General features: G+C 41.3%; 4 protein-coding genes and 2 long non-coding RNA genes across 21 annotated transcripts in view; 3 read left to right on the forward strand and 3 right to left on the reverse strand.

Annotated features, from left to right (window-relative positions):
• The window catches only part of FYN (FYN proto-oncogene, Src family tyrosine kinase), a 165,368-nt gene extending 142,881 nt beyond the window's left edge, over positions 1 to 22,487 (reverse strand). For 3 of the 4 annotated variants that reach the window (XM_032484715.1, XM_032484718.1, XM_032484714.1), the window contains exon 1: positions 22,004 to 22,486. The gene's annotated coding sequence lies outside the window, so the exon portion shown is untranslated. Of the gene's footprint in view, positions 1 to 22,003 lie in introns of all 4 variants that reach the window. The other variant, XM_032484717.1, reaches the window with a different exon arrangement.
• Positions 10 to 20,509, forward strand: LOC116665334. Its single transcript, XR_004321906.1, has 3 exons — positions 10 to 139; positions 16,846 to 16,850; positions 20,499 to 20,509. It is a non-coding gene; the product is annotated as an uncharacterized LOC116665334 (long non-coding RNA).
• A 59,791-nt stretch (positions 22,488 to 82,278) lies between the features above and the next one.
• Positions 82,279 to 181,367, forward strand: CCN6 (cellular communication network factor 6). Of its 7 annotated transcripts, XM_032484724.1 has the most exons (8): positions 82,279 to 82,393; positions 98,983 to 99,186; positions 117,639 to 117,781; positions 125,479 to 125,634; positions 171,856 to 172,153; positions 175,742 to 175,984; positions 179,105 to 179,298; positions 180,377 to 181,367. In XM_032484724.1, the coding sequence occupies exons 4-8, from the start codon at positions 125,629 to 125,631 to the stop codon at positions 180,656 to 180,658; spliced, it is 1,023 nt and encodes a 340-aa protein (XP_032340615.1). In that variant the 5' UTR covers positions 82,279 to 82,393; positions 98,983 to 99,186; positions 117,639 to 117,781; positions 125,479 to 125,628; the 3' UTR covers positions 180,659 to 181,367. The 7 variants fall into 7 exon arrangements, with proteins under 7 accessions (XP_032340615.1, XP_032340616.1, XP_032340614.1 ...); XM_032484725.1 differs by lacking the exon at positions 82,279 to 82,393 and having other exon boundaries at positions 98,946 to 99,186; XM_032484723.1 differs by lacking the exons at positions 82,279 to 82,393; positions 98,983 to 99,186; positions 117,639 to 117,781; positions 125,479 to 125,634 and adding an exon at positions 166,288 to 166,540.
• On the reverse strand, positions 147,683 to 158,145 carry LOC116665338. Its single transcript, XR_004321910.1, has 3 exons — positions 158,136 to 158,145; positions 155,246 to 155,253; positions 147,683 to 147,763 (listed from the first exon to the last, which is right to left on the reverse strand). It is a non-coding gene; the product is annotated as an uncharacterized LOC116665338 (long non-coding RNA).
• A 196-nt stretch (positions 181,368 to 181,563) lies between the features above and the next one.
• Positions 181,564 to 202,632, reverse strand: TUBE1 (tubulin epsilon 1). 3 transcript variants are annotated; one of them, XM_006187393.3, is made up of 12 exons: positions 202,328 to 202,632; positions 202,164 to 202,237; positions 201,496 to 201,548; positions 198,909 to 198,966; positions 195,461 to 195,576; positions 193,979 to 194,100; positions 190,872 to 191,059; positions 190,037 to 190,212; positions 189,064 to 189,204; positions 183,397 to 183,537; positions 182,615 to 182,789; positions 182,209 to 182,371 (listed from the first exon to the last, which is right to left on the reverse strand). In XM_006187393.3, the coding sequence occupies exons 1-12, from the start codon at positions 202,602 to 202,604 to the stop codon at positions 182,213 to 182,215; spliced, it is 1,680 nt and encodes a 559-aa protein (XP_006187455.2). In that variant the 5' UTR covers positions 202,605 to 202,632; the 3' UTR covers positions 182,209 to 182,212. The 3 variants fall into 3 exon arrangements, with proteins under 3 accessions (XP_032340612.1, XP_006187455.2, XP_032340613.1); XM_032484722.1 differs by lacking the exon at positions 182,209 to 182,371 and having other exon boundaries at positions 182,645 to 182,803; XM_032484721.1 differs by lacking the exons at positions 195,461 to 195,576; positions 198,909 to 198,966 and having other exon boundaries at positions 181,564 to 182,371.
• On the forward strand, positions 202,496 to 210,748 carry FAM229B (family with sequence similarity 229 member B). Of its 5 annotated transcripts, none has more exons than XM_014561511.2 (5): positions 202,496 to 202,634; positions 203,704 to 203,782; positions 207,375 to 207,524; positions 209,205 to 209,343; positions 210,523 to 210,748. In XM_014561511.2, the coding sequence occupies exons 4-5, from the start codon at positions 209,219 to 209,221 to the stop codon at positions 210,638 to 210,640; spliced, it is 243 nt and encodes an 80-aa protein (XP_014416997.1). In that variant the 5' UTR covers positions 202,496 to 202,634; positions 203,704 to 203,782; positions 207,375 to 207,524; positions 209,205 to 209,218; the 3' UTR covers positions 210,641 to 210,748. The 5 variants fall into 5 exon arrangements, with proteins under 5 accessions (XP_014416997.1, XP_032340622.1, XP_006187454.1 ...); XM_032484731.1 differs by having other exon boundaries at positions 207,375 to 207,475; XM_006187392.3 differs by having other exon boundaries at positions 207,378 to 207,524.
• The last annotated feature ends 7,320 nt before the right edge of the window (positions 210,749 to 218,068 follow it).

Below are 218,068 nucleotides of genomic sequence, written 5' to 3' on the forward strand. Positions count from 1 at the left end.
TTGACCTTCCAAAAAACATCTGCACGTTACTAGACATGTCTTCACATATTCACGTCTGAATGGCTTCTTTCTGCTCCAATGATTACAGCTCTATTCAATCAAAACTAAAGTGAGAACTCAGAGTTGTATGTGGTGTGATGTCAGTGGCAACTGAGGATAAAATAGCCATTTGATAGCAGCTCCCATATCAGGCGTGTCAACAGGGGCAGTGTTCCTTCGGTTATTCTTAACTTAGGACCCAGGGCACAAAAAAGACCAGGCAGGGCCAGACTCTGCCACAATTCCAGAGAAAGCTGAGACACATACAGAGCACACACAGAAGCTCCTCAATGCTCTCTGGAGAAGGGGGGCCCCTGGCTCCCTGCCTGAAGCCCAGGAACAGGCCCACTCTCACAGAGGACGCCCCGAGGCCCCCACAGCTGCTCCCAGACACACCATGCAGCGTGTGGGACTGTCCACGCTCGGGGTCACCATGATCTCCCGTGGGCCCCACAACTGGAACAGCCCCAAGGGGACAGGACCCCACTCAGACAAGGCCATTTGTTGTTGGGTAGTCCTCACTGCCCCATTTCCCCAAGGGAAAAAACCGCTTTTTCCTCTGGCTATTTATTCTGGCCCCAGATGAGCTCATTCCCCTGTGTCTCCCTGCAGAGGTGAACCTGCTGACAAGGTCCGGGATGGCAGCACCTCCAACCCTCTCGTCCATCTCACCCCACCCCTAGCACAGGTGCTGTGATTGTGCACGTTCAAAACGGGGAGGGGCTCCAGGCAGTGCGCCGCTGGGGAACAAGTCAATGTCACCCCAAGGGCACCTTCAGCACACTGACATCAAGGGGACCCCTGAACGAATTCAGAGGGAAGGGGCTAGTCTGGGAGAGGACAGCAAAGGTAGCTGGGGAACACCCTTGAGTCTCCCACACTGGGAGGACCTCACGGGGCTCAGCCCACGGCGATACACTTTGTTCTGTTACTTCATTCTTATTTCTTTTATATACATATTCATTCACCTCCTGGAAAATCTGGAAACTCTGGAACCCCTGTTATGATGATGGAGCTTCACCCTTCTGGCCAGTGTCTCTATGCACATAGAAATGTTAACACCGGTGGAGCACCTCCATCCTGCCCGTCACAACTGACGGCACATGCTGTCGGTTCTGAGAGAGGCAGAGAAGAGGGGAGGCACCCCAAATATGAACAATGTACCCAGTACAATGAACTACAGGGTCTATTGCAAGCAGTAAGGTGCAAAGCGTAGGCTCTACCGCCTAATGATGCCTCTCACCACTATGAATTACTCTCTAAAGCACAGAATTTTGGCCCACAGCCAGGGAGGAAGCAGTTGGCTTGGAAACCAAGTTCTGTTCCTAGTCCTGCTAGTCATTTTCTCTGTGATTGGTAAGAGGAGAGGGTGCAGCAGAGTCCCATATTAAACCACCCACAGGGGCCAGGCAGGTAAAACCAATGAATGAAGGAGGTGAGATGGGGCTAGATGAGCTGAAGAGCCCGGCCCCAGCCCAAGAGGACAGCTACAACACTGCCTGGGCAGGCTGCTGTCAGGAGGGAAGGCAGGCTTGGTTTTGCCAGACCTTCCAATTTTTTTTTCCCCAAAGGAAGCTGGAAATCTCAGTTTTTATACAAAACTACCCAAATTTTAAAATGTTGGTTTAAATTTTTAAAATGCACCATGTGGCTCAACAAGACATAAATGAAGGTTATCATCCAGCCCATAGACTGGTTTGCTATTTTCCTAAGTCATAAGATTCATCCCTTCGTTTCTCTTTCTACTAAACAGGAAATTGACTGCTATCTGCTCACCACTTGGGGTTTATTTGAGAGTGTAAAGGGAGTTTTTATTACCATACAACAACAACAAAAATCCAAGTACATTCAAATGCATAAAGCAGGGTAAACCCGACCCCGTATTTTAAACCAGGGTTTACATAAACGCTCACACATGGGGCTTGATGTTTTGTAGAATGATTTGAAATAAATACTTCTACATTTTAGCTTCTAAAAACACAAGAGGTCAATTATAATAGCCTTAGAGGAAGAGGGTGTGAGCAATGGGAGTGAATGGTGGGTGAGAGCTTGTCTGGAATGGCTTTGATTTTTTTAAGAAACGCACTATAGAGACAGGTAATGTAGACAGCCCTCTCAAGAGGCACTGCATGCAACCGAGGGCAGCAGAGAAGGGAGGGGGCTTCCCCAGGAGAACTCGAGGTGAGGACAGCGTACTTCACAAGTGGATGAAGTTACAGATCTTTGTACGTTGATGGGATGAACAACATGTTAAAGCAAATAAATGAAAAATCCAAGTACCAACTAAAGGAACTCTGTCAGCAAAATACTAAAGAGTGTTGGGTGCAGTAAAAAATTTATTAGTAAGAGTTAAGAAGCCAAGATCTAGTTATACGGGTTTTCCTAACAAGAAGTCAGAAAAAAAAAAAACAAACCACCTTTACTACCACACACATTGCCCCACATTTTACACTGTGCCATTTCTGTATTTGTCCTTTTTAGCCTACTTCTAGCAGAGTCTCTCTCTTTGCTAAAATACATTAGTTGCCATGGAAACGATGTCATAGTGTGTAAAACCATTTACTGTCCTTGGAAAGGCATTCATGATAAAATTGAACGGTAGCATGTTTTTAAAAGAGAGCCAACAGAGAGCAGTTGTGTAAGAACACAAGATCTCAAAATCGTGGCTTCAAAGGATTCCTCCACCACCATCATCACAGGTCCCAGTTTCCCCCATATCAACCAGACAAGCACCTTTCCTTGTCACGGATGCCAAGTGTACATAAAACAAAATCTCTGACCTAATGTTGGAGGAAACAATAGACACACCAGAATTCACACTTCTGTGGGTGGAGGAGGGGTGGGGAGACTGCAGCATCAGAATGTTCTGTAGGCATCACAGCACCTTTGCTAATGGGGAGGATTTAGTCCTGTGATAAATTCTGCTGTCCAACTTTGTTGTCAGAGATAGAAATAATATTTAGGACATAGAGATTTAGACTTGATTTCCTTATCCCCATGGATTAGCAAGACACTCCCTCTTTTTTCCTTTCATTGACTCAAAGTAAATCAGATTCACTCCTTTGAGGAAATATATTGAGTGGCTCTCATGAGCCACACTGGCGAAGACGACAGACAAGCAAGGTACGTGGAAGCTTAAAATCTAGCAGGGCCAGCTAGGTGGGTGGGAGCTTAAAAGGCTTCCTAAGTCATGGTGAAGAGCTCAACTTTATTCTAACTGCTAGAGGACGGTCCTGAGGGGTGTTACCCAGCAATGTAATCTCTCGGGGATTTTAAAAATCTCGCTCAGCTGTCGTGGGAAGTCGGACTGGAAGTCAACAGAGGAGGGCAGAGAGGTAATGTTATCAGAACAGTCCAGACAAGAGCGGACAGTACAAAGCAGATGGAGAAATGCGATCTCTAACTAGGGTGACCTCACGCTTTGGCTTGTCTGTGCAAGTGCTAGATTACACTTTTGGTCCCAGCAGCCCCTCAAATGAAGCTTTTGTCCAGATGTTTCATTTTTTAAACCAGGTACTGTTCTTAACAGTTGCATTAAAATGCACCAAAACTGGCTTTGGTGACCTCTACTTTGCCCTTCCAGCTTCAGCCATGGTCTTGCAGACCAGTGAGTAAGACAACTGGCGAGTGAAAAGAATTTTCATCTTAAAGTGCAAGTCTGAATGGTCACCAATGATGATCCACCTCTTTGCTGGTCCTGTTCCAACCTTGGCTGAAGTGAACACCTCTCTTTCAAGGAAAACAGGCAGGATGCTCACCAGTGAAATAAAGAGCACTTGGACATGAGTTGCTGGGGCAATTAACTCCTCCCAGCCTCGACTGGTAACACCCCTGCCAGACACCAGATGCACTGACCAGCTGCACTGACCCATGTTGCGGCTGAGATGCACAAACACTGGTCAGAAGGATCCATGGGAAACAGAAAATCACAGGTTGGGTGTAAGTGAAATATCTGCAGGAAATAGCACTTTTCTAGAATGGTATGAATCTCTCATAGTGTCATTTATTGATGGTTATTTTATTCTACTTTGCACTTTCCCTTTCAGCAGCAATGGGCTAAAAAAGAAAAAAAATGCAGATTAAATTTAAAATTACTGAATTTTTGTTATTTAAGAAAGCTGATGATGAATGTTAGCTCACACAAAATGTTCACTGGTATTTATTACCCACCATGGGAGCCTTAGTGATATCATTCACTACTTAATACCAATCTGCTACAGAAGCATCAGTACTACTTCAAATGTTAACAGTCACTGTAATAAGATTGTGCCCAAGGATGACAAATTTAACACAGGCAGCTATGGAAGGTTCACTGACGTAACACTCCAGGAAGCATGACTTTTCTTTTAGATCAAATGACTGACATTCTGTGTTGGTTTCGCTTATTTTTGAGTTCAGATTTTTTGTTGCACATACAGAAAGTGAAGTGATGGCTTTAATGTGTTGGTTTCATTAGCAGAAGGAAAAAAATTGCACAAATGATTCAGTTGCATGTTAGTATTAATAGATGTTTTAAACAGAAAACTCAATTAATTCCAATTATGGTTTGATTTTTTTCCCATCTGTTTCCTGGGATCAAATAAAGCTTGTGGAAGTTCATTCCGTCACAGGTGAAACATCTCATGCTAGTATGAATGCTACTGTAATCTGTCAAAAGTTTAATACAAGAGATGAAATTATTTGTTTCTGCAGAATGCAAGTACAAATTTTGTGATGCTACAAATAGTTTTCCTTATTAAATCCAGAAACCTGTGGAGCAGAAAGTTATTTGAGGTGGCTATGGCATATGCATAATTTATAATTGCATTCAAGCAAGTGGTTATATCCTACCAAAGACAGAAGAAACTATAGATGTAGAAGTTGACAAGTAGGTAGAAAAACTAAACTACAAAATTTATGGGATAAAGTGTTGTTTTGTGAATACACACACACAAAAAAACACTTCAGCATGGTAGTACACGTCTTCTATTCTGCTACCTGTCACCATCAACTAGGTTTTAGAACCGTTTGAGAAACGACTCTAAATCAGCCAAGGTGTGCCGTAATGGGACGTGAATGAATCCTGTCAAGTCTGGGTATGTTCTGTTCCAAAACAGTTGGAAATCTTTGATCAAAGTAGTGAATGGAGCACCACAATACTGCAGGTTTTTTGTTTTCTTTGGTTTTTTTTTTTTTAAAAAAGCTTTTAACCAACTGCAGTTACTGAAAACAAGGCTTGCAAACAGAAGATGTTAAAATTTGTCCCAACAAAAGCAAAGGCAGGCACTAAACACATTATATTAGACAACTCAGGTGTCCAAGATTTAATTCTGAAACTGTATTATGGATGTTTTGGGGTATCTCAACTTGTGGCAACATTTTAATGGTGGTTTTAATTGGACACATTTATATTCTGTACCACAGTGGAGTGAAATGATGAATAATCAATGATCCTGTGTCCGCTAAATGTGATGAAACATTCAAAAGGGCCATAGAGAAACTTATTTTCATGAGTTTTGTCTTATAAAAATATTTATTGGGGATAAGAATCTTGAATGGGGACATGTGAAAATATTTAGGCTAAAATATTTATACATTTCAGTATGAAAAAAATTAGACTAAGAAAAGCCTCCTTTTAGCAGAATTTGCTTGCGCTTACGTGCATCTGTAGAGTGAGCTATTTTCAGTTAAAAATTTTATGATGTATACATAAATGCCAACTGAAGATAGTAATGGTTTCAAATATTAACTATAAAACACAGCTTTGAAGGAGACTGCAGGCAACTCTATGAGAAAATTAAAAATAAATCATTCTTCATAAAAATAACAGTGACATGAGTATTAGAAACATATGGCTAAAAAACTGACGAAAGTAAATCAATATGTATCAAGAATAATTATTGTCTTATGTTCTTTTTATTGTTTAGATAATCAGCATGAAAAGTTTTTTTGTTGTTGTTGTTCTAATGTATAGGGACATGTTTTTAATTATTTGAAATTTTATATTTGAGGAGATTTTGAATAGAACTATTTCAAAGGTTTTAAAATATTATGAAAATAGTATCAGTTAACAAATCAACTTTTTTTTAAGTTCTATAATTTAAATTATTTTAATAAATAAATGTTGTGGTCCCCCATCTCTAGCTCTCTAGGCTCCCCCTGAGGGAAAATATGAGATGTATTTCTGTTTTGAGAAGATGTGTTCAAAGCGCCACAGTAATTTTCTAGTAGGAAAATACATAAGCAGTATCCCAACAGGCAACTTCCCACCTCGCTCCACGCCACCAAAACGCACGCTTTTAAAAGCAAGACTCAAGATTCCCCTTCCAAATTACTAGGCATTTCAAGAAACAGGTTTTAAAACATCTTCTTAAATGTAGCATCATCCTTGTATGAATGTCAAAGAGAGATAAAATGTATTTAAAAAGAGCTAACTGGTCCCCCCCCCACCTCATTTGAGTGCTCTGGTAACTACTTATGAATTATACTTGGAAATGAATCCCTTCATAAATTCACGCTTTATTTAGTACATGAGGATGGAATATAAATGAAGAGCTTCTCTCCTATAGTGTCAGTCAGAGACTGTAATTTCTAGTATTCACTCTGGTATCTTTAAAATATGGAACTGAAGAATCATACCCAGTACAAATTCTCCTCTAGTCTCCAGCATCACCGTTAAGTTCATTAGAGAAAGGCCTGAAATTCTAATATTTACCACTGACCTGAGACCTCCACGGCAACTGAAGGTCCTTCCTTCCAGGGAACTAGGAGGAACAATGGGGAAGATAAAATCCATGCTAACCTTTGGGATATCCGGTGGACAGCTCTGCTTCTTGAGAGGACAGATCTTCCCACTTCTTGCCCAAAATGAACCTAGTACAGGTATGCTAAGCCACAATTTGCCCAAAGCGAAAAGTATTCTTTACGAATACAAGTAAGCAAGTTTGCCACCATCACCACCACCATCATTATGTTAAAATACAGCTCCCATGCAATGCGGAAGGTCTGAAATTTACACTTAGTACTCAGCTGTATGCAAAAGATGCTACTTCATTTCCCCATAGTTGAGTTCAACTTGATCATGACCACTGCATTTCTGCTTATGGTACAAAAAACAATCCTGCTCCTTCAGGATAACCTAATCTCTTCAGATTGAAAATTTTCATTGCTTCAAGGCAATTAGCCAAATTGAGCCCCTCTCAGAGCTGTGTTCCTCTCCCTCTCCTTCCTTCCCCCTGTGGGGAGATTACAGACCACCACATGATGGTGAAAGGATCTGGACCAGGCACTGCCCTCCAAGCCCTCACTGGTCTCCCCCGGATGTCTCATCCCTTGGCTTTGGGATGTTGGCCTGGTTTGGCTGAGGTGACTGGTGGATATCTGCAGCCACAAGCCCAGCCAGCCCTCAGCCGTGAGACTGGCACAGTTCATTTTATGTCCTCTTCATTCTTACCCTCTCCCACCATGCTCCCTCAGCCCCTCCACCCCTAGGGCTATCCTAGGGGGCTTGCAGGACTTGGGATTTCTCCTATGTCATGTGAAAGCTTTGGAGACTTGGGGGAGGAAGCATCATCTCAGGGCTGTATCTGCCTAAACATGCCCCACTGCAGGGCCCACTCCCACGCAGCTTTCTTCCCAAGTTCCAGACCAGGGGCAGGGTACCAGGGCTTTCTCCGTGCAGGTGCTCCTCCACCCACCTGGAGTGGGGGATCTCAGTGACCCGTTCATTTCTTATCTCTAGTCTCCTCCACATCCCTGCAAGCTCCATCCGCCAACCCAGGAAGGTATTTCCTCCTTCCTGGTGCCTCTCCACCCTGCATTGCATGGCTGACTGTACAATATATGCCACGTCTTCTGAGATCTGGCTCTTTGGAATCCACAAATCATTTTTCTTCTAACAAAGCCTGCCTCTTTTAAATGAAGGCCTGGGCTAGCTCCGGTCTCTGAAACATGCTTCAAGGTCCTGTTTTGGAAGTCAGAAGCTGAACAACATCTTCTTTGTCTTAGACCATACTCTGTTCTCCCCCATGAAGTAATGGAATCCTTAGCCTCAATGGGGGAGACTCCCAGGGCAACAAGAATTGGAAGGAGGGGAAAGTAAATTGAATACCAGTTCAAAATATTATCTCCATTAAACCAGCTGGTCATAATGCAAGGTCTCAGAGGTCCCAGAACACTCATTCAGGATTTTTTAAAAGTGCAGCGTACTGACATGTCATTTTTCTAGAAGACACTATTTATACATAATTTGAACCAAGGGCAAAAAGGGGGCTGTGGCTTTCATTTTGTTGAATTCTTTGTTCCAGGAGTAATGTCCGTAATTTCTATTCTACTGCTGAATGGACCCATTCAACAGGAAATCGCCCTTGTTCAGCATCATTTGTAACTCTCCACTTCCCAGGGCCTTCTGCCCTTTGCCTCTCCTCCTCTATATCTGCTGTGTTCACCCATCACATCCCTCAAACCTGGATCCTTCCTGCTTTATCCATCATCCCAATTCCAGCTCACTCCCTAATCCAGCTTGAACCCTACTTTCAGCTGATTCAATTGTTTTCTTCAGTCTCTTAGAACATCTTCCTCATTTAATTCTTCAAATCAGCTCTCAACTCTAGGTCACCACAAGGTCAAATATTCCATTCAAAGTGACAAGTAGTACTAAGTCAAGTCACAAAACTGAGCTAAAGCAACGTATTAAAAATACTTACAAATTCCAAAGGGGCCTCACTGTTTCTCTGTAACACGCTTTAATCCATCTATTAACACATTATCCTATATCTTCATAGCTGTTTAGATTTTTTCTAGATTCTCCAAGTCCCCCTCCCATCTCCAAATCTTCCATCTTCCTGAGGGCTCAGCCTCCAATTTTACTGAAAAGTTTACTGAAAAGTTTCAGGATACTCCATGCCTTTGAACTTCTCTTTGCATAAAAATTTCACTGTTATCTTTACCTATCTTGCAGCGATAGTTAAAAATCACGCATGTAAAGCCCTGTGCCTGCCCTTTAGTAGGCATTCAGACTTGCAAATATCTATCTCTTCTTTTCCTTCTCCCTTGAGTTACTGCTAATTTTTATCCTTTTGAGGGCTACAGTGGGCTGAATGGTGGCTGCACTCCCTAACCCTGGCCATATGTCCATCTGGAACCCATGACTGTGACCTTATAAGGAAAAGGGGTCTTTGTAGATGTAATTAAGTTTAAGTGATCTCTTTCTTAAAGATGAGATCATCTTGGATTAGGGTGAGATCTAAATCCAGTAACCAGTGTCCCTATAAGAGAAGGCCACATGAAGACACACAAAGGAGAATACCATGTGAAGACAGAGGCAGAAATTGTGCCAATACGTCTACAAGCCAAAGATTGCTGGCAGCCACCAGAAGCTAGGAAAGAGGCCTGAAACAGTGTCTTCCTCACAGCCTCCAGAAGAAACCAACCCTACCTTAATTTCAAGAATCAACCTTAATTTCAAGGTTTCTGGACTCCAGAACTGTGAGAGAAAATGTCCTGTTGTTCTAAGCCATTCAGTACATGGTGATTCATCATGGCAGCCACAGGAAACTAATTCAAAGGCTCCTTCTACACATAACATGATCTTGCCCCCCACCAGCTCTCTGCTGATCCCCTTCCATCCATTACCCCACCTCAGCCTCACCAACATCACCCTCTTTAGTGGATCCTTTCTATGCTCAAGCTCATCCAGGAGGTGCTCAGAGCCCAGCTGAGTGTCCTTCTGGGGAGCACAGAGCCAAGCTCCTCCCACAGTGACAATTCTGTATCTCAAGTGCATGGGTGCACTGTTGTGGGGGTGGAAGCTGGTCCCCTGGAAACAGAACCACTGTTACAAGCCAGGGATGTGAGCTCAGGGAAGCACAGGGCTTGCCTTGGGTCCCCCAGACTGGGGGCTCTTAACACTTTCCGACACTGGACTCTTCCCCATATAGCAGAGCTGGGCTGAGGTACAATCAGAGAATGTTTGGGGATACAGTTTTCCAAGCGCCAGTTCTCCTTGTATCACACTTAGGCATAAACTAACCAGAGCTTCCCAGGAGCTCCTGGCACCTGCAGGGGCATGTGGTTCTGCTCATTACACTGCAGTCCTGAGAGGTTCTTCCCAGCCACACCTCACTGGCCTGCACTGAGCAATTCTCGCCCCTGTAGAGAGCTACTTCCAACTCTGAGCAATCTGAAATCAGGAATCTGCTGAACAATAACCGTAAGACACCAGGAATTATATAGGCAAACACACTTATACTAAAAGAAGGGTGTGGTATAGCACATTATCCGTGCTTTAGCCCAAACTCACTGACGGAATTAGAAACTGGGATCGTTGCATTTGCACCCAAGGGGGTAAAACATAAGGCGGAACCTAAAACATTATGTGCAAAGGCTGGATTCTAACCCATGACTCTGAGGGTCTATCGGTACAGAGGATCTGATGTATAATCTCCAAGATGAAAATTTACTCCAGATGCATCTCATTCCAGAAGTACTGAAAACACTTGTAAGACCTCCCAACTTGGCAGCTTAGAATCATAGTCAACAAGCATTTAATAAATGCATGGTTTAGTGTAGTGTTACATGGCACAAAGCAAATTAAGCGAGGTGCACTCTCAGCCTTCTGGAAGCTTGCTACTGAAAATGGACAATACTGACACTGACATGTACAAAACTGACTGAATGTGAACAAACTGGACAAATACATGAAGTGGTGACATTATATGCTGGCCAAGGGGAAAGTGCATTTTTGTTAGTGGCGTATGATCGCCCACATTTCAGGTGGTGGTTGTGGTAGTGGGGAGGTGGGCAGGAAAAGCATAGACAGCGTGTGGCTAAGGAAGGAAAAAAGTTCACTACTGCTTTCCAAAGACCACAAGGGCATTTCAAACAACAGTGAAAAATTAGGTCTGCCCCTTCCCCTCATGGCTTCAGCAGTTGGTCTACATCCACAGAAGGTGTTTTTAAAGCTCTCCATCCCTCAGATACATTAAACCTGGCAACCAGGTGAGGGTGAGGCAGGGGAAGCCATTAATGAAGAATCACAGAGAGCTTTTCACAGAGAGCCGAGAAGACTCTTAACAAGGGCTGACAAACATGGCCTGTTGTGTCTTTTGTTACAGAAATGACTCAAGTAGTCCCTCCCTCCAAACGTGGAAAACATTTTGCGAGGCTTATTTTCAATCATCCTTTTGAAAGATATACAAACAGAGGCTGTGGTTGGGACACAGTGTTAAAGCATTACTTTGTAGAACCTTAAGTCTAGGATGGAACCGTCCTTCCCTGCTAAGGAGATTCTTCAGATGGTGAAACACCAAGTGAACAAAATGAACGCATGGAGAAGAAGGTACTCCCACAGCCAAATCTGGGTTTCATGTGGCTGTGGGACTCAGTTAAATGCTACTCTGAGAGGTCCAGAAATGGGTAGGTGTGTGGCAGGTGAGCACCTGCCTTCTCCAGTTCTCCCAGGCCCCATGGACTTTCAGGCACAACACTGTTGGTCTAATCTGCTACTCTTCCCTCTTCTATTACTTGTATTCCAATTTCCTCCAGATTTTGAAACATTCTGCATTCCCCCGATCTGGGATGTCATTGTGCACTATTGGTAACTTACTATTGTTTTTAGTGAAAATCTTGTTGGTGAAAACCTGATGGCAGAGAGCAAAGAAATAACTATTTCCCTGGCCACCCTAAACTTTTAACAGAATGCTCAAGATTACGGACAAAAGATCTTTAAACACATACCATTCTCAGAATACAATGGTTTTCCTACAACCGTCTAGGACAGTCCCCAAACCTAAACTCTAAAGGTCTGGAGAAAGTGAATCTGGTGCCATTAGAAGTGACAGAAGCTCAGTGTCCAAGAAGATGCCAGCCTAGCCCCACCGATGGCCAGGACACTAGCTGCATGTCCCGGTGCCCTGCCCCAGGGCCCAGTTGAGTAAACACCTGCTGAGTCGCTGTACCACGAGTGACAGCACACTACATGCCATAGGGGGACAAAAAGGGGGAGGCAGCAGACAACATTTTTGCACATATGAGAACAATGATCTCTGAGAAGACAGGACCCAAATATATAGATTTCTAGGAGACCTGGATTCTAGTCTAAACTAAATGAGCAACAGGATGTATGACCTCAGGCTAGTCACAAAAATTCACTGCACCTTGGATTCCTCATATTAGAATTTAACTAACAACATAAAGCATCATTTATTAGAAGGTAATAAAAATGTTGAATGCAAGAGAATGAGGAGGCGAGGGGAAGTTTCCTGGAGCTGGGATTCCAGTGGTGCCTTGAGAAAAGGATAGAGTCCCCAGGGAAAGGATGCACTTGGGAGTCCAGGAAAGGAGAACAGAAGCCGGACTGTTCATACTAACAAGATAGCAGGGTAACATCTGGCGATTCAAGTGTCAGTGTGATGGTGAAGGAAGAGAGCCAGGTAAAACTCAGAAGGTGGAGATGGGGTTGGGGAGGGAGGCCCTGAATGCCAGGCTAAGGACGTTGGCCTTTCTCCCATTCATTAGGTTGTTAGTAAAGGGACAAGGCAAAAGAGCCAGTGTCTACATCAGCCAGCACATCCATTATGACATGGATCAACAGCTCCTCAATTCAAGCTGGAACGCATAGGAGTGAAACAAATGGAATCATTATTTGCAAACCATGGGAGAGCCTGGAGGACATAACATATCAAAAGAATATCGATCGGGCAAAGGTGCACACAAAGTACAGCCATAGAACTGGCGTCTTCAAGCAGGAGATGGTGATGAGAGAGAGAGAATGACAGAGTGTGAGAGTTCGCTGATATCTCAACTCCTGTATCTGAAAACCACGAGGGGCTGTTCGTATTTCTAGGTCAGACAATGAACTAGACAATAAAAGGGTGAACCTCTGCAAACTCTGAAAGCAGACAAGAAACCTTCCATGGAAATCAGTGCTTTTCAAATACCTTTGTGCCCGTGTGCCCAGCTACAGGCAACATATCATACAATTTCTGGAATAAAGTTAAAATTGAAATAAAAATCAAATTTCACAAGTGACAACATCTGAAATTGTTTTTGCCTCCAAACAGATACTACAACGTGTGGAAATGAAGGAACTCGTTGGTGTTTATTTGCCTTCTTGGTAGAATTCAAATTGGGCAGGATTTCACAGAAATACAGATTCAGTAACTTTTTCTGGGGATTAAAAGAAGAAAGGATCGGGAAAAGTGCCCCGGGCTTTGTCGTGGGAAAGGCGATCTGGCTCATTTTTAATTTTCCATTAAAGCCCTACTTTTCGGTATAAAGCAGATGGAATCCTTATACAACTCCATGAAAAGCCTACTATTTTTGGGTACCTCAAAGATGGGAGCTCTGAAGAAAATGAAAGTGTTTGAATTCATCAGATAAAATCCCACCAGCACATTCAAAAGGAGCAGGTACTTACAAATCTTAAAAATACAAGGTTATAGGTCTTTCTGTGATGGGTTTCTGATCCCAGCCTCCCATGGGTTCCCTCTGGGTCTGGCTGATGGATGACCTGCTGCCACTGCATCACCCACTCCCACCACTGTGGCTGACACGCACCATGGTACTTCATTCCTTGTCTTTCAGAAGCTGCCTCCCTGGTGGCTCCATCCTCACAGCCATTCTCTTAGACAGAAAAGATTTCAGTGTTCAACCCTGCCCACCCCGTACCCCCCGAGTCAGAACAGGGAATATGCATTCTGTAAGATCCTCAGAGCCTATTCCTGCAACCGTGGCCCTGAAGCTCTTTCCTTCTCATGAGACGAGTCCTGGTTCAATATATCCCGTCTGTCATTCTGCCAAGGTGGGTGGGAGGAACAAGAGGGCTGATCCCCACTGTGACTGGACTGAGGTACCGGGCTAGGAGGTGGTGGGCACCATGTCCACCCACACAGTTTATAATTTCATCTGAGAGATGGAACAAATTTAGTGTTACAAGCACTGATCCTGGATTCAGACTCCAGCTCTGCTGCATACCAGCTGCATGACCCCAACTAAAGCACTTAATGTCTAGGCCTCAGTTTCCCCATCTGTTACATGGGAATAATGATGACAGTGTCTCATTGAATAGCGCTGGGTGTTGAGCTGGCAAATCATGAGTAAGACGCAGTCCCTGACTTCCAAAGAGCTCACAAGTCAGAGAAAAAGACCAGTATCTGCCCACTGTCAGACCCAACCGACCCTGCTTTGCTTTCTAAGTTGCAATGAGGGTGATGATGAGGTGGTAACCAAGTGCTGTGGGAGCCCAGAGAAGGACCTGAGTGGGGCTTCCCAGAAGGTAAGTCTGGAGAAGAGAGGTCTCCCTGGGGGTAAAGGTGCCTTTGTATCTCTCGAACCCAACACAGAAGTAACTGCAAGGCAAAGGCAAGGAGGTTGAAAGTAGGCAGGGAATGAGGAGCCACAGCTTTGGAGCAAAAACAGACACGAATTCAGGAGCCAGACAGACCTGGCTTCTCTAGTAATTAGCTGTGTGACAATGGGCAAGTTACTTTACCTGTCTCAGCCTCAACTTTCCCATTTGACCAATAGGGATGATAATGCCCGCCTCAAGGAGTTGTTATGATTAAGTAAATTAGTGTATGTAAAGCACCTCACAAGGCCTCCTGGGGGCTGAATAACTATGGCAGGCAAGCGTATTTTTCTAGTGTATCTGGGGAGGGGTGGGTGGGGGTGAGGTGCTATGTGCTTTTTCATACCATCACAGAGGGAAATACAGGCCAGAAATAAGGAGCCCTCAGAAAAGGCCTTCTGAATTGAAATATGTCATGGGGGAGGGGGAGACTTTCCCATACCTGATTTTTTTGCTCCCCAAAACTTACAGTTAACAGATGTTCAATACACATTTGCCCAAACCAGCTGGCGCTGCCTGAGGTCCCGGGTCTACAGGGGCGGAACAGGTGATGATCTCTGCACCCAAAGACCACCCGGTAACAGGTCCCAAGCCGGCTTCATGCCCTGCGTGAGCATAACGCAAGTCACTCTGGAAGCTGGCTGAGATCAATGGGGAAACATTCTTACCCAAATATTACAACAACTCCAAATCTTGCAAACGTTGTTAAAGTTTCATGAATCAGTAAGCACTATCTTTTCTTCCCACGTTTTTATTAGACCATAAATCCAGTTCAATTTATATCCTTCTAGGATTAGTGTGTTCTAATCAAGTGCAGAGTGCCACTTATTCCCAAGTTGTCTGTACTAAGGGTCACCCAAGTCCATTTGCATAATACTGTTCAGGCTTCTCATGTGTTTTAGTAGCTAAAAATTAGATTTTCTCAACTAGAAACACTGAAAAAAAATTATATTTCTCTAAATAATCCAAATCACCCTTTTCTTCATAGGAACCAAGTGCATTAAAGTCCTAACTTGTGGGGTTTTTTTTTTTCCTACTCTGTAGTTTATTCTACCTTCAGAAAGTCATGATGACATTCTGAAGTCAAACTCCAGGGATTTACATTATAAATAGGTTAAAATTCTGGTTATCTGACTAAAACAAAGAAATTCCTTCTATAGGGCTAACTTCAAAGTGCTTTTATGTTTTCTACTCTCAAGAATAAAAAGGCTCTGCATTTCTTAAGAAGACTTGCTAAAAATGCTGTTTTCAGTCACACTACTTCAATTAATTTCCTATCTTTTCCAGTAATTCCTGATTCAGAACTGACAATCACCCAAATCTCTTTCCAAAATATTCAAAATGTCCTTCTATGTACACAATGTATCTTCATCCTCCCTTCCCTAAGGGATATATGTGTTAGATGTAATATGTATATACAGATATACACACATTATCAACAGCAGCAAACACATAGCTTTTCTGTATGGGGGTTACTATTCCAAGTGCTTTACATTTATTAACTCGCTGACTCCTCACAGCAAACCTTCAAGGTAGGAACTATTAACACCATTTTAATGGTGAAGAGGGGGAGGGTACAGCTCAGTGGTAGAGTACATGCCTAGCATGCTGCAGGTCCTGGGTTCAACCCCCAGTATCGCCATCAAAAACAAACAAACCTAAGCACACCCTCCCCCAACAACAACAGCAACAAAAGATAAAAGTTTAAAAATAAATAAATAAAGATGAAGAAAGGGAGGCACAGAGAGACTGAATAACTTGGCCCAGCTCACACAGCTGGAAGAGGTTGGGCCAAGATCATACCCTGAGTCCATGCTATTGACCACATCCCTCACCTGGGCTGAAAGGCTTGAAACATGGCTCTCAGTGGTGACTCTGCCACCTTGGACAAGTCACCTAGCCACTCTGGGCCTCATTTTTCCTCATAAGTAAAAAGGACCTGCTGGGCCACACGATCTCTAAGTCCCCTATGGTTGTATGTCCTGTGGGTTTTGCTATATATTTCTACCTTGGTCTGGAGAGCAGGTGAGTGTTAGATTCCTACCCTCATGCTCCTCTGGTGGGGTGCTAAATCCAACTGCACTTTTCATTCTTAATCTTGCTTAACCTCTGGGGCATAGCCCTCCCCTCCTGGGGATCAGGGTCCCCTCTCTCCCAGGGCCCACCCAATATTCTGGGTGTACCTCTCCCACTCAGGGCCTGGGGTTCCCTTCCTCCTCTGCTCCCTGGCTCTTCCTCAGCCTTGTCTGCTCGCTCTACTCTCCACTTTTCCTGAGTGATATTGCCGGTATCCATGGCTCTGAGTATTTTGCAATGTGCTGCTAACAGATGTATATTTGAGTCCTACTGCTCACTCCAGATCCATCTGTTCAACTGCCTACAAGATACCTGGACCATTGTGGTATGTATACAGAATGGAATACTACTTGGCCACAAAAAAGAATAAAATAATGCATTTGCAGCAACATGGATGGACCTAGAGATCGTCATACTAAGTGAAGCAAGCCAGAGCAAAATACCATATGATATCACTTATACGCAGAACCTTAAAAAAATGACACAAATGAACTTGTTTACAAAACTGACTCACAGACATAGAAAACAAACTTACAGTCACCAGGGGGGGAAAGGAGAGGAGGTGAAGGCATAAATTGGGAATTTCAGATTTGTAGATACTAATTGCTATACATAAAACAAACAACAAGGTCCTACTATATAGCACAGGGAACTATATTCAATACCTTGTAAGAGCTGGTAATGAGAAAGAATATGAAAAGGAATACACACACACACACACACACACACACAACTGAATCACTATGCCGTAAACCAGGAATTAACACAACATTGTAAATTGACTTCTTCAATTAAAAAAAAAAAAAGATACCATGACTGGAAAGTTCAAAGTGTCTGTGATAAAGTCATCACTTAAACACTGCCTCTCTGACTGTATAGTATTGTTTGTCTGCATGCCTCTCTCCACCCACTGCTCAAGGACCCCTCCTGTCCCCATCCCCCAATATACTGCCTCACCCTCTCTTGTTCTGTCTCTTTTGCTCCATCCCCACTTCCATGCAGCCCCTCATCAATGACTCTTCTGAGTTTCCATAACTACCTTCCCTGAATTGGTCTTGACCATCTCTGGTCAAGAGCCCACACTTTACAAAACACAAATCAGATCAAAGCAGTTATGACAGTGGTCAGAGATTTCCTTGTGCAGTTCCTTGGGACAGGATTACACTTCTTCGTTCCTGAAGCATCTAGCTCATAGTCTGGCAACTGGTAGATACAGCGAATGAATGCAGCTGGATGAGTGAGTGTGCAGGACAATTCACAAACTCTTACAGGGACCTATCTGTGGACCACAGCAGGACCCACTTAAAATAAAGGCTCACAGAGAGTAAAAGTATTTCTAGTATCAACATACTTTTGATTTCCTATTTTTTAATTTTTTATTTCTTAAGTGAGCAATAAATGAGAGTCTAAATGTAGGATGGAGATAGGAATGGACATTTTATTTTTTTATTTAAATATAAAGTTATATTTCCCAATAACCAAAAGTATCAACTTCCAGTGCATTTATGTCACCCTCCCTTACAGCATGTAACACATTTTACTTAATGTCATCATTATTTCCATATGAGGTATTTTGCATATTGCTTCAAGGCGAAGAGCAAGGGCTTTGAAATCAAACTAATTGGGCCTGAATCCTGACTCTACCACTTACCAGCTACGTATGATCTTCAGTTACTTACTTAACCTCCCTCGCTTCATCTTCCCATCTGTAAAATGGGGATTATAAGTGAAACCACCTCAGATCATTATTGTTTTTCAATTGAACTAAAGTTGATTTACAATATTATATTAGTTTCAGGTGCCAATATGATTAATATTAGAACTTAAAATACTGCTTGACACATACATGCTCAATCAAAAGTAGCTGTTATGTACTATTTTTATCTCTCCTAGTAGACTGAGCTCTTAAACAGTGAGGACAGCAGAAGTATTCATTTTCCTGATCCTATCTTCCCGTGCCTTGCACACAATAACATACTGGGCTAATGTTTGCAGAACAGATGAATATAATGAACTGTTTATAGCAAAAATATGTGCATTACTAAGTATGATGACTAGTACGGATAGAACTGCTCCAACAACTTGGAGGTGTGTGGAGGACAGGGACCATCCAGAGCACTAGCAGTTCACCCTGTTCCTGGGGGTCTGGGAGCTCACTCAACTCCATGGAAGATTCAGGGCTCAGTCATCAACTCAGGACAGCTGTGGGATGGAGGGCACCCAGGCGGGACTGAAGAGCTGGGAAGGCGGGGGGCTCCTTTCCCATGAGCCTGGCCTGGGGCAGTAAGTTTCTTCTCTGGAGTCTGCTTAATTTCCTCTCCCAATTAGAGAAGGTAGGACTGTGATTTCTGAAGACCCTCCTAGCCCTTGGGGAGTCTATAAAATCAGCAGATAAAAATCTAGGCCAACAAATGTGCTACTGGAGAGCCATTATCAAAGTCAGGACAGGAGCCAGGAGATCACTGTATTACAGGGGATTACTGGGTGGAAACTGGCCACTGCACCCAACAGAAAGCAACAGTTTGGGAAACGTGTTTAAAATGAAAAGACTCTGAATTTATAAAATCAAAAGAATGAAAGCAACAATGGGTATAGGCTCTAGGTTTCCATTTAATTCTCAACAGCCTATAAACTCCTTGAGGGCAATGACTATGCCTTGGGTGGTAGCATATGACAAAGCTGCAGGCCAAAAATACATTTCTTCTTGACCTTTTTTCTGGTCACATGGCTAAACTATATTTCCCAGACTTTTTTGCATGTACTTTTTTGTGGCCATGTAACTAGCCCTCAAGTAAAGGATGTAAGTGGAGAGATGGGTGTCATTTCCCAACCAAGGCATTTAAAAAGGGGGTGCTTCCCCTCCACTCCCCCTCTTTTGTCCTTCTGCCAGCTGAAAGCAGGTTACAGTGGAGCCCTCTGGGATGGTGGAGCTTGGGGTCCAGAGTCACTGCATGAAGGAAAGCCACCCACTGACCAGAAATACCCATTTTGGACTATTATATGTGGAATAATAAACATCTATTGCTTTTGAGCCATTGTTTTTGCAGGCCTATTTGTTATAGCTGCTAACATTAGCCTAATTGATCCAGGTGCCTAGCACATACCAAAGACATAATTCACATTTGTTGAAACAAGCAAAATAAGACCAGGTTCCTTCTTTCAACATGCTGATCAACTAATGATGGAAACAGACACATGCCAAACATAATGCCAGCTGCTGAAGTGTGAAAACAAAATTGGAGGCATGGTGATTTGTTTGAAGGGAGAAGGATGGAGAAAGCATCCCAGAGTAAAAGACTTGAGTTGGGCCCTCAAGGTTTAACAGGAACCAAGCAAATCAGATGGAGTTGGAGATTCCAGACCCAGGAGAAAGTATGGAGTAAAGGTATAGAAAGCAGAGTATGTGTTTGTTCACATTCAACCTTATCATTCTCTTGAACTCAGTCAACAGAGTGTGAGTTTATTGTGCACTGACTTTCCTTCCTGGGTCTGGCATCAAACAACGCTTTATTTTTTACAGTACACTCATTAATCCTATTGCTTTTTTTTAAATATAAAAAGTTCCAAGATGAATGTCCTTCGAAAGTGGAGAAGTAAATGTTTAATGAACCATAACAACCCTTCTAATAAAATTCTTGAAGAACAAACTTGAGACAGTTCTATTACTTATAATAGTCAAAGAGCCATGCTCTTAGGAATCAGTGGGTTCAACCTAAGTTTTGACATTATTGATTAAGCATGTAATAGTCACTAGCTTACAAAATGGAACATTAAGCCCCCAGATTTACATTAACATTTCCTCCTTAAGAGGATCATCAAGCAGATGGTTTAAGAGTTCAGTTTAAAGACTCTCTACATCCTTTGCTCATAGCGAAGTGCCTCCAAAACCTGAGAGAGTTAACAAAACCACTTCCTCCAAAAATCTGAGTCCCTTCATCTGAAAGTACAGTACCCATGGGACCGGGACTTGGGAAAGAGAGTACAAAGGGTGGAAAGTACTGCAGTCACTTGGTGGTGAGAGGAAGGATGTGGGCGTCTGAAGGCTACCCTGAAGCAGGGAAGAGAGTCTCCAGTGGTCTTCCAAATGCCATTTTAATGCTGTGTCAGCAATGTCCCCAGGAACTTTTTAAAATATAAGGGTAAAACAACAATCACTGGACAGACAAGACTTCATTTCAAAAGACTTCAGTACTCCTTAAACTTGAAAAAGGAAGCAAGTCAGGCTGCCTCACCCCATCAAACACCAATTTAACTCTCTTTCAGAAACAAAATTCTTCTGCCCCCTCACCAATGTATCCTACCCCCGAAAGTGAAAGGGGGTTAAAAGTGGGCGGAGGGGGTGTGCTACCTTGAAAGTAAAGCAACTCTTAACACGGCTTAAGTCATTTCCCCCCTACATCTAAGAAATACTGCAGCTGCCAGTCAACACTACCGGTCCATGAATACAGCAAAATGCCAGCACCTGCCACCCTGCATCTGGGGCCTTTTATTTTTTGGTAAATGTGGCAGGAAAGACTTTCAGAGAGAAGATCAACTGCTTTATCTGAGAGAAAGGGAAGCCCCAGGGAAGAGAAAGAAGAAGCATCGCACCCATCCTTGGGTACTTTGTGCGTCTCCTCTCTGTGCACTGAAAGGACTCTTTGTGTCACAAACACACACACACACACACACCCGGCGAGTCTGTGTGATTTACTCGGGGGAGGAGGGGCAAGAAGGGTGATTTTATTATCCCTTTTCTCACTCAGTCCCAGCAAATCTCCGCCTGGGCCCTAGCTCGGTGGCCTCTTTCTGGCTCAGTCCCCTCCGCCTGTGGCCGCAGAGATAAGAGAGGGGAGGCGACCAAACAAAAACAGTCATCGATCTAAAGAAGTAGAGGGGAAATCCAGCGAGCAAGGAAGGGAGGGGAAAGGAGCCTGCGGGAGCAGAAGGGGTGGGGGTGGGGGGTCAGAGGAAGAGGAGCGAAGGCCCCAGCACAGGGGACTGAGGAAGGGTGGGTGGTGGCACAGGAAGAGTGGAAGGGAGGATGGGGGAAGTGCAAGGGAGGTGCCAGAAATAGGCAGGAGGATGCGGCGGGGAAGGCGACGGCCGCAGGAGGAGGAGGCCGAGAGGTGGAGGAGTGGGGCAAGCGTGGGGTGGGGTGGGGAGGGAAGCAGCACGGGGCATCAATTATTAAGTGATTACATCATCCCCGACATTAAAACAACACACACAGCCCGGGTCCCCGCGGGGGGCCCCGAAAGGAGGGCGGGGGCGGAGTCTGGGCCAGCCTCTCCCCCAAGCCAATTTGTCTTCACACCCCGCGCCCGCTCGCGGGCTAGGAAATGGGCCCCCCATCCCTGCGCTACCTCTGGGCCGCACCCCGTGGAGGTGTCCTCCGGCACGACCACGGGAAGACTCCGAGCGGGGCCAATTCCCCGGTAGCCCCGCGGGCGCCAGGGAGACGGTGGTGGCCAAGAGACTGCAGCGCCGGGCCCCGCGGCGGGGGCGGCGCTTCGCGGGGGCGCCGGCGACCGGCATCTCTGCAGCATCCCCGCGGCCCCACGTCGCATCCCTGCCGCTTACCTGCGCTGCGCTCAGGCTCCGGAGCCCATTCACATGGTCCTCCTCCGGCGCGGCCGAAGTGGCTCCGGTGGCTCCTCAGCGGGCCCGGGAGCCGGTGGGCCTCCAGAGAGTGCCCAGGGGGCGGCGCCGGGTGTCGCCGACCCGGCGGCCGGATCCCTCCCAGGCGCGGGCGGCGGCCGCCGGGCGGTGCGGAGCGGGCGGCGGCTTTGTGTGCGCCCGGGGAGCCCTCGGTGCGTCGGATGAAGCGCCGCGCGCCCGAACTGCGGTGGACGCGCGGCTCCGAGGGCAGCCTCGCCTCTGGTCTCGCGGCCGGCTGGCGGGCGGGTCTCGGCGGCCTTCAGCTCGCGGCGACCCCTCCTCCTCTCCCGCGGCAGCCCCCTCCCCACAGGCTCCGCTCCTGACAGATGGCGCAACTGCAACGACGCGCCGCCGCTGCCGCGGCTGCTCACAGCTACTCGCGCTGATGCTCCAGCCCCTTCAGCCCCTGCAGGGAGTGAGGAGGGGGCGGGACGCACCGCGAGAGTGGCAGGCCCTCCTGCCCTATCAACGGGCCCCTCGGGAGCTGTGGGCGACGACCATTGGTGACTGGGGCGGGGCGGGGCGGCGATGGGTGGGGTCACCGAGTGGGTTGAGCCTTACTGAGGCATCGGGCATCCTGGCGTGCGTGCAGTGTAGGCTGTGAGAGGGGATGCGAGGTTGGAGGAGTTGTGTATGTGCATTTTAATGGTTTATGTGGACTTGTGAGATTGTGGGTCAAGTCGGAGGAAGAAGGGAGAGTGTGAGCTGCAGTTTCTGCTTTGCGGAAGGTTGCAGCTGTCACTGCAGGAGGGCATCTGCCATTCCCTCAAAACCATAGGAACCTGCCTCTGGAAAGGGCTATTTTGCCTTTCTGATGTCTTTTCATTTGAAGGTGGGAGGATAAATTGGAAAAGTGTTAGGGTGATGAAAGAGTTTTCTCTAATCAAACCGAAGAGTACGGAGCAAGTAGAATCCCCTCACAGAAACCTGGAAAAGCTAAGAGAACCCTGGAAATGCACATTTAATATTATTAATAATTATAAAGAGGAGGAGGAAAAGACAAGGAAGGGGAGGAGATAGGGAAAATTAAGATTAATTTTTCCGTCGTTGTACATATACATATTCAAGCAAAAGTCTTGCGGAATTATTACTGAAATGCGGGTGGAGAGAGCAGGCGGCGACTAAGGAATCTGCAATCACAAAGTACAGATTTGTTTGTATAGTTTTTTCCAAAATCATGTTCAATTGTAGCCGTTGGTTGTCTTTGGTTTCTTGTGACATTCAGCCTTCTTATGTTTTCTTTTGCCTTCACTGAGTCTGAGCTTTTGCTCAGACTTTCCATGGTGAAATGATAGCTGGTTTAGTATACAGTTGGGAGTGCATCAGTCTTTATTTCCTATCCAACTTTTGTATGGCAGGATGTAACTTCATTAACACACACACACACACACACACACACACACACACACACACACACACACTTTGGTTTCCTGATTTTCTTTATAGGTAATTCCTGTTTACTGAAAGTTCTGCTTTAAGGCATGCTTAGATTCATTCTCCTTAATGATTTTGGCAAGAATCCTACCCTGCCCCCTCAGCAAATCTAATGTTCTGAAAAATATAAGTGAATTGGCTTCTACTTCTATGCCACAAATCTATAATATTACCTTTCCTGCCCACTAATTTTTTAACTGTAGTTTTAAAATATCAATTTGCTGACTTTTTTTCTTTTTGGTGCACAGTACATTTTAAAGTTGCTAGCATTTATTAAACAATCCCTATGCTATGGATGAGGAAACTGAGGACAAGAAAAGTTAATAAATAAACTCAAAGTGATAGTATAGGGTGGTTACTTTTTTTTTCTTCCTTAAATAAAATGTTAAGTGAAATAATGTTTAAATTTTGTGTTGGTAATTCATTCCATAGTCCCAAGAAATGGAACCCATGACTAGGACTAGAAGATTTCCATTACAAGACAACACTAACTTCATCTAGCCAGGAATTGTTTATCTTCGTCAGTACTAGCCTGCCATGGCTGTTCTAGGTTTATTTGAATTGGAATGGAGAGGCAAGCTTAAGGTATATCAGAATTACTAGAAGGGACTTGTTAGAATACAGATTGGTGGCCCCAACCCCCAGAGGTTCTGATTCAGTAAACTTGGAATGGAGTCCAAGAATTCACAATTCTAACAGTTGCAGATGATGCTGATGCTCCTGGTCTGGGTAACAGACCTTGAAAACCACTGGTCTAGAACCAGTCTGTCCAATGTGGTAGCCACTAGCCACACATGGCTATTAAGTACTGGAAATGTACTTGAGTACTTGAAATGTAGCTAGTGCCAATTGAGATGCACTGTAAATGTAAAAGACATATTGGATTTCAAAGATTTAGCATGAAAAAAAGGAAATGTAAAAACATCGAATTGATTTTTATATTAATTAGCATGTTAAGATGATACTAGTCTGAATATATTGTGCTAAATAAAATATAATATTAAAATTAATTTCACCTAGTTCTTTTAACCTTGTAATATAGCTACTGGAGAATTTAAAATAGCATATGTGACTCACATTATATTTCTATTGGACAGACTGATCTAGGGTTGTTTCTGATTCCAGCTCCATGGTGCACACTGTTGAGAGCAACTTGGTAAGGCAAATAACTTATTTCTTCTGGTCCTTAGTGTTCTCTTACATAAACCGGGGACATCATAAAACTGATCTCAGTAAAAACTAAGTGGACATGGAATCAGTTTTTGTGTATCTTCCTCCTTTTTAAAGATAAACTGTCATGTACTCTCAGAAAAACCACTCAAGATAGAGACTTCCTTGGAATTCCATGTGAGATTCAATTTATCTTATATGAAATCTGGAGTAGGTGGGGTAAGTCACCTCATTGTTTATGGTTTCTTCAAGAGGAGTCACTTTTTAGCATCTGTAACTCTAATAGCTTCTTGATCTAATTAGTGGGAAAAAAGAAGAGACAATGCAATTAAAATGACAGATTAACCTGCTCCCATCAAGACTTCATCCTGCTTTTGTAACTCTTTCCTTGCCTACATTTTTATCTGCTGCCCTTCCTAAATGAGGATTTAAATGGATTTGTCCTCCTAGGAGGATTTGCTAATGGTCTGAAGAAGTATATAGAGTCCTGTAAAGATCTGGATGCCAGTCCCCATTTTCATCTGCTGTGCAAATCTCTACATAGACCACAGGCTTCCTCATAGCCCCTAGCTGCCCCTAGCTGTCCCTAGGCTGCCTGAAATAAGTCATATTGTCCTCTATGACCCCAATTTTGTTTTCTTATGGACAGCTTATAATGTACCAACTAGAATGTGGGCATTGTTCCAGAATTCTCTTCGATTTGACTGCTACAGTTTTTATTTTTCTCTTTCTTTCACTTTGAAGTTTCCTATTTCTATCTGGGCTTTCTTTATTTTGTCTCACCTGAATTTCTTATTCTCTTGCTTTTAAAGTAACATTTTCCTTATTTTCAATTTTATTAAAATAGTTTCCCGCTTTACTATTACATTTCAGTTTTAATCTTTTCTTACATGTCAATTCAACAGCAACACATATAACAAAGATAAGAATCCTTAACACAGAGTGCTTACAAATCAGCAAGAAAATAAACACGAACACTCCAATTGAAAAACACATGCAAAGGAAACGCATCCCAAAATGGCCAGTAAATGAGATTTTAACTTTACTTATAACCAAAGCAATGCAAAGACATAGTTTTGTCAACTACCTAGTTAGCCAAAGACATACAAGGATGTAGAGAAGTGGATACCCCTACTCTGCTAGTGGGAGTGTTAATTGGTTTATCACTTCCGGAGGACAACTTAGTAGTAACATTTATGAAACACCCTTTAAAAAGTATACGCCTTTGACCCAGCAAGTCTACTTCTGGGAGAAAATGGAACAAGTTTGCAAAAATATACACATGACATGAGTAATTGGAACTTTGCTTATTATAGTGAAAAATTGAGAAAAGTCTGTTAATAAGGGATTTGGTGTGTAAATTCTGCTGTATCTATAATAGAATACTACATAGCCATAAAAACGATGATGATGCTATTTATTTATTTATGTGGAAAGATTTTCTCAATAAAATGTTAAGGGAAAAAAGTGAGCAACAAATTGGTATGTATGTGTATATATGTATGCATGCTTATACATGTATATTCCATTATTTTAAAATGTAGTTGTATATGAAAATTTTCATAGAAAGAAAAGTGAGCAAAAATGTTAACAGTGATTTTCCCCAAGTTATCAGATTATAGGTCATTTTAATTATTTTTCTTTTCTTAATTTTCTGAACTTTTTCCATTGGGCACTTATTATTTGTTAACAGAAGAAACAATAAAACTTTTAAAACTTTGTTCTTTCTTTTCTACTTTAATTTTCCCTTTTCTCTTCTTCCTCCTCTTCTCTGCTCTTTTTCCTCTCTTTTGAAGAATCCTTGTCACAGGGATGGTGTCCAAAAGAGCCTTCCTGCCAGGGCTGGGAGGGTTGGAGGCCTTCTGCTCCCATCCTCCCACCACTATTCTTCTAGCTTCTGGTGGACCTCTCAGGAGTTATAAGAATGGTTCTCAAAAAACTTTACTCTGAAAGCGGGAGACTTCTGGGAAACTGGTCCCAGGGCTAACCTCTCTGTACCCGGCACACCTGGTTTATTGTGAAACTCTTGCTTCTGACATCTCGTGGCAAGTCCTAATAAAAAGAGCTACATGTTTTAAAATCCACAATGTTCAGAACATACCCAGTAGATTTAGGGTCTATTGGGTCCACAGCATGCCATGAGCCAGCAGGAGATGGTCCTGGGAAAATCTCATGTGCAAAGGTACCTCCAGATAATACCCTAGCCTGAGCTCAGGAGGGGCTGGCAGCAGGTGGTGTTAAGTCTGCCTCTGGAAGAGGCCCAGCCCAACTTCTGAAGCTGGGATTCTGGCACTACTTTTATAGCAGCTCTCTCTTGTTAAATTTTGTCCAAACTGGACAATTGCTCCTCCTGGCAGGGCCACAGCAGAGGCTTCTTGGTATGTGTCTCTTGAGCCCCCTTCCCTCTTAAAAAGGTGGAGACTCGGCTGAATAAACAGGCATTATTATGAGGAAGGCCTTAGAGCCCAGATCCATGGACCTCTGGCTGAGTGCTCTTAGCATATCAGAGTCATTACTGGGAGAGCTGGGCCTGTTGGAAAGGATTGGATCTATAGAGGAAAAGAGGCCATAACCCAACCAGACCAAAAGGAGGGTGGGAAGGGTGGTGGTAATTGAAGATGGTCTTCTTTGATTCTTTGCCTCCCTCCCTGGAGGAAGCCTAGATTATCATCTGGTATGGTTGAAACATCTGGGAATGGGACTTAGTAACCTTGAAGGTCTAGATGGAAACACATCCAATTCCACATAGTTATCTTCCAACAGATCTCCTACAGGAACCTTGGTAGGAGTCTAACAAGGGAGGCTCTCTTGTCATAAGATGGCCTGTTCCTTTCTGTTACATCCTAACTCACTGTAACTCCCACTCTGCCCCTTTCTTTACTACTCACTCTTAATCTATTTCCTGGCTCTATTCTGTGAAGTGTTGGTGTTTGAGGCTTCTCTTGTGTGGCTGAGCCAAGAAAGCCCCAACCTGATGTAGATAATTGGATCAGAAGCCCTCAGACTTCCCTGTTTGCAGGCGTAGGTTGGTTAGGCCTGATCTTTAGTTGAGCTGAGCCTGACTTGCCATCCCTGGGAAGACACTCAAGAGCTACATACTGAGGCCCACAGGTTCTGTGTGTGTGTGTGTGTGTGTGTGTGTGTGTGTGTTTGACTGGTAGAGCTCCTAGAGTGTGCCCTTGAGATTCAGATTTTTTTTTTCTGGTCACAGCCTGTTGTCATTTCAAAGAAAAGAAGATAATACCTCAGCTTTCTAATTACTCTAGTGATCTACATCTGTATGAGAAATGGATTTTATAACATTTATCTTGCCACTTTCAAGAATTCAAATATTCTATCTGTCAGGTTGTCAAGGGAAAAAATGAACAGAAGAGAAAGAAAATTATTATATCAGTCAAGGTTCTTGGTTGCAAGCATTAGAAACTATGTCTAATTTAAGCAGAGAAAGAATTTATTAGAAGGATATTGGAGTGCTCGTCGAATCAATTAGAATATTTGAGAACTAGGCTCAGAAGACAAGCAGGAATCAGGAATCACCACCCAGGGGCACATCTAAGGACTGGTTAGGATGATTTGGTGGGGCCCTCACACTACCAAATACTTCTGCCACTACTGGAGATGGATTCTAAGCTGTCTCTTCATTCCCCTCGCAGTTGCTGAAGATTTAAATTCCTGGCTGGCAGCATTAAGTAGGCTGGCCATACAGTAGCTGTCAGGGGGGCATGGGGACATATGGCAGAGGAAGGGGTGGGGTATCTGGCTTTCTTTAGCTTCTGTGGAAAATGGTGAGATCTTGCCCCCAACCAATTTATATAATAGGACTCTTCCCAAAATAAGGAGGTGGAATGCTGGACCAGAATTTTTAAAATGACAAATGCCCCTGCAGTTGATCATCCATACCTCAAGTTTCCATGATTGAGTGTTGCTTTGCATTTAACAGGAATTTCTTCCTTTCCAGTCAAGAGTCTGCTCTCTGGCAAGAGGATGACAGGGTAGGTCCCTCCAGCAAGGTACACAGTATCTTCTAGAACCAAATGTCTCACATGAATACTCCTTTAATTTTCATTTTTCCCACATTTGCCATGGGAGAGTTTTGCCTCTGAGAGTGACAGATTTGTGACTGGTATTATAAAGATGCGAAGCATCTGAGGAATGGGAAGATTGATAGAATTTTTACCCTGGTTCCGATCCTGAGAGCCAGCATTAGAGGCTCTGTCAGCCTTAGCTCTTTCCTTTTTATTATCATCCTTCATGTAGAAGACATTCTTGTAGTGGTTCCCCAGATCACAATGACTCCCACTTTCTGGGAATAGCTCCCCAAATCCAGAGGTGGGCTTCTAGAGACCATGTCTACATGAAGAGACACTGCAACACCCCAGCCTAGCCATAGGCAAATGATCAGGGGTAGACATTTATCCAATAACGAGCCAAGTGTTACTTACTGAGGGTTTGAAAACTGGATCAGAGATATAGACCTGGGTGTATTAGTCAGGAAAAAATAACTGCTATAACAAACAATCCCTGAAGCTGTGGCATTACATAACAAAAATTTACTTCTCTCTCAGGTCACAGTTCAGTTGGGCTTTTGTTGGGCAACTTTTCACCAAGGAATTCAGGGACCCAGGCTCCCCTCAACCATGATTTCACTAGATTCTCTTCATATCACTGGGAAACAAGGGAAGAGAGAGAATTCCATGGCAGGTTTTAGGAGTCAGACCTAAAAATGACATGTATTATTTCTGCTCACATTCTATTGGCCAGAAATAATCACATGGCCACACCTATACGTAAAGGAGCTGGGAAATGTAGTCCTGGCAGAAGAGGAAATGGTTTTGGTGAGTCTCTAGCCAGCGTGCTGTGTTGGGAGATGGTAAAACTGGCAGTGCTCTGGGGAGATGAGCTACAAAGTCTCGCTGCTGAGGCTCCTTCAGCATTTGGCTTCTTCTCTTCATCTAACTTGGTTAGTCAACTTCTTCCTGAACTCACTAAGATATTTCAGTATCTGTCCAATACATAACTTCTTAAGTTCAAGCCAGATATATTCACATGTGTCCAAAATGGTGTATGGATAAGGACAACAATTTCAGCATTTTTATAATCATGAAAGATTGGAAACATCTTAAATGTCTGTCAATAGGTAACCAAGTTGAATAAATTAAGGTACTTGCAATAGACTCAATTCTTTCGAACCTGGTAAAAAGTGTTTATTTCCCCCCTCATTTTCCACTTTAGCAAACCTGACCCAGAATCTGCCTTCATTAATCTGGGGAAAATAGGAAGTAGGAGAAGAATAAGGAGGACTGAAGAATTTTCAACGTATATCCATGCAGAATAAAACTTGAAGTTTTCTGGAAAATGAAAAATTGCATCGAGGATCCCTCAAGGAAGAAGTCTTGCTCTTAACATCCTATCAACAGATATGGATGCTAACTTAAAATTGATGCTATCTGACACGTGCCCTGGCAAAACCATCTCTTGTCCTCCTCGTATCTGGCTTGATGTTGAAGACTGCTAGGTTATAAAACTACCAAAATAAAATGCTGGCCAAGTTAGCAAAGCAACCCCCAAAATGAATTTTAGAGGAAGACAGCTGCTCTTACTTCCAAATTTTAAAATCACCTTAAATTTTTGTATTTTGTGTCTATGTGAAAACACCTGGGTCTGTCAGAACCAATAATAAGAAATAGTTTCATGGGGTGTGTGAATTTCACAAGCATGAGTATGGGAACCCAGATCCCTGTTACATTTTACAGGTTTAATTTTTCTAGCTTATAAATCAAGGCAACTGCCCCCCAGATTTTGGAGGTCCCATCCCAATGTGAAGGAAAAATGCTTCTTCATATAACATAGAATCAAAAGTCCAATGAACATAAAGTAGCCCGAGGAGATCTTAAATAGGCTTAAATTATTAATGAGTTTATAAAAATTACTATTTTAAACCAAGAGAATCAAGTTTACTAGGAATGGTTTATTGAAAAATCAGATAATATTTCATACTGAGGTAAAACTGAAATTTTTTTCCATCCTGCATTCAATTTATCATTTATTTTAATTCACTTTAATTTATTATTTACTTTACTGAATTGCCTTTGGATAAACTGTATGCATCCCCCCAAACAATCCCTCTCATATACTCTCTCAACAGAAAGAGAAACATTCTATTTCTACTCAAATATGAAATTAGACATTCCTTTCACCACTAATATTTAGCACTGTTCCAAAAATTCTAGTAAATGCAATCAAACAACATGAAGAAGCTCAATGTATAAATAATGAAAAGGAGACAAAATTCTTATTATTTCCTGTTGATGTGATTGTCTACCTGGAAAAATGAAGAGAATAAATTGAAACAATATTAAAACTAATAAATGAATTCAGTAAGGAAGTCAGTTGCTAAAGATCATCAAGTTAGATTCTAAAAACAGTGAATGAGGTGAAAGTTGTGCACGTCCAGAATCACCCTTGAAAATTCTCCAAATTGCCCCTAAAATACTGTATGTGTGGGGGTTGCGTATACAACTCTATACACTGTTTCTGCATAGATGTATTATATATATTGTAATTTGTAGCACATTAGAGTGTATATGTAAAGCAATTTAACAATACTAATGTTTTCATGGCAAAACTTGTGTTTGACTGTATCATTATATGCATATATGATACATCTCTGCCATAGACAAAAAAATCAATAACTTTTTTATATTGCTGGTTAGAAATTATAATTTTTATAAGTCTCCTTTGTCATAGCAACCAAAAATAAGCAGGGGTTATGTCTTGGTTTGGGTTCCCTTCAAAGCTGACCTTGACACAAGGATGAATGTTAGAGTTATTTTTTCAAGAGTGATCGCAGGAACCCAGTCTGGGAATGATGATGGGAGATGGGGAAGGGAAAGATGTCAGTCAAGGTGCCTCACGTCAGTTTTCCCTTGGGGCAAATAGAGCATCACCCCCCCCATGCCCCTGTGGGAGACAATATGAGCACACAACAGAGTTATTACAACAGAAAGCAGAGGAAGCTGGTGTTTACTTACCAACTCTCCATCATCATTAGTGAAAGGCTGTTTCTAGGGACATAACTCTGGATTTCTATCTGGCCCTGCCAACAGTTCCAGTGGGCTCCTGTGGCCAGAAAAGACATCTCATAGACAAATAGTGATGTCCAGTAAACAGCCTCTGGGAAGTAGATGGGAATGCCAAAGGTATTTGGTGGGAATGGCCCTGGCAGTATCGACCACATATTAACCTATAAAGGAGGGGGACCTATGTATAAAAAGTGCACATTCCTATGGAGAGTTATAAATAAAGAAGTTTAAATGGAGAAATGAACCATGTTCCTGGGAGGAAAGATTTAATAATGTTAAGATTTTAATTTCCCTAAAATTAAACTATAAATCAAATACAATTCCAATTAAAAATCTACTGAGGCTTTTGTTTTTTTTCCTTTTAAGTTTATCTTGAAGGGAAAAAAATGAGTGAGAATAGTTTAAAAATTTTGAAACCTTTCACGTAGTCAATATTACCCTTGAAAATCCTTTAAATAATGAGACAGTACTGGCCTACCCAGATAACAAAATAGAGTGGTACTGGTGCACAGAAAGACAGACAGACAAAAGGAATATTCTCAAGATTGCAGGAACACACTCAAATATTTATAAGTATGTAATTGTATATTACATGCAACATTTAAAATCAGCCAAAAATGAAAGGAATAGTGAATGAACATTATTGGTACAAGTTAAATCTTGAATCATATCACACAGTAGAACAAATTCCACGTGGATTTAAAGTTAAAATGTAAGTTAAGATGTTAAAGTACCAGATAGAAGAAGATAAAGGTGCACATTTTGGGGAAAGTCCATAATACAATTGGTAAGTCCAGTCTAAGCTTGACACCTGAGAGAGAATCTTAGAGGAAAGAAATGATACAATTGAATATGTTCAAGTGAAAAAACATCAGTTAACCAAAATCACCACAAATAAGACAGAGCAAAAGACAAAAGAGAAAGCATTAATACACTTGATACATAAAAAGTGCTTGAAGGTCTTGAAAATCAGCAAGAAAATACTAACACACGAATAAAAATTAAACTGGCAAAGTAGCCATTCATCCATAATTCAACAATGCTTTCTTGAGAGCCTGTTACATGGGAGGCGGGTGCTATGAAGAGAAGAGAGGATACAGAGTGGGAGTACTTGGATGGAGTGACCAGGCAGGCTCTCTCTGAGAAGTGGCATATAAACCAATACCTTCAGGATAGAAAGGAGCCTTCTAGGTGAAGAGGGGTGGGAGGAAGTGGGAAGACCCTTTAAGTTGGAGGGAACAGCATTTGCAAAGGCCCTTAGTGATACAAGGAATGGAAAGGAGGGCAGTGTGGTGAGGGAGAGGTGGGGAAAGTGGTGAGGAGTGAACTGGAAGAAGGAGATAAGGATCAAGTCACATAGAGCCTTCTAGATCATGATAACTACTTTGGAATCTATTTGAAAAACTTTGGGAATCCAAAGAAGGGCTTTGAGCAGGGATATAACATACATGGTCAGATTTTCCACTTAAAAAACATGTCCTGTGATGGCCTTATGGACAACAGATTGGAGGGATACAAGAGAATAAATAAACAGGGTGACAAGATGGGATGTTACTGTGGTGGTGCAGGCTGGGCTCTATGATGCCGACCTGGATTGAGGTTTAGAGAGGAGAGGGACGGGGGTAGAGAGGTTAAGATACATTCTGGAAAAAGAAACAATAGGAAGGGAGTGCCCCAGTGGGAAAGGAGAAAGCAGGGAAGAATGACCTTCAAGTTTCTAACAAAGTAGCTCTGAAAATGGTAGTAACATTTAAGTCGAGGAAGATTGAAGAAATAGCAAGGGGATCAATGTTTCTTTGAGAACATGTTAAGTTTGAGGGTCCTCTGATACATCCACAGAGAGATGCTACTATGGGTTGATTGCCTCGGTCTGAAGCTCAGGAGGGAAGTTTTGGTTAGGGATATAAATGTGGTAATTCACATATGTGCTAATTAAACAGGGAGTGAATGAGTTCACATAGAGAGAGGGCCCAGGACTCAGACACGAGGGGCCAGGCAGAGGACGAGACTGAGAAGGAGCAGCTGAAATGACAGGAAGATGTGGGATCTCAGAAGGCAAGAGAGGCAAGTGTTTTAAGGAGGAAGTGGTCAAGGGCATCTAATACTACCAAAAGGTCTAGAAAAATGAGATCGGAAAAATGATTCCCGGATTTGGTGAAGCAGAGGTCACTGGTAATGGGTGGAGAGTGAGCTGAGAAGTTAGTGAACCTCTAGAGTGTGTGCACCTTTTTAAGAAATTTGGCCCTGCGGGGAGTGCAGGAACAGGCATGTCTTAAGGACAAAATATAAATGTCCATACACAAGTGAAAACACACTTCACCTTAGTAGTAACCCATGGAAAGAAATTAAAATGGAAAAGGCAAATCTTTTTTAAACCATCAAATTGGTAAAATACTGAATATTTTTCAAAGTGATGGTTGGGGGTGGGGTATACGCTTACAAATACTACTAAAGGAATTGTAGATTCCTGTAACATTTCTGGAAACTTAGCTTTGTGTTAACCATTTTGACTCAGCAATTTCATTCCTAAGACTACATCTGAAGGAAATAGTCAGGGGTGTGTGCAAAGATTTGACTATAAGTATTTTGTTTTTGTCACGGTGTAAGTTGCATAAAGTTGTGAAATCCTGGTAAAAATACTAAAAGGGTCAACAATAAGAGACTGGTTGAACATATAACCATGATATAACATAACATGACAATTCTTTGCAGCCACTAAAAACTATGTTGTAGGAGATTATGGAATAACTTGAAAGAGACAATAGGGTAGGTAACAAAACATTACATGACAATGGCTCATATTTATTTAGTGCTTCATACTACTATTATTAATGCTTTATATAAAATAACATTTAATTGTCACTAAAAAAACTATGAAGTCGGTATTATTATTATTCCCACTTTATAGGTAAGGAAATCAAAGCTGAGATAGGTTAAAGCAACTCGCGCAAGGTCATGCAGCTGGAATGCAGTGGAAGCAGAACTCTGCTGCCGTCTCACCAGTATTACACTTTTACTAACAGCAACACTCTATGTATTCATTCAGAGAATAAACCATACTAAAATGTTATATCTTGTGGTGGACTATGGGTGATCTTTACTGTTTTTTTTTCTTGTCTATATTTTTAAGATTTTCCACCCCCCCAAGTTATCTTAGTAATAAATTACTTTCAGAGAATAAATGAGTGTTTTCCATATTCATAGGATAAGGTTGTACTATCACGAATTGTGATATGCCTTAATAGACAAATGGATCCGTGGCCTAATTTCTGCCAGAAAAGTTAATCATAATTACAAAGCCAAAGTCATCTTTTGAGTCAGCGTCTCCTCCCTTCTCACCAATTAGTTAGTGGCCCCTTTCGTTGACATTATCTACAGTGAATTATGAGTTTATTTGAGCTGTGTACCAGGAAAGACCATTAATGACAGACCATTCTATGTTTGGATGCTCCCTGGAGATTTCTTTATATGACACAGGTGGGCTTTGGTTACTCCAGCTTTCAAAGTTCTTCCAATTCAAAATTGTTATAGACACACTTCGTGATATGGAACTTCAGTGTCTCAATTAGCTGTTTGTGTGTGTATTGGAATATATTCAAAATTATTTCCTCAGGAGAATCTTGCTCTCCTGTGGGCAGTTCCAGTCCATCTCTGAAGATGGTGATGGTGGTGTGATGTAACTTACATGGTTTTAGTTTGTATCATAAGTCAAGTCCCGTTTCCTAAATGTAAAACATCAAACATCAAGAAAGTGTCTATAGGGTATTAGGCCTCACTCACAGTGACAGTAACTCACAGTGTTAAGACAAATTTCTCCTGTATTCTCTAGGTGACGAATGGCTTCAGATGCAGAAAAGAGACCTGCTGTGAGTCCTGGCTTTGTCACTCAGTAGCTGTGTGACCTTGGGCATGTTACTCAGCCTCCCTCAATCACAGTTTTCTCATTGATATAATGGGGTTAAGAGCACTCACTTTAAAGGATTGTTGAAAGGTTAAAGTGAGGTAAAAAAGGCTAAACCCTTAGCACAGGGCCAGGAAAGACAATAGCTTAGATAGGGCCTCAAAATATGTGTTTTTAAGTATTTCAAAATGATAGACTGCTTTGTTTCTCTTGAAAAGATCACAGTGATTGTTTTGGTTCTTATTCCTCAGATTATAAGTAAGGAAACTGAGGATTTGAGAGGTCATTTGTTTCATTTGATTTTTTTCTTTCTTTCTTCCTTCCTTTCTTTCTTTTTTTTTTTTTTTGTTGTTGTTGTTGTCAGTGTCATGCAGTAGTTTGATCTTAGAACCAAAACTATAATTCCCTTAGTAACGAGGGATGCTTTCAGCTGCAAATAACAGAAAAGTTGATGAACAGTGGCTAAAACAAATGGACTTACTGTTCTCGTATCAGGAAGTCTGGAGACAGCCAGTTGCTGGAATTGTTTCATTTTCTCAATGGGGTCATCAAAATTCCAGGCTCTTTCTGTCCTGTTTTACCATCCATGGCATGCTGCCTTTTTTTTTCTTGTTTTAATTGAAGTATAGTCAGTTATAATGTGTCAATTTCTGGTGTACAGTGCAACGTCCTAGTCAGCATGTTGACTTTTCATCTGGGGACTCATCCTCTCCTGATTGCAATATGGCTGCCACAGCCAAAAGCTTCAGGACATTCAAAGGCCAGAAATGGCAGATGGTGAATGGGTTGGGTTGGACTAGGGACAGTCAAGCAGAAAGAGACCCTCTCCTCATACACCTTTAGCTTTTTATTGGGAGCAGAATTCCTCAAGCAGACTTTCCTTCCATATCATTGGAAAGAGTGGGATCATATGTTCATCTCTCCCCAGACCAGAGGCCACAACTATGTTTCTTGATATCAAATGCTCTCTGCCCAGTGTCTGAGCAAAATGGGGACTCTGTTGGGTAAGCAGCTGTGGTCTTGCAGTCTCCATCATGACATCTGAGTCAATGAACGTTCCTCCTTCCCATGGTGACTCTGCGCCCTGATACCAGTCTGTTTCCCAATACATCTATCTCTGTTATCCTGCCTATTTTCCATTGCATTTCTGACAAGGACCCTACAGACAGGACTGCTGAGTCTCTATTTTAGACAAATCTATTTACCAATTAGTTAAAAAAAAAAAAACAGTTATGATTCTTTATTGCCCCCAGAGTTCCAAACATCAAAAAAGCCAGTAAACCCTGAATGTTTGATGAGTGTTTTTGGTTTAAAGCCAAGCTATTAAAATTTCAATATATCTTGAAGTTTATTGAAACTTGTGTATTGGTCATACACATCCGTGAAATGAATATCTTTGCAACCTTTGAAGAAAAAGCCAATAAATCCAAATTATATATTAAAAGCCCTCATATGTTGCCAGAGACCACACTGAAAAGAAGGAAAAATATACTTCGATTGCAATTTATTTTTCTTGAGGTAGCTTTAGGGAGATTCTTGTTATAGTTCAATTTCTCGTGCTATCTTGGCTATGAATATATACCTCAAGAGTTTATAAGACAGAGAATAATTAACGAGGACACAGCTGTGGTCCAGTCAAGATATAGATTTCAATATTCCTGGGAAAGCATAGTCAAAACCTCAGATAAACCAGGCAATATATCTGTGGGAAATATTTGATTTTTTAAAAATCACTGGAAAACTCTTATTTTGCACAGGATTTGGCTACCTGAAAGGACCAGAGTACACAAAGTTATTTTAGAAACAAGATGATACAAATTACTTTAGCAAAGATTATATCATATTTATTTCAACTAACAGAGTAACAAGGTTGGATCTTAGGGTTCTTGGAAGGGCCTTGTTAACAAGAAGCCATACGTGAATTTAATTATTAATTAATTTGCAATTTCTCTTCTCCTCATCTCCTATCTTACAATGCGTAATATTATAATTTTTTCCAGAATGTGTGCTCTTGGAGTTCTGCCTACATATCTGGTAAATATTTTAAGATTCAGGATTGCTCCAGGATTTATTCTCTTGAAATCTATTATGATGGTTTCCTCTCTGCTAACCCCATGGTGTGTGTTCTTTCTTTCTTTGTGTTCCCATAGCTATTTCCACTGTGTCTTTCAAGTAGCACAATGAGAATGATGAGGAGAGAGAAACTGGCTGAGAATGTTGAAGATTGGAAAACTGGGTCAATGCCAAAAAAGTATGAACCGGCCTGTTTTCCCCCCTTTTTACTCATGTGCTCACTCAGGTTCCCCGAAGACGGGAAAGTCTGAGTCTGAAAATGACATGAGGGCTCTCTGTTGTCAACGGAAGCAAGCAAAAGGCACAGGTTTGTACATTTTAAGCAGTGTTATAACTATTCAGTATGATGAAGGATTGCTCCCTCAGGCACATCCAAGAAAAATGACATGTGTGGAAACAGCAAATCATCCTGAGAATGTTTTAAAGGTTAATAATAATAATAATAATATGACGATGATGACGACCAGTAGTAATCATCATTCAGGTTCTCTTTCAGTTACTTCCTAGTTCATGGTATCTGCCACCTCAGGTCTACCCACTCTTGTCTTCAGAAAAGAGGATTTGGGCTGACTATTTAACTGGATACTTATTAAAGCTAAGCCAGCAGCAGGATGCTTTTCCCAGCCGAGGAGCCGGGGCACCAGCCGGGTAAAGGAAAATTTCCTGAGAGCAGCCTCAGAGGGAGTGAGAGAGGGACCTCTGGGGGTAGGGGGTTAACTTTTCAAAGCTGTCCTTCCCTTTTGGAGGAGAAACAGGCAGATCAGAGGGCTGAAGTCTCCTCACAGCACTTCTAAAACCTACTTAGGGCTTTCTCACTCCCGAGCCAAGACTCCAGTATACATACAGTTAGTGTGCCTATTTCAGTTAACTCAGTTGGAAAGGAGAAAACAGGCTGACCCCCTTGCAGATTTAGAAACAAGAGCCCAGGATTGTGGCTTAGAAGGGCCCAGGTGATTATCACCACCATCATCTTTTCAAACGAAATGGAATTGTATTTTTGCTCCCACCTCCTTTAGGAAATCTCTGGTGGGATACCCAATAGCTACTACCAATGGTTACCTCTGGGGAAAGGTCATAGAGTAACAATGAGCTGGAGGGACTTTACCTTCTGCTTAATATCATCTGTTCCATTGGAGCTTTTTATAAAGTCCATACATTATTTTTATTTTAGAAAACTAGTGATTTGACTTTTAAGCTATCGAGTAGATAAGATGTTTTAAATGAGCTACTTCACTACTTAACATAAAAAGAGATTAAAGAGAAAGAATTAAGAAGACCCTTTTCCTAGAGTCCCCCTCCCCGACCACCACCAAGACTGAAATACCCGACCTGTCCATTCAGCCATAAAGATGGACAATATGATGTTAGCCAATTAGAAGCAGGGGAAGTTGAAATTTAATACAGTTCTACAAACACGAATGCACCATATTGGATTTCTTCTTTTTTTGAAATCTGTTCAGAGGTTTCCTTGTTTGGTTTTGATTGGTGGTATAACCTTCCCACAGCTAGGAGGAGCTTTGGGCCTTGCTTTCCAGAATCCCATTGTTCCACCAGGTTCCTGAAGCCTTCCTCCCACAGGATTGCATGCATGGATCCAGTGGGATTTCTTTTTTCTGTTTCAGTTTCTGCATGTAAATTGAAAACTAAAAAGCTTGTGGGTTGGAGTGAACAAAGGCTGGGAATGGATGTATCTTCTCCCACTGAGAGCTCTGAATACAAAGCATTGTTTAGGGCTGAGCAGAGGAAGATGGATGAGGGAGAAATGGAAGGAGGTGGAGGGGGCAGGAGGGAGGGAGGGAGGAAAATAGATAGGATTAATGGGCATAGCCCCATTTTATAATTAAAAATAGGAAACTTTGATAGATAATAGGGATATTGCTCGTAGATAGTGGAGAAACACCACAAGCATTTCTTGATTTCTACAACTGAAGTACTTCCTAAAAGAAATATAAATCTGTTTTGTAAGTCACATAGCTATTTATGGGCTGGTGAGGAGCTTTCTGTTTAAAGGACTCTAATCAGGAATATTTTTGTAAAACTCATTTCATTAATTAACTCTTCTCTTTTATATGCCTCAGCCTTTTTTATTCTACTAGTTTTTCCTTCTCATCAAATAGACTTATTTATGACATTTTTGTCTCAGAACAAAGAACGCCCCCTTGCAGAATGTCTCCTGTAGCTACTTCCATCTCTCCTCCCCTTCACAGCTAAGAGCCTTCAAAAGGATGGTTCCCCCTTCACTGAGCCAGCACTGTTTCCCCAGGTCACCCACCTCCTTGATATGAAATCCAATAGACATGCTTCTGATTCATTTTATCAGCGCCTTCAGTACTCTTTGATCCTGCTGGAGTGCTCCCCTTGAATATTTCCTCCCTGGACTTCATGACTGTGTTCCCCCCCAGCTGTCTTCCTATTTCTCCTCTTGTTTCTGTCTGTCTGTCTTTTGAAGTATACTTGATTTATAATATTATATTAGTTTCAGGTGTAAACATAGTGAGTCGCTGTTTTTATAGATTATACTCCATTTAAAGTTATTATAAAGTAATGGCTGTATTTCCCTGTGTTGTACACCATATCCTTGTTGCTTATTTATTTTATACATAGTAGTTTGCATCTCTTAATACCCTACCTCTACCTTGCCCCTCCCCATCCCCTCTTTGTTTTTCTGTTTTGTTATATTCTTTTGTTTTATTTTTTAGAGTCCATGTATAAGTGATAACAGGTATTTGCCTTTCCCTGTCTGACTTATTTCACTAAGCATAATACCCTCTAGGTCCATCCATGTTACTGCAAATGGCAGAATTTTTTTTTATGGTTGAGTAATAATAATTATACGTTATTATTATATATTATATATAATATTATTATGTAATTACATAACATATAATATATAATATTATATATACATATACATATATATTATATAATATATTATATACACACACACACACACACACACACACACACCACATTTTCTTTATTCATTCATCTGTTGATGGACACATGTTGCTTCCATATCTTGGCCATTGTAAATAATGGTGCTATGAACATTGGGGTGATGGTATCTTTCCAAATTAGTGTTTTCATTTTCTCTCCTCTTGTTTCTTCTCATCTTCCTTTATGTGCTCTTCTACTGATACTCAAATGTTAGCAACCCCAGGTTTGACTTCAGTTTTCTCACTCCCTTTGGAATCACATTCATTCATTCAAATACTTCTTGAATTCCTACTATAAGTGAGGCAAGTCCCTGCCCACTGAACTTATAGTATAGCAGTAGTGACTTTTACATATGTGCTAATGACCACTAGGTCTAGAAGTCCAGCTTGGATCTTTCTTTTAAGTCCTAGACACATAGAACCAATACCTGCTGGACATTTCTACTTGCACGTCTCTTTGCCACTTCAAACTAAACATGTTAAGAACAGAATTGTTTCTCTTTCCATCTCTACCCAAACACTTTCCTTCTTGGAAGTTGGTGTTCCATCTACTTAGTCACCCAAGAGCAACTTGGGAGAATTTCTTGACTCCTTCCTCTCCTTTTGTCTGTGCATCCAATTTGTCACCCAGGTTAGTTGTATCTTTTTGAATATGATTTGATCTGTCCACAATATTTTCCGTTCTCAATGTGTCCACCTTAATTCAGATCCTTATCATTTTTGCCTCCAAATTGTTTTCCTACCTCTACACCTACCCTCTTATTTTTTTCCCTATGTTTCCCAAATATGTCTAAAATGCAAATATAATCATGTCACTTATCCAATTAAACAGCTCCTGGACAACGTCCAAACTCTGTAGCACGACACACTAAGCAACATACCATGCACACATAGCAGATTATGCTCTGTCTTTCACACACTTCCTTACCAGCCAGATTATACTGTGCATTTGGAAATAAATACTAGTGTGTTCCCTGAACATGGTGGCTGCTGTCAGGTCTTTGTGCCTGGGGCAGCTCCTCCTCTGCCTGGAATGCTCTTCCTACTCTCAAATGTCTAATTCCATTTCTTTCTTTAAGACCTAGTTCAATGTCACGTTGACTAGGAAGCCAGTCTGGGTGAGGTTCCCTCTGTGAGGTTTCCTTTCACAGAGTACTCACCACACATGTTACATTCCAGTATGTTACAGGCAGTCAGTAGTGGTTACTAAATGAATTAATTAATGAATGGTGAACATTATCTCCTGATATGTTAGAACTACACAGTTGTAATGATAAAAGGGATCTTACTGAATGTCTAGTTTACAGAGGAAGGAACTAAAAGTAGTATGTAGGTCTCATAAGTCCTATTTCTTTTCTCCTTTTCATTATTTCTGAAATCTGTATTTTCATATTTCTCATTTGATTAAAGGGAGGTATCTTATGAAGTTTTGACTAGAAAGTGACCAGAGTTATCCAAAGGCATCAATGCAGTGACTGTAAAGGAGATACATCAGATCCTTACTATGCCTTTAGGCTCAATTCATTGATACTGATTTATAAGTGCACCATGTATCCTGCCACTACTCAGCATCCTAATGTGTTTCTTGTGATGTTACTATTTAAAAACCATTCTTCCTTAAAAGAGAGCAGATGATAAATATTTCCCGGGCAGAATTTTCATTCTTCTTTTCTCTTTATGTTGTAGTCTTTTTTTTTTTTCAGTTGAAGTATAGTCAGTTTACAATGCAGTGTCAATTTGTCATATATATATTTGTTTTCATATTCTTTTCCATTATAGGTTACTACAAGGTATTGAATATAGTTCCCTGTGCTATACAGTATGAACTTATTGCTTATCTATTTTATATTATAGTCTTTTTCTTATCATCATCATCATCCAGATAACTGAACAATGAGCAAAGAGGTTGCTGACACATTGGAAACCAGCCCAAACACTACAATCTGGGTTACAGGGCATATGTTTAACCAGCACCAAATATAATTTGGCATGCACAACCTAGAATACTGGCAGGACAACAGGGATGTGGTGATTTATAAATAACTAAGAGCTACTAAAAAGAAAGGGAGGAATTCTGTATTAGATATGGTCAAAGAGATCAAGACAAGAGAATGAAATAGGAAAAAAAGTACAATGTCTGAAAACTATGTTGGTAAGTCAGTTTGGCAAGAAAAATGAGAAATTAACCTATAAATATTGAATGTTAAAAAGTGTCGGGCACTATTTTAAAAGTTTTACATATATTAGCTCATTAGATTCTCATAACAACCCAGCAAGGAATGTCTTTTATTATCTCAGAGGAGAAAACAGTTCTAGAAGTTTCAATAACTGAAGATCTCACAGGTTTCACACCCACGCGGTCTGTTACTGTTTACAGTTAAATAATAATTAACCTTTATAAAATGTTTACACTTTTCAAAAGAACATCCATATATGATTTCATTAATCCTCCCAAGAGTCTTGTTAGTATTGCTATTTTTAGATAAGGAAAGGGAGCCTTTGGGAGGTTAGGACTCTTCTATGGTTGCTTACTCAGTAAATGGTACAAAGAGGCTTTAAACCCAGTTAGCTTCTTCCGCTTTGGCATGCAAATCACTAAGAAAACAAATCATAACTAAAAATGAATAGCAGTCAAAAAGACAGACCTGAACCTTTCTTTCTGTTAATCTTTTTTTCCACAAAGATATGTATTTGTTGACAACTTTATGAGATGTAATTCACATGCCATAACGTTTACACATTTAAAGTACAACCTTCAGTGGTTTCTAGTATATTTAGAGTTGTGTATCCATCATCAAATTATAGTTTTGGACCATTTTCAGCACCTCCACCTGAAGAAACCCCATTACTATTAGCTGACATTTCATGTTCTTCCCTGTCCCCAGTCCTTAACAAACACTAATCTACTTTCTGTCTCTATGCATTTTATATAATTGGAATCATAGAATATATAACCTTTGGGGTTTGGCTTCTTTCCCGTTACTATGTTTTTAAGGTTCATTCATGTTGTAGCAGTATTCTATTCCTTTTTATGGCTGAATAATATTCCATTGTATGGACATTCTACATTTTATTTACCCATTCATCAGCTGATAGACATTTGGGTTGTTTCCGCTTGTGGACTATTATGAGTAAGATGCTACAAATGGTCATGTACAAGTTTTTGTGTAAAGGACATTTCTTTTAAATAAATTACTATTTTCACGAGTGTGCTAAAGGCTAATCCCATAGAGGATTGGCCCCATGAAATGCTCTGCAAAACAGACCAACAATTTCTATGGTCAAATAAGTTTGGTTAGTGCTTCAAAATATACCTCCTTCCTCTTTTAGAGTCACATTATGCAGCAAAGGTACCAGCAAAATCTGCTCTAAGGAACATGTTTAACTTTTTTGCCTAGTAATCTTCCTATTTCTATAATGCTGGAAACTTCTTCACAGAACACTAGTAACATTCTGAGGAACAGGTGCACTGTGGAACACATTTTGGGAAATGCTGCCCCAAATGTTTAGGAAAGAGAGTCTTTCAGGGAGTGAAGCAGAATGCTTGGCACTCACCCTGGGATGTTCCCTTCCCTTAACATGATCCAGCATCTTTGCGTATGACATGCACAGTGTAATAATAGATCCTGCATTATGGCTCCATTTCTATTTGGGGTTGTGGAAAATAGGTTAAAATTTTCTCTTAAGATATGGCCTTTTTTTTTTTGGTAAAAATATAACATAGTTTGCTCTGGCAGTACTGCCACTGTCTCAGCAGAGCTCAGTGTCAGTCACTGACTGGCAACACCAGGATGAAGATCCCTTGATCGTGTGGTTCACACCTTTGCCATCTCTGTGATTTTCCCAGCACCAGGCAGAGGGCTTGACAAAGAGTAGGCACCCAAATTGCTGATGAATGAGTGGGTATTGATTATAGAATGTGTTGCGACCCACCGTTTTACAGATGAAAACAGGAGCCCCCAAGGACACGTTGATCTGTTGAAGGTAACACAGCTGCCAGCTGGAGCATCAGGACAGGTTCCAGTTCCTTGGACTTAGAGTTCTGGATTCTTTCTGATATGTACATCTTTGGATTAAAAACTTATTTTTTAATCTAAATTTCAAATGAAACTTTAAAAATGTTTTTACACTTAATTTTTTTTTTTTTTTTTTTTTGTGAATTGAGCTTGAGCGAAGCTAAAGGGAATTGTGCCAAGAAATCAAGGTCTGAGATATCCCTTGGAAAGATGCATTCTGGGAGAGAAAGCAAGCACGGTCCCAGCTGGAGGCCCGAACTGCCAGGGCATGAGCAATGAACAGCGAAGAGAAACACTCAGATCGCAGATGAGGGCTAAACGGCAAACATCAAGAGGAGTTTGTTGCGCTGCCATGCATTTTCAGCCCTACTTTTTTATACACCAGTTTCCGGAGTGACAAAACTATTATGAAAAAGAAATGTATCTAAGTACAGTTTGTGCTACACGCCTTGCAAAGATGAACAGGTTGCTTCCCCATCATGCTTTTCCTGGGTCACTAAGCCTTTGCTGTGGTACGTGAATCTAGCGTGCAATGATGGAGAAAAACATGATTTAGGTAGTATAGGAACTTATATTCAAAACAACTTAGACACCCAAAGAGGAAAACATCAGCTTAAATTATTCACTGGCACTCATAAGACAACTCTCAAAAATTACTTAGTATCAAATTCTATAGGAAGATGATGCTGTCACATTGGAAACGAAATGTAAACCCAGGAATCCATTTTGTCTCTCAGAAAGATTGACTTTGATTCCCTTTGCCATTTTAGATATAATTTTAATATCCCTAGATGTGAAGAAGTTTTAGTCAGTTGGCTTTGTAAAGCGTCCTTTGAGTCATTTTGTTCATTTTCACTAGAAGTTACAAAGGTGCTGAACAATTCTTCTGGGTTCTTTTCTGGGTCCCCAAATTTGCCCTCAACTTATTTTCCTAAATTACAATGTAAACCTCTAGGTTATTTTCTCTTCTCACCCAGGTAAGCACAGTGTACTTGCCTAATATTTAATTTAATACTAACACACTGTACTCTTATAATATTTCATTTGGATAATAATAATAGCAAATCTAATGCTAGCACCATGCTGACCTCAGTGTTCAGTGTAAGTACTTACTGAATATAACTGAATACCTAAAATAGAAGTTCCTTTTCTGGAAATGAGGATCAAGTGTGATTTTTCCACCATTTGTTGCAGAAAACTGCCAGCATAGAGGCTGTGACAATTATAAACCAGAGGTCCATGCATTTCTTGGAGCAGAGAACTATTATTCCCCCCTCACTCCCACCCCACCCTCTAACTCTGGCCCTCCAGCCAGCAGAGGAAATAGATTTGGTCCTCAACAGCAGAATTAGCTGGATGTGGCCCTGGCTGGCTGGCTCTGGGAACTGGGCTGCTTAAACCCAGCATGTGGCCTCTTGTTCTGAATTTCCTGTGCATTTTCTCAGCCATGTGGGGTAATTCCCATCCTTTTTTGGCTTGCTATTGCTAGGTAACCCTCTTTATTATTCTGATACCTGATGAAAAAGATTTAGGTAAAACACCTCTGATACGTGCTACAGCCCCTCATTAGAGACGTCAGCATCCTTAAGGCTGAAATGAAGACTGGGGAAATGTGCAGAGGTGGAGGGATGGCTGGGTTTGGAGCAGAGCAGTTTTGCTTTGGGCATGTTCATCAGCTGAGTCTCTTGTGCCTGTCACTTAACTTCTGGGAGCCTCAGTTTTCCTATAAGATCAAGTGGGATTAACTCCACCAGCCCTGAACCAACCCATAGAATTGTTGGGAGAATAATAATAATCATCTTGTAGGCATGAAGACCTTTAAGAGCATTGAAATAATTATACAAATGTACCAGATATTATTGGTTACCATGTCAAAGTCTTTCAACTATGCTCTTACAATTTTAACAAAGAGATTCACAGAAAATAACAGTTTCCCTGCTGTATAAGGTGGAACTTTAGAGAATCAACCAAGTACATTGATGATTAAGAGGGAACGGGGACGGTTAGGGACTTTGGAAGAACACAGACCTGGGTTTGAGTCCAATCTGTGTTACCATTGGGCAGATTACTTAACTTCAGTTTCCTCAAATGTAAATTGGGGAAATATATGCCTACGTTACATCACTCTTGTGAGGATTAAATGAAATCATGCATATACAGCACCAGCAAAGTTAGCCAGAGTTCCCAGGAGCCCTTGGGCCCTGGAGATTTATATGTAGACATCACCTTGCAGAGGAGGACTTGGAACCTAGTAAATGTTAATTCCTTTCCCATTTTTCAGGTCTTATGAAGAGTCAACACTCTCATGAATTAAACCCTGGCTCTGGCTGCAGGAACCCATATTATCCACTCTCAGGTTGATGTGGGCTGACTTTGGGTTTGACTGAGAATATAATATAGTTTGTCCTTCCCATATCTGACATCTAAGTGATTTATTTCTCACTTTATCAACAAGAAAATTTTTGCACTACAGATCCCTGTTGGAGAGTTGACTGTGAATTAACTCTTTGAGCACATACCAAGAGCTCAACTGATTCACTTAATATTTGAAAGAAAGGACTTTAAGGATACATTCACCATATAATCTAGTGAATATACAGTTCCAGCCTCCCGTTCTAATATAATCACAAATGAGTGCATCTAAATGGCAGAGATGAAATGTATCTGTTCAGTCTGGTCTTTCTGTGGATGAAGGAGCTTCAGCAACTTGCTGATACAGAGCCCAGGCTGGACTCCCAGTCACATCACCCGAGGTGAGTTTTACACTCGCTAAGTCTCTAAGCACTACCAGTCCCTAAGGAGCCATTTACTTAGCTGCTTCTTTCCTTTTCTCCTTCCAGGAATTTGTTCTGTGGGGAAGGAGAGATGCATGCAGTAAAACCTTTTCAAGTTTTATTTCATGAAAAAAGCCAGTCCCTCTGATAAAAAGGTGTGCTATTTTGAGAGTCTAAACCTAAAAACCAAACAGCCCACAGTGTCCTCTGGAGAACTCAGAGCCTACATCAGGGCCAGTTATAGAGAGACCAGCTCATCTCAGGGCCTGGAAGCATCTCTTTCTTTCAGACCCTTTGGCAGTCTCTTTTTGGCTATCTAATTGTGTCCTTTGGCTTACTCTGATAAGCTGCCTCAAATCCTTTTGAAAGTAAGCAGATTGTAAATCCTAAATAGATAAGACTACCCCAAGCCTGGCTTTGGGCTCGTGTCAAGGACAGTGATCTGCCACCTACTCCGCACCCCCCATCCTGTGGGCCCACAGTGACTGCCTGTGGCCCCTGAAGTGTGGGCTGCATCCCCTGTGCAGCCGTGAAGGCACTGGGAGAAACAGTGTTCCAAAATTTTTGCTTTTCCCCAAAGGTGGAACAGGTGGGGACAGGCAGTATGATCATTAGAAATACACTTTATTATCAATTTAATCAGAACTCCCAACTCTGTCTTTTCTGCCAAGGAGGTTGGATGAAAAGTTGCTTGAGGCAGTGTGAGTTATTTCCTAAACCAGTTCCTGAGGCTGAAGCTCTGCTCAACCAATCAGCCAAACCAGAAACTTGGTGGTAGTTCTAAGTGCCTTCTCTTCTTTGGGACCCTCTGACAATCACATGATCGGCCCTATGACTTCCATCATCTAAACCAGTGGTTTTCAAGTCTGGATACATATTAGAATCACCTGGAGGCTTTAAAACCACCGATGTCTGAGCCCCACCTACAGACATTCTGATCTGGTGGTCTGGGTGTAGGACCTGGGCAATCAATATTTTACAATCCTCCCCAGGGGATTATGGTGTTCAGCCAGGCTATGAGAACTGTTTGTCTCAACCTAGCTTTAATCCATCCTATCCTTTCAACAAAGGTGCCCACCTTTTTACTTCATAGTCTGATTATGTCTCTTGGACTATTGCAAGAGCCTCATAACTGACTTCCTGCCTCCTGTTTTTCTGAACATCAGTAATGATGCAGTTTACCTCTTTATAGCATTAATTGCTTTTTTTAAAGCCTCATGTCCCAAAGTTCTCCTTTCTATCATGTGAAAATCCTTTCCTATCTGCATAATGGCAATCACTAACATTTATTAAGAAGTTGCTGATTGCCAGGCACTGTGCTGAACATAAATACTTTATTTGGTCCTCACAGCAACCCAGTGAGGTAGGTAGCAGCATTATCCCCATTTTTAAACACTTTTTTTTAAAGCTATTTTTTTAATTTTCAATTTTTTTCTTTGGAGGGTGGTTATTAGGTTTATTGATTGATTGAATGGAGGTACTGGGGATCGAACCCAGGACCTTGTGCATCCTAAGCAGGTATTCTACCACTGAGCTATACCTTCCCTCCCAGCATTATCCCCATTTTAAAGAAAGGAGATAGGGGTTTCAAGAGAGTAAGTCCATCATCCACTCTTAGAGACAGTATGTGATGAAGGCAGAATTTAAATGCAGGTCTATCTGTACTCTTAGTCATTGAAATGTTTTACCTTTTGTTCAGGTTAAAGATAGAAGCATAAACATGCAAGTTTATAGCCTCTCCTTTGGAAGGCCCTACTAAAATATTTGAAAGGATAAAAGAGGCTTAAATTTGCAAGTACAAAGAGAGTAAGAGAGAAGATATTAGTTGATGAAATATTTCAATTGTATTTCAAAAGCCAGAAAAGGACAGAGGAGAGGTGTCTGATACAGCTGGTCTGGGGATGCCATATCTGAAAGGACAAGTTGAGGGGAGTGTTCCAACAAAGAGAGAGTAGAATAGTCCTGTAGAACCTTGCAGAAGATCAGGAATTGAGGAATCCAATGCAGGAGAGGGTGTGGGAAGAAGTTTAAGAACATGTGCGGAACAATGACATGGAAGCAACCTAAATGTCCATTAGCAGATGACTGGATAAAGAAGTTGTGGGGGGTGTGTGTGTGTGTGTGAGTGTGTGTGTGTGTGTGTGTGTGTGTGTATACACTACTCAGCCATAAAAAAGAATGAAATAATGCCATTTGAAGCAACATGGATAGACTTAGAGATTATCATACTAAGTGAAGCAAGTCAGAGAAAGACAAATATCATATAATATCACTTATCTGTAGAAACTAAAAAAAAAAAAAGACACAAATGAACTTATTTACAAAACAGAAACAGACTCACAGACATAGAAAACAAGCTTATGGTTACCAAAGGGGAAAGGGTGGGAGGGGGAATAAATTAGGAGTTTGGGATTAGCAAATACACACTACTATATGTAAAATAGGGAAACAACAAGTTTCTACTGTATTGCACAGGGAACTATATTCAACAGCTTGTAATAAACTATAATGAAAAAGGATATATATATGTATATATATGTATATATAGCTGAATCACTGTGCTGTACACCAGAAACTAACACAACATTGTAAATCAACTAGACTTCAATTTAAAAAAAAAAGAATACATGAGGGACAATCTATCCACTTTGCTTACAGTCCAGGTGTAAAAAGATTACACAGTTCCTGCCCTGAGTAATCATGACTCCCTAGGCAGAGGCAGATTCATTCTTTGGAAAGAGAGAAGAAAAAAAGAGTATGCACAGACTGGCCAGGAGTTAGGCGTAGGGCTGTAAATGGGGGAATTAATTGAGAATCTGCATGTAGAATGGGCAGACTCCTTAAAGTCTTTCCTCCTGGAAAGTTCCTCAGAACGCAGGTGGTCTTTCGGACAAGACACGGGAGGGTTCTTTGCTGAAGAAACTGAGCAGTTCCCAACAAAACATAGCCACATACCAGCATTTCAGAGTTTCCAACAAAAGGAAGATTTCCGAACTGATCACCCCAAAGTAAATTCTACAGGGAACGGCCTAGGTGAGGGAAACCCTGTATTAAATTCCTGTTGCTGCTATGACAGATTACAGTCAGCCCTTTGTATCTGCGGGGTCTGCATCCACAGATCCAGCAACAGCAGAGGGGAAATAGTTGAAAAAAAATTCCAGAAACTCCAAAAAGCAAAACTTGAATTTGCTGTGCACTGGCACCTATTTACCTAGCATTTGCATTGTATTTACAACTAGTGACATATCATTTACATTGTCTTAGGTATTATAAGTCACCTAGAGATGATTTAAAGTATATGGCAGGATATGTGCAGCTTATATGCAAATACTATACCATTTTATGTAAAGAACTTGTGCATCCACAGATTTTGATGTCTGAGTGGGGCTCTGGGACCCATCCCCCCTGGATACTGAGGAAAACTGTACTACAAATTTAGAATTATTTTCAAGTAAAAAGGTTATTAGAGAAAAAATAATAAAGTTTGTCCCTGGGGGTAGAGTAGGAATGAAGTTGTGGGGGAGAGACTTCTTGAAAATTGTATTTTCAAATCATGTATAAATATTATTCTGATAAAAATATAAATACATGTTTCCTATCCTCTTTGCTTGTGTTGCTGTGCTCCTTCTGGAAAGTCTTCTCATCTCTGCCCACTGAAATCTTTCCCAAACCTTTAAGACCCAGGTCAAATGCCAAAGGCTCTGTGAAGTTTGTGCCAGTCCCCCCGAGCAAAATGCACCACTCCCCCAGTGCAGGTGACCCTCGCACTTTGCACATGCTGTACTATAATTATAGATATGTCACACTGCATCATTATTATTTGTTTAGTGTCTGTCTCCCCTACTGGAATGTGGGTTCCTTGAGGGCTCAAACGTCTTATTCATCTTTATAGCCCCAGAAATAACACAGTACCTGGCTCATAATAGATACTAAAGAGACATATATTGAATTAATGACTAGAAAAACTGAATCAACAAGGGAATAAATTAATGGGAGGAACAAGTTACTAGAGTCAGGGTTTACTCTCAGCGTAAGATCTAAGAAAGGAGAGGGAATTGTACTTAATGTTCCTGATAACCAGAAATGTTATCAAGTCAGTCTGAATATGAGGTCAGAGCAAAAATAAATTACTGTCTTGGCACATCCAGAGGGAAGATAAGCATGCCTAAACATTGGAGTTGTCTGCATAGAAAAGCATATATGAGTTTAATATAAGCTAAAAATAAAATATTCATAAAATATCTCTAATAAAGTGAGATAATGTACTCACCACAATCGGGAAGAAAAAATACTATTTTGTCTATTAAAGTAATAGAATAAATTACCTGTAACAAAGTCGACTTAATGAGGTACAATATATGTTTAACATGGATTTTTTTAGCAGCTTTATTCATAGTGACCAGAACTTGGAAGCAACCAAGATATCCTTCAGTGGGTGAATGGACAAATAAATTGTGATAATATAGACAATGAAATATTATTCAGTGATAAAAAGAAATGAACTATCAAGCCATGAAAAGACATGGAGGAAACTTAAGTACATATTAATAAGTGAAAGAAGCCAATTTGAAAAGACTACCTACTGTTTGATTCCAGCTATAGGACATTGCATTCTTAAAAAGGCAAAACTATGGAGACAGTAAAAACATCCCTGATTACCAGAGATTGGAAGAAGGGTTAAATAAGTAGAACATGGAGGATGTTTAGGGCAGTGAAAATGCTCTACATGACACTATAATGGTGGATACATGTTAGTATACCTTTGTTTAAGCCCATAAAATGTACAACACCAAGAGTGAATCCTGATGTAAACTATGGACGCTGGGTGGTTAAGACGTGTCAATGTAGGGTCATTAGTTATTACATAGGCACCACTCTCATGGGGAATGTTGACTATGGGGAAGGCTCTGCATGTGTAGAAGCAGGGGGTATGTGGGAAATCTCTGTACCTTCCCTTCAATCTTGCCTTGAACCTAAAACTGCCCTGCAATGAAATATTAAATACGTATATATGTTAATTATACACACAATTAAATACAATTGAGTATAGTAAGATCCAGAGAATAGCCTTGTTTAAACACCATTTAAAAGCCTGTTTTGCCAAGTCATATATTTCTATAGTGTCTGACTTCTCACTTCTTATAGAATAAAGTTCTGTCTTCACCATGGTGTCTAACACCTTCCAAGATGTGGCTCCTGCTTGCCTCCCTCTGCCCTCTTTTTGTCCCTCCCTGCTCTCCTGACTCTCTCTTCCTTGACCACCTTCTGCTCCTTCCTCTCTTAGGAGCCCAGGGCTCACTCTCTTCCCTACTCTTTGCATGTCTACCATCTTTCACGTCTCAGCTCAAATGTTCCCTCCCCAGGGACACCCTCCCTGGCCGTCTTATCTCAGACAGCACCATCTCAAGTTGCTCTTTCTTACATCATTCTGTATCCTTTACAGCATGGATCACAGTTGGTAATTATCATGCTTATTTACTTGCTTGGTTTTAAGATTTTAGCCTTTGTTTGTTTGTGTTTTGCCTATCTCCCGCTTAAATTGAAATACCACCTCTACCCAAGATAACTAGTGTGTCCTAGAGCTCAAGTTTAAAGACTAAGGGCTTCATGATCCTCTGCTGGGGTCCCTGTAAAGGAATTAGTGCAAGGAAAGGGGAGAGACTTGACTCAATATTCTCTCTTTAGTCCATTGCGTGGCCCAGGCCTGAAAGACACACTCCCTCAGGGATCAATTACTAGGGATTCACAAATTTTTTCCTCTTTGGGTGCAAATCAGTCTTCCCCCAATGCATAGCATGTGCCCTAATGTGTGATTTTCAGACGTTCGAATTCAAATGACTTCTCAGGAATGCTTTATGGGCTAAACTAGGAGACTACCTATAATGGGGAACAAAATGCCTGCAACTTGGCACTTAGCACAGCTGGGAATGGATTCTTGCTTTCTTTGCTGGTGTTTCATCTTGGGTCCCCGTTCTGCCGCTCCTGGATTCTGAGTCCTACCTTTTCTATGAGCAGCAGAGAGAGCATCTGGGCCAGCTCCTTCTAATAGGAAAGCACACTTTCCTGACTTGGGCCCCAAAAGACAAGGCGTTCCCAGTAGAGCAGAAACACCTGCATCATTATGCTTTCTAACAAATATCACTTTTTTACCCTTTCACTGTCATTTGAGCTGTCCTAAGAGAAAAGAAAAACAACAGAAGGGAAAAATCATCTGCCATAAAAATGATAGAAACATGAAGAAGATTTGGAAGTTAAGAAGAACTAGTGTAAACTTACAACACTTGTTTCCAATTATTCCAATAGTTGTCTATGTTCTTCAGTTAAATTTTTAAAATTGTGCTAAAGTACATATAACATAAAACCTGCCATCTTAATCATTTTAAAGCATATAGTTCAGTGGCATCTAGTACGTTCATATTGTTGTAAGACCATTACTACCATCCATTTCGAGGACTTTTTCATCATTACAAACAAACTCTGCACCCATTAAATAATAACTCCCCATTCCCTTTTCCCCCAACCCTTTGCAACCACCATTCTATTTTCTGTCTCTATAAGTTTGACTACTCCAGGTATCTCATATAAGTGGACTCATACAGTATTTATATATTTTTGTCACTGGCTTATTTCACTTGGCATAATGTCCTCAAGGTTCTTCCACATTGTAGCATGTGTCTGAATTTTCTTCCTTTTTAAAGCTAAATTAATATTGCATCATATGTGTATACCACGTGTTTATCCATTCATCCATTGATGGGCTCTTGGGTTGCTGTCACCTTTTGGCTATTGCAAATAAGGCTACTTTGAACACAGGCGAACACATATCTGTTGAAGTCCCTGTTTTCAATTCTTTGAGGTATATATGCAGAAGTGGAATTGCTGGATCATACAGTAATTCTATTTTTAAATTTTGAGGAACTATTCATACTGTTTTCCACTAGCAGTTGCACCATTTTACATTTTCATCAACATCTCACAAGGGTTCTAATTTCTCCACACCCTCACCAAAAGTTGTGATTTTCTTTCTCTCTCTTCCTTCCCTCCCTCTCCTCCTTTCTTCCATCCATCCTTCCTTTCTTGAGTGTGAAGTGGTATTTCACTGTAGTTTTTGTTTGCATTTTTCTAATGATTAGTGATGTTGAGCATCTTCTCATTTACTTGTTGGATATATATATATATATATATATATATATATATATATATATATACATATATATTTTGGAGAAATGTCTATTTAAGACCCTTGTCCATTTTTTTATTCAGGTTTTTGTATTGTTCTTTAGTTATAGGAGTTCTTTTTTGTTTGTTTTTTACAGGAATTCTTTGTACATTCTGGATATTAATCCTTTGTTAAACATATGATTTGTAACTATTTCCTCATTCCATGGGTTGACTTTTCACTCTTGGTAGTGTCCTTTGATGCAGAAAAATTTTTAATTTTGATGAAGTCCAATTTATCTATTTTTTCCTTTTGTTGCTTGTGCTTTAAGTGTCATATCCAAAAAAATCATTGTCGATTCTAACATCATGAAGTTTTCCCCTAAGTTTTCTTTTAAGAGTTATATAGTTTCAACATTTAAATTTAGGTTTTGACCTATTTTGAGTTAATTTTTGTATATGGTATAAGGTAAGGGTCCAACTTCATTCTTTTGCATGTGGATACACCTTAGTTAAATTCTAGTTTTACTTTGTTCATATAGTCCCTGCATAGTTTTAGCTAAGCAAACCCTTAGGTACTTTGTGGGTTTTTTTTTTTTTTATTGTTTTTTTGGTTTTTGTTTTTTTTTATATTGTGAGTGAAACTTCTCTCTTCCACCCCATACCATTATTTTCTAACTGCTTCTTACTAACTTACAGGAAATATATTTTTTTTCCATGGATGGCTATATAACTGAGTCCTCTTATTAATCATGAATTTTTCAGTTGAATGTCCTAGAATTTTTAGGTAGCCAGAAATATTATTTGCAAGTACCTCATGAGATTTGGGAAACATGTGTTTTCATCCAGGTCTTACTGAGAAGATGGAGTTTCCTACTTTCAATAAACAGAGACTGTGATAAAAGTCAAAGACATATCTGCTTTAATTGTGTAACAGTTACCCTGGCACATCACAGCTCCTCTTTCTCGACATACTTCTAGCACCTGCCCTACTCGAAGTGTGGTCTCCAGACCAGCAGCTGCAGCATCACCCAGGAGATTGTTAGAAATGCAAATCCTTGGGCTCCACATGAGATCTCCTGAAACAGAGTATGCACTTTAAGATCCCCAGGTAATTTGTATGCATGCAAAAATTTTAGAAGTTTTGCTTTAGAGGTTAATGAAATAGCATCTCTTCCTTTCCTTTTAGGCTTTTCCTCCATTCTCAACCACAAGCCATTAGATACTATAAAACACTAGAAAAAGATCTTTCAAGGAGGTCAATCTGTCAACTAATTTTTGACAAGGGCACCAAGAATACGTAATAGGGAAAGGATAATCTCTTCAATAAATGGTGCTGGAAAAATTAGATATCCACATGCAAAAGAATGAAAGTGGACCCCTATCTTATACCATATGCAAACATTAACTTGAGGTGGATTAAAGACTTAAATGTAAGACCTGAAACCATAAAACTCCCAGAAGGAAAATTGGAAAAAAGCTCCTTGACATTGGCCTTGGCAATGATTTTCTTGGATCTGACACCAAAAGCACAGGCAACAAAAGCAAAAATAAATAAATGGGACTACATCAAACTAAAATGTTTCTGTACAGCAAAGGAAATAGTCAACAAAATGAGAAGGCAACCTACAGAATGGGAGGAAACATTCGCAAACCATATATCTGATAAAGGGTTAGTAACCAAAATACACTGAGAACTCATAAAACTCAATAGCAAAAAACAAAACAAAACAAAACAAAACCCAAACAAGTTTTTAAATAGGCAAAGGACGTGAATAGATATTGCTCCAAAGAAGATACACAAATGGCCAACAGATACAGAAAAAAGTGCTCACTATCACTAATCATCAGGAAAATACAAATCAAAATTACAATGCAATATCTCCTCACACCTGTCAGAATAGCTACTATACAAAAGATAAAAGATAATAAGTGTTGGTGAGGATGTGGAGAAAAGGGGACCCTATACTGTTGGTGGGAATGTAAATTAATATAGTCACTATAGAGAACAGTAGGAGGTTTCTTCAAAAAGTTAAAAATAGAATTGCCATATGACCCAGCAACCCCACTTCTGGGCATAGACCTTAAGGAAATGAAAACACTGCCCTGAAGAGATACCTGCACCCTCATGTTCACTGCAGCATTACTCACAACAGCCAAGGCATGGAAACAACCTAAGTGTCCACCGATGGATGAATGGATAAAGAAAATGTGATGTAGATCTCATATATACCATATATATGCAACAATATTATTCAGCCATAAAAAGAAGGAAATCCTGCCATTTGGGACAACAGGGATGCATCTTGAAGACCTTATGCTAAGGGAAATAAGCCAGACACAGAAAGACAAATACTGTATGATCTTACTTACATGTGCAATCTAAAAAGGTCTAACTCGTATAATCAGAGTAGAACAGTGGTGGCCAGAGGCTGGGGAGGTTGAGTAAATGGGGTCACAGGTACAAAAGTTCAGTTATGAGGAAGTTTTCGGGATCCAATATACAGCATGGTGATTATAGTTAATGATATTGTATTGTATACTTGAAATTTGCTAAGAGAGTAGATCTTAAGTGTTCTCTCACCACACACACCAAAAAAAAGGATAACTGTGATGTGATGGGAAGTGTTAATTAACTTGGTTGTGGTAATCACTTCACAGTAAATACATATTAAATCAACATATTGTACACCAAAAAATTACATTGTACAAGCTAAATATATATAATTTTTACTAGTCAATCATACCTCAATAAAGCTGGGGAAAAAAGGGTAATATGTAGACTGTGAAAAAATAGGATGCTGTAAAGAAAAGTAGACTTACAAAGTGATCAGTTTGAGTTTCTGAAATTCAGTCTTTGTAGCAGTTCCATGAGTTTGAACTTAGTGGCATATCCCTTGTACAATTATTTACCTGATAATTTTCTTTAAATGGACTTATCTCTTTTATTAACTGAAATAGTTTTATTTAAATGAAACTTTATATAATTTTCACAAATGAAAACCTGTATTACTTGCCAAAAATAGAGCGTTACTGTAAAAAGTTAATGAAGACAAAATAATACTATTAAAACATAAATAGTAACAATGAATTATAAGTAACAATAAATCTATTTATAAAAATACATATTTGAACAGCTTCATCCTTGAAAGCAATGAGGCTATTTATGATCGGTAAATTGATGTTGCTAAAGGTAAGGCAGCAATGAAAACATTCCAAAGAGTTACTTAAAAGCTATCAAGGACGGTTACCATGTAGCAGGCGCAGATCTAAGAGCTTTAACCCACCTCGGATCTTCACAAGGACCTCACAAAGTTCTAGCAGCATCCCTCCATGTTTCACAGATGAAGAAACCCAGGCATGAAGAGGTGAAGCAACTTGTCCAAGGTCACAAGGCTGGCTAGTCAGAGGCACAGGGAGGCTCTGATCCCAGGCGCCTCTGCCTCCAGGGTCCAGCACCTGCAGCCGTTTAACCAGTACCACGAAACCCAAGTCAGGCATGTATTTAGTTGGACAGGACAAAGGTAAATGATCTGCATTCTCTAATTATAGTGTTAATTGTTCCAGACTTTTACACTAAGTGACTGTCAACTTTCAAAGGTGGTAGCTTGACATATTGCTGACAGAATTCGGTGATGTGGCTAGGAATTCAGGGAATAAGAATCCAAGTCATTGATGAGCAGTCCCTGCTGTCTCCGTGCTTCTGAGCGGTTATAGCCAAGGATCAGACTCCTGGATCTTTTGCCCATTACAGACACAAGCTATTCTATAATTCAAGTCCTCTCACAATTTTCATTACCAATGTCCAGCAGAGCCCCACCCTAAGCAATAATATATGGGTGTCATCACAGGTGTCGTGAGCTAGGTATAAGTATTTCTAATACATATTAAAATATATACATAATTATGGTCATTGTATTGCCTAAAATCCATGTTTTTGGAGCTACTAATCAAGTTTCATCTCACGTTTTAAAGACAGGAAAACCGATGTTTATGGCTATACAGAAGTTTTGGGACTAGAACATTGGTCTCTAATCCCCAGGCCAATGCCCCCCACTAATAATCGGAATAAATTCTTGTGTTCTTTACAACCAACACAGCTGGTTACTCCTCATAATGAATCACAGCATGATTTCCTGGTAACATGACTGTACCTTTAATGTAGGTAGTGCATATGGTGGAGATGAACTGCAATTCTCAAATTTAGGTGTGTTAGATATGGAATTTCATTGATCTCTGAGCTTGCATCCCACCAGGTGGGCAGGGAATCTAACTGCAGTCATTCTTAGAGCTCCCCTTCTAATCCCAGATGTGCAGGTTCAGGAGCCGCATGCAGAAAAGGACCCTAGCCACATACCACGCAGTTAAGGCCCTCCCACCCTGCAGGTCCCTTCTTGCTGGGCTCTGCTGCTTCTGGACTGGCCAGGGGTTCGGGACTCTTTGGTCAACTGGGAGACCTCTGCCTGCGCTGTAATCACTCTCTGGCCCCCAAGGGTCATTCTCTTAGAAAGTTGTCCCTCTTTGATGCAGACTGCATGCATCTTCTTTTACTTTTATTAGGGGCGTGGCTGTTAAGAAAGACAGTCTTGGACACCAGGCTGCTTCTGCTTTCTGTGAAGCCATGCTACCCAAAGCAAGAAGTCACAAAATCCAGCTGCCTGCTTAAAATGGGGCAAGGTGAGAATATAGAGAATATTGTTAAGTTACCCTGGCACACACTAAATAATTTAATTTTAACCAAAGAACTGCATGATAATTGAAAACTGTAAATGCTTCAGAGCTGGCCATTAATGATGTGTGATTAGCAATTATGAGTACATTCCACTAGTTGTTTCACAAGACAAGCTTGCCTTTGACACCTCTCTTCCTCAAAATCAGCTGGTAACACAATCCTCTGTGAAAAAGTATCCTACGTTTTTAAGGGGTAAATTCTTCAGGCATAAGGTCAATGCTTTATGCACAGAACTTGCTAGGCCATGACTGAAATCTAGTATTTGGCAATATCCTTTTAAACTGTGATACCCACCACCTTTGAGGCTGGTATGGACACTTGGGCCCCGCATACCTGGCCCCGCCAGCCACCACTCTGAGGGCTGGTGAGGGCTGCTGGGGTGCCTTTGCTGAGCGTTCTCTGCTCACTGAGAGCTGGTTCTGGAGATGAATGCCCACGGCCCCACCCCTGTCAGGTGCGAGCCAGGTTTGCTGGGGCCCATTTTCTGCCATGGGGAGGGTGCACGTGCTGAGCAGAAACTGGCCTTGAATGTGGAGGGGGCCACATCCTTCCTCCCACACCATTCCTCTCACCTCCTAGACCCAAGCCCCTATCAGGCAGAGAATTGCTGTCAGCCACCCAGCCTGTCAGATTCCATCAACAGGACCCTGAACCTCCCTCTGCTCCAGTGCCCCAAGCCCCGCAGCGGTCAGACGGCTGTCCTGCATGTCTTTCCTCTGGCTCTGCCCCTGACTTTCAGAGCAAAGCTACCTTCAGTCATTCCTGAGACTCTCCACACCACCCCCCACTTCCCAGAAGGGAAGCTACTCTTAGCGAGTCCAAGATGATTTTCTGTCACTTTTCTTCCTAAAAAAGTGGGAAAACCACATAAATTTGGTCTCTGTCGGCACACTATTAAACTCTTAAAAAACCAGCCACACAAACAGATCACTGTTCATGCACAGCCCAGAGTGATTAACCACCATGTGGACTGTCGGCAGGGACGCTGCTGCTGCTGCTGGCGGAGTGAGGACAGTCACGGAGACTCTCTGGGCCTCAGTCTTCTCTTCTGCTGAGCGGTGTGTGTGTGGGGGGGTGTGCGGTGCGAGGCGGGACACTACCCGCCTCACAGCTCGGCAGGTAGGGCTGGAAAGACGTTGTAAACCTGCAGAGTCCTCTGTAAACAGTACGGCTCTCTCCCGCTATACAGCATTACTATTACATGGGGTCTCTCTGCTGGAGTATCGTCAACATTTATTTCAGAAAACAGTGAATTTTGAATTATAGAAATACACAAACCAAAATGAGCGAACGTCTGTGCATTTCTGACAACTGAAGGCAGATTCCAGAATCCATCCTATACCATGGGAGGGAAGGCATTCCCCAGAGAGAATCTGAAAGTGTAGAAAATGGCTGTTTCCTCAGGTTTAAGCCACACGTTCCAATTTATTATGAATCAGCTTGGTGGTCTCAAGGTCTACGGAGGTTAACTCTCCCCCTTTTCAAGTCCTGGCTCTTATTCCCCGGCCTCAACCCCATGCATCTGTCCTTTTGTCCAGGGTTACTCCTGTCCCCAGAGTCCAGTGGCTCCATCTGTCCTCTCCTGGACAGCCCACAGGTGTCACATGCCAGGAGAAGACAGAAGAGTCCTGAACTATGATGTCTTCTCAGGGAGAAGAACCTGCAAAATAATTAGCTTTTCCCCTGCCTGGACGAACAACCTTGTATCTTTCTCCCCTGCGCTCTTACTTCAAAGCAACTACCTGACCCAGGTGAGGAAGGTGGAAGGAGAAAAAGTGCATCCCGTGGTGTAAACATTCAATTGGTGGCTGCAGCTGTGTGTGTAGTGGGGTTGCTGTTACACTTGGGGGAGGAGCAGCTGGCAAGGGGGTGGTAGAGGATCAGCTTTGAAAAGGGTCACTTTCAATGTTTTGTCATTGGAGTCAGACTTGTAAGTAAGTTTAGAAAATATCCATCACCTACCAAGTAGGGAACCTCTAAAATGCCTTTATTCTCCAGGTCAGTGATCTCTGAGCCTTACCTGATCATTCATTCATTCTTTCAGCATACAAGTGCCTACCAGCAACAGATCTCCGTCCAGGACTGTATCTTTTGGCTCAGCTCCTAAATCTGTGGGCTCAGGCAGACGTTGGGTTTCTGCTGCTGCTGTTGGTCACCAACTTTCTTCAGAATCCTAGTTCAAACAGCCCCATTTCCCAAGCTTTCCTGATTCGAGGTAATTAAGTGCCTATCACCTGATAAGAATCAAAACCTGCTTCATTTTGAGTTGATAATACTTGTTCTGTTGTACAAGTACTTTTTAATTTTGTATTTAAATTCTGAGAGTCCCTTAGGTGCTATCATTTGGCAACACGACTCTAAAAATACCAAATTATAAAGAAATTACAACACAATAAGTATTTTAATCACTTTTTATGGGTTGCAATCAAGTTGACAAATAAAAAAATTACTTGACTATTATTTATTTTGAAAAACATCCTGTAATGAGCCCTCTTGTTTTCCAGCTTATTGGAACAGGATGAGCATTGCTGTGTCTGTTGCTTAACTATCAAGGAACACATGAGAAGTGTGGTATCTTCTAGCCAAACAACATTTAATTTCCTTTTTTAAAAAAATCCTCATGATAGACTAGTACCTTCTAGAAATAACTTACAGCATTTTTTTAAAAAAAACTTTTTCTTTTTTCCTTTTTTTATTGAGGTATGGTCAGGTTACAATGTTGTGCCAATTTCTGATGGACAGCACAATGCTTCAGTCATATATGAACATACATATATTCATTTTCATATTCTTTTTCACCATAAGCTACTACAAGATTTTGAATATATTTGAATATGTGCTATACAGTAAAAATTTGTTTATCTATTTTATATATACCAGTCAGTACCTGCAAATCTCTAACTCCCAATTTATCCCTTCCCACCCTCAGTTTTTTTTTTTTTATGAAACTTACTTTCTTAGCCACAATATAATCAAATAGACTCCTTAAAAGTGCGTCCACAGCCCTCCCCTGTTCATCTCTGACTGTCATCACAAGAAATACATTGTGGGATGTGGGAGGGCTCCATCATCTCCCTAATGGTACGGACCCCAACTCACCCTCTTTTCCCTTAACTCCCCATTATGTCTCTTCCTTCCATCAATTTATTTTCTCTAAATATTAATAAAAACAGATTTAGATAATCAACAAGAATGATTAATATTCTTGGAGGGCATCTAGTCACCATAATTTCCAAGGTTGTAAAAAAACACTTTATTTTTAGTTTATTAGGTAAACATTCACAGAGCAGTGAAATTGTCTGCCATCAATGACATCAGACTTTCGGGAGGTCTATGGTCACAGTCTAATTTGACAGTTACAGTTAGAATCTGATGAAATCACAGTGGGTGTTGCAAGAGACACCCTTACAGAAATTTGAAGATTATTTCAAAACTGCTTAGTACATTCTTTTAAATAAATATTCCTATGCACTGCTTGTGAATTATAATTAACACGGATGTTTTGTCATACCATAGGAATTGCCGATGGCTTTTGTAAATACATATTTGCTTCATAATTGCTCCATGTAGCTGAATGCCAGCCATGTACATGGTCACCTTTAATCACCTTACAACTCTGCCAAAGATTTAATTACAAAGGAAAAAGTGGAATTCTTTTCAATCAGCTCTGTAATCGCTCATAAGGTACATTGTATTGTGGGATGTTTAGAATTCCAAGTTGTTCATCTCAATCCCTGTTTGATCTATGTATGTTGTATTCATTTATTCTTAATCTTTCCCCCTTCCTTTCTTCCTCCCTTCCTCTCTCTTTTCTTCCTTCTTTCTTTCCTTTCCTTTCTTTCTTTCCTGATATCTATATGTCACATACTGTTCTAGGTTCTAAGAACATGCAGAAGTGTCAGAAAACTGTCTATCAAAAGTCATCAGTTCAAATCCAATTAACCAGTGTCCTCAATTTGGAACAACTCAAAATGAGCCATATATTATAGAGGGGAAGCTGGCAACCAATCTTGTGAATAAGTTTATTGCTCTAAAACTCCTATGTAGCACCATTAGCCAGTAACTCCATATAATTGTGGGTGATCACTATTGGAAATTTATTTAAAGAGGAAAAATATTTTTTCCTTCTCTTGTCTGAGGAGACAATAATGTGAAATGCTGTGCAAATTCTGACATGCCACAGAAATGTATGCAGTTTTTTCTTGTTGTTGTTATTCATCCACATTGAGAGGCTCTGATTTTTGCTATTGCTTTTGACTCTTGATTTGATTTTATTCAAAGATCAATATAGGGGCCATACAGCTTTGGAAAGTAACATAAGGATGAAAGTAATCTTCACCAGCAGAGCCTGGCCATGGTGAGACCTGACCTTTTCCCTTTCCTTCCTTCCTTGGACAATTGTAGTCTCATCCCCATATGCTTCCCTCAGAGATGCTGTTTAAAGGGAAACTGTATCTACTTGGCTCAAACCAGCCCTGTGAAATAGACACTGGCAATTCTATAGTATTTGGTTTCAATTAGACAAAAATAAACCCAAATTATATCCATTTAACTTTTATTTTAAATCATCTGCTGAGATGCTAGTCTTCTGGAAACTTAATTGTGTATCAGATAACAGTCCAAGTTAGGAAGATTATAGGTATAATGTAGGGCAGGGCAATAAAATGAATGAGGAACATTTTCTATAATTGTAAACAGAAATGAAATCTTTAGAAACTGCTAAATGACTTTGGCAAAGTTAAACCATGGCCAAACCAGCTGGAGTTGGTTGGTGATCTATTTGTGTAACTAGCTCTTCTGATCAAGTGTCTGGTACATACTGGGCTCTGACTATTGAATGACAGTCTCCTTCAATTATCTATCTGTTTAGCTACCCTAGCGATCTACCTATCCACCTTATTTCCTGGCGGTCTAAGATATTTTTTGGTATATTTGGCTGTAAGTGACAGAGACCCAAATATACAGTGGCTTAACTAAAGATAGGAGTTTATTTTTCTTTCATATAAAAGTCCAAAGTGGTTAAAGACTGTGTTCCACTAGTGGTCCCTTCTCATTCTGCATAGTCTGAGATGACTTCCCTTTGTGTCTGTATTCTAGCCAGCCTGGAGGAGGAAGGTGAAGGGGCTGCCACATCCCTTTAGGACATAACCTGGAAGCTGCAAGCATCACCACTGCTTATATCCCCTCCCCTCTAACTAGACGGCATGCTCTACAAGTGACCACCCAGCTGCAAGGGACCTAGAAAATGTTGTCTCTATTTTGGTTGGCTACGTGCTCAGCTAAATAGTCAGGTTCTATTGATGTAGAAGAAGGGGAGAATAGATATTAGGGAGCAACTAGTGGTTTTTGACCAAATATTGTATTAAGTACTCACCCATTCTCAAGATCAGTGCGGTATACCAGTAGTTCTGAAAGTGTGGTACTCAGACAAGCAGCATCAGCACCCCCTGGGAACTTGGTAAAAATTCAAATTCTTGCACTCTACCTTCCCAAAGCTCTTAAATCAGAGCCCAGCATCTGGGTTTTAACAAGCCCTCCAGGTGATTCTGATGCCTCTGAAGTTTGGGGATCTAAAGCCAGGATATGATTTTCCTAAAAGCCGGATGGAAGGCCAGGCATTAGAAGGGGAGATGAGTCAGAAAGAAGAGGCTCAGAAATGGTCAACTCCTGATGCTCGACTTCTCTAGTCCTTATGAAGTCATCCCTTGTAAATCCCTCATCTTGAGGCTCAGATGAGTGACCCGCAGCCAGGGCCATGCCACATGCTGGGAAGATCGTGGGACGACGGGTGACCTTTCCAGGCAGCACACTTCACCTTTTGTGACTTGCTTTTGTCCTGTATAAAATGAGCTGAGTGGGAGAAGAGGGAGAGCAGAGGACCGTGAGGATCTCCTCCAGTCCCGCCACCCCACGGGTCTGGGCACTGCGCTGCTGGCTGGTTGGAGTCATCGTTTTGTCCTTTTCCCCAACAGCTGAGATGGTGCAATCTGAGGTTTTATAACAAGAACCCCAGAGTCAGGTGGGTTTGGGTTGAACCAAGGCACACCTACTTGCTAGCTGTGTGATTCTGAACAAGTTGTTTAACCTCTCTGGCTCTCAATTGCCTCACCTGTAAAGTGAGGATAATAAAGTTAATTCACTGGACTGCTTTGGGGATTTAATGAGTTGTGTGTATATGTGTAAAACCCATGACATAGTACCTGGCACGAAGTAAATGCTAAGTAAAAGGCAGCCACTGCCATGGTTGTATTTTGAACTTCACTGGGACACATATCAATTGAACAGCTGTTTCTTCCCAGGTATTTCTCTTTCTGTGGGGAATCTCTGTCATATAATTATTTTCTCTTTGGTGGTTTTAAACACTTCAGAAAAGAGAGACCAAGGTGATGCATATTTTCTGGAAATCTGAAGACCTCCTTACATAGAAAAAGATGCAACCCCATTGGTAAAGCTACCTTACACATGGGGCATCTACAGACTTCTCATAGATACATTCTCCCTTGAGACTCCCATAAAAGGGAAAAGCAGCTTTATTCCTGTTTTACAGGTAAGGAAATGAAATCTCTGAAAGACCAGGTAGCTGAAACAAGGTCACCTGGCAATTTGACAGGGAGCCGAGATCCAAATACTCATGTCCAAATTAAATGGCTTCACAGAAACCAGGGTTTAGCTATATTGTAAAAAATCTATTTCTGTTTCTCCCCATAGCCTATAAAGTCCTTGCATCTCCCAGTCCTCATGTTATCTTTGGATCCCCAGCACCTAATCTGGCACCTGTCATGGAGCAGGTGCTAAACAAAGGTTGGCTGAACAACAAAATGAATGAAAGAAGGAAGCTGTTGGACTCCCACACTCAGCACTCCATGCAGGACTTCTCTTCTGCAAGTGTTTGGAATCATGGCACAAGTTTTATGGATAGAAAGGCTTCCTCTGCTGCCCTGGAAACACGGCTCAGGTTGCCCACTGCCGGTCCCTCACTTGCCGACATGGAAGGGTAGTTGTGGTCAGGTGGATATCTAATTCTCTACCTGTCCTCCCTCCTTCTCCCTTCCTCTGGGACTCACCAGCCTCAGCCTTTCCCTATTGGTCCCAGAGTTATTTTTGTAGGCGCTCTGCAGAGCAGATGCTCCTGAGCCAGCATCTGAATTCTCTTATTGTAATATCTTTTACACAAACAGCCAATTACATTGCTGACATCCCTCGACGCCAAAGAAGAGGAAAGGGAAAAAGATGAATCAAAGTAACGGGAGAATTCTGCCTCTCCGACATCACACGCTCCCCCTCCCCCTCACACCCTCTCAAATTCCCCCTCCCTACCATCAACATTGGCGTCTGTCAGCTGGTGGCCAGACTCTTGAACAGACTTTGCCAATTAGAGAAGTCACACCTCCTGGCTGGCAGGCACACTATTGTGCCTGGGCCCCCAGTGGCGAGCCATATGGCTTTCAGGTGAAGGATTTTCCAGAAAGGAACAAGGGAGGACCCCTGAGGGCAACTCGTGTCACTGTCACGAAAGGCCACACTGAACGCTTCTCTCAGGTAAAGATGCAAGATGAGCTGTTGTTTTTGAGGGTCTAATTTGGAGCTATCATTGCTTTGTTCCCAGTCATCTTTCATTGTGGGGAGGTTACACTGGGTTTGTCTTGGCAGCATTAAAACCATTCTGTGGTTCTGTTGTTCTTTATTGCTCTCCCCCATCCCGCACCCCCTCCACCCTCCTCTTCTTCCATGACTGAGTTTTGCTGGTCAATACTGGGTACATTTAACTGGGGGAATACAGTAATAACATCCTATGTTGTGAAGAGTTTTATTAAGACCTCTCACCTCCCCAGGGTAACTGTGCATGAATTAGGTAGAATGAGAATGGTGTTTTCATTTTAGGGATAAAGACACAGGGTTCCAGAAGGACTCAGTAATTGGTCTGACACATGATGGAGAAGAAAGAAAGCTGGACTGAGAATCTGGATTTTATTCCTGCTCATCCACAGGCTGGCTGTACATCCTGGATCACTCACTGACCTTTTTGGCATCAACTTTCTCATCTGCAATTCAAGGGAAAAAGAATAATCCCTGAGGCCTTGTTGAGCTCCAATAGTCCTTATTTCTGAGGTCACTTAGTTTGTAAGTGACCCAAATGTGATTAAACCACCATATAGCCATGCCCTGCCATTGGTCCTAAAGGCAGTTCATTTTTTCCCCTTCATTCTAATAATGGAAAATTTCTAACACACAAAATTAGAGCAAATAGTATAATGAGTCCTCGTATGCCATAAACCAGCTTCAACACCAAATGATGTTTGGCCCATCTTATTTCCTATAGCCTTCTTTAAAAAAAAAAAAGACCAAAAAACTGCTGTATTTTAAAAGTGAAACCCAGATATCACATTATTTCACCAGCATAAATTTTAGTATGCATCTCTAAACCATAGAGATGTTTTAAAGAAACAAAGCCACTGTGCCATTATCACACCTAACAAAATTCACCACTGCTCCTCAATACGAAAATGAATTAATAAAACAAAAAATCACCACCCCTACGCTATTCAAATTTGCTTATTGCCTCAAAGATGTCTTTTTATAGTTGGTTCATTTGAATCCATTTGCAAAAAATTTCCACACATTGTATTTGGTTGTTAAGTCTCCTTCAAGTCTCTGTTATCTCATCCCTCCCTTTTTTTCTTCCTTCTTCTTCTCATGCTATTGGTTTGTGGGAGAAAACCAGTCATCTGTCATGAAGAACATCCTATATTCTGTATTTAGCTAATTGCTTCCCTGTGGCGTCATTGATACTTGTACCTCTGTCCTCTGTGTTTCTTGTAAGCGGGTGCGTAGGTCAATCCAGAGCCTTGATCACATCCACGTTCGATTTTTTAACTGCTAGGTGGTGTTAGGTACTTTCTCTTGCATATTTTGAGGCACATAAGTTCTCACTGGCTCTTTTCTGCAATTTCGAGACAGGAATTACTTAGAAGATTCAGATATCAAAGACATGCCTCCGTTATAAATGAATTCATTTTAAACTTGCATTTATCTTTAGCGTATGTATGAACAGATCCATCAAACTTAGAAAAATGTATCTGCCTTTATACTGTTCTTTTTCAGCCTTTACAGCCTTCTCTGATCTCTCAAGGTAGATATTCATTTTCTTCCTCCCCTACCAATAAAATACTAAAGAAAACTAAACAGACATATACTAAAAAAAAAACAAAAAAACAACACACAAAAAAACCCTCAAACGTATACCCAGACATTTGCTCTGGTGTAAGGACAACTGGTTGCTCATTACAACAGTTATTGATGTAAATGAATTTCGCATTGCTGTTTTGGAAGGCTCAAGGGGGAAATTCTTAAAAGTAATTGAAAATTTCTATGTACGTAAATTATGTAAATGAAGGTCCCCCCCAAAATGATAAATAGCGCTCTCAGGAATACAGCTAAGGATTTTTTTCCCCTTGGTTAAGGGTTTTTAAAATGTCCTTTTGCTCAGCAAGCATGTCTGCTTTTGTTTCCTCTCCACTCCAGGACAGGAGTGCTTAGCGGGTGGCAGGCAGGCGGCTGCAGGGGCCCTCCCCCAACCCCGGGGAGCCTGGCTGGGGTCCCCTGCAGTGGAGTCAATGGTTACAAATGGCACAAAATGGCACCAGAGTGGTGTCTATCACTTGGGCATCGGCATTATAGGACTTTAGATCAGGGCCACCGATAAACATCACAAGGCACATGCCATTATAAAGAAAGCAGCAGGCACCTGTCAGTTATTTTGAGTCCTCTGTGATTATAGTGGGTCTTACACGCATTCCCATACTTTCACACCCCTATAGAAAGGCAACATGCTTTTTAAAGAAAGTCTATTACAATAAGATAGTTGAAGTTGGCTTTTAAAATATAATCCCATCCTTTGTGCTGTCCTGCCAAACTGGTTCCCTGCCGGTCTGCCCTTTCTTTCCTCCCTTCCTTCCTTTTTCATTTTTTCTCCTTTGCTTTTGTGCCCTAGCTCTGCCCCTTACAAGAGGCACAAGACTCTTGGAGCCTCGATTGCCTCTTCCTTACAAAGCATTAATAATAGTCCCCCCACCACCAGGGATTAATTGGTAGGATTAAGGAGATGGAGTGTCTTTGAAGGCCCGGTAAACTGGGGAAAATATAACAATTCTAAATGTTTATGCACCTAATAATATTATCTTAAAACCATATACCCCAAAAAGTTGACAGAATTAACACTGAAAAATAGACAAATTTACAGTTACAGTAGGAGATTTCAACACAATGCTCGAAGTAATCAATTGATCAAGCAGACCAAAAAAAAAAAAAAAAAAATCATTAAGCATACTGTTTTCTTTTCATATCTAGTTAGGAGTTTTGCCTTTAAGTCTATTTTGGTGACATTAATAGCACAGCTTTCTTTTGATCAGTATTTGACTGGCATACATCTTTCATTCCTTTACTTTCAACTTTCTTATATTCTTGTATTTTAGAGATGTCTCTTGTTAGAAATATATAACTGGATTTTTAAAAATTCAGCCTGACTACCTTTGTCTTTTTATAGAAACATTTAGTCTAATATTTTAATTATTGATTTATTTGGACTTATTATAAATCTTATTTTATACTTATGGTGTCTCATTTTTCCTATATTTTTCTCCCCTTCTTGCTTTCTTTTGGATAGATCATTTTTTCTCATTACATGTTTTCCTCTATGAATTTGGAAGCTGAACACTGTATTTCTATTATTTTAGCACTTACTCTGGAAATGTTAACATGTATATTTAACTAATCACATTTAGTGTTCTGCAGCTTCAGTGTTAGTTTCTAGGTACTTGTTTCTTTTATTTATTCTGCTTGGGTTTCACTTATTCTTGAATAAGTAGTGGGTTTCACTAGTTCTGAAAATCCTCAGCCATTAGCTCATCAAATGTTGCCTCTATCCAATGAATCTGTCTGTCTGTCTGTCTCTCTCTCTGATTAGATGCATGTTAGGCATTGTCGTCACTGTATTCCTATGACCCAGTTTCTTTTCTATATTTGTTTCCATATCTTTGCATCTCTGTGCTTCATTCTATATAATTTCTTCAGCTTCCAGTTCTCTAATTCTCTCTTCAGCTGTATCTTTTCTACTGTTAAACCTATTCATTGCGTTAATACTTCTAGTTATAATTTTTCATTTCTAGAAATTCTATTTATTCTTCTAAAAATCTGCTTTTTATTTTAATAGCCTCTTGCTTCAGTTTCAGCTTAAGGATTTTCAGGCTACATGGGTAGTGTGAATTGGGGTTAAAAAATCTAGGTGAGAACAGATTTTAGTATGAATTTGCAGGGGCTATTCCCACATTTCACTTGGTGCTAAGTTTGAGACAGGTAATTTTCCTCTCAGTGTCCTGTATCAAGGATGAGTATATTTCTGGTTTAGCCTGACTGACACGGAAGATATTATCTATTCCTTAAAGCCTTCTAGGCCATGAAAACTGAAGAGCAGTTTGACTGGTTTAGCAGATAAAAAAAGAGAAAAAAGATTAACTTTCAAAATACTTTAAAAACAGGAACAATACACCAAATAGTTTAAGCTAATAACAAGGTATTTATTTAGTGATAAATAAAGTGATACAGGCAAAACACCACACAAAACAAAAAATGCAATGCAGCAAGTGTAGACAGCCAAGAGTAATTATCAGGAAGTTGTTTGTTTTTTTTTTTAAGGAAAGCTTCCAGCAGCTATTACAGCAACCAAGTTTCTCTTAAAAGAGAAAGAATAACATGATGAGGCTTGTTTTAGATGAAGGGCTCAACAAATGAGAAATCATAAAGTGGATGATCCTGACACCTCAGGCTTTTTATAATGTGGCTGCCCCTAGGGAAGAGACTATTTCTGTTTGGATGAATTCTTTTGGATTTGCAAGCCTGAGCACCTCACGTCATTTGAGTGGAGCTAAACACTCACAGGGCACAGGGGTCATCATGTTGAGCTCTCTGGAGAACTTCAGGAAGCACTGCGCAGAGGAAGGGGGCCCAATCTCACCCTGAGCTGCAGCACCTGTGTGAGGGGCCCAGGTATGGTGGGGGGCGCCAGGCGTGTGTCAGCAAGATCTTTACTAGCAATTCTTGCCTGGGTATTTTCCATGGTTATAGCAGTTTTTTGTTTTCTCAGCCCTGGCAGAACAGCTCATTGAGATGATTTCTCCAGCCAGTCCTTTCCTTTGTGAGCAAACAAGGGCCTGTGAAACACCATTTAGCCCTGGAAGGACCATTGGCAATAATAACAAAAAAAATGGCCAACCCTTCCTGAGTGTTCACCATGTCTAAAGCACTTAGAAGAGTGCTTTGCTTCTATTCACTCATTTGATCCTCATAACACTTTGGGATATCACCTCATATCTAGATGATGAGCTATATCCCAAAGCTAGGTGTACCTTAAATCTCCCAAAAGGGGCCTGTAACCCAAACCCTAATGTTTTCATTGCTTTCAGATTCATTACTCTTTCCACTCTAAGTGAACAGCACTCTTCAGAGAGAAGATTACACACGTGGAGAATTTGGTCCATATGTGTGCATGTCTATTTACATACTCACACATATAAATATTTGACAGCTGTAATAGATGAAGACCATAGGCCAAATACTTCTTAACATTTGTAAAAATTAAAATAAAAAAAGTAAATACCCTGTCAGATTTACTTGGGAACCTGCTTAAACCAAATGAGAATTACCTTTGTCTTTTCCATTTCATTTAGGCAACTCTTCATTCACCAGAGGTTTGAGTTAGAGGATTGCTAGATCCTATTCTTTGCCCTCTGATTGAAATATTTATTAAACACATATCGTACTCCTCCTGTATCAGGTGCTGTTCTCCCTTTATTAACTTTATTACCTATTTTAATCCTCATAACGGTCCAATGAGGAGGCACTATCGCTCATTTTATAAATGAGGAACTAAGCTGCAGAGAAGTTAAGCAACTTGCCAAGGTCGCTCCAAGTGAAGGACAGAACCCAGGCAGCCTCACTGCTTAACCTCCTCCCCATGTCACCTCTTCCATCCATTAAGGTCAGGAAGTCAAAGTGTTTCACTCTGCAAGTACGGTGGAATTCAGGATAAAATGAGCCACGATGTCTCATTGGTTTTGACTGGGGGTGCAAGGGACCCTTCTCTCTCTTCACATTGGTAAGCTCTCAGCCCCTTCCAATTGACATGTGTGCCAGTTCCCAGCACACACTCAGCATTGCTGAATGAACATGTTTTGTTCTGGACAGTAGAAGGCTTTTCGGAGCTGCTGGGCTTCGCGTGGCTGCACGTCCCTGATTTAGACACCAGTCCCTTCACTCAGGCCCTGTCTGCTGGCCGGCCAGGGGCGTCTTACACTTCTCAGTAGTGACTATTATGTCACATCCTTAGAGGAGCTTGCAGAAGTCACTTTCCATAGCGATAATGATAATCTTCCCCTCCCCTTTCATCTCCTTGCTCCTCGATTATTTTGTATTAAAATAACATTTACATTTAAAGAAGAGCTATGACCTTCTGTGTCTGTCTCTGCTTACTGGCTCCCCCAAGGTGCACACCATGGTTAACATTCCCAGAGTTTAGTCCACAGGCATGTTTGTCATTTAACAAAGATGCTTCCATTCACCAGTGAAGAGGGTCCTATCAAGCAGGTTTAGCACCAAATATGCCTCGGGTGGTGGGAAGGAATGCCTCTTGGTAGATAGTAGAAGGGAATCTCCCCTAATTCTTAAGAGAAGCCTAGTTTGACTCTTCTAGATGACTCTTCTTCATAGAGTGCTGATCCTGGGAGATGCCTTAATGATGACCAGGATGAGATCTTCCCGTGAAGAGCAAAATGACTGATGTCCATCAGGGCCAAAGGACTCAGTCAAGGAACACAACTTAGCAGCATAACCAGAAGTGCTGGATGTCTCTGTTCACCTGTCCAGATTCACTGTTCACCACCCTCCACCCTGCTCTGTGTCCAGGAAGCTGACCCACTAAGACTGTATCAATAGACACTCTTGCTCCTTGGCTCCCCGCCCCATGAGAGATCCGGCAGGAGATCAGAGGAGGTGGCTGGATGAGGTTAGGTTTTTACTTCCTTCTCTCTCTCCCTGCAAGTGTGCCTTGAACTGACTGTGCCTAAGGCTTCCCTCAAGGTGGCCTGCAATAGTCTCAGGTTATAATCTCTTCTTCCTCAATTCCTCATTCTCAACAAGTTACCTTCACCTTCTCCCGAGAGTTTCTTTGAACTACATGTGTTTTCTGTATTTTTGTTCTCACTTCAGCATTTTCATGCACACTTCCAATTCCTTAAACATAGCTTTCACTTCTATTTCTTAAGCTACATGCTTTGCTTGCAAATGCTCCCATTTATCCCATGATTGCAAACTCCTTGAGAGAGGGCAAGGCCCCTGCATCGTAAGGACTGGGACTGAGTCCGTCTTGTTCCTGGTAACTGGTACAGCCTGGCTTGCAAAATGGATGTACATAAGTGACTTAGTCTTGATTCCTTGCACAGAAAACTGATACAAAGTGGGGCAGCAAAATATGTCTATTAAATCAAAGAATTGTTCTCACAATGCCTTCAAGTCCATATATGGAGAGATGTTCAGATGACACTGATAGTTGTGTGATTTTGAGGAAATCACATCACATAGCTTCATCAACTCTACAGAGAGATAAGGAATATCCAGTCCCGTGTTTTCCTCTTAGTGATGGTGAGAGAATTTAAATGGAATACTTGTTGTCAGTGGAATGCCTTACAGTTCTTGGAAGAGAAAGAATCTATTTTTCCAAAAAGATAGAATCTAGTAAGAATTCTGTGTCAGAAAATGGAAATGTTGTTTTGTCAAACTGTGTATTTTACATTAAAGGAAGTAAGGGACTCTGCAGAGTCTGGCACAGATCAAGCACTTAGTAAATGCTTTAATCTTTAGTGACTATTTTGCAAAACTCTAACATTAGGCAATGAATTCAAGAATGTTTTGTCATTATATTATTAAAATGGAGTGCTATGTGCCTATTCATATTGTTATGTGCTAATTACATCATTGTTATATTAATAAAAATTACACAAAACTAATTCATGTGGATATGTAGGTATGTAGTGGGTATGGGGTGATGAGGATGGGATTTGTTGTAGAAGAGTAGCAATGGAATATAAAAGAAGGAAACAGGTTGCAAAGTGGCTTATTCAGGAAGCTTGGCAACTTATTTGCATTCTGACGTTTCTGAAGTTACAAAAAAAGTTTTTCTTGTTGCAAAGGTAATACCTGTCTATTACAGAAAAATTTTAAACTATGGATGGACAGAGAATACAAAGGGAAGTAATGTACCTAAAATCGCATTATAGTGAACATCTGTTGATTTCACCTTTCCCCTGGCATCTTCTTTTGGAGCACTCACGTTCCCACTGTATGCAGTATTTATTGCTGCAACTGCCAAGTATGATAGTGCCCTGTGACCTAGTCTGGTTAATCAGACTGTTTCTCCTGGAGATCTGGATCTGAGTGAGATGAAAACAGAAGGATACACACACACACACACTGATAGACTGAGTTGAACTTCGGTTTCCTGTCCTACCCAAAGTCTGGTTGTTTAGCATTCTCTTCCTTTTCTGAATTACTTCAGCTTCTTCTAGTAAATTCTTCTCCTCCCACCAAGTTTGCCAGAGTTGGTTTCTGTCAATTCCCAGCTGGCGTATTCACCCAGAGACAGTTCCCATTAACACCTTGGCTTAAATACCATTCCATTCTTGTTTCCTATGGATTAACATATGTTATTGGCAAAAGGTAGTCACATCATGATACGAAATTTCATCTCATGTTAATAAACAGAATTTCTCTGTATTAACTTGATGTTTGCATGACATCTCATCACATGAGCTGCATCATAATTTAACTTCCTGTAGGACACTCAGGTTGTTCTCATCTTTTCGGTATGAAAAATAGCTAAAACCTTGCACACGTTTGTGGCTATTTTTTTTAGGATTAAATTCCCAGACGTGTAAACGTGTAATTGTTGAACCAAAGAGAAGGGGCATCTTAGAGACTTTAGAAACTATTAAATTAAAACTTTCTGGATGTCTATTTCCTATCAAGGTATATTCAGATGACTCTAATACTGTGAAGGTGATGACTGTCAGTTTTATCATCATTCTTTCAGCATCCACCACAGTGGCTGGCATAGTAAGCACTTGTATTTGTTTAATGAATAATAAACATTTATTGAGTGCTTGCTATGTGCCAGAAACTGATATGTGTATCAATTAACTATAACAATTATTATTTACAAAGAGGTTAAATAACTCACCTAAAGTCCTCCAGCTATGTGCCAGAGCTGGGTTTGAATAGGGAAGTCTAGCTCCAGGGGGTCCATGCTCTGAAACATGAAACTCTTCAATGGCTCTTCAATGACTGACCAAATGACTGATCCTTTGTATACCAGTTGAAATGTGACTTCCTCAGTGATGGTTTCCCTGGTTCCTCAACCAGACTAGATCTTCCTCCTCTGTGCTACTTAACACTCCATACCTCTCTTTTGTAGAACTTACCTTATTTGCAATTATTTATTTAACATCTCCCTTCTCCACTGTAAAATCTATGAAGGTAGGAGCTCTGTATATGTTTACAGCTGCATTTCTAGTACTTAGCACAAGATCTGGATGTGCTCACGTATTTATTGATTGACAGATTGACAACTGAGCAAGTGAAGGTGGGGAGCAGTAAGAGGATGGATGCAGGTTACTTCTGGCTTCTACTTTGCAGAATCCAGGTAGCAGGCTGGTATGGAGTTAGGGGCGCTAATGGTTCAATTGCAGTCAGCCAATTTTTCTGATTTCACAGGGTTCAGGTGGTATGTAACAGCCTTTTGAGAGTGGAGTGCTAATTCATTCTCTGTCCTATGGGGACAGAGAATGAATGAAAGACAATGGGAGGAGCCACAAGCCCCAGAGACTGATCAAGGTGGTGAACCTCTATCTTCAGTCTCTGCTGGGATTTAAGAAGCAATTTGCCAAGCAATAAGGGTTATTTGCCAGGCAAGAAGATACAAAGAACAATGAATATGTAATAGTCATTAACTTTTATGCACAAAATACACACTATGAATTATGTAAAGCACAATTATTTACTAGACTACAAGAATGAAACCACATTTGTAGTGGGAATTACAAAGGTCTTTGACAAATCATTACAATAAGATACCACCTCATACCCATTAGGATGATTACTATCAAAAAAAAAAAAATTAAGTGTTGGTGAGGATGTGGAGAAATTGAGACCCTTGTGCACTATTGTTGGTAATGTAAAATGGTGCAGCTACTATGAAAAATGATATGATACTTCCTCAGAAATTAAACATAGAATTACCATATGACCTAACTATTCCATTTCTGGGTATATACCCAAAAGAACTGAAAACAGGAACTCAAATAGTATTTGTACCCCAGTGTTCATAACAGCATTATTCCCAATAGCTAAAAGGTGGATGTGACCCAAGTGTCTATTGATGGATGAATGGATAAACCAAGTGTGGTACACACATACAATGGCATATTATGTTGCCTTTAAAAGGAAGGAAATCCTGGCACATGCTACATAAATGAAACTTGAGGACATTATGCTAAATGAAATAAGCCCTTCACAAAAGGACAAGTACTGTGTGATTTCCTTTATGTGAGGTAGCTAGAGTAGTTAAATTCATAGAGACAGAAAGCAGAATGGTGGTTGCCAGGGTCTGGTGGGAGGGGAGAGTGGAGAATTATTGTTTGATGGATACAGCATTGCAATTTTTCAAGGTGAAGAGTCCTGTGGATGGATGGTGGTGATGGTGGCACAACAGTGTGAATGTAGAAAATGCCACTGGACTCTACACTTAAAAATGTATAAGATGATAAAAGTAAATTTTGTTAGGTGTATTTTACTGCAATTAAAATTTTTTAAAAGGTCTTTCTTTGGCAGATTAAGTTAGACTTTTTAGAAAGTTTAGAGGATTTGAATAAATCAGTAAACATGTTAACTAGCCATATAGAAAACTTTGTATAGAAATTGGTAATGCCCATACTTTCCCAATGTTCATGGAATGCTTAACAAATTTGATCATGTGGTAGACCACAAGCAACAATAAATTGCCCTAAATATAAGTTATTCAGGCTGCATTTTTAACCATGTAGAATCACTAGGAACAAATAATATATGAAATGATGGTTTTTTTGTCTCCTAAATTGGCAAAAAACAAACCAAAACAGAATGACCAGCCAGTATCAGTGAGGGTATTTTCAATATCCCTCTGGTCACCTAACAGAATGGGACCAAGCCCTGGGCTGGTTGGAGCTGTCCTGTGTCTGTCTCACCTAAGATAAGATGGCACATGGCTTTTCTTGCTGGGTAACCTATGGTTGGCAATCAGGTGGTAACTGGGGAGCTAAGGATAATAAAGATTAGGTAGGCAGAGGGAAGCAGTGTAAGGAGTAAATCATTTCAGAAGAATTTTGAAGAAGGGAAAGAGTTTAAGGGAACAGTGGGGATAATTTCTAGGTAGGAAGAATGACTAATGTAAGGAACAGATTAGTGGTGAGAGCCAAGGTAAGTGAAACAGAGAAGTGTTTTCATTCCCACAAACCTGGATCTGGGATTCCGTTTGAGCTTATCCTAACCACTGGAATCACTATCACACATAAACTTTTTCAATGAATGTAAATTAATTTCATTTTGACTTGATGGTTTTAAAGGGTTTTGTAATACTTCTTCTGGAGAAGCTCTCTTTCATTTTAAGTAAAACACTGTTCCAGGCATAATTTGTTTGGGTCCTGTTTCCTCCCCTGTATTCCAAGGTCTTTTTGCTTCTTTCCTATCTCTCTGATTTCCCCAGAGAACTCTGCACAAAATGGGCACCTGATAAATGTGGCCAACTGTACATTTTTCCTCAAATGAGTCTAACAAGACATATCATTCAATGATGTTTTCTTTGAAAAGTATGAGGTGCTACTGAACAAAAGTGCAGCATTCATCTGTCACCATTACTGTAAGAAAAAATACCTATCAGATATATATAAGGGTTTTTCCTTAAGAGCCTGGGAGAACCTCACCTCAAAGAGAACCATTGCTTTTGGCTGGGGCTTCACTTTTCTAGTCATTAACTTCAGAATGATGTCCCTCAAAATCCTGGTTTTCTTGGGGGGTGGCCAAAAGGGTATGAAAATACCCTAATAATCCACAGGGTTTTTGCTTGCTTCTGGACTGCTTCCTACTCACCCGCTTCGTGCAGTGCGGTTACACACCCTCTCCCTCGGAGGGAGCTATGGGGGAGCTCCAACTCCCCAGCTCTTCAGAGCGAAAACACACAGCTCTCAGAAATGCACTTGCTGACTGCAACCAGTCCCAGTTCTATTTGGCAGAATGTGGACACCACAGACTTTTAACCCAGGTGGAAAACGCAAGGACAAATGTGAGCCCATCAGCCAGGCGCCTGCTATTCCCAGGCTCTTTGCCTGATTTCATTGCTGGTCTTGCAGCTACACTGCATGGGGCTCTCCTCCCCCTTCACTTCCCCGGGTGCCTCTTCTGGCAGGATATCTCTTGTGACCTCTGCCCATCTCCCGACAATCTTCCCCTCTCTCAGAACAGTCGCTGATGTCAAGGGGCTGACCCTCCTTCTCTGTGAGCCTGTCCCCTGGTCGGAGCTGACTGATGGGCATGGACACCTGACCCAAACTGGCCAGAGTTTCCCTCCTGAGAATGTGAAGAGTGACATGCGAGGACAGACAGGTACTAAAAATTGGAGCTGAGTCATGGTGTGGCAGGCAGAATTTCACGTTCCCTACCTCCAACCTGTAATATGATGGGATGACCAGCTACCACTCCCACAATTGTTAGGTGGCCGAGTTGACCTTAAGATGGGGAGACCATCGGGTGAGCCCAACCTAACCATCTGGTTCTTTAAAAGCAGCCGAAGTCAGAGAGATTTGAAGCAAGAGAGGAACTTGACACCCTACTGCTGACCTGAAGGTGGAAGGCCGTGCGGGAAGAGTGTGCAGTGGCCTCCAGAAGCGGAGGGAGTCTCCCAACTGACAGCCAGTGAGGGAGTGGAGACCGCAGTCCTGTAATCACAAGGGAGTGGATTCGGCCAACAACCTGAATGACTTCAGGTGTGGATTCTCCCCTAGTGCTTCCAGACAAGACCCCAGCATAGCTGATCCTTTGACTTTGGCCTTCAGCAGAGCACCCAGTTGATCTGTGCTAGACTTCTGACTTACAGGACTGGGAGCTAGGAAATGAATGTTCCTTTAAGCCACTACATTTGTGGTGATTTGTTATGGCAGCAATAGAAATTAATGCCCAGTGCACGGGCCATGGTGATGCATTTGGAGGGGCAGTGGCCTCCTGTTGCCGAGGGCCTCAGCACCACCTGGTTGCTTGCTTCTTCACATCCTTCCCTTAATTCTGCGAGCTCTGCAAACATCTTCCAATGAAATTCCCTTTTTCTGCTTAAGTCAGCAGATTTTGTTTTCTCTTACTTCTCACCAGGAAGCCTGAACATGGGGAGTGTAGACCGGGGTGACCTGCAACAACAAGGTAGTTCTGCTACCTGGAAGTGTGCCCGTGTGAAGACTCAGGAGAGATTAAATGAACTTGGGAAATTCTCGGAACGTTACACAAATTGAAAGTTTTGAAAAACATCTACTATTTTTGTTGAATATTTATAATTGCATTTTTTGTTTGTTTTTGGCCATTGCCTTGTTTTTTTCTTTCCCCATTTTTAAAAATTGAAGTACAGGTGATTTACAATGTTGTATTAGTTTCTGGTGTACAGCATTGTGGCTCAGTTATATATATATATGTATATATGTATATATATATACATATGTATATATATTATATATATATTCTTTTTCAAATTCTTTTTCATTATAGTTTACTACAAGCCATTGAAAATAGTTCCAGATAGGATGACAATATCAACTTTGGTCTACAGATATGTGCCCCCACATACACCCAAACTACATTGTGCCATTAATAGAAATACCTTGCAGTAGGCCTGTTCATTTGGTTAGGGCACACACTCGAAAGCTCCCCGGAAGCCTGAAGATTTGTGTATACTGGGTAAAAAGGTAGATGAAGCCAGAGCACGGTCAGCTGCTCTGGGCATTGGTGGCGCCAGAGTTCTCCCCACCCCAACCCAGTTCCAGCTGGCTACCCACAGCAGTGCATAGACCCCAGCAGGGACTATGCCAACTTGGCTTCTGGCCAGGAAGAGTGAGGGAGCAGAGTGACAGAGATGTCCAGGTGCAGGCAGCTGGCTTGGCGGAGGAGAAGGGGCTGTGACTGACACAGAGGAAGAGGAGGGACTGGCCATGGACACCATTCATAGCCTGGGAATCTGCCCTTGCCTGGACTCCCAGTCTGTAGTGACCAGTCACTCTCCACCCTTGAAGGTAGGTCACAGGGGAGGAGGGCATGGACAGCAAGCTCCCTTTTCACTCTGCTGCTCCAGGGTGGGGCTGGGCATGAAATAGAAGTAGGGAAGAGAAACCAGCAGTCGGGGCGGGGTGGGGAGATGCATCCCTTTAGAATGTACCCCATAATAAAGAAAGTCCCTCTCAGCTTTACTTGCTTGGAGAGGAGAGCAAGACTGAGGTCCACAAGATTTCTTTTCAGTATTGTAAGCCACCAAGTATTGTAAGCTTGTATTTTATTTTTTTCTAAAATATCCTTGATGCAGAAAGCATGACTGAGTTAGTTACAGACAATGAAATACAGCCCTTTCTGGGTGGGGTCAGTAGGAAAAGGAAGCAGATAAGGCCAAGGGCAGGGAGGAAGGACTGTGTTAAGCTGTGTGTAAGCAGGCCTAACAAAGAGTAACTGGGTCTTGGACATGCTTCTGCAGGAGCAATTCCAAAAAGAAGAGTACAATTCAATTTTTGGAGGGATCTCCTTTGGGCACAAGAACAGAAAACCCAGGTTGCATATAGAAGGTTTATTTGGTGCTCTGGTACCCACTTGGTGCAGACTGGAGGTTGCAGGCTTAGCCTGGACGCCTGGGGACAGCCTAGCTGATATTAAACTGCCAGCCAAGCCCCATGCATAATTAGGTGGATCTGGATAGAAACCCAGCAAACTGATCCTACTTGTCTGCCTTTCTGCACTTGGGCTTTGCTTTTTCTTTCCCCTCTAACTAGTTTCTTTAGGGCTTAGTGTGTCCCTATATAGTATTTCTTAACAATAGGGAAGAAGGAATAAATTGGCTGGGTTCCCAGCTGAAAGTCAATCTTGGTATTCTATTGATAGGAAAATCTCTTATCTCCCCTACTCTTTTCCCAAGAGAGCGTATAGATTAGGGATTTTGCCATTTTTCACATCTTTCTTCAGGCTGAAAGTAACTAGATAACCATCATTTTATGATAAAAGAAACGTTCTTTGATGGACAACCAGGGGAATAAAATATTTGGGATTTTTTCTTTTTTGCTTCTGTTCATCTACTTAACAGTGTTTCAGCAATTTACTCCTCAAACACTAGTTCCTTTGGCAGTGAAGTAGAGATTGTAATTCCAATCATTTTCCTCATAGTTCCGGAGACAGTTAATGAATGTTTATGGACCCTATGAACTAGTTTTTGACTATGCTCCTCCCTAACTCCCATATCCCTAGACGTGTTTCCTGCGCTATTTGATGGAGCCTGAATATACTCATTCTGGCTTTAGCCTTAGCATGTTCTGCTCCTTAAGGAAGAAAACAAGTTATGATTCACGGCTGACTTGGGTGTCTTTGTCTCCATGGTGCCTTTGATCTTCCAGCTGCCCTCCACTCTGCTGATCACAGTCTTCCCTCAACCATTGAAAGGGCTCGCTGGGTCTTCTGACACTAGGTTCAACTCCGATTTCTCAGTTGCTTTTAGATGATGTCTCTGGGGCCGTGTTCCTCTGACCCACTGAGTCAATGCTTTCATCAGCCCCAGGGCTCTGCCAGGGAGCACGGTTCCTCTTGCCTGCTCCAGCTCTTACTCATTTAATTGTGAACAACAACAGCATGGACTTAGGGAGAGATCTCTGAGGATTTATACAATGGTGAGTACAAATCGGTATTTTGGTATAGGGTATTATAGAAAGATTTTTAGTTATAAGGGAAATTAGCTTTGAGATTGCTTTACAGATGGGGAAGTAAAAAAGTCAGGGATGGATTTTTTTCTGTTCTTTCTTGCTGAAAGAGGGGGCTAAGGCAGGAATGTGTGAGATTCTGCATCCACGGCTATGCCTGGAAAGGGTGTCTCCTCTCCCTGCTTACCACCTCTGCCTGAAATATGGGAGTGTGCTCTCCTGGTACACGTGTGAGGACCAGTGAGCGTGTGGCATCACAACCCCCATGTTCCCAAGGTGGTGGATGGGTGGGGGAGGGGAAACAGGGAGGAAAGGATTCACCCCCAGCACTGGCACAATGTCTGAGCCATTTCAGGCACTGAATACATATTGATTGGATTAATTTGATCTGGAGCCAGAAAATCTGTCCTGACTCTCTGGTTTAGTGAGTCTAAGATTCCTGATCTGTGAAAGGGGGTTATTTCTTGCCCTAGCTACTTCATGGAGTCGTCATGAAGATTAATGTGAAGATGTCTGACTCATAAAACACACCACACATTTCTGGCATTTCTCTTGGATATAGCCCTTGTTGGGAAGGCCAGGACATCCCAGTGGAAGACAGTTTGTAAATTCTCTCCTAAACGGCCTCATCACGTGATTGTAAATCTTGTCTCCACTTCCCCATGCACTCCTGAGGTTGTCCTCTCACTACTGGTTCCCCTGCCAGAGGGGGTACCACAGCTAATGGGATTGGGTGAGAGTCAAATGCAAACCATGTTCTTCCCAAGTTGCCTGCTTTTGTCTTTTTGGATTCCTTGTTTCAAATGTTCTTCCCTTGTCACATTTTTTTCTGCTCTAGACATAAGTTTGAAGGGCTCTAACATTATTTTTTACAGAATTAAATTTGTCCTTACTTAAGACATTTTCTTGAGGAATTTAACGCATAAATTAATATGTGTAATCTGACCAAAAGAGAGCCTGGAACATAGCAAGTGCTATGCAAGAGTCAGCTTCTACTAACTGTTACTGTTTGTCAACCTCCTTCAATGTCTCCTCCTCAGAAAGGTCTTCTTGGATGACCTCATGTTAAAAGAGGACCGTCCATCACTCTGTTCTCTTTGACCTGTTTTATTTTTTCTTATTAACACCTATCATTATATATATACTTTGTTAATTATTATCTGACTACTCCCTTAGAATGTAAGCCCAGTGAGGACAGGTTTTGGATCTGTTTTGGTCACTCCTCTTCCTAATGCCTCATACATAGTAGGCCCTCAAGTGTTCATTGCCTGGACAACCATGCTGAATTTTCTTTTTCCATTGGTCAGTGTTGTTTCTGGAGCTGGCTAGTACTGGCTTGTAAGAGGCAATTAGTGCCTTTCTTCCCAACTCTGTGTTTGGTAATGCCACCATTGGTAGCCTGAAATCAGTCACGGTTGGGGGGGGAGGGGCTTCACACTGTGGCAATTGGCAAGTAATATAAATCAACACCTACTCCCCCCTGCCCTCCAGTCAGCTGTTAAACATAAACATTTACCAGCACAGCACTGTTTCTAAAGAACCAAATCAACTTCAGATCAGTTATACCGTTCAAAGGGCTGGTGTAGTGGATTAAAGATGGCCACAAATTCTTTGTCACTGCCCCTCGCTAGGTGGTAGAGTCTATTTATCTGCTCCCTAGAATTTTGGCTGGCCCTGGGACAGACCAACAGAGTACAATGGAAGTGACCCTGTGCCAACTTCAGACCTACTTTTTAAGAGGGCTGGCAACTTTTCTTTCCTTCTTCTTGGAACTCACTCTGTTGTAAGGAACTCCAAGAAGCTTTGGGGAGAAGCCCACTTAAAGGAGAATCAAGGTCACCAGCTAATAATCTCAGCAGAATGGTCAGTGTCAACTTGCCAATGCTGTGAGTGAGATCGTGGTGGAGGCAGACCCTCCAGCCTCAGCTGGCTTCCCAGTGGTTGCCTTTTGGGTCAGAGATGCCCCCCCATGAGCCGTCCAGTCTGCCAAGTAGTGAGCCCATAAACAAGTGTTGTATATTAAGCCATGAAGTTCTGGGGTGGTTTGTTAGACAGCAACAGATAGCTGAAACAGCTGGGTAATGAATAACTTTGTGAGTGTCTAGAAGTGATCACGACTTAGTGAGTTCTGTTTAGCTGGATTCACTTGTGGTCTGAGCCTCGGTCAGTGGTTCACATTCACAGGAGTAACTGTGTCAACAAGTAGATGCTTCATGTTTGTATTTCCCTCAGTGAAAAGCAAGTCTGATAGGTAGAGTCAGGATTGCTGTCGGATTGGATGTGAGGATGAAAGAAGGGGATCCGTTCCAGATGACTCCTAGGTTTTTGATCTGAGAACCCGGGTGGATGATGGTGCCATTAAAGCTGATTGGGAAGAGTCTTGGAAGAATGGATGGTGCAGGGCTTGGGTGCAAGCATCAGGCATTTCCTGCTCGTCATGCTACATTTGAAATGCCTATTAGGCAGCCCCAGAGATGTCAAATAAGTAGTCAGAGATATACATCTGAACCTGGGAGAAGAGTTGGCACTAGAGATATAAAACGAAGAGTGATCAACTTATAGCTGACATTTAAAGCCATAGATCTCAGGGTAGATAGGAGAGAAAGGGACTAGAACTAAGCTCAGGAGACTTCGACACTTAGAGGTTGAGTAGAAGAGAAGCAACGAGTAAAGGGACCTAAGAGTGTGTGGCCAGTAAGACAGGAGAAGAAATAGGGTAGCGTAGTATCCTAGAAACAGTGACAATATGCTTCAAGAAGGAAAGACATGATGGATTGGGTAAAATGCTCCTGAGAGGTTGAGTAAGATTGAAGACAGAGAATTGTCCATTGGGTTTAGCCAAATGGAGGTTGTTGGTAAGCTGGCTAAGATTTGTTTCTGTGGTGAGGATGAAATCTTGACAAGATGGATTATAGAGAGAATAAGAGATGATGAAATGGAGGCATCTTGTGGGGACAATTTTTGAGTTTTGCTGTGAACAGGAGCAGAGGAAGAGAGTGGCAGCTGGCAAAAGGATGCAGCCAAGGGTGTGACATGTATTAGAGCAAGTGTACAGACTGTTGGGAATGAGAAGAGGAAATAATGATTCATAAGAGGGGGATCATTTTGGGGGAAAAGGCTCTAAGCAGGTGAGAAATGATGGGACTGCACAAGTGGAGGGCTGGTCTGAGTATATGAACAGTTCATCCATTTTATATTAATAAAGATGTAATATGTGTACTGTCTACAGATGTATATAGGTTGTTAGATTTAATAGGGGAACGATGAAATGGTTGTCATCAAATCTGGTCTATTTGATCAATGAACTAAACATTCAGGTCATCATCAGAGGGTGAGGAGAAGAGGATGGTGTTGGTGAGTTGAGGAAGGCAGAATACGTGACAGAGTTTGTTTTAGAAAGGGAGAATGAGGTGGGTTGCCTTTCCAGATGTGATTTTTCAAAATGCTGTGCAGCTCTTTGAAAGTGCACAAAACAAAGCATGCTGTTCCCCCAATTTAACATGGAAGTTTTATTTCTGTGAAATTCAATGTATTAAAAAAAAACTTTTAAAATCAATGCTATTTAGCTTTGTCTTTATTTATTTTTTAAATTTTTGTAGGTATTTTTTTTTTGGAAGGGGAGTTAATTAGGTTTATTTATCTTAATGGAAGTACTGGGGAATGAACCCAGGACCTCGAGTATGCTAAGCACACACCTCTGCCACTGAGCTATGCCTTCTCCCACTGATTTTATTTTATTTTTTTGAGGAGGGAGGTAATTAGGTTTTTTATTTATTTACTTAATGGAGGTACGGGAGATTGAACCCAGGACCTCGTGCATGTTAAGCATGCACTCTACCAATGAGCTACACCCTTTCCCCGAAATTCAATGTATTTTAAAACTGAATGAAAAACACTTTGGGTTTAAATGCAGAATAGAGTTCAATTCTAGTTTCAGATGCTTATAAACAGTTTCTCAAGTTACACGACTGGCGGGGTACAGAGCAGCTCTTCATTGTGAGGGACTGTTATGCTCATTGTAGCAAATCCTACCGCCCTGGCAGAAGCAGCGCCCTATCATTTTGGTGACTAACATCAAATTTATAAAACACTTTCTAACGACTGAGTTAGAATGACAAGGTAAGGCTCAGGGATGAAGTTGGAGATACAGGGGGGTTGCCCATTGCACCTCATGGGTTCCAGAGGGCAGACTGCAGGGCTTTGGGGTGGGGGAAGAAGGCTTAGAGAGATGAGGGGGCTTTCAGAGCTCTGCGGGTAGGAGCCCAGGTGGCGGAGTCTGGACTCCCCATGGTGATGGACGTAACAGGGATGTGAGACCTGACAGGAGCTACATCCGGTGGTCTCTCAGGGGAAGCTGGGAAATCAGGTCAAATTACTGCTTCCTTCTCAGATTGGCCTGGCAGGCAGATTGCTGCAGAGAGGTGGGGCTGCGCTGAGCCTGGGGCAGGGCCCCCTCAAGGGAGCATTTTTTTATTTCCACATTTCCTCACATTCTTCATAATTGTCAGCTTAATGACTGCATAATGTTCTGTGGTGCTGGTGTACCATGAATTATTAAACCATTACCCTGAAGTTGGAAATTTAGGTTGTTTCCTTCTTCTTTCTTTTTTTTTTTTTGTTTAGAATTTGTTACAGAGATTGTTGTCAAGTGTATTTCTTTTTGCTTCAGTTTATTTTTTTGTACTTTCTAAAATGGAAGTATAGTTGAATTACAATATTTTTGCTTCAGTTGAAATACCACTGAAGGTAAGTAGTCCATGGGCCCAAACGCCTTTCTCATTTTTTCATGCTGCCATATGCTATCCAGAAAGAGGTTTATTAAAACTAATTTACGATGCCATCAGAATTTGTGAGTATATTGGTTTCACTGCAATCTCGTCAAAATGAAGTGTCATTTAAGCTTTTCCCTCTTACATTAGTGGTTATAAAATGCAATCTCAAGATTGCTATTAATTCAGGTTTTTTTGATTATCAGCAAAAAAGACATTCCTATGTTTGTTTACTCTTTGTATTTCTCTTTGTGAATTGTTTGTGACCTTTGGCATTTCCCTTATAAGATCTCAACATTTTTGTTGTAAATTTGAATGAGCTCTTCCTAGAACATGTGTGTTATACACACACACGTTGTCTTCATTACTGATACTACCCTCTACGCGCCACCTCTACCCCATCCCCCAGTCGGCTTCCCTTTTTGACACTCTGCTTTTGAAGAACAGTATTGAATTTATTATTAATAAATTGTGTTCCTAAAACAGAGGCTCTCGATTTTGGCTGTACACTGGAATCACCAGGAGAGCTTTAAAATCTACTGATGTCTGGGTTTCACTTCTAATTTAATTGGCCTGGGCATTGGGGTTTTTAAAAGCTCCCCAGGTAATTCTAATATGTAGCCAAGGTTGAGAGCCATGATACTAAAATTTGTAAATTGGTTGTTGGGTTAAAAAGAAGTAGGAGGAGGTAGCAGGTGGATTAAGGAGTGAGCATGAGCCTGCAGGGGGTGGTAGAACAAGTCACTGTTGAGGGGGGTGTTGTGGGTGGGAGGCAGGCTTCCTTCTGGCAAAAATAGACATATTTTTGGCATATTTCTTGGTTCTGGTCAATGCCTGCTTTTTTCTGACTTCATCCAGAACCAGCTGCCTGCTTCTTCTGATTCCTTAACACTATCCCTTCTTATGTGGTCCTCTCCTCTAAGACCCACTGTGGGACAGAGCGTAATCTTGTGACTTCCCCCACACACTCAACGGTAAAGCAGTCATGTGACTTTTTAAAAGAGAATTTGAGAGTAAAAGTCTCGTTCCAAGGATTTTCCATGGTCCTCTCCGGTCCCCTTTTAAAAAAAAAATTATTTATTTTTATTGAAGTATAGTCAGTTTACATCCAGTCCCTTTTTTCTCTTTTTGATTTACATTTTGGAGATGGGGAGACAACATGTGTATCCTGAACGTCCCCAGTTCTCACTAGCTTTGGATAACCGTGAGATTGTATCAACCATAAAAGCTGACCTTTTGCTGGTTTGGTGCTCCCACTGACTGCTAAGACCTTAGCCTCCCAGCTGAAGCTTCTCCCAGTTCTTTTTAGGAATCCCCAGGATGTGTCTCCTAAGTGCTTATAAGCAAGTCACTCATATTCTTCTACTGAAGCCTTCTCACTGATAGCAACTCCTGCAAATTCATTTGAGCATGGAACTGCCTCTGTCGGGAGCACCTCTGCTACTCTGGGTGCTGCATAAGACCACTACGTAAGCAGTCATATAGACCATCACGTAAGCATCCATATTTCAGAATAAAGCCTGACTTAGGCACTCCTGGGCTCCAATGTGTGGGCTCTGGGGTGAGGCATAAGAAGGAATTCTAGAGAAGGTGATGGAGAAATGGGACCAGGCCGGGACCTTGGCTAATAAGGCAGATGCTGGGGTGATGGAGCCTCCCATCGTACCCCTCAGAACTACAGCCTAGGTTACAGTGGGGCAGTGGCATTTGCAAAGCACAACAGAAGATGAAAGGGGGGAAATCAGTGGAGAAGGAAAGCTATTGTCCCCATTGCTACTTCCAAGGGCCTTAGACTGCCTTAGGCAAAGAAGGTGGTGGAGGGCAGACACTGTCTTGTTTACTGTGTATCTACACTCCTTAATGTAGTCTCCAAAGTGCACAGTAAATAATCGTTGAATAAATCTACTGAGTCAGAGGGTTTCCCAAATCCTACTCCACTGCTTATAGCTTGGATTTTTTTTCATTTGAATTGCCACCTATCCCTTCTTTCAGAGTTTTGAAAATGATTGAATTTTGCTACAATGCTGTGTCAGGGAAGATAAAATACAGTTCTGCCACCTAAACATTGAAACATTCTGTTTGCTGGTCTGTGGGAGAGGGCTAATACCTGATAATACTGGCCATTTTCACAAAGCTGGGTGAAAAATTAGAATTGTTTGGAAATTAAACACAAATTAACTGAGGCACACCTTATTTATTAGCCTGAATTAACTACACACTATTTGCTCTCTCTCACCTTTTGACTTGGATGCCAAATAGACAAATAGCAAGTAAACGTTAGATGGGTTTGTATATTAAATGTATAGTTTAACTTTTTTGGAACAATTTTTAGAAGATGCTCTGGAGTAAATAAAGGTTGTAAAATACCTTTGATAGTTTTTAATAATGGAAATATTGTAAGGATTGAAATCATTAACCTATATTTTGCATATTTAACTAATATATTCATACATTTAAGACCATTTTAATAATAAAAAAGATCATTTTTTGCTTAACCACTATTACCCCCAAAATGTCACCACCCAAGATACTTTATTCTCTGCTTATCCTAGGAAGTTTAGATTTTATTGTGACAATTACATGCATATAAACCATTAATGTCTAAAGTCTTAGCTTCCAAGATTTGCCAGAGCACACACCTACTACTGAGATCATTGAATGTACTTTAAATAAGAGGTTTTATAATTGAAAGTAAACGACTTGGAATATTTATGGATTGAAAAAATTTAAGCAAGTGATTTTTTGTGATTTTTAAAAATAGTATGATCATGTGATGTCTGAGAAGTTGCTGCAGTCACTGTGGACTTAGCACTGTATTTCTTAGAGTGCAGTGGGCTAGGTATTTGCACACTTATTAAAAGCATTTAGAAAATCTTGATAACATACATATAAAAATATTTTTCAAACTTCCATGGGTTAAAAATATTGTAAAAAATTATCAGGCCAATCTTAACAAAGGCAAAAATCTGAGAGGAAAGTTACTTTTGCCCTAAAGTTATTTGCCAAACTGCTGACCCCAGTAAACTTGGATTTGTTTAATTGATCCAAGAAACTGAAAGGATGTAAAATAAAGGCTAGGGACTATTTAAGGTAGGGGACACTCTAATGGGAAAATCTGCTCATAAAACTGGGACCCCAAAGAGCTGGATCCTCAGGGTAAGGGTCAACCAGACATGAATGTGTCTTTCCTACCCCCACCAGTGGACTGGAAGGAAACTGGTTTTGCTGCTGAGTAGAGCCTGTGTTGGAAGGGACTGGCCCTGACACATCTTAGCCCACAAAAATCTGCCCTTGTGCATTTTTTAGCACAAATTTCATATCATTTGGGTAGTTAAAAACTTCAAGCCTAAATTTAGATTAAAGTGGTCTGGGAATGGCAGTGGCCTCAGGGAGCTGGGTAGAAGCAACAACAAATTCTCTCTGGATGAAAACATCTTCATAATAGGCCACAAAGGAGTCCCACAAATAAGTTTCCATGAGAAACGAGCTGCTCACAGTAAAAAAATAACTAAGCGCACAAGGAAACTGGCACCATGAAGGAAAACCAAAAGGAAAACAGATAGAAGAAACAGGTTTACAAAGGCTTCAAATAATGCACTATTATTTAAGGAATAGAAAAACACCATGCTTACTATGTTTAGAGAAATAAAAGACAAGCTTGAAAATATCTACATAAAACTAGAAATTTTAAAGAATAGCTAATCAATTTTGAAGAAGAACCATGTAGAACTTCTAGAAAAAACATAATTGGAATATAAATCTCATCATATGGGTTTAAAATAGGTGAAGATCAAAAGAGAATTAGTAAATTGGAAGATAGTTCAGTAAAAATTATCCAGTTTTTGTTTGTTTGTTTGTTTTTTACTGTTTATAGCATCAAACATGGTTCTAGGTCTTGTACAGAAAGGATAAATGACAGCATAGCCTTTTTTTCATTAGAAACTGAATGTGGCACTAGTGTGTAAGGTGTATCTGTGAATGTGTATAATCCTGGTGAACTTGCAGTGTTAGATTAAAATTTTAAATTTATTTGAGTTTAGATTAGAATAGAGTTTGGTTTTAAATTTTTATCAATTATCTTCCAAGACACCAAATATCCAGATTTTACTCATTCTCCATTTCTTCCTCCTTTAAATTTTCTCACCACTTTATAACTTTGTAAGATTTAGTCTACTTTGAATTATGTACCTGTTTCTTACTAGACTAAGGTCAGGGGACCTACTGATATGCTGTCTGGCCTAGCAGGTGCTGCCAAACATACCCATCTTCTGAAAGAGAAAAACAGAAAAAGAGGGAGAGAGAGAGAGAAAAGTGAGTGAGAGGGAAGAAAGAAACTTCCTAACTAAATATAAATGAATTTTTTGGAAGAGGATGTTTCTGGAAGAGGATAAGGAGAATATAAAATAAATGCAGGATTATAAATTTTGCAAAGAAATGAAAGAAACATAGTTTAAATGAAGTTTACAGATGCTGCAGTTTGGGAGGGGATGCAAATACCAAGATTAAGTTAGTTGGATGCAAAAGGACCTAAATTAAGAAGATGGGCAGGAAAGAGTAAAATGACTTTTCACTTTGGAGAAATACTAAATTATGCATTTGTAGAAAAATAATTTGGGAGATGCAAATTTATCTAAGGGTAGGAAAAAGCTGCAAAGAAATGTAAGCCTGAAAACAATAACATTAATAATACTAGTGATAACCACCGCTCAGGCGAGCACTTCCTACATGCCAGGTACTGAGTTGATCACTTTGTATGCATCATTCCCTAGGTACTCACAACTATACCAGATGTCAGGGATTAGCATCTCTGTTTCTTAAGTTGAGGTAACTGAAGGTCAGAGAGGTAAGATAACGTTCCCAAGCTTGCACAGATATTAAGAGGCAAAGCCAGCATTCAACCCCAGTCCGTGTGGCTCCCAGGCCTGTGCTTTCCCCTCCATCACATACTTGCCTCCCATGTAACTACAGAGAGCAACAGCGTGGTGACAGCCAAGAACAGTTTCCCAATAAAAGTCAGTCCACTTCAGGGAACTGACTTAAGATGTTTAAAAAATATGGAAAGCTCAGACTAAATACAGAAACTAAAAATCTCACTTCTATGACCAATTCTGGAGCTGCCTCTCGGGAGATATAAATTCCCATTTGACAAAACAAAAGATATGCATTGTAGGAGGAACGTGTACTGGCATTAGAAAGGCAAGAATGACTTGGTAAATTAAAAATATAAAGCCTTTAATGTGGAAACAGTTATAATGAATAATGACAGGAAGGAATTATAACAAATAAAATAAAAGAGAATCCATGAGTCCTTACTGACTAAAAATTTTATAAACAGTGGGGAGGTAAGGCACTTTATAGAAAAATGCCAGCTAGTAAATGTGGGAGCAATGACAGAATCAGAAATACACCCTTTTACATCCACCATAGCTTGAATAGATTAGGGCAAAAATCATCAATGGATGATAAAATAATTGGGTGAAAGCCCATTGGGAAACAGAATACGTACATAGTCTCAAAGCGACCCCTACAGATTTCTTATTAATAATGAAGAGAAAAAGATACCTTTATAATGGAGAAGTCTGGTGGACACCACTTTTAACCACATGACCAAACATCACTAATGACAGGACAGACAAGCCTCACGTGTCCTTGATGTGATGTCATAGCAAGGACACAACAGTCCTTCTGTATTAAGCTGAACCACATTGTCGCTGATATTTGACTGGTTTGGGTCTATAAAAGTGACAATTTCATTTGCTTCAATGTAACAGTATTTCTGTTGTTCAATGTGAATTTAATCGTGAATAAACAACTAAGGAAATCTGAATTGAGGGTATTCTGCAAAATTACTGGCCTGGATTCTTAAAACGATGTCAATATCATGACAGAATTCTTTTTCTTAATCTGAAGGACTCTTCTAGTTTAAAGGAGGCTAAAGAGACATGACAACCAAACGTAATGATTATTCTTTGTTAAGATCCTGGGTTGGGGGGAAAATTCAGCTATGATGAATATTTTGGGGGTAAAGGGAAAAATTTGACTGTAGATTGTATATTATTAGATAACAGTATTACATTAACTATGAAATTCTGAGTGTGGTCATTGTACTGGATTATGAAAGATGGTGTCTTTGTTAGTCAAAGATGTATGCTGAAGTATTTGGAGTGAAAGATTATAACGTATGCAAATAACTCTTTAAAGGCTCAAAGTTTCTGCAAACGATGAGTGTGTGCGGGTGTGTATATATATGTATCACACACACACACACAGAAAAGGCATAAATGTGGGGAAATATTAACAATGGGCCAAACTAGGTGAATGACATATGGATAGTTGTACTTTTCTCACAACCTTCCTGTAGGTTTGACATTTTTCAAAACCAAACATTGAAGGGGAGAAAAAAGAATTGCCTTTATTTTCATTCGGGGTGTGAACTCTGGGCTTTTGGGTGCTTTCCTGAATGGAATCTTTTGACTCTATGACCAGCTGTGACTGGGACTACTTTTTTTTTTTTTTTTAACTCGGTTGAGGTAGAGATTATGTCCTCTACCCAAAGGAGAACGATGAGTTTCCACTTTGCTGCTAATGGAACCGCTAAGCGCCGTGCGCGGAGCCTCCGTGCTCTTGTGAATGGAGCCCTGCTCTGCATCGCGCAGCTGTCTGTCGGCACCCGGGAGTCCACGAATCCATCTTCATCTGTGCATTAGCGTAAAGCGCGCTCAGGGATTTAGGGATTTTTTTTTTTTTTTTAAATAGAGTTTTACTCAGATCTTAGAACTGTTGGGAAATTCCGATTCCGTAAAAAACTGCGTATTTGAAGATAACGAAAAAAATTCTCTTTGCTAAAAATAGAAGCAAAGAGCGTTCCAATTTTTTAAAATGTAAGAGTTGGGTTATGGAGGTAGTGTTGGCCCAGCCTTGACCATCGGCTGCCCGGGGCTGCGGACCCAGAGGAGGAAGGAGGGCGTGAAAAGGCCGGCCTTCTTTCTCTCCTTAGAACCGCATCTTTTCCTGAGCACCTCGCTGTTGTTTTAGCTCAGTTTGCGGCTCTCACGCCAGGCTTCCCGCCAAGATCGTCTTTGTTTTCCCCTGGCCTTCAGGCAGGGTTTCAGTTCTTTGCAAGCGTCTCTTCCCGTCTGCTCTCCCATCATTCATTCTTTCCCTTCTGTCTTGTCAGCTTTCCCTTTGTCCCTTTGGCTTTCCTGTTTGCTCTTCCTGCCAGCAGCCTGCACTGTTTCCCTCCCGATCCCGATCTCATTTTCAATGTAATTACATTTCTCTGGGAGATGGAAATAGATGGATGAAGGGGAAAGTCATCCTTTACAACACACACACTCATCCACCCCACGATGAGGGAAAGTAAGGGATGGTTAAGATAAGGAAATGTCTCTTGGCTGGAGTTTTGATTTCTGGAAAAGATTTCAGCAGTCCATTTTTAAGAGTCATATTAGCCTTAAACTACAGGCTTGTGGTGGATAACAAACAGATCTGGATTAAAACCCAGTTTCACCACTCACAGTATGAACTTGGGCAAGTTATTTCACTGCCCTGTATCTCTGGCATTTTGTTGTGTCTTGTTTTTTTTTTTTAATCTGAGAAATGGGTAGGTATAATGATCAATCGTGCCTTCCTCAAAGGGTTGTGATGCAGATTAAGTGAAGTGATGCATGTAAAGCACCAGGCAGAGGCCCCTGCAGAGAGCAGGCTCTCTGTAAGAGCTAGCATCATCATTAACATCTTCAGGCCATCGCTGTTCAGCACAGTCAGACACAAGGTGATCTGGTTCTCCTCCTACTGATCCTGCGGGCCGGCTTTGATTCTGTTTATGTTTATGACTGTCCTTCACTGTCTTTCTGTCTGCCTTCTTCTTTCCCTCCCATCATTCCCTTTCTCTCTTTCTCCTTTTATATTTTCTTTATCTTCCCTTTCTTCCCTGTTTTCCTCCCCGCTTCCACATTCTTCTACAAAGACTTAAAAAATATATCCAACAGAAAAAGTTAAAATTAATAGTTGAAGAGAAAATAGGTGAAGGGAAAATGAGGCTAGAGATGTCATAAAGCCAGACGTAAGAGGAAATGCATGAATGTGTACTATGGTTAGGCAATCATGCCTAACCATAGTTAGTTGGAGCTACCATTTTACTGAGCTTCCTAGCAACCAAAGGAAAATAAGAGTAAAAAAATTAAGAGTAAGGTGCATGAGATTAAGGACATATATAGAAATTATGGTCTTTTTCTGAGCACTTGTGTGGATTCTCTTCAAAGGAACACCACATGATGTAAGTAAATGATGTCTGGCATAATAATATGTCTATTTTCATAATAGATACAATAATAAACTTCAGAGAATTGTTTCTCATGGTGCCCTTCAATATAGGCTGATGATATACAGCTGAGATTCAATCCTGTAAAAGCATTTTTACAAGGAGTTAAAATAGTGTGCTCTCTGTTTGCAATCCTCCAAGGTCTGGCGTGCAGCAAGGACGCATTTTAGAGCACATGGAGGAAAAAATAGACTCGTGTCCTTGAGTCAGTCCTCTATAGATATTATCTCTGTCAACTAGGTTTTTGAAAAGTATATGAAAGAGTTCAAGGCAAGTCCCTGAGTATGAGTACCCTCTGTTGCTGGTGAAGGACAGAGAGATGTGATTGGATAATCAGTCAGATGGAGAATAAGACTGAGGCCCTTTAAAAAAAAAAAAAGAAAATTAAGACCCAAGCAAACATACCTGACTAAACAGAACTATCCCATTTCTGCAAGTGGAGGGCTGAGAGATTATCTGCAGGTAGGGTCAAAATCGTCCTCTGTTCTGACACTAACGGTTCTTTACAAACCATTATTAAATGATGAGAAAAAGTGGATACCATTCTGAGGACAAAGAGCACAAACTTATGCATGAAAAGAAAATACACCAAAATGTTGATAGAAGAAACGTCTGGGAAGTGCGATTTTGAGTGTTGTTATTCTTTTCTTTGCATTATTCTATGATAAGCAGATCTTATTTTGATTGTAAGGAAAAAATAAAGCAATGACAGCTATTTTCAGAGAAAAGAGAGTGTTTAAGTAGCACAGTTTTCTATGAGTTATTTACCAACTGTATTGACATTGATTGGTTTTGCTGTCTCAAAAGACTTTTGGGGTCTGACTGAGGAGAGAAAGGGAGATTTTTTTTTCAACAGTTGATTTAATCATTCTTTTTGTAATCATTGGACATGATGACCATATATTCATTAGGCCAATTTTTAATGCATGACAAGAATGTATTGGGGGCAGGGTATAGCTCAGTGGCGTGGAGGGTATAGCTCAGCGGTAGAGTGCGTGCTTAGCATGCACAAGGTTGTGGGTTCAATCCCCAGTACCTCCATTAAAATAAGTAAATAAGCAAATAAATAAATAATAAAATCTAATTACCCCTCCAAAAAATAAAAAATTGAAAAAAGTGAAGAATGCATGCTCCCTGAGATGGGGTCTGCCTTTCTCATCTCTATTATCTCCTTGACCTCAGAAAGTGCCTGGCTTGTAGTAAGCACCCAATGAATACTTGCTGAATGCATATTCAAGGAGTAAATAATAATAAAATCATGATAGTAATGTAAAGTATTTACCTTTCTATTCCCAACACTGATGGGTTAGGGTTTTTGTTGGGACGGGGAGGTTATGTACGTACTCATGCAAAAATAGTATCGAATTATTTAGACAACTGTTGAACACAGATTTGACTGAGAAGTTATAAAATCATACTGAGATGTGGTCTGGAAACCCACCTTTTGGTACGTGACGGGACTGAACAAAGCACAGCTGGCAGCACCTTGCCCCAGCACAGCCCCGGGAGTCATCTTTTAAAACGGAAGCCAGATCATGTTTCTCTTCTCTTTGTAACCCTCCAATAACCTGATCTCACACCATATACAAAAATTAACTCAAAGCAGATCAAAGACCTAAACCTAAGAACTAACACTATAAAATTCTTAGAAAGAAACACAGGGGAAATGCTTCATGACGTTGGATTTGGCAGTGATTTTTGGATATGACACCAAAAGCAGAGGGAGAAAAAAAAAAAAAAAGATAAATCAGACTTCATCAAAATTAAAAGCTTGTGTGTATCAAAGGGCATTACCAAGAGAGTGAAAAAAGCAATATACAAAATGGGGGAAACTATTTGCAAATCATATATCTGGTAAGGTACTGACATCCAGAATATATAAAGAACCCTTACAACTCAACAGCAAAAGGCCAAAAAACCCAATTTAAAAATAGATAAAGGACTTGAATAGATATTTCTCCAAAGAAGATGAACAAATGGCCAATAAACACATGAAAAGATGTTCAATATCACTAATCATGAGGGAAACTCAAATCAAAACCACAATGAGATACTACTTCACACTGATTAGGATAATCATTATTAAAAAAAACACACACACAGTAAATAACAAGTGTTGGTGAAGATGTGGAGAAATTGGAACACTTACATTGCTGGTGGGAATGTAAAACGGTACAGCTGCTGTGAAAATAGTATGGTGATTCAAAAAAATTAAACACAATTATCATGTGATCCAGCAAGTCCATTTCTGAGTATGCATATAACCAGAAGAATTGAAAAGAGAAACTCAAAGAGATATTTGTACAGTGTATTCATGGCAGCATTTCTCACAATAGTCAAAAGTGGAATCAACCTGTGTCCATCAATAGATGAATGGATAAACAAAATGTGGTATATACAGATGATGAAATATTACTAAACCTTAAAAAGGAAGAACATTCTGACACATGTTACAACATGGATGAACCTTGAGAACATTATGCTAGATGAAATAAGCCAGTCACAAAAGAACAATTCTTGTATGATTCCACTTATATGCGGTAACCAGAATAGCAAGATCATAAAGGCAGAAAGTAGAACAATGGTTGCGATGGCTGGAGGGGTGAGAGAGAATGTGGGGTTATCATTTAACTGGTACAGACTTCAAATTTGTAAGGATGAGAAAGTTCTGGAGATGGATAGGGGTGAATATGAATTATCTGTTGGACATTAGATCCAGGATATATTTTTTTCCTTGCATTCCTCCCTCCCTAAGTCACACAGATGCACACACTTGCACATTCATAAAACTTGGATTTTCTATGAGTTTCCACTTGCCTAAGAAACAAAACACAAAGTTTGATGAGGAAAAGTGACTCAGCCCCCTAAGTTTGGTATTTACTGCCAAAGAACAGATTTTCAAGAGGGAGGATCCTAGTTCCCAAGCCATCACCAAAATAAAAGAAATCAAGCCCCTAGTGTCTGCCTCAAAATCTTCATGAGGCTGTGGCCGAGTGAGGCGCGGTGGCTGGTGGGTGAGCCCCACAATGCTTTGCTCCCTCTCGCGGGACAACGTATTCTAGCAGCTATCGACAATTCCATTTCCACATGACAGACAGAGAGTCCCTATGGTCAAAAAACTTGATCCAAGCCTTACAAAAGCAACTACGTGATGTTTTCACTTGAAAGCATGTACTACTCAGGGCAACCTGAGTGGAACCGAGAGTTTAGTGGGCTGCGGTACAGATGACCACAATGATGTGGTATTTTAGAAGCAGCATGGCCTTCTCTGAAGGACAGCCTACTCTAGTGGTCAGAGAATAGCCTGGGTTGCAGAAGTCCAGTCTAAACAAGGACTCTGAGATACGCATGTCTGTGACTCTCTTTGGGTTGGGTTTTCTTACCTGTGGAATCAGATGTCAGTATTTCATAAGCAGAAGTGTTGGAAGGATTAACGTTTTTGAAATGCTACATGCTGTTCTGTTTAGCTCCACCCACAACTGTTCTTGATGAGTTTCTGCTGGACTTTGAAGAATGCTGATGTGATAATCGCGGAAAAGACCTCTGCTCCTGGAAACCACCTGTCACTGCACATTCATGGAGCTTCACCCTGACTCCAGATCTACAGGACTACCATGTAACACAAGGGGACACTTAGAACAGTTCCCACCTCTTCACTGGTCACATTCAAGGTGAGAAATAAGAATATTTGGATAAATGCAATGCTTTGTGACAGTTGGTCTTGAGTTTAGCATGTTATGGACTAAAAATCAGCTGCATCTCTCTCACCACTAGATAGATTACTTACTGTTGCGGGGAGAGAGAGAAAGAGAGAATGAATATGTATTTTAGTTTTGAAAATGTTATTCTTCTAATTATGTTTATAGAGAGGTTTGTTTCTGGAGGCACCACGGAACAATGCAGTTAGGTTGTCCAAGGAATAAAAACATTAATTGGGCCGTCCTCTGGCCTCTCCTTTGAAGTGCTGTCTGTGTGTTAAGGAAAGGAATCTCAGCTTATATGAAAGACAACAGGATATTTGTTGTCTTGAAAATAGGAGAAAACCTCACCAGCTCTGAAGCATATAATTATGCTTTCTTATTACACAACAAGAATGTTCTCCAGAGTGGGGGTGTGAGGATACACTGGCGAGGGAAGGGTGGCGGGGAGGAGAGCAGGAGGCCAGCCTCCCAGACTTTTGGTCTCCTTCTTCTGTTTGCTGTTTCACGGCTCTCACAGATCTGGGCCTTTTCCTTGAGCAAACTAGGTAGACTTTTGGTTGTGGATTCCCAGGCTCCCTCCACTTATCAGAGTAATGAGTGATTTCAGAGTATTAGGGCAGATTCCAGTACCACTGAATCACACACGGACTCAAAGCCAGATGATGACATCAGAAACATATGTGTTGGTCTGGAGGCAGAGCTTGGCCTGAGACGCAGAGCAAGCATTCCGGTGGGAGCACAGGCTTTCATTGGCCCAGAAAGGACTCCACGAGGTGGGCTTCTTTATCTTTTGCCTTCAGGCAGGCAGTCACCTGGGGAAAAAAAAGCCTCTTTAGATGGTTGATGTGCTCTTCTCAAATATTCTAGGGAAAGTCTTTCAGAAAGCTAGGATTTAAGTGCCTTGCAAACAAGGCAAAGCTTCGCGTGTGAGGGACAAGCTGCATATGCTATAAATCATAATTACTGTGATTTTATAAACCTGAAGTTTCCTAACCAAGCTCTATTTTCATTCAGAGCAGCATCTGTGAGATATTTCTTCATTAATCATGTTGCTCCCCCTCTAAATGTCCACCCATTTAAAAAGAAAATTATATTCCCAAATACATGTTTTACACAGGCACATTACTATATCGGGGTATGCTAATTCCTCCAAATGCTTTTTATCAAGCCATGGGACAAATTTCAATCACTGTGTAAGTTAGCATCATATTTGAGCTTTATGCAGACCCTGTGGTTTCCATAGCAATAAAATCACTTCACAGTATAAGAAACACGTGGAAGATTATAGGGGGGAAAAAGGGGGACTCTAAAGGTAACAAAAGGCAGGAGCTAAAGTCAAAATTTCTTTGGATGCTGGAAAAAAATTTATTACTGTTTTATTTATCTCAGAAGTCTGATACAAATCCCTAGGTGGATAACTGTGATGATACTAGGTGGAAAACTGTGTCAGTGTTCTCATAATCTTTCAGGATCCAGGATCATCTTACTCCAAGCTATAGTCTTACCAACACCTACACTCCCCACTCCCCACTGCGTGTGTCTGTGTGTGTGTGTGTGTGTGTGTGTGTGTGTGCATGTGCACGTGTATCTATGTATATCTATGCATAGACACACACACATAGACTGAAGATCTGTGATCTTTAAAAAAAACTGATTTTGTCATGTTAGATCAGGAACTGGTCGTAAGATGACTTTCCAAAGGACCTACCACATTTTCTCTCTCCTGCACGCATAAGCACTAAGACAAGCTGAACTCCAATTCGGAAAAATAGTTTGGTTACTTGGCAGTACCACTCATTCATTCATTTGCTCGTTTGTTCAAGACATACTTACTGAGCATCTCTTAAAACAGAGAGGGTTCTTGTACTGGAAATAGCCGTAAGTTGACAATTACGATACCTGTGAGTGCTCTGTGGGTTATGTGTTAGGGGCTTAGTGGGAGTCTTCCTGGCCTCTCATCTGGTCCCCTCTGTTCCAACAGCTCATGTTCCCCAAGCTCGCAGACCTATGGGCAGCTCAGCCAGCAGCTTGAGTCCCTTACCTCATGGGTTGCACGCTGTTTTGTTAGAGGGCTGGGCTGCTGGGGGTTTTTTGCTTACTAACTTCCATGGTTGAGGAGACTTGCATTCCTGATCCTGTTTCTCCTACTGTTCTGATTAGATAACTACAACATAATCCTGGCACTTTGGCCTCAAAGTGGTGAGAATGAAGACAGGATTAGCTGGGAATTTTAAAACGCCATCTCTGCTTGTGATCCATCATTAATGAAATACCAACTTTCCTGGGTGATTAATTTCTCCTTGTGTTTGTGTTAGAAACTGGAACCAAAGGGAGGCTCTTTGCTCCATATCTTCTCAGTGATAGGAGTTAGGATGCTTGGTTCCAGAAGAAATGTCCAAGAATCTCCCCAGAGACTGACAACCAGAGTGAATTCAGACACCATCCTTCAGTTCTTACTGAAGAACCTGACTTTTTCTGAGGTCCATCTAAGGAGATGGCTTCTCTTGTGAGGGCAGGCCCATGGCAGCCAGTGGAGCAGGCTTAGTTGTGATGCTTCAGCCTGGGAGGCGGGTGTGCCCAAGAATACATCAAAGGCATTGGGACCAATCTCTGGAAAGAAGTTCTGGTAATTAAAATTTCTGCCATCTTTCTCTTTGAGGAGGATTTTTGTCCCATGATGACATAATAGCACTAATAAATGTGATCTGAGTGCGTGACTGGAAACGTACATGCTGGTTAGAGACATAAAACTGTTCTCTGTGAGCCGCCTCTGTCCCTTCTGTCTTGGGCAAACCTCTTCCCCTGTGTGCTCAAGTCTATCCCTCTGCTCACTCCAGGACCCAGCTCTCTCAATTATTTCTCTTCTTGTATCTTTAATTACTTCCTTTTCTCTGGCTTCTTCCTTTTATACACAAATATGTGCAAATCTCCCCAAACCTTAAAAAGCAAAACACACAAATAAAACCTTGCCCATCCACCCTCTCTTTTCGACCTCCTGTTTCATCATTCAGCTGAAATTCCCTCCTAGGTTAGAGTAACGTCTCAACTGCCAGCACCAGGTCCTGTCTTCTGTCCTGTACCTGCATCCTCTGTAGCGTCTGAGGCTCTTGAACACCCACTCCTTTCCGATAAGCGCTCCTACTCTGTCTTCTACACCATCCCTCCCTCTTAAATTTCCCCCATGTCTCTGTCTTCTACAAATTCTTTGTGTTTTTCTTCACAATTTCTCCTTCTCTGCCCACCCTTAGAAGTCCACGTTTCCCAGATGATATCCTGTCCTTGGTATTTGTCTCTTCCCTCTCACTGTATATTTTCTTATATGAAATATTCTCCCAAACGAAATTGCTATTTTTGTAGGTAAAATGTGATCAAATGCTGGTAATTTCATGTGATTCAATCCATAATAATCTCCATATCCCTATTTCCAGCCCTGTTCTTTCTCCTAAGCTTAGGCAAATATTTCCAGTGACCAACTGGATACTTCCAACTGGATTGTCTTAATTAATATATCTCAGATGGGACCCTTTTACCCATCATCACTCTACCTCAAGTATTCATGGTGTCACTACCTCCTCAGTTTCCCAGGTGAGAAATTTCAGTCGTTCTTGAACTCTTCCTCTCTTCCACTTCCATTGTCAGTCACAAAGCCAGAGAACTCCACCTCGTAAGTATCCCCACTGTATTATGTTTGATCAGGCCACTGCCATGTTCACCTGGGGGGTGGCAATGGCTCCATTCATGAGTCCCTGCTTCTGCCTGCACTGTATTCCAGTCCATCCTTTAGACTAATACCAGAAATATCTTCTTAAAAAAGCAAACCTGACCATGTGACTCTAAGTCTCCTCAAAATCCAATTCCAACCTACAAGCTATGGTTCAACTCCTGTCACTCTGACCCTCATATTCTTCATCACAGTCATTCTGATGGAATGGCTTGTTGTTTTCTGAAACATCAGACTCTTGCACAGCACTATGCTTTCTTCCATCTGAAATGTCCTCCACATTCTCTAAGAAACTCCTACTCAGCCACTGAGAGCCAGCTTAAAAGCTTTCTGTCATATCAAGCCTTCCCCAGCTCTCCTCACCAAGTGGATTCTTCTCCAATTCCCAAACATTTTGCCCTATTTCTGTTCTAGCACTTTGTAGGCCACCTGGTAGCTTAATTTATCAATTTATATATTAGTCTCTCCAACAGATTAGAAACTCATAATCATGCCCTTCTTATGACCCACACTAGATACTTTAAGGACACTTACTGAATAATTAAATGGGTGATTGAAAGAAACTTGGGCCAAGACCCGAATACCAGGTTGAGATGGATTAAGGAGTTCTCAGGTCTAGGGTTGTGTTTTGTGTATACATACATACTGCTGTCCTGGAAATCGATCCACTCTTCTTCCCCAGATTGCAAAATGAGAAAGTGAATATTCACTGCCCCTGGCATTTGATTAATACAACACTAAATCGGATTTGGAGCTCCAAAGCAAAGTTACAGTTGAGGATTCCACATTGCCCTGAAATAGCATGTTTCATTTTCAGTGGAATTGCACCATGCGAGAAATGTACAGTGTTATGGCAGCCTTATTTCTATTTTCAGAGAGTATCTATTTCTTCTTTTGTTGAAGTGACTTGAGTGAGGATCCCCCGGGATTTCAGAGGAAGTTGTAGAGCAGAGAAGGTACAAATAATTCCACCTTTCGTTTAGTGTTCTTCGACAAATTAGAAAGACTCCCTCTTTACACAGAGTCCCAGCCTAGTGTTGATGACAAGAAAGGATGGGAGCCCAAAGCTGTTGTTAGATCACTGGTCCTCAGGGTGCTGCTGGCTGCTAGCAACACCCATTGTAACCCCAGAGTAGATAAGACAAAGAAAAAGGAAACCACATTCAAGTCGGTAACCCAGTCAGTATAAGGAACTGAGCCTGTGGCCGTCTTCCCTTAGACAAGGGGGCCTGCTGTCACCATGATGGACACGCTGCTACCTTGCTGAGCCCCTTCCTAACACACCAACTGCCATTCCCCCCTCATGCTTAAGGCAGTACCGCTTAATTGTGTTTTCCTGCATATAATGTGCTCTTTCCTGCCTCTTTGCTTTTTGTTCATGGTGTTCTCCCTGCTTAGAATGCGACTTCAGAGTCCCCCATCCATTTTGATGAATAAATCCCTATTCAGGATACATTCAGTTATCATTTCTCCCAACCCATTCCTTTTCCTTCCCAGGGTGGGTTATGCTATTCTGAAGTTCCACCATGTACAGTTGTGCAGGTTTCCACTGCATAATGTCATCTGGCTGAGAAAATAGATTTCTGAATTCCAGCCCAAGTTCCACTGCCTAGCATGTGCCTTCGGGGCTAGAATTGCGTCCTGATTCACACAAAGCACACTCGTAGTGCCCTGTGCATATTCTCATCACACCAGGCCCGCAGTGTACCATGAATACCTGGTTTTCTACTAGACCCTTGGAGGCCAGCTCCTGAACCCGAGCAGTGTTTGGCACTGTGTAACTGTTGACAGAAATGTTAAGAACTAAACACTGTTCTAACTTCAGACACCTTAAGTCATTCCTTTCTCATGACAATCCTGAGGAAGGAGGTAAAATTTTAGCCAATTTACAGAAGTGTGAACTGAAGCGCCGAGTGGAGAAAGTTGCGGGTCCCATAGCTGGTCAGTGTGGAGCCAGGATTTGCTCTCAGGCAGTCAGGCTCCATAGCCTATCCCCTAGCCCCTGCACTACACTGTGTCTTGATGAATGAAAACTTGTCAGGACTCCACTTCCTTGTGTTTCTCCTCCTTCCATGAAAAAAAAAGTCCTTGTTTGCAGCATCCAGGAACCCCACTTCCCAGCCAGACCCTTTCCCAGGCATCTGCGTGCCTCCTCTCCCACGCCCTGAGAGCTGGTTCCTAATGGAGTTGGTCCTGGCTTCCTTTTCTAGAAAGTGCCGGAGCATCTGCATACAGATTGTGAGCCGGACGGCCAGGACTTCTGGGCGAAGGTGTGTGGGTTTGGGGGTTTGCAAAAGGAGGGAGGGGACTGTTCACAAACAGGGTGACAGAAAGAAAATGATGAAGTCTAAAACCATTCATTCAGTCACTTAGAGCAATTCAGTCTAAAAGGGTCATCTTGGAGAGGGTTGATGAGTGTTGTCCAGATGGGGTCAGGCCAAGAATAGCCCTGTATGTGTCTGCGGGAGGAGGGGAGGGGGGTGGGGAAATCAGCCGCCCAACCACGTTAGTGTGGGTACCTTCCTGCGACGTCTCTGTTGCTGAGAATGAAGACAGATAGAGTGTGAGAACTTTCTCTGAGCTCGTGAAGGGACATGGCTCAAGGCTCTGCTCAGAGCAGGGACTGCGCGCTGGAGAGGGCATGCTGGGAGTGGAGGTGTCTCCAGAAGGGGTGACATAGGACTGAGGCAGTGATGTGAGAATTGAGGCTCTCGGAAGGCGTGGACTGAGCCTCTCTGAGATGGTGAGAGGCACCTGGAAGGCTCAGGGAATGAGATGGGGCTTTGTGGTCTGACGTTCCTGAGAGAAAACTTCTACCTCAAGCCCGCATTCCTGACTGGGTCTGAGGCCCTCAGATGCTGTCTGATGTGTGTTCAACCACCCCCCTCTCCTGATCTCTGCCCCTGCTGGGCCACCACATCCCTGTTAGCTGCCAAGTGAGAAAAAGACCTCAGAGGAGGTGTGGGCTGAGGCGAGCAGCTTTCAATAAGAAATGGCCTGCAGTGGGTGTGGGCCCAGGCCAGTGGTGCAGGCAGCTGGAGCTCAGGGGTTTGGACTCTCTTTCTTGTCCTGACTCAGCCTGTGGCCTGTGGGTCACAGCCTGTGGGTGACTCAGTTTCTCAAACTTGCTTGACACAAGGATAATGACACTCGCTACCTTGTGAGGGGGTATTAATTAAAGTTTGCAAACCGCGTGGCAATGCAGGGATGAAAGGGGTTCAAAATAAAATGTCACTGTGACACATGGTAGGTTGTGCTTTTGGTGTCATGACTAAAAGCCCATTTTAGAGGGTAGGCCCTGTGGAGAAGGCCTCTCACTGGAGAAGCTGTAGTGGGAGCCATACTGGTCCCCAAACTAAAGTCAAGAGGAACACTGGGTCTGCATGTGGGATGTGTGTTCCTAGGCTGATGCTTTTCCCTACAGTTTTGTCAACAGTGAAGAGTGCTGATTCTCAAATGTCACAGATTTCAAGTAGAGATTTCACTGCTTTACCATCCAAACGCCACAGAGAACTTGCTGGCAGAAAACACGTCCCCGAGAGCACAGCTGGATGAGGTGCAGAGAGTAAGGGGCGCCTTGGTGAATGAAACCCGGTCCTTTTCTATCCCCCAGAGCAGCTTTCTTCAGAGATGGGAGAACGTGACCTTGGTTCCTCCGGGTTGCAGAGGCCTGCTGCCAGCCTCTCCTCCTCCTGGCCCCGACCCCCTTCCCCTCCCCTGGAGCACCTTGGGCCCAGAGGCCACAACGAGGTGGCTGTCACAGAGCTGTGACTGCAGGTGCTGGCCTCCTCTCTCTGTGTCACCTGTGCTGGCTGAGATCCCGGAGCTGCTTCTGCTGAACTGATCAACATGAGGCCAAATTTCTGGAAATGAAAACCAAGTCTCCTGGAGAAACTAGGATGCCTGATAGAGCCCTTTAGTTTCCGGGTCAGGCCAAGGCCCAGAGGTCTTGGAGGCGGGGCTGAGGTAGCTGAGATGGTGGGGTGCTTCGGAGCGGGCATACTTGGGGCATTGGTTCTTACTAAGTGGTACAGAAGTATTTCAATACTTTAACTGTAGGAAGGCCATGCCAGGCAGCACCAGATGAATATCAGCTCTACTCCTGAAAGAATCTAGAAAAAGGCTATGCCCATGTGAGGTCTCAGTCAATACACATTGCTAAAACATCCAACATCCAATGGAGGAAATACTTTTAATTTAAAATTTTGAATCTGAATGGGAACTTCCAGCTACTGAGTCTCTACAAACTTGTAAGATGACTTTTTCAAACAGGTGGCCTTACGAATCATCCTAAGAGGCAGCCGGTGGAGCAGCAGCGCTACCCAGCAGGGCCACCCAGCCCCCATGAAAATAAACAACCTTTACTGAAAAGAATGGAACAGCCCTGAGATATGCTTTGATGTGGTGATGTTTCCTTCTGGACCTGCCCTTGCCTGGCCAGTGCTTGGCTTTCACAGGGTTGACCGAGGAGGAAGCCACACCCCTTTGGCAGGTAGACTGGAAACACTCTTGTCAAGGAACATTGGGTAAGCCATCCACGTTGTGGTTGCAGGGACCCTAGCACATTTCCAGTCCTTCCAGTTCCTAACGTGTCATCATGGCTGGTAACACCCCCTGGCTTTTATTGATGGCCTAATTGGAGAGTGTCTGATGCCCAAAGTTCTTTGCTGGTTGACAGTCTTGAAAGTGGTGGAAGGTAATTGAGCCAAGGCAAGCTGTTCCCTGTGCATTCCTTCCTTCCTCACAGGTGGAGCCTGGAAAAAATATCTTCTCCATGGGATGCACAGTAACTCCAAGGATGGCTGGAATGATTGGAAGCTGCCCAGGAGAACTGCCCACCCACTTATAAAGAAACGTGGCTGAATCGCAGCACATTTGCTAACAAATTGCAGCTGAAAGAGGGATACTGTTCACTCACACCGCTTTCTAAAGGAAAAGCCCCACCTAGGGTCCCTGCCGGGTGCGCAATTTTGTATCACATGACCAGCAGTGACCAGAGGAGCAGAGGGAAGTCAATTCACAGATTTGCTGGAACGCTGTGACACAGCATCCACACAGAGAGCTCCGCCAATCTGGTTTTGCCTCTTGGCAACGTGACCCAGGAACTATCGAGAGTCTGGGAGCGGGACAGGTGGTTACTGCAGCTGACAGTCTCTGGGTGGAGTCAGAGTAGGGCTGCCTGGGGCATTCGTGGCGGAGCAGGTCAGATGGTGGGGGAGGTTGGAGGGAAGAAAACAGGTGACATTGTGGTACGACATGGCTTCAGTCGACACGTTTAGTGAGCGCCGACTGCCTCAGGCACTCTGCTAGGTGCTAGTGATACAGACGTGAACGTAGCAGGCAAACACCTGGCCCTTGTGGGGCTGACGTTGGAGTGGGGTGGGGGGACATAAAATAGCAAGAAAATAAGAAATGTGTACATTAGTGATAAGTGCTAGGGAGGTTTAGAAATAATGCAGAGAAAAAATGGAGGAGGAATAGATGAAACAAGACTGGTAAAATGTAGACATCTGATCAATGATGGCTAAAAAGGGCTCATTATACTGGTTTTGAGTATGTTTAAAATTTTTCACAACCAAAAATTTTCAGAAGAAGGCAGGCATGCTGGACGGGGGGTCAGGGAAGGGCCTCACTGAGCAGATGACATGTGAGCGAAGACCTCAGCAAAGTGATGGCAGCAGTTTTTCTGAGGAGGAGTGTTCCAGGCAGAGGGAACTGCAAGTGCAAAATCCCTGAGGCAGGAGTGCTCCTAGAGTGACAAAGACCACAGGTTTGGTGGCATGGCACCGGCAGAGGGACTGAGGGGGAAGCCATGAGCGAGGGAGGGTGTGAGAATCATATAGGGTCTGTAAGTCGTGGTAAGAAATTTGTCTTCATGCTGAATGAGACGGGGAGTCACTGGAGCATTCTGAGCTGAGGGGTGACACATCTGACACGAGGTTTAGCAGATCTTGAAGTTTTTGGAGTCAAGATCCATTCATTCCTACATCTGGGTCCACTGAATGTCCTTGAAGCCAGGACCCCACCCCTCATAGGCACTTTCAAGACCTAGCTCTACAGTGGCCCCTTGTATTGTCCTTGGAACTCCAGTACTTTTCATTTCTCATGTATTTTCACAAAAAATCCTTTATTTGACTTCACTTCAGTGGGTCTCTATTCCTCAAAGTGAAACAAATCGCAAGGACAGCCACTTTTTCTTCTGTGGCCGCCTCTCTTGGAGAGCAGGCCAGGTGTGCGGCAGGATCCCCCGGGCTGTGCCTCCCCTCAGCTTGGGAGGCAGGGGGACAATACCGCCACGTCTTCTCCAGACTTCATAAGCCCTCAGGTGGTCTAAATTTCGGTGGTATTTTCACTTGGAAACTTTAAAACAAAAAGAACACTTGAAATCCAAACAGACTTAGATCTCTTTATTTTAAAAATCTCACGTGATGAAAAATAATAAAATCCAAAAACATTCCCTATGCTCTTCAAGTACCAAAATATGATCCACCACCCAGAAGTTAAGAGGTATAACTAACTGAGTAAAGGTGGCCATTAAGGAGAAGAGCTTTTAATTATTATTCTCTGCTGCATTTGATGGCGAAATCAGGCGCCTTCCTTTAGGGTCTTATGTTGCCTGGCATTCATCATGTCAATCAGGTTGAAGAACTACCATCTAAAAATAGCACCTAGTGCTCAGTCTGTCAGGTTTCCAAGCCCTCCGGTCCCTGAAGTCAACTTCTCCCTCCCGCCTCAACCTCGCAAAGCCACCTGCTTGGCTTTCATGTGGGCCTTGCCCACAAACAGCTCCACCGAAGCCAGACTCACACTTGGAAACGCACTGGAGGTGCCCACGTGACTTCCTCCGATGAGAATGTCACAGAACCGGTTTGCGAGAGAGCGCTCACGCTCTGACTAATGAATGAGCAAGTATGCGCCGGACAGCTTCTTCTAGGAACACTATTTGCCTGTGGAATCCTTTTGTAGTCAGGATGGAGGGGCCAAATGCTACATTTTTTTTTCCATTATAAAAGTTTTACTGAGAAAGGCATTTTTTTAAATGTTTAAATGTTTTTTCTTTCTTTTTTACCTTGTGATAGAAAGAACTGTCCCAGCATCGAGGCTCAGAGCATGTCTGTGGTGATTATATCTGGTGCCCTATATTTTCCTCGTAGTTATCATCTGTAATCATTTAATATCTATTAACTACTTCTTCCCTGTGAGACTGGCCAATTTTATCAACCTTATTTTACAGAGAATTGGTGGGACAGGCAGAGAAGGAGGTCAAAAACCTCACTGTCATCCTATGGGTGCAGGGTAGAATGAGAATTAGATGAGGGGCTGCTGAGAGCTGGTGTGCATGGAGCGCCATGTTCTTGGGCTGGGGCACCAATGTGGCTAAGGACCAGTGGTGCATATCTATTGTGTGTGGATCCAGGCCTGTCATGGCCTGCCCAGAAGGCTGGACAGAAGTCTGCTTGCATGGGATGGCCTTCAAGTGGAGTGTATGTGGCTGAGCTGGGCATGAAAATAGGAATCCTTTATCTTGCCAGACTGTGAACTGGATGAGGAAGGAACCACTATGAGAGAAGAGATGGAGTGAAATTTCTAGGTCTGCAGATTCTGAAAGGAAGGGTGGGGATGGCTGTACAGGATGGCGTAGAATGACGCAATTAAGGATAGCACTGTTGGCACTATTTGGTCTTATTACTACTGGGGATCAAACGTCCTACTCAGCTTACTGTTCACACATGACCTTACTATTCCAGATAACTTCATTCTTCTGGGAAACTCATGCCCAGGGAGATGAAAGTTGCAGACAACTTTATTGATCATTGCAGGAACTTTCTGAAAGACTTATTCATTCTTTAACTTAAAAAGCATCAAATGACAGTTTATACCCTAAGACTCTTTGAATCTCTTGCCTTAAAATCCTTGCTTTGTTTTGTCCACCAATCCTAAATTACATCATGATGCTTCCTCAGGCCTGACCACACTCCCACTTTGAAACACCTGTCTTAAGCCAGATTTCAAAATCTCAGTAAATATATCTCTTTAGCCTTTCCTGCCCAGAGATGATTCTGAGACTCAGAGGAGAAGTGATCTCCTTTCCTGCTGTGAGCAACAAACAGCTTTGACTTATCAACAGTTGTTCTGATGATATTTTGTGCAGCCAGCATTCCACAATATCTCCTGGTCTGGAGGATTTGTGCCAACTTCCAAGGGAAGGGGAACTGTAATGAAATAAAAATTGTACTCAAGTGAAAAAGTGGTCCCACTGGCAGCTCCAAGCCACTGAGTAGACCCAACTGTCTCATATTTTTGCTTTTTAACAATAGTGGAAAACAGACCTCACCCCTAGACTGTGATTCAGAAAAAGATTGTGATTCAGAGAAACACAACAAGGTAATTAGAGGAGCTGCAGGACAGCTGGGAGGCAGGGGTCCTCACAGGGGGGATCTTGAGGGTAGAGAGTGGCAGAAGGTAGGAGGAAAGTAAATGCTGCCTGAAAACACACGGCAGACATCTCAGGGGCTCTTGAACAGGCAGCAATCATGATTTTAAGAATGAGACTCTTAGCCTACACCCTGGTGACTTTTCTCTACACTGTGCTCCCCAAGCCTGGGGACACATTGTTAGGCATGGAAGGTCAGCATCTGGGAGACCTGGACATAAAAGCAGAGCCCTTCTGTGATCTGTCCCCAGATACCTGCGCAGCCACTAGGAAGAGAGAATATGGGAAGTAGGTTAACACCAAGAAGAAGGATGTCTGTGAGCTGCCTTGAAAATGAAGAGAGAAAGAACAAAGGCCTATGGACTCTGGGCCACGGGGTAAAAAATGGAGGAAGGAAAGTGATGGCTATGTGATACACAAATAGGAAGGAGTTGGGACCATAGGAGAACAGTCTACCAGGAAAGAAGCTGCTTTCTCTTGATGAGCTGAGATCTTCTCTGCCCCGAGGACCCCTCCCACAATAAGACTGTGGACCCATCAAACTCTGGGCTGGGTTAGGAATGGAGGAAAGAAAATGTGAAATATTTATAATCTCTCCAGGGTACAGATTTGCATTAATGCCTCTAATAAAACCTTCACATTCCCTGAGAAAATTATCAGGCCACAGTCATTCACACTATAAGCTAAACTAGTGGATCAGCTTCTTTCCTTCTGACATCTACATGAGGGAGAAAATTCGAGATTATATGTGGATAGGGGAGTTTGGGTGATGTAAGTGTATTGGGGGAAGGAGAGGAAAAGGTTGTGTAGAGCTTTGCACACTTCAGAACTCAGGTAAGACAGGATGTCATAATGGGGCCCCAAAGCCAGAGGAAGTAGTGTGACATTCAACGTGTGTGTGGGATGTTCACACATGAGAAAGAGACCAAACAAGCCTACTCATACATTTATTTCCTAGGCCAGAAATCCTGCATCTTTGAACCAGTATTGGCTTGAGTGTTTACTCTGTATGATGGCAATATCTGGCTGGCACTGACCTATATACTTGAAAAATGAACATTTTATTTTAAAAGTAGTTAGGAAAATAAATTTTAAGAATAAAATAGAGAAACCCTATAGATCTGAGCTTTATATATAAGGACAGCAGCCTTTGTTTCTGTAAGTGGAATAGATCACCTGCTTGCAGATGGAAAGCCTCTACACACGCAAACCCAGCTGCTGAGACGCCTACATTGAAAATGGAGAAGTCGAGTTTGTGTCCTGAAGGAACCCTGACGATGCTCAGCTGAGCTTTTGGTTAAACGTTTTGAGACTCGGTAAGGATTGTAAACTCTCCTTTCCCCTAGTCTCTGTGTTGTAAAACAGAGAAAAGTAAAAGCAAGGGTCAGAGTTATTTCACTTGGAGAAGCTCCCAGGAAAGACCCAGTAATTCATCAGGTGGAGCAGATGTGGTCCAGAAAAAAGACTAGCCAGAGAAAATCCACCTGAAGAGCCTGATCCTTGTTGACAGCTCTCCTGAATGACACCCCGCGATTCCTGAATACTGACAGTGACCATCGCCACCTGCCTCATCAGCCTTGTCACAGGAAAAACTTACTCACCAAATATATTCAGAATATAGAATGTTTGCATTAAAAATAACACTTACTGAACTTTCCTTTAATACAGAGAAGTATGAAGAGATAAACAAACAAAAGAATGGCAACCCTATCCATGGTACAAAATACACATAGACAGAGAGGCCTAATTCATCATTCACATATTCAGTTCCTGATCAACGGACACCCTCTATTTGTCCCCCACTTTTTTTTTTTTTTGGTATTGCACATTTTGCTGCTATGAATATCCTTGCATGAACATCCTGGTGAACTCCCACTCAGTTACCCACAGGTAAGTTGCTGGTACCAGGATAGCCCAGTTGAGGGGCATGCATAAAAATCATGGTGGGTCATGGCTGCCCATTACTAAACAACTACTTTGAGCTGAGAAAGTTCTATGCATTGTTTTTAATCTTCACAATAACCTTGCAAGGTCACCAATATGATTTGTGATCACAGGGGAGGGTGACCTGAAAGGCAAGGAGGCGGGTCCTGCCTTAGGTAACAGAGCTGCAGGTAGCCGGGCTAGAGTTCAGTCCTGAGTCTTTTTGACTTGGAACTGACATGGTCATCTAAGGGTTACAAAGAATAGTCAAAAGGAAGGGTCTTGTCCAGCTCCTAGTCCAAGGCTTTTAAAGTTCAGACATGGCAGGGAGACTTCAAGCTCAGTGATTTGCGATAGGCCGTGGGGCTAGGCTAGACCCAGGACCTGCCTTCGGGACAGCGCCCTTTCAAGTTCCCTGGTGGGTTGGCATGTCTAGGGGCACAGATGCTCGTCTTCCAAGGACAAGCTTGTGTGATGTATAGAAATTCAGAGCTGCTGTGCTTGAATGGAGGGAGGACGCCCAGTGCCTGCCTCTCCCTCGTTCTCCACTTATGATCTCTGTCTCCTCTGTCTCTGTGTGCCTCGACACCTCTGGGGAGCACAGTTTGAAAACAACCAGTCAACACCACAGCTGCCTTCTGCGTGCAGTGTTAATTACCCTTGTTGTTAATTACCCTTTGGGGGACTGGGCAACCCCCAAAGCTCTGAACTGTTCCTCCAAATGGCTGAGTAGGGCCTGGGGGTGGGGGGGTCATCCTCTGTGCTGGGGTTCCCTTGGCCTCCTCCTCACACTTGGGGAGGCCTGGTGATGGGCCTGTTCTGGCTTTTCGCTTGTTGGACAGGCTACTACAGATGTATTTAGGGCCTTGGTGTTGTAAAAGCCCACTCTTATTAATCCTAGAAGAAAAGAGGAAAAGCATAAGAAAGAAGAAGTACTCAAAATATTTTAAAGTGTGAAGTTATCTTCTCCTGCCTGGGGCAGCATCAGCGGAGAAGTACAGCTGCTAAACTGACAAGGGCGATAAGCGTTCTTGGGCCGGATGCACCGCAGAAGATGGGTGAAAACACCAGGAACCGTGCATCTATAAAGGAAGCCAAACAGGAAATCTGACGTGAGTCATCAGAAAGCAGACCGCACGGTGAGGGGCGGTGCAGCTTAGAGATGAAGGTGTGACTTCGAGATGAAGGCTCGGCCGTGCGTGGTTGAGGGCGGTAGACAGAAGAAGTCACGTTCTAAGCTGGGTCTAAGATGAGATGCGAGGCGGCCGGGTTTGCTAAAGCTGATGTTAACAGGTTCTGCTGCTGGAGTTTGGGGACAATTTAGGGAATTGGAAATGAACTTCAGCCTCGGACACTGTGAGAAGAGGCTGTATTGACTCACCAGTGATTCCGGGCATTCTGTGTCTGAGGTGCTGGACCAACCTTCAGCAGACTGTGTGGCCTCAGCTCATTTTCTGGTCATTAATCCAGCAATTTCTGTTGTCACCTGCCACCAAGGGGGCTGGGAGGCAGCTGGCCTCTTCACGCTTGCTGGCGGGCACAGAGTAATCAGTTACACAGTTAAGCAGGGCTCGGTTCAGTCAGACCATCATCTGAAGTGAGTGAGGCTGCCTATACTCTCTGGCTTTTTTGTGGTCCCAGGGTCCCATGGTCCCTGGTCTTCCACTCTAACTGGCCTCTGCCACACATGGAGGACGTCAGAGGGAACTGTGGGAACAAGTCATCAAGGACTATGGTGCTGTCTGAAAGCCAGAGCGCCTGGAACACTGACAGAGCCTGGAGTTCCTTTCTCCAAAAGGGAATTCTGGAGGCAACACTGCTTCTTGCTCATGCCAGCTCCCCTTCCGATCCTCTGAACTGACGGCTTTTGCAGGCCCACTGATGCAAGTTTGAGTTGCCAATAAGAGGACATCAGGGGGCTGCTGAAGGGGTTCACATCATATCCCGTGAGGACATTAACCAATGCTGCAGGCTGAAGCCAAGTCAGAGAGAGAAAGCTGGGTAGAAGGAGTGCTGGACCTGGACTCTGGGGAGGTGGCTTCAAGGACCCCTCTTGCCACTGGGCTCTGGGGCTTCACTTTTGTCTCTCTCCTTTCCTGCTATATAAAGAGGCTAGACTAGGAAATGGTGGAGGCCCGTCCCACCAAGTGGTGGCAGGACGCTGTCTCCTGACTGCTCCCCCATACTCGGTCTCTCCCCTCTCCAAGCAACCTCATGTAATACTAAATCTAACCTGAGTGTCTGCTATGGCACTATTCACAGCTTTTAACAGATACGAACACACTCAATCCTCATACAATCCTATGGGGTAAATGCTATTTTTTCTACCTTGCAGAGGAAGCAACTGAGGCACAGAGACATTATGTAAGTAGTTCAGGGTCACCAGTGTAGGAAGTGGCCAAGCCAAAACTGAAACATCAAACTGCCTCTAAATTGTAACTCATCCAAAAACGGGCAAAGGACTTGAGTAGACATTTCACCAGACATACAAATGGCCAATAAGCACATGAAAAGATGTTCAACATCATTGATCATTAGGAAAATGCAAATCAAAACGACAAGGAGATACCAGTTTATACCAGTTAGAATGGCCAGCGTCAAAAATCCACAGAAAAATTACAAATGTTGATGAGGATGTGGAATCCCTGTGCTTTGCTGGTGGAAATATAAAATGGTGTAGACACTGTGGTAACCAGTTTGGTAGTTCTTCAAAAAGGTAAACATAGAATTACCATATTGATACAGCCATTCCACTACTAGGTATATACCCAAAAGAACTGAAAGCAGGGACCCAGATGGATACTTGTAGACCAGTGTTCATAGTGGCATTGCTCACAATAGCCAAAAATGTCCATCGACAGATGAAAGGCTAAACACAATGTAGTATACACACACAATAGAATATTTTTTAAAAGCCTTAAAAGGGATTGAAGTTCTGACACGTACGATAACATAGATGGACCTTGAAGACATTGTGCTACATGAAATAAGCCAGACACAAAAGGACAAATGTTGTATGATTCCACTTATATGTGGTACCCGAGTAGGCGAATTCATGGAGACAAGAAGCAGATTATAGAATATCGGGACCGGCGGTAGGGGAGGGGATGGGGAGTACAGAGTTTCAGTTTGAGATGATGAAAAGTTCTGGAGTTGGTAGTGGTGATGGTTGCACAACAATGTGGATATACTAATGACACTGAATTGTACACTTAAACATGATTAAAATGGTAAATTTTTTGTTACGTGTATTTTGCCACTATAGCGAAAGTGCACAGCCAAACTCCTCTCTGACGGTGTGCACATCACATCCCTCCTGCTCTGGTGCTGTCATTCCTTCTTCCTTCCCGACTCAGCAACGGCACCCCAGCCTGGGACAAGCCCCACCTGGGTTGCAGGTGGGCGTCTCCTCACAGAAGCCAGGCTCCCTCCTGTGTACTTCCCTGTCCCCTGCTGTGCCGCTCCCCAGCCCCTCGAGCTCCCAGCCACCCACAGGCCAGAGGGTCTAAGCCCCACTCTTCACCAAGAACACCAGGGCTGTCTACACTGCTGCTCTGCACTCCTATCTTTTGGGATTTCCCCAAGAGTTGGAGTCTGGGCTATGGTCTTAATGCTGCATTGCACGTTGTCTTGTAGCCGTGCCTGCAGGTGAAACGACGCTGCATCACCATCTAGATTCTGCTCTGGGTCTAGAGTAAAGGACAGATATGGAAATGCAGCAAACACTAAATCAACGCTTCACGCCTTGTCTGGAAACAGTCATTTGCTGACTTTTATGTCAGCTCCGGCCTCTGTCGCCTTTGGGATTGGTCTGTGTTGAGTGAATTGCAACTTACAATTTAGGACTAAAGAGGGGACAGGTGGACATAAACAGGAGAATTAGGAAAGGAATAACAGGAGGCAGCCAGGCTGCGCTCTGGTTCACTGACAATGGCCTTTGATTAGAACAGTGTTGCTCTTCGAGTAGCAGCTCTAAAAATCTCAGCATCGAGAGAGGCTGTAACTGCTTACCGTGCTATCTGCTTTGTTGTCTTGTCATTTTATGTCTTAGCTGTTTTACATTCTGGGCGCAGAACCAGCTGGGAAGGATACCAGCCCCATGGCGTCTGTAGTGGTGGCTAGCTGCAGGTACAGTCCGTGTTTAAACCCTGGTTTGTACTCAGGTTCTTCTTACGGTACATGGTGGGTCACCTGAAAAGAAGTGATACCCTGGGCAGTTGGAAAGGCCCAGGAGTATTAAACGTCACAAATTATGCAGTATTTTTTTTTAAAATTCTAATTAATTTGAAGCACTTTTGGTAATTTGCTTTTTCTTCTTTTTATACTTCTGTTTATGTAATGAAGGGCAACGTACTTGCAGGCCCCTGCATCCGGACGTATCTGGCCTGGGTGTGACCAAGCAGATTTTCCTGCCTGCAAAGCCTGCAGGTTGCTCCCCCTGCAGAGAAGACCACGAAGACAGGAGGCCTTCCCCCGCCCGGTCAGAGGTGAGGTTAGATTGTAATGAACAGCGACCTCTAGTGTGTGGTTCAGGACTTGTGTTTGACTAAGAGAACAGAATGAAAACTGCAAAGACGGGAGTGTTCATGAAATTTCCCGCAAACAAAGGCGAGATAGACATTTCCTCACTGTTTTCCCTGATAGAGAAGCTCAGGACTGAAGAGTTTGTTTCACTTGCACCGCTCACTGCCATCAGGGCTGGCGATGCTATTCAAAACGTTGCCTTTTTATTTCACCAGCAGATTTCTCCCAAATAGATCACTGGGATTTGTTTTTTAAAGCCTTCTCAGTTGCCTTTACAGTTTGCCCAGGATAGCATCAACTGCTCTGACTGTAGGCTGTGTACGCCTGCTGGAGAGAGGGTGGAGCAGGGGGATGGAGACGGGAGCCCAGAAATGGCATACAGGCAGTGCCTGTGCGGAAGCTGGGGGCTCCTGGTCACCCACTCTCAGAGGGTGGCCAGCTCTCCATTTCTTCCTCCTGCTCTCCGCTGTTGAAGACTTCCTTCCCCCGAGCTGGACATCCAACAGCAGTAATCAGCCAAAGATGCTTCCTGCCCTGTCTCTGTTCTTCCCTGGTCTTCTGCCCCTCCTATTCTTCTGAAGCCAGTTCTGAGTCTCCAGGGTGATGTTTCGGCCAAGTTAGCTCACAGGCTGGGGGTGTTCATTCCTCTGAAAAATGCGGCCAGAGGGTGCTCTCCAAGCTGGGTCAGGAGCCAGGAGGAGAGCTTTCAGAGAAAGGCTAAAATCACAGTTCCTGGCCCATGACTTTGCTGTTTCGTGATGAGAATAGGGATTTGGGGTTTGGAGTGGGAGTGCATTTTTCTGAACTTCAACCCACTCAAAGTTGGTAGATTCACAGCACGTATTTGCAGTAATACCTAAGTTTGCCCTGCTGTTGCCTTTTAATGAAACATCAACATGGAAATGCTGCTTTTTTTTTTTTTTTTTTTTTTTTTTGCTGTTGTTTTTAAAGCTGTGAGCACATCATTGTGCTTGAGCTTTCGTGGTTTCAGGGATGCTTCCTCCTCCCTATGTTTTTAGACCAAGGAACTAAGCAGTTGCATAAAGTGGGAGCCATCCTTAGAGCTGACAAACCAAAGCCACAGACCCTCACTGTCCTTAGCCCTGTGATCCTGTAACATCATATTTATATGCCAGGAGCGGGAGTGACAGATCAGGACAAGCACATAAATGAGGTGTCAAGAAGATATAGGGAGTGGTGGGAATTCCATGACCAGATGGAGCCAGGGAGGCCTCTGCCTGTCTTGGATCCATTCAGCAAGTCTTCCCAGATGGCCTGGCTGAGCAGGTGCTACCGCCTGGGAACAGGTTTGGGGCAAGAAGAAGGTCAGGCCTAGGGGGAGGGACACAATGGAAAGGTGAAGGTAGAGCTCCCTGGTCTTTGATACAAAGGATCAACCCCTTGGCTCTATCTTTGGTGATGTGGAAAACTGTTAGAATCCCAGCCCAAGAAGGGTACGAAAAGTAAAATAAAAATGATGGTTCAATAAAAACAATACCAACAGGGGAAGATAATTCTGGCTGGGGTGGCAAGGGTCAGTGGAGGAGGGTAATAGATTTAGAGGGAAGATGTCTGAGGAGGAAGACGATTCCCCTGGGAAATCACCCGTGTCTGTTCTCAGACTGTGATGGTATGAAAAGAAAGGTGGAAAGGCTAAATATCAAGAGAGGAACAAGGCAGCAGGACTTGCTAATGAACTGGATTAATAAAGACTAAAAGAAAGAGAAAGAAAAATACCATATCATATCACTCATATGTGGAATCTAAAAAAAGAAAGAAAGAAAAAAGAGGACACTAATGAACTCACCTACAAAAGATACAGACTTGCAGACACAGTAAACAATTTTATGGTTACCGGGGGTAAGGGAGTGGGAAAGGATAAATTTGGAGTTTGAGATTTGCAAAGGTTAACCACTATATATTAAAAAAAAAAAACCAAATTTCTTCTGTTATAGCATGGGGAACTATATTCAGTGTCTTGTAATAATCTTTAATGAAAAAGAATATGGAAATGAATATATGTATGTATGTGCCTGACTGGGACATTATGCTGTACACCAAAAATTGACACATTGTAGCTGACTATACTTCAATTTTTTTTTTATTTAAAAAAATGAACCAAAGATTTCTCATGGAGTTGGCAAAATGGTAGCCTTGATGAAGTGGGCACTCGGAAGGGCCAGCTTTTTTCTGGAGGTAGATGGGGAACCAGATAAGGATTGTGCCCTGGGTGCAATCTCTACTGGGGAAAGACGGGGATCACTTCCCATCCTTACTGTCTGCCTTCTGCAGCTCCTCTGCCCGGCATGATCTCCATTCATCCGAAATGCATGTTCATCCGGCAGAGGCTACTGGCTGTTTCAGCCTGTCTCCTTCCCCACACCTCCAAACTGCTCTGCCTCTCCATCTCATGCTCCTGCCAGTCACCTGCCAGAGCATGTAAGGGCACCCAGAAGGGAGCTCCATGTTCTCCTCTCTGGTTATTTCCAGACACTTTCCCAGCTATTTACATGGTTTTGTTCCCTAACTTCAAGCCAATGTCCTTGATGAACATATATCCAAAAATTCTCAACAGAAGATTAGCAAACTGAATGTAATAATGTAGAAAAGACCATATACCATGATCAAGTGGGACTTATCCAAGGGATGCACGGATGGTCCAATGTCTGCAAATCAACCAATGTGATACACCACATTAACAAATTGAAGAATACATATCATATGATCATCTCAATAGAAAGCAGAAAAAGCTTTTGACAAAATTCAACATCCAATTATGATCAAAAAAACTCTCAATAAAGTGGACATAGAGGGAGTGTACTTCAACGTAATAGAGGCCATATATAACAGACCCACAACTAACTCCATACTCAAATGCTGTAAAGCTGAAAGCTTTTCCTCTAAGATCAGGAACAAGACAAAGATGCCCCTATTGCCACTTTTATGTAACATAGTATTGGACATCCTAGCCAGAGCATTTAGGCAAGAAAAAAGAATAAAAGGCATCCAAATCTGAAAGGAAGAAGTAAAAGTGTCACTCTTTGCAGATAACCTGATACTATAGCGAGGAAACCTTAAAGACTCCACCAAAAAACCGTTATAACAAATAAATGAATTCAGTAAAGTTGCAGGATAAAAAATTAATGCACAAAACTCTACTGTGTTTCTACACACTGATAATAAACTATCAGAATCAGAAACCAAGAAATCAGTTTCACTTACAATTTTATTTACCATGCATCAAAAGGAATAAAATACCTAGAAATAAATTTAACCAAGGAGGTGAGAGACCTATGCACTGAAGACCATAAGACATTGATGAAACATGTTGCCAGAGAGTTGTGGGAGGTGGGGGGGGGCAAAATTAGTGAAGGGGATCAAGAAGTTCAAACTTCCAGTTATGAAATAAATGTCTTGGGGATGTAAAGGGCAGCGTGGGGAACATAGTCAATGACATTGCATTAACTTTGCATGGTGACAGATGTTAACTAGATTCATCGTGGTGATCATTTTGACTTGACAAACATCAAATCACTATGTTGTATACCTGGTGCTCATATAATATTGTATGTCAATTACGCCTCAATTGAAAAAAGAAATCTGGTTCTCTGGCTCTGTCACTAACTAGCCATGGGTGCTTGGGCAAGGTACTTGAATTTAAGTCAACCTAAAAATTATCTTTCTCTCTAAATTCTAGGATCTCTTTCTATCACATTAAGGCCTAAATAATCTTCCCAAGGTTTATCCAAAATCCATCTCAAATTACCTCTCCAACCTTGCTTTCTGTATTTTTCAAATGTATCCTGTCCCAGTCAAGCTGTCCTCCTCCTGGTCCTGTCACCAGACTGCACTGATGCCTGCCTCTGTGCCTTCACCTATGTACTTGTCTTGTCTTGCCTGGGTGCCTTCTGATCTCGCTCATACCTGTCCAAATCCTCACATCTCCCCAGGGCCAGCTCAATACTCACTTTTTCCATAAACTGTTCCCTGACCCCTCCAGTTCTCACTGATCTTTCTTTGTGTTGAACTCCTGAGCATCTACACAGTACACCTAAATCTTATTTTTATTATTTTTAACAATTTACTATTATTTCAGCCACAGTTAGTTTTGGTTCCCCCATGAGTTATAAACTTTTTAAGAGAAATGAACCACATCTTATGTGTCCTTTATTTCTCACAGTATATTACTCAGCATGTCACTGAACACCTAGTAGTTTCTTTATATGTGTGTGCCAGCCAGGGTACTTTAGGGAAATGGAACACTCACAGACATACACACATGGATTTTAAGGACTGGCAAATTGTGGGATTCTGGAAAGTCCTAAATCTGTGGAGCTGGTGGCAGGCTGGAAACCCAGGCAGAAGTTCTTGTTACAGTCTTGAAGCAGGATTTCTTCTTTGAAACCTCAGTTTGGCTCTTAAGGCCTTCAACTGACTGGATGAGGCCCACCCACATTATTGCAGGTCATCTCCTTTACTTAAAGTCAACTATTGTAGATGTTAACTACATCCACCAAATGCCTTCACAGAAACACCTAGATTAGTGTTTGATTAAATAACTGGGTACTGTAGTCTACCCAAACTGACACATAAAACTAACCACCACAGAGCACTTGCTAACTGAGTCAGATTGAGGAGTACAGGCACACCTCAGTTTGCTTTACTGTGTATCACATATGTTGCCTTTTTTTTTTCTCCACAAAATGAAGATTTTTGGCAATCCTGTGTCAAGCAAGTCTATTGGTGTCATTTTTCCAACAGCATTGGCTCACCTCATGTCTCTGTGTCACGTTTTGGTAATTCTTGCAATATTTCAAACTTTTCATTATTATTATACTTATTATCATGATCTGTGATCAGTGATCTTTGATGTTACTGCTATGACTTAGCAATAAACTATTTTTAAATTAATGTATGTACATTTTCTAGACATAATGCTTTTGCACACTTAAAAGACTACAATATAGTGTAAACATAACTTTTACATGCACTGGGAAACCAAGAAATTTGTGTGACTTGCTTTATTGGAATATTTGCTTTTTTGTGGTGATCTGGAACCAAACCTGCAATATCTCTGAGGTGTGCCGGTAATTCATGGTTTAGGATTCAACAAGACGGACTCCTCAAAATAAGAATGGAGAAAGGTCACTGAGAGACCTGGATAAGAAGCAGCAAATCTCCTGGGCATGCGGCAAGTGGGAGCTGGGTGGTGCCCCCCAGGGGAGCTGCCTGGCAAGAAGGCTGTAAACCAGCAGGAACTTACAGAGTCTAGGTATTTGAGGGTTAAAAGGAAGAGAGGCGGAGATCACTCTTAGAAGGTACTGGAAATATTTCTGTGCAAAGAAAGGAGTAGGGTGGGGTTGGAAGAGAGATGAGGGGAGAGAGAAAAGCAGGAAGAGAGAGAAAGGGAGAGAGAGAGGAAACAAGAAAGAGAGAGAAGTGGGGGAGGAGGGAGGGAAGGGAAAGCTAAGGGTGGGAGGGGGAGTGGAGAGGGAGAGGAGGGGAGAGAGAGACAAAGGGAGACCCAGAGTTTTAAAATCCCAGGTCATTGTGTGTTGTCTACAGTTAAATGAAACTGAGGTCAATTTAAGTGGCTTCAAAATTAGAAATTTTGTTTTCTTCTCAGGCAATAGGCAGAAACTAATGAGAGACTCTGGAAATGTGAGAATAAAGTCGACAGGACCCAAAGCAAGGCAAAGCAGATGCCTCTGGTGAGGAGAGAGAATTCTTGACAGATTTTCTGATGACAAAAGGCCAATTCTTATCTGGAAGTTGGTTTATTTCAAATAAATTTGTGTATATAAAACCTTGAGAGAGTTAAAAAAAAAATAGAAAAGCCAAACAAAACCGCTTACAGCAGAAATCCAGATATTTGCTGCAAAACAATTACTATTAGCATTCTGAAGCATTCCCAAAATAGAGCTTCAACATTAGCCTTCTGTGAATTCAAGCAAAGCGGCATCATTACACAAATTATATGCCTGGAGAAGGGGCTTCTGCACTGAGATGAACTTGTGAAAAGAACATTTAAACCAAAGGCAATTTTGCTCTATTCCCCTTGCTCTCGTTGAAGATATTTATGCTTGAGCAAATCTCTCACTCCCAATCTGATTTTGCCTTTTTCTTAATCCAGCCATGCAGTCATAAAATCCCCTGTTTGGGAACAATATGATTTGCTGCCATGGAAACAATGACAATATCGTAAATGTATCTGGCCCCACGAGATCAAAGAGGAAAAGCAATACTACTAATATTTTGCAGTTCGATAGTGCCACTCGCCAAGCAGTCACTGACTAGCAAATATCATGGATCTGCAGACGGGGGAAACTGAAGCTGCAAACTCTCATGCTTTGGTCTAAAGCTCTTGAATTTTCAACTCTGGCAAAAATGGCCAGATCTTTCTAATTCCCACCCAGCGCAGCAGCTAAGGAGCCAGACTCTTGGTCTCCATGCCTCTTTTTGGATGAGGATGGAGAGCTGGCTCTTCTTCCAGTGCCTGTACTTCACCAACTGTTCCTAATTAGGAGAGTATTTGATGGAACCTAGTTTGATAAAATAAACAAACAAAAAGCCCTGGGCAATTGCCACAGTGGTGAAAACATTTATGTACATAGGAATAGAAAAGAGGCTCTGGAACGCGCATTAAAACTTAAGCACTCATATCCAACCCGGCGTGTGCACTGGCCTGACGCCCCCTCCTCCTCCAGTCTCACCTAGCTGCTCATTCTCTTGATTCCTGGCTGTGGTTGGATTTGCCTAAAAGCTAATGACACTTAAACTCCACAGCCTCTTACATGTTCATACATGTACCATTTTCAAGGCTCTAGGAGGGGCCCCAGTGATGTATTCACTGGACAGATGTTAAAAAAAAAGAATCCATGGAGGGGAGGGTATAGCTCAGTGGTAGAGTGCATGCATAGCATGCATGAGGTCCTGAGTTCAATCTCCAGTACCACCATTAAAAAATTCTTTAAATAGATAAATAAATAAACCTGATTACCTCCCACCATCAAAAAAAAAAAGATCTGTACTCTTAGTTCCTCTTGTACTGGGTGTTGTTGGAGTAGCCTTTGGGTTCCCCGTAAAAGGAAGTGAGGTAGGGACGCATTTGGATTAAGTGATTTGCACTCACTTCTGTTGATGGTTAAATTATTGCTAGCCTTTTCTGAGCAGTGCTGGCTTCCAGGAATACTCTTACTGCCCACTTTCCCCGACCCTCATCCATGGGGTGAGGGCTCAGGTGCCCATTACAGGAATAAGATGTTGTTTGCCGCCTTTCTTCACAGAGCCATGGGCAAGATGCAATAATTTATCCTCTGTTTTGGAGGGGACACCCTGGCATTCCTCAGATCACTGGATACCTAAATTGTTTACTGATGTGGTAGGTTCCTGAATCTTCATAAGGTTTTTCTCTCACTCTCCAGAGTGCATGTAGTTTAGACAGGCCTGTAACATACTAGCCACTTCTTGCTCATCCAATCCAATTAGCATGATGTCATTAGTATAGTGGGCCAGTATGATATTCTGTGGTGTATCTAACCAGTCCAGGCTTTTATTTTGGACTATATGATGACAGAAGGTGGGAAAGTTAATATAGCCCTGAGACCAGAGTGTAAATACACAGTTATCTGTTTCTGATCCTCTTTTTCATATTTGCCAGCTCAGGGGCTGCATTCCACATACCCAAGGCCATGTTCCAACAAATGTACCACATCTGGTACAGCCACTGCATTTGGGCTTGGTTGAGTGGCATCATCTACTGTCATCCTTCAGGATCCGTCTGGTTTTTGCAGGGATCAGACTGAAGTAAATGGAGGTAAGATGCATCCTTTAGGGTTTTGTTTCCTGCCATTCCTCCAAGGAGCTATATTGCTTTTGATTTACTATTTTGAACTGTGTCTGGGAAGAACGCTGTTTCAGAGGTTTTCACTTGGATTTCCCTACAGACGAAGGCATCAGTGTGGGTGTATGTGCATTGAATTGCACAACTAGGGCCCATGGGTATGACTGTTGGATGGGTCCATGGATGTATTGGGCTCACTGTAAGCCAGACCTGGGCCAGGCTGTCTCCATTTATTACCTGAAACCCATATGTTCTCACTCTAACAGCAGGACCATGTTGATACTTTGAGTCTCCAGTTACCAATGCCAAGTCAGATCTTGTGTTCAACAGAAGTCAAAATGTTTGGACAGTCCCCTTTCCTCAGTGCATGCGTGATGAATGACTACACTTCTCTTTGGGGAAGGACTGGAGGAATCATTACTGGGTACACTTGCTATGATGTTGCTCAATTATTAGGTTCCAGGTCCACAAAACTTGCTCATATCTGGAAACTAGGCAAGGGGTCATGGCTTTTTTGGTAGTATAGCCCTCAGCCTCCTGATCATTCATCCTTGATTTCTTTTGATTTCAGATTGAGTAACATCCTTGCTGGGTACCCATTAATTTTGTCCCAGGAATCTTAACCCTTAAAAGAGAAGAATGGGATACTTCTGTGGTCTCACAGTGTTTATAACAATCTAAGAATTAAAGATTTTTTAGGACTTTCGCCTAATTATCCCCATCCAGTGTATCACTTGAATTAGATGGACTTCAAGGTTCATTTTAACCCTGAAACAACTGTCAAGAATGATGTTTTAGATCTAATTCTAAACTTTCCCTAAGAGGCAGCATGGCACAGGCTCTAGGGGCAGACCACCAAGGCTCTATCTGTGGCTTTGCCATTTAACCAACTGTGGGACCTTGAGCAAGTTACTTAATGTCCCTGAGCCTCAGTTTCTCCATCTGTAAAATGGTAATAACAAAATATCTCACTCAGAGGAGGAAAAGAGTTAATATGTGTAAAGGATTGATAACGATGCCTGGTACACGTTAGGTAGTTTTGTATAAGTGTTTGTTGTCCTGGCTCTTGAATTCAACAAGCTCACTCTCATTTTGATATGAATGTTAATTTCTGCTGCACCCGTGTGCCCACCACGTGTTGTGTTTACCTTTAGCTCAGCGCTCAGCATATTCATTGTGGTGACTCCAGCCTCTGTTTTTCCTGCCTCACTTTGAGCCTTTTCAGGGCCCAAGTATGCCGTGTTACCTCTCTGCTTCTGACACAGTGCAGCTGTTTAGTAAATATTCCCGTGAGTGAATAAGTGAGCTTGCGGTCTAAGAGTTGGCCTGTCTTAGGCTGGGCCCTGAAGTGATTTAGTGATTTTTCTTAACCAGCTGCAGCTGGGTTCTCTGTCAGACGTGCAGCACTGGATCCCTCTGTCTGAGGCTGTTTGCTGCCTGGCTCCTCCAGCAAACAAACCATACCCCAGGTGCTCATGTACCCTGATCCGTGCTGCTCTTGTTCATTTTCCTTGTTTCCCTCCATTCTGGCCCCTGACTTGTTTTGGCTATTGAGAACCTCTTTCCTGGTTTTCAGGTTATTAGTTAGCTTCTAAAAACCAACACCTCAAGTTCTCACCTCTCTGCTTTGACCTCCATGTTCCTTAGCTTTTGTTTTGCTCTCCAAACAAATAACATGGAATCCCTTGTTTTTGTTGTGGCTTCTTATACTGAGACCCCTCACCAAGCTTCTGGCCTCTTATGGCAGAAACACCCTTGCTGTTTCCCATCCCCAAGTGTGGATATTTGATTGGTACTGCCTGACCTCCTCCAGCAGGGATTAACAGTCATAACCACTCCCCACCCTGTGCTCAGGGCAGATAGGGCTAATCAATCACCTACCCTTTCCTTCAGTGTCCCCATAAGGTTGCAGATCCTGTTCAACTACCACAGTCAGACTCGGTGCATGAGCGCAGTCCTGTTTGCCCTCCCTGAGTTAGATCATGGCCCTTGCCCACGTGGATCTACTTTGCTAGTTTCACCTCTGCCTCTTAGGACTTGACCTTCTCCTGCCCATTTGACAAATGAAACCTACCCAACCCCATTCTTCTCAGCCCCCGACCCCTACCAGACAGCTCTGGAGCCTGGTAGTCTTTGGCTACCAGGAATCTGGCACAGTTATGTCTATTAAGGGTCACATGTGACCCTCCGCTCACAATCCCTCTACCACTACCATTACTGTACCTAGAAGCAGCTTCTTTCCCCGGGTGTCTGAAAGAAGCCCAGAGAAGTCACAGATCTTCTCTGAAATGCACTGTTTATAGGATTGTCTCGGGGACTGAGCCAGGTCAGATTGATTGTTTTCCTGAAGGCCACTCGGAATCGGGCTTCCTGGCAGGCTCTGTGGGGGCCCAACTCTCCTGTGCATTCCTAGTCCTCTGCAAAGAAAACCTCCTCCATCCCTCTGTCCCTGAAGACAGAGGTGCTGATTGTGGGCCAGTAACATTGTTTAGCCCTGGTGCTGGGGGAGAAGTGTGAGGAGCAAAGGGTAGCAAGTTTAAATACTTTGACTTCCACAGAGCAGTTGTTCAGTTTCCCCTTTTCTCTTTGGGCTACATGTCCCCTGGTGCACTCTCCTGCCCTGGGAAGGACAAGCAGACTCAGGCAGGGGCTCAGGACAGGATGCTAACCTCCAGAGCCCCGGCTTCAGGGACAAGTGTGCCCTTTCCCTTTCAGCCCCTTCCTGAGGTCGGTCTTTGCCGGGCCGGCCTTTGCCAGAGCTGCTTGGGCCGCCTCAGCTCGGGCCACCTCAGCTCGAGCATCTCAGACTGCCATGCTGCTGCGGGGTTTCCAGGGAACCGTAAGCTTAACTGAGGAGGTCACAAGACGGCTGCCCATGGGCACCTGCAGCCCATGTGGTATTTTTAAGAAATAAAAATTAGTTGCGCACATTTAAAAATGGAGGATTTCGTGTGAAATTCCAGATTTCTGCTTTCTTCTGAGAAATAAGATGCACCGTCAGTGTTGGGCCCACACTATGATGGCATATGTGGACAGAAGTCAAGTAATGGCCCCCCTTTTAGATGGTGTCATGGGCCAAATTGTGTCCACCAAAATTCATATGTTGAAGTCCTAACCTCCAGGACCTCTGAATGTGACTGTATTTGGAGACAGAGTCTTTAAAGAGGTGATTATGTTAGGATGAGATCCTAATCCAGTATGACTGGTGTCCTTATAAGAAGAGGAGATTAGGACACAGGCAGACACAGAGGAGAGACCATGTGAGGATGCAGCAAAAAGACAGCCACCTGCACAGCAAGGAGACAGGTGTCAGAAGGAACCAAACCTGCCAACTCCTTCATCTTGGACTCCCAACCTCTGTGAGGAAGAGATTTCTGTTGTTTAAGCCCCCTAGTCTGTGGCGCTTTGTTGTGCCAGCCCCGGTGGGCTGATCCAGGTGGGCTGCAGTACAGTGGCCGTGGTTCCCACCACTCCTTCTCCGGCTCCACTGCAGCCATTTTCATCGCCTCTCTGATCCCTGGGGCCATACTGTTCGTGACCCTGTCTTATCAGAACAGAGAGAAGGATTTTTCCTAGTTGAGGGGAAGGGGTCTTCGTCTCCCTCCCTCCCCTTAGAGTAGAGCAGCAGGTTGAGAGATTCAGAATCTCAGCCCAATGTCTATATTTTTCATCTTGAATGACCCTTCTAGATATTTAGAATGTTACATTCAGAGTGACCTTGGGGAGTATGGTCAAGCTTTCTGCTTCCTAGACCTGGGGTTCTGGGACTTCTGTCCAGGTCTGGGATTTAGGAACCTGAGCTGGTGCGGGGGAGGCGAGGTTGGCTCTCAGAAGGCAGAGCAGGCACTCCAGGGAAATTGAAAAGAAAGCACTGGGGCAAAGTCTGAAATGAGGGCCAAGCAGGGCCTACACAGGAGTGTTAATCTGAGGGGACAGAGTGGCATGCTTGCAAACTAGGGGAGAGGTGGCAGGACAGAGAATGTAGACACAGGACAGAACAGATATGCTCAGGGCGAGACAGGGGGCAGGTGAGCAGGCCTGAGCTGGAGAAAAGGTACTGGGTCTTTGTTGAGTGCCTATGGCTTTGTCCTTGGTGATGGATGAGGTATTAAACATCCAGGAAGGAGACATATTGCTCTGCATGCTATAAAAAAACCTTCCTTTTTGCATCTCAGTACAACTTATATAGGTTCTAGGCCTATATTTGGGAGGCATAAACCAAACTAAAGTGTACAAAGTTCACAGGGGACAGAGACGCCACCCCCCAGTGACTCCAGCATCTGAAGACCTCACCAATTCACATGCCTGGGAATCAGAGGGACCTGGCATTGGTGGTGAGGGCATATGCCTCTCCACTCTACCGTATTGCTTTTTCCTAGAAGATAATAGTTTTATTTTGATACCTTCTATGTGAGAGGATGAGGAACTGTTTCCTCTTTCTGAGATCTCTTGGGAGGTAGGTTCTGTTTATGCTAGTGGGGAGAAGCTGGGCTTTGAGTAATATGTTGACTAAAGGCCAGCGTTTGCCCCAGATGGAGCAGACCATGCTAATGACTGTCCTCACTGCCTACGTCCTAGATTTTATTAGTGCTCAGGAAGCAAGGTCAGCACCATGCCTTTATCATTTCAACAGTCCACTGGGTCTGGAGAGAATAAATCATTTTGTCCTCTCTGCAAAGTAACTATTGACTCAAAGACTCATGGCTCCCCTCAATCTCGTTCCTTAAAAGCCAACCATAGTTCCATCTTATATGTGTTTTCTCATGAGACTTACTTTTCAAAAATTTTATCATCCTCATTTTCCTCTGAAAACTTCTTTGACTGGTCTACATTAATTTTGAAATTTGGAACTTGAAGAAGAACATACTTGGTATCCCCACTGGGTTTGTACTTGGTGCAGGCCAAATCGAAAGTAATGAACACACGTCTGTTTGACCTTAGCGCAAAATCCCTGCGGCCCAGCCTGACACACCACGGTCTGCTGGTGCCGTGGGGCCCTCTGTGGACTTCCAAACCATTTATGACTCACACTCAGCCAGACAACAGTCCCGGTCCTCAGCTTGCCCCGTTTTGTTCATATGGGAACCACTTTGTTTTTCTTTGTTGAGTCTCATTTGACTAATCTGAGCCCAATCTTTAATTTTGACAATGCACATGTGTTATTAACCTCACTTACACAGTAAGCCATCATTTTCAGTGCCCTGATACTTCATCCAAATGTTTTAGTCTGACAAGAATCACATCTTCTGAAAATTTGTGTAGTAGAATTGCAAACTACAGAGTAAGTGTACCAGTTGTTTTATAAGCCCCTGGCCACATCTACTTTATGAAATGAAGCATTTCCTTCATTAAATAAATACTAAGATATATTATAAAACTCAAAAAAATTACATCTTTTGCGTACATATTAAGTTGGCCAAAGAGGAATATTAATTAATTTATTCATACTTTCAGTAACTATTGACATTCCATTATGTGCACATATATGGAGGATATAACAGAGAATGAGACACAAATATATATATATACAAAAAAAAAAAAAAAAAGAACTGCTGTGGCCTTAAGGAGCAGTCTCCTCCTTTCAATTGGCCATGAATGTAGTAGAGATTGAGTCTATGTTTTCTTCCCTCCTCGAACATCATTCAAATTCAGAATAGTCAATAAACGTTTATTCTGCAACTAAGCATAGTGAACTGCCTGCTTCCAGTAAACAACCCCTCTTCCATCCTTTCCCCCAAATACACACCATCACCATATTTGCTTCTAATCTAATGCATGGGAATTTTTATTTTTTCTATGAGAGAGATGAAGGAGATTCTGTAACATCTTTCCCTGCCCAGCCCCAGCAGCAGGAGAGTGCTGTGCTTAGGGGTGGAGGACGCAAGTCAAAGCTATTGGGACCATTCTAACTGTGGACATAAGCTCAAGTTACAAAGCACGGCCCAGAGGTGTGGGAGAGGGCCGTTCTCCTAGCCACACTGGGGGTCTCACGCAGCTCGGAAGCTCTGAAGACTGGGCACCTTGGGGCCACTAGAAGATAATACCCTTGACTCGGGCTTTACGTTCTCGTGATGAGTGTGGCCATTGGGAGTGCAGGGGAGAAGCTAATTGTTGCTGGTTTGCTCTTCTCTTGAGGATTCCTAACAAATGCAGAAAGGCAGGTATGACAACTAGCCTGGAGACTTACTGGGTTGTATCTGACCTAAAAGTTGAAGATTCCTAGCTATTGTGAGCATTGTAGGTAAAGAGAAGTGGGGAGCAGAAAAAAGGGAAAATTAATATTATCTTGAGTTTATATGACATATCAGCATATTGGGTACTTGACATATTTTTGTCTTACCCTAGCCACACAATAACCCTGTGAGATAGACGGTGTCATCTTTATTTTAAGGTAAGTAAAGTGAGACTAAGAGAGGTTAAATAATTTGGCCAAACCGGATTTGGCTATAAGGCTGCTTGGCTCAAACACTGTGTTCTTTCCATGATATCATTGGATCGTTATTATGACTGGAACTCCTTTTATACTCTTCTCTTGTGGTGTCATATGACCTATTCACATACACTGGGTCTACTTTGGGAGTGAGACCTCACTGTCATTATCTTGAGATGATCATATGGCTCATCATCACGTTCCCCTTATAGAAAACTTCCAAGGAAGCAGTGAGAGAGTATGAAGTTTTAGTGTACTTCTCCCCATAATAGAAAAATTCTTCCAAGCCAGAAATACACTCACAGATATAGAAAACAGACTGTGGTTACTGGGGGGAACCAGGGGGAGGGATAGATTAGGAGTTTGAGATTAATAGGTACACATTACTATATATAAAATAGATAAACAACAAGGACCTACTATATGGCATAGGGAACTATATTCAATTTCTTGTAATGAGCTATAATGAAATCTGAAAAAAAGAATATGTGTGTATATGTATAACTGAATTGCTTAGCTGTACACCTCAAACTAACATTGTAAATCAACTACACTTCAATTAAAAAAAAGTTCCAAATCTGGTCTGGGGCAGTACTTTTCTATGTGATAAAAATCCATTACTTCTTCCTAGAGAAAAAAATGCCTGTGCAATTTTCTGCTGAATTTAATAGGATGAAGATTTGGACTAGGAAATTAGTTACTTTCCTACCCAATTGAGTTTCAGCTGGTTGTCTTTTCTGACAATCTTTTCTGATTTCAGAGACATTTAACCAGGCATTCTTTTTTTTTTTGGAATCTAACAATGATATTTGTACTGTTCTGTTTTCCTACAGAATAACTCTGACTTGGCCTATTATAGGCCTTTTTCCCTTGCAAGCATTATTGTAGCAATATTTTGATACTTTCTCCAAACTAAATTACCTGAAATTTTTCTTTAACACAAACAATAACAACTATTAATAACATTTTGAATTCCCATAATATGTTAGGCAAGGTTTTAAGCCCATTACACGTATTACCTTATTTTATCCTCATAACGACCTGATAACGTAGGTAATGTTAGCATCCTCATTTCACAGATGAGAAAACTGACACTGAGGGAGGTGAGTAATTTGCCCAGCATCTCTCAGCTAGTTAAGAACTAGAGCTGGGCTATAAATCCAGACAGTCTGACTTCAGTTCTGTACTTCCTCCTTCTTCCCCGTAATGCTTCAATCTCCTCTCCTTTATTTTTAAATATTTTTTTTAAATGAAACTTTGAATATCAATGTACTTGTATTCGCTGGTGGGTTTTGCACTGGCCTTTCAACTAGAGAAAAAAAGGCAAAATGTTGCCCTTTGTTTTCATTTCCTTATCTGGTTGAAATGTGTCATAATCATTCCATGTTTTTTGTTCTGACCCTTCAAACTTTGGCTTTTCCTGTGGGAGATGGAGAGGTTTCTAGCCAAGGAGTGACATGATCTGACTTGTGTTTTTAAAGTCTCATTCTGTGGTCTATAAAAGAAACTATAGGCGGGTGAGGTTGGAAGCAGGGAGACCAATTGGGAGACGCTACCTGATGGTAGCCAGGACCAAAAGAATAAGCTAGGGTCTATATCTATTTCGAAGGTAAAGTCAGAAGGATTGGGTAGATTAGCTCAGGATGAGGTGTCAAAGAGCCTGGCTGGAGGCTGTGTCTGTGGACAGAAGAGGGAAGACAGCTTATCTTCTGAGCATGGCTTCTGGACCATGTGCAGGAGCGTGGGACTGATCCACACCAGCTCCTCCCAACAGACTGGAATTTTGCCTCCTGCCTGTGGGAATTTTCCTAAACCCTGAGATGGAAGATATCAGGTTTTTCATGATTCAAGTTAGCCATGGTTCTCTCTTCTTTATGGACAGTCGGTCATCTCTCCTGCTTGGAGCAGTTTATAAGTATAGCTTGCTCATTTGCCTATTTCCAGTAGTGTATAGTCTTGTAATTTTCACAGTTTTGATGTGATTCTCATTTTTGTTTTAATTTGCTCCTTTTAAATTGCATTTTCCATATTGTATTAAACCTCTTTTGAGGTGTCTTCCCAGGGCATGATCCCTGCTTCTGAGAACATTCACCCCCATCTCAGATGATGGCCTCATCTACCATGTAATTCTTTACAGACAGCCTGTGTAGTCCTTAACTAATAAATTACTCCCTAGTTTATCAGTGGGTAAACCCAAATTTTCATATGTACGTTTTACCCGTCATTGGGTTAAACCTTCTTACTAACAAGCACAAGAAGATTGCTTTCATGTTAGTAATTATATCTGTATCTCCACATCTGTATATGTTTATCCATATGTTGAATATTCACTTATTTAAGCTGTCAAAATTTAAGATTAGGGGTACCACAAGTAATTCTCATTTAGTGTCCCAAACTCTCTCAGTTTTAGAAATATGAGTTCTCACTCAAGTCCCTTTGGGACCCTTACTGTCAAAGGTGAGGCTGGAATCACACCAGAGAGATGAGAAGTTATCCCACCTGGGCTCGTGATTGCCTGAGCATAGGGTGATCATCTCCCTTCCTCATAAATTAAAACTCAGGTTTGTTTCTATTACACAGTGATGTCTTGTAGGCTATTCGAGTGGGAACCACCAGTCCCCCTGACTGAGTGCTTGACTGAAAATGACAGAAACCCGGTTGAAACTGACATAAGCACAAAAGTGAATTAATTGGCTCATGTAACTGAAACGTTGAGGCTCACCTGGCTTCAGGAATGGCTGGACTCAAGCACTCAATGCCACATGATAGGGAAGAATCTGGAGCTCTCCATTTCTCGGCTCCTGTGTTCTCCAGGCAGGCTCTCCTGACCTCATGAGCCCTGGATGCTCCAGTCTGACATCCCACCAGCTGGAAACTTCAGTGAAAGGAGAGCCAAGCCCAGCAACTGGTCTCATTGGGATGACTTTGGTCATATCCCAGCCCTGTTTCCCTCACCATGGATGGTGGGACACAATACCATTTGGCTATATGGAATGGGAGTGGAAAAGGGATAGTACCCCAAAGAAAATTATCAGAAGGAGGGAGAGGAATTCCAGACCGCCCCGCCAGCAGGTGCCCCATCTTAAATTTAAGTTCCATTTCTGCTCCCTTGGGCTCTATCCTTAGTGGACGAGTGTCATCTTTTGGGGCCTAAGTTACCAGTGCCCACTGAATTCCCAACCCAAGACACAAAGTGCCTTTCTGAAAGTGAAACAACGAAGTTGTTTCTTCAGGATCTTTAAAAAAAAAAACAAACTTACTCCTCCACTCCCTGCTTGAATTTAATCTTTTATATTTCCATCAGAAATAATTTCTAGTGTTCTTTCATCTGCAAATAAGTACTGGTGTTGTCTTTGTCTGCATGTATTATTTATCATTCAATTCATGGCATCTCTGTCGATCTGCCTGTGGGTGTATGTGCCTGAATTTAAATGAGAATTTATCCGTGTGGTCAAAACGGTCCTTTAGGAAATCAAAAAAGAGGCTGGGGTTGGGGCGCTGCAGCTTGGTCTTGTGCTGGGAGAAGTTGCCTCTGCAGAGGGCTGGACCTCTTCAGGATTACCAGGCAAGTGAATCTGGAAGCCTGAAGGGCAAGTCCCACATCTCAGTTCAGCCCAGTGAAGAGTTTCTAGAGGACCTAATGGCAATGACAGAGCAGAGATGGTTGGTTTGCTTCTCACAGCTGATGGGAACTCCTTGCCCACTCTCCTGCTTTATAATTTCTAATTTTCTTCAAAATAGACAACTGCAAGGAAAAGGAGCTGAAATGCAATTTATTTGTTCCCTTCTACTCTTACCTGGTGATAGGTTTTCAGAGTTTGTTGGTAGAAATTATCGGTGCGATTTGCAAAAAAAAAAAAAAAAAAAAAAAAAAATGCTTCCCAGCATGTAGCCAGCCACTGAAAATAATAGTTCTCCTGCCAGCTGAAGGGCTTCTATCCCCATGGCAACAGAACTACTCCCAGATATAGGGCGAGGCACACACCTTGGAGGCCTCTTGCTCCCTCTGTGGACCCTGGGTTTGGTTTTGTTCCGTCGACCAGGAAACACCCACAGGGTTGGCAGCTAATCGTTTTGGCCCTAGGAGCTGCAATCTAAATGCAGAGTGGCCCATACTTTATTGTGATGAATCCCTGAGTGCAGATCTCCTCTTCTGATCCAACTTTAAAGAGATTTTATTAAAAGATGAGATGCTTTTGAAAAGAATCATGTTGGAAAATTTTCTTTAGAGTTATTGGAAAGAAAAATTTAAGCAAATCTCCACAAAAGGATTTCTCTTCCTTTCCCGTCCTTCCTTCCTTCCCCCAGTACCAAATGAGTGAATTAAATACAAGGCAGGGCAGCATTCAAACCAGAGACAAGAGCCGCGCGTGAATAAATACAGTAAGTGGCAGTATATGCCCAACGCGGCCCTGCGACACAGATGGCAGTTCTCACAGGTCACTGTGGCCTAATAAACCTGAAGGAACATCCAACGACAAGAATACCCACTGTGAATCTCACTCAAGAAAACATTTCAACATCATACAAGTCCTTAGAGCATTGTGTATTGTATGTGTTATTGGAAAGGCGGTCCCCGTAAGTGGTGTCAGGTCCTGGGCAGAGTGTGAATTATGCTCCAGGAATATGACTGCCTTCCCATCTCCCTTCTGTTTCATTTTTCCCTCCTGCCCCTCCCTTCTTTCATTAGCACTTTTTATAGGCCCTCTCTTAAGAACCTAAGTTCATGGTGATGTGTTCATTCCAAATGAGGAACTCCACCCCTTAATCTCCACATTATAGAAACATAGACCTTCACTTGCAGATTTAAGAACTGCTCACTCCCCCTGGGCGTGTAGAGTTTACATTGTCCTACCAGAAGTCTTCTCTAGGCACTTGAATTGCTTAACGCCTTTTTTTTTTCCTTCTGGGGAGAGAGTTCACATATAATCTTCTCTTTGCCCCACAAACACAACTTTTCTGTGATATAAGAGGGGGTTCAACTTGGTGTGCCTTCCAGAAGCCCCAGAGATTGGTGGTTGTGGTGAATAGTACAGACCTGGGAGCTTGACAGATAGGGCTCGAGTGGTAGCTCCACCACTTACATGCTGTGTTACTTTTGCAAATCACTTAACCTCTCTGTGCCTTCATTTGCTCCTCTTTCAAATGGGTACAACCGTATGCCTACATCATACGGTTGTTGTGAAAGTTAAATGAGTTAACCTACATTCCAAGGTTTTTTGCTTAGAATAGTGCTTGGCACCGGGTAAACTACACATTGAAGTGTAGTCGTTGCTATTCAAGGAGTGATGGTACTGTGCTAACATCTTCTGAATGTTTACTAGAAGCCGAGTGTTGTACTAAGGGGTTCACATGAGTTATCACATCCAATCTGCCACAAAGCCCTAGGGGGCGTGTACTAGTACTACCTTGGTTTTGCAGATGAGGAAACTTGCTGCCTGATGTCAGTTAACAAGTCACAGAAACAGGTAACTAACCTGGTTCTGTGTGGTAGTGGAGCACAGGCACTGGGCTGTGTATATGAGTTTGGTTTTTTTGTTTTGTGATGTGAGGGAAGGTTTGGGTAGGAAAAAGCAACCTTTTCAGAGAGTAATTCCATCCTATTAGTACCTCTTTTGGGTTTGAGAAATTAATTCCTATTCAATAATTATTAGATCTACAAAAATCATTTTATATGAGTAAATCTTCGTCGTGAATGTCTTGCTTAGTGCACACCTCTCAGATTCTCAGAGGATTATACCCAGCCCGGGGGAAGTGTGGCCAATTTCAGAGGTGGGTCCAAAGCTGGATAAAGGAAGGTGAGTTGGCCGTGGCTTAAACGACACCTAGAAGTGCTTCTCCTCCCTGAAAAACACGAGCTCCTGTTCTCATAAGATCAGTTTGGTGGTCACCTAGGAGGGAGCTGAAAAAATCTGCATCCAGGACACAAATTCTGATGAGAGCAAGAAGGGGCAGGAATAGGGTCCTCCGTTGGGGAGTGGCGTGGGCAGCTGGGATTACTCGAGGGTAGCCAACACCCGAGGCTGTCTGGGGTCTCCTAAATGAAGAAGGGGTCAATCAGAAAAACTGTTGAAGATAACTTTCGTTTTACAAATTTTGCCTAGATCTGCCCTTGGGTAGCCCGTTAATGTTCTGGGAACTGACAGCTATTGCCTTCATCTGTCAAATCTCAGCCTCATGTGCCCCACTTATTCTGTGAGGCTATTTAGTACTGGTATTGTATTAAGTTCCACCTTGTTGAAATAATTGCCATAATAAAAAACAATTCTGCTGGGCACATGGGCTGTGGGGAAATGGAAGCTGCCTTTTGTTCTTTCCCTCTTTATTACTTGTGTGTGTGTTTGTTGTTGTTTTTGTTGTTGTTAATGGAAGGACTGGGGACTGAGCCCAGGACCTTGTGCATGCTAAGCATACGCTCTACCACCGAGCTATACTCCCCACCCCGTTTTTTCCCTTTTTAATATGCACAGTCCAGCTGAGCTGATAACCACATCCCATTTCCTTCAATAAACTCAGCGGACTGCTCTGCCCAGAAACAAATGTCTGTATTTACAAGGCTTCTTTTATATAAGGAGCAACCTCCTACCCCACACCTTCTAGGCTTTGTCTCAATTCACAAAGGAAGCATTTCATTTTCTTTCTCTAATGGAGAATTTTAATAGATGCTGGCTATGGCCAAAGCATTGTCAGATGCAGGGCAAAGAAGCAGGTTGGCTTCTGGACACAAGACCTCTTCTAGAAGCCCCGGTTCCATCTTCCTTGGTGAACTGCAGGCATCTCACCTCCACAGAAGAGGCTCTACATGTTGTGCTTTTGCATTCATGGGAATGGCATGAAGCCGTGTGACTTCCCCCAACTTTAAAATTAGAGAGTTGCTGTGTAGCCCCCTCCAGGCACTGCAAGGTCTTTAAATAACAAGATTTCTGAGTAGCAGAAGTAACTTCTTCATAAGACTCTTATGAGGATTAAGAAATAATACGCACACAGCATTCGGTGCAGTGCTTGTCACAGAGTAAGCACTTAATAAATGACAGCTGGGATCACCTGAGTCTTGTTGGAGCCTGGCCTTGTGTCCTCTCAGGTGTCACAGTTATGAAAAGGTAAGTATACTGTGGTGTCCTCTAGAAACTCATGAGAGAATCGTAATTTTCCTTAACTAAATCCTTACAAGCTGGTGCTAATTTACTCAAGCCGTTCTCCATTAGCACGAAAGTTATGCCTCACACCTTCTCAAACGTAGAATTAAAATCAGAGGCTGCAGTCATTGCCCTCAGTTAGATGAGGCATAAATAAACTTCCGTGAGAGACTTGGAAACTTGCCTACCTCAAGGTTAATTAGCTCTACATCTCCAGAGTGTGTGCATAACAGTGCGTTGCTCCCACCAACTCAGAAACCTTGTTATTTAAAGACCTTGCAGTGCCTGGAGGGGGCTGCACAGCACATCTCTAAGGGTCAAGGCATCCCTGCCTGTGTTGGGGGCTTCAGTGAGGGTGTGGTCCATCTTACCGTGGTGATCAAGGATTTCATCTTCAGGGACAAGCCTTCTCTGGGGAGTTTTCAGAATGCGGTCAATCTTAATGATGGTAAGAAAAGACTCACCACACAGACTTTGGACAAAGCAGTGAAGTGAAATCTTCAGCATCCATCCCCTCTTCTTGGGATCCTAGAATTCCAGTTAGAGCAGTTTCAATGGCTGTTCTCTTTGCTGTTTTTTTTTTTAAAGTTAAGGCAGGTGAGGGATTGTTTTGGGTGTTGCCTCCCAGGGCAAAACACCTTGAAAAGTCATCAGTGCTTGCTCTTTCCTTTCTTCATTCTCTCCCAGGACCTCTCCCATCAGACTTTTATCCCCACCTCTGCATTCAAACTGCCCTTATTGTGACTTCCACATTGCTAAATTCAGTGTTCTCAGATCATCCTACTGGTCCCATCAGTGCATTTGACATAGTCAATCAATCTTTGCTGTTTCAGAAATATTCTTTAGGTGCCTCTCAGTAGCCTCTCAGTTTTCTTCTGGCCACTCCAGCTACTCCTCCTCAGTTTCCTTTGCTAATTTCTCCAGATATCCTACACTTCTGAACACTGGAGGGCCCCAGGCTGGGATATTTTGGATGTCTTCCTTTTCTACACTCCCTGTCTGGGTGGTCCAGTCTCATGACAGTAAATGCTGATGACTTGTAGATTTCTACCTCCAGCTTGTACCTCTTCTCTGACACCCAGACTCATATAGGGAATTTCTCATGCAGCATCTCCACTCGGATGTCTGTGGTAGGCGGAATAATTGTCCTCTGAAACACACCCACCTTCTAGTCCCTTCCACCTGTGTGTGTTACCTTAATGGCAAAAGAGAGTTTGCAGGTGTGATTATTTTAAACACTTCTGTGATGGGGAGAGGATCCTGGTTTATCTGGATGGGCCCTAAATGCAGTCACCTTACCAGAGGAAGGGAGGGGGATCTGACACAGAAGAAGGAAGCAGAGGTTGAAGTGATGCAGCCACAAGCCAAGGAATGCTGGAAGCCACCAGAAGCTGGAGGAGGTAAGGAATGGATTCTTCCCTGAAACCCTGCTGTGGCCCAGCTGACACCTTGGTCCCACTGAAACTGATTTTGGACTTCTGGTCTCCAGAACTGTGAGAGACTATGTTTTGTTATTTTAAGCCATCAAGTTTGTGATAATTCATTACAGCAGCCATAGAAATCTCACACCATATCTCACAGTTGTCTAGAACCCTATGGATCCAGAGCCACACTCGAGATTCCCTGCAAGCCTGATGTCTGAGAAAAATGAAAATTCTATTTTTCTAGTTGCTAGAATCTAGTTTCTAGAGCAGAAACCCTAGAATCATCCATAACTCCGCTCTTTATTTCATACTTCACATCTCATTTAGCGAATCCTGCTTATTTTTTGAAATACACCCAGAGTCACCACTGCTGCTACTGCCGTCCTGGCCAAGCCATCACCAGCTCTTGTTTGAATCACTGCTAAAGCCTCTAACTTGTATCCTTGCATCCTCCCTTGCCTCCGACACAGTAGAGACGAGACCACACAGCAGCCAGAGGTCCCTTCTGTGACTCCCTGGAGCCCTAAGAGCAGAAGCCAAAATTCTTAATATGACTTCAAGGCCTTCTGTGACTGCCTCACTTGGGTTCCATCTCCACTTCTCACCCCCTCCCATTCTACTCCAGCCAAACTGGCCTTCTTCCTTTTCTCAGAATACTTGTGCCCCGGGGCCCTTGCACTTGCCATCCCTTCTGTCTAGGATGCTCTTCTCCCAGGTATCTGACATCTCGTTTCATCACCTCTCTCAGGTCTTTCAAATGCCACCTTCCCAATGAGACATCCGTGGTCATCCTAACCAAAATTTCTCCCCCAGTATCAATCCTTCACCGAGCTCCATCCCTGATTTCATTTTCTCTTTAGCATTTACAGTTACGTGATGTATATATTTATATTATATTTTTTACTTATTTATTATGTTGTCTTTTTTCTTCACCAGAGTATGAAGTCCATGAAGAAATAGATTTTTTTAAAGTTTTATCCATTGCCATATCCTCAATGCCTAAAACAGCACCCAGCACATAGCAAGTGCTCAGTAAATACCTGTTGAAGGATTGATTAAATTTATTTCCTTTCTTGGTCATTTTGGCCAAGAAAGTAGAGATATTCACACTCCATTCCTGAAGAAACTGTGCAGCCCACACACATTTTAATTTTCACTAATGACCTGGAGTATAAGAGGAGCTTTGTTGAAGAGAGAGTCCTTTGTTTAAAGTGAAAAGAGAATAATAATTCCTGAATTTTCTTTGTCCTCACCCACTCCCCCATTAGCTGTTTCAGTCTTTCATTCATAGATTTTTCTTAACATTCTCCCACTCTTTTGAGTTTCCTGGGTTGTGTAAATTATGAGAAAGCTAGAAATGTTGAGCAGAAACTGAGGAAAATCTAGGATTGTTTTGCTTTTAACAGTTCAATATCAGAAACAATAAAATAATACAAAACTTTCTTCCTTGTAAGGTCACATCTGACCATGTGAGATCCTTGGCCCTGCTCCTAGCATGGGGAAGCTGTAAAATGAGTGTCCGGTGAGTGGAAGTGCACTCAGCCCTCTGTATTCGTTGGTTCCATGGCCTCTATCTCAACCAACCACAGCTTAAACTTCCTTGAGATAGGGAACATTACTAATCTCTTTTTTAAAAAAATGAAACCAAGGGGGTTGTGGGATATAGCTCAGTGGTAGAGTACATGCTTAGCATGTATGAGGTCCTGGGTTCAATCCCCAGTACCTCCCCTAAAAAAAAAAAAAAAAAGAGAAGAAAAGAAAAAAAAGAAAGAAGGAAACTAAGGCACAAGGAGATTAATTTGCCAAAGGCCACTGTATTAATTTTCCCATGGCTAATGCAACAAAGTCCTACAAACTTAAATCCAGGTGGCTTAAACAACAGAAATGTATTGTCTCACGGTTCTGGAGACCAGAAGTCTGACTCAAGATGTGGGTGGGGCCGTGCTCCCCATGAAGACACTAGGGAAAGATCTGTTCCAGCCTCTCTCCTAGCTTGTGCTAGTCCCTTGGCTTGCACCCTCCCTCTGTGTGTCTCTGTGTCCTAATGTCCCCTTTTTATAAGGACATCAATCATATTGGATTGGGGGCCCACTTACTCTAGCATTATCTCATTTTAGCTTAACTAGTTAGATCTGCCAACAGCCCTGTTTCCAAATAAGGTGACATTCTGAGGTACTGGGGAGTTAGGACAATGATGTATGAGTTCTGGGAGCACGCAGTAATAGTCACCCGTCAGTTAGCATGTGGCAGAGCCTGGACTCAAAGCCAGTTCTGTGCTGCCGACACCACAACGTGCTACGATCCTTGCGTGGACATCGCACGGGGGACATGACGGTGGTGCGGAGGGCGGGGACCAGGTACCCGGCTATGGTAGCTGCAGTTATTCTTACTACGTGGCGCTCAGGGTGTTTATTTGCTCTCATTTTCTACCTCCATGAAAAAGATATAGAACTGTGAGAGGCATTTCACAATTTCTATAATGAATTTTATGTGCTTTTGACTGTTCCATTGCATTTCTGACAACTTTGATGGTTCTCTGCTGGGATTTAGGATGTCACGTTGAGACATGGTGGAGTAAAGAGGGGAGTGGGTGGGCATGATTCCCCTACCCTGGGACTGGCCTGAAAGCTATTTTACTTTATTTTTGCATTAATTAATCAGCAAATAATTATTGAGCCCTCCTATTGTGCTGGGCAGCATGCCAGGCACCGGGATAACCTGTGACCATGTCAGATATAAGGCCACCTGCTCAGAGCTCACAGTCTTGTAATAGTTGGGCAGTTATGACAGAGGCTGTGGAGTAGGGCAGGTCCAAGGCTCGGAGGTCCAAGATCAAAACCATGCAAGGAAGGTGGTGGTGAAGAACCAGCTGTTAATATCAGTGAAGAGCGAGTACAACTCACGAGAAGTTGTGGATATATTTTTGTATCTTAAAGGAAACGATTCTGCAGATGCATGTGTAGAGCATTTAGCTTGTTTTCCCCTTACTGAGCGATGAAGAGAACTGAAAGGGGGTAGAGTGAGGTAAAATCAAAAAGACTGCTTTTCTGCACGCCTTTGATTGTGATTTTCTGTGTAAAGGGTTTCCTATCTCCACCCCTGCCCCACTCACATGATAGCTGGTGTAAGGACTGAGCTGGAAAACCAGACGCTGGACAGTGAATGGTTACCCGGGCAGCGTCAGGAGTCCTGCTTCTGCTCCAGGCAGGACCCGTTTCCATCTCAGCCCCCAGACACCAGGTACTGCTCTTTCCAGCACATGCTTCCCTTCCACCATTTTACTGAAAGGCACAGAGCTCATCTGGGGCCAGCGAACACACCCAGGACAGCCCCCGGGGCAGGGAGACGGTGTGAGAGAAGCCAGTTCCCAGTGAGGAGGAGGGTCCGGCTGGCAGCCAGCGTGAGGCCAAGTGTGGGAGGCAGAAGAAGCCACTCAGCCTGGCCAGAGGCCTAAACAGGCACCGACCAACAAAGGAGGGGCCGCCCAGGAGAACATAAATCTGAACATCTCGGAACTCAAACCAGTCGGCAGCAAACTTGTCACTGATTCCCGAATGATAAAGAGGTGGAATTGTGTCTTGGATCCCATTGCAGAGCATCATCTGAAGTCGTGTGTTTGGAGATTTCTCAGTGTGCTCCATGGTACACTGCATCCAGCTCTTATTCCCATCTATTGGTCCAGTCTTTTCCCAACAACTGCTTTTGGTATGTCCTTTAAATCCTTGATCAGAGAACCCTTTCAGCTTTTACTTTGGATAGTTGTCTGGATGGAGTGGACCCTACCTAGTAATTCAAATCTCTTCAGTGACGAGAGAGGGAAAACTCAGAAAGTCACAACCCTCCCAGGATGGAGCTTAAACAAGGCTCATAGTCTGAGTCTGTTGTACCTCACACCCCCATTACACAGCAAGGACTGTGTCTTGTTTTTTACTTCCCATAGCACAATGCATCATATGCAGCAAGCATTAAATACATATATATTCAAAAACCTATGTGGAATTAAACTACATGTTCTGACAGTCTCAGTAAACCCTGCACATTTTTGGCAGGAGTTTTCAGACACCCTATACTATCTAGCCCCATAGAGCTGCCAAGACCTGTGAATTTTGCCTGTCTAACCACATCCTGTTGTGCATGGTACTTGTAGCCCAACTGCTTGCAAAAGCAGTTGACTCTACTAAAGTCTAACGTGATAACAGATGACCCACGATGACGTTGAATAATTATTCAGGTCTCCGGAATAGCAGACCTGCTGCTCTTACTGTTTGTTAATCAGGTATGAGCTGAGATGATCCCTCCTGAACATAGAAAAGGGCAGATTCCAAAAGATTCCAGTGGTCTTTAAACAGGATCTTTCATCTTGAGAGGAAAGACATTTGATACAAAGGGTAAATATCGCCTGTCGGAGGACACAGCTCCAGGTCAAGGTGTAGGTTTTAGTGCCTCATTGAAAGGGTCAGAGGACCACCACCCTCCTTGTGGGAGCTTTTAGCATCATTGTGTCTGGGTTGTGAATTCCCGACTGCCATCCTCCAAAAGGCAAAAGCAGAAGAACTTGGCTTCAGCCTACCTTTGCTTCTCCCTCCCTCTTCCCCCTCATCCCCTCCGCAATTCCACCCAGCCTTCTGAACTCACTCTAAGGAGGTGTGGGCTTGTGAGGCAGATGACCTCTGGGATACATACCTAGGTACCAAAGTCAGTAGATCTTGGACAGAGTAATGGGTTTTGGAATTGAACTCAATGCATGTAGCTAGAAGTCTCTACTGGTAACGCCTTTATTTTCATTGGCCAAATGAAATGCAGATCAACTGATACGACTGAGAAGTGTGGGATCCAGAGAAGCCACAGGCTAGCACCACTGTTAAATGACGCTTCCGTTGAGCGGCACAAAGAAAACATGAAAGCACAGGGTCTCCACGGAAGGGCCCAGCTTCTTCCTGCTTGAGTCTCATATTGTGGGAAAGAAAAGGACTGTTGAAGAAACGCCTTGCTGTTCTTAATTGCTTTAAGAGCAGTTCAGACAAATTTAAGGGACAGAAATTTGAGCGAATTATGGCGAGAATCATCCTACCTATTACGTGAGGCAGGCTCCGCGCACCACGTCCCTCATGGACGACTCCCCCTGCTGGTACTCTTCACAGGCTGCTTGTTCATTAAGACGATGACCTTCGAATCATAGGTTTTCTCTGTTTTTATGTTCGAATTATCAAGGTTGGGCTAGTATACAATGTGTCAGTTGCCCTAGGACTGGTCTGAGGGTCAGATAAAGGTGGCAAGGTTTGTGTGCAGATAGTAGGCAGGAGGGGTGACAGGAGAGGACTACAAGAAGCCCACGATTCTGTTCCCCAAGGATTCTGATGGGATCTCCTTTGCCGAAGGCTGTTTGGAGGCATCCTCTGTGGACCAGTGCACTCTTCATCTGGAAGATCTGTTTAAGATTCAGAAACCATCTAATTTTCTCCTCACTCTACAGATTTCTACACATTCTAGGTTTGTGACTGTCAAGATAAGCAAAATATATTAGAAAAGATTTGGGCGTTAGGAAGGCAGAAGGAATCATGGCGCTTAAGACTTGGTGGTCAGCATGGACTCTCCTTCAAGGAAGTGGCCCATTCAGCAGGGACGCAGAGGCATGCTGGCAAAACTACTTCCCATCTCCACGTCCCCGGCGGCTGCTCTCCTGGGGCCGTTTTGGGCAGGAGGAGAACTGGGCGATAGCCATGGCTTTTTCTCTCTTTAGTTCATCATCTCTCTGTTAGTCAGCATTTAGTAGGATGTGCCCATCATGTGCTGAGTTCTCTTCTCTTTCAGCTTCTCCTCCTCTGTTTCCCAGTGATCATAGATTCAGGGAGTCAAAAGTCACTGTCTGCAGGAAAAGGGTCGACCTCTATCCATCACTAATTGCAGACTAATTCTACAAAGCTGTGAATATCACACAGATGTTTTGACACAGTTTGACACCCAGGACCCAATGATTTAGGGAAGACGACTGTGTCCTGAGTCTGGGACAACATGCTTGTTTCAAATCATCCATGCATGCATGCATTCAACAGATTTGGACACCTACTGTGCCCCCAGACTAACTGAAGCTTCTGACTTACCCTTCTCTCTCTTTAGGTTTTTTGTAATATGACCTCACCTCACCCATCTGATCCTACTTCCCACTCAGGCATAACCTCTTTGGCTGAGTACAGATGCGCACAAGGGTGTATCATAAGCACACTGCCGCCCATCAGCATGCAGTGCTTGCTGTCAGGCTGGTCAGCTGTCGGTGAAGCCATAGGTGTGTCTGCCTCATCACAGCACACCTCACCGTGGCGAGCCCACGGCAGATCTCCAATAAATATTTGGCTTACTGATTCATCTGTGAAGCCGCAGTCTTTGCACATTCACGAGATCATTAGTGAGGAGTATATTGAGCTTCCTGGTGCAACAGAAAAGGGAAATTTTGAGAAACAGAAGAATCTAGGGCAGTTTCTGCTTTGAATTTGGGACTGAAGCTCATTTAAAAGGCTGCCAGAAATCTGGAACCACTTTGCCGGCTGGAAGTTGTTGGTGAAAGCACGAAGGCTGTTTCCTTTTTCCTGAGGCCAGCTTGTAAGATCCTGGAAACAGTCCTTGGATCATAAGTCTCTGCTCTCCATGCTCTAATGCCTTCGTTGGGCATGTCCTTTTTGTCAGGCTGTCCTCTCCCCCAGACTGAAATCAACCTCAACCTCATTACTTTCCTTTAAGTCTTGCCTGTCCTCCTCCCACCACTCCTCCTCACATATTTGGACCAGTATTGTTAATCTTCTCTTTTTTCTGCCTCCTGGCATTCATTACTACTCCCTCCCCCCCCCCCCAGATGTGACCTGAAATCTCAGCAACATCAAAATTATCTCCCTCTTGAGTGTTTATGAAGTGAGTCTTTGCATGCAGCGCTGGGCTGGGCAAAGTACCAGATAAGTTCAGGGAGCAAAGTCCATGCCCCTCAGCTGTGTTGTCTGTCTGTCTGTCTGTCTGCACCACCTTGGGTGGGATGGGACATTCAGGACTTTTGGTCAGTTAATAAATATGTGTGCCTTTCTTTCTTTTCTTTTCTTTTCTTTTCTTTTCTTTTCTTTTCTTTTCTTTTCTTGGGAGCGGCTTTCGGGAGAGAGAGGACGAGCTCCTCTTAAACTTCTAACAAAGATAAAAAAATTTCAGGCTTCTTCCTTTCTTCCTTTCTTTCTTTCTTCTTTATTTCTTCTTTCTTTCTTTTTCTTCTTTCTTCTTTCTTCTTCTTTTCTTTCTTTCTTTCTTTCTTCTTCTTTCATTCTTTCTTTCTTTCTTTCTTTCTTTCTCTTTATAGGTAATAAGATCACTTGTCTCATGGAGCTGTTTAGAGGAGTAAACGAGGTAATTTACCTGAAAGCACTTTGACAACCATCAAGTCACATGGACCTGCTTGCTATTATTTTCTATCACTCAGCGTAATGCCTGGCACCTTGGATGCTGGATAACTTTTTGGTTGAAAGAATAAGTGAATGACTGAATGAATTAAATCAAAACCAGAGTCTCTGCACTCTGCTTAGAATCAGGTTGGGAAGAAGCTACACTCACTCATGAAATGCCACAAGAACTGTGTATCACAACGCCTAACTAATCGAGACACTTTCTCTGGGTAGCAACAATGATCTAGAACATAGTTGAAAACCAGTGCCCCCAGATCAGCCAGAATATGTGCCCCTGAACACACACACCAGAGTACATACACTTTCCTCATTAAGGATGTCTTCAGATGTAACCTATTTATGCTTACAATTTTATTCATTCCTCTAATAAACATGCCTCTCTGGGCTGCCAGTCTCACAACAACATTTTGGAGCTAATGGAAGATGGAAACATCTGGCTAAAGGAAACTTATCACAGGTCAGGAGGTCACACTGTGATCCAGCCTCATGTCACAGTTTGTAGTGATGGCCATTTGTAATCAAGTAAAGCCTAAAGTAGATTTAGTATCTTCTGAAGCCATTTAAGTTAAAGAATACATTTTAGAAATGTCAAAAAGAAATGTACACACTTAAAATGTTAACCCCAGAGGTCAGAACAATGCAGGATACATGGAGCATGACTATGTCCACAGGTGTGTAAGGACACTATCTAGGTTCAGGGCATAGGTGCTGAGAAGATCAGGCAGGCTGTTCACAGTGGGTATCTTTTCCCAGAGGAGAGGGTTTATTTGAGTAGTAACAGCCGTCATGGTAGCAGGTGCCTTACTCTGTGCTCTGCAATATTCTAAGTGCTTCACCTGTCTTAACACATTAAATCCTCCGAACAGCTTTATGAGGTAGCCTTGTTATTATCGTCTTTTTACAGATGAGGGAACTGAGACAGAGAGGTTGAGTAACCTGACCCAGGTCACACAGTGGTGGAGCTGAGTCTGGCTCCAGATTGCATGCTACTTGTCATGGTGCTAATTGCACCCCCAGGCTTTAAAAGAGGAGAATAAAATGTAGTGATGAGGAGAAGAACCACAGGAACAATGCATCGAGTGGGGTTGATGAAAAAAAAAGGAATTATTAAAATAGTACTTTAAAAATTGTGAGATCAGAAAAAAGCTGCCATGTAGGGTTTTTTTGTTGTTGTTGTTGTTTTTGTTTTTGGGGTTTTTAAAATTTTTTTGTTTTGTTTATTAGTTAAATAATAATAATAGAAAATTGTGGTTTAGGGAGTAGTCTGAGTGATGCTTGATGCCTTAGAAGAGACCATCATGCAAAAACAGGGTATATCATGTATAGCAGGGATGACTATGGTTTCATAAAGCTCTTGTTCCTGTTGTGTGTGTGTGTTAGGATGTGATGCAAAATATTTTTCTTACTAAGAGTCGTAGTCATGACTTTGAAAGGCCCTGCCCTGTAGAGTTTGTTGCTCCACCGGGACAAAGCAGCAGAAGCGGCAGGCAGTCAGGTCCAGATTTGCTGTCTCACTGCTCCGCGGTCTCTTGTGACCTGATCGCTCCGTCCATGCCTCCCACTCATATTTCCAGAGGGAGGGATCACGTCTGAAGGACTTGGTTGGGTAGCGTCCAGAGCATGGGGGTGTGGGTGGGTTCACCAGGGGCTCGTGTTGGAGACTGTTGCCTTAGGTCAATGTGGAGTGTACGAAAGACCACTCAGGCAATAAACAAATGTGGATCAGGGGCCTAGGGTGTGAAGGGCCCTGTGTTAGGTGCTTTGGGCTCTGGCATTTTGGGTTTAAAAAAATATGTCTGGTGTAAATTTAAGAAATGGCAGAGAGAAAATTTTGTTTTGAGATGGGAGAAAGAAAACCAAGTTCTCCCCCTGTATAGCTCTGTAGTTTGACAAGCTTCAATTTAAGGGCTGGCTTTAACTCTGTTTTCATTTCCAGTGGGTATGCTCTGAGTTGGCACACAAATTCAATGTGTGAACGGCGTGGGAGTCGAGAAAGTTGCATTGCTGTTTCTCTTCTTAAAATTAACAGTGGGATCCTTATGAGAGAAGTGTGGGCTCCGGAATGTGCCACACACGGTTCTCTAACTGCATAATTAGGGAGTTCTTCATAAGAAAATAGTCCTCGTTCTTGCCAACATCGGTGCCCCTCCTCCGCGGCCTTCTCCGAGAAGCAGCTGACTGACAGTCACTCTGCGGCTTCTCCAAGTCCTAGAGTTTTGCTGTCAACATAGTATCTACACCCTGGCCATTAGTACTTGCCAGGCGAGGTTGACAGGTGTTTCTACCTGCTCCGAAGTCCTGTTGCTTTGCACTTCCCGCTTTCCTGAATGCACAGCGGATGCCTCACTGATCTGTGGCACATGTCTCACTGACCTGTGGCACATGTACACATGTTCCCAGGAGAGGCTGATCCGCAGTGGCTCTCGGCCACCTTCACAGGGAAGAGCCTTCTACACAAACATGGTCATCGTGGGATCTTGTTAGAAATGCAGATTCTCAGGCCCCACCTCGGCCCTACTGTGTCAGAATCTGCATTTTAAGAAGATCCCCAGGTGATTTGTGTGCACTTTAAAGTTAGAGAAGCCCCGGGGTGGACACCTGGGGGCAGCTCAGAGGGAGTCTAGATTTCAACATGGAGACTCAACCGTTGACCTAAAACAAATCGACTGCCGGTTATTTCTCTAACAAAAATGGGTTTATTCGGGGTCAGCAAAGAATTGCAGTCAGGGTCTGCAACCATGGTGAGCCACGTGCTAGTCCCCACACAACAAAGAGAGGAGAACTCTTTTAAAGAGAGGGCAGGAAGCTGGGAGGGCTCTAGTAAACAAAGAGTCTTCTAGAGGAACTGAGAGCTCCAACTATAGTGGTTTCTCATTGATACAGAGGGCAGGCTGTATTTAGAGGATTCTTTTCAAGTTCTTAAGGCCATGTTTGACCCTTCACTCTCCTACTGTCCCAATATCCAGCTGTCTCCAAGTTGCTAATTCTTCTTTAGAAGTGCTCTTCCTTCCACTTCTTTCCCCTCCCTGGCCCCTGCACATCCTGTGCTGTCCTTTCAGTCCACACTATTTAGCTTCTGGTTACAACAGTTATTAGATAGCTTTCTTGCTTCCAAAATATTTCTGCAAACACATCCTGAAAACTTCCTTAGCTGCACAGAGTTTCCTGAGATGGTGTGTATCAGGCCACCTCCCTGCTCCATAACCACAATGACTTTCCATCTAAACTTCTCTCCTTGGTCTTCAGAGCTTCAGTGACCTGGTCTCATGTCAAGTGGACAAGCTTACCATTTATGCTCAAGATACTTCTTCTCCAATAGCATCCTTCTGGAAAGAGAAAAGTCACTTTATACTAAAGTCTTTACAAAGCGTGGTGACTTTTGTATAGAGCACCTGCAATTCAGCTGTTTTCTGAAGTACTTTATTTGGAACAAAAATCACTACTGAGAGCACACAGTATTAGATGAAAATCAATGAACGTTTGGGATGTTTGTTACCTGTCATTTAAAAGGAAGTAAGCAAAGAAATTTAATATTGTTTAGTAATTACTTCTAGTAGTATGACCTCACTTCTAAGATTTTTTTAAAAGACTACTTAGAAAAATACAGCATAAGGGTACTTTGTGGTGTTCATGTGTATGTAACCACAGGAAGAAGGTGGAAAGAAACAAAAACAAAACCGAAAAAACCCCAACTGACCTAACAGGAGGAACTGGTAAACTGCAGCTTGGATAAAATGTTTAGTGACAACTTTGCGCATGGCTCTAAGTCATGCTGTGTGCCCAGCATCTTAGATGCCTGTAAGGATGGTGTACTCTGGAAGACCATGGTGGACGAGACAACTGGAAGGAAATACAGCTGGAAGTGACGATGACATGACGGTGCATATGAAGACACAGAAGAAGGGTTTCAAGAACTGGGTTATATGTGAAAATGGAGAAAAGCAGTGTTTGGATGTTGCACAAGACACAGAGACGTGCTGCTGCCCACGTGGTCTTTAAGGAAGAACGTGCTGTCTCACCATCAGCACAACTGGGGTCTCCCTCTGCTGCAGACAGCTCCCCAGCCCAAGGTCTCACTCCTGGGGGCAGCCTGTGACCAGTGACTTAAGGAGGTAAAGACACAGGGACCTGGCCCCTGGGGCTTCACTTGGGGTGGCTCTGGATGGCACCATTGGCTCCTGAGCTCCCTGGGGGCTGGTGGGAGCTTTGTCAGGCCTGTAGTGTGGTTACACATCTGCCCACGCCTACCTCCTCCCCACCCTTTCACAGGCATTGAGCTCTGTTAAATATTTTGCACCCCAAGCTCCCTCTCAGCATCTGCTTCCAGAGACCTTACCCTGGGACATAAAGGTGCCACGTTAACAAACATTACGGGAAAGCACTGACTTGTTCAGCTACATCCTTACAAGGTTATACATTCAGGTTGGCTACTAATTTTTTTTTTAAATCATTTCATTGGGAAAATTGAATATCCCCTTATGAGCAAACATTTTTATTTGTGTCCATTTGTTGTTCCCATCACTATTGTATTCAGGCCTGACACCCACTGTTCCTTACGCTCCCTGCCCTATCCCTACATCACATCCCACCCTACGCACCCCTGCTCTCAGGTTCTGTCCCATGCTGTTCCCTCCACTGTACATGCCCTTCCTTCTGCTCTCCTGCATCTCTATCTAAATGCTACTCATTCAGGTTCTTCAAGGAAGTTACCACTTCCTTCACGAAGGCCTCCTTGCCTTAAGTAGCCCCCTCTCATTATTCCTTTAGTTTAAAAATTGAATTAAATTTTATTGTGTTTTAACAATACAACTCAATTAAGCACAGTGATTCTCTAATTGTTTCATGAGCAGCAGATACCAAATTCAGATTTCCCAGGACCTGACAGATCTCAGAGCATAGACTAGTTACCCATAGAACACTAGTCAGTTGAATAAAACACATGCATGATGACATCAATACTGAAACTATTAGGAAATGTATCCAGGAAAGTTTAAATTTTAAATCATACCCTGAAGCAGTCTGTTCTAAAGCCTATTGCCTGGATTCGTTCTTTACAAAGGTTTGTGTGGTCAAATTCATTTGGAAAGTGTTGCCTTCAATGTCTTCTTATTGAGGATGAACACACTGGCCTATGAAATATTAAAGGATCTGAGAAGTCCTGGAGTAAAGAACTCTGGCTGACTTTATTTAACCCAAACTACTATAATTAAAAAAAAAAATCATTTTCTTTTTTAAATAGCACCTACTAGCATCCTTATTGAACTTGTGTGGAACAGACCCTGGCAGCTATGCCCTGGCAGACAGCAGAGGTGCTGTCAGCTCCAAGAGCACAGGTAGGCCTGGGGAGGCCAGAGGGGTGGCCTGTCCATGCCAAACGGGCTGATGGCTGATATTCCCAGATTTAGGAGAGGAACGTGGCTCTGCGGGGGGTGGACTCTAGCACCATTCTAAGCACAGGAGGCAGCAGAAGGAGCAGCAAGGGGCAGTTCACACCAATGACTCCTGGGCAGAGGCACACCTTGGGCAGCCAGCAGCCTTAATGCTGGCTGCACACTGAAGTGCCCTGGGGCATTTCACCCAGACACCCAGACACCTGGGGCTCCCCCTTGGGGATGCCAATGTCATTGTTCTGAGGCGGGTCCTCGGCAGTGGGGTAGTTACACCGCCCCCGGTGATTCTAACTGCAGCCAAAATTGAGAGCCACTGCTTTAGAGGAATGGGAATGGAAATATTTTCTTCCATATTCTAGTTTTCCTTTATTCAGTGTCTCTGCTGTACCAGAAGTTGCTCTGGGAATCTGTCAGCTGCTGCTACGTGATGAGCGTCCTATGCCGCTCACCTTGGAGCCTGAGCCTCCTGCTCTAGGTGGGGGTCTGAGGCCCACCAGCGCTGACTCCACCTGCCACTGGTCAGAAAGGCAGAATTTCAGGCTCCACCCAGATGCTGCCTCCTGATCCCCATGCGATCTGTATTTGTTCAAGAGGTCCTGAGCTAGAAAAGCAGCCCCACTCAACTTCACACCTGCGATCCAGAGTGTCTGCCTGTGTGGTCTTCATTCATCTTTGGATGGAAGGTTCATCTCTTCTGGTCAGCAGTCACCCGGCCTCCTACACCTCAGCTCTGCTACCCTGGAGGACGACTGCCTCTCTCTCCAAGGAGCCTCCGGGGTCCCCAAATTACATTTTTCAAAGACCAGTTAGTCAAGATTTTGAGTTAGCAATCCCGAATTGGTGAGAATCTGTCCAGCTGTGTTCCCCTGATGTGGTCAAAGAAGAAGAAATCCAGAAATGTAGCGTGATTTATTTAGATGACAAACGGTGTCCAAAATGGTTTTTTTCCTTCTTTGTTTTAGGTTAAATAAAGAATGGGGGGAAATCAGATATGCAGGCCCTAAGCCATGAGCCAAGTCATCCCAGGGAATCAGAGCCAGGACTGAACAGTCCGCTGTTCCAGGTGCTCCCAGAGAGCTGAGCAGGATGAACAGAGAGGGGGTTCAGTGGAACGCCTCAAATGGCAGCAGGCAGGTCTTCAGTGCCGAGGGGCATGCCAGCTCCTCCGGCACACGGGATGCCCCATCAACGACTCCTGCAGCCCGCGCCCCAGTGTCCAGCTGGTGTGCTTGTTACCTTAACAGAAGGATTTAATTGTCAATTCTCCTCACGATGAAAAAACAAACAGACCAAAACAGCCTCATATTTTTGTCACGAGTAGATGTTCTGGGTCATCAGGCTGCTCTTTCCGTCCCCACGGCCGAGCTCACAGAAGGTCTGTCATTCCAGGGCAAACATGGATGCTGACTTCTCGTTCTACCCCTGCACCTGCTTGGGCCTTAACTCATGCATCAGCGCCCTCAGTCATTTGTTCAACGAACCTTCATTATCTACTATTCATTGTAAACAGCACCAATCCCTGGTTCTACCCGATCCTGTCTACCTGAAACTCAGAGAAGAGCACACATGGGTAGACTGTCGAACAGAGTTTCCAGGAGGAACTTTTCATTAGAAGGTGAAACTATAAACATGACCTCATCAATAAAGAAGACTAATCTATTCATCTAAATGATAAGATCGTTATCAGAGGTGCTCTGGCACACCGATGTTAAATAGGTGATGAGCATTTGATTTGTCTATAAACTCAGTCATTCTGAAGATAACTTACTTTCCTCTCTCGGGACTGTGACGTCAGCCCCAAACCTGGTATCGGTAACTTTGGGAGAAAAGCAGCGTGTCTGGTACCTGCTTGGTCCTTCTGACCTCTTCCATCGCAGGCTGTGCTGTGGTACAATGATCAGGCCCATGGTGGCCACGTGGCAGTCCAAGCACCACAGGACTGTGCACGAATTGATACGTGCCCACCTTGGGGATTGGAGCAGGAATATTTGTTGAAGACAATGCTGCACGAGCCCAGGGAGCTAGCTGTATTTATCTTCTGTCACTTAATTGCTCTTAATTGCTCAGAGGTGAAAGAAGAAAGCAAGTTTTTTGGTTACAAACCAAAGGCCCCCTCCTGGCTAGCTGGTGCAGAGAAGGAGTTTGTTGGCAACGTACTGGGTAGCTCAAAGAATGGACCAGAAGGTTGCAGGACCAGGCTTGGGAAATGGGAGACTGGACAGGGAGAGCCGGTGAGGGTCAGGTCCCAGGAGCAATGTAGTCAGCACATTGGCATCGGTGCTGCCCCTCCAGACCAGGGCTCTGGACATCAGCACCCTGTCACCACGACAGCCACCAGTCACGTCCATGTCACTCCTTCCAGTGTTCCAATTATGAGTGTTCCATTAGCCCAGCCCAGGTCATGTATCCACAATCATTCTGCCAAGGGGTGGAGAAAGTATCACCTAGCAACTTCCAGCTCCTGTAGTAGGAGGTGGGGCCCTATCTCCCTCTAAGATGCATATTCTGGAAGCTTTATTCCCAAATAGGAGGGTGTGGGTGCTGGGCACCCGAAAGTATGGCAGATGTCCACTAAAGATTGTAACTTCAAATTGTGTCCTTCTGAGCTCTCCTAGTCCGTGCCCCTTGCCTGCAGTGAGGTTAGGTATGCCTGGCCCTCTGCACAGGGGAGAGGAGAAGGTAGCCTTGCACAAAATGGCATGCAAGTTAGAACTCTGCTGGATCCAGTTACCAGAAATCCAACCCAAATTCACTGCAGCAAAACAGAAATGTTATTTTAAGAATGTGAGGAGGAGTGTGTCTCATGGAGCCAGAGGGCTGGTGATTGCTAAGACTTTGGCAATGACCTAATCCAGTGACTTGGATGCTGTTGAGATTCTGACCCTAATAGTATTATAATTAATAGTACTATTTGTGAAGCACTTATCATGTCCTTGCATTTATTTTTTTGACAACAACTCTGTGAAATCTGAACTAAAATCACTCCCATTTTACCGAGGAGGAAGCCTGGAGAAGTTAGGGCATGTGGCGAACGTCACATGGCTAGTAAGTAAGAGAGCAAGTGAACCTGTCTGTGCTCGTGACCCTCTCCACCCTGGGGTCTCTGGGTGCAGTTCTGCCCCTCAGTTCCACAGACCCCGGGTATCACACCTGTGTCCATCAGCCCAGGGAGTGATCACAGCCTCCTGTGACCCAAGTCCAGTCCAGAACTAACTGGCCAGCTTAGATGCCAAGGTTATCCTAAGTGACTCCTCCCTAAGCAAGTAGATGTGACGGGTGAAGGCTGGGGGTTTCAGGGGGAAGGGCAGCCCTTTCTAGAAAATAAGAGTTGCTGGCAGCCAAACACTTGTTAAACACAAATTTCAACCTTGCCTTCTGCATGACTTTTCATTTTTGCCTTACTTTCCAGCAATTTAGAAATAAATTTAATTTTCAAAGGCAATGACTAACTTATTCCATGTGTCTGGGAACATCTATTTCTCTGCACTATTTTTACAGAATTGCTTTCTTCTTTTATTATTTTTTATCCTTAAACTTTTTTCAATTTTCCCATTTCATGCTATGCTTGATTTTTTGGTAATCTGCTTTAGAACTTTTATGAAAACAGATGAGTTATAAACCATAGATTAAAAGAGAAAAAGGCTCCAGCGTTGTACTATCCAACATGGTAGCCCCTCGCTGCATCTGACTATTTAAATTTAAATTAAATTACTTAAAGTTAAGTAAAATAAAACTTAGTTTCTCGGTTACACTACCAATATTTGAAGCGCCCAGTAGCAAGCACACAACCATAGCAATCTCTGTCCTATAGAATATTTCCATCACTGCCGAACGTCCTGCTGGCCAGTGTTGCTGCAGAGGGTGTAACAATGTCGTGGACTGTCCTCTGAAATAGTGAGCTCCCTAACAAAAGTGCTCACTGATCTGGAACCAGCCTTCAGCTCCCAGGAGCTGTGAGTTCTGGTTTCCCTTCCCATCACTATGCTTCCTGCTGATTCCTTTCGGACTTGCTTCTGTATTTGTTTTCTCAAAGCCAACATTTGAATCATGTAAACTTATTTCTTTTCTATAGTAGAAAAAGTGTACAACTGTACTAGAAATTTCTTGGGCTGGAGGGACATTTATTGCTGATGCTGAAAATTTAAGACACTGGGCTTAAGCAGAGGTGGGACTGAAGGAATGTAGGAAATAGAGATGCTGGTTAACAAAATGAAATTCTTGCCTGTAGAAAAGGCTTCACAGGCCCAACAACAGAGGCCCCGTGGTCTCTGTGGTGGGGAAGTTTCCATCCCTCCTCTTTTTACTACTGTCCAGAAAAGATAGAACACTCTTAATCAAAGCTGCCTTGAATCTTCAAAATTGTTTCGTCCCCACTGAAACAGAACTTATGTCCCTGTGGTGCCAATCTACAAACTGTTCCTACCATCTCTTGGTTCTAAGGGGGTCACAGCTGTTCCTGTTTACAGTGAATTCTGCTCTAGAGTGGGAGGCGTGACTTTGTAGGCAGCGGGTGGTGCGGGAGAGATGCCCCCCTTACGACTGGTCAGAGGTCTTGTGAGCATGGGAACCACTCATCATTCCTTGGCTATGAGCTGAAAAGGGGGCAAGATATTCCTAGGGTGTCCCTAGCCAGAGAGACTGGACCCCAGATGCAGGACCTTCCAGCTCACCAACGATTCTAACGCTCCAAGAGGCACAGAAACAGCAGGGTCTTCAGACCCAAAGAAACCACATGCACCTGGGACAATGTGGCCTGTGGGCTGCAGGAACCTGGAACCCGGAAGGAGCAGGTGCCCAATAATGATTATGAGTCAACTGCTCATCAGCTCAGTGGAAGGGGGACTTGGAGTCACATTTAACTTAATTTGAGGGATTCTAAAAAGATATGATATTTCTTGTACACCTGAGTTTCAGGACTAAAATTCTTGCTTGCTGCAGTTGGATATACTAGGTTTGGGCATAAAATCTGAGGGGTAGGTCAGGACAGTGTCTGTGTGACTGGCAGGGGACACAGATGGCATGCCAGCAGCCAGCAGCCAGGACTGAAGGGTTGCTTTCCACACTCTGAAAATTTGACACTAGACTCACTTTGGGGGGTCCTTTGTGGATGAACTTCATCAACTGACAGCCCCATTGGGGGTGAGAGAGAGTTCAGTGTTGTTCTGCCAGGTCTTCAGTGAGGATAGCATGTGACAGCAGTCAATTCAATTACATTGCATGCGGATTTGGCTAAGTGGTAGATTAGTGTATTTTTTTATTGGTCTTTTGAAAAATGATTATTACTTCTCTGAATTCAAGTAGTAGCTCTTTAAATGACCTCCAGTGTAATTGGTTGGCTAGATGAACTAGCTCTCCAATTCCTGAAACATACTTACTATAATGGACTAAATGTTTGTGTTCCCTCAAAATTTGTATGTTGATGGTATTAGGAAGCCAGGAGAGCTCTCGCCCTCTTTGTACCAGGTCAGGGTACAGTGAGAAGACTGCTGTCTTTGAACCAGGAAGTGGGCTGTTACCGGAACTTGACAATGGCCCTGATCCCCAAACTCTGAGAAATAATTTCTGTTGCTTGTAAGCCACCCAGTCTATGGTGTCCTGTGTAGCAGCCCCAGGTAAGACGTTGACTGATGCCCATTGCTCATTAAGGGCTGGTGGCTGATGTGGCAGAGGCTATCATTCAGTAGGCCCACAGTGTGTTGTTTGCTTCTTTCCTAACCTGTTAATTCCAATTGATCGTATTCCAAAAAAAATTACACAGATTGACCAAATAGTATTAAAACCAGTGATACATGACTACACAAAGAAAGAGGGCTGTATTACCAATGAAAATTAAGCTTCATGCTTTGGAAAGACTCAGTGAAGGAAAGTCGATTTTAAAAGTGTTGCTGAATTATATTTGATGGTTATTAGTATAGCATCTAGAAAGATTCCTGAGTCAGGATGCTTTGCACTGTCTTTAAATCTCCTTTCACTAAGGAAACTCCGTGAGACAACACAAAAGATGCATTGTGTCCGTGTGGTTTGCAAAGAAAGGAGATAACACAGCACTCTAATCAGCAAATCCATATTCGAAGAAAAGGCACTGGCCAAATAAAAGGATGAGTGAGTGAATATACATTTAAGAAGTTCCCTGTTACAATCAAATGTTGGCTGCGGAAATGTATCATTTGTGCGTGTGATTCTTTTTGTCTGAATGGATTATCGCCCTCTACTGGTCATTAGTGAGGGATGCCAACCGTGGATCGCATGGAGGCCCCACCCACGGGTTCCTTTCAGAGCCCATCTTTTCAGTAAGAATGTGCAGATTTCCGGTTACAATGCCGGCTGAAAATGCAGCCATGCTCACATCAATAGAATGAAGTTATTTTACATCCAAAGTGAGCGCATCTATTTATTTTCTTCTAGTTATAAAATACTGTTTTATAGGTGAGTGATGAACATTACACACCCTCACCCCAACCCCACACGATTTTATTGCCTTTTAATCACACTCGGTAATATTTTTAAATGGATGTTGATTTAAAAGGCGGTTGCCTTCAAGAAATACGGTTGCCATTCTTTGGTGCCGCTGTTAACAATGACAATGCAATGTGAAATAAAAATAATTTTGACTATTGAAAGGCCTAATCTTTTTATGAATGAGAAAAATAACGTGTGCAACAGAGAGCTCTCTCCTCCCACATCAAGGGACTTGGCAAGGAGGGAAAAGGGATGTTGCAGAGACTGCGGGGTACCCGGCGAGATGGCGGCGGGCTCCGCCCACCTCTGCGGCAGCGTTACAACTAGCACTGCAGGGCTCTGCGGCTACGCTGCGCCGCCTTTCTTCCCCGCACTGGGGCCGCACGGGGGAGGAGGGCCGGTACGTTTGCCCAGTGCGCCATCTCGCGTCCGTTGGTGTTCATTGCAGGTTGGATGTGGAAAATTAGAAACTGCAGTCTAAATTGCGCATGGAGCAACACTTCGCCTTCAAAAGGAGATCTGATGTTAAAAGGCGAAAAAAAAATAAATGTCTTGTTTATTCATTTGCCTGAAAAACGAATAACTTAAGGCTAGAAATCCCAAGTGCCCATCAGGTAAAGTTAAAACAGGGATTAGCAAGAACCTGCCCGTCATTCTATGGGTACCAAGGCTATGTCGCCAGGTCTCATGAGTTTCCACTCTCAAGTGACTCAGTCTAGGAGGGAAAACCCATACAAACATATGTCCAGCTAATTTGAGGTTCATGTTAAGAACGAATACATTTTTAGTATAAATATGTCCTATATATACTAAAAAATTTAACTGGATATTTTATCGTTATTATTATCATACTTTTTATTAGCTAAATCTGGCAGTCCTCCATGGAAACACATGATTGCAATACAGGTTTGACAAAGTCATTAGATATGCACAAAGAGCTTGAAGAACTTAACTCGGCAGTGTTGGTTAGGAAGGCTTCTAAGGGGAGAGTCACTAATGTGAATGGTTCACCAGACCAGTGAACAGTGGGCAGGGTTCTCCTGGTAGAACCACAAAAACAAAGGCAGGAGGCTGGGAAAACTCCAAGCAGAGCAGTTCTGTGCTGCGTAAATGTAGGGGCGAGGAGGGGCGAGGCCCCAGGGAAGGTTGCTGCATCACAGAGGGTCTTCCATTGAGCTAACCAGGAGCAGGATTTTATCCCAGGTGTAAGGGGGTGAAAGAGAAAGGTTTTTAGTAGGATAGTGACTTGGTCAAACTTGTGTTTAAGGAAGATAAATCTGCAGCCGTGTCGAGGATGGATTAGAGGGGTTAAGAAAGCCAGAGATGGGGAGGGCTGGAGGAGACTCTCCAAGGTCAGCGAGCTCATAAGTAGCAGAACTTGGATGTGAAGTCCAGCATCCTGTCAACCTGCCAGCGGGCCTACATGTATAATTGGATTATGATTCACAAATGCCATCATTTTGAAGCTCAGGGATGACACCACAGTATGCCTGTTCTCCTTTCTCTGAAAGATGAGCTCCACCCATCTTCAGAAATACAGGAAATACCTTGTCCTCCTCTTCTCTTCCTTCCTGCTTCTCATGAGGCCTCTCAGTGCCTGCATCTGATTAACTCAGCTCCCTTTCCCACACAGGGCTCCCCCTGCAAACCAGTCTAACAGGGCCAAGTGACAAAGTCAATTAGATCCTTTGAGGTATTTGGCCTTGTTTTCCTTGGGCTGCAGCCTGACTTTCTGATGCCCTGGGAACGAGGGCACCTGCTTCTTTTCAAGGAGACTCTGCTGCGAGGCCCACGCAGATGGCAGGGCCAGCGAGTTGTGGTTGTCAGGGGCTGCTCATTCTTGGACCTGGTTCACTACAAGCTGGATGGGAGGCCAAGCAGAGCCAGGCCATCCTGGGACTCTGGCAACCGTTATCCCAGGTGGGGGCGTTGGCAGCACCTTAGCAGGCCTGGTGCAGCCCCGCAGAGAGTGCACAGGTGTTGGTAAAAGAGGTTTGTGTAGGTTAGTGGAGGAAGAGAGAGTAAACCTGCTCTCCCAGTCATGCATCATGAAATTCATGTTGGGATCTCCAGGTGAGAGCTTTGTTTTTAAAAAAAAAAAAAAAAAGCTACATTTAACAGAAGACATACACATAGGAAAGAGGTAAATGAGAAGTGCAACAATTAGTAATAGTTAGAAACAGGGCACAAAAGGATGCAGTGGATAAATTATGCAAGATCATAGACATGACTAGCTTTGGCAGTTTTAGGGTGATTTTAAAAGAAGTCCTTTTAAATACCCAAGAAGTTTGGATTGAAGACCTGCCATTTGACTGTCCTTCAGCACCATGGGGCTGGAATAGCAACTGGCTGGAAGAATCCCCGATTAGAGATCTAGGTGTAGAACCAGCCGGAGGCGGATAGAGAGCTGACGCTGGTATAGACATCCTGGCATGGATTGTGGTTCTGAGGCCTGTGGATTTTCAGGGGCGAGCGCTCACTCCAGGAGAACGGTGGTTTTGTGAGACTAAACAGTATTTGTAGCAAGGCTGAACATGAAGCCACAAATCTGGGAGTGTAGGAAACATCTGTTTCTTCATTTCCTTCAAATTCAAATTTTAATTAATTAAATTAATTAATTAATTAATTAAAATTAAAGTTCACATTTAAGTTAAACCTGGCTCTGAGCCACCCTCCCCCATCTCCATCTGGAGAGACATGTATTATTCTAAGCCGCTGTTGGAGTGTGGCTCCCACCACCACCACCGCCACCATCAGAGGTTAAACAACAATCCAGGAGGCCTAGCTGGTGCCTGGGAAAGAGGCCAGGCCTCTGGTCCACACTTTCCGAGCTGACTGCCCACACCCTGATGGTCCATGTCTGCACTGGCACTGAGGGCTCTGCACCGACACAGAGGGCCTCGGGGAACTCGCACAGAGACAGCCTGAGTGTCCAGTCCCCACCCCCACCCTCCACCCCACCTGCTTCCCTTGCTTCCTCTGTGCTGCCGCAGACTCACTCCCCTCTCCCCTCCCAGCCTCAGCTCTTCAGTGAGATCTAGTTTCCCAAAAGACAAGATAAAGCATTGGCAGCTTCCGTCTTCTGCTTGGAGGATGGACGGAAGGGAATATAAATGGCCTCACTAACTTCTCGAAATTAGAGAGGAGACCAAGGGCGGGGGGAACGTTGAGAACACAATGCAAGTTAGTATCTGGATGAACGATCCTGCTACAGAGCACTGTGTAGTTCACAGGCCACGCAGAGAGGCAGCAGAGCAGGTGGCTTAAACGCTCGGGATCTTGGTTCTACCTCTTGCTCTCCTCAGTTTCCTCAAAGATGGTAGTCAACGGACCCCCCGGCAGGGATGCTGCGAGGATCCGCTGAGTCCATGACGCACACTTTTGGAGCGTTCCTACTCCAGTAATGTCTGTCTCTTCTCTTGGACTGACAATAGTTCCCTCTCCACCATGGATAAGAGAAGGAAAGAAGGACGAGGGGATGAGGGAAGGGAGACTCATCCACTGCTCAGTGTGCTGCAGACCTGTGGCGCTGATCTCTGCCTGCCTAGGTGGCGCAACCTCCCAGGAGAAGGCACTGTTCTAGCCGAGATGATGTCCCTGATAGAAGGATTTCAGGAATCCTACGGCGAGGGCAGTGGGGTGTGCGCTTCACGGAGAGAGCGTGTCACCATCGGAGGTGCGCGTTTTGCCGGTGGAGAGAGCACTGGACCGGAAGTCTTCAGCCAGCTTCCTCTCTCAGCTCTCTGTGCCACCTCCTCACAGGCGTCCTCCCTGCCCCCAATCTAAATGAGCTCCTACCTGTTGTTCTCTCATGTGGTTTCTTGTTCTTTGCTATTAGCTCTTAGCTTGTATTCAGTTTTTAGCCATGGATACTTTGCGTGTTTGTTCAGCGTCTTCTCTCCCCATAGATTATATAGCTCTGGAGGATTACGTGTGTTCTGTTGACCAAGTACAATCACTTAACCTCAACTTTTTACTCTGTTAAATGAGGATGGTAATACGCTTTTGCCTACCTCACTGAGCTGTGAAATTAAAAAAGATAATACATGTGAACTTCCTTATAAATCATGAAACAGGATGCAAACATTGGTTATGCTCAGTGACATGTCTATTTGAATGTGTATCATAAGCCAAACCCCTGTGAAATGAACACCTAGGCAGATGGACATTTTATTAAATGAGATAATAGACGGAAGCGCTTAGAGCAGGATGTCACCGTGATGGCTCTTGTCATCTAAAGTAGAAGTTGGCAGTCCCAACCTCTAGAAATATCCTATTCACTTAGTCCATCCATAGTAGGCTTGAACTAGCTAAACAGGAGCAAGCCCATGGCTGGAGATGTCCAAACACATGTGACAGCAGGTAATCCAGACCCATCCATTCCATACACTGGGGAATTCCAAGTTCATTCTCAAGTAGGATGTTCCTTCCCTACCAAGAGGCAAGGATGGTGAGTATGACACCTTCCCGGCCCATGGCAGAGAGACTGCAGAGGGAGGGAAGCCATTTCCAGAAAAATGGCTGCTGTTGCCAGCATTTCACAGAGACCTAATGTGGGGAGCATGAATCTCAAGTTCAAACACTAAACAGATGCATGGCATCACATTTGGAATAGGAGGGATGTAGCTGATAATTATGCTAATCCTGGGCTTAGATTCTTCTGCTTTTGATAAACCAGTGACGAAATAAGAAATGATCCTTTCTCATGGCCCATGTGATGCAGGAATCACTGAGGCTGGGAACCCAAAGGTCAGATGGTGTTAAGCCAGAGAGAGAAAAATAATAGTCAGATTGGACCAATGTGGACCCATCTTCCTTCGCTACGCTGTTCTCGGGAGTCCAAGCTTATACTGCCATATGACAGGCCAGTAAGTCGAGAGATGAGTTGTTGGGGGCAAGGAATGGTGACTATTTGGAAAGCCAGCAGACCTGAGGTAGAAGGTAGTGGACTAGTGTCCCAAAGAACCATCTTCCCAGAGTCAGATTTCAGGTTTCCTTTATGCTAAAAGGAGGAGTGATTTCCTGGTTCTGGCTGGATTCGGAAGGCATGTGTTAATTTCTTCCTTCCCATAGCCATTCACAGGTGGGCCTGGCCAGGATGTTTCCTGTGAACTAAACAAAGGTATTTTAGCTTAACCTCATTACTTGGGAGGCAGGGTTCCCAGAGATGGACCATTATGTATAATTTAAGCTTATAGGCAGCATCCCTTTAGTGATTAACTTGTAATCGAATACAGAGGGTCTTTCCTATTACACAGGTTTTTGTCCTATTTCTCAGGGAGGAGGGAAGGGATAAAGAGTGGACCTTGTAAGTACACTGGGTATTCCTTGTTGTTTGGTGTGTATGTAATTATGGGGTAATTGACTACTTAGTAAACTGTGTAGAAGATATGTGTACATTTTATGGAGTCCTTGGTCTCTGAGGACCCCAGATTCCCTGTTGTTGGCCCAGTTTTTTTCCAGGTCTTGGGCTGGTGAGTTCCACTCACTATGTCTTTATACACAGAAACAAAGGTAAGCAGTGAGCCCAGGAGAGGTAAGGTAACAGGTAAAAGGAGGAGAGGTAACAGGTCAAAGGGAATAGAAATCGGCCCTAGGATGGGCCGGGAAGGTGGGCCAGACCCTGGATCCACAAGAAGACAAAGCCTCATGGCAGACGCCTGTCAAGATAACTGGTCAAAGACCAAGGTCGAGAAAGTCGGGTACGAGGTCACACACAACTGGACACAGGAGATGGGCTGGTGACTACACAGGCCAGGGGAGGGGGCAGAATTAGAAGGATAGGGGGACACAAATCTGTAATAATTTTTTAAAAAATCTGAATTTGTTAAATGAATGACAGCCACTAGTGCAGTTGTTTTACCCTAGCTCCAAAAGATTGGGGTTAACTTTACTCTCATGAGGCCCTGACCACAGAAGGGGGCTTCCCCTCAGGCCAGGCACCTCAAGCAGGCGTCCACCTGTGTTCCATCTACATTTCCCCAAACCTAATCCATCTGGTGTGAGAGACGCGCTGTAGTAGAGGTAAGTATAGGGCACAGCGATTAGAAGCTGGGGGAGTCAGGAAAGGCCTGTGGGATCCTGTTCGGGACGTGGAGGGAGAAGCCCCAGCGCAGGCTGTGATGCGACCGCTGCGGGCAGAGGTCAGGCCAGTACCCGCCAGGGGAAGCAAGCAGCACAGAGAAGGCCTGGGGCAGGCCAACTCAGACGAGAGGCTGAGGCTAAGGAGGGAAAATTCATCTAACTTCATCATTTTGCCCAAGGCTGGGCTCTGATCTCTAGGAGCGGGTAGAACAGTTACTCAAACAGAAGTCATCACTGATCTGCCCTTCTCAGCCTGGGAGGAGCGCGCCCCTGGCCACCGCGGAGGTAAATAAGAGAAGAGTCGCCTGAAAGTAAACAGGGTATTAAAAGGGATCCGGGAAAGCTGAGTCTGAAAGCAGGAGCACCAAGTGAGGAGCTGGGAGGTGGAGGCGTGGGTCCTTCCGCCAGGAGACAGAGGAGAGCTTTGTGCGGCGCCGGCCTCCCATCTCCAGCTGCGGCGCGGGCCGGGGACATGCGGGGCCCGCTCCTCTCCACGCTCCTCCTGGCTGCTCTGTCGCAGGTAGGTCCTGGCTTTCACGCCACTCCTGCCCCCAGGGACTGCGGCAGCTCTTATTTCTCCAGGTCAAAAATAAAAAGGCAGGCGAAGATGGGGGGAGAGAAGGGATGCATTCCTTGTGGAAATACTTGCAGACGAGTGGGGAGCCATTTTTCCTCTCCACAGCAAGTCCTGTTTTAGTTCATTAGCTTCAGGAAAGAGTGGAAAACTTTTCTCCCTTTCAGGTAAGGGCACTTAATCCTGCTTCTGATGTGTTTGAACAGCTCCCAAATTTTCATAAGATGTATGGTTTGGCGGGGCCTGACACGCACGCGTGCTCGGGGAGCTGCAGCCCAGCGCGGCGGGTGGGGTGAGCGGTGCCCCGCGGTGGGCGCGCGGCCAGGGCTCAGCTCCCCGCGGTTGGAGCAGAATGTGCCTGGAGCCACTGGAAAAAGTGATCTTGACGACTTCCTTCAGCTAAGCCTGTCCTTGTTTGAAAGGAGCGCTTGGGAACAAACATGTGTATTTTTAAAACATTCTATTACTTAGTCTTTTCTTAACCCATGTGTTTCTCACTTTTCATGAAAGGGAAGCAGTCTGCAGAGACTTTGAAATATTTCAAGCAGCAGACCAAAGGGACGTTTAATTTAATGTGAGCAATTCGTTGCCTTAGTATTTTTTTTTAAGAAGATCGAAACAAGGTGACTTATTTATGGATTTATTTACATGGTGGAGGTTATTGCTAGACCAGAGGACAGAGCTTTGGAAACCTGGTGGTTTAGGAAACAGGGACGAGTCTGTGGTTGATCGGGACAGTAAATGGTAGGTTATTTTAGAAAACAAGGGACTGAAAATTGTTTTTGTTATAAAGGGAGAGATTTAAAATTTTAAAAGGATCGTAGCAAGGATGTCAGTGGTACTGTTAATGGGGAGGGGTGTTTTTCCCCAGTGGGGGTGAGATGGGACTGCTTGTTTCCTGTTCCACCATTCTTGGAAAAGGCCTGTCATTTTCCTGGATTGAGAACTAAAACATATCTCTAAACAGCAAATATTCCAACATAAATATGCCCAAAATAAAAACAAAAGCAAACACACAAAAAAAGGTTATAGATAGAGCAACAAAAAAAATATTATTTTCCTTAACTTTGCCATTGTGAATTTCTGAAGGCTCTGATAATACCTACCTTTTACTGAACACCTAGCATGTGCCAAGTAGTATGCCAGGCACTTTAGTCATGAACTTCATCCTCAAAATAACCTTGCAAAGTGGATATTATTAGTCCTGTTTTACAGAGGAGGGTTGAGGCTTAAAGATCAAATAAATGAAAGTTATCTAAGATCCCAGCTATACATAAGCTCAGCTCTGTGGTCAAGGCCCTCGTTCCTTCTGTGTCGTCATTCTGATGATTCTTTTGTTGTTGTGAGATTTTGATTTTGAAAACAATCAAAATGTCCAAAGAAAAGATAAGAAATATATATAATCCTTTTTATTTACCACATATTTGCCATTTCCAGGACCCTTCATTTCTTCCTGTATTTCTAAATTGCTATCTTTTGTAATTTTCCCTTCAGATTGAAGAGCTTCCTTTAGTACTTCTTGTAAGGCAGGCACACTAGCAACAGTTTCTCTCAGTTTTTGTTTATCTGGAAATGTCTTAATTTCACCTCATTTTTGATAGTTTCACTGGAGATAGAATCCCAGGTTGACAGTTTTGTTTTTTCTTTTTAGTATTGTCTCCTGGTGTCTTGTTCTCCTTCTCCTCCTTTTTAAAAAGACCTAATTTTTAAGGGAAGTTTTTGGGTTACAGAAAACCTGAGAGGCAGGTACAGAGATTTTCTGTATACTGCCTGCCCGTACAAGTGCAGAGCCTCCCCCCATTATCCACATCCCCTGCAAGAGTGTTACATTTGTTGTAACTGATGCACCCCCACTGACAACATCATAACTGCCCAGAGTCCTTCGTTTTCATTAGCATTCACGCTTGGTGTTGTACATTCTATGAGTTTGGACAAATGTATAATGACATGTATCCACCATTACATTGTCGTGCAGAGTATTTTCTCTGCCCTAAAAATCCTCTGTGCTCCACCTCTGTGCTCCTCCTAACCCTTGGCAGCCATGGATCTTTTTGTCTCCATAGTTTTGCCCCTTTCCAGAATGTCATGTATTTGGAATCATACAGTATGTACACTTCAGATTGCCTCCTTTCACTTAGAAATATGCATGTCTTTTCATGGTTTGATAGCGCATTTTCTTTCAGCACTGAATAATATTCCACTGTCTGGAGGTACCACTCACCTACTGAAGGATGTCTTGGTTTCCTCCTTTCAATAACAAGTCAGATCTTGTTTTTATTGTTATTCTTTTGTGTGTAATACTCCCCCCTTTCTCAGGCTGATTTCAAGATTTTTCTCCTTATCTGTGGTTTTCAACAGTGTTACCTTGTGACCTCAGATTATGTAGAAGTGCTTCAATACTGGAAAGGTGATCAGGTGTCCCCAGGTGGGCAGTTTTGGGAGTGGGCACTTCGTTAGAGGGAGCAACGTGAGGAAAAACATGGAGGAGAAACCGACCTGGCGCATTAGTACACTGCACGGCATAGGAGGAGACGGCACTGAGCGCCACGGCTAGAGAGAACAGCACACAGAGGGCTTTAGACACCGTGCTCAGAAGTCTGGGCTGTGTACTGTTGACAGTAGAAGGAACCACTGATGGGCTTTGAGGAGTAAAATCAGATATGTTTTTTAAAGAGATACTCCCAGCTGTGACATAGATTCATTGGACAAGTCATTCTTGAGGGTGGGAGAGCAGTTAGAAACTTGCTACAAGAGCACTTAGCAGCAGTGAAGATGGGAAAGAGTGACTAGTTGTAGGGCTGTGAGGAGAATAGGCAGGATTGGTCGCTGAATGACTTTGGGGGGTCGGGGTGGGGAGGGTGACATGGATGACTCCTGGATTCTAACTCCAAAGTACAGAGAAGCTGTCTCAGGTGGGTGGGGCAATAAGTTTGGGATGTAAGTTTTCTCAGTAGGACCATCTAGTGAAGATGTCCATTTGGCAGTCAGCTGTATGGGTCTGAGCTCAGTGGAGAAGTCCTGGATGGAAATTTAGATTTAAAGCTGCATACGGTGGAAATTGAAGGCAAGGAGGTGGACAAGATGGCCAAGAGACAGTGTGCAGAGTGAGAACAGCAAAACATGAAGGTCATGAAATACTTGTAAACCCAAATCAGGGTAACAGGAGCCTGCAAAGGAGACTGAGAAAGTATGTTTAGAAATGGGGGCAGAACTGGGGAGGCTGGTGCCTTGAAAGCCAAGGAAGAGGATTGATTGAGAGTCAAAGACCTTAGATGGGTGGGGCAAGGAGAGGGCCAAGAAGGTCCATGAACATGAGCCCAGCTGAGAGGCCACTGAACCTGGCTAGGGGTCCCTGGTAACCACGGCTGAACCCAGGCAAGGTTGAGAAGTGGACACTCATTCACTATTTCTAGCCTCGCTCTTTCTACTCCCTTCTACATTTGAAATTTCCATTTCCCCTCCTCCTCTTCCAGAAGTGCAGCACTGTATCCTCAAAGTCTATTTTCACATTGTATATTCAACCTGAATAGTAGCTGAACACATTACTCTGGGGGTTATGTGTTTCATAAGAAAAAAGACTGAGGGATTAATGGTGGAATTTCAAACGGATACTTTTAAATGTAGAGTTTTTGAGTTGGAAGGAGATTTAGATCTCTGGATCAATCCAACTGCCTTCCAGTCCATGAAATAAAAATGGAGAGTTAATTACAGAAATTACTTGCCAGGCACTGTGCGAAGTGCTAACAGTACACTAGCAAGTCAACTTGCAGTCCCTGAGGCTGGGTAGCTTTATGGTGAGTGGAGAGGCACTTAAACATATAATTTCAGTACACAGACATGTAAAAGGGAGCATGGAGAGGTTACAGAAAGTTCTGGAAAAGGTGATAACTCAGTGAAGGAGTCGGGGCAGGTGAATAAGATTTCAAGCAGAAGGCACAGCATCAGATATGCACAGAATCACAGACACTTTCACTTGCTGGAAGCTAAGGAACTCAAGAGACCAGGAGGGTCCTGAATGAGGAGGGTCCTGAATGCTGTGCTCAGGGGCCTGCACTTGCCTGCAGGTCGGTGACTTTAGGTGTGACGGATGAAGGAGGTGGAGCAGATGAGGTTGACCTTCAGCTTCCTGGCTTGGGGAACTCAGTGGACGGTGCCACCATTCATAAAAGTGGAGATGATTAGTGGAGGAGCAGTTTATTGGGGGAAGGGAGATGGTGAGGTGCCGTGGGACATCCAAGTGGGGTGTACCCAGCAGAAATGAATGAGTTCATTGTGAGGTTAGGGGGAGAGTCTAGGCTGGTGAGGAGAAACAGATGCAGAGATTCAGTGATCAGTTCAATATCAAAGCTAGTTTGTGGCCAGACCCTGGCCTGGGGAAGGGAGGAGGGTAAGGATTGAGAGCCCAGGCTCTATGATCCACCTGCCTGGTTTAAGTCCCTCTTCTACCATTTACCTCGAGCAGATTAAATAATCTGACCCTCATGGTCCTCATTTATTGCATGGGTTGTATGGTTTCCTATTGGTATTGTAACAAAAGGCCATAATCTTTGTGGCTTAAAACAGCACGAATTTACTATCTTACAATTCTGGACATATGTAGTCTGAAAATAGGCCATACAGAGCTGAAATCAGGGCAGGGCTGTGTTCTTTCTGGGGAGTCTGTGGGAGACTCTGTCCTTGGCCTTTTCCAGCTTTAAAAAGCTGCCCACATTCCTTGGCTCAGGACCCCTTTCAGCAGTGGCATCTTGTCTACCCCTGCATCTACCATCACATCTTCTCTGGCACGCCTGTCTCTCTCTTTCCCTTGTAAGGAAGAGTAGATTAGAGGGGGAAATTGGGAGTTTGTTTGGGGTCATGTTCAGTTTGCGATGCCTGGCAAGTATCTAAGTGGAGATCTGTGAAGGAGGCAGTTTGAGTTCATGAGAGAGGCCTGGGTAGAGATCAGAGACACAGTGAAGGGAGGTACTTCTGAAGTCTTACCCACAGGGGGCACCACTGTTGAGAGATGAAGGTGATGAGAAGAAACCAGTAAAAGAAACTGAGAAGGAGCCATCAGTGAGAAAGGAGGAGCAGGAGTCATACATTGGAGGCTGAGTGCAGAGAAGTTTTAAGAGATTGATCATGTCAAAAACTGATAGATATTATTATTGTTACAACTCACTGCACCATTCTAGCAATTTTCGAGAAATCCTATTTCTAATAAAACTTCTGGAATTAGTTTGAGGAACCATTTCTAATCTCAACTTTACTGTCAAATGAAGTTCTGCTGCAGGGCCCAGGGTACTGGGCTGCTCGACACGGCACCTGAAGGAAGGCCTGGAGAAGCGTCAGAAGTGCACCATCGTAAACAGTTTTGTCACTGGCCCTGTAGATGCCCTCGTCAGAAGCCCAGTTGCCCTCCTGGAGTGAGCTTGGTGAGAGATGGCTGTGGATGCTGTAAAATCTGTGCTAAGCAACCAGGGGACACCTGCAACGAAGCTGACCTCTGTGACCCCCACAAAGGGCTGTACTGTGACTACTCAGCAGACAGGCCTAGGTACGAGACCGGAGTGTGTGCATGTAAGTATTTCCTTCTGGGCCAGCTGGAAGATGTTGAATCTAGACAGGATTTTTTTCCTCCAATTGTTAATTTGGAACAATCAGCTTAGTCTGACTATGAGGTGGGTTTGGTTTTCATGCACCAATAAGACTGGCTTTGTCATGCTGGACACCATGTGAAATGAGCAGGTATTTACACCTGTTCAGAAACCTGCTATTTTTATTGCATTGAAATGATCTTGCAGTTCTTCTCAAGTAATTGCTTTTAATGATAAAAATAGGAGAAACTAGGTACATAGAGTCTGACTTCTTAAAGTGCCACAAAATGACATCTTTTGTTAATACTGTCAAAAAACAATGTAAATTCAGCCTTTTCTGTACTAAAAACAATCTTGCTTAACATGTAAGGATACATACCTAATATTCAGACAGACTGCTTTAATCTCATACTTCCCAACTATCAAGTTACTGTGCTTGTTACTGAGGCAGATTTGTAAAAAGGAAGGTAGGGGTACCCTAAGTGACAACCAGACCCTCAGCGTTATGGATCTTAGCTCTGGAGGCTGCTTGAGACCATCTAAACCTACAATAACACCTTGGAAATAATTCAGGATGCTGATTTATTTAGGATTAAAAAATAAAACTTCTCAGGGAAGAGAAATAACTTCTGTCAGCTGGGCAGTTGAGTTTCTCTGTGGAAAAGCCTAAATGGGAAGGCAAATTACTGGCTGAAGTTCGACTGAGCATGGAATGGGAACACAGCTTTGGAGGTGGGCTGAATGTGGAACCATTCCAGTTTGATAGCCTGATGCCCCTGTCAGCACTTTATTACACTGGTTAAGAATGTAGGCTTTGGGCTCAAATTCTGAGCTCTGTCTGCTGAGTGACCTTGATCAAATTGCTTAACCTCTCTGTGGCTTAATTATATTATATGCACTTCCTATCTTATAGAGTTGTTAGAAGGATCAAATGAAATAATGAAATAAAACCCAAAACACCTAGCACAATATCTGATGTACAGTAAACTCTCAAAAGTGTTAGCTATTACTTACGGAAATTTAAGAGGGAAAACATGACCTATCAGACTCTGGCATTCAGGACACCCCTTTCTCCCAAACAGTGCTGGGCAAGTTATTTCATTAACCTAACAAAGTCTTAGCATCCACTGCTGAGCCAGGCAACATGACCAGCAGCTGAGGACACCACAGGGGAAAAAAGATACAGGCCCTGCCTCCACAGCGTCACAGTTTATTGTGTCAGATGGATCTTTCCACAAGTAATTTCATGTGCAATGTGATGAGTATTTTAACAGAGCATAGCCATGAGGATGGGGTGGGGATGATCTCTGACTGGGGTCACAAACTATGGCACAGGGACCAAACCTGGCCTACAGTCTGTTTCTGTAAATAATGCCTCATCGGAGCACAGCCACACCAGTTCAGTTACATATGGTCTGTGGCTGCTTTACAACAGCAGGTCCAGTAGCTGCAACAGAGACTGAATGGTCTATAAAAGCTAAGATACAACTTTACAGAAAATGTGCTGATTCGTGATATAAAACAATGGTTTTTAAGCTTTTTTTTTTTTTTGTCTGAGGATCCCTTTAGTCTTAGAAGTCAATGAGGACCCAAAGAGATTTTGTTTATGTGAGTTATCTGTTGGTATTTAGTGGATTAGAAATGTAAAAATATTTACATTTACATGATGTACATGATATTTACTAATTCATTAAAAAATAACAAACCCATTGCAAAATAATAGGAATAATATATATGTGAAAAAAATTTATTTTCAAAAGAAAAATTTAGTGAGAAGAGTGGAAATGGAATTGTTTCACATTTTTGCAAATCTCTCTTAAGGTCTAGCTTAACAGAAGATAGCTAGACTCACATCTGCTTCTGCATTCAGCCTATTGCTGTATGTTGTATTGGTTTGAAACATATGAAAGGATTCCAGTCTCACAAAGATTTATCTTTGGAAAAGGAAGGAATATTTTAATAGACTTTTCAAATAACTGTGAGTATTCTTTTTGGGTATTGTATTAAAATTTGAGAAATGGAGTTTCTTAAATTAGCTGTATCACATGGAATCTGAAACTGTATTAATAAGCTTGTCAAATTCTGTGATTTTAAAATACACTAGTCTATCCAAGACCTACTTGGAATGGGGCTTTTCTTCGTGCATAATTTTGTAATACCACTGCATTAATTATTTGGAAAATATCAGTTGGGAATAATGGGTTATGTAGATTTTTTTTATAAATCACATTAATATCCATGTCATCAGAAAAGTCTACATATTAGGTAGCTATAAAGATCTCAGTGGTGGATACAAGTTTTCCAAAATTCTAATTTTTGCTTGAAAGCTTGAATTCTATCATTGGCAACAAGTACTGTTCATTGTTTTCCTTGAAGTGACAGGCTCACTTTGTTGATAATTCAAGAAAACGTCTGCCAAATACCCAAGTCTGAATAATCATGATTTATCTGTCAGTCATTTCTTCAGGGGAAATTACCACTAAAAAAGTATTTAGTTCAGCCCACAACTCAAACAATAACACAGGTGCTTTTCCTCAAGATAACTACTGCACTTCGGTATAATCTCTAGAGAAATGCTCTATATATGCTTCCTGTTTTGTCACACAGAATATTAAACATGTATTTGATAAGATCTAATAAAATTAGTAATTTTTACTATATCATTAAGGCCATTCTTAGGTAAAACCAAAAACTTACTAAAAATTTTTTTTTGTGCAGTAAGGTAATTAGGTTTATTTATTTTTAATGGCAGTACTGGAGATTGAACCCAGGACCTTGTGCATGCTAAGTATGTGTTCTACCACTTGAGCTGTACCCTCCCTGATTAAAACCTTTTTTTTTTTTTAAGTACATTAATGTATAAGTGCACAGCAAGGAAAATACAGTGACAACCTGTACAGTTTGATTCATGCTCAGGTGCCAGCAGCAGTTTTAGCCACCACTGCTTTTGCACCATCAGTGCAAATATCAACACAGTGAAGACATCAGTCACATCTTAGTATTCTAAAAAGTTTTGACCTCGCAGATTCTGTGAAAGGGCCTCAGTTACTCCCAGGGGTTCACAGTCCCACTTTGAAAACTGCTGATCCAGGTCAAGAATCCCTCCAAGGAAGTGAAAGTTTTTTCTAATTCTCTTAACAAAAAAAATCAGTTACTATGCAGTATTGTGATTAAGCAAATTATGATTTCTTCATCCATTCATGTATCCTAACTTCCTAGGAATATATCCCAGCTTATTGTTGGAGCTGTGTCTCACCAGCCATCAACCCAACTCTGAGGTTTACGATCATTATCTCACTTCTAGAGCCATAGTGATTTTTTAACTTTACTTCAGAACAGGAAACAGGGTCTTAATTACAAAGGTGACCATTTGGGGCTAATAGCCAGTGATATAATAAAAATGTCTCATTTTCACTTTTAACAGATGTCTGTGAAGGAGGTTCCAGCTGGTGCCTAGAAGTTGAGAACTATACTTCATAAAGGAGATAGCAATTTCGTCTGTGGTTTATAACTGGAGGTCTAGACTATCAGTTGTGGCTTTTGGGGTGATTTTGCTCTTTTCTCTTTTCAGACCTTGTAGCTGTGGGATGTGAGTTCAACAGGGTTCATTATCATAATGGCCAAGTGTTCCAGCCCCATCCACTGTTCAGCTGCCTCTGTGTGAGTGGGGCCATTGGATGCACACCTCTGTTCATACCAAAGCTGGCTGACAGTCACTGCTCGGGGGCTAAAGGTGGAAAGAAGACTGATCAATCAAAATGTGGCCTGGCATCGTCACAACAGCAGCTTTCAACAAGCTACAAAACAATGCCAGGTGCTCATAAGTAGAACTGTTTCTCATGTGTGGCTTCGCCTGGTTCTTGTCCATGTGCCTGTTCTGTAGTGAAGGTACCCAGTTAGTACTTGCTGACTGGTGGTCAGTGTGAGACTGAGTGTGCTGTCGTGCCCAGTCTCTGCCTCAGGCAGGTATGCTCTAAATGTCTGAAAAAGGGATTTTTATACTATTCTAGATTTTTCCAGTGAACTATTTCAGTTTTCAAAAGCTCTACTAGGTCAGGAAAACTCTTCTAAAATCTTACCACCTCTGCTTATTTCCATTTAACCTCTTCTCAGGAAAACTGACTTAATACTGTTCACATGCACCCTGGTCTGGAAAAACTTTTATTTGTATCATTATATTATGGGCAAGAAGTGTGAGGTTCCAGTTCCAGAAATTTCCAAAGGCAACTTTTCTATATGATAAAAGCAGAAATGGAAGGCTACTGATGGAAAATATTTGAATTTGTAAATATTATTTCTAAAAACAGAGAAAACTGCTGATAAAAAATTTCCCTTTCATTTACTCTGAAAGTAAAGCTTAACAATTACCAACCTCTCTCTCTAAATAAATGGACACACGGGCATTTTTGAGTAGGTTACCCAGGTATGTGTGGTCAGAAACTTGTAATGAGATTCTTTATTACTCATCTGGAGAACCTGGCCATTTACAGTTGGTATCAGTATATTCATAAACCTTGTATCCTGGTCTGCTCTAAGCTAGCATCTTATTGAAGTGCCAGGAATTTTTGGAGACAGGAGTTTCAAAATGCCAGCAAATGAAGCAGAGGTGAGAAAGGACTCAAAAGGGACAACGTTGATGATAACTGGTTATCTGTGTTTTCATCCAGAAATCAAGAATGCCTTCTTGAAATTTAAAGCTTAAGGAATGAAAAGTACCATAGAAACACAGAATATTTATGTATGCTAAAAACTCTAAATTCACTTATATGGATATTTAATAAAAGTAACTACAATCAGAGAAATAAGTTTTAGATATTTGAAAACTGACTCTTGAAAATTGAACTCCTTTGGGAGTTCAATTATACCAATTGATTGGAAAAAATTTCCCAGGTTGAGAATTTGCATTTACCATACATAGTTATTCAGCTAACAGCATGATAGTAATAATACTCTAAAACTTTTGAAATTATAAGCCCCCATTTTTTTTTCCCAAAACGTACAACAGTTGGTTTTCTTAATTAGATCTGAGTGACTCAGTACAAGTTCTTAGAACCTGTGCGTGAGGCTCCCTGGTGAGAGGCTACCTTAAAGCAGTAGTTGTCCACAAGTGAAGACCTTTGGATAAAGGTCAAGTTGGTCTCCTCTGTGAAGTTAGAGCAATCTCATTGTATTTACTTGGAACCTGGCTGGAGGAGGCATCAGATGGTCATTCTTAGTGGTTAGTGTTTTTGCTACAAAAAAATCTCTCCTCTGCTTAACTTCAAAACTGTATTTATGCGCCCAGACAGGAGTTTAGCTTTTAAAATGAAGCACAATGACACACACAGGCTTTAAGATACATTTGTGATAGTAATTTATAAATGTAGTTAATTCCAGATGGTCTCTGGTTGGACTCTAGCTTTTGCTTGGTTAGCAGGAAGCATGCAGTGACTGCTGCCCTCATGCTTTTTTCACTGCTCATCAGACACTAAACCTTTGCTTTAAAAACCTCTTCTGGCTTCTTGCTTTTTAATGGAATGTTAAGCAAATTTCTAAACTGCAGCTCTTGGCGTAACTTTAAGTGGGGTTACCGGTAACACGATAATCTAACCTCCCTTTATTTATTGCAGATGCGTGCCAGGCTTTTAATCTGCTTCCTGCGCTGTGGTCTTTAAACTGTTGCCTACATTCCAGGTATCTCCGTGTTTCCTCCCCTTCAGTGCTATGTGCAATTGAAGATCCTACTGTAATAACACTGAAAGCGGTATCAAAGTATTCTTTTATTCAGAGATAGCACATACTTCAAAGTGACTGATATTTCCTATCAAGAAAGCATTTTTTAGGGGAGTCTTTTAAAAATTGGCCTTTAAAAGTAATGTAGCAAGAATTTTGCTGTATTCAATTGCAAACTCAAATCACCACCTTGCTCCTGAAGCATCCACTTTAGGATGTGTATTAACCTGTAAGAAATACTTTGAGACAATGAACCAATATGTAGTTTGCTTAAAATGAACCAAGTGCCTGATTCATGAGCATACAAGGAGCTCCCAATGGATTTACAAGGAGATGGAAGAGTTACTGTACCCTCTTTCTATTTTCATTATTCACCCCCTTCCCCTCCCTTGTTGCTCCTAAGCTGCAGGGAGTGAAGGGGACTCCATCTGTCCAACCCACTCACCCACAGATCTATCCATCCATCCACCCATCCATTCCCCATGTTTCTGAAGTGATAATGAAATGGCTCACCAACAGAGGGAATACCATAGGCCTGATACCATAGGGAATGTAACAATTAGGCTGAATGCATAAAATAGAATGGACATTTTCCATGACTTAGTCTATGATTATTTACATTTGTTCAGTGTAATGTAGAGAATTTTCTAAAAGACTGGATTGAAAAAAGTGGAGAAAAAAACAACTGGTCTCACTGATAGCTGAATTCTCAAATGTAACTCTTCTATCGTAGCTTTTAACATATCGCAAAGTTTAACATTAAGACCACGTTGTTCCAAAGATTATCTTGAATTCCCTAATCCTACTAATGTCTGTTTCCATGTCTGTTAGAAATAGTATCAAGCATGAGGCAAGAACCAGAGAAAAGACAGATATCCATCAGCATATAAACCTGAGTTAGTACTCAGAGGATTGGCCAAGCAGAAAGAAGCAAATGGGTACATTACTCAGTTTTTCAAAAAGTATTTTTATTCCTCCTAAGATATTGGACTGTAACACTTGATTGAAAGGTGATTTGGAAGTGGAAAAAAGAGAGAATGATAAATTAGACCATAAGCTTATTTTATTCTGAATTATATTCTATAAAGGTTCAGATCTATTAACTCTTAACAATGATTAAAAATTATCTACATGAGTATATATATATATATATATATATATATATATATATATATATATATACACACACACACACACACAAACATATACTTCTTTACTTTAGCTTATAGGAATCTCCCACTTATATGGAAAAGAAAATGTCTTGTGCAAGCAACAAAGTGGACCCCTTGCTCCAGAACATGTGGGATGGGAATATCTAATAGAGTAACCAATGAAAATAGCAACTGTGAAATGAGAAAAGAGAAAAGACTGTGCTATATTCAGCCTTGTGACAGCAATATATCAAACATGGTAAAGGTAAGGTTTAGCGTTAACTTTATTATAATCCAATATTAAGACCCCTGAAAAGTATGTGTGAATGTGTGTTTAAGGCATGAACGGTGTTTGTTAATAAAACCACCTTATTATAACTCTTAAAGTCAGACTATCTTGGAGGAAAGCAGGTATTAATCTAACTGTACTTTGTGTGAAAAGTTTTATGAGAGGGGTCATGATACCCTGTTGATTCTAGACACTCTAGTAGTGTGGGTCTTGATCAGCCTGATTTGTTGTGGTTGGTACCCCACCATGTGTGTGTGTTTTTTTTTTAAGAGTAGATCCGTTTCCATTTCAGATTCTGACTTTTTTCTATTTGAATTTCATGTAGTGGAACCAAAGCCACTAATAAAAGATTTTGGCTGATACATCATAATTATGAAAACAGACATTATAAACATCAGAGAAGTTCTGATCTTAGATATGTATCACCAACATGGAGAGCGAACCACACCATTTCCAAAACGCTTTGCTTATCTAGTACATGCCAAAGGACTATGATATGATATTTTAAGGTTGCTTTGTATAACTAGACCCAGTCCTACTTCTGGAACTTGGCAAGATGAATGTCTCAAGAGTAGTTTTTAGAAACGCTACAAAACCAGTCTTATTCCCAAAAAGTTATTCCCTATCACATTAGGAAGCTGACAACTCAATTTCAGAGGGATTAAGATGTTTTTTATTCATCTATCCATCTACTCAAAACTGTGTTTGAGAATTTGCTAAGTCTTAGGTAAATAAATATTTAATAAGACATGGCCCTTGATACTAAACAAAATAGAAATTTTCATTTATTGTGGAACTAAGTCAAGGGTAGACAGCAAAAAACATTAGGAAATGGGTCCTATAATCTATATGATGGAAGAAGAACAGGGAGGACTTAAAACTTCCTCTGGTGAGAGGGGATTTTAAAGGTAGAGAGGGCTGGATGTCACTAAATAGCAACTGTTAATGCCCCGAAAATAATTATGTTTGTATTTGTATTCTATAAAGTGTCACTTTTCTGAACCCTTGTAATGAAGTTTAAAGAGTGACTGCTTAATGTCATGTATCTTTTCAGATCCCCAAAGGAAAAACATGCCAACCTACTTTCCAACTCTTCAAAGCTGAGAAATTTGTCTTCTCTGGATGCTCAAGCACGCAGAGTTACAAACCCACTTTCTGTGGAGTATGCTTGGATAAGAGATGCTGTGTCCCTAACAAGTCTAAAATGATTACTATTCAGTTTGATTGCCCAAATGAAGGGTCATTTAAATGGAAGATGCGGTGGATTACATCTTGTGTATGTCAGAGAAACTGTAGAGATCCAGGAGATATATTTTCTGAGCTCAAGATCCTATAAAACCAAGCACATGGGGAAAAGTTAAGGTTAATCATGTCATTACATTAAAATTTAGAATGGTTTTTAAAGGGTGGAAAATCTACTATATTGGCTTAAAACACTCAGAATGCCTAGCTAGTCTCAGATACCTGTATTTAAGGCATTGAAAGCTTTTAAAAAGGTTCTCCTAAAAATATATGTAAACTATGAAAACAGTAAAATTGCACTCTTTAAAATGTTTAATTATGTAATACAGATATTCGTTTCCATCTATGTATTCCATATAATGGAAAAATACAATTTACAAGAGAACATTTTATTCTATAAAATTTGAAATAATTTATTGAAGATATGCAAAAAGCATATTATCTGTACTCTGACAATGTGCCTATGCTCCAATCAGATGATGTAATCGTTATCGTGTAAGCAAGAGTATAAATTTATTCTTAAGTATATTTACAGCTTAATCTTATTCCTATTTATTATTTCCACTGCCTTGTATTTGATTATCAGGATAGTTAAGATTTCTTTTGGAAGGAGAAAAATGGAACTTTTGGCAACTGTTGACAACTGTAATCTAAAAATGTTTATACCAAGTACTATAAAAATTTAATTTCCAAGATAAAGAGACCAAGAGCAGTATCCTTACTTTGAAAAGGCAAAAAAATAAAATAAATAAAAATAAAAATAACATTAAAGAAAGCAGATTTTTTTGGTTTGAAAATTTGGCTTCTAAAAATTACTTCCCTAAGTGATAAATTCACCTATGAATTTTAAATATAAATTATGATTAAAGTAAATTAATGTTGAAGATTAAAACTGGAGATTTAGAGTACTCAGAATATTGTCACTAGACTATTATAGTCATTTAAGGCAAAGTTTGGAAGAAAATATCAAGTTCAGTAATGTTCTGTTTGTTTATATAAATAGTGACAAGCAAAACTGATACGTAGCACAGTTTAAAAATTTGGACATTTATTATTACAAAATCAACTGCTTTAATAAAAAAGCATTATATTTAAAAATAATTTAATACAAATATATGTTAGAGTGTAAACAAGTGGTTACCCAAAGAAGAAACAAAACCTCCTTGACAGTTGTTGTTAATAAAATCTATTCCTGAGAAGTCAGTGGATATATTACACAAAAATATTTATATTGTATTCTTTTACTCCTTGTAGTTACTTTTAAAAAATCAGAATTTAAGCAGAATATGAAAACAAATTATAAATATAAAAATATTTATGTACAAGATTTTTATTGAAGACATGATTATCTTTGTATAAATGCCTAAGTATGAGACTATAAATAAAGTAAAATGTCGAAGAACTCCATTCTCTCAATTTTAGAAAAGGGGACTTTTTGGAAGACAAATGTCTGAAGTTAAGGCACTAGGACTTTGCTAATTTCACACAGTGGTATCATCAACAAAAAAACATTCTTTCAGACAAGAATACTTCTTAATATGACAAACACACAGGCTTTCTGAATCACAAAAATTCTCAAACAGAAAGGTAAGGGGACAAAAAACAATGTGAAATTAAGAAAGAGTAGAAGTTGTATCCTGAGGGTTTCTTACACAGCTACGCTCAGCCTAGGTATATCTTCCACGGGCAGGCTTTTTGTGGCATCCAGTTGGTTATATTCCTGTATGAGTGCTGATAAAGATGACACAGCTTCTGTGAAACAGCCTTCCTCCATCCCTTCAATTTGCAGATAGTGATGAAGATGAGCCTATACATAACAATGGAATGATGCTGACCATTTTCAGGATATTTAGTACAGACAATACTATCTTATCCTATAAACTCATGAGATTTCTCATTTGGGGAGTCTGAGTAAGCCTCTCCTCTTCAGTTATCATCAGTACAGAACACAGCAGACAGGAACACCTCTGATTTGTAACTGTAATTCTTGAGAGTGTATCTTAGAAAGCCAAACAAACACTTACAGTTAGAAAGGTGTACCAGTGATTACCTTTTTCTTGTAGAGCCTCATGAATCTCTCTCTCAGTTCTATGAAGGTAGGCTTCACGCATGTGTTGTTTGCTAAAGCTAATAATGAATGGGTATGGCCCACAGGAGGTACCGAGCACAGGCTGGTCTTCCAGCCTTCTTGATTCCAGGACACAAACTGTAGAGAAGGCTTTAATCTGAGATACAAAAACTAAAAGGTAAGAATTAAGGTACTAAAATGTCTCCCATATTATGGCAGCCCACATGAATGAAACCATGACATTACTGATGGTACCACTCTAAGTGCTTAGTTTATAATGTAAATTATCATTTTTTTGTTTTTTCCTATTAGCAGAATGGTACAGTCTGACAGTGAACTAAGGGACACAAGAGTGGTCATGATGGTGATTCAAAAAGCTAGAACTCCTTAACATTAGAAACTGGAGGATGAAAAGCAATGATTATAATTTTCCTTTTTAATTCAAAAGAGCAGTTTTCCTAAAAATAGACTATAATGAAACAAACTCAGAAGCAGTATAATGGTAGTAGTGGTGGTAATAAAACCAGTAACAATAGTTAAATTTTCTGAAAACTTTCAGAAAATAACACCTCATATATCATTTAATCCTCATAAATAACAACCTTATACTATTTTTACCTTACATTTGAGGAAAACAAGGCTCAGAGGGGCTAAGTAGCTTGCTTAAGGTCCCACTTTAGTTGAGGGACAATGCTATTCTACTACTATGCTGCAGTGATGCAAACAGTACACGTAACAGATTATCTTGAAACATAAAATCAAACCTTTCAATATTTCTGCGAAGATCGGAAATCTGTACATTTCCTCTAACCATGAGGGCACAGGCGAGGTAGAGACTGTGTTTGGGATCAGCCCGAATTAGCTGATGATCTTTACTAAAGGCATCTGAAAACATCTGATCCAATCTAGAACAATGAAAGAGTCAATGTTTATACAAAATACACCTTTCTTCTATGTATAAAATGAACAGATAGGTAAACTTCACACACAAATATATTCTGAATCTCAGCTGTCACTTTCTTAAAGCAATCTTGATAAATATGAGAAAAGAGGAAATCACACGGTATCTATTTTAGAGGGGAATAAAAAGCTCTTCAATATATTGGTGACTTCAGGTAGCCACAAAATGTTGACTGCACCACTAGTGAGCTCCACATAGTACTAATTTATGAAATTTGTGTATTATTTAGTTCAGTATGCTTATCTATTTCATAGTGTCAGAACAATCAAAACTAACTGAAAACCTACTACATTAAAATTACTTTGTCTCTATAAACTATAGCATACATTAGTTAGGAATAATTAAGAGGAAACTATTAAAGGACAAGCTCCAAAAGAGATGCAACTCTGCAGTAGTGTTCCTCAAAAGGAAGACTTTTAAGTGAATGAAGTCTTTTAACTTCATTCTTTTATCCTTCAGTTAAAGAGAGGAAGATAAAAGTGACTGATCAAGTTTCTATCTAATAATACACAGGCTCCTAGGTTCTTAATTATGACCCCAGTCTGGTTCTTAAATACCACTTAATACAAATACAATTAGGTTCCCTAGATAACTCTAGCCAGAGCTGTGTGTGCTGAATCTGCAGAATGTCTGGGAAGAGCTGCAGATATCACCCTATGCTGCCTATTCATTCAGTAGATATTTACTAAATACCCACCATGTGCCAGGCACTATTCTAAGTGAAAGAGATTCAGCCAGGAGCAACAATAAAATGCCCTACTCTAAAGGAGCTTATATTCTATCCTGATTGTCCTACAGCAAGAAGAATAGAGGACTTCCTTAGCAGATGATAAGTTTTGGGGGATTCATGAATCCTCTTCTATTGTGTTCAAAATTTTGGTGCATATGTGCTTTTGGACATTTTTATGAATTCAAGGAAACCCAGAAAAGGTTAAGAACCACTATACAGCAAGTGGGCAAACTCATTCTTGATTGATCCTTTGTCACAAAATATAAAAACTAGTAAGGAGCTATTTATAATTATTGGGATATTTATCTTTACAGAAATACGGAATTTCAAGGAGCATATAGACACTAATATGTGCTTTATTACTTTCATTGATAAAAACAGGCTAGGTACAGAACTGGCATCTATTAATATAAGGCACAACCACCACAGCCAAGATGAAGTAGAAAGACCCCAAGCTCACCAACTCTTACAAGCACACTAAAATCACAGCTATCTGCAGAACAACCATCAATGAAAAAGATTGGAACCTACTGGAAAAGATCTTCTACAACTAAAGACATAAAGAAGGAACCACAATGAGACAGTAAGGAGGCGGACTCAGGATGTAATCACATCCCATACTCCCCGTGTGGGGGCCCCCACACTGGAAAATAATGATACTGCAGAGGCCCTCCCACAGGAATGAGAGTTCTGTGCCCCACGTCAGGCTCTGCAGCCCAAGGGTCTGGCACCAGGAAGAGGAGCCCCCAGGGCATTTGGCTTTGAATGCCAGTGGGGCTTAACTGCAGGAGCCCCACACGACTGGGGAAACAGACTTCACTCTTAAAGGGCACACACAAAATCTCACAGGCACTGGGACCCAGATCAAAAGCAGTAATTTGAATAGAGCCTGGGTAGGATCTACCCGCTGGTCTTAGTCTCCTGAAGAGGCAGGGGGTGGCTGTGGCTCACCACGGGGGTGTAGACACTGATGTCCAAAACATTTAGGAACATTCAACTGTGAACACTCCTGGCATCTGCCATCCAGGCTCATTAGCTCCAAGACCTGGCCTCACCCAACAGCCTGTAGGTGCCAGTGCAGGGACGCCTCGGGCCAGATCACTAACTGGGTGGGACACAGCCTTACCCATCAGCAGATAGGCTGCCTAAAGACTTCTTGAGCCCACAGCCACCTCTAGACACACCCCTAGACACGAGTGTACCCAAAAGAGGACAAGACCCAGCTCTACCCACCAGTGGGCAGCTGCTGGCCCCTCCTGCCAGGAAGCCAGCACAAGCCTTGAGACCAGCCTCACTCACCGGGAGCAGATACCAGAGCATCAAAACTAGGAACCTACAGCCTGCGGAAGAGTCTGCCAAACCAGGGCAGACCCTCTGCTGGGACTAGGTAGGCCCTGGCCCTCCCTACTAGCAGGCCAATGCAACCTTCAGGATACCTTGGACCTCAACCCAACTGTGTCAGGAACCAGCACCCCCTCACCAACAACCTGAAATTAGCTCTGGGATCCTTGGGCCCTGCAGCCAGACAACAGGAATTAGCTCTGCGTACCAGTATCCAGTACTAACCCCATGGTTTGGCTTCACCGGCCAGTGGGTGGGCAAGAGACCCCCAGTCTTCGGGACCCTGACTGCACCTGCTAGAAGCCAGCACTAGCCCTAGGGCCCCCTTGGGTTCTACAACCAGCTACCTTGGGACCAGGCCTTGCCAAACAGCCAGCAGCATTCACACAAGGTAGGGCCTGGACTAGGGGCCAATCAAACCTACAAGACCACCCACACAGCCTGCTGTAACAGAAGGACACACATGGCCCTCTTAGCGGGAACCCCTAGAGCATACAGTTTGGGTGACGAGAGGTGTGTGCACTGCTGGGACGCGTAAGACATTCCCTAGAGAAGGCTACTTCTCTAAGTTTGAGAAACATAAGTAACCTACCACACCCATAAAATTACAAATAGCAACTCAGACAAAGTGAGGCGGCAGAGGAGTATGTTCCAGAGAAGGAACAAGATAAAACCCTAGAAGAAGAACTAAGTGAAGTGAAGATAGGGAATCTACCTGAGAAAGAATTCAGAATAATGATTGTAAAGATGATCAAGGAACTCAGGAGGAGAATGGATGCAAAGAACAAGAAGCCATAAGTTTTTAACAGAGTTAGAAAATATAAAGAACAACCAGAGATGAAGAATAACAAATGAAAAATATACCAGAAGGAATCAACAGTAGACTAAATGATTCAGAAGAATGTATCAGTGAGCTGGAAGACAGAAGAATGGCAATCACTACCACTGAACAGAAAAAAAAAGAATAAAAGAAATGAGGACGGTTTAAGAAACCTCTGGAACAACATTGAGAGCTCTAATATTTGCATTATAGGAGTCCCAGGAGAAGAGAAAGGGCCTGAAGAAATGATAGCTGAAAACTTCCCTAAACTGGGAACGAAAACAGTCACCGAAGTCCAGGAAGCACAGAGTCCCATACAGGATTAACCTAAAGAGGAACACATGAAGACACATGTGAAGACATACATTTGTAATCCAAACGACAAAAATTAAAGAGAGAATATTAAAAGCAACAGAGGTAGGGGGTAACAAATAAGATACAAGGGAACTTCCATATGGCTATCAGCTGAATCTTCCACAGAAACTCTGCAGGCCAGAAAGGAGTGCCAAAATATATTTTTAGTGATGAAAAGGGAAAAACTACAACCAAGGATACTCTACCCAGCAAGGCTCTTGTTCAGATTTGATGCAGAAATCAAAAGCTTTACAGATAAACAAATAACAAGTGCTGGAGAGGGTGTAGAGAAAAGGGAACCCTCCTGCACCGTTGGTGGGAATGTATATTGGTGTATCCACCATGGAGAAGAATATGGAGGTTCCTTTAAAAACTAAAAATAGACTTACCCTATGATCTAGCAATCCCATGCCTAGGCAGGTATCTGGAGAAAACTCTAATTTGAAAAGATACATGCATGCACCACAGCGTTCACAGCAGCACTATTTACAATAGCCAAGACATGGATGCAACCTAAGAGTCCATCAACAGATGAATGGATAAAGATTATGTGGTACATATATATATGATATTACTCAGCCATAAAAAAAAAGAAATAGTGTCATTTGCAGCAACATGGATAGACTCAGGGATTATCATACTAAGTGAAGTCAGTCAGACAGGAAAGACCAATATCGTATGATATCACTTATATGTGGAATCTAAAAAAATGGTACAAATGAACTTTACAGAACAGAAACAGACTCACAGACATAGAAAGCAAACATGGTTACCAAAGATGAAAGGGGGGGTATAAATTAGGAATCTGGGATTAACACACTACTACATATAAAATAGATAAACAACAAGGATCTACTGTATAGCACAAGGAACTATATTCAGTATCTTGTAATAACCTATATTGAAAACAATTTAAAAAAGAGTAAGAATATACACACATATATATAACTGAATCACTTTGCTGTATACTTGAAACTAACACTAAATTATAAATCAACTATACTTCAATTAAATAAAAAAAGGCACAACCAAAACCATTCTGTTATTTGGGAACTACTAATAAGAAATCAGAGTTATAAAACTATGCCTTTTAATAGCACAATTTAAAAACAATTAATTATTTACTCAAGGATAAATGTGTCTATATGTGGATATGGCAGTCTTTGAAGTATCTATAGTAAGCCAAAGAAAAAAGAAAAAAAAAAAAAAAAGAAAAAAAAAAAAAAAAGGAAAAAACCCCATAAAGTTATAAAGAACATTGTGATAAGTTCCTTAGGAGTCTAACATTTTTATGTTCCTTATAGATTTGTCCACTAACATATCCACTAACACATAATCTTCAACAACAAATTATAATTATACAAAATGCTGACATAGAATTATTGTCATCAAAATACACCAAGCAGGATTAAAGGAAGTTTAAATGACTTTGAAATATTCACACTGAAGGACTAGGTCAAATATTTTTTTCTTTGTGCTGAAGTTAATCAGAAATTTCACATCTTTATTTTTTAAGGATTAACTTTAAATACAAGAATGTCTGAATAATCACTATCACACAATAAATAGTTTAGCACCAATTTACACCCTGCATTTCCACATTAAATATGTATCTTTTACTAAATATCCTCATGTTTAATTTGCTGGGCTGATAACAGAGTGAACATTTAATGAACGATCCCCATGTTCCATACACTGTACAAGTTGCACAACTTGTTAAGCTCAATAGCATAGAGACACAGAAAGAGTCCTTACCTATTCTTAATTCTAAGATACTCTTATTTAATAAAACCAGAGTGTATGATATGATGTAGGTACTCATCATTTTTACAGGTGAGAAAAACTGAAGAAAAGTTTGTCACCTGCCCAAGGTCCTGGAGCTAGTAAGTGACAGAATTAGGATTCAGATTTAAACCTATCAGACTTCAAAGCCCTTAAATCTTTTTCAATAAAAATTATATCTATTAATTTTCATAAGCTTAAAGAATTCACTTAATTAGATTTAATTTCAAATAGCTTAATAATTACATTTTTAAACAATGACTTCTAAATAAAGAAGCATTCACTTAATGGGAAAATGGCTATCATCAACTGTATTTTATATACCTCTCACAAAGAAAATGATATGAAGAAATAACTAGGGTTTTTATAACTTTTTCTGTTAAAAATTTTTTTTTAAGAAATTCAAGTTCTCAAGTAATTGGAATAAAGTTACTACATCTTACCTTCGAGGAGGAATGTTAACATCTGCCAGTGTATACAGAGGTGTTAGGCTTGACACAAGATAATGTAGTTGAGGAAAGGGAACTAAATTCATACTGATTTCATTAAGGTCCATATTAAGGGAGCCTTCAAATCTTGCAGAGCTAAAAAATTAACAGTAAGTATTTACATTCAATATAACGTATATGTGCAGTCAAACTGTAATAATCCTACCTAATAAAACTGAAAAAAAAATTTAAATAAAAAATTAACATTAATGCATGAAAATATTTACTTTCACGTAGCTTGATTTAGTCAGCAGGCATTTTCTTACACCCTTTCATACACTGTACTTCAGCAGAGAATATATGCTTTTTCTTTTTCCATTTTAGTAAAATTTAGTATTATGAACATCATGTATAATTAAATATAACCACAACATCTATAGCAATTCTTATTTTTGGATTATCTGATGTGTAACCAAACACTCTTTTATAGTTCCTCATTATAGATATAAAAATATCTTACTTAAAACAGACTTTAGATTGAATTAAACACATTTAGGTCAATACTTACTTAATTATTCTATAAACTTTACTAAATACCCCCAGGGTTTGCTTAAATGCTCTATAATTTGGAATATATTAATGCCAAAGCAATCTTTTAGATCAAAGTAAAATAAATATTTTGGACGAGCTAATTTAAAAGGATAAGATATTCCACAGCAAAAAAAAAAAGTTTACTTTTGTATCACCAAGTGTTTCTTAAGTGTAAAACCTTTTACTATTTAACACCTATTAATATTCTACGGAATGTACCTGGGAAAATGCTGCTTTGGAGTTAGAGAAAATAAATTCTGGTCTATCACTCCAAGATATGAAAACACTAGACAAAGTTTCTACATCTTAGAATAACTAAAAAATGCTACCGCAAAACATCAAAAAAGCACAGTGAAGTTTCTTAGACTCTCCTTGGGCACACTGTCAGTAGGATTACCTTGTTAGGTTGAGCAGCAAATTTGCCACAATGTTGTTCATTTTATCAAAGGGCTTCTCCTGTCTCTTTTTAGAAGTCCCAGCACTTGAAGTAACCAGACTCTTTGGCTTTATAACTGTACCCAATTTTCCAGAATTCATCATGAGTTCAATTTTGCTAATGATGTCAAATAAAGACTTTTAAGGGAAAAATATTGGGAGAGAGGCTATTAAGAAGAGCAAGTATATATTACTCTAAAGAAAGCCAAAAAGAGAAAGAAAAATACCACATATCATTCATACATGGAATCTAAAAAACGAAGACAAATGAACTTATCTACAAAACAGAAACAGACTCACAGACATAGTAAACAAACTTACAGTTATCAGGGGGAAAAGGTGTGGGAAGGGATAAATTGGGAGTTTGAGATTTGCAAATATTAACTACTATATATAAAATAAACAACAAGTTTCTCCTGCATAGCACAGGGAACTATATTCAATATCTTGTAGTAACCTATAATGAAAAAGAATATGAAAAAGAATATATGTATGTATATGTATGATTGAAACATTATACTGTACAACAGAAATTGACACACTGTAAATTGACTATATGTCAATATAAATAAATAAATAAATAAAATATGCATAGAAAAGTGAAAAAAAAAAAAAAAAAAAAAAAAGAGCAACATAGATGGCATTCTACCTGGAAGGAAAGAAGAGAAAAAAGAATAAACTTATTTTTTCTCTTAGATGGGAAGACTAAAAAGAGAATGTTTCATACAAACACATAAGTATAACACAGGATTGAATGTATACACAATATGTCCATAATTTACAACGCTATTTCTTACTTGGTTGTCAATGGGCAACACACAGTCGGCATGCTCATTGAGTTCCTTCATTGCCAAGATGCTATTATAAGGTGAGGTGATGACATCATCCTCACCAGAAGGATAAATTGAAGTCACGAATCTGTATACTTCTGGGAACTCATCCTCAAGCACCTTTAAAAGAAATGTGCCAAGTCCAGATCCTGTTCCTGAAGATTAAGATTTTAAAAAGAAAATAGCGTAAGTAGTTCAGAATTGTGAGGAGCTTTGAATTTTATGTTTTTAAGGGTAGAAACATGTATTTATTAAAGACTTACAATTCTCAACTTATTCCTGTGATTACATATTAACTAACCCAATTTCAGATAAAGAAATGAAGACAACATGGGTAGTGAGGCTTAAGGTCCTGAATTCACTCTCTGGTTTTGACCGTGATAACAGAAAGCCTTCCTGTAATTCACTCTTTTTCACATTTAAGTTATATCTCTATGATGCCAAAAGAACTGACTACTGAGTAAAAAATTCAACTAAGACACTATTTAGTTTACACTTAAGTAGCTTAAAAAAACAATCTTGACACCTCTGGTGCAGCACATATACAATATTAATGATGAACACTATCGTGGCATTAAACAACTTAAACACTGAGTTAAAATTGTTTAAAGTTAAGCATGACCAACTTGAATTTACAAAATTTTCAAATAGGAAACTTTTTTACTACCTATTTAAAGGCAAAAACTCTAGGAACTCCTTTCAGATAACTTTCTGTTACAGATCTATATTTACATAAATTCAGAAATTTTTAAGAACTTAAAAAGAGAAAACTGGAATTCTCTACCTTGGTGCTTTTCAAACTATGGTCTGTGAACCATTAGTGAGCTATGAAACTAATTTATACAGTTAGGATCAGTATTTTCTTTTCTTAAATGGAACAGTAGAAATATCAATGTGCTACATATAGTGTGGGTAAGTAACCTTTTGTTTTAGTTTGTGTATGTTTGGGTGCTGGGTTGTGATGTAAAATGTATTTCTTGCTGTTCTGATTAACAAAAAGTTTAAAAGTCAATGCTCTAACCCATCTGGATAAATATTAAGAGGCTATGATGTTATTTGACACAACATTGTAAAATGACTATAACTCAATAAAAAAAAATGTTAAAAAAAAAGAGGTTATGATGTTAAAAATATTAGATCAAAGTAATGGAGATGTTTTTCATTAATCTTTACTGAGAAGGACTTTTTAAGTATTATTAAAAAAAGAGAGCTCTTATAGAAAAGACAATTTTGATTCCACTAAAAATAAACAAAACTTTTCTCCCTCTATATAAACCTATAAACAAAATAAAAAGGCAAACTACAAAAAAAATCTTCAAAACATATGATGGAGAACTAAATTTTTTTAACAAATAAGGTCACCAATCAACAATCAAGACATATGAACAATGCTCAGAAAAATGGGCACAATGTAAATTTTAACTCATAATAAATCAAATGGCAAATAGATGTGAAGATGATCAACCTTTCTTCTCGTTAAAAAATGTAAATTAAAACATAATTTTGAACATAATAGATAGATTTACGTCTCATAATACTCAATGTTGGTGACAGTGTATGGAAATAAACTCTTATAAATTGTTGCTAGTAATATGGATTGGTGCAATAATGCAGAAAAGGTTATTTAGTAGTATCTACCAAAATTTTAAATGTACATATTCTTTGGTTCCATGTTCCTCTCTTGTAATATTACCTACAGCTTCAGTGGCACCAACAAACAGAGATGTATGTACCAGATGTTTACGGGGGTTGTATGTAATAACTAAACATGATAATCAACTTGACATCCATCAATGAGGGACTGACTTTAAAAATTATTATATATTCACACAATTTGGTTCTATGAGACAGAGGTGATATTGAAAGACATTCAGTAAGGATAAACAGTGAAAACACTACAGAGTAATATGTATTGCATGATCTTGTTTACGTAAACACACACACACATACTTTTAATAAGCATAAAATATCTGGAAAGATAGACACTGATAAACTTGATTATCTCTAAGGAGATTAGGGATTAGATGTGGGAAAGGATTTACTTTTTAACCTTCAACATTATTTAAATTATTTTTTGCTATGTTCAGTGAATTATGAATAAAGCATAATCTTCTGAGATTTTGAATAATAGAGAGATTAAAAAAGGCACCATAATGAACTATAAATCAAATTAAAAAAAAAGTACTCAAATTTGCAGGTTACTTACACTAGTACAAAGAAAGTTGTTTCTTAATTTAATGATTATGATGGTTGTTCTAAAGGCATGATTACACAGCAACTATAACTTTTAATTTTAAAATGCTATCATACTGAATAATAGGTATGTATAAAAAAGTCAACTGTATATAACCTGAATATAAAATCTTAATCTCAGCCTAGAGAAAAAAGAAGCATTGCAAATTCTTATTTTAAAATTGGCTAATCCTCTTTTGAAATTAGCAAATTATGATCTGCTTCTACTTCATGGAACAGGGGAGCAAAATACTTCACTTGCAAGGTACAGGCTCCCCTGAGAGAGAAAGCAATGCTGATCATTTATTCTCGGTCAAGGTGATCAATTATCATATAAGGAATGATTCATAGGAGTTGACAAACAGGATTTCTTTTACTTATTTCTCTTATTGGACACAAGAAAAGTTTGAATGTGGTTAAAGAGAGGGTACTGATATTCTTTTGCAAGTGTATCTATGAACATGAGAGAAAAATTTAGTTCTAGTTAGGATAAGGAACTGCACGAGCAAGCTCTTAGGAAAAAGTCAGCATCCCCCCAAAGCTCAAGTACACTGAACTCTACCTTCTATTAAAGGTAGAAGAAAAAAATTTTCAGATTCAGTTCTATTGACTCTTTAAAAGGGCTCAAATTTTTAAACAATGGCTATAGTGATACAATCTGAAAAACATGTAAGATTAAAAAGCTGTAATATACATATATCATACATTCATAAACACACACATTTAATTCTTAATAGTTCTATCTTCATTAAGCAAAAGTCTGAAAATAAGACTTATGTTGGCAAAATGAATTCCCACTTGCACTTTTATACTGTTATAGGCAAATGAATGAATAACTTTACCTCCTCCCATGGAATGTATTATAAAAAAACACTGCAAACAGTCACAATGTTCTGCTGACTTTCTGAGTTTCTCTAAAATCTGTTCCTGATAAAGACTGCCAAACACTTTGTGACCCACAGCCCTGAAAAAAAGAATATAGGTTAAAAAAAAAAAGTCCTTGCATTTATAATTTCAAGATTTTATTATTTCTGATCTACATGAAAAGATTATAGAAAAACTTAAAAAAGTAATTTTAGTATATTTAAATTCTATCTTTGTTTAATATCAGTAAATCATATTACGGTATCTCAAAGATACAAGGTACACAATTTTTATATATATATATATATATATAAAATCTTCAAATATCCTGAAAAGATATTATCAATGGATATCAAACAACAGTTTTCAAAATTTATCTTCTCTTAAGGTATAATTACAACAAAACAAGATTAGTTATATAGTTCTTTGTCATTTCCACTTAAAGTAAACTCTGATTGCAGTGAATGTTGTTTTAAAAAGCAGAATATGGTCAAGACATAGAGACGTTAAAAATAAATTTTAAACTAATCTATTTTGGTTTAAAATATAAGAAAAAATGTTGACCACATCGTGTTATTACTCAATGAAATGGCACACGGAAGGAAACTGGTATTCATAAGGCTCTGCTAGCCTTTTGGTTGCCTAATTTGCAAGGATCATTATGATTAATTAAAAAGAATGATCTTCACAAAACACGCAGTCAGGTATATAACTCACAAGTTACATGATAACTAGGGAAAAGCCTACTGGGTGGTCGGGTGGACTCAGTGACAGGTTCTCCCCAAATGAGTCTCCCAGAACACAAGACTCAAATTCATGCTTCAGTAAAATTACACATCATTACACATTATGAACCTGACTTCAAATAGTTAAAATAATGAATATTAGATTTGCAAGCAACAAGGAGCTACTTTATTTTTAAAAAACAGCAAAACTAGTCTCAATGTAAATTTTTAAATGATCATTGTTGGGGCTTTTCTCCCATTAAGGAGAAGAGACTATTATATATTTAAGGGCCACATACAGCCTCTGACTGAGCTTGAATGCTGGGACACTGGCCTGTCTTGCATATCTGTATCATTTCTATTAAATCTGACCAATGGGAGAACTTGACAGATCAAATACTATAGGTAAGAGAACAGTTTATAGAAACACAACTTTCGTCACTATTTAGCATTATACCAAGAATTAATTTACAAGACATTTAGTAAGTCAATTTTACATGATTTATCTTGTTCTTAAAAGAAAAAAAAAAAGAAAGAAAGAACTAGGATACAGATGGCTTCTAAGCATTTTGAAACACCACTATTTATCAAGAAAAAGATGATGGGCTAAAAGGCCGAAAGTTAGGTATGCCAAGTCTCATCTTGCTTTCATGTCAGCAGGACCCATTAGAATGAAGGAAAGCTTCCTCATTTTTTTCAGGTGACATTTAATTTTTACATTTAGCATATTCTCACCAATTATTCCCTGAGCCAGAAATATCAGTGATGAGCTGCTTGCTATCAAATACATCTCTCAATGGTCCCTGCAGAATTTCATTTACTACCCCTTCTTCCATGTCAATCAAGACAGCCTAAGAGAAATAAAATTTAATTAGCATATTTTACTTTAGTCACTTTGTAAAAAAAATTCGAGTTAATGGTTGTACATTTCTCTTATAGTTTAATTTTAATCAAATCTTCAAATCCTTATGTAGAATCTGTTATAAAAATTAAAAAATAATTTCACTCTGCTCGAAAGGTGGAATCCAATGAAAAGGTGGATTCTAAACTCTTATCCTACTCCAAAATACCAAGTGGGGGAAAAAAGGAACTGAATAATTCTCTCTACTGATTTTCTAATAGTTATTTAATTCATGTGCCTATGTGACTGTAAATCTCTTGAGAACAACATCTCCGAAATAAGAAGGTAACCTCAGCCAGAAAAATTCTCAATAAATGTAGGGTGCATTAATGCATTTGCTCACCAGAAACAACCATACTGCTCTTTATGAATCACAGCCCCAAACTGTCCAATTCAAATCAGTAACTATTATATGCAAAGCCAAGACACTGGATAGATGTCAAAGATGACAACAGGGTCCCTCTCTCCGCAAGTAACTCACAAATTCACTAAATACTACAAACGTATTGACATGGGAGATAACCTCTATTACTAAGAAGAAATTGAGACTATAAAACAAAATTAACTATGGAAAGAAAAACAGAAAAGACTGGAGGGAAATACAGAAAAATGGAAGTAGAGATAGGCTGGCAGTAGGATTACAAATCCTCCACACCCACTGTTTTGTACTTTACTTCCCACATTTTCTACAGTGGGGAAGAAGACTGAAAGAGTAAATAGAGTTAAATAAATAAAAAAGCAAAGCTGAAAAAAATAATCTGAAATAATGTTAGGGTATACTATAAAGCTAAGTCTTTGGTTCAGTGTCACAGAGAAAGTGCTTGCTTTATGAGTTTTTTTCAGTTCTTGTGGGCACATAACATTAAGCACTTACTACATACCACTGTTCTAAGTACTTTATATGTATCATCCCATTTAATCCTCATGACCCTATGCACAGGTACTGTAATTATCCTCACTTTACACATGAGGAAACTGAGGCCCAGAAAAGTTAAATAACTTGGCAGTGATCACCCAGCTAGGAAGTGATGGAGCTGATTCAAACCTGGCTAGCTTGGCTGCAGAAGCATGACTCTTACTATTTTATCTATGCTAAGACTATGCTGTACTATTTTATCAAAGGGAGACAGTCAAGTTTGACATTTGTCCAGTACTGACTACAGTGGAGTTACAATTTATGCCCATTTAAACTCTATGAATTAAATTTGTATAATTAACTATGCTACTGTGAGCTGGCAATGAAAATATTACACAGTATTTTAGAAATATATTTCTAATTGTATGATACTGTATCTATCACATAGTATATGATAGTGGTATATTAGAAAATCTATAAAATTATGTTTTATAAATGTGCTCCTTTATATACAGCAATCAATATACATACACAGGACTATATATGGTTATTTACTGGCAATTTTAGGGATTTTCAAGGATATTTTTGATAATATGCAACTTTTACATTTAATGCTGACTTTAATACCTAATCAAATACGTAAGAGGGACTTCACTGTATGGGCAAATTACAGTACTCCAAGTTGTATAAGATTACAAAAAAGAAAAAAATTATCTTATTCTGGCCTTGTTCTAAAACAGATTTACTGAGATGATTTGTGGAAGATTAAACACATTTAAGCCATACCCTCAATTACCATGTAATCAAAAAGAGAGAATGTAGAATACAAACTGACATCCAAGTACCTCCTGAAGTCAGTTTTGAGGGAATCATCACAGTCATAGTCACTTAGCATTAAACCCTGACATAGTACATCACTCTTCCAACCTTAGTCACATCAGGGCTTTGATTTGTTTTTCCTTTGGAAATTAATTACAATTAGAAGGAATTATTCTGGAAACTGAGGCTCAGAGGACACAGATGTGACTCATCAAGGGCCACACAACCAACAACTGGGAAATAACCAGGGAAGGGGATTCACCAGGGCCCCATTATCATGCTATTTCCAGGAAGCACCAGGAACTGTGTCTCCATTCACACCCAAACATCCAAACATACTCTTAGGAAGATAACTCCTTTTTTAAAAAAAAAAAAAAGGAATTATTCTGGATTCCTCACTTAGTCATCCAAGGTCTAGAGTCACAACTGTTCCAAGATTTGATGCTTATTACTTTCTTCCAGACCCACCTGGTGATAGCTTTTCAGGCCTTTGAGCTTTCCTTTAATTGTAATGAAGAATTTACAAAGTTCTGAGTGTTTGCTTGTTAACCTAAGATCCTGAACACAGTGGAGGACTCAACCACCAGGTTATCTTTTGAAGCCCAGACTCTACAGTGATCATTACATGATACTAAGACTTGTAAGGGGAGATGGAAGAGTACCTTCTAGGAAAAAAGTCAAAGGCTATAGAACATGCTGACTTACTCTTTCCTAACGGGGTTTCCTCCATTTCCCAACTTGCTCACTGATATGGCGGTGGGAGAGAGCCCAAACTGGGAGTGGTCTAGGAAACGTCAACATTTCTTTTTCTCCGAGTAAGACTTGGATTGGGATGTCAGCACTAAGGCATGGACCACACCAAGTGTTAATCAATTATCCTAACAAATTACAAGCACCTGCCTTAAATTCTAAGTCTCTGCCCTAAATTTTGTTTTCGAAGAACATCAGCGATCACAGATACAAGGACATGGTTCCCAGGTATAACACTTGCTCTCCACTCCTGATCCTTTATTGTCTCAATGATTTCCATAGCATCTAAACTGACTTTCTTTTTTGTCACAGTCAAACATTAGGATCAACAACTGCAAAAAGCAGTATATTGTAGACAAACAATCAGAGAAGAGTTGTTGGAATGAGATTAAGACTAAATATGGGCTATTGACTAGAAGTACTTCGGGAGGTCTTACGTGGTTACAGTATTTAGTCACTGTAATGTGGCTAAATCCATGCTTTGCATTGGGAGTAGTAACTCTGGTGCAAATAAATCTCATTATCTTCGAATGAAAATTAATCTCCATTAGTATGTATTTTAGCCTTAGAGTTACAAAAGCTCCTTTTGTTATTATTTATCTAGGCATATATTTCCCCTGAAACATTTAGAAAAATGGTCAAGATGCAATATTTTTACATTAAGCACAAAATTTCCTTGCTAAAGTTTCATGTAGACACAAATGTCTGCTTAATTACATTTATATTAAATGCATCTTAGTAAATATTTTTTTTAAATTTGAGAAATTCAATTAAAATTTTATTCTTCATGATAGTTACAGAAGTATAGTTATTTTAAAAACACATGTAATATAAGAATCCAAGTGTATATATCTTACTCGTGCTTTCAAAGAACAAATTTTCCCCTTGGAAATACTGCCACCATCACCAACCACTCTAAAAGATAAAAGATGAGAAAAGGTCATAAGATCTTCCATGGCTAACGGTGCTATCAGATAATAAAGGTAATTTCCATTTATATAATAAAGCTACTTATAGGCCAGGTGAGGCAGACACAAAAGGCAACAAAGGAGCCATTCTTAATCTCCTTCTCCCTTGCCCACCTCCCTTTAGGCTGAAAAAGTGAGCTACTTGTTTCCCTGGCTTCCTTTGTAATTAGGGCTGGCCATGTAATCCAGTTCTGGGTACCCGAGATACAAGGGAGGTATTCTGAGAAGCTTTCTGATAAAAAGGACCAGATGTAGTTGATGCCAATTCTTCCTTTTTCCTAACTTAAACATAACTATGGATGTGATTCCTGGCAGTGGAGGCTGTCATTTTATAGTTATAAAGGAAAAAACATGAGGACAAAAGCCAACACATACAACAGTAATGACAGTATCCTGGTCTTTAGGGTACTTCTCCAAACACAGAACATCTGATCTTCAGATTTCTCTTAATGTGACATAACTGGATGCATCTATTGTTTAAGCCATCATTAGTGAGGTTTCCTGCTGTAGCCAAACACACATCAACTGATAAGCCAGTTATATACTGTTCAGTATCCAAGGCTGTTCCTAGTATTTCATGTTGCACATTAAGTTACCAAAGTAACTAATAGTGTACCACACTATTGTACCACACATAGTGTACAAATCAATATAGTTTACAAGAAGACAGAATATATGAAGTGGAGCTGAACTGAGCACAGATGATGCTATAGGTCAGGGGGTTGATAAACTTCAATCCTCAGGCCAAATCTAACCAGCTGTTGGTGAAAATAAGTTTTATTGGGACAAAGCCACACCCATTTGTTTATGTACTATCTATAGCTGCATTCATACTACAATGGCAGGCTCAAGTAGACGTGACATGAACTTTCTGGTCTGTAAAACCTAAAATATTTACCACCTGGTCCTTTTAGGAAAGGTTTGCCCATCCCTGGTATAGGTAAACTTTTATCATGCTATAAAAACATATGATAATTTCCTCAAATAAAGAAGTATACACAAATACGTGGTCTTATTTTTGAAAAAGAATTTTTGTGGTAACTTGTGGAACAGATGCTCTATATGTTGATAGTACGTGGAAAGAAGAGCAAGATGCCAAGCCCCTTCTCCCCTTCTTCTCAAACTTGAGTGGGAAAATAAGAATGCTCTCAGGTTAAATTATAAAACAAACCAAGCAGATGAGAGTATTGTTATGCAAAACCACCTTATTAAGAGAGAATGGCTTCCAGGCTGAATCTCAACTATGGAATACTCAATGAAAAAGAGTATTATAATATTGCTGAGGGAATTGGTATACAAATTTAGTTAGAAGGGATGCACCTAAAAGGAAGTATTGCAAAGGTCAATTTGAGTGTCTTCATAGCATTTAGGGGAGAAGACGTTCTAGTCTACAAACAATAGGTAATCTAGCCTATATGACAACTCTCTCCATATAATAAAGATAAACACCAGTCATAAAGGTAATACACCTAACCTCCCTTGGTTTGATAACATGGTTACCAACCAACCTTCTATTACTTAACTTTTCTGATAGATTTCCTACAGAAGAGAATGTGCTCTTGAAGGAATATGAGTATCTATCTTTTTGAGTTACAGTTCCTCCTGTCTATGACCACATTGACTTTCTGCTTTTTGATCTCCCATCTCTGAGTTTGGTTTATTTGCCTGTACTGGAGAGACACCATTCTCAAGGTATCAACAAGTTTTCTGAGTCTGCAAGTCTGAGGGTTAGACTCCAGAATTCAACAAGGAAGTGGGGCCTAATTAGGCTTCCCTAGGAGATAACTGCCTCAACCAACTAATTCAAACTAGAACTGAAATTTTTATTAAATTAGATTAAAGCTGGATATAAAGTATACATTTTTCAGTTCAAGCTCACCAAGTTTGTTTTTATTAAGTATTTTGAAAATACATGAACTTCATGATTCAACATTAAAAGTTTAAGACCATACCCCTGAATGTTAAATTACTCTTTTAGATAAAAGATACATACTTATGTATACACTTTATTAAATAAACAAAAGTAATCTGACATCTGCTTTGCTCCTTTTCAGCACATTCTATTTGTAGAGCAAATATTCCTGATCACAAATATCACAAAAATTAAACAATATATTTCTTTTTCCAAAGTTAGTCACTACTGAATGCATTAACAAGATGCCCTTAGGAACATTTTCAGCATTCCTTTTAGTGAAACTTTATTTCAAGGTCAAGTTATAAGAAGGTACACTAAAGGTTCATTTTGTTCCTTAATATGGCTTTAAAAGGAAACCTGTAGTCCTGCTCTGCCAAATGATATGAGAATATTAATGACAAGAGAATGAGAATATGCTATCAATAATGAGAAACAATAAAAAGCCAGACAACTTCTTTACAGTTATCAACTACTTTTACTGTCCTTTGCTTTGAAGAATTCTCTCCCAAACTGCTGACATGAAATCATTATACTATGTGATAGACTTTAACCCCATCTTACCTGGTATCCACATTTCTAAAGAAGCTGCTTATTGCCTCATCATAAATTCCTTTCTAAAAAGAAAAAACGTATTTATTAGCATTTGATTATATTTTCCCTCTTTCCCAAATGAAGTCCTTTCAATTTAATAATCCCACAATACTTTAATAGCTGGTGTAATGCTACAATAAGAAAAATAAAATTATCATAAAGTGCTTGGGCTGATTCTTCCAATCTAAAGAGCAAAGACCGTGCGATTTATGGGTTAAGTTCAGCTGAGGGTACTGGAAAAAGGAGTCTCCACAGGGCTGTAAAACAGGTGCCTCAAATGAGAGCTTTCCCTGGATTCCTGGCGATCACTTAAAAAGCTGGTTAAATTAAGGAATATAATACAATACACGTTACCTATTTTACGAAGTGCTTTCACTTATTCTATCTCATTGCTCTTCACAAATACCCTGATGAAGATGAAACCCTGAGAATCAGAGCACATTAAGCCTAACCGGCCAGTGTTTGGACTATTGTGTGTCCAACGCCAACGTATGTTTAAAAACCAGTTTGTTCTTTACCGACACCTCATACAACTTATATTGGCCAAATAAAAGCTCAAACAGAGCAATTTTTGCTTATTTGTTGGAAGAGCCTCGGTGACAGACGGGGGGGGAGCTCCCGCGCGGCAGGGCGGGTACCTGGTTGACGGCGGCGTGCTCCCTCAGCGCCAGGTCCCAGAAGCAGCAGCCGATCTGGTTTCCGCACTGGCCGACTGCGCTCAGGAAGGAAAGAGAACAGACGTTAGGCGGCAAAAGGGGCCGCTTGGCGGCGACAGGCTCCCCATCCGTCCAAAGCAGCTTACCCTGTACCACCACCGACTGGGTCATGCCGCTGGGCGGCCTTCCCGCTGCACCCGGGAGCCCGCGCCGGCCTTCGTATTCCCCGCCCACCACGGCGCTCTCCGAGGGGGCGGGGCGGCCGTAAGTCACGCTGCTGCCGCCAGTTGCTGCCGTCGCTCCGCTCTTCTCTACGTTCAGGCTAAGATTTTCCGTCAGAAGACCGCGCAAGTGCACTTGTGTTTCGCCGTTACCATAGCGACTGGGCCTCCGGCCCTCAGATCCCCGGTGCCTTGTGAACATCTTTGAGCATCGGCAGCTCCGGAGGCTGGGGTAACTGGCGGTTAATTAGAGTTTAGAGTGGGATTTTAAAACGTGTGTCTTTAAAGCTATTTATGAGTTATCAGAGGTTTAGTCTTCGTTTACCGTCTCAATACCCAGGGCGGTGGGCCAAATTCCGTTTATTCAGATGCCTCGGGACGTTGAATAGTATATCTATAAAGCAAGCCCTTTGTTCTTTGTGTCGATGAGCACAAAGAAACCCCAGATAAATAGACGTGTCAGGGTACAACCGAAACTAGGTGGTTATACACATTGACAAAAATGGCGCCTCAGAGACCCAACCCGTGTGTGTTGAAGCTGTATGCTCCCAACAGTAACTTCTAGGACCTACGGGGGATTCAGAAGAAATTAAGACATAGATCCAGCTTCAAGAAGCTTGCAATATAATTGAAGATACACACAAAATAGTAAAAAAAAAAAAAAAAAAAAAAAAGTTGTGACTTACAGTATTGTGTGGCAATGACTATAAGTGTAATAGGATTCAGGGCACGAGGAGATATATGAGTAAATAGAAGTCTGAAGGAAGAGATGAAATGAGAGCTAGGCATTTAATTTATGTATAGTGCTTAGGGGGGACAAGAAGGAGGAGACTGAAAAATCAAGCATTGCCGAAAATGACCAACTTCTAAAATTGTCGAACATTGAAAAATACTGTAAAGTATTAGGCCAGATTTCAATTAAGAACTCAAGCACTTCTTTAATGAAATGAATATTTTCCACAAAAATTCTGAGAGACTACAAAAATCCTAGGAAGCCTTACACACACACACACACACACACACACACACACACACACACACATATTAAATTGTATGTGCAATTAATATGTGGTAAAAGGGACTGTAATATTACATTGCTTGGAGCATCTTATTCCCCTACCAAAACAGTTAAGAGTTGTTACTATATTTCTCTGATAGCTGGTAAGTTTGAAGCTGCAGTGAGTGGTTTATGATGCTGAAGCTTTCCCACATTTTCATTTGGATGTTTTTTTACCTTAGTACTTATATCTCTGATGATTAATAGGCAACTTTTAATCAACTTTTTTTTTTTGCATTTGCAGAATTTTACTCAACTCCTTATTGATGAGCATGGAGTCAGTGGTGGAGGTGCAGCCAGACACTCCCAATACTTCACTTCAGGTCTTGACATTGGAGTCTCAAAGTTTGGGGCTTCTAAAATTTGCAAAGCTTGGTCCAGTTTGTAGGTAGTGATGTGAGTAGGTCTGTGTCAGTGAGCTATGGTGCCAGCTCATCTGGTATTCTGGCCTCTGCAGAACTCCACCCTTCATGCAGTAGTTAGGTCCCAGTCATCATTCCCCAGAGATTATACCCAGAAACAAATTAGAAAGTCCTGACAAGTCTCTTTAATAACTTCAGTCTGGAGAGAATCAGACTGAGAGGCCGTGCTGCTTCAGAGTCAATGTAGAATCTTACCTACCAGCCTCAGCAGGACCTCAGTAAAGCAGAAAAACTTTTTAGAGTTATATTTCCCAGGAGTCCAGCTTAAGTCATAAATCTGAGCATATCCTGAAACTGAATATACTCCTAATCAGATAGATTAAAAATATTCAACCAGCTCTCAGAACAGCAAGCAGAACTCAGGCTAGCCTGGAAGGCTACACACAGCTCTAGTGGAATTCTTTCTAATATACCACCTACAATTTAATGTAGAACACTTCACCCCACCATAGCAAAACACATTATTTTTAAGAGTACATATAGCACTTACCAAGATAGTCTATATTCTGTCCATAAACAGGTCTCAATAAATTTAAAAGAATGAAAATCATACAAAGAATGTTTGCTGATAAACCATGGAAGCTAAGAAATCTACAAGAGAGATAGCTAGCATATTCTTAAATATCTGAAAACAAAATATAGTTCTAAACAATCCATAGGTCAAAGAAGAAACCAAAAGGGAAAATTTTAACTGCAGGAAATGAAAATACAGAATTTCAAAAGCTGTGGAATGAAGCTAAAGTAGGGCTTTGGATGGGGATAAATGGCTCAGTGGTAGAGCACGTGCTTAGCATACACAAGGTCCTGGGTTATACCCCCAGTACCTCTATTAAAAACAAACAAACTAACAAACCCCACAAAATAGTGCTTTGATGGAAATTTATTGAATTAAATGGCTTATGTTAAGAAGATAGGTCTTTTACAATGTTGTCAGAATTATAAGCATTTAATTCTATAAATTTCCATCAAAGCACTACTTTTTGTTTGTTTTTTTTAAATGGAGATATGGGGGATAGAACCCAGGACCTGGTTGTACTTCAATAAAAATATTTTTTTAAAAAAGAAGATAGATCTTAAATCAATGACATTGGAGTCTCAAAGTTTGGGGCTTCCATTTTAAGAAACTAGACAAAAGCAAATTAAACACAAAGTAAACAGAAAAAAAGGAAATATAAAAAATTAAGTTGAAGTCAAATAAATAGAAAATTAATAGAGAAAAATCAGTGTAACCTAGATATGTTTCCTGGGAGATGGAAATTCTTTTGTGAGCTCCCTTGCTCATAAAGTCTAAAACCTTTAACTTGGGTTCATGGTCCTGCATGATTTGCCACTACTTATTCTCTCTAATTTGGTTTCTTTTTTATTTTCTCTGCAAAGGTTATGCTGGCCTTTCAGATCTTCTGTTGTCCTTTCTACTGGCACATGACCTTTGCAGATGCTGTTTCCTCTTTTTTCCCCCTTCCCGATTGTCTCAGTGTCAGCTTCCCAGCCACTTCCATCCAATTAATGCCTAATTGTGCTTTAGATTTAGTTCTAGTCTAGGACATATCCTACCCTAATCTGTAAACTCCACTGGGACTGACACTATTTGTTTTCTCAATATTTTATCTTCAACATTCAACACATGCCTGGCTCATGGTAGGTTATCAGCAAATATTTGTTGTATGAGTGGAGTAATTCTAATAATGGATCTATTTCCTTAGGATATTACCATTTCAGACATTACTCTTTTTCTGCATCTCATGACTCAATATCCTAAATATTGAAAGATCTTTACTCTTGGACTATGAGAATTGAGAATGTGTTCAGAGATATCACCCTTTTTTAAAAAAAACATTTATATTTCATTTATTCATTTCTTTGTGAAGATTTGGTGGAGAGTCAAGTTCATTTTATCTTCTAATGTGTATTTTCTGATGCTGGAAAATTTCATCATTAAAGGCTACTCTTTGGTTTCTTTCATTGTATCATCCATACTAAAGAAGAAACTTGGCACAATTTGTGCCAGATAAACTAGTTTAAAATGATGGTAAATTAGAGGAATTTAAGAATATTTCACATGTGAATACTTTTTACTTTGTAGTTTAAAAATAGTATATCAGTGACTAGAAGTTAAATCAATGCCTCAACACTCTGACTTCAAGAGTCACCCAAAAAAGATAAGAGAACTTGTGCTGACTGAATTTGTGTATCTCAGACATTGGCTTTAGATTTTTTTATTCCTCAATACAACTCTGTGATGGAATTAATACCATTTTATAGATATGCTTTTAGTGATTTGCTCAAAATCTCAGAGTTAACATGGTGTTAAAATTTCAGCCTAATTCTGTTGCCACAATCCATCGTTTTTCCACTGCCCCCTCCACAAAAAATTTAAACTAAGGATCAAATGTTTAGGTCCTCATGATGTATTAGCTAATAATGGCTAGCAATTATTTCAGTTTTTCTGACTATGACACAGTCAGTTAAATGGCTTCTCTAAGCTAAAGTTGTGATCAACTATTCACAGACAGCACCCTAGTAAGAAAGAGAAGATAGAGTTAAGATTTTGTGTAACGTCAACTTAATTTCGTAAAATGCCAATTTCCTATTACATAAAACGTATGAAAACAGAACAGTGGGAACTTAGCATAAAATGTAGGTAGTAAAAAAGATTTTCACTAAATGTGAAAAATGCTCACTAGCATTTAATAGTTCAGTCATCAGCTGTGAAAACTGAAAAAAAGTTGATTAACTGAAGAGTAATGTTCTGATTTAAGAGTTAAACTGAAGTATTAACATTCAGTGAGGTAAGCTGTTGATACAGAAATTGGGAGAGAGAAGGCAGTCCAGAAGATAAGTTTCAGCTTGTTACTAGGACTGCTAATTGAGACATTTTATTCTCTAGCAGGTAAGAAACTATGTGAAAGAATCTCTGATGTCATAATTTCTGGGTATCACTGGGATATTTGATCATCATTCCTTTGGTGAAGATATTATGAGCAGAGGAGAACCTCAGGGTCCAGAGAACAGGACAGAGAGGACAGGACAAGATGTATTCTTCCTTTCTGAATTGTCAGTATTCTTGTCATTTGGGAATCTCAAGGCTTTTTTGAGGAAACAAGAAAGAAGAGGTAGTCCAGGTATTAGAGCAGAGAGTCCTACACAGGAGAACTATAGAGAAATTGCAGAGGTGCAGTTTGAGGCCTTTGGAGTGGGATGAGGACATAGGTAGATTGGACTCATTTGGGTTATTAGTTAAGGGAAAGTCTGGAAGACAAAGATAAAGAGGAAAATAGGATGTAAAGTGAGAAGAATCTTGTGATTTTGTGCAGATTGATTTGACTGCAGGTCTAGAATGGATATAAATTCATTCATAGGTTAAAATATCTGGTATTGTTGGAAAATAAGGCAATGACAACAAGAATAAAACCTTCACATAAAGTTTAGAGACAGTTTTTAGCTATGTTTAACTTGTTGCTGGAGCAATGAAGTGTGATATTTTATTTGTTAGCAGATAGGAAACTGTGAAAGAATCTTCTGATGTCACAATTTCTGGGTGTCACTGGAACATTTTATCATCATTCCTTTGGCAATTCCAGCCTTCCCTGGAAGGTTAGTAGAAGCAATTGATTTATTCACCTCTACAGGAATCAAGTCTATGGTAAGTCTATGTATCCTTGATCAAGTTAGCTGAACTTAATACTTACATATGAGAGATAGTTATACTAAACTATAGATTTTACTATGGTTTTACTAACTTGTTATTGAGCTTAACACTTTTTCCCCTGATAATTGACACACAGTCTATAAAAACCATTATATAATACTCAAATTCCCAAACTTTAATAATTTAGTTTTATTACCACAGTAAACATTTACCAGGCATAGAATACTGCACTAGATGTAAGAAACAGTTATCAGACATTTTTCATTTTTCCTTTCCTTTGCTGAAGACATGTAAACTTATACAAGATAGAGCTATTAATTACCCACTGTGTCCTAGGTGCTGTTCTGGGTATTAAGGAGTCAATCAATGGTGTCAAAGACAGGCATAGAATGGGAGTAGGGGCCAGTGATTAAACAAAAACATTTACAAATAATTAGACCAGTGTTTCTCAACAGGGGGAGATTTTTATCCTGTTTTCTTCCAGGGGATGTTTGGCAGTGTCTGGAGACATTTTTGACTGTCACTGTTATTGGGGTGTTATTGGCATATGGTGAGTGGAGGTCTTGGATGCTGCAAAACATCCTACAATGCACAGGACAGCCTTCTCCCTCCTAAACAAAAAATCTATTTGACCTTAAATGTCAATAGTGTCACAGTTGAGAAATCCTGAATTAGAGTGATGAGACCTGTTACAAAGCAGAAATAAAGAGTGCTAAGAAAACATATAATGGAGAGGTTATAAAAGGTTTCTCTGAGAAAGTGAAATTTAAATTCAGATTTAATGAATGAGTTGGCCCTAAGAAGTAAAGGGTGGGAGTGGTGGGTGGGGAAGTGTTCCATGCAGAGGCAACAATAGGCAGTCAGGAGCTTATTTTGTGCAGTTGTGTGTGTGTGTATGTGTGCTTATGTATGTGTATGTATATCACATGTATCATACTTATACATACATTACATTATTTAGGTATATATATTTAATGATGCTCAGTACCATCTACTGAGTAATATTAGTTAATAATATTGAGCATTTATTATGTATTAGGCACTGCATTTTACATGTATTACCTTATTTAATTCTGATTATTACCCTGGAGGTAGATACTATTATTAAGCTCAGTTTATCCTTGAGAAGTGAACTTGGTTAAGTACCTTACCTAAGATTGCCTAGTTCGGAAGAGCCAGAACCAGGATTTGAATCCAGGTCAATCCAACTCTCCCAAGGCACTTTCTTAACAAATACACTGTGAATGTAGAGAGGTAGGGACAAAGAAATGATCACCAGGAACAGAAGGATTAGTTGTAGATATCAGGCAGATGTGAAACTCCTGTACTTCAAAGGAAGAGAGGGGTTTAAACAGGTAGGGAGGCAGTGGGGGCTCAAACCTGTCAAGTGCCATAACCATTTAAAGACAGTTTTTTTTCCACATAAAAGAAATGGACTACAGTTATGTTAACCATAGGGCACAATTTACTTTTATCATCTAGTGGCTATTTTGTATTTGCTGCAAGACTTAAAATTGCATGGAAGGGAGAGTTATATTATAAAATATGCGTACACTTTTATAGTCATTTTCAGAATGTTTCTTTATATCTGTATCAAAATTCATATGAAAAATTCCACAGAACTGTTTGAAAACAACTCACCCCCCTCTCCATTATTTTAACTTTCTAATTTAGGTTTTCAGTGAATTATGCCTTTTCGGTTTGGGACCCAGCAAAGGAAATTTCCAGTGGAAGGGGGAGATTCTTCAGTTGGGCTGGAATCTGGGCTGAGCTCCAGTGCTGCCTGTAACGGGAAAGAATTGCCACCAACCAGGTAAAAAGTCTTCTTGTCCTGACGACTGAGGAAACACGTAATGGCTCTCATCAATACAAGCTTTAGCTGATGTTCAGTTAATAAGAAAAAAGTCCAGGAACATTGCTGTTATTAAATTAGTATTAACAGATTCTAGGTTTTCTTAGTACAGAGTTTAAGTCTGAATGATAGGCCAAATTTTGGGAGTAAATTTTTAGCTAGATTTTTGTTGTTGTCGTTAATTATATAACATCCAATTAAACAAGCAAATCTTTAGTGCTGTTTTGTGCAGGGCACTGTGCTAGGCATAAGGCTACATACATGAAGACAGCCCAGACCGCAGATTTAGTGCCGCTTTGGCTTTGACTTGACTTTTGGCAGAAAGAAAGTGATACAGAGATGAAGAGTCTACAAAACAAAATTATTTTTACAAAATTGAAGAAAACCATAATAAATAAGATTTGTTCCACTTTTTTGCTGTTTACCATGGCAAAACATCAAATACTGCATTGTTTGATTTCTCATGGCTTGGAAATTTTTACAACACAGATTTAAGCTTAATAGGTAGGTACTTTAAAAATCAGTTTTTTAAAGATGAAGTAGGCTACTTTGGGAAGTTCTGAGCACTAGTCTTTAGAAATGTTTAAGGTTGGGTTATTATTTTGTGGGGATGTTGGGAGGAAAATTTACGCACTAGGTGTATTTTTTTAGGCTAGGTGTCATTTAACGCTCTTTTAATCCTGAGATTCCATTAACATTTGCATAGTATATAGAACAGTATGTTCAGTTTTGTATTTCTCCCCAAATACTAGTTTTTAAGTTACTCAACTGGAGTGATTTTAAGGTGCACATATGTATGAGTTGCTGTAGTATTATCACTTACGTTTGCAACTATGCACTCTGCCCCTCTTTTTGCCATTTAGCAATCACTGCATACCTTTCAAAATGAACATCTGGAGGTTTATCTTTATATTTATGCATTTTCTGTGATTAAATGTGTAACAACAGCATTTAACAAAAATTTCTTTGCAACATAGTATAAAAAGCCTGCCTCATCAGTGCCACTGTGTTATAATTATTTTGTGACATTCAGAGATTTCAAAATGACTTAAAACAGCTGAATATGCACTCAAACTTTGGTGCTCTGAAGAAAATTTCCTTTTTAGTATCTAACTACATGTCATTTGCTCTTTTATTCAGGCAACTCCGAAGATGCCCTGGAAGTCATTGCCTGACAATAACTGATGTTCCCATCACTGTCTATGCAACAATGCGAAAGCCACCTGCACAAAGCAGCAAGGAAGTGCATCCTAAATAGCATCATTAAGTCTTTTGTAGAGGTTTGACTAGGTCAAGGGTAATGGGCCAGTATCATCTTATGATCTGCTAAACAAATAAAAGTGGTGGCACCTTTGGATGATGACAACAGATGGAATATTTATTTTTAGTAGGAAAAGACAGAAATGTAGTCTGTAAACCATGTGTAGTAATAAGCCATCAGTTATGTTCGATAGATAAGACAGAATAATATTTCACAGTTAGGAAGTTCCTTAGAGATCATTTTGCTCACAGTGGATCATTAATATCAATAATTCATGATGAAGCTTAAACCACCTTGATTATCAATCAAGAGGGGCCCATTCTAAATGCTTAATGTGTTTTGTTCCTTTGCTTATATTTCGGTTGCTATTTAGCTGAATCCTTTCACTTGAATACCCTAAGCCAGTTTCTGTCTTTCTGTCTCTTGATAATGTTCTGCCTAGGAGTGATTATATGTGGTGAGAAATGGAGTCCTGTGGGTTATGCATTTTGGAAAAAAACCCAAGACTAAAGAAAATTCTTAGTCCATGGTTAATCTGTAGAGCATATACACTGCTATCATATGGGAGCTCAGGTTTTTGGTTAAATTTATTACAATGAGATCAAGGCTATGATTCTAACCTGTTTTTCCAGGAGAAATGAATGTCCCATCATCACACTATACCTCAAGTCCCAGCCAGTCATCTTGAAATTGTCTGCAACTGGTGTTGAGAAACCTCAGATGGATCTTTTTATTCGATTAGACTTAAGGTTCAGTTTTGAGGTCTAGGCCAGCTCTTTGTTTTCTTTTTCTTCTTGCAATAGTTCCAGGAAATTCAGCTTGCTTTCTTTTCCTCTTGATGGTTGGCACCCTTCATCCCATGAAATTTTTTTTCTCTGAAAGATTGACTTAAGTATCAAATATAGTTTCCCCCAGTTTCTTGTCTACTTTTCTGTTCCTGAAGATATATGTATAAACCTTTTTAAATGAAAGATTTATTAGCTTATAATTACATGGACATAGATCCATGTGTGCCACAGGAGGTGAAAAGAAAAACTTCCAGGGATTTATAAATGGAAAAATTCTGTAGCTCACACAGTGCTGGGAGATGTTTGAATTCCAACCAGCCAGAGTGGAAAGACCTTGTGAACATGTGGGCATTGAGTAGAGACCCCAGAAATGTCATGTCTTAGTAGGAGTTCTAAACCAGCACTAGATCAAAGGTTAACATATGCCAGCTTTAACAAAGCTTAAAAATAGACAAGAGAATCAAGGTGATCCATGAGTAACTCAATTATCTGTCAAATAAAAATGTAATACACCTTAAAGGAAGAAAACAGAATCCAGGAATGAAATTACCAAAGGCTGGGGAAAGAATGATGGGAAAGGAGAAAGGAGCAATGAAAAATTCCTCAGAGCTTTTAGAAGGCTGGGAATAATTTGTGTTTCAACCATAGTGGAAAGATCTTTTAGAGTACTGAGTAGAGTCCTCAGCAAGATATTGACTCAGTGGGGGTGGGTTTGGAGTGGAGAATAGCTGTAGACTGAAGGCTGCTCTAGTCCTGCCCTAAAAATACTTAAAAGCAAGATTTGAAAGGATCAAACTGATTCTAAGCAACTAAACTGCATCCATGGAGGGGGAAAAAAACTCAAAATTTAAAGAACTACAATAAAATCCAGCACCAAAACTGTAAAATTCACAATGATCAGTCTAAAAAGTTACCAGGCATGCAGAAAGAGGAGGACAATGGAGTCCATAGTCAAGAGAATCATTAGTCAATAGAAACAGATTCAGAATGATGATAGCATTAGCATACAAGCTACCATAAATGTTCAAGTGAAAGATGAAAGCATAATAATGACAAAGGGAGAAATGGAAGGTATAAAAAGGACCCAAACTGACCTTCTAGTGATGAAAAAAACAATACCTGAAATAAAAGATACAATGAAGGGGTCAAGAACAGATTAGACACTGGAGAAGAAAGAAAATTAATGAACTTGAAGATATAACTGTACAAATTATCCAAAATGAAATACAGAAAAAAAAAAGGACTGAAATAAAAGAGCAAACATTTTGTGTTTCAATATCAAAAAGTATAATATTTATGTAAGTAGCTTCCCAGAAGGAAGAGTGAGAATAATGGAAAAATATTTGAAGAAGTAATGGTCAATTTTTTTCTAATTTGATGAAAACTAAAAACTCACAGGTCCAAGTAACTTAACCCCAAGGAAAATACACATAAAAAATGCCCCCCACCTCCAAAAAGCCATGTAATTAAGTTTTCTGAAAACCAGGGATAAAGAGAGGATCTTAAAATCCAACACAGAAAAATGACACATTCATTCAGAGAAACACAAAAATAAGAATAAGAGCACTTTTCATCAAAAAATATGCAAGCAAGAAGGCAACAGAGCCACATCTTTTAAAAATGGTGAAGTAAAGACTTTTCAGCCAAAAAAAAAAAAAGAGGCGAGAGAATTCAACACGGGCAGATCTCTACTATAAGACATGTTAAAGGAAGTTTTTTTTTTCAGGCAGAAAGAAAATGAAATGATAACAGATGTAAATTTGGATCTGCACAAGGAAATAAAGAGCACCCAAAATAGAAAATGTATGGGTAAATATAAAAACCTTTTCCTCATTTTTAAACTTTTATTTAATAGGTAAGTGACTACTTAAAGCAAAAATAATAATTTATGTAAAAGTATAATGTATGACAACAATAGCAAAAAGGACAGGAGAAGGAAAATGGAAGGTTACTTTTGTAAGGGTCTTATACGATTTATGAAATGACAAAATAGTATTTGAAGATAGATTGTGATGAGGTAAATATGTAATTGTAAACTTTAATCTCTAAAAGCAAAGAATAACAGAGAGCTAACATACTAGTAGAGGAGATTAAATGGAATAAATACCACTCAGTCCTAAAGAAGGCAGGAAAAGGGATAATGAATGTAAACTAAACCATATTGATATTTGCATTAATTACAAAAGGTGTAAACACTTTTAAAAGACAGATTGTGAGATTGGCTAGTAAAAAAGATGCTGTCTACATGAACCTACTTTAAATACTAAGACAAATAAAAGTATAAAAAGACAAAAATAGATATACCATGTAAACATTAATTGCAGGAAAGTTGGTGTAGCTATATTAATAATAGACAAGAAGATTTTAGAACAAAGAATACTACCAGGATATAGAGGGACATTTAATGATGATAAAGGGGTCATCCAATCTTAAATGTTTATGCAGAGCATTATAGTACATGGATCAAAAACTGATGAAATTGAAAAGAGCAGTAACTCCACATTTATAGTTGGAGAATTCAACATCTTTCAACAACTGGTAGAAGAACAACAATAAATCAGAATACTGTACATTCTTTTCAAGCACACATGGAAAAGTTGCCGAGAATAGACTGTTACAGGCAACAAAACAAAGTACACAGAGTATGCAAAGTATGTTCCACAACAGAATTAGATTAGAAATCAGAAAGGAAAATGTTTGAAGACTCTCCAACTGTTGGAATACTAAACGACACACTTTCAAGTAACTTACGAATAAAAGAAGAAAAGACAGGAGAAAATCTAAAGTATTTTGAATTGAATGTTAATGAAAACAACATATCAAATGCATGGAGTACAACTAAGTAGTGCTTAGAATTAAAGCATAAAATTATTTCATTAGAAAAGAAATGTCTAAAAAAAAAAAAAAAAGAAATGTCTCAAGTCAGTTATCTAAGCTTTCACTAAAAAAAAAAAGAAATGTCTCAAGTCAGTTAGCTAAGCTTTCACCTTAAGAAAGAAGAACAGATGAGAAAACGAAACCTAAAGCAGAAAGAAAAAAGTAAAAAAAATCAATGAAATAAAAGATAAATAATAGAGAAAAATCAAAGAAACCAAATGCTAGTTCTTTGATAAGATCAATAAAATTGATGTACCTTTAGGTAGAATTACCAGGATAAAAAAGACCCAGGTAACTGATACCAGATTTGAGAGTGGGAACATCACTACAAATCTTAAACATTTAAAGGCTAAACAGAGTTTTTCACCAGTATGAAGTCTTCAGTCTTCTAAGGCTTCTGCCTTGAATAAATGCCTTCCCACATTCCTTACATTCCCAGGCAGGAGCTTTCTGTGAAGGGAATATCATAAACAGGACTTAGGGCAGCCCTGTGGCATCATGCTTTCATAACCATCTTCCAGGTTGACATCAGCTCATAAATTATCCATCTTTAGACATGATCATTTGAAAAGATGTCCTTTGAGGTTGCTGATTTAGCTCGCTGTAAACTCACTGTGATCTGGCTGGGTTGGTGAGGGACTCAATGCTGAGCAGGTACCATCACTACACTTTCGGAGTTCTTTCCTTTAGGGATTCAGTCGCTGCGCTTCTGGCTGGTAGTGTCATGTTATATTCCTCTTAAGAGTGTGCCTTTTTGTCCCATGCTTTGGCAGGTATCAAGCTAATACTCATCTGCACTCTGCCCAACCCATCTCTGCTGTATCCTCTGGGAATGATGTCCTCTGGTGTTGGGATGTTTATAAATTGAGTGGCTTTGTCTGTGGTAGCCAACCTTCTTCCCTACTTTCAGGACCTGAAAGGTTACCAAAGACGTGAGGGAATGTTTCATGTCTCTGATGGGCTGGACATTTCCTCCCTAGTCTTTTTTTCTATGCCCTTGGGCAAATCAGAAACCCCTGTGGCTCAGGGGAACCCAAGTGGAAAAAACATCACTTTTTCATTTCTGAAGATTTGCCAGGCACTTTATAAGTGATAGCCTTGGGAAGTGAGGTAAGGGGGTAACTTTTATGGAAAAATTTGCTTTCCTGAAATTCGCTCAATGAGTATTTATTGAACATATACCTACATGTCAGGCAGTGTTCTAGGATCTTACAACATCAGTGAACAGCAGACAAAAATTCATGGCGCTTACATTCTGGACAGTGACTCTTCTGTTGCCTTCTTAGCCTCTCTGCTTAGACTGCGTGCGTGTGTGCATGTGTGCGTGCTGTGTTGGGGGCATTGTGGTTTTACATTGCTGATTATACCGAATGGCCTCCTTGAGCCAGTCCTAAAAGAGAAGGGATCAGCTCCAAACCTCAGAGTTTGGTGAACCTACAGTGTGGTGTGTTAACTGCTTTATGATTCTAGCTATAGGCTGCAGTCACCAATTAAGGGAAACAAAGTCCCTACTTGACCCCTGTACTACCATGTTACATACAAGGAAATGGGGCCCAGAGGGAAAAATAGCCCATTGTCTTCTGTGATGCCCCCTTACAAACTGTGGGCTGAGAACTGAGGTGGTTCTTCCTGGACAAAGGGAAGGTGGATATATATTATTCTAGGTTTACAGAATGGGAAATGCTAAGTTTCTTCTTTTTGTTTTTTTAAGTGTGTGTCTATAAATGTGTGTGGTAAACACTTAAAACCACACTTCCAGATAAGATCATTTTGGCTTTAGCTTCTATCGCTAAGTGCTTGATTCTGTTTCCTAATTCACAATTTCAGGAGAAAATTTTCAGTTGTTGGGACTCATCTCATACCACCAGATAGTGGGATGTTGCTTCACCAGGAGGCTATAAGATGGTGCCCTCACCCAATCAGCTGTGGCCATGAGAGGAGGAAGTGGGACACAAGCCCAAAAAGGGCTGTTTTTCCTTCAAACTGGGGCTATGGGAGGCCTCTTCATTTTGAAGGGGCTCTGAACTGGCAGGGGTCAACTGGTCAAAATTACTCTGAACACCCAATCCATACTTCTCTATATGAAGTTCTGATATACTATGTGCAACTAAAAGAAAATAAATCCTACTTCTTTCTCCCTAGACAGAAGTTGAGAGAAGATGTGGTCCCTATCTAAGAACTGAATCAAGCTCTTATAAATGGTATATTCAAAGTTCAAGGTCATTCTGTAGTCATTAAGAGGGTCAGCAGACATGGGTCAGTAGATTCTCATTTGCTGACCATAAGAACGTGAAATACTAACTCTGCAAAGAAGTGGCCTTGTAAATTGTAGAGAAGGTAGAAGAATTTTTGTGGTTTTAGTCTGCATATATGAGAGTCTGCATCCATGCCTGCTGGAGCTACTGGAGGTCTAGCCAGGGTTGGCAGCTTGGCTGGTTTAGTTTACTTTGGGCTACGGCTGAGAATGAAGGGACAGGATGCCTCAGGAAACACTTTTAGAAAATAAAATGGTAGGCTGTTTCAGAGCTACTGCCTCCTGCTTGGCTCTGATGGAGTACTGTGAGGGCTTAGTGTGTTTTAAGCATTGGTTCAGTCCATACTGGTTAAGGCCCTAGATACTGGATTCAGAGTCGTTAGCCCAGAAAACACATAAAGCTCGCAGAAGGTTTTGTTTGGTCAACCTAGTATTTTGCTGTTCTGATTGCTATTGTTTTAATTTTAATTAGTTACTAACTGAAAAATCAGGCCATTTCAGACCTCTCAAATTTCACGTTTCCAGCCTCTTTTGGAAATTTTGGCCCTTTAAGTCTTGTGTTCTTTCATGGTAACAATTGACTGAATACCTGCTGGCCTTCTAGATGAGCCATGGCAGGTACCCTTTTGATTTTCTCAGTCAGACCCCACCAGCTTCACTTCTTTATGATACCTTTCTGGCTCTATAGGCACTTGAGTTTGTGACTCCAGCTTTAGAGGCCAGCTGAGAGTTGGCCTGAAGGCAGACAGTCCTCTGGAGACAAGAAACAAGGGGACAATCATGCTGCCCTCGGAGGCAGGCAGCCTTATTTCCAATTCTGGCTCCTCCATTTAGCTGAATGATAGCCGGCAAGTTATTAAACCTTTCTAAATCTCCGGTTTCTCATCTGCAAGTGCTACCTCATAGAATTAGTGTGATGATCAAATGATATCTAATTTAGCTTATCTTGGAGGCTGGCACTTAGTAAGTCCTGTATAAATAGATATTAGCTATTTTCATTGACCTTCATCATTATTATTAATGTACCTGAGACATGAGGGTATGAGGGGAATGTAAAAAGTTACACATGTATGTAAGAGATTATTCCCTTAGTAATTCCTCAACATATTTTATACTTCCCCCCTTACCCCAAAATTACTCTCTTTACATATCTTCAAACCTGTTGATACGAGGGCCTGTTTTCACTTATTTTGTCTTCAGCATTATCTTTTCATGTATAATTCTTTTATTTCAGTTTCTATATTTTACTATTCTACCAGGTAGTCAAGCCTATTTTTCTTTTTCTAGACTCTATTATAGATACATAAAAATTATAAAATTTTAGAATTAATACTAGTTGTGTTGCAGGTATGTGAGAAAAAAACTTAATAACAAACTTTTATAATTTTAAGTTGAATTGTATGATTTTGTCTTACTCTTTGCTCTAATGTCTTTCGTGATTCTTACTGAACACACAGTAACAATATCCTACAAGAACCTCCCCTCATGCAAAATTTTATTTTTCTT

The sequence above is a fragment of the Camelus ferus genome, chromosome 8 (assembly GCF_009834535.1).
Source record: "Camelus ferus isolate YT-003-E chromosome 8, BCGSAC_Cfer_1.0, whole genome shotgun sequence".
Taxonomy (NCBI): Eukaryota; Metazoa; Chordata; class Mammalia; order Artiodactyla; family Camelidae; genus Camelus; species Camelus ferus.

Coding starts and splice junctions, on each gene's coding strand:
- FAM229B (XM_014561511.2), top strand. CDS start 209,219: ATGCCTTTTCGGTTTGGGACCCAGCAAAGGAAATTTCCAGTGGAAGGG. Junction 209,344..210,522: donor AAAGAATTGCCACCAACCAG/GTAAAAAGTCTT, acceptor TCTTTTATTCAG/GCAACTCCGAAGATGCCCTG.
- TUBE1 (XM_006187393.3), bottom strand. CDS start 202,604: ATGTTCACAAGGCACCGGGGATCTGAGGGCCGGAGGCCCAGTCGCTAT. Junction 201,549..202,163: donor AGCACGCCGCCGTCAACCAG/GTACCCGCCCTG, acceptor TTTTCTTTTTAG/AAAGGAATTTATGATGAGGC. Junction 191,060..193,978: donor AATACATTCCATGGGAGGAG/GTAAAGTTATTC, acceptor CTTAATCTTCAG/GAACAGGATCTGGACTTGGC.
- CCN6 (XM_032484723.1), top strand. CDS start 166,493: ATGCGGGGCCCGCTCCTCTCCACGCTCCTCCTGGCTGCTCTGTCGCAG. Junction 166,541..171,855: donor TCCTGGCTGCTCTGTCGCAG/GTAGGTCCTGGC, acceptor TGTCAAATGAAG/TTCTGCTGCAGGGCCCAGGG. Junction 172,154..175,741: donor CGAGACCGGAGTGTGTGCAT/GTAAGTATTTCC, acceptor TTCTCTTTTCAG/ACCTTGTAGCTGTGGGATGT.